At 31.7% G+C, this 288358-nt stretch overlaps 10 protein-coding genes and 2 long non-coding RNA genes across 39 annotated transcripts; 6 read left to right on the forward strand and 6 right to left on the reverse strand.

The window, feature by feature from the left end:
• Window positions 1-4511: 4511 nt before the first annotated feature.
• Window positions 4512-6111, reverse strand: LOC148621660 (uncharacterized). Of its 2 annotated transcripts, XR_015921218.1 has the most exons (3): window positions 5266-6111; window positions 4999-5054; window positions 4512-4599 (listed from the first exon to the last, which is right to left on the reverse strand). It is a non-coding gene; the product is annotated as an uncharacterized LOC148621660 (long non-coding RNA). The 2 variants fall into 2 exon arrangements; XR_015921217.1 differs by having other exon boundaries at window positions 4999-6111.
• LOC148621661 (translesion synthesis protein REV1-like) lies at window positions 5783-25813 on the forward strand. 6 transcript variants are annotated; one of them, XM_088576260.1, is made up of 21 exons: window positions 5783-5903; window positions 6379-6638; window positions 7468-7632; window positions 8375-8473; window positions 8964-9093; window positions 9556-9727; window positions 10849-11786; window positions 12625-12866; window positions 13465-13589; window positions 14464-14618; window positions 15314-15433; window positions 17401-17621; window positions 19006-19150; window positions 19599-19826; window positions 20099-20381; window positions 21299-21458; window positions 21643-21882; window positions 22915-23220; window positions 23991-24204; window positions 24700-24802; window positions 25680-25813. In XM_088576260.1, the coding sequence occupies exons 4-21, from the start codon at window positions 8408-8410 to the stop codon at window positions 25786-25788; spliced, it is 3957 nt and encodes a 1318-aa protein (XP_088432386.1). In that variant the 5' UTR covers window positions 5783-5903; window positions 6379-6638; window positions 7468-7632; window positions 8375-8407; the 3' UTR covers window positions 25789-25813. The 6 variants fall into 6 exon arrangements, with proteins under 6 accessions (XP_088432386.1, XP_088432389.1, XP_088432388.1 ...); XM_088576263.1 differs by having other exon boundaries at window positions 7567-7632; XM_088576262.1 differs by having other exon boundaries at window positions 6379-6528.
• Window positions 25814-27223: 1410 nt separating this feature from the next.
• LOC148621662 (uncharacterized) lies at window positions 27224-63498 on the forward strand. 5 transcript variants are annotated; one of them, XM_088576264.1, is made up of 10 exons: window positions 27224-27298; window positions 34260-34387; window positions 42202-42498; window positions 45351-45581; window positions 46607-46831; window positions 48898-48996; window positions 52078-52205; window positions 52870-53006; window positions 54244-54539; window positions 56741-63498. In XM_088576264.1, the coding sequence occupies exons 2-10, from the start codon at window positions 34309-34311 to the stop codon at window positions 58114-58116; spliced, it is 2868 nt and encodes a 955-aa protein (XP_088432390.1). In that variant the 5' UTR covers window positions 27224-27298; window positions 34260-34308; the 3' UTR covers window positions 58117-63498. The 5 variants fall into 5 exon arrangements, with proteins under 5 accessions (XP_088432390.1, XP_088432391.1, XP_088432392.1 ...); XM_088576265.1 differs by having other exon boundaries at window positions 27284-27349; XM_088576266.1 differs by lacking the exon at window positions 27224-27298 and adding an exon at window positions 28094-28237.
• A 329-nt stretch (window positions 63499-63827) lies between these two features.
• On the reverse strand, window positions 63828-74805 carry LOC148621663 (uncharacterized). The gene is made up of 4 exons (XM_088576273.1): window positions 74650-74805; window positions 68129-69593; window positions 67826-67982; window positions 63828-66964 (listed from the first exon to the last, which is right to left on the reverse strand). Exons 1-4 carry the CDS (start codon window positions 74683-74685, stop codon window positions 65854-65856), a joined length of 2769 nt encoding a protein of 922 aa, XP_088432399.1. The 5' UTR covers window positions 74686-74805; the 3' UTR covers window positions 63828-65853.
• A 3688-nt stretch (window positions 74806-78493) lies between these two features.
• LOC148621664 (uncharacterized) lies at window positions 78494-102641 on the reverse strand. Of its 6 annotated transcripts, none has more exons than XM_088576276.1 (5): window positions 102488-102641; window positions 91791-92598; window positions 90817-90976; window positions 84455-84539; window positions 78494-84145 (listed from the first exon to the last, which is right to left on the reverse strand). In XM_088576276.1, the coding sequence occupies exons 2-5, from the start codon at window positions 92570-92572 to the stop codon at window positions 83478-83480; spliced, it is 1695 nt and encodes a 564-aa protein (XP_088432402.1). In that variant the 5' UTR covers window positions 92573-92598; window positions 102488-102641; the 3' UTR covers window positions 78494-83477. The 6 variants fall into 6 exon arrangements, with proteins under 6 accessions (XP_088432402.1, XP_088432404.1, XP_088432401.1 ...); XM_088576278.1 differs by lacking the exon at window positions 102488-102641 and adding an exon at window positions 100048-100176; XM_088576275.1 differs by lacking the exon at window positions 102488-102641 and adding an exon at window positions 98983-99089.
• A 9540-nt stretch (window positions 102642-112181) lies between these two features.
• On the forward strand, window positions 112182-127684 carry LOC148621665 (uncharacterized). 2 transcript variants are annotated; one of them, XR_015921220.1, is made up of 4 exons: window positions 112182-112289; window positions 118545-118680; window positions 123737-124013; window positions 125806-127684. It is a non-coding gene; the product is annotated as an uncharacterized LOC148621665 (long non-coding RNA). The 2 variants fall into 2 exon arrangements; XR_015921219.1 differs by having other exon boundaries at window positions 123737-127650.
• Window positions 113102-127859, reverse strand: LOC148621666 (cytosolic iron-sulfur assembly component 2A-like). The gene is made up of 5 exons (XM_088576281.1): window positions 127649-127859; window positions 122522-122683; window positions 121430-121479; window positions 120509-120554; window positions 113102-114320 (listed from the first exon to the last, which is right to left on the reverse strand). The coding sequence occupies exons 1-5, from the start codon at window positions 127857-127859 to the stop codon at window positions 114223-114225; spliced, it is 567 nt and encodes a 188-aa protein (XP_088432407.1). The 3' UTR covers window positions 113102-114222.
• A 2014-nt stretch (window positions 127860-129873) lies between these two features.
• On the forward strand, window positions 129874-131714 carry LOC148621667 (uncharacterized). The gene is made up of 3 exons (XM_088576280.1): window positions 129874-129982; window positions 130539-130671; window positions 131049-131714. The coding sequence occupies exons 1-3, from the start codon at window positions 129979-129981 to the stop codon at window positions 131692-131694; spliced, it is 783 nt and encodes a 260-aa protein (XP_088432406.1). The 5' UTR covers window positions 129874-129978; the 3' UTR covers window positions 131695-131714.
• A 10433-nt stretch (window positions 131715-142147) lies between these two features.
• Window positions 142148-187835, reverse strand: LOC148621668 (inositol polyphosphate-5-phosphatase A-like). Its single transcript, XM_088576282.1, has 18 exons — window positions 187559-187835; window positions 184845-184886; window positions 183133-183233; window positions 168351-168438; window positions 167433-167496; window positions 164213-164244; window positions 163309-163380; window positions 161915-161967; window positions 160837-160900; window positions 160461-160516; window positions 159934-160018; window positions 158276-158365; window positions 156766-156843; window positions 154130-154203; window positions 152886-152997; window positions 152009-152071; window positions 149564-150249; window positions 142148-144923 (listed from the first exon to the last, which is right to left on the reverse strand). The coding sequence occupies exons 1-17, from the start codon at window positions 187619-187621 to the stop codon at window positions 149590-149592; spliced, it is 1797 nt and encodes a 598-aa protein (XP_088432408.1). The 5' UTR covers window positions 187622-187835; the 3' UTR covers window positions 142148-144923; window positions 149564-149589.
• Window positions 187836-199031: 11196 nt separating this feature from the next.
• Window positions 199032-241042, forward strand: LOC148621669 (uncharacterized). Of its 6 annotated transcripts, none has more exons than XM_088576284.1 (21): window positions 199032-199185; window positions 202489-202558; window positions 205101-205232; window positions 207743-207832; window positions 209475-209555; window positions 212926-213012; window positions 215433-215483; window positions 216479-216547; window positions 218426-218467; window positions 218898-218930; window positions 222758-222772; window positions 225045-225092; window positions 225766-225834; window positions 227866-227890; window positions 228999-229211; window positions 232156-232691; window positions 235055-235228; window positions 235874-235933; window positions 236190-236276; window positions 236925-237077; window positions 237392-241042. In XM_088576284.1, exons 2-21 carry the CDS (start codon window positions 202499-202501, stop codon window positions 237503-237505), a joined length of 2139 nt encoding a protein of 712 aa, XP_088432410.1. In that variant the 5' UTR covers window positions 199032-199185; window positions 202489-202498; the 3' UTR covers window positions 237506-241042. The 6 variants fall into 6 exon arrangements, with proteins under 6 accessions (XP_088432410.1, XP_088432415.1, XP_088432411.1 ...); XM_088576289.1 differs by lacking the exon at window positions 232156-232691 and adding an exon at window positions 233496-233623; XM_088576285.1 differs by lacking the exon at window positions 222758-222772.
• Window positions 241043-244477: 3435 nt separating this feature from the next.
• On the reverse strand, window positions 244478-255158 carry LOC148621670 (uncharacterized). 7 transcript variants are annotated; one of them, XR_015921224.1, is made up of 9 exons: window positions 255048-255158; window positions 253019-253212; window positions 252433-252453; window positions 251777-251950; window positions 251507-251587; window positions 250167-250250; window positions 246576-249469; window positions 246397-246486; window positions 244478-246366 (listed from the first exon to the last, which is right to left on the reverse strand). XR_015921224.1 is itself a non-coding variant. In XM_088576290.1 (7 exons), the coding sequence occupies exons 2-7, from the start codon at window positions 253189-253191 to the stop codon at window positions 249415-249417; spliced, it is 588 nt and encodes a 195-aa protein (XP_088432416.1). In that variant the 5' UTR covers window positions 253192-253212; window positions 255048-255158; the 3' UTR covers window positions 244478-249414. The 7 variants fall into 7 exon arrangements, 1 of the variants encoding a protein (XP_088432416.1); XR_015921221.1 differs by having other exon boundaries at window positions 244478-246486; XR_015921222.1 differs by having other exon boundaries at window positions 246397-249469.
• A 182-nt stretch (window positions 255159-255340) lies between these two features.
• LOC148621671 (bromodomain-containing protein 8-like) lies at window positions 255341-270829 on the forward strand. The gene is made up of 20 exons (XM_088576291.1): window positions 255341-255384; window positions 256929-257019; window positions 257638-257707; window positions 258422-258471; window positions 259245-259364; window positions 260113-260193; window positions 260462-260529; window positions 261339-261427; window positions 261839-262006; window positions 263192-263288; window positions 264213-264308; window positions 264514-264629; window positions 265311-265470; window positions 265842-265903; window positions 266537-266703; window positions 267308-267388; window positions 267986-268054; window positions 268558-268735; window positions 269601-269693; window positions 270551-270829. The coding sequence occupies exons 1-20, from the start codon at window positions 255369-255371 to the stop codon at window positions 270641-270643; spliced, it is 1965 nt and encodes a 654-aa protein (XP_088432417.1). The 5' UTR covers window positions 255341-255368; the 3' UTR covers window positions 270644-270829.
• The last annotated feature ends 17529 nt before the right edge of the window (window positions 270830-288358 follow it).

Below are 288358 nucleotides of genomic sequence, written 5' to 3' on the forward strand. Positions count from 1 at the left end.
TATACACATATATTTACTGTAACATATATACATTTGGTTCGTGAAAATCTAAATGGTATAGAAAATCAGCCCCTTAATTAAAGTTTTCTTAATAAATTTGAAAAATTCATGATTCACTTGTGAAATATGTGTCTAAATTAAAAAATTTCATTTTTGTACATGCATGTATTTAAAAAAAATAAAGTTGAAAATTAAGTAAAATAAGATAATTCAGATAAATAATTATGGAAAAATAGCTTCTTTCAAGACATTTTATGTAGATATCATAGAGCAAGTCGAAGTCTTAGATATTCATACAAAAACGGCCTTTTATATTAGGTAGTATATATACAGGCTAAAAACCACTAATTCCACTTCCCATAGGCTTCTATGCTAATTTCACAATATTCAATGGCTTCTCTGGACTTTACCTTAACTTTAACCTGCAGATGACTATATATCAGCATGATTCTACATATGTCAGCTCACAATCCTCAGAGTGGCATGTGGGGTTAGCAGACTTGCAGTGCAGTACTGGTCACCGGAAGTGAAGGGTCTATAAATAGCATGGGAAATCCCAGTGTTTTCACAAGATAGGGGTATATTTAAAAATCATGGAGATTAGGCTTCACATCACAAGAAGCAAAATGCACCTATAAAATGTACAGAAATGTTTTTCCTTTCAGAAACTGTTTAAATTTTTTAAATAAGATGAGAACTTTTTTTCACAGCACTATGAGGAACAGGGGTAATTTCTGCGTAGGACTATTTTTGCGTACATTCCAAATGCTCATTGGTTGAATTGGTGGTCTGTAACCTATATACAATACAGTTAGGTCATTTCTGAAAATTTGGTATCATTTTGTTGAAATAAAGTTGTTTTGAGGCAGTCCGCACAGAAATTTCTAGTGTTTTGTCATAAAAAAGTGCATATTTTTGAAATCCTTGGTGTGTGGAGGTTCAAGTCATTTATAAGTAATTTAGTGATTATTGTTATAAAATCCAGTAGCCATGGTAACATACTGAAAAAAATATTACTGAGTTTTAGTACAACTCAGGGGTGCCTTTCCAAAACTAACAGCCAATTTCTATGTTTTATAAAATATCAGGCACTTAGACACTACCACAGGATGAAAGCATGTGTGGAGTAGGTGGAAAAAGGGTAAAAATAATACGACCCTTTTCGATTCATTCTCTCACAATTTTAGTTCCAAAATTCATGCGAAATAAGGAATTTTAAAAATCAGCAAACTGATGCCGAGGAGAGAAGCTAATACAGTAGGGGACTGAAACATTCCGGATATTATTCTTCATTTAAATTACACCTGTTTACCATTACATATGTTACATAAATGCTTAACTACATTTTAAACAATATATCCACCAAATTTCAACTTTTAATTTTAAGTTTTACAAAATTTGACCGGGGTAACTTGGTGTGTGAAACAGTGCGCCTTAATGTAACTGTATAGTGCACCCTTAACACTTTTGCCAAAATATTTTGTTGTTCAAGCTTGCTATAGATACCCAAAAACTTATTTTTTGAAGGCTATACATACATAAATACACACCGGTTTTGTTATAAAACGATTCTGAATTATTGTTAAGTCCCTTTCAATTGTTATAAATTTCTGATTTTCAATTTTCAAGTTATGGGACCTAATTCATATAGGTTACAGACCACCAATTCAACCAATGAACATTTGGAACGTACGCAAAAAAATAGTCTTACACAGAAATTACCCCCTGTTCCCCATAGTGCTGTGAAAAAAGTTCTCATTTTATTTTAAAAATTTCAACAGTTTCTGAAAGGAAAACCATTTCTGTATATTTGATATGCTGTTTATAGACTCTTCACTTCCGGTGACCAGTACTGCACTGCAAGTCCACTAACCCCACATGCCATTATGAGGATTGTGAGCTGACATATGTAGACTCATGCTGATATATAGTCCTCTGCATGTTAAAGTTGTCGTCGTCGTGGACAAATTTTTAAATCTGCTCCTCTGAAACTACTGGACTGACAGGTTTTAAACTTGACATGATTGTTCCTTAGGGTGTTCTGCACAAAATGACTGTTGGGATTTTTTATCCATGCAAAAACATGGCCGCTGTTACTAAAAGTAGAACATAGGGATCAGATTGCAGTTTTGTGCAAATAATTCAAAAACCGTTGCCTTTAGCAAATTTCTGGCACAGATGAAATTGTTAAGCATCATGAGTTGGACCTATGCCAAAAATTTTCAAAATGATAGGTCCACTGATGTAGGAGTTACGGCCCCTGAAACAGTTTTTTCTTGCATTTTTCGCATGTGCAACTTTGAAAATCTTCTCCTCAAAATCCATTCCTCAGAATTCAATGAAAGTTGGCATATACGTTCTTTAGGGTATCCAACACAAATTCATGAAAAAACATGGCCACCATTACTAAAAATAGAACATAGGGGTCAGATGGCAGTTTTTTGCAAATAACTCAAAAACCGTTGCCTTAAGCAAATTTCTGGCATGAGTAAAATTGTTAAGCATCATGAGAAGGACCTATACCAAAATTTTCAAAACAATTCATTGACTAATGTGGGAGTTACAACCCCTGAAACAGTTTTTTTTTGTTTTGTTTTTTTTTTTTCACATGTACAACTTTGAAAATCTTCTTCTCTAAAACCATTTAAGATCATTAAATGAAAATAAGCATACTAGTTCTTTTGTTAGGGAGGTCAGTCAAAATATGAAGTCTATAGAAAATGTACAAGTTTATATTAGTTTGAAAGAGTCCAAGAAATGTAACTTACTGGTGCAAAAATTTTTAAAATCGGTCAAGGGGTTCAAAAGTTATTACAATTTAAAGTTCAAAATTTTGGTCATTTTTCTTGCGAAGGCAAAAATGTCACATTTTGGGCACTTCTGTGGCCCACATAAGTCAAACAGGTAAATAAATTCATACATTGTGTCTTAATCATTTAAATAAAGCCATTTCATACTTTGATTTAAGCCATTCAGGAAACTTGTATCTTAGATACAAAGAAAATTACACTTTTTTAAAATTGGCAAAAAAACACTTTGGACTTAGTTTTTTTTTGCTATGTGTCAACAGCATCGTGAATTAAAGTGCCATTTTTGGATATTCATATTTGGAAATTGGAAGGTAGTAGAAATCTGATACTTTGCTGTTCTTTCAAGAGTAATCCATTAAACAGAAATAAATAAACAAATATTATGTCAAAACCTCGGATTTGTTTTTCATTGGAATCAGAAACACTGCGGCAGACCCCCTTTTTTTTAAATGCGTTTTTTCAACAAAAAAATACATTTTTGCTTACTAAGAATTCAAAAAAAATATTTAATTTTTTCTGTCACTTGTTTTGTGTGGCAATAAAGTTGCTTGACTTGAAAAATCATATTTTTCAGCTCAAAAAATTTTTTTGAGATTGAAAATTTACATTTTAGGGTAAATTTTAGAGCTATTTTCAGTGGAAAAAATGGCGAAAGGTCAGACAAAAAAAGACATTTTGAATTTAAAAGCAGTTTTTAGCACATGACAGTTATTGTTATTGTGATTAAATATGTAAAAACACATTTTTATCAAGAAATAATTGAATTATATTTAAAAACCAACAAGCAAATGTTGACCCCCTTTTTTTTAAATGCGTTTTTTCAACAAAAAAATACATTTTTGCTTACTAAGAATTCAAAAAAAATATTTAATTTTTTCTGTCACTTGTTTTGTGTGGCAATAAAGTTGCTTGACTTGAAAAATCATATTTTTCAGCTCAAAAAATTTTTTTGAGATTGAAAATTTACATTTTAGGGTAAATTTTAGAGCTATTTTCAGTGGAAAAAATGGCGAAAGGTCAGACAAAAAAAGACATTTTGAATTTAAAAGCAGTTTTTAGCACATGACAGTTATTGTTATTGTGATTAAATATGTAAAAACACATTTTTATCAAGAAATAATTGAATTATATTTAAAAACCAACAAGCAAATGTTGAAAAATGGGGGTAAATCGAACATTTTTGAAAATTTCAGATTTACAAAAAAAAACGCATATTTATGCTTATATTGATCAAAATATCAACCTACCATATACTTATGTGGTACCATTTTAAAGCTTAGAATCTAAGCTATCACATGAAGATACTTTCATCTTATTTTGCTATAAAATGTTTAATGTGGATGAAAATTTGTTAGGCCTATACCTTAAATGAAGCCAGACGATAATCAAAATAAACATACATTTTTGCCGCAAAAAGTGGCAAAATAATATTATATCAAGGTCTGGTCAATTCTAAGGTTCCTAATGTAGTCTTGTAATGTTTTCTTGTTTAAATAGGGTCTTTTAACATAATAATCTCATTATTATGTTAAAATTGAATAAAATTTCAAAAACAAATGCTGTTTTCCCAAGAAATTGAGAAAATTTTTATGAATACATTGACTTGAACCAATGCGCATCCTTTCACTATGGAACTTTGAAGCCCTAGCTGTTTCCTCATGTGTACTATTATGTACATTCAATGATAATAAACAAAATATCATCATTTGATTAAGTTTAATGAACTTTTCGAAGTTTCCATTTCAGGCCAGAAGGGTTTCTTCACCAGGATCTACTATGTCTGCCAAATCTACAAAAGAAATTATGTACATAAGGACATTACACCTATTAACATCATTTACCTTATCAATTTACTTACAGTTAGTTTACTTTCTATTAAATCATAATCTGGTTTGCTAACAATCTGAAAAAATGTAAAACTTTATTTGATGTTGGTTGCTCACAAAGCGGTTGACAAAAGATGTGGCGAGGAGTTAAAAACACCGAACTTCCTTTTCCAGAATAATTATCTTCATTTCAAAACAAGAAGATTGTTTTATAAGGTTATATTAATGTTATGTTAAATAACTTAATATGAATAATTTCGCTGCGTGATCCGTCTGGTTCTTCTATCAAGTCTTACTAATCAGGTTATCGGGTTCAGGTGTGTCTGGAACTACCCTACTTACTGTACCCCACATGGTCCTACCTCAGACTCAGCCCATATTCGTCTCATAGCATAGCCCATTATGCTGCTCAGGCCATCTGAAATAAACAAGTAGTGGAATTCAATGAATATGTACTGTGAAGCAGTTTTAAAGCAGAGTCTAAACACAAAACTAATCGACAGTTCTTGTAAGTAATATATGATTCAAATGTAAATGCTTATTTGTTACCATAATTAAAAGACTCAAAAGTTTTACTATTAAAATAAATAAAGCTACTAAACTAAATCAAAGTATAAAAACTAACTTACCATGAATTCGAAACATCTCCAGAACTCAACAAAATGAAACTAAAATGATGAAAAACAAACAGAAAATAAAACTAAATCATAATAAAATTTACATCAGTGTTTACTTTTTATATGACAAAATAAAATAAATATTTAGGCAGCCTGTTTACTAATACTTTCTTCTGAAATAAATCAATAATTAGAAGAAAAAACACAGTACAAGTATGTTTCTTATACATACAACAAAAGATTGGTATTATGAGTCAATCAATGTGATCCTAAAAAGGCAAAAAAAATATTAAACCATAATTAATTAAAATTTAATGATAAATAATGTATATTACAAAAGTTTTGTGTATTGTGCTCAAAATGACTGTTGTGGTTTTTAACCCGATAATAGATATGGCTGCCTATACTAAAAATGGAACTTACGGGTCATAAGACAGGTTTTTGAAAAAAAAATCAAAAATTGTTGCCTTTACTGCCAATACTGGCTTTAGTTTAGTAAAATTCTGGTTCAGGTCATGAACATTCTATGAAAAGCATTATCTGCATTTGACAATTTAGTTGATTTTAACTTAGCCTGTCTCATTCCTCAAGTTTTTCAAATAAGCAAATGGATACCCAGGTGAGCGATTCAGGCTCTCTTGAGCCTCTAGGTTACAGACCACCAATTCAACCAATGAGCATTCAGAACGTACGCAAAAATAGTCCTACGCAGAAATTACCCCTGCTCCTCATAGTGCTGTGAAAAAAGTTCTCATCTTATTTAAAAAATTTAAACAGTTTCTGAAAGGAAAAACATTTCTGTACATTTTATAGGTGCATTTTGCTTCTTATGATGTGAAGCCTAATCTCCATAATGATTTTTAAATATACCCCTATCTTGTGAAAACACTGGGATTTCCCATGCTATTTATAGACCCTTCACTTCCGGTGACCAGTACTGCACTGCAAGTCTGCTAACCCCACATGCCATTCTGAGGATTGTGAGCTGACATATGTAGAATCATGCTGATATGTAGTCCTCTGCAGGTTAAAGTTAAGGTAAAGTCCAGAGAAGCCATTGAATATTGTGAAATTAGCATAGAAGCCTATGGAAAGTGGAATTAGTGGTTTTTAGCCTTAATCTAGTTCTCATAATTTTTCCGTTTTCCGTTTCCATTCCGTGGTCCTTTCTGCGTTTTAATAACAGCTAAAATAACTTCCTGTGGAAAAGGCTAGAAAGTTTCGAACAACCGGAACCTTTCAGTGTTTTCATGATTTCCCGCCAAAATTTGCGACGTAAGCAACTCGGAATAAATAAATATCTCTTCTCAAATTGGTTTAAAACGCTTAAAAATAAGTAGTTATTCATCTCGAATGAATTTGTATTTTATTATTCATCTTTCTAGGTAAGATATCGACAATGTTTCTGTGGAAGCAAACATTTTAATGGTAAACAAGGTACATGAACATGTACATGTTCAGCCTTCTGACGCCAGTGACGGACTGAAAGCTAGAAAATAAAACACATAATCACTTTATAAATGTATTTGTTTTATTTTGTATGATAATTTATTGTAGCTATGGTACTGTGCTCTGACCACCTAAATGCTAGTAAATAAATTAAAACTTGCATAATCACTGTGGAATATTGTAAATTAATTTGTATATTTGTTTTATTAAGTATGATAATTTATTGTTGCTATACACTACTAGCAAATTCTACACTACAGCAGTAGGGATATTTATCAGTAGCTTTGAACTTGATCCATCAACCACCTTAGTTATCTTAGTTTAATGTGCTTGTACTATGTGTGGGAAGGAGTGTTTTTGATTCCTGGCCAAGTAACACCAAAGACTAATAGGTAGTTACTGTTCTCTACCATTCAAATGGTACTTTAGGGGCTGTAGAGTCAACCAAGGGGTAGCTCGGCATCCGAAAAATGACCTGAATTTAAAAATTGAGAAAAAATCGATTGAACATGGTTAGTATGAAAACATTAGACTGTATTTGCTTGACATTTTATATTTGGACATTTATGTGTGCATATGACATCAAATATAAAATATAACCTAACTATGAAGTCATATGTTGCACATATAAAATGTCCAAATACTGACTGAGGGTGTTTTTTTTTAACGTCATTACTACCACGACTACTCTTATGAGTCTCAAAACATGCTATTCTACCATGATTTATGTTTCACAACTACTACAATGTGTGATTTTCACTTCAGTGTAACAAAACCTGACATCATGATGGTTTTTTGGTGACATCGAATTGATTTTGATGTAATGATATTGAATATTGATGACAATTTTATCGTATAATGCAGTGACTGCCTGATGTTGTAATTGATGGATAGTAAGAACATTAAAAAAAATGAAACAGCTGTTCAAAGGTAAATCTTACAATATACAAAACAAACATATAATGAAACTTTGATTCCTTACAGTTCTTCCATTTACGAAATGTTGTGTTTACCTGGGTGAACTTTGTTTATTTGAGAAATGCATCTAATAAGAACATGTAGGTGTTAAATTAAAATGTATGTTGTGAAGCTTTTCACTATCCCATGTAGTTGGCCATATTGAATATAGTCTTCGGTTTAATTATCTGTGGAACCGTAGCTTTTAAGGTCCTGTATTTTTACATTTTTTTTTGCGGACGACATCAGCAAAAAAAGAAAATATAGAAAGGACCTTAAGTGCTAAGGTTGTGCAGCCAAAATTTTGATAAATGGAGGCTGAAATACAGGAGAAGAAAAAAACAAAACAATTCTTTGAGACTGAAGCTGAAAGGAGTTTCTTTTAATACAGTACCAGTTTTGGAAAAAATGGTATAATTTTTTTGCACTGTGACATGACTGCTGAATTGTTCTACATGTTAATCATACTGGCAAGTAATCCATTCACTGTCACTGTTGCTTATTTCAGTTATAACTGTGCAATAGTGTGATTGTTTTATTTACTCCCTTGTTTTTGTTTATGGATAAGTAGGTGATTTGTTTGGTATTTAGAATTAAAGTACATGTAGGATGATAAATTAAACAGGAGTCCATTTTAGCATGTCTGTGTATATATTAACTACTGTATATGAAGATACATGGACAATGAACTGATGTTTACTTGTACCTTTTTCAGTATCATAAAGTTAACTATAGTAATAGTAATATAATGTCCAGGAATGACCACTCTAGAAGGGCAGCAGGAAAAAGATCACAAAATGGATTTGAGGATTGGGTTTGTACTCATAGTTTATACATACATGTACATATTTCTTTATTTTGTCCAATTTAATCATTAAGTGTAAGAAGCTGTAGTTAAGCAAACTGTTGGCATAAAACACTTCATATATTGTATAGTCTTGAATTTTCTGTTTGTAAAGATATTGAAAATATCAAAGTTTTAACTATCAAATGCATAAAACTATGCTGTGATCACTTAAAGTGTCAGTATTCAAAAGGAATCTACATGACAATTGTGTTAATGTGAAGTTCTTTTTGCAATATATATTGCATGATAAATGTGGAAAGGTCCTGTCGGAGGTAATATATAATGCATGATATATGTCACGAAGCCTCTGTCTGAGGCAATATATAATGCATGATAAATGTGGCAAAATCCCTATGTGTGGCAACATACCATGCATGATAATTGTGGCAAAATCCTTGTGTGTCACAATATATAATGCATGATAAATGTGGTATAATCCCTTTCTGTTATTTTATAGGGAGGTTATATGGGTGCTAAGCGACAGAAGCTTGCAGACCAGTTTGAAAAGAATTTGGGTGATGAGGAAAACCTTGGACCAACATCTGATATCTTTAAAGGAGTAGCAATTTATATTGATGGATATACAAGTAAGTAACTAGAGAAAAAATAGGGTATAAACATGATAACTTACAATAAAAGTCCTAGGTGGTGAAAAATTGGAAATCATTAATACACCAGTGTACCACAATCAATTTAAGGGGCCTTGGAATGCTTATGTCTTTTTGTCTGTATGCCTATCCATTTTCCTTGTAAACACAATTCCTAAACCATAAATTGATATTGACTTAACTTTATATGAAGGTAATATAACATGTAGTTGTGTACATGAAGAAAGATAGTTACTGTAAGGTGTTTGCAGTTGGAGATAATCAAACTAATATTTTATAAGGAGAGTTCATTTGGGAAAGGGATAAATGCATTCAGATTGGTGCCTCCAAGTTCTATTACATGCTTTTTACCATTTATTGGTATACGATCATGAATATTCATATTCCTTTACATAGAAAGGTCATGAATATGTAATTCAAATTTCTATAACTATTCTGCAGAACCTTCTTCAGATGAACTGAGAAAGATCATGAGACAACATGGTGGAAGATATGAGCATTACATGTTCAAAACTCGAGTCACACATGTAATTGCTACTAACTTACCTGACAGTAAGATAAAGAAGCACTTCAAAAACTGTAAAGTAATCAAACCAGAATGGATTATTGATAGGTAAATCCTGATTATTTAGTATAAAATCTTTATGAGTAGTAAAAGGGAACCAGGATTTGAACTGTATCATCCAAGGATAATGACTAGACAGGGACAGTAGACACAACAAAGAACATGAAATAACAAATATAATATGTACAAAGAAACAAAGTAAATGAGCAACCTGCACTCCACTAAAACTGGGAGCATGTACCAGATCCACTGGTAGGGTAAGCATCCTCTGCTTTTCTACATGCACACAATGAGTTGCTCAGAATTAAACAAGGTGAAAAAAAACACTTCCATTTTTAAAGAATTATGTACTGTGAAAGTACTATTATTTGTTGAGTTCCAATTTTTGTGGTTTTAGTGTGTATACCACAACATGAAACTTGGTTCCCAAAGGAAAAGAGATTCCCACTGATATGTATCCTGAAAACTTCAAAACCATGAATTCAAGAATCTGTGAACTTGGAATCATGAAAATTGGTATCCACGAATTAAGCACTTTCACAGCACTTTATAAAGACAAATACATTTTCTTGCAATATTAGATATGTTCCTAAAACTCAGTTTGCCTTAATTTACCTCAGAAATAAAGGTGTTTCCCCTATTGAAAGTTTCCCAATTTGTAATCAAAGGCTAGGATAGGGTGTTTCTGCTAAAAAGTACACTAGTTAAATGTTTTTGACTTGTCTTTCAAATTCAAGGTTATGTAAGGTTAATCCAAATTTATCAATTTAAAAAATAACATTTAAACCTGCTCCTCTCTTTTCCCTAAAAGAAAAGAAAAAAAGAATGTGGTAGTTTTGAAAAGGCAAATAATATCACTGAAATTAAATATCTCAAGCATTTGCTAAATGTTGATATTGTTGGATATGGTCAGGTCTCTATCTACCCTTATTTGTTTATGGGATGGGCATATTGTTTTCTTTTTGGCTGTCCATCTATCTATGTTTTTTTCCTATATCTTCTATTCTGCTTTTATGATTGAAAAGAAACTTTACAACTATTCAATAGTCAACTGATGAACATGGTACATTTAGATTTTTTGTACATTGCATGCATATTTCAAATGAAAAAAAACTTGGTTTTGAATTTAATTTTATTCATGTATTGATTAAATACTATTTATTATTTAGTGTAAAAGCTGGCAGATTGTTGTCTTACATTCCATACCAGTTGTACACCTGTCAGTCTGAAAAACAACAAGGAATGTCATCTTTCTCAGCTTTCTCAGTTACTCGGCAAACTAGCACATCCTCTACTCTTGCCAGAATTGCCAGTATGGAGGAAAGCTCATTACCTGGTACTAATAGCCATGTAAATACAATTCCTGAAGAGTCTTCAAACAATGGAAGTTCTAGACGTGAAGGTAGAGAAGGTTTTCTTTCTGAAAATGTAGATATTGGTTCTGATTCTGATTCTGATGACAATGAATTTTGCCGTCTGCTTGCAGATTCTAAAAGATCAGAAACAACCACAAACAATTTGTTGAATCAAGTAGATAATTCTGATGATACAAACATACATTACTATGATTTGGATGGAAACCCTCCTGTGTGTAATTTAAAGAAAGATGAGTCTCTCTCAGAAAAGGATGTAGTATGTCCAGTGCAAAGTAAATCCAGCATGCATACTAATGATGGGATAAATGATAGCAGTAGTTCTAAAGACACCTTACCAAATTTATCAAAACATCTTCCAACATTGAATGCTGCACCATCATCTTGTAATACAAACCTTGGCACAAATCCAAAACACTCACCTTCAAATAAAGGTATGGCTGTGGCTGGAGAACCAGAATTCATCAGTGAGTTTTACAATAATTCACGACTCCACCATCTGTCAACATGGAAGTCAGAATTCAAATCATATGTCAATGAGCTGCAGAAGAAAGGAGCTCAATTTAGTGGTCGAGAAAGATTAAGGGAGTTTGTTCAGAAGAAATCCATCAGTCTGAATGATCGTGACATGATGGGTAATAAGGTGGCTGGGAAACCTGAAAAAATGGTCATGCATGTTGATATGGACTGTTTCTTTGTGTCTGTTGGTCTGAGGAAGAGACCTGAGTTGAGAGGTAATTTTCACTTTCTTCTACTTGGTACAAAATTTAGGGGAAAATCATGCATTTTAAACAAATATCATTTGTAATGAATTAAAAAAATTTTTATTGCGCAATTAGGAAAATAAAATCTCATTATTTTTACAATTGGGAAAAAACACAAATGGTGACTATTCTGATACAGTCAAATCTCAGTAGCTCGAACTCCAAGGGACCATTGAAATGTGTTCGAGTTATCGGAAGTTCAAGAAATTGAAGTTCATATATTTCTGGATTTTTTGGTTGCCGGTCCGAATTCAAATTTAATAAATTGCTTACTTCCTACAAAATTGTGTTAGTTCGTGGATCCTTTTCATTTGCTTTCGGAAGATTATTGATTTGTGGACATTAAAAATGCTGTGTTTGCATTTAAAAACGTTCAGAGTTCCAGTTCCTTTGTCAAAAATTTGTTTTCATCCGATTTTCCTTCATGCTTTCATCATACCGACTTCGGAACATTCTCGAACTTCAATCAGTACTATGTTAAGATCAAAACTACCTAATTAATGATGACTTAATTATTACCTGTAATTAACTAAAATGACACTGATTAATGATAGGGTTTCAGTTTTTCACTTTTTATTGCCCAAGCTGACAAAATGGCTGATGAGTTCGAGTTAGTAAGGGTTATTCTCTAAGATTTATTACCGAACGGATCAACTAGTCAGTTTGAGTGTTCGAGAAATCCATGGTAATTTATATTGATTATATAGGAGAAAATTTTAGTACTTTGAATTGTGTTCGAGAAATCCCGGGTGTTCGAGCCATCCGAGTTCAAGCGAATGAAGTTCGACTGTATATCCCTTTTTCACAGGAAAACCAGTTGCAGTAACTCATTCAAAAGGGAAAGGTGTAAAATCACAACAACCTGGCTCTGACCCTCAGTATGAGTTTGAACAGTGGAAGCAGAGAAAGCTACAGAAGGGAATCCAGTCTAGTGTATCTGATTACCAGTTGCCAGATGATGTTGGTGATTCCTGGAATGTTGTCAGTAAAACATCAGAGTTGTTTCATTCTATGTCTGAGATAGCTTCCTGTAGTTACGAAGCTAGACAGGTATATATTGATTCCAATGATCAATACTGTTAGAACTACTTTGTCTTGTGGCCTAATCTAACTTTCCGAATTTTTAATTATGTAGCAGCCTTTATAAAAATCAGACAGAGGGATTCATGCATTTCAAAAACCCACTAAATTAACTTGTATTTCTAATTTCAGGAAAAAAAATAAATAAACAGACTATAAAACTAGTCTTAGTTCGTGATTTACAATGTCTAAATTTTAAGTAGACTGGTTTATAATTTGTGAAATTATCATCATACGTGTGAGTAGGACTGGCAGGAGTTAAATGATCCCATTGTGAGGGGTTTACTCCCATTGTCCCATTTAAGATTTCAAAATCTTTTTTATTGTACATGTAAATCTGTATTACTATCTACAGTATTTTTCACACAACATTGCAATTGTAATTGTTCGAAGTATTATTTTGATTTGTGGGGAATCATTTAACAATAAGTGTTGTTCTTCAGGGTATAAACCTGTACTTTTAAAAACGGTCATTCAGGGGTTTTCAGAAAATTCAGACAAATATTTGGAAAAACTGTGGAGCCCAACCAATGTTGAATCTCTCACTCTTTTTGATGGGCTTTTGTAGGCTGGATTAAAGAATGGAATGTTTATGGGAAAAGCCAAGACTCTGTGTCCAGACCTTATTACTATACCATATGATTTTGAAGGCTATAATGAAGTGTCTAGACTCCTCTACGACATTGTTGCAAGGTTGGCGTAAAATCACATGCTTTCATATATAATATCCTGATAGAGCTACAAGTACAAGTGTAATTTCTATCCTTACTGTACCAATCGAATTTAAGTAAGACCTACCGATTGTTCCATTCAATCACTGCATGTAGGAATAACAATACTTCATTCTACTTTCTTTCCTGAGGACCTTTCTCATCAGCCAATCAGATTTCATCTTTCTTGATTTTGAAAGCATTATTCAAAGGGAAAAGCCTGAGAAATCTGAAAAGAAATCTGAAAAGGTCTTCTGAACAGAAAGTAGAATGGAGTGTTGTTAGATCCTACATGTAGTGACTGGATGAAACAATTGATGGATCTAATTTTAATTAGATTGTTATTGTACAGTCATTGATTGAAAAGTATGTATACAAATATATGAAACAAGTGGTAAAAGTGGTTATTGTAGTGCATGTTACTTTCACCAAATTGTTCTATTTCTCCACTAGTGTGGGAAAAATAATTTTTCTATTGTTTCTCATCTTGTAACTGAAATTCATTGTGACATCAGAATTTCAGAGAAACACATTCTTAATTGATGACAGCATGCACATTAGCTTGATGCTGTTGATAAAAAACAACAAAAACAAGAAGGAAAAGCCTTTTAAACCTTAGGGAAGCAGTGTCTTTCATTATGACTTGTGAATAATCTTGTTTCTCGAACACGGTGCACTTACAATCTTGTAAAAAAATGCTTAAGATGTGTATTACATTAAATTTATTTCAGCTATACACGTGACATAGAAGCTGTTTGTTGTGATGAGATGTTGGTAGACTGTACTGATCTGTTAGCTGCACTGGCAATATTTGCAAAAAAAAAGCAATAAATTATAGAACATTTAATTTATTTCAGCTATACACATGACATAGAAGCTGTAAGTTGTGATGAGATGTTGGTAGACTGTACTGATCTCTTGGCTGATACTGGAGCAGAACCATTAGAATTTGTCACTATGCTGAGACAGGAGATATACATGAAAACTAACTGTACTGCATCAGCTGGATTAGGTATGAAATGTGAAACAGGAACTTAGTCTGTTGCCATTACAGAAGAAGTTTAATCAGACTGAAGTTCTCATTATGAAATTTTTATGTGTATTAAGCAATATCAGTATACTAAAACTAATTATTAAGAATTTGTATTACCACACAAATTGTCGTTCTGAAAGAAATTTATTTCCTTCCATATTGTTTTAATACAATTCATCAAGCTTTGATCTCCAAAGCCTTGCCTTTCGATGGAAAAGATATATAGCTCTAGTAAACAAAATATAAAATGTAGACAAACTTTTTGAATAAACAAATCAGAATCACTGCACTGCTGCTTCATGTTACTGTGTTTGTTTAATACTGTGGAAGTACTGTTGTTCATGGGGTATCAATTTTTGTGGGTAGGCCAAACCATGAATTTGGTTTCCAACGAAAAGGAGAATCCAGTTGATGTGTATACTGAAAAAATTCAAAACCAAGAATTCGAGAATCCACAAACTTGTGTTTCTTCCCTTATCGACAAAAATTGGTATCCACGAATCAAAGTACTTTTACAGTAGGATAAATGTTCTTATTACAAGCAATAAAATGACACAAGTAGCATCAACCAATGCTACATGTTGAGAGTTCAATCCTTAATGTACAATGTTACATAGATTTCATAAAGATTTGATTAAAAAATTGTTTATTTTTTGTAACATTATTTGAAACAGGTAGTAACATACTACAGGCCAAGATGGCCACCAGGAAAGCAAAACCTAATGGACAGTATCATCTTAAACCAGACGAAGTTGTTGATTTTATGAAAGAACAATCTGTTAAAGATATCCCAGGTATTTTATTGAAGACAAAAAAATACTGTTTATCATAGTATATCATAATAAACAACAAAATTCAAAGTATTTTATTATACCACAGGGAAAATAACAAATAACATTTATGATTTAATACACACATACATGTTCATATATATACAATAAGAATTTTTGTACATTCATTTTCAATTATATCATAATAGGAAGTGATTAAAACAAATGGTACTATAATGTCATCTACATTGTTGGACAATGAGACCTGGGGAGAGAAACTACACAAATTGTAATCTAAAATAGGATGGTGCTTGTAATATAATCAATACTATTCACATTTGGAAAGATTTACAGTATACTTACTAGCTGTTTATCTGCAGTGACAGTATACTTACTAGCTGTTTATCTGCAGAAGGCCCCTTGGTGACAGTGCTTATGGAAGTACAACTGTTTTTAAGTAATTTTTCCTTGTGTCTGGTGCAAAATACAACTTTACAATACAAATAGAAAGAAATAAAAACTATCAAATAACAATATAAAATATTAACATTAAACTGTATTAAAGTGGTTGGCGGTGTCTTGTTCAAGATGGGCAAGATTTCTGAGATTTGTCTGACACAATAAAAAATTACTCATAATAGCTATATTTATAATCATTATTTCAATGTTTGCTAGTTAAAAGTAATATAGTGGATTCCACTTATTTGCATAGCCTATTTGCCAGTGAAAATTATGTAAATAACCGGACTATTCTTATAACCGAAATTACGATTTTAACGGAAGTGTGAGTTGAGGTAAGACAACGATACTGTGGATCAACCAGGGATATCACTATTCAACATTTCTGATCTGGTATTTAATTGTTACAGACCTTCTCATTGTATTGTTCTTTTATCAATAAATAATAATATATATGGTGTTTGTCTTGTTTATAGACTTCCTTTAGGTTGTGTGTATTTATAAGTAAAACCATGTGTTTCTCATCTATAAATAGTCCAAGTAATTTCCTCTTTCTTTGATGAAATGCATGAAATCTGGGATAGGGAGCATCCCAGTTTCTTTGAAATTTCTGTCTATGACCGTTTCTGGTCAAGAAGTTTTATAACTTCCTACCTGTCAACAAGTGTGAGATTGTTACGCTTTCGCTTAGACATTGTACTGAATGAATGATGACTTTAAATTTTCGGTTGATATTTATGCCTAGTAACCCAAGCTCACTAAAAACCGTTCAGCTCATTAAAGAAAATTAAATTTACATTGATAATCATTTGTAGTCGGAAGAATTTAAAAAGGGACAAAAAATACCCCAAGCTGAACCCCAAGCCGCATTATAAGTGTTCACATCAGGTGATGTTTGGCATGTCGTCAGAAGTCATTGTTCACCTAGGTGCTTGTTTATTTTAATGTAATTAGAAATCATTTAAATTGTCTTTTATGTCCATTATGTTTTTAATCCATTATTAACACCTCCTGATTGATGATAATCTAGTTTTTACAACAATAAATATGATTGACATATTTATGACCCGAAGGCTTAAAATAGAATTTGGGAAAACCTGTCTTTACCTGGATGAGCGTCAATACACAAACTGATATAATGTAAATACGAAAACACTTCTTTCATTCATACTTCATTTAACAAAATAATTATGACTGGCCATTACATGTTGACAAAACAGCTGTATTAGCAAAAAGAAACATATTTTATTTTTTACCTGATTAACTCGTACTAATTTGTAAATAAAACACTGCCATTTCCGGTTCAAACAATCCGAATACAAGGTAACATTTTACTTTCATACCTATCACCGGCAAAATTCTTGATGCAATAAACCGAAATGCACCTGCAAGGCCTATGCAAATAAGCGATTTTTTCCCTAATAGAATAATATGAAATGGTTTTGTGCAGGAGAAAATGATGCTAATAACTGAAATATGCAATAAAGCGATGTGCGATAAAGTGGAGTCATTAAATTTTTAATGTTTGATAGGGGTTGGTTGGTCAATGTCAAGAAGGCTGCAATCTTTGTCTGTGTCTACCTGTGGTGATCTCCAGGACCTGTCCTTGACTACTTTACAAAAGGAGTTTGGTCCAAAGACAGGACAGTCTCTATATAAGTACTGTAGGGGACAAGATGACAGACAGATCAAGTTGGAACAGGAAAGGAAATCTGTCTCTGCTGAAATCAATTATGGAATCAGATTTAAAAATGTTAGTTAGTCTTTACACATACATATATATATGAGCTCTTTGTTGTTATCACTAAAAGATAAATTCAGAGTTAATTAATCGCTTGATCATATTTTAACACACTTTTGACATAGCTTGGTTTTTTAGCTCACCTGCCAATCCCAAGTGAGCTTATGCCATCACTTGGCGTCCATCGTCGTTGTCGTGGACAAATTTTTAAAAATCTTCTCCTCTGAAACTACTGGACTGACAGGTTTTAAACTTGGCATGATTGTTCCTTAGGGTGTTCTGCACAAAATGAATGTTGTGATTTTTGATCCATGAAAAAACATGGCTGCTGTTACTAAAAATAGAACATTGGGGTCAGATAGCAGTGTTTTGCAAATAACTCAAAAACCGTTGCCTTTAGCAAATTTCTGGCAGTGGGTAAAATTGTTAAGCATCATGAGTAGGACCTGTGCCGAACTTTTCAAAACCATTCATTGACTAATGTAGGAGTTACGACCCCTGAAACAGCTTTTTTGTTGTTTTTTTTTTTTTTTTTCACATGTACAACTTTGAAAATCTTCTCTAAAACCATTTAAGATCATTGAATGAAAATAAGCATACTAGTTCTTTAGTGTATTGTGCTCAAAATAACTGTTGTGAATTTTAATCTGTGAATAGATATGGCTGCCTATACTAAAAATGGAACTTAGGGGTCATAAGACAGGTTTTTGAAAAAAATTTAAAAATTGTTGCCTTTAGCAAAATTCTGGTTCAGGTCATGAAAATCCTATGAAAAGCATTTCTTGCATTTGACAATTTAGTTGATTTTAACTTAGCCTGTCTCATTCCTCAAGTTTTTCAAATAAGCAAATGGTTGACCAGGTGAGCGATTCAGGCTCTCTTGAGCCTAAAGTCTTTATGGTAACAGAAATAACTTTAAAAAAAATGAAACCAATCTTAGGCACTATTGACAGATAGTAGGGACTGAATGTTAGGGACGTCCTATAGATACTCTGAAACCTGAATGGCTCAAAATCTTATGTGACTTTATCATATTTTATGTATATAGATTTTAAGTGATTTTTGACACATATACACAGCGTATGTCATGGAAAGTCTTGCACATTTCATTGGTTGAGATATCACTGATAGTAACTGCAAATAGCTCAATACCTCATTGCAAATCATAGTATGGCAGCACTTTACTTCACATTTAGCAATTAATGTTGTTTTTTTTTTGTTTTTTAAAGAAAATTTGTGATATTTTTCAGTATTTGAAAATCCCTACATGATAGTGTTCACCTGCCAATATTATGTTTGAATTGTTCTTGAGTAATATTTCCTGGACAGGGTGTAGATTCAGGAAAAATTGTGTTAAAAATTAGTGAAAATGAAATATTTATATTTGTACATTAAGGACTATGATGCTGAGAAGTTTCTGCTTGAGTTATCAGAGGAAGTTCATAATAGGTTGAAAAAGATCAACATGAAAGGGAAAACAGTTACATTAAAACTGATGGTCCGAAGGGAAGACGCGCCACTAGAAACAGCTAAATTTATGGGTATTTATTTCAGTCAGATGACATAAGTTATGTTTATGTCAACTTATTACTTTATTATTTGATGAAAGGATTTGTTACTAATAGTTTGGGGGGGCTATATTCGGACATGATTTTCTTCTGTTTTATAGCAGATTTCTGCTATTTCAAATCCAGATTTAACAGTTATGATTCTGTTTTATTGTATATTTACTTCAGATTTTGCCAATTTCTGCTTTGTTGACCTCGTAAAATTATCTCTGTATATTGCCATCACCTTTCCTGTCTGGATTTTTTTTTTTTTTTTTTTTTTTTTTTTTTATGAACGGAATGATTTTGTGTATGAACCCATGCTATCATTCTTCATTTTAAAATATCCTCTTCTTAACTAGGCAATGCTTGGTCAGTTTTGTAATGAAATTCTCACTAGATACTCTATTTGCAATCTACATCCATCAACTTTTATTTTCAGGGCATGGACTGTGTAACAATATTTCTAAATCTTCAACTCTGCCATTGGCAACTGATGATTCTAAAATAATAGCTAAAGAATGTATTACTATCCTCAAACACCAGCGACTGAAAGTTCAGGATCTGAGAGGAATTGGGATTCAATTACAGAGACTAGAGCCTGCTCAAGTTGGATTAAAAGCAGCTAAACAACCAGCTAGTATTCTTAAGTTTGCTGTTGCTAAACAAGGTATTAACAGAAAATGCTCTGCACTCCTCAAAACACTGTTGTTTACTTTTGTTGTATTGTTTTAATGAGATGATTGAATCTACCCATCATTTCTGTACTTATATACATAATTTATGTATCATTGTGAGTTTGACTGTTTTCTTTAATTCATTTTCTTCTCTATACATCAGAAAAAAATTTGAAATGTAGTTATCAAAAAATTATGCCTGACCTTGTTCTCTCATGACTGAGTAGGTTTCTGTGTTTGATGTTGTATGTAATAATATTTTTAGATTCTGTCCCTAAAACAGACCCCAATTTATCTATGGCAAGACAAGAAAGTAATATTGATGAAAGAAGGAATGAAATTGAGACAAAGAAAAAAGAAGCTATTGGGATAAAGTCTTTCTTGAAGAAGTCAAAGGATCTGATGTTAGACCAAAATATTGTAAATAGACTCGATTCAGTTGCTGATATAGTAAATGTTGATGCAGCCACTGACCCTAGGGATATTATTATCTATGAGAATAAATCTTGCTCTGAAGTTGCTCAAAATGTTGCTGAGGACCTTTCAAGGTACATTTTTTATCTCAGAATCATAAGTTTTTAGGTTTGAATGTATCTTTAAACTTATTTCACTATTTTTTTATCTATTTTTGACTGCTTTGAGATTTCAAAGTTGTTGAGGGTCCCAGCCATGAAATGTGACAGATGCCCTATATTGATCATTCTGTCCTTCAATAACAAAGTGTGTCTGGGTTGTAACTTTTTGTTGTTTTTTTGTGTATACTTTTGATTCTGGCATGAGGGTAGATTAGCTCAACTTGATGTGTCACACAAGCATGGTTCGTAACCTTGGACTTTGATCTCAAGATCATATTAATGATTTTTTGCATACAAATTCACTTCCATACTGGATCTAGTTAAGTTTGTCTTTTGCTGTATGCTTTTGCTGTATGCTTTTGATATTTAGAATGAGGGAATATCAGTTCAAGATGATATGTGGTGTTCCATGGTATGTGACCTTTGACCTTGAAGTTCACCTCAACATCAACTTAATGATTTTTGCCTGACTGATTTGTGTCTGGGCTGTAATGAGTATTGCATGATAAATTAAATGTGTTGTTCATGGCTGATTTCTACCACAGCTTGGCCCACAGAGATTAAATTCATTTCAACCATATCTAGTCTATTCAAATGTTCTTGCCTTGAAGAACTATAAAATAAGAAGATACTACAAGACTTACATTTTCTCAATATTTGTGAAGTCCTTGGAAACAGAAGATGGCCCTTGCCAAATTGTAGTCAAAATACCATAGAGTTTCTATTTCATCTTGAAAACTAGATGAGGTTATAAAAATTTATAAAGGTTTCTTTACTTCAGGAAAAAAAGCAACTACATTTGCATGTGTAAAATTTGTCGACTTCAGTTGAACTATTTAGAAATAAGAAGGTAGAAAGTATAGTATATTAACCTTATGTTTATTCTACAGGAGAAAGAATGCTCTGGTTGCTCCACCTTTACCTTGTTTGAACTTGTCACCCATAGTATCATCAGTACAGCCAGGTCATGCTTCTGGTTCTGGTGCCCAGTCTACACCAACAACCACTAGGAAGGAACCCATGTCTGATTACTTCCCTTCTCCTTCACAGGTAATTTGGTATAAGGTACAACACATGACATGTGAGATCAAAGATAATTTCATCTATAAATGAACAATTTCCGTGTTGTTAAATATGCCATATTTGTCTATTTTAAGCTTAATTGAAGAAGGAAAATAACTATTTAAGGGAAATCTGAGATCAGATTTGATAAATGAATTCCTTTTTTTTCTAGATTGATCCTGAGGTTTTGCAAGAACTACCTCCAGACATTCGTAAACAAATAGAATCAGAAATGAAGTCCAGGAAGACGTCCTCCACAGATAAAGAGACATCAAAAGTCCTTCCTAATAGTCAAGAACCTGGATGTTCCCATTGGAATAATCCCCAACCTGTTCCAATGGAAATAACAGAGCAAGCCATTGTAAATAAACTGACTGAGAGCCCTATTGCAGCCCTTCCTTCATTATCACAGGTATCATATTCTTTAAATTTGTCAGTCTTCATATAAAGGTAAGGGATCATAGAATTCACTGTCTGTTTATCTTTGTTTCGTTTGCTTGGTATAACTTAACAATGCCCTAACATATTTATGAAATTTGCACGGTTAAGCTGTTACGAAATGCAATACCTGTGTCACAATTATAAATAACTATCACTTCTAGCTGCCATTTAAAAATATTCTTGCAGCAGAGATTCTTAAGCAATGTAAATCTTAGCCACTATCTCAAATGTTATTTTTATTGACTTGTTTCCTAAATTTCAATAGTCAAATAGATTTTACTTCTAACTTTTTGGAGAAAAAAATAGTGATATGATACATTACTTGAACATCTATTAAATTGGGTTTATGTCAAACTTCTGAGTTAAACTTTTGTCTTTACTTTATGTGGATGTGGTGATTTATTTTATGTTTTGTATGAATCTTTTCTCTTACTTCTGTTATTTAAATCATATATTCAGGAATGATTTTTTTTCTGCTTTTTAGCAAAATTCCTCTAAATGAAATCCGTATTTTACAGTTATGATTCTTTTTTTACTATTTATTTATTTCCAATTTTACTAATTTCCATTTTGTTTGATGACCTTGTAAAATCATCCCAATATATCTTGAAGAGTAAGTATTTGTAAGAATCCGGCAAAATTGGAAAAATCAGAAACATACATGTCAAAACCCCACTGATCTGGCAATATGATTTCACTCAAGGATGCTTCCTTTATTTGGAAAGACCATCATTTGATCTCTGCATCACTGACTTTGCACAGAAATCTTAGAAAAATGAGGTTTTTGACAGAGTTACCTGCCCTTGAAATGTTCATTTTTAGTGCATTTCAGTGAAATTGTAACTCAACGGTCCAGCATGATATGGAAAATCTTGTCTGTTAGGGTTTTTCATATCATGTTTCACCCACTGCTTGATTCTTACATAGATTGATACTTAAAATCTTGTGCTGATTTTATAGTGGGACATGTCTTCAGTTGATTTGGTTTTTTTTTTTTTTTTAGCTAGATGAAAATTGCTTCAATGCCTTACCAGAGGACATACAAAATGAACTAAAAAGTGCCTACAGTCATCGAAGTAACAATTCATCTGATGACCACAAATCTGCAGTAAACAAGAAAGAACCAAAAAAACTTGCTTCACCTCATAAAAACCAGTCACCAGGTCGAGGGAAAAAAAATAGTCCAGTATTTAAAGTACCAAGAGGAAGACCAGTTAGGGGACGACCCAAGAAATTAGATTTCATATCTAGAAAACAGCCAAAGATTAATAATGCTATATATGTGAAGAAAGCAAATGAGGTATCAGGGGTGTGTTATCTTCTAACTTTTACACATTTGTGTCCAAACCTTTGACAATATTTTCTTAATTCTTGTTTCTTACTCTTGTTCCTCAAAACATTAGGATAATATTTTGTGCAATTTACCTTCAATAATTGGCATTCATTGAAGTGTAGATTTACAACTGGTGATTTGATATTGCTCCAAATTTTTCAAAAATGTGATAACTTAATGAGTCTTGAAAATAATGAGGTCTCACTAATCACTTCTAATGTTTCCATTACTTTACATGTTAGGCAAGTAATTTTCACTGTTTCACTGTGAATTCACAGGACAAATGACACATACCATTGCAAAGCTTAGAAAATAAAGCTTTCAAAATCATTATTCTAGTGGTACAATGACCATAGATATTCTTCACAAAATTTACGTAAATAAAAAGTACTGAAAATCAACATTTTTACCTTTCCTGCTAACTGACAGCATGGAGGCAAATTACTCACCCATGTAAACAATGTAGTAAATTACAAATATGATTTTAAAGTACACATTCTCAGCTTTATTTTGACTACTTTTGATCAGAATACACTAAAATAATGCACTTACAATGCACATTTCTAGGTTCAGTGTGTTTTTGTTACTACATAGGGGGTGGCCATTTGACGTGGAAGTGGTTAGTGAGACCCTTATAAGAGGGAAAGAAACACTTAGAGTTAGTTAGGATTTTAATTTATTTTTTTAACTTGCACTATAGTGACATTTTAGGTGTGTTTTTCATATGTTATTTAATATTTCCACAGGTGCCATCAGATGAGTATCAGGTAGAAGATGAAGTGATTACCATAGATATTGAACCTTTCCCAGTACAAAGGATGGTCAGTGAGGAAACTTCTAGGGTAGAACCTGATATTGAGTTACTTCACAGCAGTAACAGACAGTCTGTCAATCTGTGTGGAGCTGTTACTATAACAGAGGTTAGGGCTTTGCTGAAGGAATGGATCAATTCTTCCCCTGGTAGGTCTAATAATTTTACAAATGGTAGCAGGTATGATTATTGTATAATGTATGTTTATGTCAAACCGATTATTTAAGATCAATCTTGCTAAAGTTGTTTGACAACTCTGTTTTAAAAGTGTATACTCACCAGAATGTTTAATTTTAACATCATTCCCATTTTCTAGTACTAAAATATGGAAGTATCTGTCAAAAGTCGAATGATATGCTGTAAGCAAATGTCTTTATAAATCTTAACATCTTACAGCATTACACTGTATTCTACCAGGCTTAAAGTGTCTTTTATTTCAAAGCATCACTTGAAATTATCTATGTATTATGGAAACATAAGATGCATATCCCAATATTTGTACTATTGTCTTGATAATCCTTGAAGAGCACATAAAAATGTGTCAGTCTGAATACTGATTATTCTCAGTCTTCTAGCACACTAGCATGAGTTTAATATTCCTTTTGCTGCGGGAATGTAATGGTGGCATTACTTATATTTTATAGACCCAGAACAAGATGATGAAGAGATTATGACCAACTACTTGACAAGATTAGTTCATGATCATAACTTGGAGCAATTGGACTTGGTCATTAAGTTCTTGAATAGGTTGGTTGATTACACTACTAAAATGTACTTCTAAACTACTAAAACATTTTCTTGAGGAAAAAACTTATGTAACAGTCTTTGTAAGAATCATGCAAAATCTGAAAAATGTGATACACCCCAAAAAAGGTAACATATTTTTATTTTTGTAATCAAGTTGTTTTATGGGTCTATACTATGAACTGTGTACTTATTCATTTAAATCTGCCTGCTCTTAGGAGATAATCAACATTGAAATTTCAATAGATTCTATTGTAATTTGAGTGTCATTTACAGAGTTACCTCCCTTAATTTTGAAGTCTACAGTGCATTCTATATAATTTTTATCTCCTAAGAACACGTGTTTATGAAGAACTGAATGTAAATTTCTGTTTACTATGGCTGTTCAAATATAATATCAAAAATAAAAATATGTAGGCTTTTTACCCATGATCACAACAAATCTGAAATATGTTGTGAAACTATCAAGTTTACAGCATATTCTGTTTTTAAGTAACAGTATTAATGTGATATGTGTATATCTAAACCAGAAACAGTTTTCAACATTGACTGTACAGGTGTTGTAAGCTTGAAATAAGTGGGGGTTTTTTTATAAATCTTTTGAACAAATGATACTTTTTATACTGTCCGTATACTTCACTGTGGAGATTTTTTTTTAAATTAAAAATTTTTCATTTAAAGTAATCTGGGTTTGCAATTTAAGACACCTTTTCATGCATGCTTGTGAAGGTAACCAAGGTTTTTTCTAACACTCTCAGCTGCTGTTTTGGGTCTTGCAAGCATGGAGGTGTCTTTGTGTTAGAATAAATATATGCTTTATATTACAGAAAGAAATGGAAACACTTAGTTCTCAAATTTTTAATATTTCCATATGTTGTAGGCACATCAAAAGACTTGATAGCAGTGCTTGGATGACAACCTTCGTCAAAATATTGGACAATGTACAAACTGTGATTAAAGGACTTTATGGAAGTTCATTGAAAGTATAATGAATAAATTTTCATACAGTTATTATTATGATGTCTCATTGCACTGGATATGACTGGAGCGGGGCCCCCTTTTTCAGAATTTCTGGATCATCCACTTGTTTACAGTTGGTATTTATGTGATAGCTTGAGTATAAGTGTGTTAATCATTTAAAAATTGTACGAGCTCTATTCCACAAAAAGATGTTTTATATTGATTTGTGGCCCCAACTGTTAGGAATTAAGGGTCAGAGAAAAAATAATGTTTAGTGATTATTTTCACAGGGTACTCTTTTTTGCTTTTTTTGCGTTCTGTATTAAAAAAAGCCATATTGAATTCTACAAAATATTAATGGACTTAAGAACTTAGTATACCACATATCATCTTACAAAATTTTTTATATACCCTTTTGCTTCAAAATCGTCAAATTTTATACCCTCAAAAATATCCTATCATTCAGTAGTACCGGTACATGTAAAACAAAAGGGAAATCTTTCGCCAAAACAACATCGGGAACACCAGAATTACAGCACATGAAGAACAAAACATATTAGACAAGGGAACCAAAATATACACACAGAAACAAACAGCAAAAGCCCAACAATAACTTAAGTTTGAACTTAAGTATTCTGGAAGGGTAAGTAGTTCCCGCCTCTTGCAAGATTCCAGCTGTGAGCTGTTTGATCAATTCCAAGTCTGGTGAAGGGTTGATGATTATACATTTTAAAAAAGCACTATACAATGTATGTTTATCCCTGGATTACATTATTTTTATTCCCTTGATTACTCTTTCTCCTAAGCAGTGATACATTTTCCTTAAAATTTCCTTTATTAGTTCAGTATGAGTTTTTTTTTTTTTTTTGAAGAATTCAATTTGTGCCTAATATTGCAGTTAGAAAGTCATTTTCCACTAGTATGGGAAAATTTTTCACCAGAATTATCACACCACATTTATAATCAGTCATAATTAATTTCAAGATATATAGCAGATCCAAAGAAATGAATGCAAGAAGTGTTGTTCTAGGATGTAAAAAAGTATTGTAACTTTCATTGATTATCTAAAGATATGCCGAATCGCCCCTACCTGATTTTTAGACAGACCCATATTCTATCTAAATAAAATCAGCTGTTATGATACGCTACACAGCCTTACTAAGTTACGCTTCTTAACACAGAAGTTATTTGATTGGTTGATCTAAGTTCACCAGGACAATAACCTCTTAGTGGGTTTCTTCAGATGTTAGATTAGCGTATCATAACAGCTAATTTTAATTAGATTGACCCATACTTAGCTCTCAGAACTATTATAATAAGAATACTTTTAAATTCTTGAATAGTTTAATAATGTCTACGAGAAAATAGCTTATAAATAAATATCTATTATCTTCTGTAATGATCAGACATGAAGCAAATCCGTAATTAAACATGTTCTTTACCCGTACCGTGCCATAATTTAACATTCCCAATCGTACTGAGCATGCGTCTGTTGAAAACACTGGTAATTTCCGGTTATAATTTTTGCAACGAATTCAGGTAAACAAGATTTTAAAATATCTTATTATGCATTACTCCCGAGTTAATCAGGTAAATGCAATGCACGCAAATAATTTAACTGCTTACAATTCCACCTTGATATCGTCTTGTATTGCTGTCGATCTTAATATGTATCAGCTTTGCTGCAAAATCCGTAACATGCTAAACAAATTAAAAAAAGAAATAATGCCGAAACTATAGAAGGGTGTTCTTTCAAAAAAATTATCTACAGTTTGGTACAGAAACCGTCCACTTTGTCGGTGAAAATTATTTTACCTGTTCTACCATATTCTTATGTGTCAGCAGTGAGTCAGAGCCCTTATGAAGTTATGTCTGTGATAAAAATATTTCCCAGGGAGTGTACATTGTATGTCTCAGTATTTATTAAATTATTTTACTTTAAGGATTAACTAAAACAAGTAATATAATTTCTTAATTGACAAGAGAGGTCTCCAGAAGACAAGGATTCAAGCACTCATAATTATTTTCCCTGGATTACATTATTTTTATTCCCTTGATTACTCTTTCTCCTAAGCAGTGATACATTTTCCTTAAAATTTCCTTTATTAGTTCAGTATGAGTTTTTTTTTTTTTTTTTGAAGAATTCAATTTGTGCCTAATATTGCAGTTAGAAAGTCATTTTCCACTAGTATGGGAAAATTTTTCACCAGAATTATCACACCACATTTATAATCAGTCATAATTAATTTCAAGATATATTATATACCATATTCTTATGTGTCAGCAGTGAGTCAGAGCCCTTATGAAGTTATGTCTGTGATAAAAATATTTCCCAGGGAGTGTACATTGTATGTCTCAGTATTTATTAAATTATTTTACTTTAAGGATTAACTAAAACAAGTAATATAATTTCTTAATTGACAAGAGAGGGCTCCAGAAGACAAGGATTCAAGCACTCATAATTATTTTCCATTTAAGGTAAAAGCAGCATTCTTTTAAACATGCCTTAAGGGAGCTAAATGGTAGAGAAGTTCAAAGGCCAAACAATAAAATGAGAATTGAGAATCTGATATATTTTAGGCTAGAAAAAAGTCTGTGAATGGCAAAGGCTGATAAGGGGTTTCAGATTTGTGAATTTTCCCCAACTGCATCAATACAGATGGACTACCATGATATTTTGTCTTAAAAACTTCTGCAGTTTGGTGTCCTTTGGTAGTGCCCATTTCCTGCCCTAGAACTATTTCGCTATATTGCCAATGTACATGCTTGTATATAATGACTAATTGTTTATGTTTTCACATTGATTCCAGACATACAGATCTGTTAAAAAAAATTGTCAAATGTTTTTTTTTTCATGTTTGGGATTAATTTGAAATTACATGTATCTGTTAAACTATTGCTTACTCTTTTATTACTGGAAGATCATGTACAAAAAATGTAAATGATGTTGCTAAATTGATGGGATGGTGATTGTTATTCTGGGTTACGTTACACATGTACATGTGTGTTTCTAAATGTTATTAAAAAAAGTTTCAGGACCTTCAAAATAGTTCGAAGCTATAGAGTACAGGTAACTTGTTTTATCATGTTTTTTTTCTTTTCATTGCAACAATAATTCAAGAAAATTAATGTTGATTTTAAAAGCTCTGCAGAGCTCATGTTTATTATTTAAAACATCAACCCTAATTAAATTTACTTGATTTAGTACATTGTATATTAGCTAGAAAATGTAGCAAATCCTAACAAAATAATCCATGCAAAGAACTGCTGTAAGACATGCACTTATACATGTCTAAAAGTTACTGTATTTTAAGAATTAATTCATTTGTATATGTATTAGGAAGAAAAAACATTAGGTTATTGACTTTCTTTAATGTAGGAGCCTGTGTCAGAGTGGGAGATTAAGAGAAAACTTTCCCTCCTTTTTCGAATTTTCAGCTTAAAGTCATAATAGATTACTTCAATTCTTCAAATCAAACCTTGGCAATTCTTTCAATTTAAAAAAAAATTTAGAGGAAGATAAATACCACTTTCGAATTATCAAAAGTTTACACCTATGGTTATGTTCAGAAATCAAAATCAGCCCCAAAACTTAAGTGTTTCAAATAACTTTGAAAATTGCATAATTCACTAGTTGAATATTCATTAAAACAGTTTTGATGTGTTGCACTAATATTGACGATAAAAATAGAGCAAAATTAGAAAATTTTGGTGACATAACTTATTTCTTGAGACATTTTTATGTAAAAATATATATGTATACAAAACTGTAGTGCGTTTGTGGAACTCTTTGATATTTATACAAGAAAAAAGCCTTTTGTATCATTACAACTCCTGACAAAATATTTTGTTATTCAAAGTTTTTTACTCTATATTTTTGGATTGAAAAACTACCCAAAATCCTCTCATTTTTGTAAAAAATTCTTGGAAAACTAATAAAAACTTGTATTTTCTGTATAATGGGATTCAGATATTTTTCTAGCTTTATATTATGCAGATATAAAAGTCAGAAATTTAGTTGAATTTTTCGACAAAATACACTGTAATTGGCTTGAAACAACTAGAAGTGAATCTACCCCTTAAAACTTGTCAAGTGGGTACTAGTGCCTTCATTTCAAGACAAACATGTTCTTGGTATGACCTTTGCCTGTCCATGCTACGTTGTTGTATTTTAATGAGAACAGACAAGTAATAGAGTGTGTGATCCAACAGATGTTCACAGAGGTCAAGACCTATGTTGAAGGCTGATGTATTGATCTTTATCAAAAACTTCATACAATGTGAAAAAAAATAATGTACTCAATACATATACACATACAATATACCTTTTTAATTAAATCGTGAAGGAACACTGTACATATAAATGTGGCATACAATGTTCACTAGCCCAGCGACATGGGATGACTGCCCATAATATGAAAAAGAATTTTTCAGTATTTAACCTTTATTTTGTAACCTTAGTATGCTACATGTAATTCACTAATCAAGACTGATTAATAGTAGTACATGTAGTAACCTTGAGGACTGACCATTTCAATTATCAATCACAACCAGATTGAATACATGTATATTGCTAGACTTGCATTCGTATGTTCATGTACATGTAAAATCAATGTTTTGATTGTCTCTGATAATGAATCTGTATTCTAACATTACAGTTTTTGTTTATGTTGAAAAATATGACAATTAAGAAATAAAAGTGCTTAATTTAATTCTTAAAGCTCTTTTTCTGCACATGTTAATAATCGAAACTTCTAAATAACTAAACTAAGTAATAAATTATTTGCACTTTGTTTTAAAAAAAATGGATGCATCGTCTAATATTTAAAAAAGTAATCATTAATTTAAGGAAAAATATTCAGATGATTTTCCCCTATAGTTGATAATACAAACCTCATTAAGTGTGTGACCTTGTATAGTTAGGTCAAATAAATGTAGGCTTCTAATCCTTGTGATTATCCTGTCTTATATTTTTTACCCATTTAAGCATCTTCAATCTAACTAAAACCTAGAGTTGTAACTTATGAACTAAATAATTTGATATAGAATGAACTACTTGAAATCTACTTCAAATACATTTGATGTAATGTACTAAATACATGTACCATCCTGGTTGGAAGTGTGGTTCAATGGTTTCTCTACCCGCAGAAAGTTACAGTTGTCTGTTATCCCCAGGTAAACCTTCTACAGACATGTACAACTCTTGAGCTCTAGTAAATGTACAGTAGATAGCACCGATCGGACCATCGCTAATTATAATCTTGATTCTTGACCCAGTTTTGAAATTTTACATTCCGCTGTTTAAAAATTATAAAAATATTGGTTTGTTCATATTATTTGTTGATTCCAATGATTTCTGAAAAAATGTAAGTGTCAAAATAGTTATACATTGTGACATCTGAAAGCTGACTTTTATGAAACTGACATATTGTACCATACATATATGTAGTTACATGAATTTTATGCTTCCCCATCATTTGGAGGGAGCCTTTTATCCCAAACTAGTTGTTACATGTACATTGAACTCTCCATGTCATATGACTGGAACTTTAGGCCATATCATAAATAAAAGTAGAGAATATTATCTACTACTTTCTTAATAGTCAGTAACTCTATAAAAGTTATCACCAGTATTAAATAGGATGTGTGGATGACTCAGTCATAAAGGAAAAAAACAGTGTTACATATATATTACATAGGCATAGCATTAGAACATTATCAAATTAATATAAAGGTTATCTGACTGTTTTCTTTGTACAAAAGCCAGAGTTTATACAAAGATGTGCACTAAAGACCTGATAATAAATGACTATACTACATGCCAACATAATCACATTGAAAGGAATGTTGAACAAAATTGATGCTGTATTTATTCTAATTGGTTTCATATCCAGTTAATTTGTAATCTCAGCATTATTTAAAGTCTGACATTCATTTGTCTTTTTTACTAACACAATTAATTTAGATGTAAATGTTTTGGTACCATTCCCATATAGGGGTTAGGCTGACTTCTTCTATGTAATATTTGAATGAAAAGGCTAAGAACTGTAACACTTGTTGGTACAAAATTTGCACATGAACCATTTTTAATTTTTGTCACTCAAAATATTTCTTATTTACCTTTTATTGCAACAGACTTAGAAGAAAAAAATGTTTGCTGGTAATTTTCTTAATACTAGTATATATTGAATTTTTAGATGTAACTTGAATCTTTGAAATAAAAGGTATAGTCAGATTACAGTGGAGGATCCAGGGGGAGGCCCCTTAGAAAAAAAATGTTGAAAAATTGTGTGTGTTAAATCATGAAAAAGCACTCACTTCGTAATCTTCACCCGTGATCCTGTCAAGTATTTTTTTTTTTGGAGGCCCCCTTACCTTAAACTCTGGATAATAGCAAATGGCAGTATCTAGGCAAAAACCAGAAAGTTGGAAACAATCACAAAGGTAACGACTTAGTACACTTCAGGCATTTCTGAAGGATATGGTGGGTTAAACCAGGTTATTAGGCTTCAGTATGGTCAGTTGTTTCCAGTATATTGCAATTAAAACAGGCAGCACAAAATTGCCACTGGGTAAATTTGAGAAAATCAGTAGTCAAAATAATATAGAATATATATCTGTTATATTATGAAAATCATGGAGTACATTTTAGGATGATAATATCCCAATTATGTATTACTTGCTTTTGGGCACAGGTGCATTTTTCTATTTCATGTTGATTTTTGTTTAAAAGTACAACCATACAATAACCAAGCATGTCAATTTGACAATATCTTTACCTGTAATTAATAATTACAAAGACAGTTATTAGCTGGTCTGCAGGCTAGCTGCAGATCTATACTAACACTCTTATCCATGTTCATAGAAGTGTTAATAATATAATGTGAAAATACTATTGTTCATGGGGTACCAATTTTCGTAGTTTTTGTGGATAGAAACCTCAAAACCACGAATTCAAGAATCTGCAAACTTGTGTTTCTTCCCTGATCACAAAAAAGGTGTCCCACAAATTAAAAGAACTTTCACAGTACTTCTTTTCAATATATTTTTTACTATTTAGTATGAGTTCTATTTATGGAAGATCAGTTCATTAGTAAGAGGAATTTCACATGGTCCAGTATATTGTAGTTAAGTTACTTAATACAGGGACAAGCTCTAACAAAAACACAAGCAGATGTAGGAAATATGTATTCCTTTATAGATTAAGTAAAAGTTATTAATTGGAGTAAGCCTGACAGTTTCGTATAACTCCATCCTATACATTGATTGTCAAAATTATTAATTAAAAAGACTTTTTACATGTATATGATATATTTATGCTGCTTGATACTTTAATTAAAACCTAACAGTTTATTAGGACTCTACATCACCTATGCATTTACCGTATAGTTTATTTTGTCTGTCCATCTATTTTATGTGAGTACAAAAATTAAATTACATACATGTATACCATCTGAACAGATAAACACATACACTTTTGGTTGAAATTGGATAAATGTTTCGTTTAAACTTAATTTATTTTATGCAAATGAAAGGGAAAATATTAGAATTATCAAGCTAATATACTGTAGGTAATAGTCAAAAGGGAAGTCCATATCAAATGGAAATATCAAAGCAAAAAAACAGAAAGTTAGAAATGACCACAATGATCATGACTTGGTACTGGCATTTCTAATGGAATTATTATGTCCTACATGAATTAGAGCATAGTGCTCATTTGATATACTATCAGAATGTTTATTTAAAATTCTGGCTAAAATTGAATAAAATGATTTTATTCAAATGTAATGACATATTAAGGATAAGTACCTTTCTGATTTAGTCAGTATTCTAGTTCTGCTTATACACAGCTTCGTCCTTGCATTTAAGGAAAATTATAATTTACCGATATTCAGTAACTGATCATCTAAGAAAAATGCAAGATTGATTTATTTTTTGAAAGATTACAATAAAATATGTGGATTTGTAATTACTAGAGATAATTGAAATTCATCAAATTTTAATATAACCTTTCTTCTATCAATGGAATATATTTATATTAACTTATATTAAGGGGAGATAAATCTTTATTATACCAGTACTTTTTATAACCTGTAATACTTTCACTTCTGATATTCTTATAAAAAAAATCATAGCTCAGTTGATAAATGGAATGTGTAAATTTAACATGAAAAATATATGTATGTCTAATTTTGCATGATCTGTACAAAAATTGGTACTTAACTTCTTAACTAGAGCTTATTGACTTAGTCCTGTAAAATTTAAAATCCGTCTTTTGTAGTTGTTTATTATTCATTTGTTTTATAGCACCAATAATATGATCAGAGCTGTAGATCAATTAAAAAAAAGTTTTACACATTTCCCTTTTGATGTACCATGCAATGTACATGTACATCCATAAGGAGTACAAACAAGGATATTGTACATGTACTATTATTTCAACAATATTATGTACATAAAGATATATCACTGAACTATATATACATTTTTTTCTTACCAGAAAGATGTGACGAGAGATGTGAATAATATGAGGTGTGTCCTGTGTCACCATGGATAAACAGAGGTTGTTACAACAGTTTATAGACAGATTCAACTGTGACCCTAATGTAGCACATGATATCCTTACAAGTAAGTCACATGATATCCTTACAAGTAAGTCATTTGATTTTCATGTTTCTTTTAATTTTAATTTTAAAACATTGAAAATGTACTTTATTATTGTAATTTGTTTTTTTAGAATTTGATTTAGAATTGAATGTTTCGTTTTTGATGTTTCAGTTGGATGTAAAAGTGTTGACTGAATTTTTTTTATTGTTTCATTGTTGTAAAAACAATGAAAACAGAAGGATTTCACTAAAAAAATGTATTACTGGTATTGTTTTTCCTATTTAAGGTACATTTTGAGCAAGTATGGAATTTATTTTTGCATTTAAGAAGATTTTTCTTATTTTTATAAGACTGCAAAAAATTTGGGGTTATTGACCCAAAACAATTTGGAATATGGGATGAGAAAAGTGCAGATGCAGAAGACAATCATTTCTTAGAAGTTAAGCTATTTGAATAAAGGTTTCATAATGAGTGACAGTTGAATATCACAAAATTTTTATTCAAGTTATTAAATTTCACCATCATACCAAGTGAGTCTCTGCTTGTTTGTTATGTTTTGAGTCATAAAACTCATAAAATTTTAGCCATTTGACATTTGGCATCTTTTATGGTGGAAATTCTAGCAATCCTCCATCTATGATACACCAATGGTGTTAGGAGAACAACAACCAACCCCAATGGCAAAGTTCATGCTCCCAGTTTTTAGTGGAGTCCGAGTTGCTCATTTGCTTTTGTTACTTTGTATGCATGATTTTAGTTACTTTATGTTCTTTGTTGTGTATGTCTGTTTTCCATGTCTGGTCTTTGTCCCTGGATTACATTCTTTTGATTACCGCTATAACCTTGGTTCCCTTGATTACTCTTTCATATCACTAGTTTGTATTACACTGTGTGATATTGCAAATATCTAGCCGTGAAAGAAGTAGATAAAACATGAAGCATTTTATAAATCATTTATGCACATATGAGGAGATTTTTTTTTATAGATAAGATGGTGAATAGCTGTGTGTGTTTGAGTACCTTTACAATTTACAGGAATTATCAATTTTACAGATTAGTGTTTAAGTGAAATATATTTTATCCTTTTTCTATGATGCAACTTTTTCACAATGGTTTTTACAGTGTACATGTACTTGCACTTTAAATTTGTAACATTCATCCTAATACAAGTTTCTTGTACAGTGCTTTGTGTGATATATACCAATTATAGTGTCTTGCAATCACTGTATTGATTCAACTCCTATAATAGTTGTGGGTTACCATAAACTATGAGTTTTAATTATAAATATGAAATATTAATTACATCCTAGATATGATGAAGTATTACATTAAAAATTGATTATCTCAGTGATACTAAACTTATTGTCTTAGTTGGATTGGCCCACCGTTTTTACAGGTAAAAAGATTTTATTTAATTTTATTTTGATAGTTTATATATAACCAGTATGTAAAGATTTTAGTAAGTCTATATGAATCTTCTGAAAGCTACAAATTTGTACATTTTACTCTATGTAAGGAAGTTTACATTTTTGTCTGTCAGTACTGCTGAACTTTTCAAGATTTACCCCAACCCTAAGTACATATGAAAAAAGCAAGTAGGAAAAAACAAGAACTTAGATTTTACTACTTAGAAAAGGCAAGTTTTTTTTGTTTTCTAATCTTATGAAATAGTAAGTGTTTCTACAAGAAAGTTAATGTAATTGTACATCAATTATTGTGTTTGTTTTATTATATACAGTTGCTTAAGTCACTGTCTGTCAACATTGGTTGTTGTGAAACATTCAAATTAACTGACACCGAAGTTCTAACTTCTGTTACTGGCACTCTAATGAAATCTATAATAGCATGTAACTGACGCATTCCAATCTTGCCCAATCCCAGTATGCTTTTGTATTGGAAATAACACAAATGCATAATGCTGTCCTCAAAAACTTTCAGCTTAAATTGGATCAGGATTGACTGTCTAATGGCATTTCATGACGAAAACATCACTTACAACCAGTAACAACTATTAATTAAAGATAGAAAGAAAAAAATGCAAGATGTATCTTTCCCTTGAGAGTACCATCTATTTACAGTATTGGGCAGAATCCACATTTATCTCCTTTGGATGATAGTTATGTAAATACAATCAATAGTAAGATTGGTCATTGACCAATTATACCCCCTTTTAATATCCAGTTTGGTGTCATTAGGGCTTGTTGTAAGAAATGTGTTTGATGAGATAAGGTGAAGTTATATTGAACATGGTTTAACATTGATCTAGTTATATGTTTGAAGAAAATAATTAAAGTCTGGGATGCATCTGTATTACTTAAGAATGTATCAGTTATAGGAAATTTGGACAAAGGGGCCACTAGGTCATTAATTGCTCAATTGTGTAAAAATTAAAATAAACAAAAAAATTCCATCAAAAGGGAAATTAAAACCTCCAGAACCAATATCAACCCTGGATCTGCCTCTGTGTGTAATGACTATTAAGAATGTTGGTTAGCCCAGTATTTATCCTTCAGTTCTGTAGTTGGGATAAGCTGTGATGTAATCATATATAGATCTGTTTAACTCTCTTTGGTTGGCAGAGAAGTAACTTCAAGTTAGATTGAGTGGTTCTGCCATTGTTTGTTTTTAGGGCTTTGAAGATCTCTAGATAAAGTTGTACATGTTCATTTAATGAGATATTCAGCATTGAAGTAAGACTTTTAATATGCCACATTATTTGCCTGACATCACTGAAAATTTCTATGTTGATAAGTTGACAGCACAGACTGAAGGTGTGAATGTCTTATATGTAATTTGTGATTGTACGTCATTGTGCTTATAGATTATTATTTTTCTTCTTTATATACCCCCCAAAAAAAGACAACTTTGGTTATTTTTAGAAAACAGCTAAGATATCAACTGTGATTAAGTGTAAATGATAATAAGAAAGATTTAAAAGTTATTGAAACTTGGTCAAATAAGGATACATTTCATTGAGTTAATCACTTAATAATTTTTATCCAACTAAAATCACTTTATTAAATAGGGAAACTATTCTTTATAAAAGCTCAATGGTATGGTTAGAAAGTCCTCCTACATTATCACTTATCTGCTGCAATATGATTGTACCAGTAAACATATGATTCATCCTACCGGTAGTATAAAAATCTGTCGTTACTTATAAATCATCATATGGATGGAGGCAATACAAGGATAGCCAGGATGGGATCATGGGTTACAATTCATCACAACATGTAATAGCACTACAGTGTAGGAAAGTGGTTTGTTGTGTTATCTGTGTACAAGATAGGATAAAACTGTGATACTAACAAGTAGGAGGATTGTATATATATATTTTTTCTCATCCATTATGTGATTTTCTGCCATTATATTGGAACACTGTTTCTCTGATCATTTTATGTACATGTACTCAAAATGGTTGTTGTGTCATTGTTGTCTATAGACTATAAAATCAGAAAAACAGATTTGATGGCTAGTTATCATTTTAAAGCCAGTTCATCTTAAATCTTAAATTGAAGGTTAATGGTTGTAGTTCATATTGAATATTGGAAAAATGTCCTGAAAGCCCTAAATAAATTTCTAAATGTCAAAGATTGTAAATTTGCCTCACATTGAACATAAAGAATAATTTCTTTGTAAAAGCTAAAAATTTTCAGAATTTTATTGCTTTATTGGCTGCTGTACTTTTACAGTCCCATGAATACAATTTTCCCATAAGTCTATGTTTATGCCAATACACATCAATTTATCAATGGAGCATATTTGACAGTAGTTTTAATAAAGCAATCAATTAGTAAGCTTGGGTTTCTAACAAACACATTAGATAGCTGATTTTATTAAATGATGGGGAAGAAAAATGGTCTTCCTGCTGTTTTACATTACAGTGTATTGTAGAAATTCTAGTATGATTTATGGATACTAATTTATTTTGTAAAAATGGAAGGTATCACAAGAGTCTTGTTTGCAATACAGATGATATGAAGGTCCTGTCTGTGCAACATGCAGGATTTTCAGTATACTTGCACAGGTGGATCCATGTGGGAAGTGGGGAGGCTAAGTTGGTAAAAATTGGTTGAATGGAAAACCAATGGAAATCCTTTCAGGATCTAGATAATTTACTCACTTGCTCATTGCTAATGCATTTCTGTTTTTGTTTCACGATTTCTATATGACAGGATTTTTTTTTGCAGTTTTATAATGGTATGGGCTGCTGTCCATGTCACCATTGTCTGTTGGCACTTGGCTTTAGTCTGATAACTTAAGTTTAGGTTACTTGCCCTTTACAAAAAGGTTCCTAACCACAGAAGGAACGTCAGTATTGATTTGGAGGGTTACCATTTGGGAATTATGGGTCAAATGTAGCATTTTATAGAATTTAACTATTTTAACTCCAGTAAAAGTATGAGAATATCTATAATATTGCTCCAAAATATTGTATACCTCAAAGGTCAGATTGGGATTGATGTTGTTGGGGTTAAGACCTCAACCTTTTAAAGGACCAAAAAGGAATCAGAAACAAGCATTTCACCTTTAGTCCAGACAATAATGTGTGTACAAGTACATATACATTGTAATTGGATATTTTTAGACTGTACCACAAGATGCCATACAACCAATGAAAGGCTTGGATTAATTTTGGGGTTATACCTTCAACCAAGTAGTAATTAGGGGAAATAAAAGGGCAAGAAACAAGTGTTTTCCTGATATTCTAACAATAACTTGTGTAAAGATGAATGGATTCCTTTGAAATTGCACACCAAAGTGCTGTACTTTAAAAGGAGACTGAGATCGACTTTTGGGCAGTGACTTGGGCCCTCTAAGAATTACTGGTAGGGGCCATTAAGCAGCCAGAAACAAATGTTTTTTTCTGATTTCTGGATGATAACTTGGGTAAAAAGGAATGCATCTCTTTGAAACCACATAGTGCCATACCCCCAAAGGAAAGTTTGGATTGATTTTAGAGGTTGTGAGTGGAACCACTGGGAGTCAAAAATGGAATATAGGAAGTAGTGAAATCCTTAATTAATATACTTCTTTATTAAAGCATGAATAAACTTACAATGTTATGATTTATGTAGTTGTATGTAATGTTATGTAATGTAGTTGTATATTACAATTTGAGGTACATGAGAGGGTGTGTAAGAAAAGTAGTCTGTTAGTCTGTACACATTGGCAAACACTCTTAATCTGTTCAATGGATTAATGAAACACACTTTGTAAGTGAGTCATCATAAAGAGATGCACATGAAGCAAAATGATTTTTGTTGAATGGTTATAAAGGATGTTATTATAGATTAAAAGAGCATACAAAGCAGAAGATTACTTTAAACTGTTAAATAATTTAATTTCAGAAGTAACATGGTTTCTAATTGGATAAAATATTTCGGTTTTCATCTCATAGACCAAATTTTGTAATGACTGTGGCATCGTCAAACTCATTGAATTTTTGTACTTTAATTAAATTATAAGGAATGACTGTTATATTTTTTCTGTATATTTGAAATAACTTCAATACCAGTGGTGCACACTTTAAAATAACCTGCTACAGAGGTTATTTAATGTGCACCACATAATTGAGATTATTTCTTCATAGACCAAAGAATTATAACAGTCATTCCTTAAATAGAACTTTGTATCTTGTAGTTGGACACTTTTTGTCAATGAAGCCACGACAGTGGCTCATATTGACCTAGGCATCACATGAAAATCTTGCTAAATATCATAATTTGCGGTAGCACTTGCATGCATCTGCAATCAATACTATTGTGAATGGAAAAGAGTGAAACGTGAAATGGAAAGGAGTGAAAATAACCATATAATTGATAGTTAATCAAACAGCCTGCAAGCGAACTTTCACGTCACCCCGCATGCATCTCAACAGACGAGCATCATGTCAAATCTTCTGTATTAATCCTGTTTAATTTTTTTTATCATTGATGTACAATATAAAATGTTCTTTGTACTGTTAGTTTATGATAAATAGGTATGAATCTATCATGAGCTCATAGTCCTGATAATTTACCCTTTTTGCTGTGTAATGTATGATTATATTCATGTTACAAACTGTAGAAGGTTTGAACTTTTTGAATCAGTTTATAATTATGCAACAACAGCGAAAGTATAGGTATTGCATGCTATACATACATTGTATGTACCAACAAATACTTGTAACATGTATTCTTTTTCAGATGCAGTCATTTCCAAAATGAAATGTAGAAAATTACAAGTGAAAAGAACAAATTTTACTGTGTTAGCTATCTTTTTGACAGATAAGACTTGTTTACAATGTGTTACTTGTAAACAGTACAGAAACCTAGTTTCAATTGATGTATTCATTTCATTGTTTGTCATCTTAATACATGTACACATATTTACAATTAACAACATATGTTGAAAACTATTTAACGTACTTGTTTTTGTCTAAGTTTAGAATAGATAGTAAAAATGTTATTTACCAAAAGTTTTCAGTTTCTGTTTATTTAAAATATTTTGACAGCATTGCATTTAATAGGGATGGGACTTGCTAGTTATCTGATTTAGCCATTAAACAAATATATGGGTCCATTAGTACTGAAAGATACAAGTTGTTTGAATGACATGAAAATACAGATTGTTTCTGTCAGTCTTGAATACCCTTTTTGCGTCTCTCAGGACTGCTCCATTTTATGACTCTGTTGGTGACTCTATTTAGTAGAGGTGAAAGAACCTTGGTTTTGGGTGAACTACTATGTTGATGCTTTGGTCTGACTGTATGGTCATATTTTGAAAGTAATTAGACAGCGAAAACGGCAAATTTACATGCTTTGACACAGAAACACAGGATTCAACAGTGGTTTAACTAAAGATTCTTTGTCCATGTATGACTAAGGGAGAACTTGGAGCTGTATAAATATTTGCATCAATTCTGTGATAAGTAAAAGCAAAAGCTATGTTGTGAAGTGATATAAAAAGCAAAAAAAAAGCATGGAAGAGTTAATTAACTTGTATAATTTTAAATGTGTATTGTCAAATCAACTCAAGAAGCCATGGCTGCTCAGCTGATAAACGGTCTTTGAAAAAAAATTCTTCTAAGAGAAAGAATGATAAAAATATTACTTTCCCTAGTTTAAAATGTTACAATCCTTTTTTATGATCAGAAATGTGATTGTGCAGTAAGAAACAGAGCAAACTATGAAGGCTTCATTGACTCAATACTTCAGTACTTTGATCATGTTAAGGTTATGTATCATACATACACAATGTAGATGTAGAATTATACATGGGAGGGGTAAAATTGAGAACTTACACATTGATAGTCTGATTGAAAGCAAGGAGATTGGGTACATCTTAATGTTAGCCTGTTCACAGTGTTTCTGGTTAATATCTTTATTGTAAATCTGTACATATTCAACATGCTGTATGGATGATTTTGAATAAATAAACTTAACAGAGTTAAAACATTACAATATTGTCAGAATTCACACTAACATATCTAATGGTATGTGTAACCTCAGATATGTAGGTATATTTTGAGAGAATGTTAATTATATAGTTATAATATGGGATAATGTCAATCATGTTAGTTGTCTTGTAAAACATTCTAAAATGATAATTAACCCTGCACATGCCTTGCTGTTAAACGTTGTTTCAGTGGTACTCTGTTGCAGATTTTCGTTGTTGTTGTTAAATTTTACTTTTTGTGGAGGTTAGGAGCAAATACAACACAACATACAGTATAAAGGTTATAGTACTGCTTCAACAAAGGTTAGCTAGTTGAAGTTTTTTTTTTTGTTTGATAGATTTTGATTTTGAATTTTGAAATTTTTATTTTAATCAAAACAATTGCTTCATTACAGGATCAAACTGGGATCCACCGCAAGCTGTTAGATTGTTTGATGAGTTGGTTAAAACTGGAAGAATTCGTCCATACTACCAACAACCATACATAAACAGTCAACTAGGTCCAATATTACGTCCCATACCAGTAGAACATGTGAGAACAGGTTTAGGACATGCTGTGTCCAAGTCAGCACATGTACAAGCACCAGCAAGCATTCAACCAAGCAGTGCTGAAAAACCTGCTGTAGGAGCTTGGTCTAGCCAAGGACCTGCTTCAGTTAGACCTGCCAGTATCAGTCACCCAATTCCATCAGGTAGGATATTGTTCTGTTAGACCAGCCAATATCAGTCACCAAATTATATCGGGTAGGATATTGTTCTGTTCGACCAGCCGGTATCAGTCACCAAATTATATCAGGTAGGATATTGTTTTGTTGGACCTGCAAGTATCAGTCACCCAATTACATCTCTAGGATATTGTTCAGTAAGACTTGCCAGTATCGGTCAACCAATTACCACTGGTAGGATTTCGTTCAGTTAGACCTGCCAGTATCGGTCACCTAGTTACCTCTGGTAGGATTTTGCTCAAACCTGCCAGTATTGGTAATCTAGTTATCTATGGTAGGAATTTGTTCAGTTACATGTGCCAGTATCAGTCACGTAGTTACCACTGGTAGGATTTTGTTTCGTTAGATGTGCCAGTATCAGTCATGTAGTTACCACTGGTAGGATTTTGTTCCGTTAGATGTGCCAGTATCAGTCTCCTGGTGATGGTGTTGAGGGCTATAAAGATAAATGAACATTACATTAGGACACATAACTAATCCACTTGTTAGAAGTAATTCATGTCATTCCACTCAATGTATCATGTATCCAAGACCTTCAGAAATGTTTACTTCTGTACACACTTTTTACAAGTCATTGCATTAATACTTACTAGGAAAGTCTGACCAGTAAATTTAGTCACTGTTAATCTTTTTGATCATGAATGTGTATATGAAGTTCAACACATCGATGAGTCAGAAATGTGAAATCATTATAGCACCTAACATGTAGTGTAAGTCTTGCAGATATAAATTTTACAGCACAATTTAATGGTTTAAAATCAGTTGTATAATTTTGTTTCTGATGTGTTTATAGGTTTCAGGAGACCTGTCTTTCTTCTGTCTGGATTATTTTAATAAATTTCAGTTGTCAGCTTTTATCTCATATCTTTTCTATTTTTGCTCAGTTTAAGTATCAAGCTTTCAAATGACACTATTGTTCAGGAGAATTTTATACTTTGGAGGTTTCTTTATGATTTGCAAACAAACTACATTTGAATGGGAAAAAGTGAAATACATGTACTGTTTCAGTTGTATGCATGTGCAGTAGAGTAACTTCTTTGTCTTTTCTTTGAATGTTGGCTTCAGTGTTCATTCTTTTCTATGGTAATTTTATTCACATGTTTTTTTTTTTCAAGGTTTTGTTATTGTTCTTTGGCATGTTAATTCTGAATTCTTTGATGTATGAATATGGCTGGATTCCATCAAACTGACACATTCAATTGTAGAATTTAAGAGAAATAACAAAGTAAATTCAATTATTCAATTATCTTTGCTTTTAAAATGAAATGAAATTATCAGTAAAACAAGAAAATAAGATATGCTTATCATTGTAGAAAAGGTCCTGTTCTTTGCACTTGGCAAACTTGTTTCTGGGGGGTTAATGAGTGCTTTTCTTAGTTATCAAAAACTCATAACATGAGTGGCTGTTAGGTGCATTTGCCAGTGGCGCAAGATCTTTGTTTACCCCACAACTTTTGGGTAGGAGGTTATAGGAATGTCTGTCCAAAATTTATAAGGAAGATTATACTCCAGAATTAGGTATGCATGAAAGAAGTGAACTATAGATGGATGACTGCAAGGGGAGATTATCCAATGGAAGGTTTTAACATGTTCACATTTTATAAATGCCACTCCTCCTAACCTGCTTAATGGACTTTGATGAAATGGGAAGTAAGGCACTATATGTAGAAGTAGACCAAAGAATGTAATTACTGTTGAACGTCTGCTGGTGGTGATAGTTCAGTTTGAGGATACTTTTTTCAAGATACCCAAAATCTTTTTTTTTTAAACTGTACTTATTTGATTCTTATCATCTATCTTCAATTGACCTTTCATTATTTTTTCTATCAATCAATATGACTGTGGAAATAATCATTGATTCACAATTCAGTGAAGAAAACCCCTCCTTATGAAGTAAATAGACTTAATAGATAGAAATCACTTTATCATGTTTGCTGTCTTTCAGTTTATTAAATATTAATTCTAAAAACAATTAGTCAGATATTGGTTAAAACAACTATAGGAAATATCTGATGGATACACGTACTGTTGTTGCAATTGATGTATCCATGATTAAATCCATTGTACAGTGAATCAGGTTTAAAACTGTCTAAAAACATTGAAATGAAATCCTAAATGGATATTTTGAGAGTTGATCTTAAATCTATGTGATATCTGAGACCAGAACATACCAACACCAGCTTGATATGTTTTTGTTGGGATGTTTGATTGATTTTTGGACTGATTGATGTAAACCTTGATTGGACCATTGTAGTTTTCATTAGGTTAAGATTTAATTAAGTTGCTTCTTTCTTATTCAGTGTGAATTGGAGTGAAGGAAATTTCAAGTGATATTAGTTTAAACTTGTGCCCATATTGTTTAAAGTCGTTGCTGAACAGCAAACATGGAATAACCCTGGTTTTTGTTATATGGATCTTTTCATCATAAAGCTTTTTTATGTAGTACATCATGACAACATCAGGTGTATTCCAGTTGTGATTGAGATTTGAATTTATTGTATTAGAAACATCATTTTGTCCTGCCATTTGAAGTAAATTATTCTGAAATTCTGAAAAGGTGAGGCATCCATGTTATTTCAGCTAAGGCTATAAGTTTGTGACCTTTTTTTTTTATTATTTCTTGTACCAGTAAATTCATTTGAACTCTAGTATCATTTTAACCATACTGACATATGTGGATTTTTATGATAGTCGACAACTTAATATCATTCACTTAGTAAAACCTACTGAAACAAATCTGTCGTACATTGTTGAAAGGTTCTCATATTTTCCAATGTCCATTTTTCTTCTTTGAAAGATCTTCCTTTTCTCTTCTTCAGACAATGAGAAAAAAATGACTATTACTCGTCCAGTAAGTGAAAACTTGGCCAGAACTGCTGTCATAACCTCTCAACAAAATGGAATAAAAGGTCAAACAACTTCAACCAATCAGAACAGAGTTAGTGGAGATAGCTCAGACAATGTCTTCCATATGGGAACTACTTCAAAGGGGAATAACTCCAGTTTGCAGGTCCAAAAAAGTAATGTACCTGGGAAATCTCCACCAGCATGTGAGTAAAAATAAAATGACATGTAAAACTTTGAGTTAATCTTTATGTTTGATAAGTGTTTGAAGATATGTTTTATCACAGACAAATTTTTTATCAGGTATTTTCTTGAATAACTTTGGTTGGATTCATAATTCTTATGTCGCCAGTTCATGCCTGGAACTTTCCTACTGTTTCTGAACACTACACAAAAATATAGTACAAATGTAGTTCCTTTTATATCATTCAATATGTCTTTCATAGCCTGTAAATATGATTCTGGTAATTATTCAGCTCAATAATATTTTATTATTTCTGCAAATAAAAGTGAGATCTAGTCTTCGAATGAACTGAAGATTTGAGTGATTCCTTTTTGGCATTGAAATATGTTTAATTATGATTTTGCATTGTGGGAATAAGTCTTGAACTGGAGGTGAAGAGCAGTGATGTTAATCAAGGAGAATTGGTTGGAAAATTCAAATGGATAAAAACTGTAGTTTTAAAAATCTTTTATTGATCAAGGAAAATATTTTCTTAAGCTGAAATTGGTTGTGTTTGAGTATAATAACAGTGTAGGATAATACTCTGATGAAATAGTTTTGATTGTGATTGCAATTTAAGTTTTGGACATGTTTAAAAAATGGGAAAAAGGTGAAATGGAATAAAATGTGAATGTATTGGATACTGTTTAACTATGAATTACTGTTTGTACTTCAGAAATCAGTTGTATTTGACATGAAGTTTCTACATGTTAGAAAAAAAAAACAGTTCTTAATAATATGGGAAATACAAATGTATGATTACAGTTTTATTTTACATGATGTAATCTTTGAAAGTTTGTTCATGCTACAAATTTCACTAAAATCAAAAACTTCCAGTGCTAACAATACTTTGATTATAATTTCAGTTTGTCTTTTTATTGCCAGTTGAAGTCTTTCCTATAGATGTACCTTATAAGTAACACTGACTGAGTCCTAAGTTAGCATTGAAAGTAATTTAAAGAGGTTCTAAACTGACAAAAAATAATAAATTACTCTGTTTATTTGTAGCACCAAAAGTTTTAAAGCGTGGTATATCTAAGATAATGGAGAATGAGAACCTAGTAAAGCAGACACAAACCAAACTTCTCCATGATATAGAAGAAGATAGCCATGACCATCTCTACACACAGACATTTATGCTGCCTGATCTTACTGTATATACTGCTGATTTCAGAGCTTTTCTTGAGAAAGAACTGATAGAAACATCAACCCTTGTCACATTGGAACAAGCTGGTAAGATTTGTAGTTGCGAATGTTTTGTTATGTACATGAGCTAAGGTCGTGTAGTGTATTTAGCACTAAGATATAGGTGACACAGGCAACTTCACCTGGATTTGCCTAGCTGTGTGGGAATAATTTAGTAATGAAGATTCCTGGCAGAAACATATTTATATATGTGAATATCTTTTGAAATTTCCATTGATAATTACAGCATGCTTATGACTTGTAACTTCAACCTCTCAGTTCAGTTTACAAGATTTTATCATGGTTTATGAAACAATGTGTCATATTGCAAAATTTTGAAGTAGTAGAGGTTTCATTAAATTCTTGAGCTTTGGCAGTCTTCAAGATAAAAACCGACTCAAACTGACATGACAAGTGTAATTTTGTCTGAAATAAAACCTAACTAAGATTTATTGGTCTTGAATTTTTGGGTAAGTTTTGAGATTTATTTTTGGGGCAGAAAGTGATTTTGTTCCTTGTTTTTAAATTAAAGCAGCCCCCAACCCTTAATTTTTGGGAAATTTTTGCCATATTTTCAACACATTGGGAAATGCGGTACAGGGTTCATATGCCGATCTGGAACTGAAAACTGATATCAAACTGACAAATGCGTACTCCCAATATTTATTAGGTTGCAATTTGCCGTAAAAAAACATTTCCCAGAAGTGAACAAATTGCCGGGCCAAGAAATCACATCTTGAGGAACATTTCACTGGCTTCTTTACTTGGTTTTCAAAAAGTTATACCTGACAATTGGGAATTTTCTTCCCTTTGGAAAAAATATTTTTCAACATTTTGGGAAAAGTCTTTAGGGGAAATAGTTATTTGGCTGCGATAAAAGGGTAACAAAAACCACTGGCAGATACATGATTTCATGTTAAAGGGTTAATCTGTATGTAAAACCTGGCTTAGGTTCTGTCACATACTCAGGATAATTGGAATGAGTAAATAACCAAAATTTGATATTGCCATTTTAACATGTGCTTGGAGCTTGTAATTTGCACTAGTTAAATCTCTAGGTATTATTGTCAGTAGTATTCATATTTTACTTATTTAGGAACATTAGTTGATTACCCTTTTTATATTTCTATATTTTCTCAGTACTTCTTATTTTCTAATTTTTTTTAAATATTTTTAACTGCAAATTGTTATTTCAAATTATCACTGACATCAAATAATGTTAATGTCACAAGAGGAAAAAATGTCATGACATTTTGTTGAGGGAAAGTCCAGGAGTGAAAATAATTTACTTCACATGTATATATTAGTACTCTGGCATTGTTTGATAGTTCACTGCTGTCTATATAATACATGTATTTCATAGTTAATGTTGTCTGTCTGCTAAGTATACACCCCATTCTGAATCTAAATTTTAATGGATGATAAAAGTAAACCATTGTAGACTTGTATTAGTGAGCAAGACTATTGTATTTGAATTCTGTCAACATTTTAATGAGGTCTATTGATTTACATCTCTAGTTCTCTTTACACTAGAATATTGAATTATAATACTTCTGGATTACTAAAGATGAAAGACTTTGTTAGCAGTTTAACCGTATAAAACCTTAAGATGAACTCCAATTTCTGTTATCAATAATCCTTTTGTTATGCTTATTTCTTCCATACTGAGTGATTACTTTCTGAGGATATTATCTGTATTGATTTTGAAAAAGATACCTGAAGTTAATTAATTTCAGTGAAAATGAGAGTCAGTTAATATGCTTTGTGATACTTGTAGTCATGTTTCAACAATTATACATGTATTAAATGAACAAGTTTGTATATTTTTGACCTGTCTCACACTTTATTTTCTTTATTTTAATTCAAAGTCTTAGCTTTGGGAAAAGGTTTGAATATTGAAAGACTGACTTAAGGGTTAAGGTTTCTCCATGGAGTAGTAGAATTAAGTTTGTGGCAATTAATCAGACAGGAGAGCGAGAGCCCTGACTTCACTTCAGTAATCAAGTATTGTTTAAAACCTTTACTAAATTAAACCTAGTTGGCTTAAATATTCTGTATGAAACCTTTTAATTTAGTGAAGTAACCTTAGATTTAAATGTTGTACTGTATTTCAGGTCGTTTGAATTGGTGGGCTGATATGGGAATATGTCAGCGATTGATACCTATGGCCACCACAGGGGATGGAAATTGTTTATTACATGCAGCATCATTAGGTGAGTTTTATAATTACTTCAATCTCTTGGAATTTACTTGTTTGTTTGACGTTGTTGAAACTGCATGGCTACTTTTCAAAGGGTCTGAAATGGTAAAATAATATTTCAAGTTTCCTGTGAAACATCATTACAGTGAAACTGTCAAGACTGTGGAGTCAAAGATTTTTTTCTCTAATTCTTGATTAAGCAAAGATTGTGTTATGTTAGACTAATTTTCAATGACTCTTGTAATGAAGTGTGTTTTTTATCTCAATATCATCTTTTTGATGTGCATTGAACATCAACTATCAATATCAAAGAACAATATGCAATTGTTTGCACAGCTTATAAAGCAAAGAGGCTATAGGCAAACCATTGATTAAAAAACATTTATCTACAGTTCTAATCTCAAGTCGGAGTTGTCTTTCTTCTTTCAAGTCTTTTTATTTGTTTATTTATACAGAATTTTGAAGTTTCTGACAAGAAAATTCTTGTTATTCTTCCCTCTTTATTTCAAAGCAATCCATTGTTGACAACTAATGATCAGAGAGTTATTTTCTGTAGAATTCCAAAGACTTGAAGTTTAGCAGTAAACTTTGTTTTTTTTGGCATATTACAAAATTGGAAGAGCACCTTGGTAACATAATCCTGGCAGATTTGACAGGCATATCAAAATTGTTTTGCTAGATTAATATTTATCAGATTTTAACTATTTAATATTTATCATTATCACAGAATTTTCATTACACATTCTCATTGTGCACCTCCTTTTAAGCTCACCTGGCTGAAGGCCATGTGAGCTGTTGCCATCACTTGGGGATCATCATTGTTAACATTTTTCCTTTGATACTACATGACCAATTGGAACCAAACTTGGTATGAATGTTCCTTGGGATATCTGCATTGAACTGATGTGGGGATTTTTGATCTGTCAAAAAACATGGACACTGTTACTAAAAATAGAACATAATAGAACAGTAATTTTTCACATATCTCCAGAATTGTTTGATTTTGCCAAATTTTGACCTGGTAAAAGTGTTAAGCATGATGAGATCTATCTTTGGTCAATTTTTTGTTTTCATTTGTTAAGCTTTGTTGGAGTTATTGCCCTTTTTCGACCATTTTTTACTATTTTTAATGTTATTTCTGCGTCTGGTACAGGCAGAATAAAATAAAAGCAAAAAAAATCATGGTCAAGGTCTGTGCCGTAATATAATCGGTAAAGTGCTTTAACCTACAACGATTTAACGTACAGTGTCCATTTATAGCAAACATGTGGTGACTTAAGAATGTCAAAGCAATCACCAATTATTTTGTGCTAAACAAAAAGTAAACACAGTTGAATATTCTATGAAAACATGTCAAGAAATGCAGTTCATATTTGGAATCCCCCATACCCGTCATTTTTCCCGATATTTGTTGTGATTTGTGTAGACAAGTGCAGGATTTTTTAATTGGGACGAGTCAACATGTGAAACAAACTTTTACAGAATATGATTTAAGGTAGAATGGTACTATTTCTCATTATTTTAGGTTGGCCTTTTGTGTACCCTACTTAAGAAAATACTTCTGGACACTGTGATTGAACAAATTGTGCTGATACCCAAAATGTTTTATTAATTCCAGGCTCTAACACTACTATACTTTTTAAAAAAAAATTGCGTTATATTTTTTGAAAACCATTTTATATAAATATTATGAATTTTTAAAATTTATTTGCAGAAAAAGTGGGGAACTTTGACCCCAAACATGCTTAAAATGCCAAAGAATTGAGACGTTTTGCTATGACTTTGATCACAATTTTAGTTTAAAAAATGAAGATATTACTGGAAAAAGTCAGTTTATGGCTCAGTTTATGACAGTTTCACTATTGTCGCCTATGGGAAATAAATAGTACTGGAAAAAGTCAGTTTACGGCTCAGTTTATGACAGTTTCACTATTGTCGCCTATGGGAAATAAATAGTACCATTCTACCTTAAGGGACGACCATTTGATTCGGCGGGGCGGGGAGTTTTGGTAAAAATATTCTAGCAACCCTAAGTTTGAAAAGAACATGTCTGGCCTTTGCTCAAAAGAATATAAAAAATATTGGATCAGAGGTTCAACACTGCTATAAATAATACTAGAAAATAAATACATTGTAAAAATTCTGTCTATCGAAAAGTCAACCAGACTAAAACTGCCAGCCTTGTTCATTTTCAGATGCAAAGATATTCTTATCAGACTATGATTTTTAGACCAACATTTCAAAATAAGACACATGCAATTGCACTACATGTCACAGTAATAATTAGGCACTAAACAACAAGGTTTTATTATAGAAATTATTTAATAAGCATTAGGAACTACCACATGTTATGGAATTTCATTAAATGTTTAGTTTTGTTCCTTTGCTTTTATTTGCATGTGTTAGTGTTCAAATTTTGTAACAAATAAATAAAAGCCTAAGAACAAAATATGACATTTATCAAAATTTCATATAAAATGGCATAGTATTAAACAGTCAACAAAGTTTATCAGCATTAGTCTAGAAATGGATCTGGTGGGAATCATGGGGAGTTCCTGGAGTTTTGAGACTAAATCAGTTATGATTCATCATATTTCTTGATTTCAAATTTATATATTTTAAACAGAATTGAAGGAAATATTGCAGACTTAATCCCATATTTTTAAGTCAAAATTTAAATCTCAAAAAGGCTAACATCCCCCCAGACCCTCCACCAGGGCGTGGACCCACTGGGCACACCCCTTGACCCCTTGCCGAATTTATTTGGGTACCTCCTACTTTCTGTAAAGTACCTCCTGCCTGAAAAATTAATGAAACCCCTGCTCCTTGTAAGAGTTAAAGTCCTTGAAAGGTGAAAAATGACTTTTTTTACAGTTTTCAGCCAATATCTTGAAAACTATGATAGAAAGAAAGAAACATTCAATTGCTAAAATGATTCTAATGATAAGTCCTTCTAAAGTTTTCTTGAGTCAAAATTGTTGGGCAAGTCCTTGATAATTTTTTTTTTATTTATGTATGAAATTTTTAGACCTGGTTTTACACCTTTAGCCTTTTCAGCAAATGCCTTACTTACATATACAACTATATATTTCAGCCATGTTAGGAATACATGACAGACAGTTAATGTTACGGAAAGCTTTGTATGATACTCTGACATGTAAATCTTATTGTAAAGCTCTGAAGAGAAGGTGGAGATGGCACCAAACTCAACTTAATATGCAGGTAAAACAAGTTTTTCATCATTTTTGATGAAATTGATATTTCGTTGAATGGGGAAAGGAGATTCCTTTTGAAAATCAAAGAATAAATCTCAGACATAACTTTATATTATGTCTTGGGTCAAAACATTTTATTCAACTCTCATTATTATATAATATGCAGGTCTATATTTATGTCCTCAAATTAATTTAGAAGCTTCCAGATTTTCATTTTTTGTATCTCCATCTATCAAATGTTGTTTACTTAACCTATATTGAAAATATTTTCTTTAAAGATTAAGACATATTTCTATGGCTTTTTGTATGCATATGTCTCATCATTTTGTTCAACATATTTTGTTTTCCTGTAGCTTAGCTTTTCTGATTAGGAAATTACTTTTATGATTCAGTTATTTATGGACCTTTAGTAACAATAAATACTGTAAACATATTAATTTTCACCGTGTCCTAATTTTCTGAATTTTCACTATGGACAGATAACTGTGAAAAATAGTAACCCTAAAATGGATTTTCTAATATGATATAACCCGTCATTTTTTAATTATTGTTTTTTGGAAACCGCAAAAATTGATACCTATGAGTATGTTTATTTGACAGAATCCACGGAAATTGACGACCGAGAAAATGAATACATTAGTGATATTTACTTGTTATTGTCATTATTACAGTATGGGTTGGTATTCACTGAAGAGGAATGGCAAAAGGAATGGAATAGTGTGTTAAAACTAGCATCATCTACACCTAGATCTTTCCCATGGAATAATCGTAGAAGTAGCAGTTGCTGTGATAGTCCTGTTACTAATAGGTAAATTCATTATCGATGAATATATTTGGTATTTTATTGGTGAATATTTTTGGTATTATGATAAACATATCAGGGATTAAGCTGTAGGATACTTGTTTTATGTTCTTATTCACAAGCTCAAACGAACATGAATTATTTGAAAATAAAACACTAACACAGTGTTTGGATATCAGCTCATCTGACAGTACAGTAAAACTTAACTTATTGAAAAATTTAAGAAATAGTTCTTGAAACTGTCTGCCTTGGCTGCATACAAATAATAAATCTGAAAATAATAACAAACTCTTTACAAAAGCATATCGTTAACATTAAACTAAAACATTTCGTTATCATTAACTTAAAACATTTACTGATGTAATTTAAGTAAGATAAACTTTATGGTATGAAAGGCAGCCATCAAATACTTAGTACTTCTTCTATAGTTGACCATTACTGTTCCGGCTAAAATACCATTTAAAACCCCTGCCTCAAACCACTATATGACAAGGCTCATTTACATAAGTCTATACATTTAAATATTGTAAACAAACACTCGTTGTGTGACACATGTCCATAGTAACATTTATAAATGCATATATTCTTAAAACCAGTGTTTTGACTTAATCAGTTGCATGAATTCTTGAAAAGTTGATATTTGAATTATTACATACTGTTGTATCATTTATTTTCGTGGGTATTGATTTTTTTTATTAGAGAAAAAAAGACATTATGTTATATCCTAAAATTTGTGTTTTGGTGTTCAATAAAATATCGAAAAGTCATCAAATTTGTCTGCAATTACGACATAACTATCACTAGAGTATTTTTTTTTCAAGAGTTAAAATGAAAATTTTGTAAGTACATTGTATTTAGTTGTTTTTTGTGTTTCATGACAGACATTTAATAGATGTTCTGTGATACATAGGTAATTCCAACTTAGAACAGAATCGGTAGTTACATGTACATATGAGACACATGACATTAGCCCCAAGGGAAATTAGGGCTAAGAAAGAGCTGATTTGCTGTTCAATTAAACAACTTTAGGGTGACACGATGTCAACCACTCGATGGGGCTTTTACCCTCATTTCACTTTAAAGACAATGAATTACAACATTCTTGGTGAATATATCTGTTTCCTTTTTATTTTTTTATAACACCATACTGTAGAAATGTTACTTATTCATTTATGCATGTGTAATAGCCATTCATATCTACAATATACAATGTTGTGTTTTATTGTATGAACCCCTTTTTCAGTAATTCTGGGGATGACATTGATCCTGTGGTGTATGAGAGTTTAGAAGAATTCCATGTGTTTGTATTGGCCCATGTTTTACAACGAGCCATCATTATTGTGGCAGATACAATGCTGAAAGACACTTGTGGTGAAGCACTTGCTCCTATACCATTTGGTGGAATTTATCTCCCCTTGGAATGTAATCCATCTTCCTGCTACAGGTCACCACTGTTGTTGACCTATGATGCTGCTCATTTTTCTGCCCTGGTTCCTATGGAGAAGGAGCGAGCTCAAAGCAATAAACCAAGTCTTCCTTGTAAGTTCATACATGTTGATCACTTTTAAAAATATCTAAATGGGTCAAATGACTTATTAATTGTAAAATCCTGTTTCTAATTTTGATTAACCCAGAGATGTTTTCTTCTAGTGATTCTCTGTATTTTCTACAAGTTTTGACTGCAAATTACACTGTCTGATTGGGAAATGGACATAGTACCTTTATTAAAATTTCACGAAGTTGAGGATTCTACAAATAATTTCCCTAGAATACTGTGAATAATATGGATTGCTTTCTAAAGTTTATGGTTATCAGGGGTCGCGCTGGGCTTCGCCAATGTCACAATTTTGTGATTTTTTATTTTATCTGGCGACAAAAATAGCCGGTTGGCGATTTTCTTGGCACCTACATGTAGATTTTTTATATTAAAATTGACAGGAAGTAAGGGATATTCTCTCAAATTAAACAATTGTGTGACACCTGGTCAGAGTTAACTGATGCCAATTTACGACTTAAAGCAATTAAAGGTAATTAGACCAGGCGACTGGACTGATAATATCCTCATGGGAGGTGTCAATCAAATGTAAATATATTATTGAGCCAATCAAAACTCTCATGATCTGGTCAAAGATAAACACAATTAAGGCCATGTGCACGTGGCTACACACGTTTCACAGCCCTATTTAACAATGTAATACATTCAGAAACAGACTTACATAATAACAGAATAAATTAAATCCAATTAACAATGATTATCCCATCAGGAAGTGTCTAAATACTTTGAAATGAAAGAATAGATAAAAGAAAATGGATGACATTTGTTTACTCTTTTGCCATATGACTTTTTTGGCGGGAAAATCGGTAAACAAATAGAATGGGATTCCCAAAATCTAATTAAGGAAATACTATTCAGATATCAAGATAATTAAACAGGGATACAATTAATGGTCCATGGTACAAAGTGTAATTTGATAGAAATTTTATCACTTGAAAAAAAGAGTCAAGTTTGTTAAAAATAATAAAAAAGTAAATTATATTGTATTAGATGAATTAGATCATAAAGGACAAAGATGAACATGTTTTAAAATCAGGGACTGTATGACAATAATAATAGTCTTTGATAGAAGTAAAATACCTGTTTCTGGAGTAGTACTTAGTATTTTATGCATATGAAAGTGACAGACTAGAGCTAAAAACCTGCTTTATACATGCATCAAGAGTGAATCTTGGGTACATGTATGTCATGAATGGAGAGGTTATTTTGATGAATTGACAAAGATAATTTATCAGTGAACTTAATACTGTCTTTTTTTTTTTTTAAAGTATAATTTTTTTTGGCATCCTTTCGCTCTAATTTCTGAAAACTGGCGACAAAAAATGGCAGCTGGTGATTTTTCTGGCAACAGAACTTTGGAAGCCAGAGCAGCCCCTGGGTTATTGCCTGATATTCCAGTTTCAGGTTACAGAAAAAATGCCAGTAGGGAAGAAGAAAAAACTGTAGAAATATTAATTTTTATGGGGTTAAAATTTCATGGTTTTTAACCTAAAACTGACTGAACGGGAATTTACTGGTGTGAACATTGTTCAATGATGGTTAAATTTTCATTAGGGACAATTCTTATCCTTAAGGAATGAAATTTAATCCCACAAAAAATTTTCAACTTTTTGCTGTATGATCAGTTATGAAGGTTTTGACAGAAATATAACAAACATCTCACCTCACTTGGTTTACTGATAATTATGGTTATCATTTACATATATATGAAAATTTCAATTGTAACTAGCAAACATATTTTAAGTATCAGTCCATATAAAAATCAGACACCGCCTATGGTAAGGTGATTCATGGTGTAGAAAATCCCATGAAACAGTTGATGCTTTTTTAGCCTACATATGCCATATTTTTATGCGACAATAGTCCTTTCTGTATTTAGATCTGTACTTTTGATAAAACTACACTTTAATCTCCCACTAAAATCAACCAAATCAAACTAAATGAAGAACGATAACTCTTGCAAAGTGCTTATTTCATGTACATTTTATGTAAATTTTATCTCAAAAGTGCAACCCCCAAATGAAAAACTAAGACTGGTTATGTGATTTGTAATGGTCTTTGAACAAGAAATAAAACTGAATTTGGTGGGGTTTTGACATGCATGAATCACCTCCTGTCTGATTTTTATAGAGACTGCTACTTAAAAATGGGTCAAGTTGTTATTGTTATTTACTTTATCTTTCAGTGTCAATTCCATTAGTTGGACCAGACCTCAAAATGCTGGCTCTACATTTTGTTGTTGACCCTGGTGCTGATCATGACTTTTCTTCTAGTAATTCTGCTACCAAAGTGAAAACCAATCTGTCACAGGAAGACAGTATGAACTTACTTCAAAAGTATTTAGATTTGGAACGAATTCCTTATATCGAATCAGATGTTGATAGTGATACAGATAGGAAATCCAGTGGTTCTTACGATTCTGATGAAAACCTAGGGTGTATGGGAAAAGAAAAGAAGAAAGACGGGAAAGGGTCAAAGCCTAGTGTGACTAAGCAGTTTGGAAGTTTAGGTAAAACAGTAGGCAAAAAATTAAAGAAAAACTTTGGTAGTGTTGGAAAATCTTTAAAAGCAATGGGTCCAGATAATGATAAATTTAGGAAGAACTCAGTCACTCAGAGTACAAAGGTTCCCATGACAATAGCCGCCATGATAGATCAAGAGCAGAAATTTGTATGGGCATCCAAACTTTATGTTAAACAGACAGGGGAACAAAATAAAATGATTGAAAATTACCTTTGTAGTGCGAAGGACAGGTTCATGGAAGAAAGATCTCTGTTGAAAGCTGCTGGAGATGAAATAAGGAGGCGTTCGCTTGGAGCTTCATTACAAGACTTAAATATTACTGGTGATAAACCTTTAAAATGTGTCAACTCAAACTGCAACTTCATGGGAAATATAGAAACTCATTACCTGTGCTCTAAATGTTACAAAGAGCAAAAAACAGCATCACTGGAGCGTAATAAACCGGTTAAAGATAGTTATGCAACGTATCCTGGTCCTTCTAGTAAAGAAAGTGAAGAAATGGAAAAGTATGGGAAATCCAAGTTTTACACTCACATTGATGATAAAGAGGCTACTGAATTAGCCAAAGCTGATATCCGCGCTAGATCAAATTCCAATAGTACTTCTGATGCAAAGGCTCGCCAGGCAGGATATGTTCAAATCAATAAGTATGCAAGACAAAGAACACCATCCCCTGACTATGATAATGTTGATTACGGGTACGGATACAAAAAACTAATGGAGCATTCTCCAACTCCTTCACCAAAGCTGTTGCCAAAGGTACAAAATACTTCTGTCAACCAGCCCACAACAACAAGGACTTCTACTCTTCCAGGTCACAAGCCAGATCCAGTTCCAACAAAACCAATATCAGCTATAGACAATACTTTAATATCAGCACGTCCCTCGAGTGCCCAGTCCAATAACCGTCCTGCTGACCTGTCTGGTACCATGCATTGTCGATCAAAAGGCTGTGATTTTTATGGAAGTCCAAATACTGATTATTTGTGTTCAGCTTGTTACAAAGCTAGACAAACTGTTGTAAAAACTAGGTTGTAATAATAGTGATGTTAGGAGTATAGAAGCTTTGGTTCATTATTCTATGTTGCCAAAGATTTAGACAAAATTATTGCTAGATTTTTTTTTTTTTTTTTCAAATAGAAGAAAAATAGGTTTGCGTTCAGTAACGAATAATTGTGTGTTTGCATGTTACAATGCAGATAACTTCAGTGCATATAGGAGGCCATGTTTACCTATCAATTTTTTGGTTTAAAAAGCCAAATAAGCTTGATTTTTTTGTCATATAGAAAGATTTGTTCAGGTAGAAGTAGTGTTAATTATTTCTTCACTTATGATGATACAATATCAGCATGCAAAAATGCTCAGTTCTATACAAGATATAAATCTTTCAATAGTGGAGAAATATTTTAATCATGATTTCAGGGAGGGAGAATCTGCTCCTGTACAGAGAACATATATCTAGTTATAGTTTGCTTCCTCTGCCAAAAACTTAAGTACCTGTCTTTATAAAAATCAGACGGGAGGTAATTCATGCATGTCAAAAACACACTGAATTCACTTTTCTTTCTTATTCAGAATCGGTTACAGACCACATGACCAGTCATAGTTTTTCATTTGGGTGTTGCACTTTTGAGATAAAATTTATATAAATTATACATGAAATTAGCCCTTTTCAAGAGTTATCGTTCTTGATTTTGTTCGATTTGTTGATTTTAGTGGGAGATAAATGTATGATTTTATCAAAAGTACAGAACTAATTATGGAAAGGACAACTGTGTGTTACGTAAAAATATATCATATGTAGATTGAAAAAGCATTGCTTGTTCAGTGGGTTTTTCTTCACCTTGAATCACTTTTATATGGGCAGTGTCTGAATTTTATATGGACTGGTACTTAAAAGTTGAAGAATAAATTCAATAAATTTCTCTGCAATGTCTTAAAGCTTTAAATACTTTATAAATAAGTGTATTAAAATTTGGAGTACATTTTTCACAATAAACCAGTAGTGTGAAGCTCAAGGCTGGTGGTCTTGTAAAAATTCCTCTTACAGGCGAGATATCTATGTAAATACAAAAAAATCCCATATATGGTTTTAGCCTGTGGATCAAAAACTTTACTGAGAGGACTGGGAATAATTTTACATTTTCAGGTAGAACTATGAAAAATGGTACATGTTAAAAAAGAGCAAGGATTTGTGTTTACATTGTATAAATAGTGTTGGGTTTAATTTGTTAGATGAAAAATGGTGTTAAAGTAAATGTAGGTTGGTATTTTGGTCTTCTAATGTTAAGTTCTCTTAAATGATTTAGGAAGAAACTAGTACTAGTTCTAATGAAATTTTTGTACCTTATTTGTTTACATTTCCATGTACACGGAGGGGATTTAGGGTTGCTTTTCTAATCATGAAAAGTTCAAAATAATTAGGATTTATCAAAATATTTTGTGTTTTTGGTTTTATATAAGATGTGTTCAATTGTTAGTTTATTAAGAGTACATGTATTCAACTCCAATGAACTTTGACAAAACACTAAAAATGTGAAAATAAGTTGTCTGTGTTATAAATGTATTATTAGCATTGTCATTGTATGAACTAGTGCTTGTTTATTGGTACACTCAGTTTGGTGCTTTTTTATTTGTTCAATCTAATACATGAATTTGATGTTTATACTATTCATCATTACATTATCAAAGAAACACTGTCATATTATTTTTCATCATTATCAGAAATGTATAGCCATTGACAGTACTAGCATCTTCTGTCAACCCCTGCTTTGTTTGAAATTAACCTTGATTTTGTTAAATCAGAATTATTGCATGCATTTATTTTTATAATTTTGTCCCCCTCTGCTACATGATGCTAGGATTTAGAAATCCTAGGTATCCATCCATGCAGAATTTTATTTATTTTTTTTTTATGAGCACTCTCAAACCAATATTTTTCAATGGATTTTGATTAAAAGGTTACCATTATAAGTCTCTCAGACAAGTTAAAAAAGCAACAAATGTTTAAATGACATGTACTAGTACAAATGTATGTCCTTTAAACTATGTTCTATTGACCAAATCTGATTTTAATATTTTTGTAATATAGAAAAGTTTTGTCTTTCTATTCTCTTGATTTGTTCGAACCTTATTCTTTGAAATATTAAATTGTATGTGTTAATTTATGAATTTGAAATGGTAGGTCTACAGCAAAATTTTGTTTCATAGTGGGTTATTTTTCCAAGATGATAAAATTGATGGGTGAAAACTTACTTGCAGTAGGTCAAGACTGCTTGGAAGTGAAAAAAATAATTTTGGGGTTGTGACCTATAAAAACTGGGTGAGTTGGCAGGTATGGAAATTTGATTTTACAATTTTTGATTTGAAAATAAGCATAACATGTCCTAAAGCATATATTCAGAAATCATTAGTTTTCAATAATTGTTGTAAATCTGATATGGACTCACAATACTGTTATTGTGATTGTAGACACTAGAGTTGCATTGTTGATTATAATGCAAGCAGTATTCCATCATAATGAATTCTCATTTATTTATAATATTGAAGATATTTAGTGGCATATCATGTGTCATGTGTACAGTTTATACAACTTCTCACACCTCATTTATTTGTGTTTTCAGCTATCTACAGTGAAAACTATTTAACTGAAATTTATATATACCAAAAACTTGTCCTAACCAGACATTTTCTGAAGTCAACATAAAACATAAGAGAACAAATCATTTATGGTAGAAGTGTTCAGTTGTACCTGTTTAAACTGAAAACCTGTCCTAGTAGAAGTACATGTATGTGTATTGTGTATGTATATCTTTCATGTCTTTCATGTCTTCATATTTAGGTCATGTTTTGGGGTTTTGACATATTTGAATCATCCCAATGCTGACGCTTCTGTTTTTTTTTTGTTTTTTTGCCGATATATCTCCTGATAGGCTAATGGGTTTGGTTAAGATGGTTTTCACAGAACCAACTCTATAGGCTAGGTTGACTTTCCAACTTCTACTTGCTTGTGGTGGGCAAATTTTTGAAAATACCAATGGTACATAAATAGTACAATTTGACTTCAAAGCCATGTCAGTTTTTGTTTTAATCCAGTCTATTTAGTAGCTTTATGTGAACAGCTATTACTTGTTTTTTTGTCTATTTCATCTTGCAATTTGTTCAAGAATTCCTTTTAATTTAGCTTTACTTTTCAATAGCTGCATAATTTCTGTCTCATTTTTTTAATTTTTAATAATTGATTTGTACCTCAAAGCTTTAATTTATACCTCACTTTCATACCAGGCATTTCAATGGGTACACTGTCATTAAATAGTAAAATACTCACCAAAAAAATAAAATAAAATATATAGCTGTAAGAAAAGATTTGTTGATACCAATTTTCGTGGATCAGGGAACAAACACAAGTTCGTGGATTCTTGAAATTCTCATTTTGAAGTTTCCAGTATATACATTAATGGGAAGCTCCTATTAGTTGGGAACCAAATTTTATGGTTTTACCTAAACACAACAATTGGTACCCCAAGAACAAAAGTACTTTTACAGTATGCTGAAAATATAGTTGGGACGGTAGTTAACTTTAACTATCTGATCAAGGGCCATGCTTTTCAAAGAGGGGCTGCATTCTTGTACATGTAGGATATACAGGTTGACAATTTTTAAGATAAACAAGAAAATCTTTGTAGTCCCAGCGACTTAGAAATGATCTATTATCCCCAGAGATGGACCTTTAAGTTTTCCAGTTCATTTTATGCCAAAGTCCAGTAAAAATTTATTTAGTGTAGTGAAATTTTGTGTATTTACATGTAATGACACAAAAATGTTACATTTGCAGTGGAAAAAGTGCTTGGCTAAGACTAAGCCCTATTTAAGTTTTTACACATTTTATGCATATAGAATCTTAAGAATCCTATTAAATAGATTGGTATTTTATTAATACAATCTTAATTCTAGTCTACTCCATTTTTGTGAAATAGAAGTTTTTCTTATAATTTTGAAAATTACACTTGTAATTTGATACATGTTTTTAATATATTTGTACTAGATTATCATTAAAGTTAAGTGTTTTTTTAAATCTATCTATCAGAGCCTTAAGCAACCATGGTTTTGTGTAATATGAGTGTACCACAGGGCCTGATCCAGACACTTTGAGGGGTGCCAGCCGAGGTTTTTCAGAAAAAGGGGGGATGCTAGGACATTAATTGCCCTTTTTTGTCAATTTTACACAAAAAAATGACAAAACTTTTCCATTAAAAAGGGTGGGTGCCAACCCCTGCACCCCTCTGGATCCGCCTCTGTGCCAATCATCATTCGTCTGAATATAGCTGAAATATTGCTGCTCGGACGTTAAACCCCAACAAACAAACAAACCAATCATCATACTTTTTTTTTGCATACATATTAAAAAAGAATAATGATATATAAAAAAACCATGCATCTTCAGCTGCTCTATTAATATTTAGCATTTTTTTGCCAGAAAACTTGGCCCCATGGTTCAATTTAGATATATATCTTTAATGCCACCAAGCAACAGCACAATTGTATTAAAGAGGTTTGTTTCAGTTGTGTAAAACAGTGTATAGTTTAGATTGATTGTCTTTTTACAATATTTTAACTGAAAAAAGTGTAAATTTAGTATGTATATTATAGTACACACCTAAACTATATAACCCTTTTAGCCTTTGTTACTGTCCAGGCTGTACCTTAATTTCAATTTGTAAGCATTTTTAAATTCAAAGTGTAAATTATAAATTAAAGTCGTGTGTATGATATTTTTGTTATAAGCATTTTAGGATGTGTTCACATATGAAAGTTTCAAAATCGAAATTGAGATCTGTAGCTATTTTATTTGTGTGTTTCAGTGTAAATTTAGGATATTGTTTTCAGTGCAATATTGTATGTTAAATTTTACACAGACTATTTGTGAAATATTTTGCATCATATTCAATGTCAACTTAAAATGCCTCGTACGGTCTACAAATATAGGTGAACTAAATTTTCAATTCTGTCCAGAACATGAGTTTTGGGAAAAAGACTTACTTGTGTGTAAATGATACCCCCCCCCCCCCACCCCAACGCCACCCCAGTTAACATGTCATTTTTGAATCAGTGAAAAAATTTTAACATAGATTCTCAACGGATATGTTATAAACATGAAATCAGAAACTAGTTGTTAATAAGGTGAATTATTAAATCTCTATTTTATTTCTTTCTTAGAAAAATTAAAATTTTTAAAAAACCAAACACTGATTGAGAATTGATACATGAAGCCAGATAAAATGGCACATATCTTGTCAAAGATAAGAATATTATGCAACATTGCCATTGTTAAGTCTGTTGTGATTTCATTTTGTACATACATTTTATTTATTGTTTACATTAAGGTTGTTTATTGAATAAAATTGTTACTGCTTTCCTTCAGTCAAAATTACTTTATTTTATCCAACAGTAAATCTCATGATGACAAATCTTCAGTCAATTTGAGGCATCAGAGTCTAATTCTTATCAAAAGTCAAATATTTTATTGCAATCAAAATTCAGAGATGTATCAAGTTTGAACGGCATGTCAAGCTGCACCTTTGAGACATTTTATTAACTTTGGCTTTGATAGTAGATTTGAAATTCAGAATGTGGTTACCTTCAGAAACTTGATGACTTGGTACATCACTAAAATTTGGTGTGAAAGACTGACCAAGTCTGTGGTAGATTGACAACTGTCACAACTTATTTTGCTAGGTATAAAAACAGTCTTCAATCTTTTCATTTATTTTATTTCAGCAACTGGTCATTAAAACTAGCACTAATAGTAGTACAATATAGCATGATAAGATTCTATAAAAGCAACAAAAATACTAAGAATCTGATAAATATATAACAAACAGAAAAACTACATGTAATCAATTTTAAAATGAACAAATTCAACATTCTTTTGATGAAAAAGCTGGTATAGTATAGGGCATCAACCTTATATTTTGCTTGTAAATTTAATAGTTCAATGAACAAGTCTTAACTTGAAACATTTATGGATCAGACTGTAATGTGAGATAAAAAAGGGATGGTAGAAAAAAAAAACAATTGAAATATCTGTAACAAACATACTAAAACCTTTCAAAACACTGTCATGAACAGACAATCTGCTCATTTCCTATTGTTACACCATATACATTTGTTGTTTATTTTTATGCTAGTCTGTGCCTGCTCTACATAATGCATTCTGTATTCAAACAAAGGCAAGGCCTTATCTTTATCTTCCATGGTAATAGTAACTTTATCAGACTATGAAAACTTCTCAAGTGTAATGGCACTGGGACAAATCAAATAATTTCAGTTTTATTACATAGCACTCCAGATAAGAATCATGCAAAATGTGAATCATAGTTTGAAAGCCTACATAATTTTATTTTTGATATTTTGTTTAAAATGTTATAGTAAAGAGAAATTAACATGTGGCTTTTCATATAACATTCGTTCTTAGAAGATAAAAATTTTATGAATTATATAGAATGAACTGTAGATTACAAAACTAAGAGAGATAACTCTGTAAATGACACCAAAATACAATAGAAACTGTTGGATTTTCAATGCAGATTATCTCCTATGAGCAGACAGATTAGAATGAATAATTATACACTTCATCATATAGACCATAAAGCTACTTAATAACAAAAATAAAAATGTGTAGCCTTTTTTGGGGGTGTATCACAAATTACAGAATTTTCACAATTCTTACAAAACTGCTACTTAAGAATCTGTACTTTATGAAACAATGATTTTAACCATCTGTGAATGAAGAAATAATCTTAACCATGTGGTGCCCACTACATAATATGCATAGCAAGTTATTTTACAGTAAATTGTGCACCATACATTGAAGTTGTTTCAAATACACAGAAAAATTGTAATATTCATTCCTTATAATTAAATTTTAGTGAACAATTTTAATGAATATAAATTATTTAAAAAATGGTTGTTGACACTGCAAATAAAATTCGGTCTATGAGATGGTGGACATTTTTTTATCCAATCAGAAAGCTTGTTATTTCTGAAATTAATTATTCATAAAAAGATTTGTAGATAAAAATATAAAAGCAAAAGAAGCCACATAGGTATAAATGAAGAGCACAGAAAAAAATTACATGTACTTTAAATTGTACAACAATTATACATTCTTATTAAAATAGCAGATCCAAGTATATACCAAACATCTGATAAAAAACTATAACATATGAATGTTCTGGTTTTTTCTAGACATGCAACATAAACTAACCTTATAATGTCCTTGTTTATCACTACTTAATTATAACTTCTTATTCAAATGAACGATTTTTTTCATTTAATTTGTTAATTTCCATTTAACAGTATAATTAAAAAATATTTATTAGATCAGATAGGTTTGGATGTTACAAGCATTTCTAAGCATATTTTCTGAATCAAAACTAAAATTTGAAAATTTCTTTTGAAAGCATTTAAGCATTCATATGTTTTTCTCTACTTTTCTGTCCAATTATATTGTTGTAACCGAGTCAAATTTTCATGAACCTTGTTTCTGGGATATTGGATATAATGTTTGTTAGTTCACAGAAAAATTTCAATAAAGACAATTTTACATTTATTTTCTCTAAAAAGCAATAAACACATTTAAATAATTGGCAAGAAATTAGTCAAATAAACTTTGAATGTAACAGAAATAAACAAAACACAACAATTTCATAAAGAATCAAACAAGGATGTGTTAAAAACTTGGTCACATTAACTGCACTAAATGTTACATGCAGGTTACACAGGTTTATTGACATAATTTTGATAATTTGAGCCATCAGGAAGAAATGGAAATTGAGATCCATACTCCCTCATTATAGTAGAGTAAGCTACAGCTTGTGGAATAAAGTTTGGATTTCCTATTGAAGTGTTCATGTGCTGCATGAATGGATCATTGGGATCAATATTGTGCTGAACTGTAACAGGCCTTTCCATCCCATTTGCATACCCATGGTCTTCTGGATTGCCTGTGAACCTTAATCCTTGCTGACCATCATCAGAATGAAGCATCATGGTTGATTCAGGCTGTTGAGAATGAGGTGTTGGCTGCTGTTGTATGATTATGGTTTGTTGTGGTCTTTGTGGAGAAGCAACTGTAGTTGGTGAATTATGTTGTATGCTGTAACAATGCTCTACATCTGCCATTCTGTACAATCTATCTTTTGGTTGTGTCTGCATGCCTTTCTGGTCTAAATTCATTAAACCAGGGGGTACAAATTTTAAATTATCACTAACAGCCTGACTTATTTGTTCTACTATTGCAGTAGTAGTTACAGGCTGGTATGTAGCCTCTGTCTGATTTGCCCTTGCTCGATTCATGTTTTGATACGGCTTCTTTCTCTGTTTGGGAACCTTCTCTTTTTTCTCTGCGATACCATTTGGATTTTGCAGATCAGTCTTAGAAACAGGAGCTTTGGTTGGCTGATCTAAAGGTTGAACTCTTCTGACAGGAGGTAAAATTGTGTCACCTCCATGTACACTTTTCAAATGTCTGCGTAAATTATACATTCTCTTGAAAGCAGTTCCACACCAGCATTTGTGTTCTTTTTCTGTTGAATGAACTTTGTAATGCCGTATTAATGCATTTTTTGCCTTAAATTTTAAATTGCATAAATGACAATTAAATTCTCTGATATCACTGTGTTTGTAAGCATGATGCATTTCTAAAGTTTTCTTGGCATGGAAGGCAGAACCACACAACTCACATACAAAATTTCTCTCAGCTTCAAAGTGAAGGGACATGTGTCGTTTTAAATTATTTGCCTCACGACACTGATATCCACAATGCTGACATGTATGTGGTTTTTCTCCAGAGTGATACCTCATGTGTCGCTGAAGAGCATGCTTTCTGAAAAAATAATTATAGAATCATTGTAATTGGCATTTTCTTGTCCATCAGACAAGCAAAGAAACTTTTTTTTATGGTTGAGCTTAGAGTCTACAGAGTAGAATCAAAATTTTTTTAGTTGGCTGAATAGGAAAAAAGTACAAAATTTGAGATTCGGTCTGGAAGTCTCTGAACAAATTTCACATACACTGCCGTACCACTTGGTACAGTTAGTTTGGTCCAGACCATACCACTTGGTACAGTTTGTTGGGTCCAGACCATACCATTTGGTACAGTTAGTTCAGCCCAGACCATACCATTTGGTACAGTTAGTTCAGCCCAGACCATACCACTTGGTACAGTTAGTTCAGCCCAGACCTTGACCCTTGGTACAGTTCTATATAGGTCTAGACCATGACACTTGGTACAGTTACAAAATGTAGTTCAGCACGGACCATATCACTTGATACAGTTAGTTCAGCCCAGACCATACCACTTAGTACAGTTACAAAATGTAGTTCAGCCCAGACCATATCACGTGGTACAGTTAGTTCAGCTCAGACTATACCACATGGTACAGTTAGTTCAGCTCAGATTATACCACTTGGTACAGTTAGTTCAGCCCAGACCATGACCCATGGTACAGTTATTTAAGTCTAGACCATACCACTGGGTAGAGTTAAGAAGTTCTGACCATTAGTATACCTCTTGGTTGAACTAGTAAGGTTCAGAGCAAACCACTTGGTAGAGTTAGTTTGGTCTAGCCTATACCATTTGTTACAGGTAGTGAGGTGCAGACCATACCACTTAGTTAAGTAATTGTGTCCCGACCTCTTTTTTTAGGCTGGTACAGCATTAAAATACACACAAATGGAAACTAACCTGAAGTAAGCCTTGCCACAGATAGAACATAAGAATTTCCTCTCCTTAGGAGTCTCTCCTGCCTTCAGAGTATGTGAGTATGTCTGTTTGTGTTTACATAAAGCTTTTGTAGTCCTGAAGAACTGTCCACATGGCTTACATTCAACAGGTCTCTCTCCTACAAAATAACAGCAAACTCATCCAAAATATTTGTGACATAACTTACATCAAAATATATGTTATCTACAGGTGTATTGGTATATGCATGATGTACCTATTAAATTGAATTTAGTACATTTTGGGTTTCATACTTCTAGTACTTACCTGTATGGAGTCTTTTGTGTATGCTCAATGCACTTGGTCTTTCAAATGTCTTGTCACATTCAGAACAAAGGTGTTTCTGTTTCTTCAACTGATACAGTACTGTGTCAATATGAATGGTATGCTCATCTTTGTAGTGCCGAGCTAATTCATTACGATTTTCAAATATCTGTGAACACAAACTACAGTCTCGTTCTAGATGCTCCATCAAATGTGCATCATACTGTCTTGGAAAACAGAATGCCATTTCACATTTTTCACACTTGAAATTAGGGTCATGAATTTTCATATGCTCTTGTAAGGCTGCCTCGCCATCACAGAACTCTCCACATCTTTGACACACTTCTTTGCCTTCTGAATGCAGTTTGTAGTGTTGGTAAAGACATGATCTTGCTGAGAAAATCTTTTTACAAAACTTACAATCATACTTTCTTGCAACCATTTTATTAGGATGTACAGACTTTACATGTTCTTTTAACTTTTTATTGGATAGAAATCGTACAGTTTTGTGAGTACAGTAACAACATTTCTTGAAGTTGGATTCTGTACACACATGTTCTTTATATTCTTTAGCAGTCCCAAATTCTTTCATGCATGTGATACAAGACTGGGGACTATGTCCATGAGAAGTTACATGTTCAAAGTAAGAGATAGACTGAGTATAAGTTTGTAAACAATCTACACAGCAGTACAAAGTTCGAGTAGGAGGACGACCTATTCTCTTTCTAAAACTCTTTTTCTTGGTCCCACCATTTCTTGTCATGACACCACTTTTCTTTTTCTCTTTTATTATGCTAGCCATTTTAACAGCTTCCTTTCCTATTTTCAAGATAACTGGTTCATGCAGATCTGAATTATTATTACCAACTACTTCTTTAGATTTAATTTCAGTTTTAGTCTTTTTGACCGAACGATGAGTTCTCCTAGATTCACTATGCCTTCTTTTCTTTTTTTGAGGAACATCATCAATCTCATTGGGAAGGAAATCTTCATCATTGGGATCATCAACAGGAGTTCCATGATCATAATGAGAAAGTGGATCTTCAAAATCATCCGTTTCCTCAATTTTAACATCCTGGATAGGCAATGATGCTTTTCTTTTTCGTAATCTTTTCTGTGGCCATGCTTTTCCTTTATCTTCTACCAACTGAAAAACATCAGTCAAAATATCATCTAAATAAGTCCTTATAAACTTGTCATTATTGAGATTTTCTTCAGAACACACATCTCCAATATTCTGTGCTGATTTACGTCTCGATGTTCTAATTGCTTGCTCCCTGTCCTGCTTTGTTTTCAGTGTTGATGATTTTTCCTTAGTTTTTGGAATTGATTTCTCTTTTTTGTACAAAGCATTTTGAGACTTATTGACAGCTTCTGTACATTTTGCTTTGAATGTTAGTATAATCTTGAATGCCCTTTCCTTTTCTTCTGTTGACAGTTTGGAAAAAAGAGTTTCTGCCTCATTTAGCTGAAGAAAAAAACAAACTATAGGGTCAATAAACTGAAACAAGTACATGTATATGTAGCATGTGAGTAGAGATACACAAAATTTTTAGGAAATTTCATCTTTGGAATAGCTGTACATTCTGTTAAAACTTTATGGTTTTCTATGGATATATTTCAGCAACTAAAGATTCATTTTAGTTAATTCTTCTTAATAAGATAATATGACAAGCCAAAGCGGACAAAAATGAGTATTTTCTAATATTAAAAAAATGAATTTTTAATATTACAAATTCATTTTCTAATATTACAAATTAGATTTCTTATATTACAAATTGGATTTCTTATATCACAAAACAGTTTTTAATATTAAAACATCATTTTTATATCATTGATTTTCTAATATTAGAAAATGTGTTTGTTGTGTTCATTTACGATTTTTTTTTTAATATCAGAAAATCATTTTGAAATATTAAAAAATGTGACTGATTTTGTAATGTTGCAAAGTGATATTCTAATACTACAAATTCATTTTCTAATATTACAAATTCAATTTGTAATAATACAAAATGTGTGATGTTTTGTAATACTACTAAATCAGGAATTTGTAAATTAAAATAAATTTCTAATATTTAAAAAATATTTTCTGATATTAAAAATGATTTTGTAATATTAAAATCTACGTTTTCTAATATTACAAGATAAGTGTTTTTTAATATAAAAAAATGATTTTTCAAAATTACAAATTCATTTTCTAATATTACAAATTAGATCTCTAATATCACAAAACATTTTTTTAATATTAAAAAATCGACTGAATTTCTAATATTAAAAAACGACTTTTTAATGTTCGAAAATGATTTTCTAATATTAGAAAATGGCTTTGTCGTATTCAGTTACGAATTTTAAATATTAGAAAATCATTTTGTAATATTAAAAAATGTGACTGATTTTGCAATATTGCAAAGTGATTTTCTAATATTACAAATTCATTTTCTAATATTATAAATTCATTTTCTAAAATTACAAATTCAATTTGTAATATTACAAAATGTGTGATGTTTTATAATATTACTAAATCAGGAATTTGTAATATTAGAAAATGAATTTTTAATACATGTATTACAAAATGAATTTCTAATATTTAAAAAATATTTTCTGATATTAAAAATGATTTTGTAATATTAAAATCTATGTTTTCTAATATTACAAAATGAGTGTTTTTTAATATAAAAAAAATGATTTTTCAAAATTACAAATTCATTTTCTAATATTACAAATTAGATTTCCAATATCACAAAACACTTTTTTAATATTAGAAAATCGACTGAATTTCTAATATTAAAAAAGACTTTTTAATGATCGAAAATGATTTTCTAATATTAAAAAATGGTTTTGTCGTATTCAGTTACGAATTTTAAATATTAGAAAATCATTTTGTAATATTAAAAAATGTGACTGATTTTGCAATATTGCAAAGTGATTTTCTAATATTACAGATTCATTTTCTAAAGATGTATGCAAAAGTCTGCTGTCTGACCCCATTGTTCTATTTTGAGAAACGGCAGCCATGTTTTTTCGGCGATCAAAAATCTGTAATTTCGTTAAGGATACCCTATAAAACAAAAATGCCAACTTTCATTGAATTTTGCAGAATAGTTTCTGAGGAGCAGATTTTTAAAGTAATAACATCAAAAACAGCAAAAAACGTCCAAAAAAGGCAATAACTCCAACATGGGTCAACAAATTTTCACCAAAATTTGACCACAGATAAATCTCTTCATGCTGAATAATTTTATTCCAGTCAGATTTTGGTTAAACCTAACTGTTTTGGAGATATATGCAAAAATCTGCTGTCTGACCCCTATGTTCTATATATATACCCCTATGGCCACGCTTTATAACAGATCAAAAATTTTAAAAATATAACATTCAAAATAGCAAAAAGCATTGAAAAAGGGCAATAACTCCAACATGACTTAATAGATTAAAATGAAAATTTGACCACAGATAGATCTCATCAATAACACTTATAACACTTTTGGCCCTGTCAGAATTTGGCTAAACCTAACGGTTTTGGAGATATATGCAAAAAACTACTGTATGACCCCTACGTTCTATTTTTAGTAATGGTGGCCATGTTTTTCGAGGAATCAAAAATCCCCATACCAGTTCTATGCATGATACCCCAAGAAACATTCATACCAAGGAACATTAAAAGTAAGTTTGGTTCCAATTGGTCAAGTGGTGTCAGAGGAGAAGAGTTTTGAAAGAAATAACATTAAAAATAGCAAAATACGTTGAAAAAGGGCAATAATTCCACATGGCTTAATAGATTAAAATGAAAATTTGACCGCAGATAGATCTCATCATGCCAAACACTTTCATCCAGGTCAAAATTTGGCTAAACCTAACAGTTTTGGAGATATATGCAAAAAACTACTGCCTGACCCCTACATTCTATTTTTAGTAACGGCGGCCATATTTTTCAAAGGACCCTAAATCCCCACAAAATTTCTATGCAGGATACCCCAAGGAACATTCATACCAAGTTTAATTCAAATTGGTCGAGTAGTTTCAGTGAAGAAGAGTTTTGAAAAATTGTTAATGACGACGACGACGACGGACACCAAGTGATGACAATAGTTCAAATGGCCTTGGGCCAGGTGAGCTAAAAAGGGCAATAACTCTAACATGGCTAAACCGATTAAAACCAAAATTTGACCAGAGATAGATGTTATTATGCTGAACACTTTTATCCCATGTCAGAATTTAGTTAAACCTAACAGTTTTGGGAGATATATGTGAAAAACTACTTGTCTGACCCTGTGTTCTATTTTTAGTTTTTAGAAATGGCAGCCATGTTTTCAATGAATCAAAAATCCCCACATCAGTTCTATGCACAATACCCTAAGGAACATTTAAAGTAAGTTTGGTTCCAATTGGTCAAGTGGTGTCAGAGGAGAAGAGTTTTGAAAGAAATAACATTAAAAATAGCAAAAAACGTTGAAAAAGGGCAATAACTCCAACATGGCTTAATAAATTAAAATGAAAATTTGACTGCAGATAGATCTCATTATGCTGAACACTTTCACCCAGTCAGAATTTGGCTAAACCTAACAGTTTTGGAGATATATGCAAAAAACTACTATCTGACCCCTATGTTCTATTTTTAGTAACGGCGGCCATATTTTTCGACAGATCAAAAATCCCCACATTCCTTCTATGCAGGATACCCCAAGGAACATTCATACCAAGTTTGATTCAAATTGGTCAAGTAGTTTCAGAGAAGAAGAGTTTTGAAAAATTGTTAATAACAACTACGACAGATGAGGTCGGAATTAGTTTTTAGAAATGGCAGCCATGTTTTCGATGAATCAAAAATCCCCACATCAGATCAATACAGGATACCCTAAAGAACATTCACAAGTTTGGTTTCAATTGGTCACGTAGTGTCAGAGGAGAAGATTTTTGAAAGAAATAACATTAAAAATAGCAAAAATCGTTGAAAAGGGGCAATAACTCCAACATGGCTAAACAGATTAAAACCAAAATTTAACCAGTGATATGTCTTATGATGCTAAACACTTTTACTCCGTCAGAATTTAGTTAAACCTAACAGCTAACAGTTTTGGAGATATATATGTGAAAAACTACTGTCTGACCCCTATGTCCTATATTAAGTAACAGCGGCCATGTTTTTCAACGAATCAAAAAACCTCACATCAGTTCTACGCAGGATACCAAAGGAACATTTATACCAAGTTTGGTTCTTCAAGAGGATAGTTTAAGAGGTAAGATATCAGGGAGTGTACATTGTATATCAGAGTATTATCTCAAATTTCTCTGTGGAAAATATGGTAACTTTACTAAGGGTATCTATTTAAAATACTCATATATTTCTTCAAAACTATGAATATAATAGCAAACATCCAAAATTTATAAAATGATTTAAAAGTTCTAGATTTTATCATTTCGATAAACTACAATTATTGTTCATTTGTCCAGAAAAAAATAAAATCCTGTTTAGCAATACTATCTAAAACTAAGTATACGCCTGGTGGAATATGTAATATATGCTGTTTGATACAATTATGCTTATATTCGTTTATACCATAATTGAACATGACAGTCGACCAATGGTTCATTCAATGTACAATACATTGTAACACAATAAATTTTACATATTCCATTTCCTAAATTATGTGTAACTTAAAATTATGTTTAAAAATTTCCCTTTTAATGCATTGTTGGTCGATCGTGCTGTTTAAACAATTATTATCAATATTTGATATTATATACTTTATGGTCCATCTTGTTTCAGGAGAGGATGTATATAGGTATAGCCTGTTATCCAATCCCTTTGATTTACTTCAAGTCAATAAAATATTTGAAATTGAAAAAATGAGTATTTTCCATTTCAAAATTGGACTGTTAATCATTGTGATTTTCTAAATAAAATTGTCTATTTTCTATTGTCTATAACCAAAATTCTGAATAATTCCCCCTTTGCAAGTATCAAATGTAAACCTTATAGGCTTTAAGTTTAACCAGTATAAGGACCGTGGAGGCACAAGTTACTTTTACACAGACCGTTGGGAGTGAGACCAGACGATCCCTGTGATGATATATGTACTTTACTGTAGACACTAGAATTAACTGTTCAAAAATTCACTATACAAGTATGTTCCAAAATAAAATTATGTACTTTGTGTTCCTCAAACACAAGAATTACGCAGCATTCAAAGGTCATAATGCAATGTGAAAAAAAACTTCAGTATTTATTTTTTTGTGAAGAGGCCAAGACTACTTCCCCATTTGGAGCCCCAAAAGCTGACCAAGCTTATTTGTAATAATATACATTATTCTTACAGGACAATTCCTTAATTTTCATTAACTGATAGTTGTTAATAAAATTGGATGTCGTCACACCAATTGGTGGGTTTCCATCCACGACACAATGACATTTTTCATGGGAACATCGATGCGGTAGAAAAGCTAATCACCTTGGTCTAAAATGGTTGCCTACTTTATTCACTACTGACTATTCATGAGCACGGAAATGAGAATAGATAAATTACCTTTATTGTGAAATTAGTATAGTCTTTGCTCTCCATGCCAGTTTTCCTTTCTTTATATCACAACACTGATATTATCATTTTCATTTCTTTCCAGGCGCCATTTTGAACCCTCTTCTCGAGCCTCGATGGAAGACAGTGAGGTGCTACAGGGGCAATTATGGCCAGTGTTTATGATAATTTTGACGTCACATATAGCAGGTTCTCGACGTTAGTTGACGTTCTGTAAGATATTTTAAGTTTTAAAAGTTTATTATTGCCGGTATATTGAAAGACGAATAAAATCTAATTTTAAGTAGTGATTATCTTTCTTTCCCCACTTCACGTGTTCAGTTTGGCTGTTCATGCTGGATGTCCAGTATTGGATGTTCTTGAATATGTGAAGTAAAAATCCACCACCATTTATTTCATTTTATTATTCTAATTTTCTATATTTTTTTGGCTTTTTTTATCATTTTTTTCAAAGTCTTCATATAGTTTAAGGATTTTATATTACTATACATCCCATGTTTAGTTTTATATTATCAATTCTTTAAAAAAAATTCTTGCACAGATTTTGGTAAATTTAAATAAGTTACATAATATTAAAAATAGTCAGTGTCTCAGGATACACAACTTGTGTACTTAAAGCCTCAGAGACTCCATATATGCAACAAAAATACTGCAATTTCATTGGTCAAGAGCATTTTCTTATTAAATGTACATTTTTATTGGGTGTGCACATCCATGAGCTGACTGAAACAGAAGCCTGTTCATATTTTTCATTTAATTTCAGCAGTAAAAGTGGTGTTTAAGATGATCATATTGCTAATTTAGGGCCTAGACATTTTCTATATTCCCAAGGGATCCAGGCTTATCCCATTCTGTCAGACATCAGTAGCGTAGCTGCCTATACGGAAATACGCAGTTGCCTACTTTCGGAAAATTAACAAAAATAAAAACACACATTTTAAAGATGAAATAAAGGTTATTTATCACATATGCATACCATGAACGTAGTATAGGCCCTGAAAAACTGGCTCAAAAATCGTTAAAATTCAGGAGTTTCCCTCAGGGCTTTGCCTTGCCGGACTCACTGGGGGCCTTGAGCGACACCCCCCCCCCAAGACCCCTCACCGTAATTTTGCGTACAACTAAAACAGGCCTAGCTACCCCCTGGACATGTATGGCAAGCCAAAGTGGGCAAAAATGAGCATTTTCTAATATTAAAAAATGATTTTTTAATATTACAAATTCATTTTCTAATATTACGAACTGGATTTCTTATATCACAAAACACTTTTTTTAATATTAAAAATTCAATTAAATTTCTAATATTAAAAAACTATTTTTGAATATTAGAAATTGATTTTCTAATATTAGAAAATGGATTTGTCATATTCAGTTACGATTTTTTAATATTAGAAAATCATGTGACTGATTTTCTAATATTACAAATTCATTTTCTGATATAACAAATCCATTTTCTAATATTACAAATTCATTTTCTAATATTACAAATTATATTTCTAATATCACAAAACACTTTTTTAATATTAAAAAATCGACTGAATTTCTAATATTAATAAACAACTTTTTAATATTAGAAATTGATTTTCCAATATTAGAAAATGGATTTGTCGTATTCAGTAAGGATTTTTTAATATTAGAAAATGGATTTGTCGTATTCAGTAAGGATTTTTTAATATTAGAAAATCATTTTGTAATATTAAAAAATGGTACTGATGTTGCAATACAGCAAAGTGATTTTTTAATATTACAAATTCATTTTATAATATTACATATTCAATTTGTAATATTACAAAATGTGTGATGTTCTATAATATTACTAAATCGGGAATTTGTAATATTACAAAATGAATTTCTAATATTAAAAAATCTTTTCTAATATAAAAAAAAAGTTTTTGTAATATTAAAAATTCATTTTCTAATATTACAAAATATTGATTTTTGTCCATTTTGGCTTGCCATAGACATGTGTGTAAATATTGTGATACATACTTATTGCAGTTTTCAAATGTCTGATATCGTATGGAATTTTTTAATCAGAAAATGTATTTGAAACACATTCCAGACCCATCAAAATAAGCCAGACAGCCTCACCTGTCTTGTGAATGTTCATTCAGACCAATAGAAAATTTTGATTTAGCTACCCATATACATATGATATAGAAGAAAAGAGGATAAAATTGCAAAACTAGGGATTTGGTCTGGTGACCCAAGTATGATTTTCAATGGGTCTGATTATTCTCAGCAGTCACAATATTTATGACATGCATTGCAACAAATATTTATTTCTCATATACCCAAACTCTCGATATTTATTTCAAAGAAAGTCTGATTTTGGTTGCATATCAATGAAAAACATTAGAATATAATAATTTAATATTTTGTGTATTACCTTAGAGACATTTATTATGAGATCAGAAATTTTGTGAATTATCCAGTTTATTGATAAGATTGTCCTATTATATACCAAAGTATTCTTGATCAATTCAATTGCAGTATTTTAAGTGTGTACATGGAACCTCTGAGCTTAATAAATAAAGTATTTACATTTTGTTTTCGTGTACCAAGTTCTAAAGAATTTTTTTTAATTGAAAGAATTTATACATTTTTGTGCAAGTGCATATTTAACTTGAACATCAATGTATGATTTAAAACTCTTGAGTTATCCCCCTTGTATTGAACTTTAAGATCACTATTATTCTTTGGTTCTTGGTTAAAAAAAATGTGAAAGTGAACTACAAAGATATCTAGTAAATATGGCTATTCAAGACTTACAATTAAGAAAAAAGTAGTAGATGAAATAAAAAGCATGAAGCTTGAAATGAAATACACAAAAAAATTAGATTAAATCATTGTTTTTTTTTTGTTTTTGCTTTTATTTGTTTCGTAACCATCTGCTTGATTTAAAGATATCATGATACAACTAGCACTATCTTTGTAATGTTGTCAGTCTCTTTTTACCATTTTTTCCAAAGATGTCTTTTGTAAGGACAGTTTCTTATATATTTGCTTGACAATATACATTTTTCAGAACTCACATGGTACATGCATGTGATCAGGTGAAAAAGGTAGTCTTGATTTCAGAAATCAAAAACTGTAATACAATATATACCTATGGTTATCTTGGTCAAAGGTTGGGAGACTTGTACACATTTAACAACTGAGCTTAGATGTTTATAAGATAAGCAAAAAGAACAACAATTCAAACAAGAATATTTATGTCTTGGAGTCACCTCATCAATTTGGATTTTATAGTTCAGTACTTTTTGGATCTTAATTCTAGATTCTCCTTACTAGGGCCTCATGTTTCACTGATGAGACATTTATAGTAGTTAAATAAAACCTAATACATAGCCTTTTTACAACTGTTGAAACTCAACAAAGAATCTATAAAAAGATAAGAATTAACATATCATTTTTCCCTAAGTCAGTTTGTTTAAGAACGACTGTTGTTCAGTATATAATGTTCTTTTTTTTTTGTTTTGTTTAAACTTTGTTTTGAAGTATTTTCTTGAAAATAATTATCCCAAGAAACTAATGAAGAGCGGTAAATCATTGTATTTATCCCACATTTCCTGTTTTTATGTTTTTTAAGTGCTAGTTTTTTTTTATTTCTAGGTTTACACCCAAAACATATGTTAGAATTTTTAATTAAATAATTTCTTTTTAAGAGGATGTTTGCCTCCTTCTTTGTGCTTCCAAACTAAAAAAATTGTACTAAACAGTAGTAGGTATTACATAAATTTGTCCAATGGCTGTATTTGTATTGATCTGTAATTTTTGGAGTTATGTCCCTTGTGGAAATATCTACTGGACCAGCTATTTAAGTAAGACAGTATTCACTTCCATGAACTTTATTATCATAAAACTAGATAAAAGTTACACATGTTAAGTTTCTGTATAAAATGAACAACTGAGTAACTACATGTACATGTATTTTGTAGACATATGTTATGTGGGCTAACATTATTGACCTCAAAAGGCATGCTTTTTAGACATACAAGCATGTTAATATGTAAATTGTGGTTCAATGCATCAACTGAACATCAGGTTTTGTGAAAAAAATAATACAATGTCAAGAAAGGTGTTCTAAATGAGCAATAGCTACACCATCATGAAATATAAATCTACATACATGATAAGCATAACTCTCAGTCATTAAGAACAATTCTAAAAACAAAAATTCTTAAGGCAATTTAATCTGTCGAAAGAGTTAGACAATATCAAAACTCCACCTCTTACTAAAATTCTGAATTAAACAAACCCTTAACAGATTTCATGTATGTAAGTTTGTTCTTTTATTTACGTTATAAAAGTGATATGAACAATACACAATTACTGATGTATAGTTATTGGTTTCACCTGAGAAAAAAATCCTTAACTGGCAAAATAATCAGGCAATCAATTTGCATATGCTGACAGGGAAAACAAATGAGGGAATCCCCTTATATAAATATAATTTGACACTTAACATGAATCAATAGCTCTCAGACCTACTAAAAATAGAACATAAAATGGAGGGCAGTTTGTAACATAACCCTACATAACATCATTCAGAAAGGAAGTTACTATATATTCACTAGGAATAAAAAGGATGAATATATTTGCATGATAATTAGAAATTTAGCCACCTGAAGAAGATATAAACTTCTTACAAAATTGTTTGATCAGCATGTAATCTTTGATCTACATGAACTAAGAAATTAAATTATGTTAATTATTGAATGTCTTATGAGTGTAATGACATACATATGATAATGAATTTGTTGACTTGGACAGTAACATCAAAGTTTTAAAGGTATTGGTTTTGATCTAGGAATTAATTTTTTTTTCTCTCAGATTTAATTGTCTTGCTTAATGAATAAACTTCAAGTTTTTTTTATAATACCTGACTTTCAAAACTTTAAGCCAAAAGGTGAACTATATTAATTCTTTTCTATATGGTAAATGGGATGAGTCCATATATTCACTTCAATGCCAAGGTCACAATGAATTAGAATGTCTAGTAGTGGAATAATTAGTTAAAGATGACAGGAGTCACTACTACATTAGCTATAATTCAAGGCACTATCTTATCAGTAAATTATTACACTGTTTAAGAACAAAAATTGCTTCCTGAATACTAATTTAACACAGGGGAAATGGTTAAAATGTTTGCGTAAACATTTGTAAGTGTCATAGAATTCCTTTCATACTACAGTTTTTAATTACATGTACCAAAGACCTGTACTTAAAGAGATTTGCAACTACCTGAAATGGCTAATTTAACAAGTCTCTTACTGCTTTAATTATAGGTCTCTGCATGTACACATACATGAATTAAACTTTAAAAACAATAAAACTTATTATAGTTCTGAATGTAAGCTATTTTATATTGATACTACATTTATTTCATTTTTCAGTTTTAAAAATTTAATAGCAGGGGAATGAATTTCAAGAAGAAAGTGAGTAGAATTGAGGAAAAGGAACATGATGATACAGTTTTCTAATTAATTACATGTATAACCATTAAAATATGTGTCTGTATAAATCTAAAACATGTCAGTAATTAATAAACATAACTAATGTATTACATCAGTAAATGTCACACTGTAAAAACAAAAATTATCAATGAATAATTGCTCCCACAAAAAATTTGATTTGAGGTGAAATATTGCAGAGGACATAAGTACAAATATTACACAGACAAATTGAAGTGGAGGAAAGTAATGATAACATATTGAGAGAGAGTTTCCAGTTTTCCCTACTCATACATATTTAAATAATGTGATAAAAACATAAGGGACTATTATACATATGCATGTAAATGGATGAAAAGGGACTAAAATGCAAATGTACAAAATTGGTTACTGTAAATGCATGGTGGTCATGATGATTTAAAACAAGTCAATATGACTAATACTGATAAGGCACAATGGAGATATGAAGAAATAATAAGAAGGAATACAACGGTCAAGAGAAACAATTAAGATTTTTTGACATAAAAAAAAAGGTCCAAGAAAAAGAAAGATATTCAAATTATTAAAAATCACTTGCAGAGTTGAAATTTTTTTATTATTTCTTAATACAAGTTATTGGTAAGAATTTGATACTTGTTTCTTTTTTAATGAAATAATGTAAATGTTTGGCAAATGCAAACAATAGTGTAACTCCCCCCCCCAAATTAAATGTACAAAAACGAACTACCTATGACAAACTCATAAATATGTACAATGGATAAATTCATTGTTATTCTCAAATAAACATATATAGATATAAATGATTCTATTGCACAAGAGAAATTTCTGTAATACATGTACATCAAACAGTCTTACCATACAACCCAATAAATACAACCAATAAAAGTAAATATTTTTTATCTGGTTTTTACAAAGCTTTTCCAAATTTAAGAGGGAAAAATATTCTCTAGTGAAACAAAACCAAATAAAAATTGGACAAATTATCAAAAATGAATGGCAATAAATAAAAATTCATTTTTGCAGAGAATACAACCTCTTCTATGAAGTGTAACAGTAATAGTTTGAAATTGTTGTAGCACAAAAATAGACTAAAAGAATGAAACAGATAAAGGTCAAAGGACTTCAATTTCAACAAAATCATGATGAAATTATGACACTATTAGATCTATAAATATAATTTCATGTGCAGAATTATGTCCTATGACTAATGGTCTCTTTAACATGACAGGAAACCAGTAGTAAATGGTAACCAGTGGACAAGCATTCAACAAGCAGTTTACATGTGATCAAAGTCAAATTTGGATCTGCCAATCATTCTAACAATAAGCCATATATCTTCAGAATGACTGGAGTTCACTAGATACAGCTTTCAGGTTCCTTAAAATTTTACCAAGTAAAATGTCATCGAAAATGGAATAAATTATCATATAAACTTAATGACCTTGTCAATGTGATTACATGCCCTTTACTGATGTTTGAAATGAACTTAATTGTTTGAAATACATATTCAAACAGCATAATAAAGAGCATGTAGTTAAATAGAAAGTGTTTAATAAATTGAAAGTAGAAAACAAAGAGACAGAATGTCAGAAATTTTACTTCTGATACCATTGACTGCTATACTCCACTGTATAAATACAAGTATCTATTTGTTTGTTTACATTTAGATAATTAGTGTATATCTGAACCAAAATAAAATATAAAAGTCTATACAATCAGATGTCGATAATAATACACTGACAAGATGTGACCTCTTTAAGTGACCTTACGACTTAGAATGATGTGCAGAATTCAGTCATGCCTTTATCTAATGCTTTATCATTGTTAAGTTTGAATTAAGGTCATTTATCTAGTTTCAATGTTCAGAATCAACTATTGATACTGGGACAATCTATCTGGTCGAAAATTCGAAAATAGGTAGATCATCAAAAAAAACAAACAAAAGACTGGATTTTTGCGTCTAGTTAAAAGCCCACACTTCTTTTGACGCCCCAAGTCAGTGGTATATAACTTACTGAAATTAATATGACTTCCAAAGAAGTTTGCTTTATAACAATTTGACGGCAACTGGTACATGTAAAGCTTGTTCATGCCGACCCAAAGTTTTACCACTTATTGAAACAATGTATCAAAGGCGTGAAAACATAAAAATATCTAAGCAACTACTAAGCATGAAAGGTCTTAAAATTATATAAAATATAACAAAACAATTCTTATAGATTGTTCTATTTTAGTTAAATGAGATTCAGTTGTGGGCAAGCATGTTGAAAAAAATTGATTTTACAGTCTAGGATCAAAACCATTGTAATCAAAAAGAAAATTTGAAATTTTCACAATGATTTTAACCTAAGACTGTACCCTGAATAATATTGAGAAAAGATGAAAAAAAAAACAACGATAATACATCTTTTTACATATATGCTATGCTACATTCAATAAATTTGAATTGTAATTTTCTATTGAATTTAGCTGTAACTCCAACCAACCTAGTCCCTGCCTCACAATGATTTTATAAACTCAAGAATTTGATAGATGCTACTATTGAACTTAAAAGTTTAGTGGTGAAGTGGTTCTACTAGTAAAATCTTGGTAAAGTTATGAATTTTGTCAACCTATGAGATCTTCAAACCAGTAAAGTGAACAGAAAATTATTGACATAATTTTGACTGGTATTAATAAGTCAGAAATGATTGTAAAAATCAAGTTTCTCATAGAAAGTTTTTAAAAAAACAAGACACAAAATAATTGATATTTTACCAATTTATGTATGTAAGCAATAAACTATGAAATTTATACAACATTAACAAACAACAAATGCTATTTTGGTATCACTACATTTCACAAGTCATTCTATCACAACTTGAGCGCATGATAAAAATATAAGAATTTTCTGTACATAAAATAGCATTATAAGAACATTCTTTTATGAACTATATTCATTGTTGGATTAAAAAAATTACAGTAATTAAATGCCTTTGAATCTGTACATGTGTTTTTTGGTTGCATTGTTCATTGCTAAAACTTTATATTGCAAAAATTGAAGACTTGCTGATAATAATGAACATTTAAAGATCCTTGGTTAAGCTTGATTCTCTAGTGAACCAAATATATGTAAAATAAACCATGTTATGCATGAACAAATTGCAGATTTCTTACAATACTATCAAGAACAGTCTAAGTAAAAATTAGAATATTATAGTTCTTGGTTCACATGCTTGCAAGACTTTCATTCAACAGTCTTATTACACCCTTTGTAACCATAGTTACATAAGGGATTACTTTTTAATGTGCATAATAAAATACTATGGGATGTAATATTTTATGCACAATGGTGATAGTACCGAGATACAGTTAATATATATGTCAATCAATACATGATTCAATATTGCTGTATGATGCTGTCCTTGAGTAAGAATAGCCTGTGAAATCTTCCACAAAACCTGATGTTGTAATGTCACCTTCACTACCACGATAATCTCTATTGTATTTTCTGATGCTCTTCTTTGAGCTTTTGTTCTCGTTCTTGATATAGCCTTGGAATGTGTCTCCATAGCTACTAGCACTATTGACTCGCCGCAAGACTGGTTCAGCTGAAAGTTTCTCAACATCTTGTTTCTGAATTTCATAAAATTTGGCTTCAATATCACTGTACAAGAACAGATTGTGAGATTTAAGGAATTCTGGGATATGCCGTAAGCAACTGTCTAAATGATTGCAAGGTTTAGACATGAGTGACTCCTCAGTGTAGGCTTCACTAGTTGTGTCCATATTAAGGTCAATCTCAGAAAGAGGTGTGGACATCTCTTTCTTCCATGGAAGCACCTCATTACTGAATCTTACAAGGAACTTGACACACAAGCCAACACAAAGGTCTTGTAAAGCAGAGTCATGACCAGACTTGAAGAAATACTGGTGTCCTGTACTGTTTAAGATAATGTGCTCCACATCAAGGAAGTCTCTAGAGTTCCACTTTACCCTTTGACCCCAGGTCTCACCACTTTCATAGTAATGGATTTTGAAATCAAACTTGTCTGAAAAATAGATATTGAAACAATAAGTAAACAATTATGAAAAAAAGAGCAAAATGGGTATAATAATTTCAATATACTAGCCTTGGATCATTTCGTAAAATACCTTTTTTTTAAGTGTCTTTTGTATTACAAAGTGATTCATGTTGCAAAGATTTTAAAGACCTGAAAAAGTAATTGTTCATATATTTTTACTTCAACAATATAATGAACTGCATGTAACTTTTATTCCATGGTGCTTCATCAATAATGGAAAGGCTTCATTAAATGCACATTTCACAGACATGCTTTAATCATTTCTACTATAGGTACCTGAATTTCTCCACTTTGCAGAACAAATACAGTAAGGCTTGGATCCACATATCACTAAAAGTGCAAGTCGTAGATGGGGTGAACCCTGAAAAACAAGAGGTCATATTAGTCCATATTCATTTAGCAAACACACTACATATCAAGTACATGAACCATTCTTATTTCATTTTTTTTTTAAGTTTTGGCAGTAAATCTTTCACAACATAAATTCAAAGTGCATGGTTTATACAGAAAGTGATATCACGAAGTCAGACCAAACAATTTAAGACCAGATTGATATTGATATATGACGCAGAAGACCAGGAACTCCACTTCATAGATCTATATGATTAATATGTCCTTACTTCATTATTTGTTTTATGCACTTTAACATGTATTCTGAAATAATTTGAATGGTATCAAGTTGTAAATCCATCAGCTGAAGGATAGCAGTAGTGCAAAGAAGTACTCAAGCGAAAGTGTACATCAAAAGTACATGTACTGAAGCACTAAAGAAATATCATGATTGTAACAATTTAAGACCAAATTTTTTACATAAATTCTTCTGTGGCTTATAAAATTGTATTGTTCATAAACTGAAGTCCCTTATTTCAAAAAATGAATATTAGAAGGGATTTTTAGAATGACTGTCTAGCTTACTTTCTGATGCAATAAATATGTAATTTTAAGTAAACAATGCAGTTTGATGTTTATTGTAAATACATGAACAAAATGTACAATCCCTGCACCATTACTTATCATAAACCTAACATGAACTCTGTGGTTCCTTAAAAATTTGAATAAATCTGAAATGAAAAGAACAACTCTTTACTGATGTTTCCACATGAATAACAGTGAAAATAACAAAAACAGTACTTTTGTTCCCATGAGAAACAATATCTTGTTAAAAAATGTTTACTAAGTGTCAGATTCAGCTACACCATGGTGACAATACTCTATGACCTTGACCGTGACCTTTCAGTGACCTAGAAATTGTTGTTGAATATCAATATGCTGTTATTGCACTCAAAAGTTAAATTGTAAAAGTTGACTGGCGGGTGAGAAAAGTGCTTCAGACTGGCTGGGCTGTTATGTAAGACGATTAATTTCTGTTTAAAATTACATATATATTTTGTGGGAAAGTACATGCAAAAAATCATTTTCTTTGTTATGAAAATTGATACAATTGGATTAGAGAAAATCTGATTTGTAATGTAATTTATTATTTCACAGGACAGTAACCTTCCTTAAATGTAAGCGCTTATCAAGACTTATTATGCAACTTTCAACAATACAGATGCACATCAAAAACCCAAATCAATTTTGAATTTCAATATATGACCTTGTATTGTTTATAGATATTTAAGCAGGTTATGGAGAGTGCAACACCCTAAGCTTAAAGCAGCCAAGTTATTGTATTAAAATTCTAATCAGAAAATTTTCTTGTAAACTTCAATGAAATGCAATGTAATAAACATATTAATTCCTCCATATTTGGTACAAGCCCAAATTACACTTGAAATTTACAAGTCAACATTACACCCTGAATAATCACTTGGTGGAATACACAGACGTGATCTTGCCATGTAACTATAGAACATACCACTAACACAGTGGTGTACAATTTATCTCTACTAATAGATAGGTATTACAATTTTCTTTTTGTGAATTTAAATGAAAGACAGACATATGGTCCTTGGATTACACCCATCTACATTCCCAATTGTCACTGGGTTTATATTTTTGTCTACAGGAAAAATGACACCAGATAAAAGTCATACCATAATTATTTTTATCACAGGACTTATCCTAGGCTCAATCATTAACTATCATAAATATAATTTAGTAGTTAATGTAGTGTACATGTAATTTGTAAGTCACAATTCACTGTGGGAGTGTTTTTAGTGTAATACTGGTATGTCCCTGGGGTGCTTTTAAAATGTTAAAATTAAAATTTAAAAAAATGAAATATATATACTTGTTAAAAAGCCATTTGAGAAAGAAACCTTCAATGTGGACTACTTGTACACTTCATAGGATAGTATGAACCTATTTGAATGACCTCATGAACTTATAACCTGATAGGCATGACCAACTAAGGACATTATCCCAACATATCTGACCAGCCAAGATAATAACACCAAACTACCATGTAATCAGTGCTTGCAAGACTTAAAATCATTTTTTTTATCTCCAAGAGATCTAGAAAAGCACCATTCTGTTAAAAAAAAATAAGATATCCATACACATTATAAATAAAAAAAACTTAAGGACACTACATGAATCATTAGAGTGAAAATAGCTATATCGGTCTGCATTTTGAAAGGTAGCTTGACATTAAGTTTCTTCACCAAGAAGCAATTTCACATTTGCATGCAGGGGACATGCACAACATGAAAAGGTTCACCTGTTCAATTCTGTATTGTATTTTAGAAAAGTCCACCTAATTACAATCATAATTAATTAATGACAAGACTTCATAATATTCAGCCAGTCTACATAAATGATGAGACCATTAACAAACTGGTTTAAACCAGTTGGCAATAAAACATTTCCCAAAAATGTTAGATAGATGTAAACTTTTGACATGTCAGAGATGATTCTAAGATTTGTCATCCATATAACAAGGAAATATAATGTTACCATTTTCTGTCATAGAACAATATTAATACATGTATATGTTAATTAAATTGTTAGTAACTGGCTTTAAATGTCTTGTTTTGATCCCTGCTCACAAAAAAATCTTATATATACAAATTTATATACAAATCCATGTTTTATGCAATTGAGATTGTTGATTCAAACTGGGTTAGATATAGGTTTAGTGTTACTGAGTCAATTTGTTTCATTTAGATTTTTTAAATCATTATCAGCAATTTAGAAATGGTGCCAACTCTCACACTCAATCATTTTGAAGCTGATTTGGTTGCATTTCCCTTTGATCTATTGCTTCTTTTCCTTTGTTCTTTCAAACTTTCGCCATTTCACACATTTGCATCTTGAAAGCTTGGCAGCCCTGTTTTAGAAATGTCACCACCATTTGTAAGTCCATAAAAATGTCCAACAACCTCTTACTTAAATCTACAGAAATGTTTCATCTATATTCACTTCAGGTAAACGAGTTGGATCACTATAACTTTAACAAGACATGTTATGGTCAAATCAAACAATTGAAGATAAAAACTTCATTGATATTCCTCTCACAGCATATGTTGTAGAATTCTAATTAAAGACAAAAATCATACATATTGTCCACTTTACATTTAGGAGATTCACTTGATATCACAACTTGCATGGCAATACCCTTACTCTCCCAAGTTTTATTGCCTAAATTGTTATATTACCTCACTGTACACAAGGCCATATTCTGACTATCAATAATTTTATATCCCTACAGTTGAAACAGACAGGTACAAGTTGTTCAAGGGGGGATTCATCAGTCAACAAATAAACACTGATAGTTATTTTTGTTTAAACATTACATGTACAAAGGGGACATAAAGTTCAACAAGTACATGCATTCATCTTGTACCTGAAAATTGCTGAAGTCAGCACATTTGAGGACACAGTTCTTGCATTTTGTTGTCTCCTACTGATGTACTGTGTTCACAGCTGGTGTCTAACGGCAGGAGACTGGGAATCTACATTTAATAAAGGCATAGGTTTGTATGTACATATGCATATTACATTCACTTTCCCTTTACCACTGTCACCCTTTAATTTCTGGGGGGTGACAGTTTTGTGATATAAAATATCAACTTACTCTTGTCTGTATTTAAATACTTTGTTTCAATATTTGGCCATTGGAGACATTAAACAGATTAAAAACGTTGACTCAGATGGTCATGAAAATTCATGAGTTTGATTTTTTTTTGTTACCTTTCCCTATAGGTAAATATTAAACATAATACAGCATAATTTGTAAAGAGCCCTGGACATAAAATATGATATATAATGGACATGGTTTTTTTTCACCTCTTCATAGTACAACTGAACAATAATATAGCTCTCATAACATGATGTTTGACCCATACATAATGGTACTTTTTTAACCTTTTCACAAATTTCAGAACAGATCAAAATACAATACTCCTAAGTTTGGGCATAAATTAGATATCTATCTTTACCCTTTCTTGTATATAAATAGTTTTTGAAAAAGTTCAGACCAAGTAACACATGAATGGTTTCCTTGCAGAGCTAAACATCCCAACCCAGCTGAACAATGGCATTTGCTTAAAATCTTTCAAAAGAAAATAGATTTTAAATCCAGTAATTCATCTATCTCCTTGTTCTGTAAGTAAATACCTTAAATCTAGAGTAATTCAGGGCACCTACTTAGTGTGCAATTCTATCCATATTAATAAAGTGTCATAAAATTAGGACATTTTCAACTGACCACTGAGCAATGATCTATCCTAAATCTGGGACATTCTCCACTGACCACTGAGCAATGATCTATCCTGAATCTGGGGCATTCTCGACTGACCATGGAGCAATGCCATGGCTATTAAAATTTCAAAGGAACCTGTTCAGGATTAAATACAGAGTAAACAATTATCATTCAAACCCTATGCCTACTGGTAATTATATGGCAGTTTATAATTTCTCTATGAACAATGGGCTTCAGATAACAAATATCATAGAATGGGAATATGTTGAATTTAAGTCATTCTGAACTTTAAATAAATTTACCTCCATATAGAAAGTAAATGTCCAAACACTTTAACAGTAGCATTAAATTTCATTTTAAAGTACATGCTGGTAAAAGACTTATACTAACATTTAATTAGAAGGGATTTTCTTTATCCTTACAAAAAAAGCTACCAGTCACAGTACAACCCTTGTCCGTAGTGCTCTGGTCAAGCAGTTTCATAACAGCAAGTGATTAAAATTTTTAGAGCATGAAAGACTGGATAATATCAATATATACTTCTATAGAAAAACTTATGGTAGAACTGTACACAGATGACCTTGAATTATTCACTTCTGTACTATTCACAACTGACTATTTAAATGGATGTTTATACTTGGAGAAAGGACTCACAAAGTCACTAAAAGAATATTAAAAAAGATGTGCTGAAAAATCAATATAGGAATCTTAAATACACTGATTTTTTTTTCTCAAGAAACAAAAGCATTGTTGAACTGTTAAGGTTAGGAACACTAAGCATGTTTACATTAACTTCTAGCATATCAAATCTGTTGAGGAAAAATTATGCCGAAGAAAATACCTTTTACATGTAACTGATTTTGACCACAACAATTTTGACCAATTAGAATAAAGACAACAAGAACAATCATCTTCAATATATGGCATTCTAACTATAATGACTGGAAAGATAATCACTAAGCTACCAGGTAGTCCTGGTTAAGTAAAATTACAGGACCTAATCTGGAGGGAGAAATGAGCAAAAACTTCTCCTTGTTTGGGCATACATCTCCTATATGTCTTAGACAGGGAGAAGTTTTTTTTGTAATAGATTACATAGACAAAAATGTAGATATTGTTATTTTCAAACAGAGACTACTCAAACTACTTCTTCACATTAATGTCTAAATGAGGTCCTGAAATTATTACATCATGGACTACAACCAGTCAACATGTGATTGGTCACTACATGTACCTTTGATCTTCTGATGACCTTATTGAACTCCAAAAATCTGACAAAAAAGTATCCTTATATTCTATATTTAGAAAGGCCTTGGTGTCACACTATAAAATCATATAATATTGCTGACAGCTATGTATTGAAATATAAGCTATGTTCTGATGATCCCACTTCATAAAATTTCCCAGGGGGCACAGGGAAACTAGCGACATTTAACAATTGTTGTAACTTGGACTGTAGGTGAAAAAAAATGCTTCAACTGATCAGGGTATATTTTCGTGATATATTTTGCACTCAGAAATGTAGATCAAAAAGCTTTCTTATGTAAAACACTATCACATTTCAGAAGGCTTGCTTACAAAGTATTATAAATTGACATTATGTACATTTTTACATGCATGTACTACCATTTATATATATTAAGGTGACACGTATATGTAAGAACCCAAACAACCAAATACAGGAAGTAGAAGTATTCAGAAGATGGTCAATACTAAACTACATAGAAAAGACAACATGTAAAATACATTATCAGAGATAAACAGTGATAGATTTTGGGGTTGACTTAAGCATCAGAATTAAATTTGACTGGCAGGACTTTGATATTGAGCTCATCAGAAAGTGTAAAACTGGCCAAAATTAGTTACTGAATGACTATGAAATCACATACATGTACATGTAGTTCAGACTTACTCTGTAATTTGTAAGCAGATGATTTTGTCAACCCCTATATTGTGCAAGGCTATAGCATGCATTTTAGTATTTAATACATACATCAACTGTGTCTAAGTTCTCTACCACTGGAAGTATACAAGCAACTGGTTTGTTAAAAGTATGCATCCTGATTTGAATACCGGATGGAAGTTCTGAATGACCAGAGTTCGGGCGTACAGACCAACATTCTAATACTGTGTTCCTCTCAGAACTCACCAACCTATAACATGATAATTCATTCAATTATAAATGGACAATAATATACATGTATATGTATGTTTCTCTTGCAATCTCAATTTTTCTCAAATCTCATACACCCTCTTTTCAATTTATTCAATAATTCACAACACTTAGGGCCTTTCAGAGCTCACTTTAAGGTGTTAACACTTAGTGAAGACCTTTTGGTGATCTTTGAAAGAATCTACAAAATGCACTACATGTATTTTGTATTTAGGTTATACATTGGTACTATAACAGTTCTTTTTTCTTTCTTGTCAAGACTTTTATTATCCCCTTTCTATTACCTCATTTTGAATCTAATTCACACTTTATACCAAATATGTTGATTTATAATTTTCAGCTACATTTCAATATCAAAAATCCATAAATAAAACTAAGTTTTTTGGCAAATTAAAGACTGGGGATTAAAAATGTTTTGATAATGTTTTCAAGTCAATAACCCAATATACAAAATCAGCAAGCAGTGACCCTGATGGGTTTGGGTACAAAAACATTCATCCTTTGTGTATACATACTGGTATATTCCACCAAAATACCTTTTCTGAAGTACATGTAATATACACATTACATTGTAAAATGGGCACCTGTTTCTAAACCTTAACACTGTTAATTGTTCTACAATGTATGATATATGGTGCATTGTTAAGACATTGAATTGACGCAAGTATTTTGGGGAAAATTGACTTTGTATGATAGAAAATGATAGCATTCTATTAAACTGATCAATTGTGGGTAAAAGAGTTGTGTGAAACTTGGCATAAGTGATATACACAAAGAGAATGACTTCAACTTACTTTTGTGAGCTTGCAATGAACCCCCTGTGTCTGACATCCTCCTCCTTATTGCCCTTAGTCATAGGAGGGAAGGAAGTAGGATCACCTAACATCTCCAGCAGTGTCTGTGAGCTTCGGAATGGTTTGTCTATGGATATTGGACGAAGCCACACAGATGGATCACCTTTGAACTCATCAAGAATGCTGAGTTTAATTTTAATTGTCATGTGATGGGCATAGCCATCCAAACTGAAGTTCAACCTCACATGGTTTGTAATATAAGTGTCTATAGGCAGTCCCATGCCAACTCCATTGTTCTTAGCCAGTACAAAGCACTCAGTAACATTTCCAACAGGTGATGTTACTGTCTCTGAGCTAAAAACTCCCATCTTTTTGGTCTTGAAAACTATCATGCCAAAGTTGAGGTTCACTCTGTCTCCAGGGGCATATGGGAAAGATATGATGGAGTCTTGTCCCTTTGGAATTGGCCATGTCCACTTCTTGCCTTTACGTACCAATTCTCGCTCTAACAAATCTGTAACTGTTTTGTAGTTTTCTTGGAATGAGAAAGAAAGCTTTACATCCAATAATTTAACCTTCTTTGGCACTCTGTTTCTAAATATTTCAAATGATGTAACACCAACTTTAAGTTTTCTAGCATGGGATTGTCGGAGAATGTCCGGATTGTAGTTTTTCTGCACTGAGGTAAAGGGGTTCTCAAAATCCATGATTAAATCTTCAAGAGAGAGCGACGCTGACATCCTACGCTCCTTCATCGTGCTGGAATTCAGTTTTGGCCTCATTTAGATTGGATTGATGTCTACAAGTCCTGAAAATATAAATGATAAAAAAATGTTACTTCAACAATAAGTAAAAATGAACAAACATACCAAAAGTCAAAGCAATGAAATTATACATACAACATATTTATCAACGAAAGCTACACACCAGTACATTTATGTACATGTATCATATGCATGTATGTCCATTTATACAAATGACATGATGAACTGTTTATCATTTCAGTGAAAAAAATGCAAGCTGGCTGCAAACTCTTAACAAAATAAACCTCATTACTCATAGCCAAAAATAGAAAGTTAGACCAATTCTGACAAGCTGATGTGACAACATAACATATAACATTATTTCACATCATATTTAGGTGTAAAAGTAGACATGTAGCAATACATGTATTTATTACATATTAATAAAAGCCCAGTACTTGTTTATCAACCATAAAAACATATAATTTGATACAAATATTCAGACTTGACATAGAAAATTTATTTGACAGCATACATCATGTTACTTTCTAAAAAAAATCATCCTTAAATATTGTTATTTTTCTTCACCTTTAGTCTAAATAAATACAAAATGTAAAATTAAATATTCCAATGTAAAATATTCTCCTTGCAGTTAATAACTGTATACTGTACAATGTTTTGACAAAGTTGTTTATGGCTTAATATAAATATATAAAGTTTGCAGTCAATGGGAACATTGACCGCTGCGTTTACCAAATAAAGAAACGGAAATGTAATGAGCATCTGTTACAACAAAATTACATCAATTTATAAGAAAAACATCTTTTATTAGACCTTCATCTTTAAATGTACCCCCATGTTTTATTCTAAGGACTCCTACGTTTACACTATTTTTTCTGGTAAAAAGAGTAAAAAAAGGGTTGTTTAATCACTTTCATTAATTAACTACAACTTGAAAACAATGTAATTAAAATGTGACACTGTGTCCTTCATTCATAAACATCAATTACTTTGTCTAGAAAACAAAACAAATATTTCTATGTTGTAAAAGCCATGGTTGATTGCCAAATTAACTTGTCATTTTTATACCAACACCCAAGAAGAGATTCTGAACAAATCTTTGAAGTAAACCATTGAAACATAAGATGCTGTATTTGTATATACATAAAACATTGTGTTAAACAAAGTCCTTTTAGTCTAAACATCTAATTAAGATGAATTTGTCTGTATAAAATATCAAAAGCCAGCATAATTCTGGTGTTCATCATATTGAACATTTTTTTAATTTTCAAAATTGCAATTATCATGTTTGACAATTCACAAAATAAATCAAAATGAAAACCAGAACTAATTCATTGAATTAAGACATTCCCATACCTTCATGACTTCCTTTTCATAAAATTTTACCAGTAAAAATTCTCACCTTACCCATAAAGCCTACTACTGGAACTAAATTACAGATAGTCCTTATAACATCATAGATTATCATAGATAGCAATGCATGTAATATCAAAATCCTTTTGACCACAATTATCTTAATCTCTTTGAATAATCTTATATTAAGATTACTTTTTGTGATTAAAATGTAATAATGTACCAATATTGAATAATAGGTCCCCTAAAACTTGACTATATCCTTTTTATGAGTGTTATAAACCAACCTAAGACAATGCATGGGTTTATGTAGACACTAGGATTATAATTACTTAATAAAAAATTAATTTCTAATTTCCTGACTTATGCCATACTCACTCATAATTTAAATCCAATTAAGTTAGCAGTATAGTTTTTGAGCATTTGTTTCAATTGAAAATAATGAATTAATTGACATTTTGACGAATGATTTACTTTTCTATAATTCAGGAACTTCCCCTATAATGTTTTTGATTTTAACAGAAAAATTTTCAAAGTTACATTAGCCTAACTTTTTTTAAAAGATTTTTTTATCACAGAAATTGATCCCCTAAAAATTAAAAAAAAAAAAAAAGAAGAATAAAAAAAAAATGTAAATGCATGTACATGTGTGATAAAATTTTATCTAATATCTGTACCTTAAGTGCAGCACAGCACCAAAGCACTACAAGTAAATCCTCAGATAAATTTAATTATTGAGGTCCGAACACTCTCCAACTTAAATTGAGGTAGTAGTGAAAACAAGCCATCTTTATATACCTCATTATCGAGGATCAACTCACCTGAACCAGCTGATATATCTAACTATATGAATATCCATGTCACCTTATACATATTTAAATTATAAGTTCATGGTTTACCAATAGAAAAGGTAGAACTTCAGCACAATTCATTGTTCCCGATACTTTCAGAATAAATATTGAAGTCCTTGCTTCAGAAATTCTATTAGCAATTACTACACAATGTATCAATTTATTCACATATTAACTGTACTCTGTATTTTGAAACATCTAATTTTCTAAGAAAAATACAAATAATAATAAAAAAATATTGAATGTAGCTGTTACTTGTTGATTGAAACCTTACAATACATGTACTATGTAAGAAACTTTATTTAAATTGTATTTCAATTAATATTACGGATTTCCTAATAACAAATGTTAAATATAACATTTACTGTGTGCTATTAATAAACCATTTAAATTTTACGTCAGTCAGTGTCGCTGTAATTTCCAAATTCAATTGAAAATTGCTTTATCCGTTAGGATGTATACTATTTGCTAGATTTACTGGGAGTCATAACAGCTAAAAATCAATCCAGGTCTAACAGTTTGATAAAACCATGTAATGATATGTAAATACTACAACCTATTTAGACGTATAATTTGCTAACAAGGAAAACATGTAGAAAATCTGTGACATGTGCCTAATGTGTATTTAACCCAAAACACAGTGAAATATCACTTTGGCATTACCATGCATGTACAAGAATACAAAATTCTTGTCCTTAAATATATATTAATTTAATTTTTATGTTAAGATTTCTGATTTTAAAAGGGTTTTAATGTTTACTCTTTACATATACAAGATTTTCAAAACAAATTTACATTGTATCAAACAGAAATGTTTCTTGAATGAATATGCATAGAAAAAAAACCACCATGTCATCACTTGGTTAGTAAATCATTACATCCCTGGGTCCCTCAGCCTTTTGTAGTCCCTGAAGACATTTTTTAAAGATCAATGAAGGCAAAATAAAAGGAGTAGTGAAATAATACTTTTATTTAAAGGGTAACTATGTAGGTAAAAAATGTAATAAGAAAGGCATCTACGTGATGAGAAGTATTAGCTTTCACTTTGCTTTCTTATGAAACATACCAACAGAGCATGTTTCAATTGAAAAGTTTGTCTCATCATTGAAGCTTGTTTCATGTACATGTATATGCACTTATTAAAATGAGAACACCTAGATAAAAGAAATCATGAAGTACATGTATAATTAACAAATGTCAAAAAAATAACAGACCTAACAGATGTAAAGAATGACCATTCATCTCTGGTGCCTATCCTCTTAATCCAGCAGTTGTGGTACAATCACATAAGATTAGACACCACAATTTAGCAATGACCCTCTATTACACACACCACCACATCAAAGCTGACCATAATGATTTTAAGATTACCTGTTCTATTGATCACCTATACAAGTATCGCTTCAATTATTTTCAATACCTGGGGATAATAAACTTTGTTATTATGGTCAATAAGCCTAGCTGGACAAAGAAATTGGACCCTGGGGTATTAACATTAAATTTCAATGGAGCGAGTATGTGTAAACAGCCAGGTGCTAAATGTAAAAGGTTAGGGGGAGTTATTTCCCTTTAAAACTAGTCCATTATATTTCACCTTGAGGGCCATAGGTACATGTATTTGATGAAAACCAATAAAATTTTATGGTAACTGAAAATATAAAATTCAAAACACATTTGATATTTTTGGTGTCTTTTACAAATGTAAATACACATTTAAGTACATGTAGTAAAACATTTATCTATAATGTAATATTTACTGAAATTTTGCCAATAAATATCTGAATTAATTTATTTTTCTAATACAAATATATTTAAATGGGCCATTTGTTTGAACAAGAATACCCATTTTTACAGTATTTTGAAAGTGTTAATACCAGAGTTATTACATTTATTTTCAAATATACCATAAAGGATGAAAATAATCAAGACCATAATTTTCATTTATAAATTATCCACTTACATGTACATATTCCAAGCGACTTTATATATGAATAAGACTTAATTTTCAAAACAATGAAAATCAAACAATTCACACACATACAATCAGTAGCTGTATAAATACAGAATGACCACTTTCATACAGGTAAATACATGTCAAAGTGGAAATCCCATCAACTTTCATGTTGGACTTGACATAAAGTCAAACCACATCAACATGAAATCAGGGTGCATCATCAAGTCATGTGACTCATTAATTCCTGTGGTCAGTCTTGTGTAGTATAACTGAAGGCTTCTTTGTGTGAAGATAAATATTATCATACAATTCATCAATTGAATCAGACAGCATTGGTGAAAAATAATACATTAATAGTAGTAATACACATTAAACTCTGTACAGGTGTCATAGGATATTTATCTAAGTTTACTTTATGTATAATAATAAGTCAGAAAACAAATCACCAAGTAATACTAAAATACCATTTCACAGTAAATACATTTTATAATATTCACATGAATTCTGGAACTTAGTTTTAAAAACAGAAACTTATTGAAACAGTAAACAAAAAAAATATTTACCATGAACTTTTGTTTATTTGTCTCTTGTGAGCATTGAATGTAGCATCATGTACCCAGTAAAAATCAAACATTCTTAATAAATCTTTATAACAGCTGCCATTCTGAAATATTGTTTACACTGAAGCAATTCAAGGACACATATTAAATGTATAAGCCTTTGTCGGGAAGTGCAAATGACTTACTGCAACAGATTAGTTTACAATGGTACATGTATGTTCATTTTTTAATAAGTTCACTGAAGTAAGATCAAGGATACTTAGAGCAGGGACATCACATGTTTTCATACAAAATGTTTGATATACCTTACAGCATCTAAATTATAAGCCACTAGAATACAGTAATGCCAAAACATTAAATGCCATATAAATAAACATGTATATTGTGCAGGCATGTCACTAGCTACTAATCCCAATTGAGATTCAGTTACATAGCTTGCTACATGAAGACCAAAGACTTAATAGCTCCAGAATGTAATTCAAATATGGACTGGTCACAAGAAACTTATCTTTTATTTACTACGGGAAACTGCAGGGTAGTAAATGGGCATGTGTGACATATACATTTACTTTATGAGGAAGGGCTTAGGGTAACCAAGCTCATCAACTACAATGCAGTTCACATAAAAGGGTCTATTCCACATAACACAATAACCAATCTTTTATCTTCTTTTTTTAATAAAATTGACTGCAGTCACTGTCTTTTAACACAATTCTTTTGTAATATCAAAAACTAACAGTTCTGATTATCAGAAAATAAAATAGATCAAAATCTGAAATATCCATCTATACTCCCATACGAAAAAATCCTTGCAGTCAGGTAGTATGAAACAATCATGCATAAAGTTAGAGACCAATTCACAGGGGTGGGTCCAGGTGAGGGTGTTATGTATGTACCCCCTCCCCTTTTTCAAAGAAAAGTAAAAACTATTGTAATCTGCTTAAAATTGTATTGAATATGGCAATTTGTCATACTTATTCATTACACATGTTATAATCTCTCTTCCTTTCATACTGATTCTCATAATCACGCCTCCCCTCAATAAAGTCCCGGATCCGCCCCGGTCACAGGCACTTGGGACCTGGATTTTTTTTTTATTTTCTTCAACAATATCATTAAATCATTTTGTTTCCATATTTGAGTTATTATGCGTGTTCTTTGACATGTCCGCTTGCTATTTATTGCTGTTTATACTATGCCTAGTTTTCATCTATATACTTCTCTATGAAAACCAGGCATAGTATAAACAGCAATTTGAAAAAATCCTGCAGTCCTTTTCACAAAAAATCGTAAGTGTAAAATTAGTCGTAAGTTATGATGTCATAATAGAGTTAAGTATTGTGACGTCACAACTTAGGACTATTTTTATTCTTACGATTTTTTTGTGAAATGGGCTGCTGGTCCCAAGTGCCGGTGCCCCTGATTCACGTATTCAAAAATTTCTCAATTATTTGTAAAAATTCTTTTGTTTTTGCAAAACAAACAAAAGACAAAAACTGACAGTATTGCCAGTAAACTTCCAGGTATATTAACAATAAACAATTCCTATTTTCATTTTCAATACATTGTATACATGTACATAGGTGAGGAAATTTGACCTAATTGTTTGTAACTTTATCCACAACTCGTTCGTTTTAGCTACAACAATGTGATGTATTAACTTATTTGTCGGTATATAAATACTTTCGGTTAAATTTGATAATCACTTACATCTTTTTCCTTCTTTTTGTCTTCATTTTGACAGTATTTGCAAGATCTATTTTGAAACTGGATTTAACATTTGCACTTCCGGTTAATAACTTGACCCCAAATAGATCCCTTATATGGTTATCACGTGACAATGATTCATTGCGTTATCAGGTGTGAAAATAGGTAAATTAAATCAATGAACTATTTGCGGGGGAGTTTTTCTACCCCCGTCGATGTTACAATTAAATACATTTAAACTTGTCATTTTCCTCTTGCATGGGTTTCAATTAGAATTTATATAAATCCTTGGAGTAATCAAAGGAACCAATTAAGTAGCACTCCAGCTAAGGATCATGCAAAATGTGATTCATGGGTAAAAAACCTACATATTTTTATTTTTGATATTTTGTTTGAAATGTCATAGTAAACAGAAATTAACATGTGGTTTTTCATATAACCCATGCTCTTAGGAGATTAAAATTGTATAGATTCCACTGTAGATTTCAAAATTATGGGAGATAATTCTGTAAATGACACTCAAATACAATAGAATCGACTGGATTTTCGATGTTGATTATCTTCTGAGAGCAGGCAGATTTGAATGAATAATTACACATTTCATAGTATAGACCCATAAAACAACTTAATTACAAAAATAAAAATATGTAGCCTTTTTTAGGGTGTATCACATTTTTCAGATTTTGCATGATTCTTACAAAGACAGCTATTTAATATTTGAGCGAAAATCAAAAGAATGTAATCCTGGGAAAAGACTAGATGTGGAAAGCAAAGAACGATAGGATCTCCATACGCAGGTGCTGAAGGGATGTTGCCACAGATAAAAGGAAAATTGACAATACGGAATGAAAAGTCATCGCGTTTGTCGTAAAGTTTGGTCAATAGTTTTCCTTTACCATCGATCTGTAAGTGTAGGTCAAGATATGAGGCTGACTTCACAGTGTATGTAGTATCGTTTATCTCAGGTTCTTTAAGGGTAGATGCGATGTATAAAACCCCCGAAACTAGAATTGTTTAACGTTAATAATAAGCCATCAATATAGCGGAAACTGAGATTAAATGATATACCTAAACGATGTTCTCTCTTTTTGGATCAAATCAGCTAACTTCATAAGAGTGAAGGAATAGGTCAGCATGAGGTTGGGCAAAATTTGTTCCCATGGGAATGCCGACTGTTTGTTGAAAAACGCGTCCACTACACTGAAAAAAGGCGTCATCATGATTAAAAGTCTGAACCCTAGGTAGAGTTAAGATATACAGCAGGTACCAAAATGTGTGAATATGTGTATGCACATCCATGGCGGCCCGGCCTCCTTATACTAAAAAAGTTGTTTGCTTATACAAAAAAAAAAAAAGAAAAATAGGCCAGTCTGAGCTTCCCTCCATTTCGGCTACTAATAGTTCCAGAGGCGGATCCAGGATTTTAGGCGTGGGAGGAGGTGATAGAATTGGATTGTAGGAATATTTTGTGAGGGAAAAAAATCAAGATTTCATGCACGCCCCGGCATACCCGTCATTGGAACCGCGCCTGAGTTGCTGCTTTTAAAAAATGCAAGATAGAAAATGATGCTATTTTAACCACCAATAAGAAATATGTAAGACCAATGATTTGTAAACTTGGACAAATAATTGTAATTGTAATATTATTATATTCAACACATTTTAAAGAATATTTATCTATATGAATAATATTTTGAATCGTAAAAAATAACAGTGCACATTATTGGCAATGGTTTTCAATATATATGGATAAAGTTTAAATGCGCTACTAGCCAGTAAAATTTTAATATTATCGGATCATCGTCGACGTTCTTGACTATACAACACAAACAAACATGTATACCTTTCATTTCAGGTTTCAGAGGGTGTAAAAATGGTTTATATTCGAAATAATTTTGACTGCATGTGAAATTAATTTACACACTCAAATAGTGTGCATATTTGGTACAAGTTGTGCTGTACAAATCAATAGACACCACTGAGAAAACTAATTGCAAAAGGAAAAAATCTTTTTTATCCAATTAAAACAGTACAACAAAAAATGCTATAATACCAAACACTTAAAATATTTTGCGATGTAATGTTTGGTATACATATGGAGAACAGATTTGTTTATATTACGTACCCCCACTAAAATATTTTTTAAAATATTTCCCGTTTCAAACGGAATATTAAATATATAGTAAGGCGCTCCGATCTACAATTGCCGTAACAGTTAAAGAAACTGTTTTTTTTGGGGGGGTTTTTTTTTTGTTTTTTTTTTTTTTTTTTTTTTTGGGGGGGGGGGGGGGGCTTTGTTTTAATGAAACTACGCGTGACTATAATAGTCGTCACGTAATTCTGTCGTGATGTGCGATGAGTACATTTTACTCACGAATTTTGCAAATTTGCGAATGCTTGATAATATTCGAAAACGAACGCCGTAAGAATTGCGCATTAAACGCAATATTATATTCTTAGATTGAGTTTGACGCTAGAGATATCAAACACACTGGCGAATGGATGATACAAACAACGCATTTTCCAAAGTTGCCAACAAAGGGAAGCACAACTTTGATAATAAAAAAAAAACAAAAAACAAAAAAAAACAAAAATAAAACCGGAAAAGAAGACAAAAAAGCAACAGCCATCAATCTTATAAACGAAATTAAACAAGAGTTTCATAGCAAAAAAAATGCTATAAAATCCACAATTTCCACATAAGAGGTATAAATCAAAACAAAATACGAACAATTCGTGCGCTCAAGTACACTTTTTACGCTATATTTTAAAAAAGGAATTCTTGTTCAGGCACATGTATGAACAGACAAATAAAGAAATTAATATACACGCATATATAGTGAAAATGAACTGCATTGAAAGAAATACCTGATGCAATGGTGTTCTTTTTTTTCAGTATTGAAAAAAAATGCTCCCGAATTGTGTTTTTTATTCAAGCTGTAAATCTAAGAGCACAGGCTCTTGGGACCAGGATTTTTTTATCACAAAAATATCATTAAATCATTTTGCTTCCATATTTGAGTTATTATGTGTGTTCTCAGACATGGCCACTTGCTATTTAATGCTGTTCATACTATGCCCAGTTTTCCGTCTATCTCCTTCTCAATCGGACATGTCTGAGAACACACATAATAACTCACATTTGGAAACAAAAGGATTTAATGATATCTTTAATGATGCAAAAAAAAAAAAATAATAAAAAATAAAAAAAAATAAAAAAAAAACCCTGCTTCCAAGAGCTTGTGTCTAGGAATAATTGTTTTGTGATACGAAGAAAAACTAATACAAGAACGTACGTGCTATTAACATTTGAAATTTTGCAAATACTTTAAACCGCAAATTTGAAAAAAAAATTGTCATACAACCTAGAATAGACACACTAGTTATATATGTTGCATGTATCATATGTTTTTTAACATAATTTATTGGATGTTGAAAGGGTTAAAGCCAATTTGAATATGTGCAATATTTATTTTATAAGGAATCCAGAAATAAAAAAAAACCTTACCAGATGAAAATCAATAAAATCAGAAGACAACTTAATCCACGGAAGGTTCTTTGATGTTGTTAGTCCAAGTCGACGAGCTAAGAATAAGCAGATGATGGAATAAACCGAGATATATATATGTGTGCTATCCCCAAGGCTGACCAAAGTCAACATACCAGACATATCTCAGAGCTGCCCTATTTCTGACATGATCGTGATTGGGGACTTGTGTTATATCATAATAAAGATAAAAAATCGAAAGAGACTGATAATGATATCACTGAAAAATAACGGCAAAGCTATATAAAATTTAATACTGTTAAAATGGATACTGGCTTCTTTCAACACGTTTTCATAAAAGAAAACACGAAACAAAAACAGTCAGTTCCAATCAGTACAAATTAAAATTAAAGCGAAACAGCAACATGAATTAACTAAAGCAATACTTCTTTTTTATTTCGTATAAGTTGGGTGCAGAGATTCTTAAGATTGTGTCGAAGTTTGTAATTCTGATATCATTTCAGACAAACTTAAACATAAATATAAACATACAAAGCTTCGATGGAATTCAGGCAACGACAATCATGACAAATAGACATATACAGTACTCCTACAACGTAAGAGGTTGGAATTCCGTTCCTCCATAGGATGGCACCAAATCAGAAAATAGCTTGCCAGAAAACCTCTAGCATTGCTGGAGTACAGATACAGAAGAAAGAATATTAGCCTTTTTCGCCCATTCTTCATTATTTACGCAAGTATATTGACATGGAAAGTGCAGCAATACCAAGCGTCAAAAGAGAGTAAATCCACAGGCAAAAAGAGAGAAAGGAACACCAAAAAGAACACGTACATACATAAAGTAAAGGTCCACACAGAAACGAGCAGCACGGTCCCCATTTTAAAATAGCAGATGTTCCGGATGGGTAAACAGTTCTCGCCTCTTACAAGACACCCATCATGCTGTCCGTTTTTAAAGTCCTGCATGTGTGGTTAAAAAGGAGGAAAGCCATTGACAGATTGAAGACGTTACTTGTCAAACTGACAGCGGTCAGATAACCGTGCTATCTTTGGAATTTTGCATCGAATCTGTCAATGGAATCTTGGTTCCATTAATTATAAACGACCATCATAAAAGTTTTACACCTTTTGTAAATCGCTTAAGACCTCGGGTGTGTTGTGTCCCTCTCTTACAAATCATTGGAACGTTTGTATTCAGGATTTTACATCAATCTCATTAAGTATCAAAGTAACTTAGACTGATTTCATTCTGTTTCAAATGAAAGCTTTAGAGGCTATGGAGAAATGAATGATACAAACATACCCCTGATTTCAAGAGTTCTGTCCCTTACTCTAGGTCTATTTCCTTAAGAATGACGCCAGAGTTTAAAAGGCTACACGTGCGCAGAACGTTAAATAGGTCAAGACTGTGGTTCCAGTGCAAAACTCCAAAGTAAACGCGAATTCTGTGAATGATTACATACACTTCATGGGTAAGTGATCTAACTCATCTCGCAACCAATTTAATGTGCTCAGTAAAGTTATTATTCAAAAAGGCAAAACAGTGACTTTTAATTCAACGATCTCATTGGTCGTTTAGGCTACCCAGACACCATAGTTGTATACGCGAGACACCGCTGTTCAGTTGTTTGTTTTTATGATGTCTTTAATACTGGATTAATCCAGTTGGTTTAAGCTTCCAGCATCACACCGTCAATTTTCGGTTCAAAAGATAATCGTTTATTGGCCTTGGTCATGAACGATTGAAACACTCTCACTTCTCGACATCGGAATGTAAGAAAACAGAAAACAAATCCACACATCTTTAAAAGATGCATCATCATATTTGTAGTAGGTATTATGAAAGTGAAAAAAAATACAGAAAATGATATATAGATCTTAGTTGTGAAAAACATACATGTATGTTTGTTCCCTCAATTCTGCGAGTCCACGTCTTAAAACCAGGTCTTTGGCCTTGGTTACTGAGTCCGAAGTGACCAAAGAACCCAAATATTTAAGTTGTCACCACTACATATCAATTAATACGAATACTTAATTCGGGACACCCTGGTTATGATATCTATCCTTATAGAAGTTCAGTAGGTCAGATAGGTAGCATGGATATTTTTCAGTGATGTTGTTATGGGGTATTTACTCTTTAATGGCCTTGGGTATAATTTTGAATAATCGCTCTTTACTTCCTCGCGTGCAACAAACTAAACTTTAATTATGCGTCTGATTTTTTCGGAATATCATTATTATTATTTTTTTTTTTTAATACACAGACACTTGTTTCGGATATGTTTTACAATGTTACTGTAAACAATCTGAAATATATATATATATATATATATATATAGTATAAACAAGTGGTGAGAAATATTTGTAATTCAGTTTTGTGTTCTATTGTTTGTTCTTGGACTAGGGACACACCAAGATTACTTTCGTCAATTCCCGGGATATATGGACATCTTAGTGAATCGGTCACACTACCTCTAATTGTTCCTTACCCGAAACATTTTATTGGGTTTTAGAATTCATGGTAAATTTTCCATATCGGATACTTATTACATGTACATTGTATTATAGTCCATGGGCTGGGAGGATACACCGTGCACCGTGCACCCCACTCCTCAAATTCATGGTGATTTTAAGGTACCTTTATATCTCCCATTACCGAATCAAAGTCAAAGGATATTCTCGGATTCCTTTTCAGTATATGCCTACATTTGTACCCCAATGGGTCAAAAAGCCAAGATTTTTGTGACTCAATTGTTTGAGCGTCTAAGCCTTCCTGAGAGAGCATGTGTGAACAAACTAAACAAAAAGAGGTATCATCATGTAGCCCAATCTCTAAGCTTTACAATGGTTCCAGGAAAATTGCGATAACAGGGTTTTGGAGTAAAATGAAAAAAAAAAAATGAAAATCGCTTAAATTGACACATTTTTCCATGTCAAATCCCATTTTTTTCATTTTTGGATTAATTCTGACTACGAAAATTGCCAAAATTCATCGAAAGAACCCCAGACGAATAAATTGTAATAATACTAAAAAGAAAATACCAAAACAAGCCATTTTTACTGAAGCATAAATGATCTAGGAGTTTTGACATTTTTTTTCATTTTACCCCAAAAACCCGCAGTTTTCTTGGTACCATTGTCAAGCTAAGACATTAGGCTACATGATGATACATATATATGTATTGTCTCACTCGATACCACCAGAGGTTGTCCTATTCAGTTACATCATGTGCTAATGTTCGCGCTCTAGATTTATTTACGATGAAGTATGACTCGGTTAACGAAAGCCATGTATTTTCATATAGCCTAGCTGGCTAAGTGGTCTACGGCGTTGGACTTAGTACAGGCGGTGTTGTTATAGATGTCAGAGAAGGGAAGGGGTTCGAATCCCGCTAAGAGAGCGAACACATTTGCATCGCAACTTTGCAACCTCGTATCTATTCTAGGGTTGGGATGTAGTTTAGACTTGATTATATATATGTATGCGTCCTTGTATTAACATACTATGTTGATCCTCGCCGTGCATGCTATGTATCTACATAGTAATGTACTAGAAAGTAAGAAGGAAAAGTTGCCTCACCCCATTAGACTTCTTATATGTATTATATACTTGGTATATTGTTACAGATCCTCTTTTGTTTTACTCGATACCAACAGATGTTGTCCTATTCAGTTACATCATGTGCTATTGTTCGCGATTTAGATTTACTTACGAGGAAGTATCACTCGGTTAAGGAAAGCTATATTTTCACATAGCCTAGTTGGCCGAGTGGTCTAGGGCGTCGGACTTAGTGCAGGCGGTGTTGCCATAGATGTCAGAGAAGAGAAGTGGTTCACATCCCGCTAAGGGGGCGACCAAATTTGCATCGCAACCTCGCATCGATTCTAGAGTTGGGGTGTAGTTTAGACTTGATTATATATAATATGCATATTTCCAGTTTCGTTTATACATGTTGTCACTGATATATATATATTCATATTTTGGCATTGAAGGCAAAGTCCACCAGGAGAATTTGTTACCATATGGTTTAAATAGGGGTTAATTAAAAATCAGACACTTCAACTGACTTCACTAAGTCTCTAGATAGTACTTTTAGAATGTTATGGGTTCAATATGGGAATACTAGCATGAATAAGATCCTTCAGTGAATTTTAAAAGTGTAAGTGTTTGTAAAATCGGAAAAATCAGATACACGCATGTCAAAACCCCATTGATTTGACAATACAATACCACTTAAGGATGCCGCAGTTTCTCTATTTGGAAAGACTGTTATTTGATCTCTGCATCATTGGATTTGCTCAGAAATTTTTCACTAGAATCTTAGAAAAATGAGGTTTTTGATAGAGTTATCTGCCCTTGAAATGTTTTCAGTACATTTCTATGAAATTGTAACTCAATCGTCCACCATGATATGAAAAATCTTGTCTGTTTTCCTTGACTAATGGCGAAAGTACTAAAATTAAACTATCAAAATGGTGCTTTTTTTCATACCTTGTTTCACCCGCTGCCTGATTCTTACAGATACTGACACTACTTATATCGTTCGCTTGAATTTTTACGCCGCAAATAACAGTCAAAGTGCAAAAATATGGAATAAAAGCGAAGATAAAAAGAAAGGACAGGGATCGAATTCAAACGTATCTAAACGCAGTTTTTTTTTGTTGTAAGTGGTTAATATTGTACTCTTACTTTTTTTTTTTAAATTCACCATTCTGGTTACGAAGGACATTCAATAAACACAACAAAATTCGCGATGCATCGTAGTATGCAGTGCACCAGTTTGCGAAATATTCAGGTTCGATGATTGGTTTACGTGGAACACCAAGATGAATTAATACAAAACATCCAACATACTGCATAACTGAACTACAAACTACTAGTTGGCCTTTCCCAGTTCCTAAATTTCAATTTAATTGAAATTCGATTTAAAGATCTTTGGATAGAAACTGTCTGTCAAATCATTCAAACTTATGCCACAACCGTTGAAACAAACCATGCCTTTAGATACGTGTCCCTCTCACATAGCTACATCTCAGTTTATCAGCTATATAGCTCAAGTCCTTCAAGTTATCGCATAGATACACGTGTGTCGTGTAAAAGCGCTTAAGTTTCTGGGCACCTAGTTCCAGAGACATGCACGTACATTAACATAAACACCAAAGCCTTAGAATAAAATTTCAAGTTATGTCTGGTGCAGGAAACACTCGCCATGCACTTCTAAGGCCCTGAAGCACCTACAACTCTATCACTATAACACATGGCCGAATAGCCAACTAGAATTATTATTACAAAAAGCAATATCACCAGACTGCAGACTAATACCATTCATGAGAAATGTAATCGAAATTCCTATGCCATTGTCTATAAGCAAAGTTTCATTTTTATTTGTCATCTCCGGGCTTCCGATGTCACGAGGCGGTAACCGTAATAAAAATACGCAATACAGTGGGTAATTGATCAGGGTGGTTTCGGGGGTTATGCTACCTTTTTGTTAAAAGTTTAGCAAAAAATGAGCGACAAATATTAGCCTGGAACAGGAAGTGTAGTCCTTGTCTACCGCCTGGAACCCTCTTTCTTCATATAAGTTTCTTGATCGGAACCATTGCCCCCTTATTGTAATTTCTAGCATATGGATCCGCCAGGCCCTGCATGGAATTTCTGAAGACAATCTTCCCAATTGGCACTCAGCATTGCTCCTTTTCATCTCTATGAGCGATGGTTATATATAATCTCGAAGGGTTATTATTTCCAGCTAATCATCAAATGGTTTATTATGCGTCTAAGAATATTGTATTTGTAGGCGACAAATTGAATATTATATAATGAACGATTGGTTTATTCAGGTAAATGCATAAAAACAAACAAGTATTGGTGAAGTTAAAGGACAACTATTTTTTTTTAATTGGATTGTTGTTAATACAAACAAAATTAATCATCATATTTAGTTCACAGAAAAAGTTGTTTATTGGGTCTGTTTATTGGCGTAAATAACATAGAAATAAATATGACAAATTAGAAATACCTATAGAGTGCATTTGAACCTCAATGGGGTATGCCAGTGGGACTATTTTCGTGCGGTAGTGTAAGATAATTTCAGATGCCAACAGGCTTTACAAACCTAAAGGCTCTGGCGACTGCTATATCAATTTTGATCTTAAACCTAAATTGAGTATTCCCGAAGCAAATTGTACACCAATTAATCACTTGTAAATAACATCCCTTAAGTGGAATTGTTAAAATTATCTACTTTACGTGATATATCAAGATCCAGTTGGATTCCAGGTTGGTTTTGTGCAAAACATAAGGTACCTTTTCTCATTTTCAACTGACTTTCAAATTTATATCAATGATTTATTAATTTTGCCACTATCTGAATATTATACCCATATCAAGTAAACCTACAAAAATAAGTTAATATTGTCAGAAAGAGTAAACAAGGGAACCAAGACTCAAGAACATAATCCAAGGCCAAAACCAGACAGAGAAGACAGACACACACAAAAAATGACATGAAACAACCAAAACAACATGCACACAGATACAAAAGTAAACGAGCAGCCCCAACGTCACTAAAAACTGCAAGCACGTACCTGGTGCACTGGCAGGGTAGGCGTCCTCTGCTGTTCTAGAAACACTAGCAGAGTTGCTAAAAAAATGTCAAGTTTGTGGTAGACGAAAGAGAAAAGGACCTGGACCTTTATGAGATATGGTGAACAAATTTGGTTGTTATGGTGCAGATGGAAACACCATAATGATCCACAAATTCACAACGACCATAAAAGTTCTGTAGTGACTACTTTAATAACCCTGTTCCAGAGGACTAATTGTCTAGCACAGTATATAAAATCTGCTTAGTCTGGACAAGCCCTGACATGTCAGATAAGTTGTGAAATGAAAACTCAATCCAGGTGGGATGTTGCTTGTATAACAAATGTTTTTACGGTTCAAAGTTTATTTTTAATTTCATAGTTTTAATGGGGAGCGTGAGGGCGTTCGAATCCAGGTCTTTTTATGCTTTATAGAAATAAATATTCAAGATCTGTTTTAATATTTCAGGGTCACATTTTTAGGAAATAAAATAGGTATGGAATACATGGATCCTTGTCATGGGGACATTTATTACATTTATATTATAGATAAAAGAATTATATCCAGGCTTTGAAAGGATTCTGTAACATATCACGGTCCCGTGCAGGTCCGGGTGTTAAAAGAATAGGCCTGCAGCAGCGCTAAGCTTGTCGTAAAAGGCGACTAAATAGTGCTCAGAACCCTAGCCGGGGGCTAGGACGCTCTGCCCACAGAGCAACTGGGATGTGTGCCCCAGGTGGCGAAGTGGGGTACCCCTGTCGTGTTACATGCTGGGGTTGTCAGGCTATAATACGGAAAACCTGACCGCAAACCATAGTGGTGCACCGTGTTGGGAAAGATGCCACGTTCCTCGCACGTTAAAGAACCCTACTGTGGTATTCTCCCGGAGTAGGAACCATAGGGCTCCGCCACAGGAGGCTAAATTGCCCGACCCTACCCATCACTCCCTATTTCCAGTGGCAATCAAAATTTTTCGACCCCATTGTCCTTGTGTCCCATCCCTTTTTCATTTCATCATCATTTCATGTTCATTTTATCATCAATTTCATGTTCATTGTCTGAATATAGCTGAAATATTGCTGCTCGGACGTTAAACCCCAACAAACAAACAAAACATGTATCATATCATGGTGTATTTTTACAAATTGCCCCCTTGAAATAATAGGAAATTACTTTTCAGGCAAAGGTACACAATAATTTCAAAGATTTTTCCTTGTAATTAATACCACAACAGAACCATTATCAGTTTTGGAGCTTCAAGAATAAAAAGGTTCAAAATTTAGGACCATCATACAGTGAGACTTTTAACTGATAAAAATCTGGTATGCACTATCCTAGACACTCAATAGCTCTGTTGACAATAATGTTATTTACTGGACAAAACATTCCTAGACCTTTACATTGACCCCATCTTGTCTTGCATCATATCAAACTAAACAATTATATGTGTAAACAAATTTGTGTATTGTATAAATAAATAAATAATTGTAAACAAAATTGTATAATAATAATCAAACTTATACAGGTACATGTACTTGTACAATTAATCCTGTTGAAACCAAACAAGGAGTATTGAAGACAACTGACTTAATAACTGTTACATGAGTGAAAACACCTGACTGAATCACTGTCCTATTACATGGGTAAAAAAAAACACCTGACTGAATCACTGTCTTACTACCTGGGTACAAAAAAAAGCCTGACTTAATCACTGTCCTGTTACATGGGTAAAAAACACCTGACTTAATCACTGTCTTACTACATGGGTAAAAACACCAGACTGAATCACTGTCCTATAACATGGGTATAAAAAAAACACCTGACTTAATGACTGTCCTACTACATGGTTAAAAAACACCTGACTGAATCACTGTCCTATTACATGGGTAAAAAAAAATCTGACTGAATCACTGTCTTACTACATGGGTGAAAAAAATACCTGATTGAATCACTGTCTTACTACCTGGGTACAAAAAACACCTGACTTAATCACTGTCCTATTACATGGGTAAAAAACACCTGACTTAATCACTGTCTTACTACATGGGTAAAAACACCAGACTGAATCACTGTCCTATTACATGGGAATAAAAACACCTCACTTAATGACTGTCCTATTACATGAGTGAAAAAACACATGACTTCATCACTGTCCTATTACATGAGTAAAAAAAACACCTAAACCTGTGTAAACCAACCATGATGACTACAAATACTGTGTAATATGTTGACCTTATTAAAAAAAGATTAACTATTGCAATTTAACAATTTTAATTTTACTGATATTCTGTGATTTCCATACTAACAGCAGTACATTTGTTTACTAACAAGATATGGTATCTAATGACAAAATTATTTGGTTTAAACAAGTATTTTTTTCACATTTGTAGGTTAACCAATGTATTGTACTTTTAGATGATACTAAAACCCATATCTTATTTATCTCAATTACATGTTTGAATTTTGTTTTTATCAAAGTTTTGTGACTTGAAACTTTCTTAATTGATGTTTTAATTTAATGTACTTCAAGACCACAACTGACATGAAAGTCTACAATAAAAAATTACGAGTTGAGACATCAAGTTCTATAAGAAGTTTATGTTTGTTTTGATCATGTTTGTTATATCATATGTGATAACTCTGATTATACAGTATATAACTTGTAAAACAAAATTTATATCATAGGAAATTCATATTTTCAGTTGTAAACTGTCAATGTGTTATATTTCTTTTTCAACTTTCTATTTTAGGAAATTCTAAGTTTCTTGGTGATTTTGTCTTCTCAAAAATTTGTAATTTTCTTTGATTTATATAAACTGTTATTTCTTGACATTAACTCTGAATTCAAGTTATTGAGCTTGTATTTTATTCCTCATTTTTGTCTTAACAGAAACTGAATTTGCAGGGTTTGAGAGGGTTTTGTTTTTACAATTATGGATGGCAAACTTTATTTTTATTTATCAATTCAAGTGAAAAATACTGTCAAACAAAAAAACAAATAAATTTGACTGGGAGGGGATGGGAATCTGTGCTATTTTTTTTTTTATTTTGGCCTAACATGTGATTTGCACTGGACTAATCATGTTCTGTTCTGTATAAAAGTCTGTTTATATCATAGTGTTTCAGAATTGTGTATCATATTGTGTTGGATTGTTGTTAACACTCATCAAGGAGCTCGATAAAGATATTAGTCTCCATCCTGAATATGTACATGTAAGTGAACTCTGGATTTCTAATGCATTGCTATTTCTCTATTGTGTTGTTGGTGATATTTTTTTATAATTCTTTTACTGTTTTACTCTGTATTTGTATTTAAAATAACAATAAAAATATTTTTATTCAGATTAAGATTTCTGTAATTGCATATGAATAAAACTGCAATGCAATAGCAACATAGCTTTCTAAACTTTCATTTTACTATTTCAGTATCAGTCATGTGGGATTTTTTTTACATCTGCTAGTTTCAATTTGTCTTTTATGAAATTTTTTATTTTTTCAACTTAGTTTCTACCTTCACTTGAAGTTACACAACCATACTATATGAATAACATAAACACATACATCTCTAATAAACCCTTCCAAAGCTAACAAAAATAATAACCAACCAAAATGAAATCATGAAGTTTGAATCATCAACTGTTGCAAGGACTGTTTTCTGATCTACTTAAATTACTATACATGTGATAATATGATAATATTATGGTCATTTAGGGCCCAGTTTCATAAAGAAAGTCAAATCGAGATTTTCCTCATATCCTTCCTCAACCTAAATTTTGACTAATCAAATCCCTTAAAATTGAAAATATTTGAGAAAAATCCCAATTTGAGATTTTTTTTTATGAAACCCAAGCCAGGACTATAAATTTTTTCTTCTAATTACATAGAACTGTACAGTACTTAGAATGTACATTCAATTTTGATAAAAGGCACATAGAACCATCAGTAACATTAGCTAATATCTACCTCACTATAATAAAGTATAATAACATGTAGACCTCACAAGATCAGAGAGAAAAAAATACATATTTAGCAGTGTTAGATACTGAATTTATTTCACAGAAACAAGTTGTCAGGGTGGTGACAAATTATCAAAGTTATCAAACAACAAATACATTATCACAGATGAATCAAATGGAATATCAATCACTACATAGCTAAAAATGTAGCTATAGAGACAAAAACATAGTATATTTACATGTATTTGTAACAAGACCAAGTATAAACCATATCCTCTGAAAATTTTATTTTTCATATTAAACAAGGATAACCAAATTTCAAAATTACAACAACAAAGATATATTTAAGGAATGACTGTTATATTTTTTTGGTCTATGAAGAAATAACCTCAATCATGTGGTGCACACTGAATAACCTGTGTAGCATGTTATTTGAAAGTGTGCACCACCGGTATTGAGGTTATTTCTTCATAGACCCAAAAAATATAACAGTCATTCCTTATAATTTAATTTTAGTACCAAAATTCAACAAGTAAATCATTAAAAACATTTTATGACATCACAGTCATTACAAAATTTGCTCTGTGAGTTGACAAATGATATTTTTGATCCAATCAGAAACTGTGTTACTTCTGAAATTAAATTATTTAAAAATATTATAAATTTTTAATAAATACATAAAAGTAATGGAGAAAAATCCCCCCCCAATAAATTACTAAAATAAAATAAAATTACATAATCATTAAAACAATTTTGAGCTACACTTTTTAACAGTTGAGCAACTATTTCAACAACTGATTACATGCCAATGAGGAAAAGCATATCTCCAAGAAAATAAGGTGGTACAGAAATTTCTGCTAACTTTGATATTTGTCCAATTCAAACAAGAAAAAAAATGCAATTTGAAAAAAAAGACGTACTACATGTTTTTTTTCATACATTGCGTTGCTTACAGCACTATTAAAGGTAACAAAAACATACTGCATAGAAATTCCTGCAAGGAATACCTTTCTCTAGGGTAGCTCAATGTGTTTATCATGAACGGTAATCATACCAGACATTTGTTCCCCTCTTTGCCACTTGATTAGAGGATTATAAATCTGATTGTAAATATCCTATACATTCAACATTTGGTACATGATGATGGATTTCCATTAAGTAATATGTTACATGATTAAATGTTCACATCATTATCCCTCATCTCGAATACATTTGTTTACTAACTCCTGCAAGTTTGGATTTTCCATTGCAGCAGCTATTCTCTCCTTGTCGTTAATTTGCTTGTTAACTGCAAATAAATAAAAAAAATTTAGAACAAGGTTTGTTTATAATGTCTGAAAACCAAGTTGAAAAACAGAAAAAATACCATGCAGGGGGTTATTTGCCAGTATATTATCTACACAAGGTTCCTCTCCAGATAAAGCACAAGATTTTTCTGACCAACATTGAGGTCCCCACTGAGCTTCTTCTGTGTGGTTGATAAGTCATTTGGTGTACCGGTACTAAAAATATTAGGAAGCAGGTAAGGTAAGGATGTCAGGTATTCAGAGGGTGGGAGAATAAGACCTCAATAGGTTGCTCTATATGGGAACTTTTCAACATGATTATCGGTAGTATTATAATGCAAGACTTATAACTGCAGATGCCTGACAGTGTTAATGACTTATATAAGATTTATCTTTATGAAAAAATCAGTCAAAACTATAGCCAGTTGCTAAATCAATCACTACCCCTCAAAAAACAATAAATATTTCATATTCAGACCTAGATCTAAAGATTTTGAAAAGGAGGATCCCGGAAAAAAGGGAAGTCCTAATATAGCAGTAATTGGTCAATTATGCCAAATAGTTTGCAAAATTTAAAAAAAATGAAATCCTCTGCTTCTGCTAATGATTTTATAAGAACATCGAAATCAACTAAGATCTGTCTAGGAAAGGGTGTTTTAAGACAAATTATAAATAAATTAAAAATAAATTGTATACAAAAAGGGATAAATGGTCTTAATTAATTTTTTTAGTCCTACAACAGCTTCTTGTTTCGTGGAACGTTTGCTCCATGAAAATATGTTAACTATGCTGAAGTGCAGAATTTGATTTGTCATTTTTTACTTTGAGTATTGAGAAGCAGCCACATTGGTATTTTACCCATATATCTGTTTTACTATCTACTATAATTCTCTGCAGTGTGGAGACAGGTGGCTTTATTCTATGTCATCAATTCTATCATATTTATTTCAAGCACAAGTTTTGTTTGTAAAATTATTTGATCAAAGGTTACCAGTAATTATTCCAAATATCTGAACTATTTTTCCAACTGTACAGACCATACATGTACAATACATGTAGTAGATATGATTACAACTATCTTACAAACTGACGTCAATCAAGGAAATTTATCAATGGGAATGTATGCAGACTGTAATACATCAAGGCCAATGATTTTTTTTTCAAATAATTATAAAAAAAAACTACAAGCACGTGTTTTGCTATAATGAGGCAGGTCCCGTTTGTTATACGGGATTTGTTTTCCAGGATCATGAACATAGTAATTAATGTACATGGAAAAGGTGCATGAAGAAAGTAAAATGAAAGCAATCTTACCCAAAACCCATTAGGACCATTTCTTATCAAATGCACATAAGGACCAAATTTTAACCAATACTTATTAGGACTAAATCTTATCCAATACTTTTTGGGACCAATCTTACCAAATACAAGTACTTTTTAGGACCAATCTTACCAAATACAAGTACCTACTAGGACTAAATCTAACCCAAACACATTAGGCCCAAAATTATTTTAAGACTGTTAAAATACACAGGTTGAAAATATCATAACAGATTTTTTTTTTACTTGGGAATCAATTTTTGTGATGTACTGAAATCTTAATTGTTTGTAGAACTTTTAGTAGAAACTTTTTTACAGAAAGTTTTATCTTTTTTCAAAATACCATATGTGGTTTGACCATACCATGAAAATAATGAACATTGGTGCTCTGCAAACCATAGTTTTTTCATAGTGACAGGATTCTTTAATATATGAAAACAGACAATTGTTATGAGTGAAAAATATTAGTAAATAGTTATGCTAACTTGTTCATGTTTGTTTAAGTAGTTTGTTTTCAATTTGTTTTAAACTTATCAATGACTACCATCTTTACTTTTGTTAAAGGTTAATAAAGAATCTTAAAATATTTGCAAACTACCTTGGTGCAATGTTGGTCAATTCAAAACATTTTAAAAATTTGACAATTATTCTGACAGTACATGTATGTTACATGACATAGATATAACAACTACTATCTTCCACATTGACGTCAGTCGAGAAAACTTATCGACAATATATGCATGCGATACAAAAACTATGTCATACTCCTATCAAAGTCCAATTTAACAGCAAAAGTGCAGGTAATATTTTACCTAAATTAGTTAACCAACAAAAGCAGTGGGCTACTATTGTCGTTGAGGTTATCAAGGGGATCCTGTGCAGGGATAGCTACTCAGAGCTCAGCATCAAATGTTTCAAGTTTGTAGAGCTCATTGCAGTAAAACATCCTGTACAGTTTCAAAACATGGATACTGTAGTGTCAAAGATGTAGTTTCACTGGTTAGAGGACACTTATAAAATGTTGAATAACTAGTGTTTTATCCTTTTTGCTGTTATTTATTTAGCAAATAAACTATGTTTAAACATAAGATGTTTAACATCAAAATTGGTCAATCTGAAGCAAAGATGGCCTCTGTCATCCATATGGTTTAATAAGTACATTGAAAAACAAAGAATTAATAGAATCCTTACATTAATTTTTCCTTTCATCGTTTTAATTTCTTTGACCAACCTTTTATAAAGATAAAAACCTAAAGTTGTTTCTCAAAGAGATTACACAGGCATTTTTGGAGGGGACACATTCTAATTCATTTACAAAAATCTTGAGTGGTGTGCCACAAATATGAATACACTACTAATTTGCAAGCAGAGGATGGGTCAAAACATCTAAAACATTCATTAAATTGCAAACATGAAGTTGCATACGTTGTAGTGTTATGCATACCCCCATTGCTTAAAACATATGCCCCATTTATACGAAGGCTCACACCAAAACTGAAACTAACCCATCCAATAGTAGCTGAGGTTTTAGTGATGAAAGTTTCTCTATCATTCCATGTAGTGAATATTGTAAAGCAACCAAAATTGCTTACAACATATGCCCCACCTATATAAGGCCATAAAACAAATTTGAAATTAATCCATCAATTAGGAGCCAAGATTTTTGGTGATGAAAATTTTCTCTATCATTCCATATATTGAAAAATGGCTAAGTCCCACAAAACAGGATGTTGATATCGGAGAGCAACAAAAATCATTTTAAACATATGCCCCATCTATATAAAGCTAAATGCGAAATTTGAATTTAATCCATCAATTGGGAGCCAAGATAGTTCTGACAAAAATTTGGATGAAAAGACGGAATGATAGATGGACAGACAGAAGTGTTTCCAATATACCACCCACTTAATGAGTAGGGGTATAATAAATCTGGTCAAAGGGTCACTTTTATTCCAAAACAAAATTTTTGTACATATCAATACATATGTGTTTGAATTTTTAAGATTTTTTTCAAGAATCTGTTGACTGATGCCTTCAAATATATACCGGTATTCAATTTTAGCCTTAATGGCCATTGTTCCTAATAAAATCAATCCTTGTTTTAATTACAACACATGTAAACTTGTGTTGGAAAGTTTATAAAAAGGGAAAATGAAAGTTGAAAATCAGTAGTCATATACCATACTAACTTGGGTATAAATTAATCCACCTAAGCATGTAAGTCTACCCCTTATTTCAGTACAAAAATTTCGAAATGGCACCTGTCAGATTGCTAACATTTTAACACATAACATAGTTTGTCACCTTCCCTGTAGTTCAAAATTAACTCCCAAAAATGACTCTTAGGCAAGCATTTATGACAAGTAGCTCTAATATGATGATTTTTAGGAAAGCTTTTTATGCGAGAACCTAGAAAATAGAAGGAAAGTTGTTCTTTTCATTACAATAATGTAACCCTCCAATGAAGCTAAAAAGATGGATGTTAAAATGCATTATTGATACAAAAATCTGACTGTCAAACTAAAACCGCATAGCTGCAAGCTTACATTTGATTTTCTGATCATTACAAAAGATTTCACATTTATGGGAGTTACACCAGTGTTATAAGGGAGATAACTCAAAATCATAGTTAACTGGTTGTTAGGATTGGTTTGTTGATTTCAACAAAAAGTATCAATTTTCTATAAAATGCATCATAAAAAGATGAAAAATAATGTTTTGATGTAAAGTGATATATTTACTGTTTTGCTCAAACTGGATCTGTCTCTTCAAAACAAGAAAATACCACATTATTTTGTAAACAAAAAGTTGCAAAATAAGATATAGTATCATATATAGATAAATCAACAGTGAGCTGTAGTTGATTAAATAATCAGTGAACAGATTTAGTCTAACCTTTATTGTAGAGTAACATCATGTCAACAGGATCTGCTCTTCACTGGAGCAGACAAAAATATACAGGTACATTAGAGAGGGCAAAAAAAAAGAGAATATCATGTAGAGAGGTGAAGGTCCCTAATGACAGGAAGTTTTACTGAAAAGGTATGTACAGACAAAACTTCAATCTACGAATAAATTATAAGTCAAGTTCCGTTCTACAAAAGTAAAAACAAATAAAAAAACACCATATGTTAAATGGAAGAAAAATGTTCCATTGTAAACAATATACCCGGTACTTCCAAAATTTTAGTCTTACTGGGACAGAATGTCAGCCATGACATATATGTAGATGATGCTATAAAACATATATGGATCCAAATCTTTCTGACGAAAGTGACATATTTCAGAAATTACACACGCAGTTAGAAACTAATTGTTACTACTGACGAAAGTGACATATTTCAGAAATTACACACGCAGTTAGAAACTAATTGTTACTACTGACGAAAGTGACATATTTCAGAAATTACACACGCAGTTAGAAACTAATTGTTACTACTGACGAAAGTGACATATTTCAGAAATTACACACGCAGTTATAAACTAATTGTTACTACTGACGAAAGTGACATATTTCAGAAATTACACACGCAGTTAGAAACTAATTGTTACTACTGACGAAAGTGACATATTTCAGAAATTACACACGCAGTTAGAAACTAATTGTTACTACTGACGAAAGTGACATATTTCAGAAATTACACACGCAGTTAGAAACTAATTGTTACTACTGACGAAAGTGACATATTTCAGAAATTACACACGCAGTTAGAAACTAATTGTTACTAGAAATTTCATCAAACTTTTAGTTTTTATTGTAAGTAGATGATATAAATAAATATCTGAATAATTGATTATGAATTTTCATCAGAATCTAATAAATCCAATAAAACAATGTTCCTTCTTTCACCCTGAAATACAATAACTCAAACAAAGAAACTGGTAGAGGGCATATTATGTACTTTAACATAGCATTTATCTTTGCCATCTTTTGAAGAAGCCAAAACAAAGAATGACAGAGAGTTTCTTCTATGGAGACAAACATTATACCAAAAATAAGTAAAATCACCTGTCAGAGATATTGTACTCCATGTGGATAAACAGACAGATAGTAGGGCATCAGTATACAATAATACATTAATCAAAAGATGACTTCAAAATATATATAATAATTAGTGTAAACCAAGGGCAATAACTCATAATTTTGTTTTTGATTTCCCCACTGTTTTTTTTTTCATTACATAACCATTTCTTCAACCCGATTTTTTTGCAGGTAAAGTAAGTTTCATATGAAGTCAAATAATTCTGACCACTTACTGGAAGCCTGGTTAAGGTACATTAAGGAAGTCAAGTCATACCATCTACAGGTTGAGCAACTAACATTATATTGTAAAGTTTACTTTGCAGGGAACAATGTTTAGTTTACAGAGTTACAATAAAGCAAATAAACTCGACACTTTTTAACAGATAAAAGTTGATAAGATAAACAAGTCTACAGTGTGTCGCCACAAACTCCCCTATGCACTGCAACTTTATCTACTTAATGCACATTCCATACTGTACAAGATCAGTTTCATTCATAAAATCATGAGATAATATGTATAAAGGTGCATGTAAGTACTTGAGAAGATAAATTCAAGGACATATCTACAAATATGGTATGTTACTTCTAAATCTTTTTTTTGTACTTTTATTATTTGACCACCTGAAACATGTTTGACAAATTTTATAATATTTTACTTACATAAGATGAATTCAGATTAACATCATACATTTTTGTAGAATCTGGATACTACAATGAATAAATCTAGGCTAAAATATCCAAGTTCAAGGTCACTTAATAAACTTTCACATCTAAACCTTCTACACTTGCATCAATGTGCCTAGCCAAAACCCATGTACTATTACCACACTTGTAAACAATACTTACTTTCATCAGCTGTTGAGTGAGTACCTTCTTTAATGTATATGTCAAGCTGTAAAAGAACAATTTTTGTCATTAATACAAAAAAAATATATTTATGGAAGACTTACAAACAACACTTGTTACAAAAGCTCCTGTATGTAAAGGGAAACAATAAGATTTTTTCATATTTGTAGATTTTTTAACATACATCTATGTTGTATCACTGAGTTTTATAAATAAATATTTGAGACCATCAATTCAAGATTTTTGTTATCATGAAATCAACAAATCTTCAATCTTCTAAATGCAAAGGAGCCTATCACAATATTTTTATATGCAGTAAATTATAAAGTTGCTTCATGTAAATTTATATAATCAGCAATGGATAATACATGTATTAACCTTTTGAAGCTGATGCTGCATACTAATATATAATGTACCAAATATGCACTGATTGATTTTCTGGATACTCAATCATACATATGAATATAGTCATCTCATAAGTACATTATAAAAAGTTTGCTTACATGATGACACAAATCATTTGAAACAAGAAATTATGCACATGTATTTATAAGTTATAACATTGTAAGCTAATCAGAATGACATCACAAAAAAAAATGTTTTCCAATACTTTATATACTTAAATAACTGTTAGGTTAACAGGTTAATTTTATTAGAAAATAGATGTCCAAATGATGACAAATTTACAATTTTGTAAATACTAATGTAATATTTTTTGCTATTTTCAAGTTGATTTAAAACATTTCCTTTTTTTAATGGAAAAAAAAAGGAATCATCTTAAACTACTACAGAAAGCCAACTTACCCATTGTACTTTTAAAAATAATCTTAACACTCAATGTTTAATTTTAACATACAATAGTAAGCAACAAGTATTCAAAAGAGCTTAGACAAAATAATAAACAGTTAAAACAAAACTTACTTTGTAATTTTCTGGTAAACAAGTTTCCAGTTTTCTCCTTATACACAAACCTAAAATATAAACATAATTACACAATTTGTAATTAAATAATAATTGACAAAGGGAAATAACTTTTTCAAGATTAAATGTCATGTGGATAATATGTATATGTTATCTTGTGTTTTCTGAATTCAGTAAATGTTGAGTACTTGTACTTGTAAGAATCAGGCAAAAAAAAAAAGGAAACCATGCATTTGTAAAACCTACTGATTTGGTGACATAGTTATACTTAAAAATAGCCACTATTTGATCTCTGTTGCACTGGATATCATATGTTCGGAAAATTTTCATTAACATGTTAAAAAATGAGGTTTTATATACAGAGTTCCCTACCATTTTTATTTGCAATGCATTTCAATGAAATGATAACTCAATTAACCAAAATGATATAGAAGATCTTATATTTATTTCTTGATTATGATGGTACATGTACAAATAGTCAAATTAAACTGTCTAACTTGTAGGTTATTTCATCCACCAGTGATTGAAATTAAGAGGAAATACTTGCCAATGCAAGTTGGAATTCAATTTTGCTAGTAGAAATTATTTCCACATGCTAAAATTTGCAAGTGGAATTCTATATGTCATATAGGTAGTCAAGAAATAACCCAAAAAACATTAAATTTAGCGAATGTAAATTTTCAGTACTTGCTAAATTTAGCTAGTGGAAAAAATTCTGAAATTCAATCCCTGGTCTTACAGAGACTTACATAAATGTAGTCTTTTGACACCTTAAAGTAAAAGTAACCCTGATTCTATCAAAGACTTCATGCATGTACCAAGACAGCTGGGTAAGTGCCTTCTGTTTGTCAGAAGATAAAATAAAGCTACTGAAAAAGGACAAAAATATGTACACTGACATGGTTATAAACACACATCAAAGGTTGACAAATTTGTGATGGGAGTGGTAAAAATTTTGAAGTGATGACATAATATAACATAACTCTGATTAAATGGTTGTCTATGAAAAACTTAACTTCAAAAAGTTTTTGAAGTTTGTTACAAATTTTAATGGGAATGGTCATAAAATGTAATGTACAAAATTATACCAACCTATGAGAGAGGCTAGTGAACAATGTGGTACTGTTGGCGTGAATTCCAATCTGATCCACAGCTCGTCAGACTGTCTGTACACAAACACATCCTCTTCTTTGACAACTTCTAACTCTTCTAATGTTTGAGGCTTCTCTGGGTCAATAATACCTCTGATCAGATCTAATGCATTAAAAAATGTTGAAACAATTAAAAAGTTCAATCTAATTTAGACCCATTAATTGTTTCCTTCAGTCAATGCGTGCGGTATCTAACAAAACTCCATAGATATAAAGCAACCGCAAATTCCCAACTGTTGACCCACAGTACAACCAAAATAGTACCATGATTTTTACAACACAAAGCCTTATGACAGAAACTTAAACTGCAATGGCAGAATTTTAGAGCTTTTAAAGTACATGTGTACCTTTATCTTAATCAGCTTACATGTATGTTGATTTTGAATGAAATCAGCTGATAGTACCTGAGATGGGGATCCTTTTTCTCTTACTAAGTAAAAAGCAGGGGTAGAAATAAGAAAATTTGTTAAGCTGGTAAGCTTTAGTCAAAACTGATGATCACATCACATGACCACTAAGTGGTAAATATATTTGACAGATTACATTGTCTCATTTGTCAATTTTTACACATACTAACTTCATGCAATAGATTAAAACATCAATTCATTACTTTTATTTTACATTTGTTTTATTTTCAACAAAATACAATATAAGAAAAACTTAAATCAAAGATAAATTTAATATGGTATTATAATGGATTCATTCCAACTGTAGTCTCAAATTTACATGAACCAATCATCTGTCATTTTATACAACAAAACTGAGATCAGACTGATCATAGGTCATCGGTTATCAGCTGTCTACATTTGTATTCAGTCAGTAGTCATTGATCCGTCAAATAGTAGTGTGGATTGGTTCAGGTACTGTACAAAGTCTTCCATTTTATAGGACTACTTGTCTTCTCTCTATTAAAATGGTTATAATAATACATCATTCATGTGCATTATGAATTTGTATGGACAGAATGATAACCAACAAACTCAAAGCAACCATTCTATAACTACAGGTCCATTGGATATGTTATACTTACATGTACATGTACATTATAAAGACACCCTTATAAACCAGTTTAGGATATAAACTCTATATTGATTGATTGATTCATTCATTCATTCACTGATTCATTCATTGATTATGGTTTAATGTTCTATTGCAGATATTTCATGAATTTCAGGACAATAATCTTTGACCAATTGAAAAGACCATGCATGGTACTAGTCTGACAGTCACCATCACATGCTGATTATGATCTTAATTTTATTACATATACATGTACAGACAAACATAATTCTAACAACGAGCTAATCTGTCATCACTAGATCACCTGCCACCTGCCGGCTGAAGAAGCAGCAACTAGTTTCAAATAGTCCATGGGCTGGGAGGGTCTACCGTGCATCCCCCCAATTTCATGGACTTTATGGTTTTTTTTTCAGGTACTTTTATACCTCCCATTACAGAATTAATTTTCAGTATGTGGCTATATTTGTACCCCACAGGGTCAAAAAAAGGCAAGATTTTCACAACTCAATTGTTCAAGAGTCTAAGTCTTCCTGGGACGACATGTGTGAAGGGACTAAACACATATATATTTCATCATGTAGCCAAATGTCTAAGCTTTACAAATATACCAAGAAAGCTGCAGTAACACTTAGTGTTTGGAAGTAAAATGAAAAAAATGTACCCCTCTACCACCAACAAATCATTATTGACATATTTTTAAATGTCAAACCCGTAGAGTATTTATACTTCAGTAAAGAATGACTTATTTGGTATTTTCTGTTTAGTACAGTCACAATAAATACTTTTGGGGTTTTTGATGAATTGTGGCATTTTTTGTAGTCAGAATTTATCTGCAAAAAGTCGCATGAATTCAAATCTACACGTTATAGCTCTTTTAAAACATCTCAAATTTTGTATTATTTGATAGTTAATTTACTTTTCTACATGAATAAAGCACGAAAAAACAATTTTGCAAGAAAGAATTTTCAAAAAATGTAAAAAATATTACCGTTACCCCTTGAAAACTGGTCTGAGTGAAATATTCTCATTCACAGATACTGACACTGTAAAACTCATATTATAGGCATTCATAATTAAGATAATAAAGTGCCCAACATATCTGATCAATTTAAGAGCTTTGATTTTCTTTTTGGGGCAATAATTACTATAAAATTGTAAAAAGGGGAATTTTCAGAGTTTTCATGAGAAAAAAAAAATACCTCAACATGAACCAAAATGTTAATTTTTAGCTCATAAGCGGTGTACAATAGACATGTTGGGTACTATTGTTTAAATTATCGATATATTATATCATACAAATTGCATGCAAGTATTTTTCAGTTTCAATGTGCCAATGAGTTTTCATAGAAAAGGGAATTTTGGGAATTTCATATTTTCTTCATTTTTACCAGTAATTGACAATTTTTTTCAATAGCCATACTTCAAACGAGCGTTTTTATGTTCAAATTCAATTATACAGAGTAATAGCTTTCTAATAAGCCAAAGTAATATTTGAACTTTTCCAAGTCCAGTTATGTGAAAAATTGCCACCCCTATCCATGAAAAAAAAATACCCCAACATGAACCCTAATGTTAAATTTTAGCATAGCATACATGTACATGATGTAAAAAAGACATATTGGTTACTAATGTTTTAATTATTGATGTACACAACATATCTGCTAATTACAGGTGTATATTGTTCAGTTTCAAGGTGACAGTAATGAGTTTTTCATAAAAAAAAAAAAAAAAGGGAATTACGAATTTCATATTTTCTTCAATTTCATATGTAATGTGTGATTTTTTTCAATTTTTCTTGAAAATCTTGCTAAATATCATAATTTGCGATAGCACTCACATGCATCCGCGATCAATACCATTTTGAATGGAAAAGAGTGAAACGTGAAATGGAAAGGAGTAAAAATAACCATGAAATTGATAGTTAATCAAACAGCATGCAAGGAAAATTTCGCATCTTCCATTTTATTTATAGGAATCCGTGTAATATTTATGCACTATTTACTGACTTGTTTCTTCGGACTGCTGATCACGTGGTGAAAAATTGTTACAGTCACTGGCCATTTCATGCATATGAATATTTCATGTGACCTTAAAAGAAAAGTTTCTGAAGCTGAAGGGGACGCCAAACAGGAAATAGTTTGATTAAATAAGGTGGGTCACTGCACGAAAGCACTCCCTAATGTAGACACAATTCTTTCATTACAGATACTATTTGTGAACAAGTTTTGATTATCTTGAAGGAAAGAATGGATATTTCTTCCTGTATCTGTGGCCCCCACTAGTACCCTCGCGTCATCCTGCCATCTTAGATTTCTCCAGTTGAGCATCATGACAAATCTAAATACATTCTTTAAATTGCCTGACAATTTTTAGATGTAGACTTAAAATAGCTGAAAATAGTATTTGAGAGACAAGGTTTTATATATTTTAATGTTGAAGGGAAAATGAATCCTTTTTTTCTCCCTGTCAACCCGTTAGTACAGTACTTTCGCGTCACCCTGCATGCATCTCAACAGACGAGCATCATGTCAAATCTTCTGTATTAATCCTGTTTAATTTTTTTTTATTATTGATGTACAATATTTGTAAAATGTTCTTTGTACTCTGTTAGTTTATGATAAGTAGGTATGAATCTATCATAAGCTCATAGTCCTGATAATTTACCCTTTCTTGCTGTGTAATGTATGATTATATTCATGTTACAAACTTTAGAAGGTTTGAACTTTTTGAATCAGTTTATAATTATGCAACAACAGCGAAAGTATAGGTATTGCATACTATACATACATTGTATGTACCAACAAATACTTGTAACATGTATTCTTTTTCCAACGCAGTCATTTCCAAAATGAAATGTAGAAAATTATAAGTAAAAAGAACAAATTTTACAGTGTTAGCTATCTTTTTTTGAAAAATAAGACTTGTTTACAATGTGTTACTTGTAAACAGTACAAAAACCTAGTTTCAATTGATGTATTCATTTCATTGTTTGTCATCTTAATACATATACACAAATTTACAATTAACAACACATGTTGAAAACTGTGCAACATACTTGTTTTTGTCTAAGTTAAGAATAGATAGTAAAAATGTTATTTACCAAAAGTTTTCAGTTTCTGTTTATTTAGAATATTTTGACAGCATTGCATTTAATAGGGATGGGACTTGCTAGTTATCTGATTTAGCCATTAAACAAATATATGGGGTCCATTAGTACTGAAAGATACAAGTTGTTTGAATGACATGAAAAAAAAACAGATTGTTTCTATCACAGTCTTGAATACCCTTTTTGCGTCTCTCAGGACTGCTCCATTTTATGACTCTAGTTTAAAATATTACAATCCATTTTTATGATTAGAAATGTGATTGTGCAGTAAGAAACAGAGCAAACTACGAAGGCTTCATTGACTCAGTACTTCAGTACTTTGATTTGTTTATGTTCTTTGTAGTGTATTTCTGTTTTCCATGTCTGGTTTTGTCCCTGGATTACATACTTTTGATTACTGCTATAATTTTGGTTCCCTTGATTACTCTTTCATTTTACTTCCAACTTTTTTTACGAACAGATTTACCATTGTAAAGCAGAGACGTTGGGCTTTATGTTGATATCTATATATGTCAGATAACTTTGTTTTGTAGAAAAGAATGAGTTCAAAGAATAACAAAACCTAAAAAATGGATTTTTGCTTTACCAAGGTATAAAATGTAGCCAATAAATACAAAAATGTTTCAGTATTTTTTTTTGCAACAAAAAAATTCATGAATCAATGGAAGGGGTATAGGTAGCTGAAAATCATATTTTGCCATTTTTGGTTGATGACTGGGGTGCACAGGGGTTATCTTAGCTGCAAAACGTAGCTCTAAATATTTTTTTGTATTTTCTTAACGTCTAGATCATAAAACAAAAGAAGATCAAGGGCTACGATTTCGCAGCTAGGGTTATCTCAGCCCATGTACATTTTGTATTAAATGTGACTGGCAGCTGACTCAGTCAAGGCGAGCATGCTACCATGAGACCACCAAGGTGGTTTATAAACAAAATACATACCAAAAACCATCTCCTGTAAATCTTTACACCCCTCGTCATTATTTGAACATAATTTGTGAGGTTGCGTTATGGACTTTGATTCATGGTCATGCTTTTCAATATTCGGAGTGCCATTTGAAACCTCTGTTGAAGAGGTTTTGCTTTGGATTAGCTCGGATTTATTTGGATTCACTCGCACGACATTGCTGAGTAACGATTTGAAGGCATTCATCAGTAATCCATTCAGATGTATTCTGAAAAAAAAAAACAAATAATATTGTTTGTTTACAGAACGGAAGTACTATCTTCTTTTCGGAGAACAACGAGAGAGTAACGCTAAGTACCAAACGTTTGTTTACAAAGCAGAGAGTAATAACGTACACCAATTGCACTATCGACCAATAAAAATCCCTAAAAAAAACACAAACAAACAAACAAACAAACAAAACAAAACAAAAAAGCAAACAAAAACAAAAACAAACAAAAAAAAAAACAAACTAACAAAATTTATTGAGTCGAAATTGAACAAAACAAAACAAAAATAAAGCATAAAAAAGTTTATAAAACACTAGCAAAAGGCCCGTTTCGTCAGGCATTTTGTTGCAATAAAAGTAGCAATGACTGAATAGAACAATTATTGAGTAGATATATTTTTAATTAGATTGGAATTTGTTCATTATTAAATCGTTGTTTTTTTATGATATGAATCACGGATTGCGGACTAATTGACATTAATTAGTACCAGGTTATACAAAATGACCTGGTCTACTCAGAAATCCTGCCACAAATCAAATTGAATATTATGTATAACCGTTGTTCAGACCACAGTCACGTACATTTTTGAATAGGTGGCCAGTTTGTGTATCGAGATAGGTCGTAGGCGCGGATTCATAGGGGAAGGATCTGTTGTACGCCCATCTAATATTGGAAAAAAATATGATTTTTAGCATGAAATCGAGATTTTTGCCAAATGTATCCTATTTTTTCCAACGTTCTTTCTAACCAAAAATCCAGGATCGGCCACACGGGCGCATGACATTTGGGCCGATTTTAGTAAATTTAGTATTTTTCATTAGCACCGATTTACATGTAAAACAGGTAATATATTACATGTAAATATATAATTGACCGCCGCTGTACGCAAGCCAGAGAAAGTAAAAATGGACTTCGTTGTTGATCGGTGCACCAAGTATAGGAAACAGACAAGGTTAGAGTACAATAGGCGTGCAGTGTAAACATATTCAGCGATAACATATTTCTAACATGCAGCGGCAGATCCAGAGGGGGTGAAGGGGCTTGGCACCCACTTTTTTATTGTAAATTCGTCATTTTCATGTGACAGAATTGGCAAATAATGTCCAAGCACCCCATTTTTCTGATGAACCCCGGCTGGCACCCATCCTTTTCAAAGTGTATGGATCCGCCCCTATTATGTATTTCGTAGTAATACAGGGGTTTTAGTGCTGTGCTTTTAAGGGAATTTAGGTGTTCTTTGATATTTTGATGCTTTAATACTAGTAAAGAGTTGTTCAGGGATTTTGTAGATGTAATTAGAGTGTTTCTAATTGTTGACATTGACGTACCTTGTTCGAAACCCTTCTTCCACCTGCCCATGGTGAGCAGGGGTATTGAGTTGTACACATGGTTTAATTTTTTTAAATGATAAGATAATCATAACTGCCAAACGGACGAATAAACCCAAACTGACCGACTGGTCTAGGGTGCCTTTGTACAGGCGGTGTTGCCATAGATGTCAAAGTGGTACGAGTTCGTGTACCGCGGAGGGAACGATAAAAAAATTTGCTGCATCAATTTGATCCTATAGATCAGTATATATTGATATTGATGAATAAAATAAGGAAATGAAATACCTTGAAATTTATGGTTATTTACCTGTGATTTGCCTGTAATGAAAAAAAATAATAATCAGCGCAAGTGAAAGAAAAATTCGGCGCAAAAGCGAATGCAAATGGGGGCAAATGCAAAATGCCAATTGCGAACATTTCACATTAATTTTCAAAAAGAAAAATATAAATCTAACTACATGTAAACTTGCTACAAGTCTCTCTGTAATATATATACTGAGTACTGAGACTGCAGATGGATAGTGAACGAATATTTGATAGTAATGATATTTAATCAGTGAACATATATATTTCAGAGAACCTTGTAGTAAGTCGAAACTTCATACTGAAGCGTATAAAAAGATCAAAAATACAGAAAATAAACATATGGCAACCAAGTGTTCCTTATAATTGACACTAGATATCGTAGTGGAGAGATAAAGCACTTTATAAAAGGCCAAAGGTACCAAGATCTTTTACTGGCGCTTGCTGGACTAACAAGAAAACATGGGTAAGTCAGCTTAACTGGAATGCTATATTACATCATTGGATCAAATCATAACGTTTTTCACTATTTAAAGCAACATTGTTAGCTTTTAGTTCTGTTTACGTCTCCGAACTCACGAACTTAATATTAGCGATTCCATAAAATTAACTTAACAACATATACCGAAGGTTTAAACAGTCTTTAATATCTGTAAAATTATCAGCACCTTAAACTATGTTGCTCTCGGTGATTATGCTGTTTTCTTTGCCTAAGTTTATACCCAGGACAGCTCACCATCATAGGATGGGCAAGGGTGGATTAAAAACCCTGAATGGGCAGGATAGAACAACTTAGTTATGTTTCTATCGGAAATGCCTGCCTGTACAAGACAGGAACATTGCAGTTGTTTTCTACTTTTCGGGTTTCGCCTTGATATTGTCATTTGTTATATAGACCATCAATTTTCTGACTATTGCCTAGAGTTTGCCTATCAGTTCGGTTTTTTTATCCTTTATTTCAAACAAATCACCCTTTTCTGAAAAATTAAAATCAAACCTTTATATCATTTCGCTATTTGTAGGGAATTTGCTTGGTCTCTTCCTGTTACTTCTGTTAGATCAGAGCAACGCCTCGTCAAAGAAAGGAGTGGCTATTAATGGCGGGAATAGTTACCACTGTGGAGATGAGAATGCTCTGAATAATGTCCACTGGTGGTAAGATAATTGTAATATGCCCTCTGCCAACACATCTGCGGACAGACTGGGTGGATTAGCAAGACATTTACACGTGGCATTTTTCATATAAGACACGTCTGGTTTTCTATGCCCGATGGTTTTATACAAGGACCAACATTGAAAATGTCATAACTACCAACAGAAAAAAAACTACAAAATCAATGTTCCTTTTCGACATGGAACGGAGCTTAGCGTAAGTGAAACACCAAAGAGGAAAATCTACGCACTCTGACACAGTTTTGAATAACAGCTTAGAAATTTAGTATATGAAAGTAGAAGTACCGAATTTTAAAGTTGTCAAGTAAAAGCCTTACTATTGCATACAAATACCAGGATATTACTGTATACAATTGCAGGTACGACTGGCACGAATCACCATGGCAACATCATACTAAGCATTGTTCAACTAGTGTTAGGTCAGGATATGTTCCTATGGTTTGGGCATGGCGCCACAACATTGATGAACCAGTCCATCTTCAACATGGGACACACTATGTACTTGGTTTCAACGAACCTAATTTCCGCCAACAAGCAAACATGTCGCCTCAAGTGGCAGCACAGCACTGGCGCTCACTGGAAGCAGTTGCTCATGGCAGAACCATGGTTAGTCCTGCCGTTGCCCCCGGTGGATATATGGACCCTGTGGTGTGGTTAGAGCAATTCTTCCAAGCCTGCCAAGGTTGTAAGGTTGATCATATAGCAACACACGCCTATTGGTGCAACCCCGACATTACGATGAACTACTTGAAGAAACTGTGGGACCGATTCCACAAGCCAATTTGGCTTACCGAATTCGCGTGCCCACAGAAGAACAGTGTGAATGATCAATTAAACTACATGAAAGCAATCTTGCCAAGACTAGAAGCTGCCCATTACATATATAGATATGCATGGTTTGTCAGTAGAACTCATGGAGATGGTTGGATTTACCCAGCTGCAAATCTGCTCGACCTGAACGGTCCTCATTTAACTTCACTCGGACATTATTACAACAATTTTTAAATAAAAGTTTTTTTTCTGTAGAGGCAATTTATTTTTTATTTCGCATGATGAACTTCTACACAGTAAAAAGTGAAGGATACTACGATATGTTGTACATGCTATTGTGTGTTACATGCTGAATATTACATTCCAAAATCAGTATCACATGCCGTACCAACACGAGACTCCTATATCATCTAAGGGCCACAAGTCCGTGGGTGATATAGGTCGAGCGGTTGATACCGCATATAATACAGATTTTGGCATGTCATGTTCGCTGTATCATATTTTTTTTTAACTTCCCCTTCAGTGTGTTCTGTGTAGAGTGTGATATAGGGTATGGGATATAGGATTAGTGGTGTGATATGAGATATGTGATGTTCAGTATAAAAGATATAGAACGTAAACGATCTCTTATAAAGTATAGACAAAAAGTATATTTTAATATAACCAACTCTTTTCTGGTACTTATTTTACTAGCTTTATCGTAAATTTCATTTTTACCGTTGATAGATAATTTCTATGTTTTTGAAGACGATCCTTGTTAAGTTTGCCAGGACATTTTTCATTTTTTTCAAACTTAAATCTGTTAAACTGTATCGTCTTCGAGAAGAAAAATGAACTGAAATAATCAACCGTAGAACTGAATGAAGTTCACCCTTTTTCATCAAAAATCACGGTTCTTCCACAGTTGCTACAGGAACAAATGTAGCCTTCTAATCACATCTTTGGTACCAAATAATCTACAATATGTCATTTGTCAAAAATATACGTACATGAAAGAAACTACCTAACTAAAGGCAATCTTCCTTCAAAACAAGCCAGGCGAATGACAATAGGAGAAAGCCATCAAACTTGGACTTTAAGGAGGAATAATTAAAACTCTGCGATACATTGGTGCGCTTTAGCCTTGAACAAAATTATTACAATATTGTCCAAGAGTTGAATTTAAAAAGGCTGTCTAGACTGCAAAGAGCTGTTTGTAGTGTTTACAATAATGTTTTTTTATGTTTTGTGTTAAATAGTATGATAAACTGTATCCACAAAAACTTGGGACACGAATGGTCCAGACCAGCCCCCCCCCCCTTTTCCTCGAATTTCATCATACAGTTTCTGTCGGATTATTGCTTAATCTCATCAAGAATCATATTTTGCCTGTTCCTTGGTACAAATACTCCACAAAGGATATGTTTCATACCAATATCTAAAAAACATCCACACAGACACTCGTGATATTCAGAGACAAACTGACTTCTTGGTTTCCATTACTCAGTTTTCCTAGTCTTAGTGAAATTCATGTTGCAGAAGTTACCAGGCTTTATTGGATTTAAGGCAAGACAAAACTATAATAAAACATATTGCTAAAATATTGGAATACAATAACCATAACGTTAAAAATATTTAAATCTGAGAATATTCTTAACTTTCATGGTACCTCCAAAGCAGACCTTTGAAATTATCAAAGTTGTAGACTTTAGTAACTTTTCAATGTTTGTGGCGCTGGGTCTGTGTTTTCAATATGTCTGGTTTTTGCTTGGATTAATTAATTTTCATCAGAATTTTAATTGAGACCCGACTTAACCAGACATGACACCTTGATAACTTTCATTTTTAATGTAAGCTAAACCAATACCAAAACAAAAAGTATGATTCAGGATAGGATAAACAGGTTCAATTTAAGAGTTCACCAATCATCGACCCAGTAATGTAAAATAGACTGTCATTCCAAAGTAATGAACTGGTTCGATTGATGATATCCAGGGGCGAATCCAGATATTTTGAAAAAAGGAGGGTTATAGCTCAATTTTTGCGAGAGTTTTGCACAAAATCAACACAATTTTCCAACAAAAAGGGGGCAGCCCTGGAAGCGCCCCCTTCCCCCGTACACCAATCACGGTTCGTCACATATCTATTCGAGAATCACTTAATTCAGCATCTACTGAAGCCAGTTGTCTTTTTGAGGTTACAGAAGTTTTTACCCTACAAAAAAGTTATATCTAGGCAAATCATATCTGTTTTCGAATGTCGTGGAAGGAAGGCAGTAGCTAGTTCTCCACTGGAAAATTTGTCAGTATTAAGAGCAGTAAATGAACATCATTTCCGATAGACGGAGAAAGATCGTTTCCCGACTATACAAAATGCGCTATTCTGTTTAACCTTTAGAGAAGATGTGGTTTGCAAATATAGAACTTTTTTCTTGAAACACTTGCTTTTTTCAAAATGCAGCATCCACTATATGTAACAATGAACAACTGTCGATAGTATAATGAGATTTACGATATTACAATTTGGTGTCAGTAACTTGCATGCCACGTCTTTCCCCATGATTTGAGCAGGGTTTCTTTTCTTTTCAAGAACTTTTTTTTTTCAGAAAAAAAAAACAGTGGAGGACTTAATTAAGACCACCATTTCCATAGAAAATTCCAGTATCCCCAGGTACGGGGTGCCGAATGGGACTTGATCTTTTTGTAATCAAAATAAATTTTGTGCCACAAAATTCAATTTCGTGTCTCAAAATTAAATTTGGTGAGGCAAAATTCAATTTTGTGTTACAAAAGTCAATTCTGTGTCACAAAATTGACTTTTGTGACACAAAGTAGACTTTTGTCTCACAAAATTGATTTTTGTGTCACAAAATTTAATTTTGTCTCACAAAAGTCAATTTTGTGACCCAGAATTGACTTTCGTGACACAATATTGAATTTTGCCTCACAAAATTGAATTTTGTGACACAGGATTGACTTTTGTGACACAAAATTGAAAAATTGTAGTATGTTATAAATTTTGTTAATCTGAATTCATTTTTGTTGAACAAAATTAACTTTTGTCTGTACAAAATTAAATTTTAAGTACAAAACCACAAGAGTCCCATTCGGCGCCCCGTAAACACCGTCCGTACGAGACCTAAAAACTTTACCAAGTTTCGCTGTTAAGTGATTTGATCATTTCTAGATATAACTATGTCGTCTGTTTTTATACGACCACAAAGAAGTGAAAGGTCGTATATTTGTATGTCGCTGTCGTCGTCAGTGTCGTCATCGGTCGTATACATTTTGATTTGGTGTCATTTGTCAGTTGATTTTCATAAAATTTCATAACAAGGTTTCAAACCACAAAAGGAAGTTTGGAATTGTTTTTGAGGGATATTGCCCGAACAGTTTTTGAATCAGGGAGCAAAAAGGGGCCTGAAAGAGGCATTTTATTGAATTCAACTTTATAACGCCAGGAAAAGCTTAGGAATGTCTATGACATTGTTCCAAAATATTCAATTGCCACAATGGTCAGACTGGGTAGATCATTGAGGTAGAGATGAACTTTAGAAATGAGGGGCCAAAAAGGTGGACCAAAACATGCACTTTCCAGACTTCCAGACAATAACTTTCTTATTATTTATTTGTTTTCCTATTTCGAAAGTGTTTTTATTGGATACCTAGTGCAAATCTGCCTGCGTGTTTCAATCAGATTCCAGATACCTCTTATCAAAAGGGGTCAAGGGGGCCACGTCCACAATAAAAACTTCTTTTAAAAGTTTTGATCCGAATTTCAATGATATTTTGATGTCTTTAAGGTTTTCAAGTTATAAGGGGTCTAAGGCGCCAACGTGACCCCAAAAATAGACATTATTTTTTTGGTCTTAGTTTGAAAAGTTTAAATTGAATTTCAAGTTTTGTGCTATATTGTGTCCAACCCACTTGTTGTGTCCTTAATGAATTGTACGTACCTTTGTTTAAATGTGTCAAAAACCAATATTGTGTCCACATTAGGGTTCGAACACTGTGATCGTATCATGCGGAGCTTTTAATTGTTTGATATAGGGTATACCAGAAACATAGTACCAAATATTTGATATATCAAATAAAATTCCATATAGTTACCTGTTAAAGAGAGAGAGAAACGAGGTTTTCGTTTCACAGTGGAATCCGAGTTGCTCATTTACTTTTGATACTTTGTATGTATTATTTTAGTTGCTTTATGTTCTTTGTTGTGTATGTCTGTTTTCCATGTCTGATCTTTGTCCCCGAGTTACATTCTTATGATTTCCGCTAGAATCTTGGTTCACTTGATTACTTTTTCATATAAATATTTGATAGATTGTATGCAAAAAAGGATGTTTAAAAGAAAGAAATAATTTCTTGATAATACAATTGAAGAGTACCGATTAGCAGCGAGAAGATTAAAAACAGAGAAATGATTACAAATATGTTATATAAAAAATTTAGTTCATTCATTTTGTAACTACTATATGAACTATTACATACCAAATACAAGAGGCGTAGAAATCCGGTAAATAAGATGACGTTGAAATCATATTGGTACCAGATTTTCGTTTCTCTCTTTAACAGGTAATATTTTCTAAGTTATAATTGTCATAACGATTTTTTTAGTTGTAAGTAATAAAAATCATTTATTGTACACCACATTGTTTAAAATTGTGATAAATCAAATCAAATATATTCTTGTATCGTCTTTGTTATTTATATTTCACACCTGAGCTAAATAAATTTTGGCTCCCGATATTAATTATATACCGGATTTTATAGAGCTTGTTCCAACCCAAGGCCTGTCGTTTGTGTAGCCTACACCAAGCCCCAAAACAGCGTCTGACGTTCGAAATTTACTCTAGACGCTGCAGCCAGCCTTCTCAGAAATTCCAAGAATCTTGAAGAATGATTTTACGCGACGTTATCCGATTGTCAGACGATGCTTGGTTTGAATAATGTCCGAGAATTTTGAAAGGCCTGTCTGCAGCGGTAAGTCAATCGGTACATCCTCGGCCAATCCCGGCTATGCTCGGAATCAACTATCCCGATATTGGCCGAGAAGTTGCGATTGAGCGGTTAGTAAAAGAGGAAACGAACGACTACTACTGTCTGGAGCTTGATTCTACACATTAAACGCATAACAATGTTTTTTTTTGTTTTTTTTTTATAACAACGACGACAACCCTTTCTGATTACCGATTGTTTATAAGAAAGAAATCGTGGTTCAAACTAGAGTAACTGATATGTCTTGTTTTGAATGTGAATTGTTGATATCCAGAATGTATTGAGACAATTCACATGATTGAAACAAATAAGAATATATATAAAATGGTTATAGATATGAAAACTATACAATGTGCGGTGGTGACTGATTTGGAATATTGAAGTATTTATGTTAAATCAGTAAGGGCTAGACACTGATTTATATAATCAATACTAGCATTTTGGAACTAACAAATATTAATGCCATGCTATTTTCTGCAATTGAATTTCAGATTTTATATGCGATTTTAATTTTACTAATAATATATATGTATATAAATGTCACTAATGATTGAAGCATACCAAATTAAAAAATATACAGAAAAGAAACGTATACGTACTCTAGATATTACTGTAGAAACAAATAAAGCAGTTTATAAAAGGCCAAAGGTACCAAGATCTTTTATGGGTATCAGCTGGATAAGCAAGAAAACATGGGTATGTAAGCTTAACCAAAATGCTTTATCATGCTTTATCATATCACTAAATCAAATCAACAGTTACACATTTCAAGGCACCGATACAAATAAAAAAAAATTCCATTTCAGGTCTAGTTATGGGTTTTTAAACGACGCGGCTTTAAGTGTTTCGAACTAACGGAATCCACATTGGCAATCCCATAAAATAATTTTTTGGAGTGCCTTGAATGACGCGTGTATAAAGAGGAATCACATCATGAACTTAAGTGAGTGAAAAAAAAAAAAAAGGACCAAGTTTTTGAAGATTTGTCAAAATAATCAGCACATTAAACTATGATACTTTTGAAGAGGTAGGCTGTGCTCAGACAGCAAATCAGACCTATTCTTTGCTCGTTTAAATTCTGGATAGCCGACTTCATACAAATCTACCACATTCTATATGATAGAAATTTTAATTACTAGTATTTAATACCACAATTTGTAGGTACATTACTTTGCCTGTTCGTGTTGCTTTCTGATTGGGTCAAAGCAACGCCTCAACAAAGAAGTGGCTATTAATGGAGGGAGGAGAAGCTCTAACTAGAGTCAGTTGGTGGTAAGATATGTGTACCCTGTCCTTTGCCAATGTATCTACGCTAGTCTACCTTAGTTATCGCGTACTTCATTTTGCCCTAGTTCCATATCCTACAGACAGCCCGGTGTCCGCCCATTATTCCAAAAGCTCAATAATCCGAAGATCCAGACGTTCTTTATTTGAAGTGTGTAAGAAATCGAGAATAAATCACGAAATCATTTTTCCCCATATCAATCAATTGGGTAATAATTTTGCACTAATTATATAATAATTTGTGAATGATAATCATTCTACTTAGTACATGCACAAAAAAACTTTGGTAGGATCGATATATTTAAGAGATCTTGTTGACATCAGAAAGAACAAGGATTTTTCTGTATCAACAGGTAATGACTCATTATATATGTTAAGTTCTCCACAAATCAACTAAGTTTCTGTTTCTAGAAAAGCAGAGGACACGTACTCTACCGTTGCAACCGGTCCATGCTCCCAGTTTTAGTGGAGTTCGGGTGGCTCATTTATTTTTTCTCTGTGTGTGTTTTTATGGTTATTTCATTTTCTTTTTTGTATGTCTGTGTCTATCTCCTTTATCAGGACATTGTCCCTGGATTTTGATCTTTAATAATCAACATTCTAATCTTAGTTCCCTTGATTTTCCAAAAGTGGTACCCCTTCATTTTAAAGTTCCTAGTGTTTTCAGTAAATTACTAACATTCATTTTTAGAAAATATGACCTCTATTGCATGAAAACCTTTTGAAAAAAACATTGGTGTGTGTCGCCCACTGCCTTGGTCTTCCTTGGTCACCACTACCGACAAAAATAAGTATGATTGTTTCAGAAACTGACTACCCTTCCCCAAAAGTAATAATAAAAAAATAATAAAAAAGGGTTAAACCGTTTTACTGATTATCTTCAGTTCTTTTGTATACGGGAATAGAAATAACATATTTAAATTCCTTCCTATTGCAAACGAATATCGTCTGGTATTGCAGGTATGACTGGTACAAATCACCATGGCAACATCATACTAAAAATTATTCTACTGATGTTAAGCCAGGCTACGTTCCGATGGTTTGGACTTTCAATGTTGATTATCTTCTAAGAGCGGACAGTTTAAAAAGAACAATAACAAATTTCATAATATAGACCCATAAAACAACTTAATTACAAAAATAAAAATTTGTAGCCTTTTTTTTTTGGTGTATTACATTTTTCAGATTTTGCATGGTTCTTGCAAAGATGGATACTTAATACTATGAAATGGTTAAAACCAGAGGAGTATGAAAATCTGACAAAAATGGCTGAATATGACCAGCGAACACTCTTAACTAAAGGAAACCAGTAGTCCAAATGGGGCTTGGTTTGAATAGGTCTCACTGTACACCGCATCATAATATTCTAGGTGGTAAGGACCAATGGCTCATAATGAAATTATTGTTTGAGAAGTTACCAGAGTTTATTTGGATTTACAACAAGACAAAACTATAACAAAAATATTGCTGAAATAATGGAACACGACAACAATATCTGGTTCTCAATTTATCTGGTTTTTGTATGGATGAATAAATTTTCATCAGAATTTAAATGAGACCTAGTTAAACCAGACAGGGGATAAACAGTTCAATTGATGATATCCAGGGGTGATTCCAGAAATGTTGAAAAGAGGCAGGCGAAGGTACCATCTCATTTTTGTCCAAATTTTGCACAAAGTTAACATAATTTTCCAATTAGAGGGGAGAGCAAATTCAAGAATATAAACTTAATTTAGGATAAGCTGAAGCCAATTTGTTTTTCTTTCAGTTACAAAAGAGACAGACTTACATGTGATTTTATGATTTTTTTTTAATAAAAGTTCACACTTTTCACAAAATTTTTAGAACATACTTAGGTACTTAAAAAAAAAATATTCTGCAAGTTTAAATCTATAAATATGCTTTCTATATGTAAAAATTCCTATGAAAATTAACCTAGCATCAATGTATAAAAAAAGATAATAAGTTAAAATATATATAGAAAAATATTTCTCACAATAGGACTTTGAACTAAAAAAGGACCAAGACTAAAGTTGATACTATGATATTCAGCAAAACCAACACAAGATGTTTCATAATTAAACCTTCAATGTTGATGTGTCCATTCCAATATTCCAATAAGGGTGATAAATATATTTATTCCAAGACATTACACCCAAGAGAAAAATAAATATAATCTGTAAAATATCAACAATACATTCTCTACAGGAAATCAAAACCTGATTAAAGATTGTTAAACTCAACATAGAATACAGATCTATTAATGTAACATGATAATAAATCTCAGGATGATTATATATATATAAAATCCAGACAGTACAGCATTAACATGCAAGTTTTGATGAAACACCTGTTTCATATCTGTAAATCTTTAGTATTACTTCACATACAAAACATGGAGATACTGAAGGAAGGGGATTGTTCTTTTTCATTAAAATACAAAATAGAGATACTTAGTAGTGGATTTTGGGTTTAAAAGTTATTGACAGCTACATTTTCTAAAAAAAAAATCAAGAATTTTCAAACCAACAATTTGACTATAACTCAGTGAGGGATTAGAAGTGAGTAGGGAACTTTAATCACCCCAAATAAAATTGGATAAATAGTACAATAACATGTATATCTTGTTTTTCTTTCAAATCAATTTACCCTGCCCCTCCCCGAAAAAACCCTCAATTAACCTCGTATTTGAAAAATATGTACATTAGCAGACAACCATTTGCTATTGGGGGAAGCTTGGAAGATTTTGTTAAACTGAATATTTATTATTGACATATATTGAATCAAATAATTCATTTTTATACTCATAATGTATAATGTTTATTTCAGAGTGATATGTAAGAATGAACATTTGCTTGCATGAAATACCTTTTCCCGGAAATTACTCCAAAAAAATTTTGAAGCTTGTTCTGTTCAACAATTACTTATGTTTACATTCCCCTGCACTTAAATATTTGATCTGACCCTGTAACTAATCACGAACTGCTTTTATTGAAAACATTAAGGAAAAGTAATTAGGGTCAGTTCTGGTATCAATCTCATCGAGAACAGATCTATCATCATTTTAAACTGGTTTACTGTTATGCTGTATGGAAACAGAAGGCTCGGAATGATGCAAGATCCAGCTTTAAACATGGCAGCATCATTATTATTTAAAATGTTCATCCATTCTTTCTTATTTAAGATTTTTAATTTTAATCTTAATGAAAATCGAATTGGTGGAGAAAGTGAATTATTAGGTTAAAATATATGCACAATAGATTATTAAATGAAAGCACTTTGGAATTTTACTACTATATGTAGTTTTTTCAACACTATATTGTAGCTTATCCATTGTAACCCTACACAATTGAGGTTGGAATTTCCTGCCTCCATTCTATTTAATGGCACCAAGTTGAAAAGTAGCAGGTCAACAACTTTAGGAGTTGTCTAAATAATTTCTAAGTTACAAACAACAGTTTAGGCAATAATTTATAATGACCTTAACTAAACGAAAACACTAAGTCATGGGGATTCACTATCACTGGGAGACTTTTGGCATAAAATAAATACTAAACTATCATAGTGTTGATATCATGTGAATTCACAACACCAACTTGATCAAGACAGCAACATAATAAAAAAACACTAGAGGCACTAATTATTTAAAACACTACAATTTCTAATCAGCAAGGGAGATAAGGGAGATCAATCTGTACCTAACCTTTATCAGAAATGAAGAAAAATATAGTGGCTTTAAAAACCCAAGAGTTATTGTTTTCCCTATTAGTATAAACCTGGTCTATGTTAATACTTGAAAAAGGTATAATTCACTGTGCTAGAGTATATTCTCAAAAGGAGGCACACAATTTTCCACCTCCATAAAACCAGACTGGACAAGACCTGAGGACATTGGTTATTTCTTTTGAGTATTTCTAACTGTTAAACATTTCAGTTCAGACAATTATTATTTTTTTGCCAAAATTTAGAATTAAGCAATACTTTTTCATGTTTAGTTGTGTACTCATTTATACAATTGTGCCCTATGTTTAACTTTCTTATAGAGCAAGGTAAAGTTCTAAAAACTCATTCATAACATAAACATGCATAAATATTGATTATACCCACTTTTATTAACATACTGATTATAATGCATTTGGTCTAGTACTTGGACTGAAAGTGCAACTAAAGAAGCTTAGTCAAATGCCCTTGGAATCAAGTAATGTGTCGTATATGAAACTCTTTCATTCTTTATTTTATTCATGCAATAGCTATTTATTAATGTGCATACCCTGTACATATCTATAAAATCACTGATGGTCCATAGAAAAGGAGCTTAAAAAATCTGAACCTTAGGCTTGACTGAAAAACAGACGGACAGGTACACAATACAAAAATCCAGAAGTCACACAACATAATTGGAAGGGCATAAAAATATGACTGCATATGCTTAAGTTCATATTGCACAGAAGTATGTCATTAAAAATGCATAAGTGTTCAAAGTTACAGTAAATATATACTACATGTACCTTCATATACTATTAGGTATCCAACAAGTAATTCACAATTCTAATACAAAGACAAAACTTCTATTTATAAGTTAGAAAAATAACATACTTGTTACAGTATATGTACATCTAAATGATCACAAAAATTAAAATGATTGTTTCAAATATATATATGTAAGTAGTTTGAATTTCTACAATGGGGTTTAGTTCTAATGACTGGTTTTGGATTTCATGTATATACAAATATGAGAGCAAATTATGTACAGAATTCTACATCACATTATTTTAATATAACAATATATTAAGCTTTATAACTAACTATTTGTAACTTGAGAAAATAAATTCTAACAGATATATGTACTGAAGTACAATTGAACTGTACTAGCTTTATAGTTATCTCCCTTAAAATATACCTATAATACTTCTGCAAGTAAACTTCAATTTTATGAAGTTGTTTATCTAACTGTTCAATAATTTTGAGTAAACAAAGGTTTGCTTCAGGAAAATTTATAATAAGTCTTCTGATAGATACAATGTCATTTCTCTTATGACACTATCATTTATCTTTTAATTGACATTTCAAATACTAACCATATAATGATTGCAGATTTTGGTAAACTGTACACTTTTAACACTGCTTTAGAGCCAAATACATATGAATAGCTGTCAATAAAAACATTATCATTTCTCTGAAAATAGATACATTGTTTGCTCTTACAGTGCTATCATGGTCAAAAAGTTAAAAAAAAAAAATTCATTTTATTTTATTTTTTTTTTATACAACCAGTTACAATAAACCTAAGAATAACTCACACTATGAAGGATTTCAATAATTGGTTGGTACAAGGTGGAGGCTCCCCTTAGTTTAACTGTGTTTAAGGATTATTACTCTTTTTAGAATAAATTGACTTTAAACACAGAAAAAAGAAGGTAGGTGTATCATGTGCTTTATTTTTTTTTTATTAAAAAATGGGCAAGCAAGGATGATAACCCAGGAAGTTTTTAATCATTGCCTAAATTCCAGAAATTGTCTCAAACTTTTCTTGTCTTAATTTGTGCATTATTAATATGATTATAAAATTACAAACACAAATTCTAGTTTACACTGAAACCTAATAATACAAAAATCGTTCAAATATAACATGAACAAGAATAAAAGAATGCCCATATTTAAATTCAATCTGCACTAAATCCACTGTCATAAACATGTTGCTAAGATTATACTTCTTAGAGTGATTGATGAATTTTCAGATTTCTAGATTGATATTATTGTATAAAAGCAAAATAAAATATTATTTAAGAATATTCATAAGAGTTATAAACCACGAAATTCATAACCACCAATAAAACATGTCATAATCTAGAGTTTTCATCAAAATGTTTTATTCTCATGATTGATAGTTTGTAAAGGGTTTGGTTTACAAAAATTCAACTAAAAAGAACATACAATGGGGCTGCATACCTACTGACTTACCTGGACTGTACAAATTGGAGTCTTTCAAAAACTCTTTGTACAAAAATATACCAATCACAAACATTAAAAAAAAACATGAGGCTCCCAAGAGCCTGAATTGCTCACCTTGTTGGAATTTTGCCTGTCAAAGGCAATAAATTAAACAAATTGTCCAACAATGTTGACTTGAGAAGTCTTTGGTAGGACGTATCACAAGATCTTTTCAACAATTGAAAGTTTCTCTTAATCTACCATAGTTTTCAAGATAATGACTGAAAACTATAAAAAAAGTCATTTTACCCCTTTCAAGGGCAATAACTCTTACAAGGAGTCTGAAGACTTTTGTAGTCCAAATAATATGGATCATTTCAGCTATTGAAAGAAGTTGGATAAACCTTATGGTTTTGGAGATATATGTGAAAAACTACTGTCTAACCTCTATGTTATAGTTTTAGTAACAGCAGCCATGTTTTTTGACAAATCAGAAATCCCCACAACAGTTCTATGCAGGATACCCCAAGGAACACTCATACCAAGTTTGGTTTCAATTGGTCAAGTATTGTCAGAGGAAAAGATTTTCGAAAGAAATAACATTAAAAATAGGAAAAAAAAAAAAAAAACGTCAAAAATTGTTGAAAAAAGGCATTAATTCCAACATGGCAAAATTTGACCAGAGATAGATCTAATCATGCTGAACACTTTTACCCGTGTCACAACTCAGCTAAACCTTACGGTTTTGGAGATATATGTGAAAAACTACTGTCTGACCCCTATGTTCTATTTTAAGTAATGGCAGCCATGTTTTTTGACAAATCAAAAATCTCCACATCAGTTCTATGCAGGAACATTCATACTAAGTTTGGTTCTAATTAGTCAAGTAGTTTCAGAGGAGAAGAATTTTGTATAATTGTTAACAACGACAACGCCAAGTGATGGCAATAGCTCACATGGCCTTTGGCCAGGTGAGCTAAAAAAAATTACAAAAATATGAAAAATTAAGAATACCGGTATTTATAATAGTTGAGATTTTGTTTGAGAATACATAAGAATTACTTAAAAGAATTATTGTAAAATTTAAAGATCTAATATATTTCAGTCAAACTGATGTTTCTCTAAACACTCTAGTTGATTTACCATTTTGCTGACGTATATGAATATATTTGGTGGTGTCAACATGAGATATTTTGACCTGTGTACTAGGAACAATAACTTCTGTTGCTGTTGGTAACTGCAACAACTCAGGAGCAGTAACTGTTGGGGCTGAAAAAGAAATACATCATAAGCTAGAAAAGACATTGATCCTAATATGATAGTTTTAAATGCCTATAATAGCCTGGTATAGAGCTTAAAAAGTAAAATTAATGAACACTTTAGAACCTTTGAATCTATTTTTCTTAATTTCAGTCAACTGTATTAAATAAAAAATAAAAATATAGATACAAGACTTAAAACAAAACAAAAAATAAGTTTAATTTCCAAGAATATTATGTGGGATAACTATGATCACAGCTGGATATCAGAACGCAATAAGAAAAAAATGCAGTTATATAAATACTCATTTCAAATTGTCATATTAATGTTCAAAGTCTTCAATGTTCTGCTTTTACAGTCCTTTTCTCAAAAAAATTGTAAACAAGTTGAAAGTTATGATGGCATGAAAAACAAAGTATTGTAATGTCATAACCATCTTCCTAAATCAGGTAAACAAGTCGAAAGTTATGACATCATAAAAAACAATGAATTGTAATGTCATAACCATGCTCCCAAGTCAGGGTTTTGAGTCAACCTTTGCTCCCTGAAACGAAGGAAGACTCAAAATCCTAACTTGGGAAGATGTGTCATAACTTACAACTGATTTTACACTTACTATTTTTTGTGAAATGGACCAATGGGTTTTAACAAAATAAAATTTGAAATATTAATTTTCATTGAACCTATTGAGTAATTTAGAAGATCTCATACTTAAAGAAAACAAGACAGACAGTGTAATTCTTTTTCATTTGAAATATCATGAAGTGAGCAGTAGCAGATGTGATTGCTGTGTAATACATTCATACACGTGAACGTCACAGTTATTACAAGCTATAGGTGCAACAAGTGCGGAATATATCCATTAAATAGTACATTTTACTTGATCATATTAAATATTTAGATTAAAATATATTTTAATTTGATGAGAATCCTGCCATTTGATTGGTTTGTTGACAAAAATCAACTTAGTTTCAATTGTATAAACTAACTTGCTATTTAGGCCACGCCCACCTTTTACGGAACTACTTTTTGTTTGTCGACATCGGAAATGTTTTCAGTCACATTGTAACGCTGAAACGTTTTTGTGACAATAAATTATTAACTAACTTTATGTCTGCCGGGTTTATGTCAAATTCCTGCTTTAACAACTGTGTCTTCAATTTTGGAAAATAACTGAACATTTCCAAGAGATGAAAAGACAGTGTCTTGCCGCTGATTTTAAAATGGCGGCCAATTTGTTTACTAGAATTACTACATGGCGGGAAAATTACAGTTGCTGTTTACTCAGTGTTAATAAGAGTGATGGATATATCTTATTTTTTTTAAATTTTTAATTATAATATAATGAATGTATTCAATTTCTGTTTAGTTTATACGCTATAACCTAATTTGGGTCCGTTTACACTGAAACATAATCAGCTTCGCGGATTATTCAGTGTAAATGGACCCAAATTATAAAAAATAAACCAATCAGAAATTGAATACATTCATTAAATAACGTTTCTGTATATGCACCATAAGTTTTTATTTAAACCCTATATCGCATATGCTATATCACACCTCTAGCCATATATCACATCCCCCAGACCTATATCCATCCCTTCACAGACTATACTGAAAGTATGGTTAGATTATGTGATATAATGAACATGACATGTCAAAATCTGTATCAAATGCTGTATCAACCCCCGACCTATATCACCCCGCGGCCTGGTGGCCCTTGGGATGATATAAAAGTCTCCGGTTGATACAACATGTGATTAAGACTTTGACATGTAATATTCAGTATATAACAGCTCATTGTTTAGCTCTGATTGTAATGTCATGCAACCACAACTAACATTAAATGGAAAATCGAAGTAATAACATAATAAGATTGTTACACAAACATGTAAGAATATGTCCCCTACCACTGTTTAAATTTTTGTAATTAAGTTGCTTTATAGGTCTGTATGATGTGCAATATTCATTCCAATCTGTCTGCTCTTAGTAGATAATCCACATTGAAAATCCAATAGTTTCTATTGTATTTTAGGTCTCACTAACCACTTCCGGGTCAAATGGCCACCCTCCTATGTAGTACCAAAAACAAACTGAACCTAGCCATATGCATTGTAAGTGCATTATTTGTGTGTATTATGATTAAAAGTAGTCAAAATAAAGCTGAGAATGTGTACTTTAAAATCATATATGTGATTAACTACAAAAGTGTATGAATATTGTTTACATGTGTGAGTAATTTGCCTCCATGCTGTCAGTTAGCAGAACAGGTAAAAATGTGGATTTTCAGTATTATTTATTCCAGTAAATTTTGTGAAGAATTTCTACTATCATCATACCATTAGCATAATGATTTTGGAAGCCTCATTTTCCAAGCTTTGCAACGGTATGCAGCTTTAAGATGTCATTTGTCCTGGGAATTCACAGTGAGACTTTGAAAATTACTTTTTTAACATGTAAAGTAATGAAACGTTAGAAGTGGTTAGTGAGACCTTAGTATCTTTTACAGAGTTATCTCCCTTGGAATTCTACTATGCATTCTATACAATTTTTATCTCCTATGAACAAGGTTTATAAGAAAAGCAAAAAGTTACTTCCTGTTTGCTATGACATTTTAAACAAATATCAAAAATAAAAATATGTAGGCTTTCCAATTATGAATCACATTTTGCATTTTTCTTATGTGGACTGCTACTTAATCACAAATTCTTCTGAAACCCTATTTCTCCCAGTAAAATTTATAAAAAATAGTAGCATAGTATGATCTAGTATGTAAGTTGCCTAACTACAGAATTTTAACAAGTTGTACTGTATGTGTAACAGATAGATTGGCCTTAGTAAGTCCCTCAGCCTGATAGTGGTAGAGAACATCAATATGCACCAGTAAAATCATTATCAGAATTAGAGAAAAACTAAAGAATAGACCTTTTAACACTTTTTTCTGTCCTGGAAAATCTTTACAATAATAGGGACAATGAAATGAAAGAATGCTTTTTACACCTTAATATCATTTTTACTTTAAAGACATTATATAAGTAGTCTCAAAATATTTAAAACAAAGGTGAATCAATAAAAATGGGAACTACTACTAGTAAAAGCAAGCTCTTTAGTGAAAAGATTAAATTACCAAAAGTATTAAAAGGTATATAAACTAAACATAAAAGATATATGAACTGACAAAAACTAAAATCAACTTGATCTTAACCTGATTGTACAAACATCTATTATGTTTAAGCATTCTGAAAACTGAATAAAATTACAGTAATCCATTTATGGCAAAATAAAAATGCTTAAAAGTTTGTGCAACAAGGCCCTGTACAAGATGCATCTCACAAGAAATGAACAAAAACTCAAACATTGAAACAGCTTTAATACAACACCTTTGCAAGTAAAGTTTTTCTTTCAAATTTTGAAACTGAAATATTGATCCAACACACTTGGCTAGAAAAATAACTTTGTATCAAGATTTATTTTATAATAAATCAATAACTGAACCAGGTCTCGATGTTAATAAATAAGCCCAATATACTTTTGCAGTAGATTATTTTTAAAAGAATAAGAAACCTGAATAGTACAGGTAGTACAAAGAATGTCAAAAGTACACAGGTTAGGCTCTTTTGCAGTAGATTATTTTAAAAGAAAAAGAAACCTGAATAGTACAGGTAGTACAAGGAATGTCAAAAGTACACAGGTTAGACTCTTTTCATATCATGGTATAAGTTTATCTTACGCTCATTTAAAATACAATTACTCAAAATTGCATTGTTGGTTTTAATACTGTAAACCTATTAATTTTTGCAGATTCTGTCAATTGAACATATTTCTAGGGTATCAATTTTCATGGTTAAAAAAATACTGATCAGTGTTACATAGTGTTAAAATCAATTTCATGGTTTTCTATCCACTGCAAAATTAGCGAAAATAAGCAATCTAATAGTAATAGTGGTATATACCAGTATGACTTGGAAAGATACTCTTAATTTTCATTTTCACATTGAATTGTTTTTAAGCCTTTAAAAGTTAGTGGACATGAATTGCCAAAGGAGAGAGGCAGTTGAAAGTTGTACTGTAGTGGAGATATTCTTATTAATTAAACCAGTCTAACAGAATCTATCTTGTTCATTTCAGTGAAAATTTCGTTTACCCTGATATTAATGCTAAGAAATTAAGAATCAGAGACTTCTGTGTATTACTAATTTCATGCATCCTCAGAGCAAAATATAGAAAGTTAGAATTGAACATTTTGTGTATTTCATATATATACTTTAAAAGTATACTAAGAAAATGTAATTAGGCTGTTTTGTTTGTTTTTTTTACATCAGGTCCTGGAGCTACAAAACTTGAAAAATTATTTAAATCAGGGAATATTCCTGACCACTTGTAATGTCATGACATTCAAAGAATATGATTGGAATTAAAATTAATAATATTTGGATCCTTTTACATACTTTTCAAGTTTTAAAGGGCCAGTTGTCCTTAGTAAAGTCACTATGGCAATATGAAAAGGGAAAGCTACTTTGATGAGTAAATAAATCTTACACATATGATGCATCTTACACAGAAATCAAGAGAATTAAAAATAAAAGAGAAATAAAACTAAATAAAACTAGAATAAATGAATAAAACTAAAGTAATAAAACAAAACTTACAGGATGAGAACTAAAAACATGAACAATCACAGCACAACACAAGGACAGAGGCGTTTCCTCTCTTTCTGCACCAGACTTGACCTCTCTGTCCTGAGACGTATGTTAGAGTCATGCTCTGTAGTGGAAAACGTATTAGAGTCTACATGCTCTACTGACTCATGCTTTGCATTAGTGTTTCCACTACCCTGATTAGTTTTGATGGGACTGTTATTCTGAGATTCTTCTGAGGGTGAAATTTCAGATTCTATCGTATGGGATGACAGACAGTCCTCATTAATAGGTTTATTGTTATTTACATTGACAGAAGTGTCAGTTTCATTATCAGACTCTTCGATCATATCCTCAGAAGATGAGCTGTGATGTCGTGACCGAGGACGCTTTGGCCATCGTCGTAATACGCTGCGAACAGTCTGAACATGCTTAGCAGCTTCAACAAAAGACATTTTCCTAGACAGTTCTATGCCACTTCCACGCTTGCGTATGCTAGCTTTAAATTCTGGCTTCAGACCCTGTTCACTTTCAAATTTAGCAAAATCATGAATATTGATATCTTCTAGATTAATAACATTAACAACTTCACCATTAATGGATAAAGCTTTGCTAACACGCTGGGAAGTGCGGGGTGAGACAACATTGTTGTCATCGTTACCTTGGCTTTTCTTTAACAGGAAGAACAAATACACTGGCTAAAATAGAAATTTAAAGTACATCATGTAATAATTTTAAAAATAACATTTACAGCAAAAATGTCTTCTCAGTAACAGAACTATTAATTGCTGGAATCTATAAGAATCAGAAGAAAACATACAAATCTGACTGTATGGGCACATAGTTTGTTTATCTTAAAAGTGTCAGAGGATGCAGAAAAATGTGCTCGAAGAACGAAAGGGAAAAGTGAATTATCTCTCTTTGACAATGAATTCATTTTATTAATGCCTCAAATTACTGATACTTAAAAAAAGAAATTAATGCCATTTCTGCATTTCAGATACCATTTTCAAAAATATTTAATGGAAAGACTTGTGTGTTTTTCCCCACCATGATTCATCCACTGTCTGATTCTTACAGAGATTCTAACACTTAACCATCATAAAAATATAATTAATCATAAATACTACATTTGTAGAAAACCTGGGTATAATTTTCACATTAAATTTACCCCATAAATGTAAACAGAAAATTGTATCATGCAGTTACTCATAACAATACAGACTTTTTCAAAATTTGATCAATACTTTATTTTAATGTAAATCTTTCTAATTAATATAGGGTAGGCATTGCCTAAATCAGTGAGCACCGTCAGCTTTAGCATACATGTACCATCGCTATGAGACTCATAAAAATAATAAAGGACATTACAGGGGGCGGGTTGACCCAGATGAAAATTTTCGCAAATGCTAATATTTTCATTTAGATTTCAGTAGAAGCGAAATCAATATTTTTATTTGAAAATCTGCCTTCTTAATAAATGGGGACGTTTTTTTCAATAAATGAATAACATCAGAATAAATAAGTTTTTTTTTTCTCCAAATTCCATCACCAAACCCCTCTTTCCCCTCGCCTTCAAAATGGTTGATAACTTTAAAGCACTTCATAATACTATACATTTTTTATCCCTTAAGGGCATCATCCTTTTCAATTTTGGCCAGTCAGATCAATCTGTACAGGTACCGTAAATATTACAGTTCTCCAAGGATGATTGGAATATTTCACACATATCATGTGACGTAAACAAAATTCAGATGACAGCTGCAAATTCCAAACAAGAAAATGATTGCCTTTCCTATCTTAGAAAAGCTATGCTTCGATTTGGATAGTATAATTGGACTTTTTTTTTCCAAGGCAGGTTAGGTTCTTGGCAACAGCGACAGTGGAACAGCGAAGACACACGTACATACATCCACGTGTTTCCCGAACTTTTAAAAACATCATATTCACTTCTTTTAATTATTAAAAAAAATAGAGAAAGACTTGAAAACTATCAGAACAGATGAATTTATTTTTACTGAAACGTAATCTAAACCAATGTATTTTTATTTGTTTGGTTTATGGAAGCGATAAATTTTCTCTGTAAGGACAGACACATTTTGTTACTTCCGGGACATGACTTTTTTTCGTTAGTATATTGGGGAACCTTAAAGGAAATTTAGATAGTACATGTAATAACCGTAGCTCTCACACCGCTTTGCGGTGCTCGCTATAAATGCCTTTCATATTATAATTTTACAACACATACAAGTTTCTCATTTCTCAATTAAGAGACAAAGAAAATTCAAATTCACATCTGTGTGAAATTTCCTTCCCTCAACCATACTAAGGTTGAGATAGAGCAAGTTCACACTTCCCCCTACATGTCACACACTTGGAAAGAGAAGCTGTAGCTACCAAATTCTAAGTCTTTGGTACATATCCCATACAAATACTAGTACTTGAACTGTTACATACCTTATGATCCCCCATACAGCTATCTTTACCTATTGTGTCATACTTGGGAACATGGGTTTCATCCTGAAATAGAATGTGACATCAATTTGTTATTAACCACTTAAATGCATATGAGCACCATATGAAATAACATATTTATTTCAAACAAAGAAGTTAACATCTGTAGCATTTAATGGGTAGGAGCTGTTTTTTCTTTTTTATCTCTATTTATAAGTCCACCACATAATCATGCAAATAAGCCAAAAATATTTAACTTTTTGAGTTACAAATGACACAAAGTAAATTATAGGTTCCCAAAAGCATGACAAGTAGGTGAGTCAAGTGGTTACTAAACCCCCTTTCACTGTCAGTGATGCAGGTAATAAGTTCGTTAGTTTTATTTGTTGCCAACAAGTACATATTGGTAGATTGACATTAAAATATAAACAAGCAATACAAATAAAAAAGCATTTACCGGCAAGTGTAATTGTAAATTGGATTTTTATTGAAGTCTTTAATATCAATGTATGGTGCCTTCTTTTAAAATACACAATACTTTTTGCACTACAAGGTCAATTATATGCATGTACACTGCTTTTCATGCACTGTGAGACCACTAGCATACATATGTACACAGGCCTATGGTGTGGGAATGAGGGGGTGAAGTGGGGACCCCTCCTTTGGAAACAAAAAAAGCACTAAAAACTGCTTTTCAAAAGCAAACTTAAAATAAATTTAGCACCATTTAAGTCAGAAATCCCCTCTTAAATCTCCATTTAAAAGTCTCAGGATAAAGGTTTAGGTAGATTGAAGATTTTTGAAATTCAAAGATTTGTACTAAAACTACATGAATAATATTATTTCATTTTAAGAGGGAGCATTTCAGAAGAATACATACTTGTACAATTATATTTTTGGCACTATGAGAGAGCAGTAATCGATCACACCAGGAAGGACATCTTGTTTTCATGTAAGATAAACCATCACTAACATCCTCTGAGTAAGGATAACTAAAATAACATATAACTCAAAAGTAAGTTTTAAAAACATGTACCAACATTTATTAGCAATATGTGCCATATGCTGTGGTTGATTCCACAAAATATTGTAAGTAATAAATTACTCACAAGTTATTAGATCTTAATGCAAAATAATACTGTGACCTCATAAAACTTTTAAGTAGCTGTCTTTGTAAGAATCATGCAAAATCTGAAAAATGTGATACACCCCAAAAAAGGCTACATATTTTTATTTTTGTAATTAAGTTGTTTTATGGGTCTATATTATGAAATGTGTGATTATTCATTCAAATCTACCTGCTCTTAAAAGATAATCAACATTAAAAATCTATTACAGAGTTATCTCCCTAAATTTTGAATTTTATAGTGCATTCTATACAATTTTTTATCTCCTATGAGCATGGTTTATACGAAAAACCAAATGTTAATTTCTGTTCACTGAAGCATTTTAAACAAAAGATCAAAAATAAAAATATGTAGGCTTTTCTCCCATGTATCACTTTGTGCATGATTCTTAGCTGGAATGTTACTTAAATTCGGAACTTATTGTGAAATTGACTCTGTTCTAAAAATTATCATAAGAGTTCAATTTATCGTGAGTAATGACACCAAGATACAATTAGCTCTCATGATGCCATAAATTATGATAACTTCTGACTAATGTTACACTTCAACAGTTCTTTTAAAAAAATCAGTAAGTGTAAAATAAGTAGTAATTTATGACATCATAATAGATCAAAATATTGGGGACTCTTTTTTGAAATTTTGAACATTTTCTGCCAAAACTGAAAAATACCCAAATTTGTCATTAATAATGTTACATCATACTGATGTGAAATCCTTAATGGAATTAATAAAATAAGAATGAATTATATCCAGTATCACAGATATTTACAATAAAACTGTAAATGCAAAATTACTTCATAAAGGATTCAACAAATTCAGCAAGGCTTCTTGGAATAAGTCTTTTCTAAACGTCAAACAGAACAGATTTGGTGGTGAGGATCTTGTTGTATGATAAAATAATTTTATAATAAAATAATCAAAATAAAACAATAGCATTAGTTTTGCCACAAACTGAGTAGAGAGATTTTTAATCTGTCTGATTTCTCTACTGGCATACCTGGGCGGAAAACTAATCTCATATTCATACAGTCTATCTTTATACAACTGCATTTCTGCATCATACCGTCGTAACTGAAAAATACATTAATAACACAGATTAAGTAATAGTTAATATTTAATGAACATTTAGTGTAAGTTAAAGGAAGGTTAATTAAAGGGAAAGACCATCTTTGCATTAAGTTGGGCTCTTCTGATAAATCATACACATGTTAACAAAATTAAATAACATTTAATGCAAAATGCGCTTTTATAAAATGCTTAAGGCTATGCAAGTTCGAAATCCTTGAAATATAAGGGGATAGCCATCTTGCAGAACTCTCCTATCTGAAGGAAGATCATAGCCAGATTTTATTGATTTTTACCGATAGCTTCCGACTGGCTCATGATGTCACTAAGTCGGTTTGGTACTGATACAAATACTGCAAATAATATGTAAACAAAGAATATTCCATAAATATCTCTACGATCATGTTTATCTAATCACCAAAACACGATGAATTGTCAAGCTTGAGATTGCACTAATGACAAACAAGAAATGTTCTAAGTTTTGTTTTACCAGCAACATGAACATTATTCGGAAGTAGCCATACAAATACTAGTCATATGGCTGCAAATCCCGTTGTTGGTCGATGATGTCTGACATTTGCTTATACATGTTGTGCCTCAATCTCTTCTTCTATTTATTTTGGGTTGAAATTATAGGGAAAAAGTCCCAAATTTACGATTTTCTTCGGACATCGTAATCAATTACCTATTTACTTTCACTTTACAAACCGACTTCGTGACGTCACAGTTCAACCGGTCATGGTGGCGCCAATAGGCGCGGGAAATTAAAATTTCCTAATTATAAATCTCAATTTATTAATTAAGAAAAGGAAATCAATTTGTTTCAATTCAATTTTTATGAATATTGAACAGATTACTTTCGATATTTGTGACGTTCACAACAACATGGTCTTTCCCTTTAAGGTAAAAGAAGCAAAAATGTTGTTATACCAAAATAATTTGTATAGATTGCTTATTATCATTGTTTAACATCCTATGGTAGATATTTCATGCATTTAAGACGAGAAAGATTGACTTACCAAACAGATCCTGTTTTGTACTATTCTGATATACTAAGCTCACAGAAGCAACAGCCTACATGTAGGCAGGTTCTCCCTAACAGTGACAGTATTCTGACATGTAGTCAACTTGTTGTCACTCTATCCCCTTAAATACCATATCCTTGAAGAAGCTGTGACTACCAATTTTAAAGTCATCAGTGTGACTAGGCTAGGGATCGAACCAACGACCTTTGGCACTCAAGACAGTGACACTACCCTGAGACCACTGCGGCAGTGATATGATTTTTAACAGGCTTTGGTGGATTGGTCATTTTTAATCAAACCAGGTCATTAATGTCAACTGTTCTGTAATCTGCATTTATCCACTTTTTATTAAATACTTGGTCATTTATGAATGTAAACTGTCACAAGGAAGGTTATTTAATATCAAATAAATATTTAAAAAATTAGAAATATTTCATAATTGGATGAAGTGACTCATGAACCAGACTTACAGACACAAAAAATTAAAGTACAAAACATAGTTGGGTTACCTGTTCCTTTGTGTTTAATATTAAAAATATTTCATTGATGTACTTGAAATATAAAAGTTTTATTAATTAGCATATTCAGATTTTTACCACTTAATGTTGAAAATAAAATAAGCAAATTTCCTATGCAAGAACTTCAATTAACTCCAATTATTTCTGAAATCAAATAAATCTGATAGCAACAAAAAGATAAAATGCTTTTGGACCCAACAAATCTTCCATTTGTGCCACAAACCACATTTTATTTGCCCCAAAAATGAAACTATTTCATTTGCACCAATTGCAGGTGTATTAAATATATTAATACATTTTACATCATTTTTCAACATGTACCTCTTCTTTTCATCAGCAGTATCTATTAGTCTTGTTCACTACCGGTAGGTGAAGGTGGAATTATGAGCAGGATAAGTTAATTTTAAAATGATTAAAATACTTAAATTGAATAATAATAAAAGGATAATTAATTGGAAAGAGTAAATAACCAAAATATGATCACGAGAGCCGAAAAAATCCTAGATTAAACGAGTGTGTGGTTCCATGCATGAGTTTAATCTTAATTCGTTCTTGGCACGAGTGATCATATTTTGGTTATTCATGATAACCGATTGATTTTCTTATTTATTATAAAGATTTCCTCCATTATTCATTATTATTTTCAACATAAATTTAAAATTTTCTGAATGGCGGACTAATATCGTGTTGTGACATTTTGGTGGGAGAAAGTGCAAGAGTGAAATTACCGAATTTATTTCAGAGTGTGAATTATCAAAAAAAAAAAAATAAAATTACACTGGGAAAATTCAGTAATTCACTACTACCTATATAATAAAACAGTATATTTAACCCTCTTAAAAATTATCATAAAACTATAAACATGATTGCATGTTAACTTGAATTTCATTTTATTTTCAGATATTTACATAATGGAAAAAGTGCATGCAAGGTTTCACTTCTTTAGTTCACATACTAGACTCAGCACTATCACTTTCATTTGAAACCAATAAGGTTTATTGATATATGTTCCATGTCATACTTACATGTTTTGACTTTTTAAGGAAGATTTCTGAATGCTTTTCATGACAATCAAAACCTTTGGTTTCTACTGTCAACACAACCTGTACAACATAAAATATACATCATATCTGCTGATTTTATTTTTTAATTATCTAAAAGATTGATGGCGGCATTCAAAGCTGTTGAGAAATATAACTGCCAGAGTGACAAATTTAGAAGGATTTCCAATTTCCAAGGGAGATAACTCTCCACACATAGGACTTGCTAACCACTTCTAACTTTTCCATTACTTCAAAATTTCACTGTGCCTTTTAAGGACAAATGACATCTCTAAATTGCATACCATTGCAAAGCTTGGAAAATAAGGCTTCAAAATCATTATGCTAATGGTGCAATAATCATAGAAATTCTTCGCAAAATATACCTCAATAAATAATACTGAAAACTTTCTGCTAACTGACAAGAAGGAGTCAAATTACTCACACATGTAAACAATATTCAAACACTTTTGTAGTAAATCACAAATATGATTCTAAAGTACATGTTCTCAGCTTCATTTTGACTACTTTTGAGCAGAATACATACTAATTATGCACTAACAATGCATAGATCTAGATTCAGTGTGTTTTTGGTCCTACACAAGGGGTGTTGACCCAGAAGTGGTCAATAAGACCATAGATGACTACACATTTTAAGTTACCATGTCACCCAGGGGCAGAGGACAACAAAAAGATGTGCATTTATACATGAATGGTTCTAAATCCCAGACGCCAACATTATCCAACATTATTGCAGAACTTTTGTTAAGGTAAATATCTGTATAAAACAGTACTGTCAGAATGCTTAATCAAATTCTCATTTTCTTTAGACACAAAGATTACTCATTTTGCAATGAAAATATAATGTGTAAGGACAGTTCATATTGTCATACAAATTTATAATACTAACAAAAGTAGAAAAACTGTAACCAATACTCACTACATTGATATCCCCACTCCCCCATTTGATAACATGCACCTTTTGACCTCCAAATTGATTTGGATCCAAATCTAAACTAGGTGAACAATGGGAATTTGTAATAATTTGTAAAAATTCTGTGATAGTTTTAATAAATTCCATTCAGCAGTGTAGGAGAAGTAATGGATAAGAGAAGGACCCCGTTATGTCCCCATATTAATTAATGATCAAATCCATATTTTGCTATGTAAAACTGCAAAATTGATATACAGCAAAGTCTAAAATAGGTTCACAATGGGAACATGTAATAAAAATATTATGAAAGCTTCATTAAACTCCATTCACAAGAAGTAATGGTTAAGAGATGGGCCTCCCTTCTGTGTAACAGAAGGAAAGAAGGATGAACATACTTATCACTGTATACCCCACCTTTGCAAGTGGAGGTATAAAAAAATTATACAGCCTATACTATATAAATGCCAATATTCCACAACTACAGTTGATGTTTTTCCTTGTCATGATGTAAAGTGAATATTTTTGTTTTTTTCCCTTTCATGGACAGGTTTAGTATGGTACCTTATCGTTAACTTCTTCTGTATAACATATTTTATTGACTTGGCCTTTCTTGCCCTTTGTTTGGTTTGATATGGTTTTCTTCGTGAGTTCCTGATGAAAATATAAATAAATACAATTATGCAAATAGTTTCATGTACATAAAGGCAGGTATTGAACTACCAAGCAGGTATTTACACACACTAGTAGTCAAGTATTCCCATATCATTTCTAGTAGGCAAATGTTCCCATCTCATGTCTAGTAATCAAGTGTGCCCATATCATGTCTAATAGGCAAGTGTTCCATATCATGTATGGAAATTATGTTACCATATTTTGTCTACTAGGCAAGTGTTCTCATATCATGTATAGTAGGAAGGTGTTCTTGTATCATGTCTAGTAATCTAGTGTTCCCATATCATGTCTAGTAGGTAAGTATTCTCATGTTATATCTAGTAGGCAAGTGTTCAAATATCATGTCTAGTAATCAAGTGTGCCAATATCATGTCTAATAGGCAAGTGTTCCCATGTCATGTCTGGTAATCAAGTGTTCCCATATTTTGTCTAGTAGGCAAGTGCTCCCATATCATTTTCCAAAGCAATCAAGCAATAAAAAAAATATCATGATTAAAAGGGAAAATCAGTCAATACATACCTATTAACCCTCACATGTAAAGGAGGAGACTCCCGCATAGAAATTTAAGATTTTTGGGAGGTTTTAGGTTAAAACAACTACATTTTCAGCCAAAAAATATTACATAGTGGAATTTTTACAATAGAAATGTGTATTTACGTCAGTATCTCCCACATAATCTCTTCCAAAGGTTTACAGGTATGCCTAATCAATAAAAAGAAATTGATTTCATTCAACTCCCAACAGTTTCCATTTGTATTGTAAATCAGTGTATAATCAGTGCTCCACATTTCTTCTTTTTCAGTAGCAATAACTGCTGCTATGTTTTACAGTTTAGATATGTTTAACAGTCAATATAGTTCTTATACAAGTTTGAGAGTTTCATTTACTTAGATGATACATTTTTGCGGCAATACAGAGCATTATCAGGCCCTTGGATCACAAATTCTAAAGTTATTTCTGTCTGAGAATAATCTTTATTGTTTGTGATGTCATAAAATCCCAAGTCTTTGATAGGACATTCAGAACATTCTCAGTAGTCTTTTTTTTCCCCTTCAATTATGTGATGCCTAAGCCTAATAAAGAATAACTTAGTTAACAAATGAGTATGACAGAATATATTAAGTAGTAGTCTACGTAAGAATCATGCAAATTCTGTAAAATGTGATACACCTAAAAAAAGGCTACATATATTTATTTTTTATATTGAGTTGATTTATGAGTCTATATTATGAAATGTGTAATTATTCATTCATATATGCCTGCTCTTACGAGATAATCAACATTAAAAATCTAATAGATTCTATTGTATTTGAGTGTCATTTCCAGAGTTATCTCCCTTAATTTTGAAATGTACGGTACAGTACATTCTATATAAATTTTATCTCCTAAGATCACAGGTTATCTAAAAAACGGAATGTTAATTTCTGTTTACTATGTCATTTCAAACAAAATATCAAAAATAAAAATATGTTGGGATTTTACCCATGAATCACATTTTGCATGATTCTAAGCTGGAGTGCTACTTAATGTTTAAAATGATACTTACATTTACTAACTGATTTGAATCTAACCGAAAGTTAAAATCTCCAAATATAAACAATGGGACTTTATCAAACTGGTCTTGCTCAAATCTATAAATAAATAAAAACTTATTTACATAAACTATATTTTTATCAAATTTACTGATAATAATTTCACACACCACGAAAAAGGCTTTTACCAACAGTTTTAGTATATAAGTATTTAGTTTTTATAGGCAGAATATTTGACTGTGAGGTAATAATGCAGTATATGTACACATAAAACAAAATCTATCTGGCAAAAATTGCTGAAAAAAACCTTAATAAATCTCCCAAAACGTTTAATACCCTATAGATTGCATGTAGACAACCACAGTGAGCAAAGAGTGATAGTGGATGCACACATTTAAACAATCCCAACTTTATCATGTAACATTTTAATTCATTTAAGTCTGTTTCAAGTATCTAAATCCTTATCCAAATATATTTTTATTACTATCACAATAAAGAGACAGTTTTATAACCACAATAACACTTCACACATATACTATACCTCTCAAGAGTATGTACAAATGCTGCCTTTCTGTTTTGACTGTAAATGGATGGACTCTACAAAATACAAAGTGTGATTTAACTTTCGTGCTTCATCATCAATTATTGAGATTGAAAATCTTGAAGTCACTATTATCACTTTTTTTGACATAAATGTATCTGCTTTAAATCAAACATTTAAACTAGATATAAGCACTTTCATAATGCAAATCCACAATACAAAACTTAAGCCATTGTAAAGGGTTCTAAAAATTTAACTTTCAAAATTATAGGATTGGAGGTAGGCGAACTGAGGAAAAAACTTAAATATATGTCACCATACAAAAGGGTGTCAATTAATATTCTATTCCTATGATAACTTAACCATTAAAACTTACAGTTTGCATGGAGATGATATTTGATGCGTCATGGAATAAATGGATGTTGACAAGGTCAAATAAACTAAAAAAAAAAATTGGATTAGTTCGATTACTAAACATACTGGTATTCTACTCTACTTTATCTTCAGCCATTTTAAAATATTTTGTGAATGGTTTTGAAAAATGACAGCATATAATTAAGCTTGTTTTAGACAATGCAATTGAAACTTATGGTGATAAGAACATTTTTTAATGATTTGTCTCTCTACTTTTCTAATATCTAGTTTTATCCATTTAAAGTTGATGGTCTTCTATACGGTGTATCTATTGTAATACTACCAGCATGACCATGATGTAAATTCTAATCAGCATGACACTTAAAATTGAAGTAGAAAGGCACAATAGTAAAAATGACCTTCACATTAACATCTCATACAAAAAGGTTTAACAGGTGGATCCAGATCTATATTTTTACAGGATATGACCAAATAAATCCATCTCTGTAAAGAATCTGATCTTCAAAATAAAACTTAATGTGCTGTTGAAATGCTAAAATCTTGAAGTTTAGGGGGAAGAAAAACAATTTTGAAAGACAGGAAATAACTGTCTTTTAATGTTTTTTTTTCATACTTTCAGAAAATTTAATAATGTCATTAGCAGCTCGCAAAATGAAAAAAATAAATAATGCAATATGGCTATGCAGTTTGTGAAGGTCAAGGTCAAATTCCTGTTTATTAATGACAAACTTGTGCCCAGGCTGTAACTTTTTTGTCTTTCGATGTGAGCTTTTGATATTTGGCATGTGGGTAGATCATGTAAAGACGAGGCATGGCCAAATGACCTGGAACCTTGACCTCCAGGTCAAAATCCTGTTTCTTTTCAGTGACGAACTGGTGTCTGGAATATATCTGATTCCATACTTCATTCTGGACTGGCAAATTATTCTATTGAATATGAATGCACATTAAAAAACTGCAAATTTGAGTTGGTAAGCTTTTCCCAAATCAACTTCATATATACATGCCACAGTGGCCCCCACAGAGATGGATTCCATTTCAATAATTTCTTGTTTAATTTCTAATCATACAGTACTTACCAACCTCGGATATTCCACCTTGTTCTTAAAAATCCTTTCCTAGACCACTTAAACTGCAAAGTATGTCATAAATGTATGTTATTTAGCAATCTTTCTATCTTTTAACATTGAATCACATAATATTAGCTTCATGCAGTTATATTTAGGGCTAGCTTGGATGACACGAAAACAATAAGATGACATTGAAGATTTATAATTGCATGGCACCTAATTTCTTTCACACATATGCTAATTCTACTCCCACATGTAAAGTGAACCTAGTATGAACCAATTAGGATTAAAACATGGGGAACTCCAATTACCAAAATTATTATAATGTAATCAATTTCTTTAATTCTACTTCCAGTTCATCCAGTACATTTTTATAAAGAACCACTGTAGAATACAGACTACTAATTAAACACAAACTCGATTCAACTGAAATGGACATCATAGTGTGAAGTGCTGAGACATCTGTCTAAAAAAAAAATTAATTTTACATTAACCTACTGACCACACAGGCAATAGGTGTCTTCCTTGTCAGTAAAGATTCATAATTGCAAGTTTCAATAAAATCTACCAAGACAAAGTAGTAATATTGCAAAAAAAAAAAAAAAAAAGAAAAAAACCACTTAAGGACAGGGGTATGGAAAGTCAAATTCTACAGTCAATCTTCCTGACTCTCCCAAAAGGCAAGGGATAAAAAATATTCTCATATATAGCCTAGTTGGCAGAGTAGTCCAGAGCGTTGGATAAAGCAGGCTGTTTTGCCATTGATGTCAGAGAAGAGAGGTAATTTGAATCCTGATGAGGGAGGGACCAAATTCGCATTGCAAATTTGCAACCTCTCATCAATTCCACAGCTGGGGTCTAGCTTAGACTTGATTATATACATAATTCTAGCTATTGACTGTCTATGATAGCACCAGTTGTTATGGGAGAACAATTGAAATAATGTCCCAACAATGCTTTTGTCCCCTCCATATCAGATCTTATAAACAATTAAACACAATTACACATCAAATAACCACAAGGACAAAAATCAGTTATTCATATCACATTGTCCATTGTGTAATATCATAGTTTCCAAGAAGCCCCAAAAGTAGAAAAAAAGACTTAATTACAGATAAATACATGTCAATGTCAATGCTATTTGGAAATGGTTTACTGATACCTTTTTAAGCTTGTAAGAGCATTTGTAAACACTGTTAAAACATTTTTTTTATCTATTGCAAACAATATTTACATAAAATGACATACCAGTAGATACTTTAAATTGTATCACAGGGTGTGAGTGAAGAAAATCAAATCATTTATCAGTACATATCAAAACCCTGATTATGTAATCTGTAATATCAAATAACAACTTTACAGTCCTTTAAAAATGTATTGGACTCCAGAAAAATTAAACTCACATCAGGGAAAAAGTCTTGCGGGAACTTGGCTTTTTCCTTTATCTGTACAGTCTCTATATTCCCTGAGAGTACCTGAAATTATTTCATAATCAATCAGCATCATCATCCTTATAAAATGATTTATATCTATGAAATTCTATCATAGGCCTTTCATTAAGAGGTGGTACCAGGTACTTTTCCCCTTCTAAACTACTGAAATGTACCTCCAGAATTTTAAAATTTCATGCATTTTCATTGAACAAAATGATGAAAATTACCTCCTACAAAACCAAAAGTACCTGCAATGCAAGAAAATAATGCAATCCCTGCTATCATGTAATACTATAGAGAAATAAAAGAAAAAATGCCTATCAATAGATGACTAGTTTTAATCTACATTTGATGAGATATCATACAATACGTCAGTAAATATCTTTATATCAACATCAAATTCAATATAGGGACAACTTTATTAACACAAAAACACCCATTAAATACACCTGATAAGATCATAAAACCTATAGTTGGAATTTTTCTTCATACTTCCTAAATATCTTTATTGTTATGATAAAGTTGTTTCATTTATTTGACATTAAAATGACTTACTGTTTAAGTAGCATGGTAAATATGAGGTACTAATTTTTGTGGTTTTTGTGGTTGCACCGAAACCACTAGTTTGAATTCTAAACAAACATAAAATTTCCATTCAAAACTAAGAAGCTCAGAAGAAAATCAATAAGTTCAATATCCCACTAATGGAAGTTTGACTAATAATGATAATGGGCAACCTAAAATTAAAGTATTTTTACAATAAGTGAATCTACTCAAGCTACTCTGTATCAAAAAATTTGCATAAATTGTATTAGGTGCACTGAAATAATATTATCAATCACTTTCTTATTTATGTTTCAGTAAACTAACTCACCTCCCTTCCAACAACAGGGATAAACTTACAATCTGAAAGAGACAGAGAAATATTATAAACATAGGTTTTGTGTAAAAATGTGGTTTTCAAAAGAGGCAATAACAGTACAGCTATATTTATTATAAGAAGTAGAGCTTCACATGCTGTGGAGACTTTCAAAATTGATGTAATTCTGTTCACTAGCGACATCACATATTTTTTGGGGTTAAATATTAGGCAGTAAGAACAACAGAAAAACAAAAAGTTGCTGATAAACCATTCACAAAAAAGTCCTTTGAGATTCTTCAGCCTATTGAAAATCACCCTACATGAGCACTGCAAAACATATAAATAAGCAAAATATGTTTTTATCAATAGTAAGTATATGTACAAGTCAGTTTTTATTTAAAAAATATGTAAAACCTGGAAGTAAAAATCAGAAATTGCAAATGATTTAAAGATGCTAACTCCAGACTGTCTGAAAAATAACATATGTGCATGCCAATTCTCAATGGTTCTAATTTCATCTTAATTGATATTGCAAATTAGATGTTCATAAAATACACAACAAATCCTTTAAACTGAAGGAAGATTTCAAGGATATTATCATCAGCTTGATTTTTGTGTTTAGGCAAGATGAAGAAGGAATCCAATTGTTTAATTTCTTGGCAGGGAATTTCAAATTATACTGAGCTTAAACTTGAATGCTACTGTTAGTAGAAATAAACAGCTGCATTTAGCACATAATATGCTTAACCCATTTTTTGGATTAACAAATTTCAGTAACCTTGCAACATAAGGCTTGAAAACAATGAAAACAAAAAGGCAACCATTACACCCCAAAGCATACATTCTACTAATTCCTGGTAGTAGTTTCAAGTACCATACTGTGAAAGGACTTTTAATTGTGGGCACCAATTTTCATGGTTTAGGGAAAAATGACCAGTTCGTAGACTCTTAAACTAGGCGATTTCACAGCTCTACCACATAAACGAATGGGAAACTTCTTTTTCGTCAGGAACCAAATTTCATGGTTTACCCAATCCACGAAAATGATGAAAATAGGTATCCCATGAACAATAATACTTTCACAGTAAAATGTGTGGACAAAAGAATGGACACATGATCATACAATTCTCCTAATCATTAAAGTTTGTTTTTACCAACAAAAACATGTCTCTCCTTCCAAAATTCAAAGTGGTATACTGGTAATTACCACCAAGTTCAGTGGATCATATATTCCTGGTAATATGCACAACTACATATCATGCTTTACCTAATACAAAGTTTCATTAAGAAAATTGGTGCAGAGTTTCCTCCAAGAAATTGCACTTACAGAAGTGTGATGGACAGACAGATGGATGGATATGGCAAAAACATTATGTCTATTCAACGAAGTGTGGGGGGAGACACAATTATGTGTCCTTTAAAAGACAAGGGTATGAAAATCAAATGAAAGATTAATGGTGTTAACTGAAGGCAATGCTTCTGGAATTTATCCCTTTCTGACAAAAGAACTCAATGCAGAAATACATCTTTTTCGATGTACTGGTACTCTTTAGCTTATAGGTGAAGCAAAAAAACTTTCAGATGTTTACAATTAAAAATCTTTAAACAAAACAAATTTCAATAAGTGACTATGAGCTTAAAGTAAAAGTTTATATAGACAATAAATTTCGTTGATTTTTTTCTGTAGACATGTATTGTCCAAACCTCCCCTGGACAAATAATGTAACTCAGAATCAAGTACATGTAATTTGGAAATAATTGTCGGAACATAGCAGTGGGTTGTAACAACTTTGTAGGAACCTGAAGTGTTTGTTTAAAAAAGATAGGAAAACATATGGCACTTCTATTATGTAACATTGCTCATTAGTATAAACCGCATACTTCAAACAAAAAGTAAACATGACATGATGAATGCATTGTTTTAATCTTAATATTTTTGCCATACATTACAATTTAAAGTGACAGTTTTGTACATAACTCAAGAAAGCATAGTTTTCCATAGAGTTTTAGTCTTATTAGGCCATACATACAAAATTTTGTTGATAATATTCTATAAGTGGTATTCTAATTGTTTTTCTCCAGTTTTCTTGGTATAAAAAGTAATGCATAAATAATAAAAGAATTGAGATTAAAAAAAAAGATTTTTTTGTTTGAAGCTGAAATAAATGTATCCCAGTCATACTCATTTCTCTATTTTGGTAAAAAAAAAAATGCATTTCTCATTTTGGATAAAAAAACATTTATCATTTTAAGAATAACCGAACCAATTCTCTGTTGTTGCCTGAATTTTGTTTTAAGGGCATTAAAATACAGTACACATAAACCTCAGATTTAAATGTAAAGTGAAAGTCAGATTAATACATAGTTCAAACAAATAAATCAGTTTACAGGTAGTTTATACAACTCAAATAGATCTCGTCATCATTAAAAAAAATGTTTTGAATTAAATATATTTCACAAACGGGATAATTTTTAAAGAAAAAAACTTCAAAAATACTTCTAGCAAAAATTACCTATACTTTACATGTTGAAATGGAAAAAACTAATACCCAAAAATATCATCATCTGATAGAATCTGGGAAAATTACCAACGTAAAATTTAACACGTTTACGGTACATGAATCAAGGGATAAAAGCTATCAAGTCAGTTTTTCTTCTCCACTTTAAGATGTCTAAGTGAGTTTTTTCTAGTTTGATTTAGGTATTAGAATATGCCAAAAGCATAAACTGTTTGTAAATACAATGTGATAAGTATGATCAACATTTAAAGTGAAACATGTGGCAAAGCTGGCTAAATTACTTCCTGTATTACTGAATATCTATGTAATTTTTACATATTCATTCATTCTTTTTAGATGAAGTTCTGAGGTCAAGAATAGACCATTTGTTCAAATTGTGCTTCTAGGTCTTCAGAGAATGTACAGAAAACAAAGGCATTTTATTCATGGCCTAACACGATTTTAGACAGTGTATATGGAAAACACAGATATTTAATTTGTGGCCTAACACGATTTTAGAGAAAATAAAGTACAGATGAATTTTAAAGTTTAAAATCCATAGCTTTGCGTGGGTGAACAACCCATTCAAACGTCAGATTGTATAAGCTTCCAGTCAACAGTAACAATAATATTTCAATATCTAAATATAGAAAACATTCTGAATAGTGTAAAAAGCTAATACATGTATAGATATCTCTTGCCTGAAGGTCTTCAGTTAACAATAATGAACTTACCCACAAAGTCCCATATGGAAACATCTTCCAGACTTTCATGGATAAAATAAATATTTCCTAAAGCCTAAAAGGGTAAAATTACATACAACAACACAGTTTTAAACAATTTAAAAACATTGAAGTTGGCTATTGTAATATTTAAGGAAATATTTACATGAATTGATGACTGAAGTCTTCCTTGGATAATGTAACCACTTATACAATAAGAAGAATATTAATCATGCATTTTTTGTTTATGTATTGTATAGAGTATAAAAAATCAGAAATTCAAACTTCCAATAGGCTATTAGAAACAAGGGCCTTCTCAACTATTTCATACAGAACTTTAACTTGTTTCTTTTAAATTGTGCTTTTCAGAAGATAGATATCAGACTTATATACTAACATTACCAGCTAACATGATTTTAAAAATAGAAAAACGTTAACCATAGTCACTTCAATGAGAAATGAGAAATATTATGTTGAAGTGGTTGCCTTCTTTTTTGACATGCCTGCATCAAAAGTTGTATGCAAGTCTATCTTTATTTTCTGGCAGTTTGCTTCTGAAGATATAATTTCTCTGTTCATATATTTCCATAGTTAAAACAGGATTAAAACTTTAATAAAATGTTTTGCAGATAGCCGCTAAAGTTGGGACAAGTATGGATACATCATTCAAGCTAGATACAGCTCTGAATTTGGATTGTGATTGACAGAAGGATAAGATTTTCATGAGAATCATATTTTGTTCCCCAAACTGCTTCCAGTCACACATCTAAAAATCGAACCAAGCCTTCCTTTGGTGGTATGACACCTTGTGTAACAATTTCAATGAGATTCATTCTTTAGCTCAATTTCTTGTCCTGAAGTCAGGAAAGAATGCCTTTAACCTTTAACCTTTAACTTATTTGGTTATTCAAAATCAAACACTAGTAATACCGTAAATTTGTCAGCAGCAGTGTAATCTTCATCAAGAAATACTCTGGCTCTGTCATACTTCTGTAATTCATCACAGCCCAGCATAGCCCTGGAAGTAAAAAATGTCAAATGTTTCACAACCCAACATAGCCCTGAAAGTACAATCAGTCAAATGTTACACAATCGAGCATAGACATGTAAGTACAAACAGTCAAATGTTTCACATCTGAGCATAGTCCTGAGAGTACAGTCAAATGTTTCACAACCAAACATAGGTCTGTAAGTACAGTCGAATGTTTCATAGCCAAGCATAGCCATGAAAGTACAAACAGTCAAATGTTTCACAGTTTAACATAGCCATGAAAGTACAAACAGTCAAATGTTTCACAGCTGAGCATAGCCCTGAAAGTACAAACAGTCAAATGTTTTGCAACCAAGCATAGCTCTGAAAGTACAATCAATCAAATGTTTCATAGCTGAGCATAGCCATGAAAGTAAAAACAGTCCAATGTATCATAGCAAAATATAGCCCTGAAAGTAAAAACAGTCCAATGTTTCAAAACCGAGCATAACCCTGTAAGTACTAACAAATGTTTCAGAAATGTATCACAGCCAAGAAAAGCCCTAAAAATACAAACAGTTAAATGTATCACAGCCAAGTAAAGCCCTGAATATGAATATTGTTGTTTAAATTATCACAGCCAAGAATACTAGTACCCTTTAATAAGTTTAAGTACTAACAGTTATCATGGCCTTCACACAATTTTAATTCCTCTTCTAAGACAAGAATAGCAAATTTTATCAGTAGATAATTTTGAAAGTAAACTTGGAGTTAATAGCACTAGGAATGTACTATAATTTGTTGAGCAACAATTTTCATGGTTTTTATGATTCAGTTCGTCCACCAATATAAATATCAAATGAAATGTCCAGGCTATGCTCATTTTTGCCAAAATAGTGCACATTAACAACAAAATTTTCAAACACAGGGAGAGGGGAGGGGTGGTTCCAACACCAAAATCCTCATTTGGATCTGCCATTGTTGCAATGTCACTTCTTAGGGCTTTAGGGCTTGATTCTTTGAGGCAGGAGATACAGTTTTGTGATGTTATCGGTGACAATGTCACAAGTATTGTAGGAAGCAGTCAACTGATTAATATGGATGTGGATTCATATAATAAAACATAGTTGATCCCAGAAGACCTATCCATACTTTGATAAACAAGCTGATTACAAGTAAATTCATTGTAGAGATGGGTGAATTTTTTCACAGATGTTATTTATTTGTCAACCACTAAGTTCACACACTGTCACAGTGCAAAAGTGAAACCTGTGTAAATTGAAACTTAAACTTCAGACTTTAAGATTGCTAAAGTTAAATTACCAAGGTTCAAAACATATGTAAACTGGTTTAAAGGGACTTTCAAACATCTCTGTTTTAGACAGGTTTTTGGATTGGTTTAAGCAGGATTTTGAATTGGTTTAGACAGGTTTTGGGGTTATTTAGGGTTCAGTATAGACAGGTTTGAGTGTACTATCAAACCACTAAAACCATCCATCATGAAATAAGATTTTTTTTCTTTTCAAGAACTACTGAAAGAAGTTGATTACATAAAAATCCAATGAGCATTTTAAATATTTATTTTCTGATGACCATGGTCACAGCAGGATGAATTTATTTATCCTGACCTCTAAAAAGGAAACTTAGCAGTAGAATTTTATCTGCACATTGATACTTTATCATATTCATGTTTTAATATTTCTTTAGATTTGAACAGGTCCCAATATTTAGGTCATTGACATTTTCATTCTGAAATCCAAAATAATCCTATCCTCATTACCAAGTCTCTATGTGTTCATAAAAGCATATCTAGTGATATGATCATCCTTTATACTTAAACTACCAAAAATACATGTACAGTTAAACCTGTTTAAACCATACCTGAATTAACCAAAAACCTGCCTACACCACACAACTTTTGAAGTCCCAATGTGTTAGCTGCAATGTATTTTGAACTACACCTGTTCAAACCAACCAAATTCTACAGTCCAAAAAGGGTTTGATTTAAAGAGGTTTTACTGTATTTAGCTGTAACGTGGCAAAGTTTCTACATTTCTATCATTATATCCATTTAAATATTAAGCAGAATGGAAAGCGCATTATATATGTGTTTGGGATGTGTTTACCATTGTATGATTATGACAATGAAGACATTGATTTACAAAAGCAAGTTTTTGATCTACAGTGCAATTATACACTCAACAGTAAACAGGACAAATCATACCACGCATAAGTATAGGAGATGTGGTATGATTGCCAATGAGACGGTCATCCATCAGATACCAAGCAACAACAATTTAACTTCTGCATGTCACCCTATGGTCTTAAATGATGGGGAAAACTCATATTGTAAAACAAACTGTAAAAGCCACAAAACAAAACAAATGAAGTGTAACTATTAATAAAACACAAAAATTGACCTTATCTATATGGAAGAACGAATAACAGAGAGCTTAAAAAGGACACCTACTGGATAACAGGTTCCTTGTAGCTTGGGACAGGCAGTTTGTGATGAGGTTAAACATGTTTGCCCAAAAAATTACTCCATTGGGAAAAAAAAATGGTCCTGGATTTTAAATATTTTTAAGCATGTTTTGGAAGACACTATAACCCGTAGAGCTGGGCTAAACACCATATTTCAAAGAATAATATATTTGCCATTTCGTCCTTGACCATTGACCAACTGAACTTGAAATTCAAAAGGTTGTTCATCAGCAGCAGGAGTACACAATCACCTCAGAACATAAAGTAATTACACCCACTCAAACAAATTACCTTCTTGCAAAGAACTATGATACTTAACCTTATGACCTTATGATGTAAAAAAAATCTCCATTCTGTCTTATGACTTATGAACTTCCTCATAGGTATCTAATAAACCCTAAGGGTGTCTCATATTACTCAAACTGACAAGACAAAATTGGCAGTAAAAATGTATCATATAAGCCAAACCATAAGGTGCAAAAAAAACCCCAGTTCATATAATAATCCACACACTAATGATATAGAAAGCACATCTATTTGATTTTTTTCAGGGATGCTCAGCTAGATCAAAAAAACAACATACAATTAGTATTGTTTCTATTTCTAGACTTATCATGTGCCTGATGTTTTCTTTAACTTACAAAATAAATTTAACCTCTGACTTTTTTTTAAATCAGAAGTGTCCAATTTTTTTGCAGTTGGAACATATTGTAATTGTTTTTGAAACTAATATCTTGTTTGAAAAGAAGTTTTTTTGTAACTTAGTGAAGCCCTCTCTGTTTTAATGTTTTAACCACGGGTTTATACTGGATATTTTGGCTTGCTCTTAAAATAGACACATAGGAATGGTGCTTAGTTATACATAAAAGATTTAATGTACATTTTATGGGACATACATGTGAAATATATATCTTCAAAATAAACTTTAAGGTAAAGACAAATTTTTAAGTTGTTGAGTCAATCAATTATCTTCTACTGAAAGTTAAATTTGAGGATAACCTTATAATCCTTTCAAGCTGGCAGTATCTAATTTAAGATTAACATCAAATACATACTGTCCTCAAAATAAGTTTGTAAGACTTCTGCAAAATGTTTGTAATATTTATACTGCAACAAATTTCCACAAAATGTAAATATAAATCTCTGAAAATTTGAACCATTTTTGTGCACTATGATGACTTAATTAGGACTGTATTATTAGAGGCCAATCAGTCACAGAAAAAGAAAGAAATAAACTGTAACTTCTGACAGTAATGTCGTAATGAAGATCATTTCTGGGTTGCAAAATGTTGTCCACTTCTGGTTGAAAAAAAACAAACGAACAAACTAAAATCACAATGATAGGAGTAAACTGTGTTAGTACAGTTACACATTACAACCAAACCAGTCTTAATCACACATCTCTTCGACTGAAGGAATTGGTTTGAATAGGTCATTATTTTATTCAGGGTTTTAAAGTCAACTAATTTGATTAACTAGTAATTATTTCAGATGTAACCAAAAACACCAAGTTTCAAACAACAGTATTTTCCTGAAAACTAGTTCTAACAAAGTTTCAGTATTAGGTGTGCTGATCAGTTACTTTGGGAATTTGAACTATTTTACAGAAAGAGTGCATACAGCTTGTTGCCTTTTGTCCTGTTTGTTTGTATTCTGTAATAATCTCAAGAGTTAAATCTGATTTCAACAACAGATTATTATAGTTCCTTTTATTGGTGTATTTTCTAACCATTTTTAGTGCCATGTTAGGGAAGGGTTGAGCACTTATAAACATGCTAAACCCTGCCTAATACTTTATGTGCCTGTACCAAGCCCGGAACACATAGTCCAGTAGTTCATGTTGTTTTTTATGTTCATTGTCATTCATTTTACATTTTTTTCTATAGATTAGGTCGATTTTTGTATTTTATGAATAGTTTCATGTCATTTGTTTTGGGGCTTGCTTTATGTTATGGGTTTTTGTCCATCAATGAAGACCATGTGGTGACCTGCAGGGGTTTAATTGCTCATTGCTTGGCTTTTGGTGGATGTCTGTCTGTTAGGCAATCATACCACATCTCCTATTTTTACATCCTGCACAATACATGTAAATTGATTGAGTCTGGCAATTTCTCATTTTTTACACAAAACACCTTCTTGTACAATGACCATTCAGCCTAAAAAGGTAGTGAACTTTAATCAATGGGCTTGTTTTTTTTTCATCAAAATTTAAAACAACAATATCAAGAATGTGTCATATAGAAGAATACCTCATTTTAATTGTAAATTCACAGGGGGATCAAATAAGTGATGCTCCCTGGTCCAGAACCCTCAATTTCTGACATAAATTCGAGAGTTGGACCTTGAACTCTTGATAGTAAATTTAAACCTCAGATTATTCATAAATATCTAAAAATTAATACCACTTAAAACCCCTACTACTTGGTGAACAGAATGTCATATTGTTATTACTGATGACAAGACCTTATTTTAGCAGCTGGGGATGGTAATAATAAATATTATACTTATGTAGCTTACTAACTTTAGATATCAAATACCCTTGTACAAAATATCAAGGAAATTCATATAAGATAGGGACTTTGGAGAACATCTATACTCCTTTGTCAACTTGCATTTTTAACTTGAAAGAACTTAAAATCAGGAAGAAACTTTGTCATAAATAAAACAAATTTTTACCACCAATAAAAAAATCAAAATCATTGCCTGCAGTTTCCTTGTTAATCTTACCCTCTCAGAGGATTTCTTGATTATCATCATGTAGTACACATGACTTAGTCTATCACACAGATCAATAATGTTGACCATGTTCAGAGTACAAGGAGGCCAAATATACACTGGACAATATGCCTCTAGATATCATATAAGACAGTATTAACATATTAACACTTAGATATATAGATTATCTAACACAGAACACCAAGAAATATCCTCTGGTTTGAGACATAAAAGTAGATACACTAGAATAACAAACAACCTGCTAGCCATTATTAAGCACAGAATCTAGAAACCGATATTAACTATTATTACATGTAAGTTTCATTGAACAGACCAGTTTAAGTCACCAGAGTATAAAGATATGACCAAGTTATAATGTCATCTTGTATTGCATTCCTTGTAGCAATTTTCACAAATAAGTTTAAGTGTTTGTAAGAAACAGGTAAAATGGGAAAAATCAGGAACATACATATACAAAATCCAACACTCTGACAATGTAATATCACTCAAGGATGCTTTCTGTATTTGTAAAAACCATTACTTGATCACTGCATCGTTGGTTTTGCTCAGAAATTCTTCAATAGCCCAATTCATAGTAAACGAATATACACATGTAACTTTTAGTAATTCGATTCATGACCTCCTCTGAACCAATAGTGTCTTACAATATATAGCCCTAAGTGACACAATTAGTGCAAAAGAATACAATACACCTGGTATCATCCATTTAAATAATTAGAGACTGTTTGTAGAACAGATTACTTTTCTTATCTAAATCAATCAGGAAGCTTTTAGATTAAATAGCAGAAAATAAAAGTATCAAGACAAATCTAAGTAAACAGACAATGCCAGGTGATTCTATTTACATAACTGTTAAATAAATTGCCAAAACATATACATCTTTTGTAGGCAAAAATAGAAATGATAAATCAGTAAAATTCTAAGTGCATCTCAGTCAAAGGAATTATTATGAAATGAGACTTCAGTCAGAATATTCTGTAAAGACCAAAAGCATGAAGACAGGACAAAGAAAATTGAGACCCGAACAGAGTATTATATTAACATGATGTAACTTAAATCCCTGTTAAAATAGATTATTCACTGAAGTAAATGCATCTTTTTTCTCCAAAAATACCCTTTTGCTGGTATTATATATCTAAAAAAAGGAAGCAAATGAAGCATTGGGGCCTGTGTTTCATAAAAAAAACTTAAATTTCAGATTTATCTGAACACTTCAAGAACAAGTGATCGGTTTTGTCAAAACCTGAGATAAGGACTTCTTTTTATACAGTACAATAGAAAATCTGAAGAAAAAGCAAGTTTTGTAGCAAGATTACTTCAACATAAAAAGGAATATCTAGAAAGAGTAATCAAGGGAACCAATATTCTAATGGAAATCAAAAGAAAGTAATCCAGGGACAAAGACCAGACATGGAAGAGTAATCAAGGGAACCAAGATTCTAGTGGAAATCAGAAGAAAGAAATCAAGGGACAATAACCAGACATGGAAGAGTAATCAAGGGAACCAAGACTCTAGTGGAAACCAAAAGAAAGTAATCCAGGGCAAAAAGACCAGACATGGAAGAGTAATCAAGGGAACCAAGATTCTAGTGGAAATCAAAAGAAAGTAATCTAGGGACAAAGACCAGACATGGAAAACACAACAAAGAACATAAGTAATCCAGGGCAAAAAGACCAGACATGGAAGAGTAATCAAGGGAACCAAGATTCTAGTGGAAATCAAAAGAAAGTAATCTAGGGACAAAGACCAGACATGGAAAACACAACAAAGAACATAAATTAACTGAACTAACACATACAAAGTAACAAAAGGGAACTCGGACTCCACTAAAAACTGGGAGCATGGAACAGGTGCACCGGTATGGTAAGCATACTCTGCTTTTCTAGAAACACCCATCGAGTTGCTCATAAAAAGTCCAGGTTAGAAGAAACATGCATATGGAACACAGGTGCCAAACCTTGTGAGCTACTGTTCATATGAAGCTGTTGAAGCCTAAGCAAGATTGAAGTTGCTAACTCACAAAACAACCCACTTCATTCAGTTCTGACTCCTTCTGATAAAGCATTCCAAAGTGTTACTTTGACAGATGTTGTAAGTTCACATAAACTAACAGACAGAAGTAAAATTACTTAAAAGGAACAAGTAAAACTTGACTTGAAGACCTATAAAGGCTAGATTGCCTCCCCTTATGTAAGCAGTTTTTAAAATTCAACAAAAGAAACCTGCTCATAACAAAAATTACAGCTGAATTTCAATGAAATGGAATCCATTTCTGTAAGCCCATTGTGATAAAATTCCTGTACTCAGCCAAGGACAACACATTCAATGTATCAAGCAAAAATCCTTACAGCCTACACAATATTTAGGCAAAAATTATTAATTTGACCTTGAGGTCAATGTTCACAGTAAAAGATCTCCAACCACAGTATCTGACAACTTGCTTGAGCTGATTTTTCTTTATGCCAAATAACAAAATCCTACACCAAAAGACAAATAAGTTACAATCTGGATAGGAATCTGCCAAGCAAAATCATTTATTTGACCTAAAGTTAAAAAATCAAACTCAAAGGTCCCCAACCATGGTATTTGACACATCAATTTGAGCTGATCTACCCTAATGCCAAATTTCTAAAGCATAAACTAAAAAACAACAAAGTTACAACCAGGACACAATTTGTTATAGACTGACTGTTGTAGGCTTACTAGTAATTGCATGTGCTTGATTTATTATTGCTGTTGATTCCATGATTTTTAAGTAATTCTTTAAAATTATCTTAAAATACTAAGTATATTTTTTTTTGCAGTTTTGTCTATTTTTTGACTATAAATCATGTATTTTCTTGATCTTCAACCCTAGGTTACAAGTGTACTGGTTCTTCTGCAATGTAATACAACTGAAAAAGGAACAGGCATTAAAATTAATCTGAATTATAAACAACTTATTTTTTACATTCTTTTCTTATACAACCTCTACACAAAAAAGTTGGCAGTGAATTTTGGTAACTGATAGATTAGTCTAGATAATTGCATTGAACTGACCTATTAATCTAAGAAGTAATGAACCTAAAACCAAAAGGTCCAGAAAATCTATAAAGTGTTATTGTGCAAGGTTAATTTTCTAACATGTTAATGAAGAAGCAGACAAGCTATGAAGTGAACAATGACATAACAACTGATTCTGGTATAAATATTTACCAGTATGCTAGTTAGAAAACATAGGATGGGCTTTGTAGAATGGAATTGAGGAATAGGTAGTAGGCTCAAACTAAGAAAAATCAGCTGATGGGCAAGAATTTATGATAAAAAAAAAGGACTACTAGTAAATATATAGAACATGTTTGTTTCATGTGAAATATTTATAGAACCTGTTTTCTAATTTTGCTTACACCAAAATATGATAACATCTTTTATCATATATCATGGGTACATTCTACCACAGTAATTAATCAGATATTACTGTTCTATCTAATCATTTCTACAAGATTAACAATCAGTTACATGTTTGTATTATGCCAATTATTACTTGTAAAATGACATATTACATGCAATTTCAGTCTTAGGATTACACTCTTCAGGAATTTAGTATATTCTTCCCTGTCCATTATATTATAAGATTACCTTACATGGATGTGTTGAAGCTTGGCAGATACTTTTTTATCAGACTAAACTCCTGTGAAATTCTTCATTATAATTAATTACAATATACACCTTACTTCTTGCATTCACTAGTAACTGCTACTGTTGTAATTTTTTTGTAGCAATCAGGGCATAATGAATGTTAACTTTGAATAATTCAAGTGTTATAACATGTTGGTTACTTATATCTCCAATATAGAAATACCAACTTAAAATGTCAATGAAAATATATTCTTCCTTTAAACCAGATCTGAATTACAAGTATCCACCATAATAAAGTCAAGATGTGGAGAAAGTGTCCATAAGAAAACCACCAAGTAAACGAAATAACTAGAGGGCAATCCTACATTGATCTCAACATTAGACTTGATCAATATGCAACTGGAATTACTGTGCCATTTCCACTACACTAAAAAAACATAAAATCAGATGCAGAAAGGAGAATTTCTTCTTGAAAAACTTACCAGAATTGTAGTTATATGGTATTTAAAATTGGTCTACCACCAGGTGGCACTAAAAAATTTAGTTTGAAACATGTATTACTAGAAATAAACAGCAATAACTCTTTCCAGAATTTTGGTACAAAGTGAGGAGCAAAGAAAAAAGTGTAAAGTTCAACCAGTTTAACTATAATTTTAGAATCAGATAGGTAAAATTCCAGACAGATTCTTCCACCTAGTGCATTTGAGGCTTTTTCTTATGTGTAACAATAAGGCTAAGGAGTTCCAATTGGATCAATATGCTATAGTATTTTTTTCTCAGTATTGTGCCTTTATAGATCTATAATCAATATGTATTCCATCTGAGAAGTCAAAACATATTGATTATAAATATTCATGATATAAATTCATATTTTTTGTTTCCATCTTTGCTTACTGTTGATTGCCCTTTTATATCAAATATTTCCCCTATAGTAGTTTGAATGTTGTTTTTAATCTTTATTCAGTACAGGTCTTTGTAAGAATTGGGCAAATTGGGAAAATTATGAAACAAGTTAAAAATCTATCAACCTGATGTTATAATTTCACATAAAGAAGTCTCCCTGTTTGAAATGGTCACTATTTGACCTCTGTATCACTGAATATGTTCAGAAATTTGTCATTTAAATGTTAGGCAATTGAAGTTTTTGACAGTTACATGTACCTGCCATTGAAAGGTTTATTTGCAGTGCATGTAATGAAATTACATGTACAATTCATTTAGCCAAAATTACATGAAAAATTTAGTCTGTATTTCTTGATTCTGATGATAAAAATAGTCAAAGTGACTACAGTCAGAGTGGTTACTCTATTTTATGTATCACCCAACTGCCTGATTCTTACAGACACTGACACTAAATAAGCAACTTCATGCTGTCTATAACTCAGAATTGATTTTTTTCTAACATTACCATCAGAAAACAGTTGTTGCCAAGTGCATACTATTTTGTGCCTTTAAGGTAACTAGACTGCCAAAGCAATGTTTTCTTTTCATTAATTATAAACATGGAACTGTTATTACCTTGGTTCTGAAGATAAAACTAATCTACATTTAAACATCAGAATATTCTGCCAACTAGTAGTAAATTGACTTGAGAAGTTCAGCATGTTACTTGTTCTGTATATACTTAAAATTATTAGCTTAGAATAGGTGAAGTGTTGGTATTATAAACACATATCAAAAGATGCCTATCCCATATGGCGAGTAAACTTAACAGGTGAAAAAGGTACAGCAGAAAATAAACAATTCAAATCAAATAATGCTGATCTACAAGGAAGAAGTGTCAATCCTTGCTACCAACTAAACACAAATACTGAATGCTCTACCACATGGATAAACAGACTTGGAAGGAAAAGCAAACTAGAAATGTCAAAGTTTGAAATAGTTTACCATGTAACAACTTCTAAAGTAGACAGAAAGGTTATCTTGTACGTACAGAAACCACAAAATCAACAAATAAACACATTAATGAAAAGGTATCAGATGTAAACTGTATCAAAAGATTTACATTTTTTGGCATGGCTTATTTTTTGTTTGTACTTACAGTGCAGGCATAAAAACTGGTTAGTTCTTCACATTATACCATGACAAAAGAGCAGTATAAAGTGATACTATATAGTGGGTCATTTTGGCAGGTGTAAAATTTGGCCATTTGAGGAAAAAATGTATGCCAATAATTTTGGTGATTCTAATTCTGGCTGATTCGAAGTAGTGCACTAAGTACCTAAGTTCAGAGTTAATTTCCAACAGAATTTATTTTGGCATTTTTAGACAGACCATCAAATTGTTCCAAAATAAGCACCCTTCAAAAATTATCCTCTATACAGTATAATGCATTAAGACTACAGTACAATCATTATCATCTATAGATATTCATGTATATTGTATATCAGGTATCAAAATGTGTACAGCACAAAAAAAAGCTGGGAATAGTATGAATGTACATTCATCTCAACATACTGTACATGTATATGTACATGCATATCAGTCTCCAAGAATTTTAACAAACAGAATCTGCACATACTAGATCATTTTTTCCCCTATGGTATCAGGAATAAGGCCTAAAGACACATGGCGATAATGACCTTAAATGACTTATGATTGATGTAGTCAATTACATACATGATAGATGAAAATATCTTCAATTACATCCTCAAACGTAATTTACTACATGTATTACCGGTAATACCAAGTCCAAAATACAACTAACAGCCAAAGCTGCAACACAATTATGTATTGATTTTGTAATGTATAAATAATATAATTAATATATCACTGTCTCCACATAATGATCTTACAATAGAGCTGATTAACACTTCATGTGCTGGTCTCAATAATTATATTGAAACATCATGCAGAAAAAATGAACAAGGACAACACTTACATAGGCCAAGGATAAATACATGTTCATTTAAAATTTCCATTCAGGAATTTGATAATAAACATGATAGGACTTCTCAGGAAAATTCTGAGGTGTCTTTAAAGGGTTAAAATTATTGGTGGTCTAAGGTCTGGGGCCCTCAATTTCTGACCTAGGTTCTTCAAAATTTCATTAAGCATGGTCTTGGACCTTAAATATACATGTAACAGGAATGGATATGGTGAATAAGTCAAAGAGACAACAACCTCAATAGGATGAAAAATGTCAGCTCAAGGCCACCCATGAGTCTTTTAATATGCCCTTTAACATTTTATTGTGAATTGTTAATTTCCCAGAAGTTGACCATTGATTTGGAACTTGGAACAGTCTATGACCTTTCACTCTTTAGAGTAAATTTAAGCCTCTGCTTCAAAAAATCTGAATTTACTAAAGCAAAAGCATACTGTTATGGCGATCACAAATATATCTCGCATTCAAAATTTTAATAGTTAACTCCTACACAGTAAATCAAACGTGATCTGCATTTTATGGTGTATTGGAAAAGCGTTTGCTTTAAAGTTCGAAAAGATTTCGTTGAATAATTCTTAAGATATCATGCAGAAACCACAAGTTGGATAAATAAATAAAAAAAAGATCTAATGGACATGATAACTGTATAAATGTGAACAGGAGCATAAAAATCCAAGAAGAGTTGATGGCAGCAACACAGGTATTTTTGTTTTGGCCACAGAATAAACTAATGAATGAGTGCATGATAGTAGGATAAGGAATAGTGATCAATTATAAGATGTATCTTCTGGTTATTGAAGTTAATAATATTCATAGATCTCTGTCTGGTTAATGTAATAGTTTCATTAAGCTTTTGGAAGCCAAATTATCACTTTCAGCAATAGAAAGCGAATGAAAGCATACTTAAGTTATAATTCAGATTGTAGAAAGGTTTTATTTACCAGAATTGGCTGTATGAGTATGTCTGGCGTCTGTAATTCTTGTGAATAAAACAAACTTTGCACTTACAAATATACAGTGTATGTAAGAGAAAACATTCACGAACACATGACAAGGAATCAATTCGAAACTCAGGACAATGTTTGTCACAACAACTAAACATACACTGAACATCAGCAGTGACACACCAATAATAACATCTCATGAACAGGGTAAAAATCAACTAGAAGTTTCTCTAATTTATGTTTTAACATTTCTTTTTCAAATGTAATCAGTATGTTGTGTTGATTTATGGTTGACCTTTGGAATGATGAGTCCTTTTTATTATGACATACTGCAAAAGTTTGTTCCTTAGTGGGTCATTTCAACCAAAATAATGTATTTGGTGGGTGAAAAATATGACCCACATGGGTCATAAATGGTGTAGGATGAAGTCACTTTGGTAGGTTATGACCAACCAAACCTTGGTCTGTTGACAGTTACATGCATGATGTTCTACATGTATCATAATAACTAAATTGTATTATTACCTTAAAGGTTTTTGTTATCTAACCTACACTTACATGCAATATGTTTAAGCAGTCTACATGTGGCAAACACAATTTTTATAACATTTAGATCATTCTTAAAAAAAAAAATTCTGGCTTTTAAAATTTTCTAAAAAAAAATTGTAGTTCAATAAGTCCATCATAAATCCTAGGAGATTATCAACAGGAGGCCAATCAGTTAATGAACATGTATTTAATCAATCTAATACCACGAATATACCAACATACTTAAGGACAAAAAAATGACTCCACTTTATTCAGGTACTGTGTACAACATAGAGAAGACAACTTGAGTTCACTTCAGACAAATCAACTAAATACCAGTTAGTAATACCAGAAAAATATGAGTTCTTCTGCAAAGGTTAATGAAGAAAGCAACACCATAAACATAATAAAGAACTCTGCCCAATTTATTAACAAAGAAAACTTTTTCTTGTAGCACAAGCAGGTCATGGTTATGAAGATGCATCATGGTTGCTGCTGATGAGAGATACAGTTTGCATAACTGCTGATATACTGCATAAAGTTACCATAGAACAATGCTATCAGCAGTCAAGGGGAAAGTAATTATATTTCAGAATAGCATTATCACACTACAGCCAGAAAAAGAACAAGTTTAAAAAAACAGACATAAAATCTCTAAGAAAAGAGATGCATGATCAGAAGGAACTAGATCATAATAAAGATGTGAACAAAATACAACATGGAAACATAAAAAAAAATTATTTTGAACTTTAAATTTTGAATCAGATCAGCCGTCATGATCATTGTAAGTTTCAAATGTACCAATGGTGTTCAAAGTACTTGTACATGTAAGGTGCGGTACTACATGTATGTCATGACAATACATGTACAAATGTATATATGTGGGTGAGGGAAGGGTAAATTCTATCAGTATTGAGACAGCTACATGTACTTGAAATATTAGTTGATGTGAATTGAGGAAATACAAGTGGATATACAATGTAACATGTACTGTAAGATGACTTCAAACAATACATGTATTTTACCACACCTAATATGTCCATGTGGGAGGCAAAGAGTAATCAAGGGAACCAAGGTTATAGCGGTAATCAAAAGAATGTAATCCAGGGACAAAGACCAGACATGGAAAACAGACATACATAACAAAGAACATACAGTAATTAAAATCATACATACAAAGTAACCAAGCAAATGAGCAACTTGGCCTCCACTAAAAACTGGGAGCATGGACCAGGTGCACCGGCAGGGTAAGCTTCCTCTGCTTTTCTAGAAACACCCACCGTGTTGCTCATAAAAAGTGAAGTCCGGGGTAGACAAACGAGGAAAGGAAAAGAAATGAACAAGATTTCTTATTGTTTTATTTCTTTAACTTCCATCTTTATGATATCCTCTCTAATAAGTTCCATAGATTAAGGGGTACAGAAACCTGGAATAACTTTAAATTTGCATAATAACAATATATCTAAGGATAAAAAACTACTCAAGAGATAAATCTTGGAAAAAAGGCATTTATAAATAGCAACCATTCAAAAGACAGGACTTACTTGACAAACTTGTTGACATGTTGCATGGAATCTTCATAGTTTTTGCCACCAACCTCTTGACAATGTAAAGCTAACAACCCAGGCTGGTGGTGCTGAACAGTCTACAAATAAACATTTTTGAAATGAGCCTGGACATGCAGAAAATAATAATCTACAAGTCAAAAACAACAAGAAAATGAGTCTAATGTCACTGAGGCTTTGCTTGGTATTTTTTAGTTATTATTTTCAATGGATCCAAACATGATAATTTGGAACAAATTATATAACTGCAATTATTTGAATCTCTGATAGATGTTTACATATTAAATTTGACAAATAAAACAAATCTGTATTACATATGATAATGTTGCATTAGACTGGATCCATAATGTTAAGGAAAAATAGTCTATACTGCAGGAATGCAGCCCACTAAAGTTGCTTATAAATGTAAAGTTTTGTAACTAATTGTCCACATTAAATCTTACTACATCTAACAGCAATTTGTGTGACACAAACTTCTATATTAAATTATAGTTTGGAGGTAGGCTGGTTCCACACTTTACACCTATGTGATTGTTTTTTGCATCTTTACTTCTCCACCCATCCAAAATGGCATATTGATATCAATATTTGTGCACATTAGTCTAGCTCCTTTTCCAAAGCCTTTCGACTTTTTTATCATTAGCAGTACATTATGCTGCATTAATACAACATTAAATTTGCCCAAGGACTTGTTGCTAAAAGATAGATTCTGCAACATTGACACATACAAGTACCAGTATGTCATACCAACCATTCTGCCCAATTTTCAAAAATAAACATGTATGATTAATACAAATGTACATCATTGTTCAACCTTGTCAATTGCATGTAGCTACATACATGTATGTACATTAGTGTATAGATATTCCTGTGTTATAACACCTCACTGTTCCTTGTTTTCATTTCTTTCTTCATTTTTATTTGTTTAATAAGAAATATACCATACAAGTACATGTACATTTGTAACTTCCAGAAAATTTGCTACATGTAGTTCAGAAACTATTTACTCTCAGGCATCAACACTAATCCCCACAAGAAAAAAAATCCCTACATTTGCATTTAAAACTCAGTTTGCAAGTAAATACTTCTAAATTCTTTCATCAAAACTTTACCAAGCCAATCTAAATGAAATTTGTAACTCATAAAAATTTCAATTTAAGTACCAGTCCATATAAAATTCAGACACTGCCTATGGTAAGGTGAATCATGGTATACAAAAACCCATGAATTAAATGATGCTTGTTTGGTCTACATACAGTGCATGTATGTATGCTATATTATTATGTAACAATAGTCCTTTCTATATTTAGAACAGTACTTTTGAGAAAACTGCACTTTAACATTCCACTAAATCAAGAACGATAACTTATTTCGAGTACAATCTATATACATTATATAAATTTTATCAAAAAAGTACAACCCCCAAATGAAAAACTAAGACCTGATCCATAACAATTTCTGAACAAGAAATAAAACTGAATTTGGTAGGTTTTTGACATGCATAAATCATATTTTGTCTGATTTTTACAAAGACTGCTACTTAAATAAAATACAAATATTTATAGAAGACACAGTAAGTGAACTTAGTATTGTATTTTCACCTTACCTCAGGGGACACATACATGCTGGTATAAAGGTCACTTTAACCTGTTTTCTTAAACCATTATAACGGAAGCAAAACAAAGTCTTACCTTCAAAAATTCTCTAAGCCATATTTTCAGCATATGATCAGGCTAAAACAAAAGTAATACACATAGATATAAGAACTGACAGTCTAGTACACAAAGTTTTAAAATTAAGTCTTTACACTACATGTACATGTACAGTATGTATACCTTATGTTTTGATGTGATGAGCAATTGGTAGGACCTACATTGTACATGTACAATTTAGTTACAGTAAATGTACATGTACATGTACATGCTTTTGGCACATGAAAATATAAAATGACCATCTAGAAATTGGGACAGGTTTGAACCACTCAGTGACAAAGATGATTCACATTTGAGGTAATAACAAAAAATACCATGTAGATTGAAGTGTCATTCTGATCAATAATTTTTTTTTAATACAACCTACATGTACATGTATATATCTGTACCAATGGACCTACATGTACACTCAGACCATATTACTAGTAATCAAATGTCAAATAAAAATATTACAAATGTAGAATTTCTGTATCACATGTATCTACATGTATAAATCTTACCCTACATCAAATGATTATATTACCACTCCATAAACAAATTTAACAAGAAATATTGTGAACAAGCTTGCCGAGACAGCAAGAGAATACCCTATGCATCAAAAGGAGTGACATGTTGAAGCCTTTGGTTGAATTATCTCCTTCTGCATGATTTGGTTATTTCATTAACATTGGGAATTATTGTCTGAAGCAGATATTATATCGCACAAACATTTTTATAATGCCTAAAATTCCTCAAAAAATCACATCAAAACTCCCTTAGGGTATATAAGGAGAAGCTGCAATTATAAATGTAATTAACATGTAACACCCTTATGTTGGGTTACTTCTCTTTGGAGTCGTCCATTTATAAATGTACTGACTGGTATTCTTTTGGGCACTTTTATATTGTACATTTTGTATAAATGTAGGTGTATTTGTATGAGGATCAAACCTTAAATCCTACACATGCATATCATTTCATCACAATCCCTTGAGCATTTCAAGAGGGGTTGCACTTATTTGGTTTGAAATAGTAAAACCTCTCAAGTGAACCCTTCAGTTAGATTATCTATGTTTGGAGTCCTCCAACCAAGGGCAGATCCAGACACTTAGAAAAGGAAGGGTGCCAGCTAGGGTTCCTCAGATAAAATGGGGGTGCTAGGACCTTACTTACCATTTTTTGTTAATTTTACACGTGAAAAATAACAATTTGCAAACAAAAAGGAAGGGTGCTAAAAATTACATTTTTCCAACGCAGTCAGTATTGAGTGCCCTTTGACATCACGACATCCATAATGCTTAACCATGGTAACCTAACCGATGTAGCCTACAACCTCACATTTCATTGGACAACTATGATAGCAATGTGAAATTTAAGGCTCCATTTGGGGCATTGGTGTCTGAAATATTTTTGATCACTTTTATATATTGAATAATCTTTTATACATGTATATTGAATATTTGGAGAAAGTTTACTTGTTGAACCAATAAAGTAATTGAAATACAAAACATAGTACAGTTATCACACCATCAGATCTGGTATCAACAAAGAGAGAATATCCACCTGCTATCTTTTTAGGTTGCAGACCACCAATTCAACCAATGAGCATTTGGAACGTACGCAAAAATAGTCCTACGCAGAAATTACCCCTGTTCCTCATAGTGCTGTGAAAAAAGTTCTCATCTCATTTGAAAAATTTAAACAGTTTCTGAAAGGAAAAACATTTCTGTACATTTTATAGGTGCATTTTGCTTCTTATGATGTGAAGCCTAATCTCCATAATGATTTCTAAATATACCCCTATCTTGTGAAAACACTGGGATTTCCCATGCTATTTATAGACACTTCACTTCCGGTGACCAGTACTGCACTGCAAGTCTGCTAACCCCACATGCCATTCTGAGGATTGTGAGCTGACATATGTAGAATCATGCTGATATATAGTCCTCTGCAGGTTTAAGTTAAGGTAAAGTCCAGAGAAGCCATTGAATATTGTGAAATTAGCATAGAAGCCTATGGGAAGTGGAATTAGTGGTTTTTAGCCTTTAAAGATAGTACTTGTTTATTTAAGTTTTGATCATTTTTCACAGGAGACCCTGCTTGGTTGACATTTTGAATCGTAATACAATACGAGAGAGCGTGGAGCTTGTTACTTTAGGAACAAAACAGTAGTAGAAATGTAATTTTTCACCACAATTATGAAATATTCTATTAGATTCTGGTTTTCAAAACCATGTCTGCTCCGTTCCGAAGGAAAAGTAACAAGCTCTACCTACTCTTGTCTTGTGCCACTTTCATCAAAGACAAATGTTGATAAAATTTTAATCTCTACATTTTATGTTATTAGCAGTCACAACCTCCAATAAATCTTGGAAAGGGTCCTTTCTCTGCTATTAGCAATTCAAACTCCTCTCAGAGATCTAAGCTACATGTACATTTGTACGCAAAACGTATATAAATAAACACTGATTTTGTGGTGGACAGAGTTATTAAGGAAACACTGATAACTATATGCCATGATAATATATAATGGTCAACTTCTCTTATTTTACAGTAACACTAAACAAGCACAGAAGGGTAATTTTCACAGGAAGATATTTATGCCATGAAATAGTGTCATTTTAAAAGATGAGAGGAAACAGACAATCGTTATACACATATTAACAGATATGACAGTTGTTTATAACAGAAAGATTACGTCTGTTTATACATACATCTTCAAATATCGACCCAACGTTTGCTGTAACCAGCATCATTCGGGTGTAATTCCCGTCCATTATTTCTGCAGCATTCGTTACTCGTGCAAAGCGAGATTGATGATTCCTTATACACTTTCTATGTCATATCAAATTTAGTGAACATTTATATTTTCACATAATTACAACAATAAATACATCACAAATGTTCCTCATTTACAGTAACACCTTCTCCCAGAACGTTAAAATACTCATAATGTGTATTCCGTTCTCCATCGAGTACTGACTTGACGTCACAATGTTAATTCTATCCAGCGCCATCTATAAATATTACCTCGTTATCTCCCGGGTAAACTCGGAAGATGTCGGAGTTTTATAAGAACAGGTAAATTTCGGATCTTTTAAAGTTCCCCTTTCACCCAGTGTGGTCAAATACATGTTTAAAATATAAGTAAATATTTTCTCAAAGTACAAAAACAAAAAACAAAAAAAACAATTGTTGGGCACATATATATATATAATGTATATATATAAACGTCTAAATATGTTTAACATCACAAAAAAATGGTAAAATTTACATTGAATATTTCTGATTTCTGATAAAGTTCAAGATCAATACAGATTCAGAAGCTGAATCACGTACGCTGTGGGTGATTGTACCTTTATCAAAGGCACACATAAGCAAATGATAAGGAGCCTGAATAAAAATAACAAAGGGGGTCTTTTTATCAAAATTCAAAATAAAAATTAACTGTGGAAAACAATTTAAAAAAGTCAAAATATAGTAGTAGCTGTACCAGCCTTAGACCAAGACCTAAAAATGGATATTTTCTCTCGTTTATTCCATCTGGAGAAGTTGTTTGTAACTTCTTCATCCAAAAGCTTTCCCGAGACACTCTTTTACATTCTGACCAGTTTTTATTATGTTCTATGATCGTAACAACAATGTTGTGGAGGTCCTCCTGGGTGTGTCCGGCAGATCTAAGATGGCGACTTAGAGGGAGGTCTAGTTTACATTTGTAGTCACTGCGATGACCATTCATACGCCTGTTGAAGGGTTGTTCTGTTTCGCCAACGTACTGCATACCACATCGGCACTGGAGAAGGTATATGGTATTTTCTGTTTTGCAAGTCACGTCGCAAAAAAATGGCAAATTCCTTTCCAGTGCAGTAGCTTTTAGACGTTTTGTGTGCAGAATCTGGGTACAGGTCTTACATCTTTTATCTCCACATGGTCGACACTGGCCCGTTGTATTTTGTTTGGGCTGAGATGAAATCTCTGATCTTACTAGAGCATCTCCTAGGCTCCTAGGTCTACAGAATGCCAGGACCGGTGCCCCAGGAAAGAGCTTGGAGAGCTTAGGATGTTTTTGAATGTCCTCCCAATTTGAATGCGGTAACTGCGAGAGTTTCCCAAAGGCTGGATGGTATGTAAGCACAAAAGGAACCCTTTTGTTCTTTTTCTTAGGTTTGTACTCTAGGAGATCTTACGATTGATGTTGTTAGCACGTTCAAATCCCCGACCTTTATCTGTAGATTTATAGCCACGCGATAACAAATGACAACGGAGTTCAGCTTGACGTTTGTTGGTAGTATCGTCAGATGAGCAAATGCGCCGAATTGGAAGTACCTGGCTGTATGGTATGCTTTTAGTACAATGTTTTGGATGACAACTATTGGGAAATAAGTATTGGTGACTATCAGTTGGTTTGCTGTGAAGATCCATTGACATTTCCCTGTCTTTTAAAAACGTAGTAGTATCCAAAAATGTAATTTTAGTGTCAGAAATTTCATGGGTGGATTTGATTGATGAGTGAACATTGTTGGCATGTGTGATAAAATTGTCTAAATTTTGTTCCGACTCAGTCCATTTCATGTCAACATCATCGATGAATCGAAACCAAGAGAGGGGTTACGATAAAGATGTTGAAATTATTTGATTTTCTAATTTATCCATGAAGATGTTAGCATACGATGGAGCCATTTTTGTTCCCATAGCTGTACCATTGATTTGAAGGTGGTGTTCGTCGTTGAAAGTGAAGTTGTTACACTTCAAAACTAAAGTAAGTAAATTTACTAGGCAATCAGTAGGGGGTCCAAAATATCTCGTGATTTCCAAACTTCTCTGCAGGCTTCTATACCGTCATCGTGTGGGATATTAGTATAGAGTGAAGTGACATCAATAGAGACCAGAAGTGTTTCGGGAGGTAAAGGGTTCATTAATTCCATTTTCCTCAGATAGTCCGTGGTGTCTTTTAAATATGACGGGAGCTTTTGAACAAGGGGTCGGAGATGGTAATCAATAAATTCAGAATTTTTTTCGGTTGGGTGACTATTAGCAGAAACTATGGGCCGTCCAGGGATATCTTTTTTTGTGAATTTTAGGCAGAAGGTAGAAACGTCCGGGTCTTGGATCCTCTGGTTTTAAGTATTCTAACTGTTCTTTAGTAATGCTGCCGTCCTTGAATATTTTGTTAAATTCTGAAGTGATTTTTGCACTAAAAGATTTAGTAGGGTCGCTGGGTAGCTTTTTATAAAATCTTTTATCCGAAAGTTGACGCATTGCTTCTGAGATGTAGTTATTTATATCCATACCTACTATGGCACTGCCTTTGTCTGCTGATTTTATAACTATATCATCATGGTTTTTCAACGACTGTATTGCTTTTTTCTCATCGGGCGTGATGTTGAAGAAAGATGGAATGTAGTTGTTGGATAAGTGTTTGACATCTGATTTTATTTTGTCAATGACATTTTCTAGCGTGCAACATTTATTCGATTTAGGAGCCCATGGGTTTTTCTTTTCAAATTACAAACAACTTCTCCAGATGGAATAAACGAGAAGAAATAATAAATTTTTAGGTCTTGGTCTAAGGCTGGTACAGCTACTACTATTTTGATTTTTTTAATTGTTTTCCACAGTTAATTTTTATTTTGAATTTTGATAAAAAGACTTCCTTTGTTATTTTCATTCAGGCTTCTTATCATTTGCTTATGTGTGCCTTTGATAAAGGTACAATCACCCACAGCGTACGTGATTCAGCTTCTGAATCTGTTTTAATCTTGAACTTCGTGAGTTTTATGCTCATCAAGTTTTTGTAATTTTTTGGCGCATAAGGTTTATGAGTTTTATGCTGAAGAAGGATATCAGTTATCCGAAATATTCAATGTAAATTTTACCATCTTCTGGTAATGTTAAACATATTTAGACGTTTATTTAATTTATTTATTGTTATGTTTCGCATCGTTTTTAACGATCCATCACCCCGTAAGAGTGATTGTTGACTTTTATTTAGACGATTATATATATATATTTTCCAGGATAAACAGATAAAATGAAAATAACAACTATTTTCCCCGATTAGAACTGGTATTTCCGAGTGATGTGGTGGTTTAATTAAACCAAGTTTTATGGCTAGCCAACCGGCCTCCCGCGTCCATAGTGGCCATATAAGTTCTAGTGTAGGTTTGTGTTGCGTGGACAAAGGTTAGAATTGGTGAAACAGCTAGTAAACAACTAGACGGTTGGTGTAGTAAAAACACGTCGGTTATTATTTGTTCCGTTGTTATGGAATAATCAGCAAAAATATTTTGATATCAACAGGATAAGGCGCATTTTATTGCATCTTTCGTTAATAGGTCAAGATCACAATATTGCGCTATTAAAAATCTTCAAAGTTGGTACAATATTGGGCATAACAACTGTGAGAGGTAAACATCGTACGCATGCGATGCTGGCATATTGCCGTACATATAAGGAAAATCGAAAATTGGGAAATCAAAATCGTCTCTTTTATCGTAAATCTTTTACTATTTGTGTCAAATTCGTGAAATATGTCTAAAAATAAGCCGGGGAAGCCGCGTCTGTTGTGTCTATAATATTCAGCGCTGGGTGATATTTTGGCGGGGTTCATTCGGCAAACTTAGGATTATTGATGCATAAAACACCTCCATATCTATCAAACACGGAATATTTCTGCAGACAAAGTCGGTGCATTGTCTATTTAGTGCACTAATGAAAAGGTAAAGAATAATAATTGTACATTTCCAGCCAAGGATAACAAGGTTGCGACAAGATTTTCAATATTACACAATTAAAAGATGGGTTTTACTTCATTCATTCATACCTTCATTTCCTCAAATACGTGAGATATATGAACAGTTATGTATATAGCAAATAACAAAACATTATTACATGTCAAAAAATGGAAAAGATATCAAATATTTACAATTATTTCATGAAACATGTATTTCAATCGGGGATATCTGTATTAGTACAATCCACGTTAACATTATCATGAACAAGTCTAAATTGGCGGTTGTATTCTGCGACGCAATTTAGTGAAGTTGATTGCATCATCATCGCTGCTTTGTATAGTGTTCGGTATTTTCCCTAGTAGAACAATAAAAAAAGATCATCCTGGGAGTATGAGTCAAATTCTAGGTCGAAGCTTTTGATTGTCAAGTCCCATGCACCAGATTTGTCTCAAGACGTTGGTTGCAGAACATGTACAAGAAATATGGCAAAAAGTTCTACGTATTGCCTATTACATATTAAACATATCATTGGGAACGTCCGTCAATAGTTTAGTTATAAAGTATGACCTTTTTATTTCATTTACTGTTTTTGAGTTTCTCCAATATTTTGCAAATGTGACAGTATTATGTATTTCGCGAAATTTAACGAAGTCACTATCGTTATTTATGCGAGTAGACCATTCGCTGATTTGTACGTTAAACACGTTCTGTTTACTGATTCTTTTCCATTAAAAGTATTTTTAAAGATAGTAATGAAAATTTCAGTGCTGTAACAGTACTGGCAAAATTCAGTACTGTGCATGAACTGTGAATTTCAGTGTTAATATTGTTAAATTTTAGTATGGTAATAATACTGTAAATTTCAGTGCAGTATAGGCTTAATATTGGTGAATTGTTGGTAGTGTAGTATATTTTCCTGTACAAAACATTCCAACTGCTCTGGCGTATGGTCTTTAGTCACTCAACACATACGCTTTGCTAGAAATTGCATGCGAGCATTGCACCAATTTTCTTAATTGGACACATTAGTTACATGATAATACTGGGACAATGATATTTTACCCACAATTCCAAGTGTTCTAAGGTTATTCCCATGACCTGAATGGCCGTTATGGGGTGTCCTCACATAATATGACAATTTACCATAGATAACTATACATTCTCTTTCACAAGTTTTGACATTCAACGAGCAGCATGGCGGGTGCTTTGCAAGGAACAGGAACTGCTTACCTTTCTGGAGATCCTGAGTTTACCACAGTTTTAGCGGAGTTCGTGTTGTTAAAAAACTCCAGTCTTCATTATAATTATAAATCATAAAAACCGACAGAACGAAAATAAAATGTTGTTTTAAAAACTATCACAATTTATTGTGTGTGTGTGTAAAATAATGGAAATTATAACCAAATACTAGGATCAGAAATCAATGTGAGCCCTTTTACCCTGAGAGCATGCCTCCATTTGGCCAAACGTTGCCTTTTGGCCAGGGTTTATGGTTGGTTCGTTGCTTTAAGGTTGATGTTCAACGGTGGTTCGGCATTGGCACAGAGTAGCATAAGTTGACTTCACACGAGAAACCGTAGAAGAATAAAACATGACTATACTTGATATCCCAACTATAACTCAACATACTTTACTTTGGAATATTTTGATTTAGAACTTTTAAAATAAGGTTTACACTAGTGCTACACAGCGTTAATCTTGAGCTTGTATACAGGACAAACGTCAGAACAACGTCTGTATTTAAAAATAAAAGTTGTTAACTATAAAAGATTTAGATCCATTAGGCACGAACCATTTTCTTATGGTGGGGGAGGGGCTGGGATTTTTTCCAAAAAAATATTAATTCAAATTTTGATTAAAAAAAATAAAAATATTTTGAAAAGAGCTGAAAAAAAATAAAATAATTCAGAATTTAAAAAAAAATTGAAAAATCTGAAAAAAAAGAAGAGGAGGAAGAAGAAAATGAAAAAGAAGAAGAGGAAGAAGAAAATGGAAAAGTAGAAGATGAAGAAGAAGAAGTGTGTTCAGTGCATTAAAAGAAGAAGAGGAAGAAGAAAATGGAAAAGTAGAAGATGAAGAAGAAGAAGTGTGTTTCAGTGCATTAAATATAGTTATTAAATTTACCATGTGTTAACTTTTTTTAGTTTATTTTCTATAGGGGTCCATGTTACTCATGTTTTTTTAGTTCTTTGTTGATTTTAGTTTTTTTGTGTGCTTTATATGCGTTTGTATATATGCATGTTGGTTGTTTTATCTGATTTGCAGGCTACCGTTCATTGAAGATATATTGGTCGCCTTAGTAGGTCGCCTTAGGCTGTCGATTTTCCATTCCTGGTTGAGTGGTTGTCTCCTTGACATATTCCCGATTTCCATTCTCTTTATACCTTGGATTTGTAATCTCTTGATTATTTTATTTTTATTTTTTTGGCGCCTAGCCTTTGTAATATACTAAATGATTGTACCATAGATTTAATGTTTGGATATGAACTGAACACAAAACCAATAAATACCAAACACAAAACTGAAAGAAAAACTTAACACTTTAATATTTCAAATGAAAAAAAAAACAAAAAAGTAGATCACAACATGTGATTTTGACTAGAAATGAAAGAAAATATTGTAAATGTCTAAAACATAGTCTTCCAAGCAATGCAAGACAATGGCGGAACATAAACATTTTTTTTAACGTTTTCTTTATCTGTTGGTTTTTTTACTAGGAAGCGGGAAATATTGTTTGTTTGAATTTTGTTTTGTTTTTCTGGTCTACCAACTGCTCGAGCTTTCCTCTTCTCTACTTTTTTCTTGTTTTTTTTTGTGTTTTTCTTACAATCCCCTTTTCTCTGGCTGAAACATAATTATATGTTCAGCTTTATTATATTAAATAGTTAAGTTTAGCTAAGATGATTGTCACGTAGCTTTTACCTATGTTTTATTAATATCATTTTATACTCATTAATGTATACATATATTATGGTGTAATTTACATTATAGAACTATTACTATTGACGCTAAATATCTCTAGGGATCATTTGTTGTCACTGTTCAAACCTGATATTCTCTGAAACAAAACAAAAATAATGCAAAAAGATATTTGAGTATGTATTTACGTATGATTTTTTCAATTATTCCTTGCTTGCAATAACATACGGAAATGGAGGACATTTTAATTGCAACATGAAAATTCAAGGATCTTGGTATCTCTATGATGGTCTAGGGGAGTACCATAGTGCAGGAACTGGCCTACAGAAACTATGCTCACCAAAACCAAGACAAGGCTATAGACAAAATTGTTTTATATTACCGTAATAAAATATCACCTTGAACCATGTGCTTTATAATATGCATTTTTCCTATAAGCATACGCTGGGATATTGCTCTTGCAGAGATCAAAAAGCATACATTTCAGGAAAGTCAAAAAAAAAGAAAAAAAGATTAGTTTCTCAAAAAAAAAAAAAAAAAATGAATAAAAATTCCAATTTTATTTTGGTCTGAAAATTTTTTTTTTAAATTAGGAAATTCCAGCCCCCCCCCACCCCCCACCATAAGAAAATGGTTCGTGCCTAAGTGTAGTCAAAGTCGTTAAAGACCCCAACATTCAGAAATTAACCAACCATGTACAGTCTGAGTTCACAATCGAAGCATGATACATTATTGTGTATCAGATGGTTCAAAAATATTTATTTGTGAGTTTTCGGTAGAACAGTTGCTTAATCGTTATATCAAAGAAGCGATTAATCGACAAAAATGTCGTATATTCGGTATCTTAAAATCGCTTATTCGATAATAAAAACCGGATAACCGACAATTTATATCGCATATTCGAGTTAAAACTGCAAAAATCATGAAAAATGAAATATGTGTGTTCACAAGTGCATATACAATTACAAAGTTTCATGATTTCATAGAAGAAATTTCAAATTGATTAAAGAACTACGTTGGAACATGCAGTTTTCTCAACAAACGCGGAAAATATTATTTCAGATATTTCTTTAGACATTTAAACAAAACAGCCATAACTTTTTTGTTTGAACTGAAAAAATTACCAAATACCAAAGTAGAATTGCTGAAAGTAAATTAATTTATAGGAAATATAAATCAAAATATAAAATACATGTATTGTGTAAATGAGAACTTAATTTAGTTATGAAATTTGACTACTGCACACTTTTAGAAATCTGACCATTTTGCAAACACGTTCATTTTCGCTCTGAATATTTTTCCCTAATATAAACGCAATTTCGATAATTATCTCAAAAAGAACATATGACGTTATTCTTCCATGAAAAATTTTGCGAAATTCCTACTCTCTGCAGGAGCGCAATTCACTATTTTAGTTTTCCAGACTTGCAGTTTGTTACACCTGACAGGCGGGACTTTGAGGTTTTACTGTTTTTGGCAAGTTTAATTGATTATAACATATTAGGAGGTCCATTTGTGATAATTATTCAGAACTGAAAATTTGTCCTGATTCCAACATTATATAGTTTACAAATTCATAATTTCAATTGTTTATACTAGTCATTTATAGTTCAGTGTGTTATTTCAAAACGGTTGTTTTTGAACCGATAAGGACGTTGAGAAGATTATTTAATCGAACCACAATAGATGCGAATACCGTATAATCGGTATTTTTTTTTATCGCATATCCGGCAATTATGTTGATTTTGCGACTTTTTAAATTGATTACTCGGCTTTTATATACCGCATAATCACTAATATATCATACATATACTGTATAGAAACTTATATGATGAATAGAATGACGATGTGGTCATGGTTTTGCTTATTCTGGCGTTTTTCGTTGATATTTATAGAAATACAAAATTTAAAACATTCTGGTGAACCATCGTTTGACCGGACCCCCGGTTCGTTTACTGTTGTTCAAACGCTGGGTCAACAATTATACCAGTCAGCTTTTTCTTCTCTGTCATGGGTTATGTCTGATCCTACTAATGTTTGCCTTCTTGTGGATTAATGTGTTGACTCTCTTTCCACAACGTTGGTCCGACGTATTCTTGGTCATTTGTTGTAAATTATGTCATGCTTGTATAGCCATGGTAAAGTATGTTTATACTCGATTTGAGTTTTTTATTTCATTTTTTAGAAGCTTTAATGTCACCATTTTTGCTTTAGATACATCACAATATTGACTGTTGCATTTTGTAATAATGAATGTGTATGTGTCTGTGTGTGTGTTTACACAGAGGTGGAACCTCCTACAATTGAATCAATCTTTGGTGTTTGAAAATAAACACCCTTTACCACTCAATTTCAAGCAACAATTTTGTCTCACAATTAATATGGAAACAAAGGATTCATAACATTTTAACTGTCTGTTTAAGTAGTTTTATAATGCTATCAAACAAAAATACTACCTACATAGTTTTACCAACATTTGTCAATTATTCATGATGTAAAAAACTAAAATGTTTTTAGAACTATGTCTCATAGAACGTCGAAGTTGCCTTATGATGATATTGTTCATAATATGATATTACTTTTTTTATTATGTGAGGCTATTTTGTCGTTATACACACGTAGTTGTACTTCATCATTATGAAATGTTACTCTGTCGTTATATGATGATACTTCAACATGATGTGATGATACTTTGTCATTTGTGATGATACTTTATTTCTATGTTATGATACGCCATCTTTTTGTGTTGATTCTTCTTCATCATGTGATGATTCTTTGCCTTAATGTGATATTTTGCCATTATGTGACGATATTTCTTCATCATGTGATGATACGACTAAATCAATTAAATTTTTACCGCGTCATTCCCCTCTTTTGGTTGAAATTTTTTTTCAAATAACCCAAGGGAAGTCTTGTTTTCTTTATTTAGAGGGGTTTATTAAAGAACTTAGTAATTATAGCCTTTTTGTACAAAAGCCCATTTAACATATAAAATGCTTCGCGGAGCGCAGCAGCTAGATACACCTGCAGAGGTCGAACCCTAAGCAGATGGGTCATATATGGACACAACATTCAAGCTTGATACAACTCCTAATTTGTTTGAACAATTATATGATATCCCATTTTTTTGTAAATAGAGTAAAAAAATCGAAAGTGACAAATCAGAAATTCAAAACATTTGAAAAGGAGCTAACATCAATAGTATTTCCCACAGTTGTATGAAAATGGATGCAACCACTACTTAGTTACTCAGACATTGAAATCTTCCCTTTTTTTTAAAAAAATCCCACAATTCTAAATCGTAAAATCCGAAAGTTACAAAAAATGAAAGGGAACTTACATCAATATAAATAAAAAATCTATCGAAGTTTCATTTACATTGCTGGAAGAGTTTTTGAGTTATAGTCAAAAACATAAAATCCCCCCATACTTGTACGAATAAAGTCCCATAACTCAAAAACGAAAAGTGGAAATTTAGAAAAATTCCTTTGCCCGAAGAAAACAGAAACGTATATGTCAACTTGGGGAGTGTTCGCAGTTAAATCCTGATTTTATTTTAAACATTAGTTTATACTATGTATATATTGAGAAAAAAATCAAAGGGCACTAAGTTTATCTTGACATACATTCGTAAAATGATTAACTTTGTGTTTTTAAACAGTCTTTTTAACAGAATGTGGTAGATAATTTTCATATGTATAATTAAAAAAGTCAAAATATAAATGAAAAAGTACAAGTAGACGGAACATTTGCTCAACAATTTGAATGTCAAGAAAAGAATTTTTCGCTTATATTAACCACATACACTCCATGATATTGATGCACAGTTTTCAAACATTTCTTTAGACTGAAATCATTAACTTTAGAACATATATTAATCAATTAACTAACGGTATAACAGATCAAATTCTACGTTAAGGTTGTCGCTTTAGCTAATATTTTCTAATTCAATATTAAACATTTGTATGCATTTTCTGTGTTACATCCGTTACCGAGGATTTTCGAATGGTCTAAAATCATAACCAAAAAACATTTGTGGATAAAATTTACAACATGTTAAACTTTCAAATAAAACCTGCATCAAGTCTCAATCTAAAAGTTCATTTTTGCCATCTCTATGAAAAAGTGTCTTATTTTTTGTTTAGAATGATTGAGCCAATAAACATGTGCAGTGTCGTATAATATAAGTTCCGATCTTTTAGTGGTTCAATACTGAAGCCATTTCACAAGCAGTTTTAAAGAACTTTTCATCTTATTATAGAAAAAATATCGAGAGAATAAAGCATTATTAGGGTTTTAAATTTTTATTGCCAAGTTTTCAAAGAGTCAAAATCTACCTATAAAAGGAAGTAAATTTTTACATTAATTTTTTTATTGGATCAGGGACTATATAATACTAATAGTAATGTTACAGTAAGCCTATATATATATATATTAACTGCGATTTTATAAATCTGTGGAGAACTCACTTTTGGCACAGTCCAATATGCAATAAATCCATATTTGCGGATATCTCCGTTATTTGTCAAAATTTAAACACTTCATCTCTCTAACCCGGAAGTTATTGTCAACAAGGAAGTTGAATGAATAAGATCCTTCCTTTCCTTCAAATAACAGAGCTTCTGTTGAAAAGTTGTGTTAACAGAAACAGACGTTCTTAACAACTTCATGAAATATAGAGATTGCAGGTAATCTTTACATTTTTTTTCTGTCAGTATTTTTATATTATAACCTGATTTAGTGTTACCTGTAAATTGTAATGACAGTATATTGGTTGATTATTCAATGGCAGACATATGAAGGACTTCAGATTAGTTTGGACTCCTCCAATGGTGCTTACTCTCATGCATTCTGCGTAACACTCATGCATTTTGAAGCTGATCTGGTAGCATTTTATTTTGACTGATTGTTTTTTTTTTGCCATCAATATTTCAAGGTTTGCCAAATATCTTGCCGATGCATCTTGAAAGCTTGACAGTCCTATTCCTGGGCCTCTCCTTCATAATCTTGACTTTTTAAGAACAGCCAGTTGTGAAGTCAAGCTGGGTAATAAAAACCCAACACCATTGAAGGATAAAAAGCAATTTAATCAAAGACATGAAGCTGAATGTGGTGAGCAGGTACACGTACTGGCCAAATGTAGGAAGATATTGTTTTTCTTATTCTTACCTTAGATGTAAGTACATCAGGGAATGATGTTAAAGGCTGTCCTATCGCCTGGGACAAGTAAAACTACCAATATGGCAAGTTAAAGTTATAGCATACTTGCCTGTAGGGCAACCAAATCTTTTCATTTTTAGCTCACCTGACCAAAAGCCATGTGAGCTATTGCCTTCACTTGACGTTTGTTGTCGTGGTCAGTCATTGATAACAATTTTTCAAAACTCTTCTCCTCTGATACTATTTGACCAATTGGAACCAACTTGGTAAGAATGTTTCTTTGGGTATCCTGCATAGAACTAATGTGGAAATTCTTGATCCATCGAAAAACATGGCTGTCATAACTAAAAATAAAATAGGGGTCAAACTAATTTTTCACATAATACCTCCAAAACCATTAGGTTTAGCCAAATTCTGACATGGATAAAAGTGTTCAGCATGATGAGATCTATCTGTGGTCAAATTTTCGTTTTAATGCATTAAGCCATGTTGGAGTTCTTGCCCTCTTTTGACATTTTTCTGCTATTTTAATGTTTTTTCATTAAAAAATTTTCTCCTCTGACACTACTTGTCCAATAGGAACCAAACCTGGTATGATTGCTCCTTGGGGTATTCTGCATTGAACTGATGTGGGTTTTTTCTTCAGGGATAAAAGTTGTGAGGCAACTCCTTGTAAGAGTTATTGCCCTTGAAAGGGGAAAAATGAGTTGTTTTTTTTTACAGTTTTCAGCCAATATCTTGAAAACTATGATAGATAAAAAGAAACTTTCAATTGCTGAAATGATCCTTAAGATAAGTTCAGTCCTACTGAAGTATTCTTGAGTTAAAATTGTTGGACAACTTTTTGTTAAATTTATTGCCTTTGAAAGGCAAAATTCAACCAGGTGAGGAAGTCAGGCTCGTAGGAAACTCTTGTTTAACATGAATTTTCCTAAGGACAACCTTGATTTCATTTGGGCAGGAAGAATGTTCATCAACTTGTTTGATAGGACAAGGTCCATAAAATGTTAACTTCATACTTCTTTGTCTGTGTTCAATTTTTAGCTCACCTGGCTGTAAGCCAATTGAGCTATTGCAATCACTTGGTGTCCGTCGTCGTCTGTCATCAATAACATTTTTTCAAAACTCTTCTCTTTGGAAACTGCTTGACCAATTAGAACCAAACTTGATATGAATGTGTCTTAGGGTATTTTGCATAGAACTGTTGTGGGGATTTTTTATCTGTCAAAAAACATGGTTGCCTCACTAAAAATAGAACATAGGGGTCAGACAGTAGTTTTTTGCATATATCTGCAAAACCATTAGGTTCAGCCAAATTCTGACATTATATTAAATTGTTCAAAATGATGAGATCTAACGATGGTCAATTTTTCGTGTACACTTTTTTAGCAATGTTGGAGTTATTGCCCTTTCTGTATATTTTTTTGGGTATTTTTAATGTTATTACTTTAAAAAATCTTCTCCTCTAAAATTACATGACCAATTTGAACTAAACTTGGTATGAATGTTCCTATGGAACTGAGGTAGGGATTTTTGTTTCTTAAAAAAAACATGGCCGCCATTACTTGAAATAGAACATTGGATCAGACAGAAATTTCTTTATATATTCCAAAACAGTTAGGTTTTGCCAAATTCTATTTATTGCCAAAATGATTCTTTTGATATGCTAAGGCCTTCAAAAGTGTGCAGGGTATCAAAGTTTTCAAACGACGACTTGTTAGAGTTATTGCCCTTGAAAGGTGAAAAAGGACATTTTTTTTTACAGATTTTCGTCAATATCTGAAAATTTAACTTTTAAATGCTGAAATAATCCTTATGATAAGGCCTACAAGGTAAGAATAATTGCCCTTGAAAGGCAAGAATTGATGTTTTTAGCTGTTTTCAGCCAATATCTTGAAAACTATAGTGGACAGAAAGAAACTTTCAATTGATTAAATGATCCCTATGATAAGTCCTACCAAGGTCTTCTTTGAGTCCAAATTATCAGACAACTCATTTTTAGATTAATCGCCCTTGAAAGGCAAAAAAGAATAACCAGGTGAGTGATTCAGGCTCATGGGAACCTCTTGTTTTTGAATCCATTCAGAAAAAAAAATATATATATATCTACTTATATGCTACATTTTTGTATTTCAAGTATAAATTATGCTGTCTTGGGTGTTGGGTTTTTAATTTGCTTGGTCACCTCTCTGCTGTGAGACATAAACATTCATGAGATTACAAAAATATCATAATTATCTGGACTACTCACATGAGAGTGTTTGTTCTAATGTTTTGTCATTGTCAACAATTGGCTGTGAAGTTTTTTTGCCGTTTATGTTCAGACATTCTGTTTTTATTGCAAAAGAACGTTCTTAGGTATATTAAAGAAGAAACATTATATAATTTGTTTTGCCACCAATTTCAGTTTTGTTGTCTTGCTTTGTGCACAGATAGACACAACAAAATCTTTACTACCATTACCTTTTCCTTCATTGTTGAACACATTGATTGCACATGAATTAGTTTTTAGTCAATAGTTAAAATGATCAAAAAGAAAAGATACAATTTCGTGCAAAAAATTAAGGATCTCTCGAATTTTGATTAAAGTTCATTCCAATTTAAAAAAAAGTCACAATTTATAACATATTTGATTATATATTGGCCTAGAAAGACGGTTTCTCTAATGTTGTCTAGGTTCAATGTTCAGATGAAGTGAGTTCATCAAGCCATTTTGATGGGAACATGAGCAATAAACTTAGTGTTATTGTGACATCAGGAGTTTATCTGGTCATAAAAGTTCAATTCTGTAGTTTATCAACTGTTCTTCTTTGTGTTGTTTTATCCTTTAGGTAGATAATAATGGCCAGGAGACAGTTACCGCTTCCAGATGGTATAGCTCCTGCGAGGAGAGCCCCACCTGTAAGTTTTATTAGCCACATACATGTACTTGCACATTAACCAAGTAGTTTGTTGTAGCAGAGTTACTGGAAAATTATTGCTTTCTGACTTATCAACCAATGAATGAATTTCCATATTTGGGATTTTTAAAATTCTAAACAAAATGAAACTACATATACATCTTATTTGACATGTAGGAAGGTTTTCTAAGCATATAGGTAAGGGTCAAACATCCTGTCTTTCTTAAAGTGAATATTTTTATATGGGTTTTTGTTCTGTTATATTTACATGTACAACTGTACATGAGCATCAGGCAATCTATGAATCATCCTGTGATAAATGTAAGGCTGCAAGTATCTTTTGAATAAAAAAAGATCATGTAATATTTATAATTACTGAATTATTGAATGTTCTATTTACTTTTGTTTGTAATAAATTTGATAATTTACATGTGAATTCTGTATTTTCACTCCAGACTTTCTCTTCCCAAAGGTTACAACACTTTTCTCCAGTGATGTTAAGTTTATTTGATGTCACTGGTGATTTGGAATATCAAGCCCTTTATCACAAAATTTTAAATTTATAAGAAACTGAACAAATTATGGAGAAAATTGATATAATAGATAGAATTATTAATTGGTTATTGTAATTAACCCAATCTACAGTTATTAAAATTGGAACTATCAATTTTTCAATCCAGTTCTAACAACACTCCATTCTACTCTCTATTCAGAAGACCATTTCAAATTCTTTAGTTTTTTCCATTTGAATAATGCTTTCGAAATCATGAAAGAGGAAATCTGATTGGCTAAACAGAAATGTAATCAGATCAGAAAGTAGAATGGATTTTGTTAGTTCCTACATGCAGTGACTGAATGGAAGAATTGATGCTTCTAATTTTGATTAAATTGGTAAATAACCAAAATATAATAATTTGTGCCAGAAATTATGGATATTTAACTTGTAAACAGTTCTGAACATGCATTCAAGGCCTCAATTAAACATATATTTGTTTTCCCTTTCCCTACCCTACATGTACATCACAGAATAGGTAGGCTCCAAGTTTTTTTTTTCAAAGGTGCATAGTAATTGATACATGGGGAGAAAAAAAATAAAATCTGGGGCTACTGTGGTGAAAATTAAAAGAAAAATGCTTTTTTTAACTGACAGTGGTGTGTCGAAATGTCTGGCTTCACTGATGCCAGTATTGAACATCCTGAAACAAATCACCTCTTTTCCAATTAGGCTTGCTGTGATGTTTTTTTTTGTGCAACTTCAAAACTTCCCTTGCTTTATATACCTTTACAAATTAAACAACAGTTTACAACTTCAAGCCTTATGAAGCCAGACAAACAGGTCTTACTTAGAGAAAAAAAACATGTTCTGTGAAATCAAACTGTCCTTGATTATTTATGAACAAAATATTCCATCAGTTAAGAAGTAACTTGACTAGTCATTTCATAAAAGAAGATTGATTTGTAAAGTTTAATCATTTAATCATAACCCCATTCAACATTTGGGTGGTATATTGAATTCACCTGGTCCCTCTGATCGTTGAATTTTACTGTAATTTTCTTGACTACAAATTGATGGATTGATTTAAAATTTGGTATGTGGCTTCATATAGATTGGGCATATCACTTGTAAACAATTTTGGTTGATGTCGGATATAAACTTTTTTTGTGTGTGTTTTTTTTTTTTTTTTTAATTATATATGGATTGATAGTGAAAATTTTTGTCACAAAAAATCTCAGCTGCAACTGAATAGATTGATTTCAAATTTCGTACTGTATATAGATGAGCCATATGGTGTAAGAGTCCAATATCAACTTCCTGTTCAAGTGGGGGTTTACCTAACAAAGCAATGCCTGCAACTTCATCTTGAGCTAGAACATCAAATATGTGTATTTATATTTTATATCATTCTCCTAGCAGGTATTTGCATGAGTTTTAGAATGAGTTGTATTTGAAGTTCTTTTGCTATGGGAAGCATTTTAATAGACACTTAGATAAACAAATTAAGATAAGGAAATAAATCATATTACTAAGTTTTTTATACTAGTAACAAAATTAGTGCAGTCAAATTATCGATATTATTTACTTCTATCCTTAAAATTCTATTCATATTGATTCATTTAGATAGTTAAGAAAAGAAAGTAGGAAAGGAGAAGTGCAGAATTGAAGATATATGCACAGTTAAACTTGTCTCAATCCTAAATGAACTGGTAACCGGTCTATACCAGACATCTTCTGAAGTTCTTTAGACTTCCTACAAGTCTCTCTATATAATATTTAACAAGACGTATAACTTTTCACTATCCATCTGTTGTACAGAGACTTGGAGATGGATAGTGAATGTATATTTGATTGTAATGATATTAATTCAAAAGAACAGGTATATGATAGAGAGACTTGTAGCAAATGTTGTTTAGTTGGAGATGTTTATAAGGTATAAAGCCAAACACAATCTAAGCAAGGTCGTTTCTTTTTTCTGAAACTGCAAATGGCTCTTTGAAAAGTATTTGAAAAAGTCAATAATGATCATATTTTGACATTTTTATAGCCCCTTCCCACAGATGATGATGATGTTCCACCCCCACCAGTACCCAGCAGACCTACTCCAGGGAGACCAGCAGCTGGAGCCCCACCCTCTATACCTACTTCAAGGATGCCTCCAAAACCAGTTATGGCGAAGGTATAATGTATTTTGATATTTCCTTGCAACTTATTCAATTTCTAGCACTAATACATGATAGTAACTAATTTGAAATTCATTTACAAATGCCTTCCTATAATCTGTACATCATAACATGTAGTGTAAATGTTAAAAATTTAATGTTATAGCAAATACATGTACTATGTAAATTGTTAGACTTAAATGTATGAAATGATAAGAAGCCAAAGTAAGTATCTTTTTAACAATATACATATATTACAACAAAATGTAACTTTTAGGGAATTTTTATGCAATGTAAGAAATACTCCTTCTAAAACATACTGGTAAGTGGCATTGCAGTCTAGTTTGTGTAACATATCTACAAATGTTTGAAAAGGAAGAAAAAACATACACTTTCCTCATCTAAGGTAAAAAAACACTTCTATCAAAAGATGAGACTTTAAAAGGAATAGATTATTTCCTTCTACCTTGCTTTATAAAAATATAAAAGTTAGGCACATATAGGTAAGTAATTCTATTTTTAGGAACTATTTTGTATACAGGAGGCATAGATTGTATATTAACAGTGCTTACCATAAAACAATCATATGATATGTTAAGAATGCAAAGATGGGGAAAAAAATGGGATATGTTTGAGTAGCAATGAAACAAACACTTTATTTTTTGTAATAGTATCAGATCTTGTGTATATCTATGATACATGTATTTTAAATGCAATTTTACATTTCGAAAAGTTTTACTTCATTATATTTACACATTGTTGACAGGTGTGTGTACATTATCATATGTGCATTTATTATTTTCTATTGACATTCCTACCTATAGGCAGAAAAACTTATTTGACAGGTAGACTTGCATTGCATGTTGTTGAATTTTTGTTATTCTGTATTGTTTACCTATTCTGCTATATTTATTTTGTGCTTATAATTGGAGAATGTGATTTATAAATTTTAGTTTGCAACCATGAAAATTATGTGTTGTCAAGGTTAAAAAAGCAGAAGATGTTCCTGACTTAGTCAAGCCCTTGTTTCATAATCTGCTGTTGACAGACCTTTTAATTACCAGCAATCCATGTATATGTATGCATTTAGATCAAACCTTAATTGGCCCAGATTGTGTCTAACTTCAAATCATTAATTCATTTTTCCCACAATCCTAGGATTTATAACAATATTTGAAAGAACTGCTTGCATGTCTGACCCTTTTAGTACCTTGATATGTTGTGATCTGAGTTATTTGACTGATATTGACTTCCAGGATTAGTACCAGCCTTTTTATCTCTATGTAATATTTCAATAACTTACATGTGGAATTGCATTAAAATGTAAACTCTGTGCAAAATATTTACAAAAATGACTCCCTTTTTAATTTTCTGTTTCAGACCCTCCCCCTATTTTTGTATTATCTAAGTTCAACAGAAGTTTTTAATAAAACATGGTTTTATCAACTGCAGTGTATTAAAGGGGTTGATAAATTTGTCTTTCCCTTAGTTTTCTTTGAGCCAGGAAAGCATGATTTACCTCTCTTACTAAGGGTTAGTTTTTAATAAAAAATTAAATCCTTCTATCCATAATAATTCCAATTAGACCTCGTTTTTAGCACTTTAATTCCTTATTTAGTATATACTCGTAATATTAATTGTGCCCCTGATTCTATAGAAACAAACAAACCAATCGCTTGAGAAATATGCTGTTTCTGTATACAAATGTAATTTTATAAGATGTCAAATTTATGCATCCCCTTAGCTGAGTTTTATACATGTATTTTTAAAAGTATTTAGGCATATACACTTTGAGTGAAATGTATGAGCAGCCAATGGGTTATATCTCATGGGAAATGTAATGTGACAACATCTCCATTAATTCTAGTTTGAATTGCAACCAAAGAAATGACAAGAAGGCACTGTTCGGCTTTTAACACAGAGTAATAATACTTTTCCCCTGATAACCTGACTATTTTCGTTATCTTGTCTAATTTGTACAACTTTGCAATCACAATTTCCAGGTACATGTATATGGAACATGCAGTTTTGACAAAGTACTTATTAGCAGTTATTAAAAATTTATTTTTAGATTTGTTCCCTTATTTTGTTTAGACTTGAGCAAAGCTGAAATTAGGGTAAATTTCTCCAAGAAATGTATAAGTACCTTGTTTTATATAACATGTAACATTTTGTGGGGAATCTTAAATGATAAATAGATATGCTAATATGAATAATTATTAAAGATTCAGAAACAGTTGTAGATTGTTATATTATAGTTTGCTTATTTCATGTTGATAAACATTGAATTGAATGCTTTATGAAGAATAGGGGAACTTAAGAAAAAAAATGAAGATGAAATTTAACATTTTCATATACAGTGTAAAATGCATGATAAAAATGTTGACTATAGCACTGTGTTTTTGAATGAAAATGAAGTTGTTGCCTGTTTCACCTACTTTTGAGCAAATCATCTCTGACCATATGTCGTATAGAATGTTCATCAAGAAAAAAGAGAAATAAATAATTTTGAATTGCAACTTGTCAGAATGTTAACCATGACAACAGCGAGGATGATTACAGTTTTGATTCGGACACTTCTACCGAAAGTTATGAAGACATGGGACAAGGAGGTCCAGTAAGTTGTGAAATATGATCTATAGACCATATAATGAAAGAGATAGAGACATTAAGGCTTTACAATAGCCCTGAATATCAAAATTATTATCCCTATTGCAATGACCTTGTCTGTCAGTCAGTCAGTTTGTCAGTTACACTTTCTCTGCTTCTATGTTAGGGAATTCTTAAATATTAAATATGTTGCTTTTGCATGATGACTTTTACCTTATATGTCTCCCCTTTCCAGGTTTCCTGCTTATCTACTTCCTATTTACCATACCATTTAGTAATTTTTTAAGGTAATGCATAATGAAAATTTTTTATAACAGATTTCTCAGTTTCTATTGGAGGGAATGCTTAGAAATTTGATATTCATGTACTGCTTTTGCATGATGACTTGTACCATGGCTCCCTTTTCCAGGTTCCTCACTCATCTACTTCCTGATTAGTATATGTATGGCTTAGTATCTTTTTGGGTGGTGCCAAGAAAATTTTTGTAACAGATTTTTCTGCTTCTATTGGAGGGAATGCTTAGATATCTAGAATATTACTTTTGCATGGTGTCTTGTACCTTGTCTCTCTTTTCCAGGTTCCTCACTCACCTACTTCCTGTTTATTTTGTATGTATGGCTTAGTTTTTTAGTTATCTGACTTTCTCAGCTTCTAATGGAGGGAATGCTTAGATATCTGTTACACCAAGTATTACCTTTGTATGATGACTGTCTCCTATTCCAATTTCATTGCTCACCTTCTTTCTGTTACGGTACAACTTGCACTGTTTTATCTTTTTCCAATTTCACATAAATGGTTGAGTGGGAGTATTCTTCGCACGATGTAACATGCAGATTTTTATTTCAAGCATACATCTGCATTGTACAAGTGTATTAAGCTATAGTTTTTTTATTATGCTAAACTGAGTTAGCAATTATTGTGGATAAAGTTTACTGAAATACTTATATCATTACTTAAAATTTGAATTCTTCATTATTGGGTCAGCTAGGTCTTAATGTCCCTACCTTTTTCCTTTTTATTTGTAGCATAATATTAGAACTTGACTTATTTCCTATAGTAGCATTTTTGCATTAAATGTGTGAAATTTTACCTTCTCAGAAAAACATTATATCAAGAAATAGAAAATGAAATAAATATTTTTTTCAACCTGCACTTTTTATTTCTTCATTAAAAATTGAAGAACTAAATATGGATTTGTTTTTTTTCAATTTAGATAGGGTATGTAAGTCTTGTTCTAGTTTCATTTTCTTTACTGGAATTTACGACGTAGAATGTATTGAAAACCAAAGACTGATCAGCATTTTAATGTTTACTTCCGGATACTCAAAATGCTCTATAACAATGCAAAATCTTCTATTTTATGTTTTTTCTTAATACCTTAATCATGTAGAAAATAGATATTTGGTTTTTTTAGCAGTATTTTTTACGCAAAAAGATGTTTTGCTCTCAACACTGAACTCAACGCTCTCTAAATGACAAGTCTCCATGCTTTTGGTAGGACCCAATCTCGTGAAATCATGGGGTCACATGACGAGACTTACATACCCTATTTGTCTATCAAAAGTATTTACACATAAACAGAACATACAATTCCAATAAAGTTCAGGTACTTGTAATAACTACATTAGATTTTATGATGTATTTTGTAGCCTAAAAGAGAGCCACCTCTGCCATCAAGGGGTTATAAAGAACCAAAGGGGCCACCAGTTCCACCACCAGCCAGGAACAAGGTTACTGCTATTGTCATGGCAATATTTCTGTCCATTCTACCTGTGGATTGTGTTAACTATCACTGTTGACTCATTATAGAATGAATTTATTTACTAATTTATCTCACTCTGCTGTAAAAACATCAATATTATGCATGTTAGTTTCTATGATAGGGCTTTTCAGTCATAGATCTATCTCTCTGCCCTTGATGGGAATTCTAAAATGATTTTGGTATGAAATATGCATTAAAAACTATTAATTTTAAATCTTAGGGCCATCTTTTCCCTCTTTTAAGGTTATCTCACTGTCTGGTTAACCATTGTCATTGACTTTTTAGTATAATAAAATCAAACTGGTACCTACCTAATTTTTTTCTGGCTTGTTTAAAAGTACCTTTAAAATACATTTTTTGGGGAATAAAAAGTCTTTCAATATTTGATAAAAAATGGCATTGAAACCAGTAATTTGACTTGTAATGGCCATATTTTCAAGTGCTGTTCTGTTTCATTTTAATAATGCTTGTTCATGTCTTTCAATTTCTATATTGACAATCCCAGGTTTTATGCTGAGCTATAAGAGAATGCTTCATGAAAAACATGTGAGAAAGTACAATTATTTCACTATTCACATCATATTGATGTTAAATTGATATTGAATATTGTTATTTACTGGTATGCCTTAATTTCGTAATGGTTTGTTTTAATCTTAAGCACAAGAAAACAATCATGAAAACAATTCCTCTCAAGATTTGCAAACATTTCTCACTGATATGCAGAACTACATATCTAATTGAAAGGAGTTTTAACTGGCATTATTTTCTCTTTGTTTTATTTTTGGCATATCTGTCTGCTGCTCTGTTTTCTTTCCACATCATTTTGGAACTACTTTTCATTAACATGAATTGTAAATGTATGTGTTATTTCAGTGTTTAATTTTTGTAACCCTTCTAACAAGTAAAATACTTGCACATTTTTTGCAATTTTAAAGCGGTAGCTATCCAAGACTGTAAAACTAAAAGCCTTTCAGTATTTAATTATTTCATATACTGAGTGATTACTCAATGATAAATGCATTTAGTATATTTAAACACAAATTTCGTAAGTTAATATTGCAGTCTCAAAATACTTTGAGACTATGAGTGTTTTTAATTTTACATTGTGGTACAAAATGTAAGCCCATCTTACACCCCCTTTGCAAAAGTCATCTTTCGTGAGAAAAGGTATCTTGCATCAGCGAAACAAGGCTAGAAAAATCTTTACTTTTTTTTTCTTTTTTGACTTTTTTTTACCCCAGCATTTATCAAGAAAAAAATTTGCTTCTATATGTACAGAGATTATAACATACAGAAAAAAATCCCATCTTTAAAGAGAAGATAACTTTGCAAAAGGGAGATAAACCTGCACACTACTAGTAGGGAAGAGAAAAGGCAGACATGGATTCCTAGGTAGGGGAATGTAATCCCCCCCCCCCCAAAAAAAAAAAAAAAAAAAGTAAAGTAAAAAATAATAAATAAAAATAAAATGAATAACACAATTATTTTTGTTGAAATCTTGATTTTTCACAAATTATATCCGTTAAATTTATAATTGGTATAATTGACACCCCTATTCATGAAATCTAGAATCTGTACCTGGAAGGCATGGCAAGTGCATTTATAAAAATTAGTAGTGCCATAGTCAGAGCACATTTAGAATCCAATGTGTTTTACTGAAAATAATTTTTTTGTTTATTCTGTAAGGGATAAAAAATGGTAATTTTTCAATTGGCTAATGCTAAACAGAAAATTTATTTGATGTGTTGTTATTTTAATAAATAAAACAACAGCATATTATCAAAGTCTTTGGAAACTATAAATTGTTTACAGTAACCATCTTACTAGAAGTTGGGTGAAATAAGTACCATGAATGACTATACTAAAAATAACAAGGATGAAGTGTTATTTATTTATTTTGACACATACTTTTCCAGTGGTAAAATTATTATGAATATATTTATACAATTCCTTAAAGTAAGGAATGTTTCAGGACTTATTCCAACTTGAAGAGGGACTTCCAAAAAATTGAAAAAATGAGGCATTGATTGCATTGTCACTTTAAGTTGTAACAGAAATTCCTAAAAAAATATTATGTTACCAGACTCTTTATAGGTAATATTTAGGATTTCTTGTAAATATGTCATTAACAAGGGAAAGAGTTCTCTTATCCCATAATTATTGCAAAATTAAAGTAATGGTTTAAAGAACAGACACATAGGGGTAGTTTTTTTACATATTGGCTGGATATGCTGTCCCCATTTTGCCTGAGTGTGGATATCCATTATGTTAAATGAAATTTTGTTGTATTTTTTGGACAGTATATGTTTTGTTATTCCTGTAAAGAATGCTTTGTAGTAATATATGTATTGGTGTTGGGTTATGAAGTTATTGTAACTATGTGTAGTGATATTATATAGTGGCTCAGTGGCTATATGCTTGTTGTATTTATTTACTATAGTGCAAGAACTTTTATTGTGGGTACCAAATTTTGTGGTTTAGGGAAGAAACCATGTCAGTCTGTAGGTACTTGAAATTGTTGATATGAAAACCATATCATACAAAAGAATGAAAATTTCCCTTTCATGGGAAACCAATTTTATGGTCTTCCAACTAAACAAAAACTACAAAAAATAGTACCCCGTGAACAATGATACTTTTACATTATATGATTCGGGTTAAACTTTGTATTATGCCCTATATATGGCTTGAAGAAAGCTCATTATTTAGTCAGCACTTATTTCGTAATCTGAAATATTGTTAAGGCCTGTGGTCCATATTGATTTTTTCTGTTATAAAAGTTGTATATGTATTAAATATAACATATTTCTACATGTTTATGAATTGTTTTACTATAAATACACTTCACTCAAGAATGTTCACATTTTGTTAACAAAGTCAATTAATTACTATGAACTTCTGTCATATTTCTAGGTTAAGACATAATGAAATGTTTTTTTTTCCAGATAATTGAAATCTTTCAGTGTTTTTGTATTGCATCCATTGCTCAGTTCTCACAAGAACTATGTAAGAAAATCCCTGATGTTGTATCTTAGTTCTTTATAATTAATTTCTACTTGTATTTAACATAATTGAATTTATCTCTATGTCTACTTGCTGTAAAGTGTACAGAGAGTTTATTTCAATTTTCAAATATGTTAAGGTGAGGACTTGATCAGCTGCTTGTCTCTCATAGAAAAAAACCATTTCTAATACAGGTAGGATATTTTGAAAGAATATTTTTCTTGCAGTTGGCAGAATAATTCTAGGAAAAAAATGTTTGTATGTGATGTTATCAAAGAAATGCAGTAAACTGAAAATACAAAGGAATTTTTTAAAATTATTTTGTCTATTTTCAGCCAGCAGCACCTCCGGAGGACTTTTATGATGATGGAGAAGGGGGTGATATATATGATGAGGCTGAGATGGGAAAAGCTGAGAGTGAGGTATATTTCTGAATTAGTCAATACAATATGTTAAGATAAGGTTTAGATCATTAATCTTGGTTTATACATATTAATTTTTGTAAAAATCATTGTTATGTTGCCATCACCACCATGAGAACAGACTTTAAAAATATTGTTTCCTTTTTTAGCTCACCTGGCCAAAGGCCATGTTCGCTATTGCCATCACTTGGTGTCTGTCATCATTGTCGTCATTATCATCATTGTCTTCCATCGTAATTAATGATTTTTTGAAACTCTTCTCCTCTTACACTACTTGGATCAATGGAAACAAATCTTGGTATGTGTGTGTTAGTTGGGGTATCCTGCAGTAGAACCGATGTGGGGATTTTTGATCCATTGAAAAACATTGCCGCCATTATTAAAAATAGAACATAGGGTTTTTTTTCATATATCTCAAAAACTGTTAGGTTGAGCCAAATTTTGATTGGGATTAAAGCATTCAGCATAATGAGATCTATCTGCGTTTAAATTTTTGTTTTTATCTGTTAAGACATGTTGGAGTTATTGCCTTTTTTTCTCTTCAAAAATCTTCTCTTCTGAGACTGCTTGACCAATTGGAACCAAATTTGATATGAATGTTCCGTAGGATATTTTTCATAGCACCGGTTTAGGGAATTTTGATCTGTTGAAAAACATGGCCACTGTTTCTAAAAACAGAACAAAGGGGTCAGTCAGAAGTTTTTCTCATATTATATCTCCAAATGATTCTTTCAATTGCTGAAATGATCCTTATTATAAGGCCTACAAAAGTCTCTGAGGGGTCAAAGTTATCAGATGACTCCTTGTAAGAGTTATTGCCCCTGAAAGGTAAAAAATGCCTTTTTTTTTTTTTTTTTACAATTTTCAGCCAATACCTTGTGAACTATTATAGATAAAATGAAACTTCTTATAACCAGGTGAGAGATTCAGGCTCCTGAGAGCCTCTTGTTCTTTTTCACCTAGATTTGACATCAACAGGTGTTTATAGAAAAGCAGAGGATGCTTACCCAACCAGTGCACTTGATCTGTACTCCCAGTTTCAAGTGGAGTCCAGGTTTTCATTTATTCATTTGGTTTTGTGTGTATTCTTTTAGTTTATTTGTGTTACCAGTATTTATGGTATCTTTTGTCTGTTTTCTTCTTTGAGCCTTTGTTCCTGGATCATGAACCTCCTCTTATTCATTCTAATTGTGGTCTCTTAGCTTTCACCTTTAGTATTGTTCCATCATAGAAACAGCTAGGAGATAATACATGCTTGTCTTTCCAAAACTTTGATAAATACAGTAAAACCAATATAAACCCTGAATAATCTGAAAACCTGTCTAAATCAGGCAATTAAAGTTCTTTATATCAGTTTAAATATATTTAGAACCTTGGTAAACAGAACATGTGTCTCAACCGAACCAGTTTTAAAGTTTGGTTTAGACAGGTTTCACTGTAACTAAAATGATATTACATATGATTAGGATATAACTTTTTGTATGTTTAAATTGGTCTTTACCTGGTATGGCAGTTAACTGCTTGTAGTCCTTTATTCTTTTGTATAAGGTATAATCAGTTTCTGTTTTAGCAAGGGACTCACACCTTTTTGAACTGATTTTTAGGTGTGTTTAACTGTGTAATATTTTTTCCACAGTGGCCAGATTTAAAAGGGAGAGATTGTGATCATGCCAAAGGACTTTAACCTGGCCACATTTTTTCCTGACTTGTCCAACATAGTGGGTTTTATAGGTCTAGGCCAACTGCATTTAAACTGGTAGTTACTTTCTGTTGAGAACACAAAAGATCTTTGTAACTTGGGAAAATATTTATATATGGCATTCCATATTAGAAATATATTGTAACTCAATAATTTCAGACATATCATGATTTATGATTTATATTTCAAACGGTATCTTACTGCTGTATAAATGCATTTTTGTTTGGGCTGTTTATACTGATGAACAGTATTAGTTTAAGGTAATAAAGAATGGAAAGAATTGAAATTGAAAGTCAGGAATTCAAAGTCAGGAATATCTGGCCTCTGTATGTATTGTTTAGCTGTCACTTTCAGTTTAATTTATGTTGCTGAAGTATATAGGCAAGTATTTTGCTGTACCTGTCTATAATGTTGTTTGTTGGCCAGCTGCAGCCTACCCTGTGGTGTGAGGGTCTTCACATTATTCATTGAAGATGCCCCATGGATTTTTTTTGCAAGAAAAGTTAATAAATTATTTGTTTGAATAAAAAGTACCATGACCATTCATTATTATATTTTTGAGTGTTTTTTTTATGTTTTAACATGTAAAATTATAACAGTTATGAAAATTTATCATGTTAGAAAGTGATTACAATGGTGCCTTATACAAATAGTAGACCAATCAGAATGTCATACAAAAATTTATGTAAATGAAATTAAAACTGTTGTTCTCTACTTTTAGGAGGAAGATGAGGGTGAAACTTATGATGACATGGAGGTAGCTGCAGAGGAGGTGAGATATCTACGTTATGTAGTGGTTTTTATAGAGTTTTGTGTAACGGAAGTGTAATCTTTGTATGAGTCTATAGATGAATGTACTCATGTTAATTAAATTACTCAGAATAAGTGATTTAGCATATTAAACAAATCTACTAAGAACAGGGTTGTATTAAAATGATCTTTCAATGTGTGTTATTAGTATGAAGTCTAATACTGTGAAATATGTCTAAACAAAACCCTGAACATTTCCAAAAAATGTCTAAAATGAACCCTGAACATTTACAAACCTGTCTAAACCAAACACTTTGTATAGTCCCTTTACATCATTTAAAATATATTTTGAACATTGATAAACCAAACAGCTATCTTAACTGAACAATTTTTTAAAGTTCGAAAGGGGTTAGGTTCAGATAGATTTCACTGTATTACTCAAAATGAAGTGTCATATTTAAAAAATGGCTAGGAACAAGGTTGTACTCAAATGACCTTTTGTCCTTGAATGTACTTCAAAAATGCAAAATTAAAAATACTGGTAAAGAATAAGACTTCAGTAACAGTATGGTTTACTTCCATCCTTTGTAGTGAAGAAACTTTTGCATGGGTTCTGATTAACAGTTCAGTTCTTTATAACAAATAGTATTGATAGAAAGTCTTTTTTCATGTATTTACAGTCAAATCTATTTTAAGTGATCATTCAGTGGAAAGCAAAACCTTTGTCACATTGGACATATGGTCTTTATGTACATGTTAAGAAGACTGCACTATATAAGGATATTTCAATCGTAGTCATGTAAGATAGATCGTTATATTGATTGTCACTGAGATAAATTTGACTACAGTTGAATGTGTATGGATGTTAGGTCTGTCAAGTCTCATGTGACTTTCATGGGATGGCAAATTGATTCTAAATTTGGGAACATTTCCAAATCTCCCGAATGATGCTTTTTAAACTTGACAGCCTTGCTAGGTATGTATTCTCATTTCTACTGCATGTTATTTTAAATGTAGCCACTGCAAGAGGAGTATGCAGAGTGTGACATAGATATACCCAGTAGATCATCAAAACAAGAAGAAGAGGTGATAAATACTAAATCAACTTCATTTTAATATCCAATATTCTTAATGAGTGTTTTGTTTGAAAGTTCCAAATAGACAAGCAATTATTTATTGCTTTAAGTCTGGTTTTGTAAAATTCAATTTTAATTTTTCTCAAAATTCTTTTCTCAACTATATTTTCACTAATTAGATAACTGAATCTGAAAATCTTATCTGACATTTTGTAACTCCTTTTTTGACATACATATTTCTCTCTCTGAATTTTAGTGAGTAATTAAGTATACATGCACCAGGGGGGTGTTTTAAAAAAAAAATGTTCCTGAGGGATCTCGTTCCACTACATATATTCAATGTATTCTTTAATATTCATAGGAGAAACTGATTCATCTTTAGTCAAGTCTTGTCATGAAGTTTGAAGTAGCACTCCAGCTAAGAATCATGCAAAATGTGATTCATGGGTAAAAAGTCTACATATTTTTATTTTTGATATTTTGTTTGAAATGTCATAGTAAACAGAAATAAACATGTGGTTTTTCATATAACCTGTGCTCTTAGGAGATAAAAATTATATAGAATGCACTGTAGATTTTAAAATTAAGGAAGATAACTCTGTAAATGGCGCTCAAATACAATAGAATCTATTGTATTTTCAATGTCGATTACCTCCTAAGAGCAGGCAGATTTGAATGAATAATTACACATTTCATAATATAGACCCATAAAACAACTTAATTACAAAAATGAAAATATGTAGCCAGTTTTGGGGTGTATCACATTTTTCAGATTTTGCATGATTCTTACAAAGACAGCTAATTAAAATATTTAGATAGTATGATCTAAGATTTAATTTACTCTCTCTGAAAATTTTTTAAACTATAGTTATTTGAAGAAGAATCTGTGCTTATAATATGGTTGTTGCTTACATAATTAGTTTCTTAGATATTAAAACTTTTAATTGTTGGCTAAGATCTACAAAACATTTACTGCATATACTATTTCGAGTTGCAGTCCTTTTATTTTGTCAAATGCTAGTAATTACAGAAACTTAAAAGTAATCAAGGGTACCAAGTAAAAATCAAAAGAATATAGGATAAAGACTAAACAGGAAAAATAGACACACACAACAAAGAACATAAAATAACCAAAAAAAAAACATTTATATAGAAACAATAGCAAATAAGCAACCCAGACTCCACTTAAAACTGGGAGCATGGACCAGGTGCAGAGGTTGGGTAAACCTCCTCTACTTTTCTAAAAGCACCTGCTGAATTGCTCATAAAATGTCACATCTAGGGTAGGCAAAAGAGTAAAGGAAAACTATGGCAATACAATGTATATTTTACAACACAAACAATGATATTACGCAGGAGACTGTTTGTTTTTCATAACTGTTAATCCTCCCACATTAAGGAGGAGACTCCCACTAAATCAAAGAATAAAATAATTCTAATCTCCTACATAAAATGCTAGATTTGTGGGAGTTTTTTCTTCTGTGAATAATACTGAATAATTAAGTTTTTACATAAAAAAAAATGCTTTTATGTAAAATCTTTTACATGAAACAGTTGTAATGGGAGAGATTCTCCCACATGAAATGTTCCAAAGGTTTACAGGTATGGTCTTTTCTTGATGAAATGACAATCAACCATTGAACTGCTTCAGGTTGTTAATTTAATGATTCAGAAGGAAATTCCAAATTTTTTATTAGACATGGATATCCATACCTATGGAATTAATCATCAGTTGAGTTGTCTAATAGAAAGTCAATTGCTCACTTGACTACTCAAGAAAGTTCTTTGGTGATTTATATTTCGAACTATATTCCCTAAATACTGTCATTGTATGCATTGTATTTTTTTCACTGCTGTTGGGTGTTCAACAAAATATTATTTGTTGTAGTTTGTCCAAGAAAGTTATGATGAGTTCCAAGGAGTGGCAGAGGTATATTATAATTTTATAACTCATTTAAAGAATTTAATTCAGTGCTTTGATAAATGAATGTTTACTAGTTTGGACAAAGAAATTCAACTTAAGAAAAAAAAATTATGTTGTTAGGTGATCAAATAATTGTAAGATTTTTTTGCTACTGGGCTTATATTGAGTTTGCATTCAGAAATGACATACTATGAAAGTATTGTTATTTGTGCGGTTCCAGTTTTCGTGGTTTCATGGGTTTGGTAAACCATGAAATTTGGTCCCCAAGGTAAAGGAGTTAACAAATCCACAAATTCAAGAAACTACGAACTGATAATTTTCCCTAAACCACAAAAGTTGGTACCCACAAAAAGTATTTTTTAGATTAGAGCTTTGTACTAAGGAATGAAGTGCCTGTAGATAAAAGTATTTGGACCATTCATTTATTCTATTTTAGGATATGTATGAAGTTGAGGAACAACAAGAAGAGGTAAAATTCTAATATAAACTCCAGCTAAGGCAGTTTATGGCATTTGCACTTGTTACAGAGGCATTTTTAATAGGCAGTCTCAAGTAATTTAGCAGCTCTAATTAAGTCGCTGCCTCTAAAAGTGGTGGTCTCCCTATAGTGATCACTATATCAGTTTTTTGTCTTTCGATATAGGCTTTTGATATTTTGCATGTTTGTAGATCACCTAAAGACTGTGTCACGTACCCATGACCTTTAACTTTGACCTCAAGGTCAAATTCCTGTTTTTCACTCACAAACTTGTGTTCAGGCTGAAACTTTTTTGTCATTTGATGTGGGCTTTTGATATTTGGCATGTGGGTAGATCATGTAAAGATAATGTGTCACATACCTTGGAGAGAGGCCTTTGACCTTGAACCTTGACTTCATGGTCAAATTCCTTATTTTTCGTTGACATACTCTTTTGTCAAGGCTGTAACTTTTTAGCTCACCTGGCCATAGGCCATCTGAACTATTGCCATCACTTGGTGTCAGTCATCGACGTGGTAGTAATGTCATCGTTATTAACAATATCTTCAAACATCATCTCCTCTGAAACTTCTGAATAGATTCACATGAAACTTATAATAATTGTTCCTTAGAGTATCTTTCACAAAGTGATTGTTTGGGTTTGTGATCAGTTAAAAAACATGGCTGCCTTTACTAAAAATAGAACATAGGGATCAGACAGCAGATATTTGCATATATCTCCAAAACCTTTAGGTTAAGCCAAATATTGACTGGGTAAAAGTATTCAGCATGATGAGATCTACCTATGGTCAAAATTTTGGTGAAAATCTGTTGACCCATGTTAGAGTTATTGCCCTTTGTGGACGTTTTTTGCTGTTTTTGCTGTTTTTACTTTCAAAACTCTTCTTCTGATAAACTACTACACAGAATTCAATGGAAGTTGGAATTTTGTTTATTAGGGTATCCTTAACAAAATGAGCATTTGGATTTTGATTTGTTAAAAAACATGGCCGCCATTACTAAAGATAGAACAGTGGTCCGACCACAGTTTTTTGTGTATATCTCCAAAACCATTAGGTTTAACAAAATTCTGGTATAGATAAAAGTATTCAGCATGATGAGATCTATCAGTGGTCAAATTTTGGTGAGAATTTGTTGACCCATATTGGAGCTATTGTCCTTTTTGGACGTTTTTTGCTGTTTTTGATGTTATTACTTTCAAAAATCTTCTGATAAACTACTACACAGAATTCAATGGAAGTTGGAATTTTGTTTATTAGGGTATCCTTAACAAAATGAGCATTTGGATTTTGATTTGTTAAAAAACATGGCCGCCATTACTAAAGATAGAACAGTGGTCCGACCACAGTTTTTTGTGTATATCTCCAAAACCATTAGGTTTAACAAAATTCTGGTATAGATAAAAGTATTCAGCATGATGAGATCTATCAGTGGTCAAATTTTGGTGAGAATTTGTTGACCCATATTGGAGCTATTGTCCTTTTTGGACGTTTTTTGCTGTTTTTGATGTTATTACTTTCAAAAATCTTCTCAGAAACTACTACACAGAATTCAATGGAAGTTGGTAATTTTGTTTTTTTAGTTATCCTGCACAAAATGATTGTTTGGATTTTTGATTGGTTAAAAAACAGTCATCATTACTAAAAATAGAACATAGGGGTCTTACAGTGGTTTTGTGCATATATCTCCAAAACCTTTAGGTTTAGCTAATATCTTTCAATTGCTGAAATGATCCTTATTATAAGGTCTACAAAAGAATCTGAGGGATTATAGTTGTCAGATGACTCCATCTAAGAGTTATTGCCCTTGAGTGGAGAAAAATGACAGGTTTTTTTTTCTTTACAGTTTTCAGCTAATATCTTGAAAACTATGATAGACTTTCTATTGCTGAAAAGATTCTTATTATAAGGCCTACAAAAGTCTCCAAGGGTCAAAGTTGTCAGACGACTATGTAAAAGTTATGGCCCTTGTAAGGCAAAAATGATGTTTTTAGCAGTTTTCAGCCAATATCTTGAAAACTATAATAGATAGAATGAAACTTTCAGTTGATGAAATGATCCTTATGATAACTTCTAGCAAAGTCTTCATGGAGTCAAAATTGTCGGACAACTTCTTGTAAGAGTTATTGTCCTTGAAAGGTGAAAATTTAACCAGGTGAGTGATTCAGGCTCCTGGGAGCCTCTTGTTTGTCTTTTGATGTGGGCTTTTGATTTTTTGCATGTGGGTTGATCACTTGAAATAAATAAGTATATATGACTTAATTGCCATGGCAGGGCCCACAGAGATAGATTCCATTTCAACGATTTTAACACAAAGACTACTCCTGTAGACTTTTGTATCAATCTAAAGTTTGAGATCAGTTTTTGTCTTTACTGCAATAAATGTTGTGGAAGCTTAGACTAAGGTATTACTTTTCCGGGGTCGCATTGGCATCAGCTTCAATGTTTAGATTTAGTGTGAAGATTTCTGATTAGGTCAGTTTAATATGAACCACTTACCGGTATGTAAGGTCAATCATATTTGGTATGCAGTTGCATTAGCATCACTGTATTTTGAAATTTTATGTTACTAAAACATCACTTTTTCACAGTTCCATATATGTAAACAAAAAAGTATACTGGAGGAATCTGTGCAGTTTGGTGGTGTCAAATGGTTTTATGGATTTGATAAATTGTCCATAATATATTAAATTAGTAACAATGTCACTATTTGATTACAATGTCAATATGCAACAGGCAAGACATGTCTCTGTGATAACAATTTATTTAATGATTTACTTTAATTTTTGACTAGGTTATGCAAAATAACCAACTTTGAGGCGGTTTACACTTCATGAACCCCAAAGTGGTTTGTGAACAAGTGTAAACTGCCCCAAGGTTGGTTATGTGAGCATATCTCAGTAGAAAATTGGAAAACAATCCTTATGGTTTAATTTCTAATTGGTTGAAGTTAACATTAGGATTTGTCCCTTCATCAAAGCCTTATTCAGTTTGGAACTATTTGAATTGCGGACTGTTGCAAAAAAAAACAACACTTTTTTAAAATGAGTGATTGTTTCCTGACGTGATATAAAGTACTGGGTATTATTACACTAACCTACACAATATCCACCAAATTATGATGGCTCTGCAGTTTTGAGAATTTCTATTGCCTATTGAACTAAAGGGGTTTCACTTGAACTAATCACATTTCCTGCAAATTGCAGGAATAAAACTTAAGGTTACTTAAACATGCTAGTGGTTCTTTGTCGAGTTGTGACAAATGCATGTGATAAATGAAACAGATATGACCTCTATTAGAATTCACAGGAACAAGAAATTGACTTTTGAATTGATTTTTTTTATACAGTGAAACCTGTCAATTTCTTCAGTTAAGATTTCTGTTTGGTTTACCAAGGTTCAAAATACACTTTAATTGTTATAAAGGGGTTTTTAAAAGTATCTGGTTAAGATGTTTTTTTTTGTATTATTCAGGTTTCAGTTAAGATAGGTTCTACTGTAGTACAGTGAAACTCAAACTTTGAATAAATCAGACACCTGTCTCAACCAGACAACTTCTCAAGTCCCTTGCTGATAAGTTCCAATGCATTTTGATTCTCTTTAAATCCAACAAGTGCTAACCAAATAAAAACTTCAGTACAAAAATGGGTTGGTTTAAGGAGGTTTTTACTGTACTGGTAATTTGCATTTTTAAAGAGAAAAAACAAGAAACATGTTTTGGCAATAATTACATATACTAGGAGTGTGATTCAGAACATACAGAAAATACAATTTGGTCAAAATATGACAAGGACATTTGTACTTATTATTTATTACTAGGATAGTCAGCTTATGGTAAGTGTAATTTGAATGTGTTGATGTTATATTATACATCAATTTATACAGTGTGTTATAGAATTAATAGAATAGGAAATTGCACATTTATGTCCTGTTTTGAACTTTATGCTTTTAGAAATTGATAAATAATACACTATTTGGTCGCTAACTAACTTTTTAGCTCACTTGGCCGAAGGCCATGTGAACTGTTGCCTTCACTTGGTGTCCGTCGTCGTTGTTGTCCGTTAACAATTTTTAAAAAATCTTCTCCTCTGAAACTACTGAGAGGAATTATATGAAACTTTGCACAGATGTTCGATAGGGTATCTTGCACAAAATTTATGTTTAGATTTTTGATCCGTCAAAAAACATTGCAACCAATACTTAAAATAGAACATAGGGGTCAGACTGTAGTTTTTAGCATAGTCTCCAAAACCGTTAGGTTTAGCCAAATTCTTACTGCAGGTAAAAGTGTTCAACATGATGAGATCTATTTGTGATCAAGTTTTCATTTTTATCTGTTAAGCCATGTATTGATCCTTATGAAAAGTCCTACCAAAGTCTTCTTTGGTCAGAATTCAGGGTTTGAAGATTCCTAAAGCCTGACACCTAGGACTAGAAATATTGAATCTTGGACTTGCTGTTTTTCAGTGAAATAAATCCGTCGGACATGGCAAATTTTTTTATCTATATCATGACCTATAAATACTTATAATTGAATTTTAAGAATGGGTATTGACTTGGTTGATCTAATTGATAAGTCATTCTAGTCCGAAATCACACTTGCGCGTGATCAGACACATTTTTTTGACATATTTCAAATTTTATTAATCAAGCGCTGGAATGATAAAGATCAACTTTTATTGATAAACTTTTTAGGAGTATATCGTTGTTCAATTACAATTTCACGGTAAAAAAAAATGCAGAAACGGAAAGCTGATGACAAGGCATCAGACCGGGAGTCAGAATCACCTGATACTGTGTCTTCTTCCTTGCAAACACAGACATATACATAAGAATATCAGATAACAAAATTGCATTTATATATCTTACGATTGGGACTTGATAAAACATTGTTCGGCTTAGTGTACAAAAAATGAAAAAGTCCAGGGCTTGGGTCTTCCCGAAAAAATTTTCAATCCCTGAAATTATTAGTAAACCTCTTGTTAAATTTATTGCCATTGAAAGACAAAATTTAACCAGGTGAGCAATTCAGGCTCCTGGGAGCCTCTTGTTTTTGTTTTATCTTTGAAACCTTGATTTACATCATAAATGTTATAATGTATAATTTGAGTCCCTTACATGTATCTACAACAAGTTGTAGATAAGGATTCTGTCTATCAGTTTTTTAAAGCATAATTTAAATAAGTACAGGATATGTTTGGTTACAATATCTTATAACAATGAGTTACAGTCCTAGTGTGGGTTACAAAGTAAGTTAGAATGAGGTACTAATTTTCAATTTATTTTTATTTTACATTATTAGACATTTTATCCCTTTTCGTATGAAGAGTAACTTTGCTTGTTTGATCACATCCAATATTTTTTTAGCTGGTAATGGATATTATATCATATTAGCACTACACTCAGAATGCTTATTTATAGTAGAGAAAGAAACTTATTTATAGTAGAGAAAGAAATAGCATCTCATATTTTGTTAGGGTCTGCCCTCATTAATTTTTTTTTTCTGAAAATTTCTAAAATTTACTACTGGGAGGGACTCAAAATCAACATTATTTCTTATCCAAAATTTAAAGAATGGAACATTTTAGTATGAGAAAATAATTTAAAAAAAAATGGATTAATATTTGTTTAGTTTTTAGAATTAGTCTAAAACGCTCTGTAAAACACTGAAATCAGCATTCTGAATGAAATAGACCAAGGGAAATAATTATCGAAATCAGTGATATGTTTGTATTATATTCAATTTCAATGAAGCTTATCAAGCTTTCATTTGAAACAGAATGAAATCAGTCCAAGTTACTTTGATGCTTACATGACATTGGTGTAAAATGCTGAATACAAACGTTCCAATGATTTGTAAGAGTTGCATCCCTTTCTCCAGGTCTACCTCCTGAAGTGTATTATAGTGTAAGTCTGTCTAATTCTACCAATCTCTTAGGAAGGTATATTGGATTGAAATGCACAGGTTTGTACAATGAACAATGTAAATTATTTTATTGGACTGACAAAGAGTGGCAGATTATAAATGATTCAAGAATACTTGTGTCAATTCAGACAGATTTCAGAATACTGAAAGTGTAATCATATTTATATGGTATATTTTCAGTACCAAGAATGTGAGGTTGGAGCTGCAATATCAGAAGAGGTGTATCAGGTTAGTGAAGATTTATATGTTAAGTAATATGTATAAATTACATTTTCTAATGCAACAATTGTTTTAATATCAGATTCATTGGACAGCATCCTAAATTTCAGGATATTATATGATTGATATCTTCAATTTTTTTTCACATACACAGACATTATTTTTTAGAATTTTAATTGTCACGTTAACAGATATAATTGATAGTTCTATTAGAATGGAGATAACTGTATTATATTTCAAGATTTGTTGTTATCAATCTAAATTTTACAGTTGCTAATACCTATTTACTGGCTCAGCTGATGTGTTGCCAATAAACTTAATTTTCAATATGAACTGTCAATTCCCATTTGATACTACAGATTTTCAAATACAAATCTTCAAATAGTTATCTCCTAAGATTAGTTACTGATTTGAAGTTCACTGTATTAGACCAAGGTACTAATAAACTCAAACTGCTGCAAAAAAAAAAAATACTGGTGAAACACTACTCCTTGGATTCAGAAAACAATGTAAAACTCCAATATGTGAGTGAAAAAATAATCTCCTAGGATGAGATACCATTGTTATCTTTACACAGCAGTCTGAAACTCAAATCGATAGATGGGAAGACATAGCCATGATACTGAAACAAACACAGTTAAATAATTTTGAAATAAATTTTCAGATTTATAAATATTTACAGGTTGCTGATGATGACACCCCATCTGCCCCACCCCTTCCAGCTGCTCCGGCCCTACCTCCCCCTAGACCAGTAAGTATTTTAAAATCCTCCCAGTATAATTTATTAATGAATGAAGTCTCTGCTTTTCTGTATTCATTATCATTTTTCTCAACTTTTTTATTAGCAAATGCAACTTCAATTGTCCATTTTCAGTTTTGCTCTTAAATTAAGAAATGCAAAGCAACATTAATTTTTTTTTCAATTACCGTAGTCAAGGCTTTTTTCCAAGGCCAGCAGTTATACTCCGAAAGTATTATTAGAATCTCAATTTTATTTAAAAGTCTTTAAAAAATGTAATTTAATCATAAATTGATGGATTTAACTCTTACAGAGTGAAATAATTAAGTTTTTTGAGGAGAAGTTAGGTGATAGAGTGAGTAAAAAATGTTGCATGAATGGTGAGTTTGGTGAGTCAAACCCTCCCTTTAGTATATATGTACTCTATCTAGTGGGTGAAACAGGATAATAAAATCTCACTATTCTGAAGATGTCATTTAATTGTTTGAAAGTTATGGACTAAGTTTACCATATCTTACTGGTGAAAGGAGTTATCTCCGTGAAATACACTGTAAGTGACTAAATCAAGGGAAGAAAACCATGTAAAATAATTCCTGACATTCTTTTTTCAAGAATTTTCAAGTTCTACACTATTTCTAGACATCCCAGGGAGTTTTACCCTTGTCCATGTTTTGAAGATGGAAGATTTGCACTTCTTATGATGGACTAATTTAACAAATATTTGATATGAAGTACATACTTAAAGTACTTTGTAACCAATACTGTGCAAGTTTTTAACTTGCTTTATAGTGTTAACATCCATTGAAGATATTAAATGTGTTGACAAATGAAAGATATTGACCCTTGTCCAGACCGGGTATTAGTCTTTTTATATTGAAAACATGCTGATTTTCTATTTCTTTGAGTATAAGAGTGGTGAGTTTTTGTTACTGGTTGTATGATCGATGAACAAGCTATTTCTTTTGGTTATATGAGTGATGATCAAGTTGTTTCCTTTGGTGATATAAATGTTGAGTAAGTTCTTTCCTTTGGCTAAAGGAATGATGAGTATATTCTTTCCTTGAGTTAGTATGGTCTTTCCTAATTGAATATTACTCCAAAAAAAATCATGAACATAATAAGTTTTTCTTCTGAATAACATAATTTAAAATGGTGTATGTATAAATAGTAGCAAAATATTATAAACTTAACAGAAGAATTAAAATAGAATCAACTAACCAATTGTAAAAGTCAATGTAGAATTGTAGAACCTGTTCATGTTTGATGTTATCCTTTTGTTGTTGAGTACATGCTTAGAGAACCTCCCCTGACATGCTGGTTATAACATACAAAGATTGTCAAAAGGTGTTTGCATAAACTTGCAATACTATTTATTTATGTTTAAAATGCAAATTTTTTCTCTTATTATTATCTTAGTCATTATTCCATTTGAAGTTTTATTCTACAATTGAGATACAAAAAAACCCCTATCATCTTGCAATTACAATGGCATAAATTATGGATCTCCAGATTATATGATATAATTATAAAGAATGCTTTAATTTCTAATGATGTTATATACTTCAGTTTTCATCAGCTTCAAAAAAAACAATTAAGAAAATTTTCATCAGCTTCAAAAATAACAATTAATAAGTATCGGTATGTTATTGTTGCTCCCAGAGAAATCAAGGGAACCAGGATTTGTATGGTAAGAACATTATCCAATGAGAATGTCTATAGACAAGGAAAATAGAAACACAACACACAACATAAACATCAGATAGTCAAAACAACAAGGAAACTAAAAGAATGAACAACCTGGACTACATTAATAACTTGGAGCATGGACTAGGTTCACCTGGACTACATTAATAACTGGGAGCATGAACTTCACCAGTAGGGTAAATGTAGATTTTCTAGAAACACCTGCCAAGTTGCTCATAAAACCACACAATGACCAATAGGTACTCCTCTTGGCCCCAACCATATTGTACCAAGTTGTATGGTAAGGACATCTGTATCAGAAAAGAAAGTTTTTTTAAGAATTTTTTTTTTCACTTTCAGAAACAGTCCAGAGAAGCTGCTCCTCGTAAGTAGCCACAGCAGATATATTAGTACATTAGTCTTCCAAGTTTCATTGATAAAACTCACTAGAATAGTATGGGAAGCTGTTGTTAGTCTTCATCTCAAGTATAATATATTTAACGATAAACAACCTCATATATTTGTATTATCTGGAATCTTCATTTTAAAGCCCATTAAAGGTGAGATTGCAAAAGTTTTACAAATCCTGAATAATTTGTATATACCTCTGGAAACATCTGTGTAAAATGGAATTTGCTACCCTGGGATGCTTTGTTGAAACAAGTTTTTCTGTTTAGCTGAAGCTACTTTCCACCCATCCACTGGTTCATCCACACATCATACTATAATGTCTATCCACCCACTGTTTCATCCATACATCCTATTATACTGTCCTTCCACCCATTGGTTCGTCCACACATTATATTATACTGTATGTCCACCCACTGGTTCATCCACACATCCTATTATACTATCTTTCCATCCATTGGTTCATCCACAGATCATATTCTGTCTGTCCACCCATTTGTTGTGTGTATCTGTTTTCCATATCTGCTCTTTTTCCCTGGATGGCATTCTTTCTGCTATAATCTTGGTTCCTTTGATAACTCTTCCTTCCAAACATCCTATTATACTGTTCTTCCAACCATTGGTTCATCCACACATCCCATTATACTGTCCTTCCATCCATTGCTTCATCTACACATCGTATCATACTGTCCTTCCACCTATTGGTTCATCCACATATCCTATTATACTGTCCTTCCACCCATTGGTGCATCCTTACATCATATTATTCAGTCCTTCCATCCATTGGTTTATCCACACATCCTATAATCCTGTCCTTCCACCCAATGGTTCATCCACACAGTATATCATACTGTCCTTCCATCCATTGGTTCATCCACAGATCAAATTATAACTCAAAAATGCTTTAAGAGATTTCATAATGATTTGGTTGATTGTCTCATAGTAAGGAATATACAATTACAATTGCAAATGTATTTTTATATTTATTGGACTTGAACCTCCAAAATTAGGGGTTCAGAATATCATGCATAGCAGTTTGTTCAATTTGTCTCTATTTCTAAATAATGCTTATTGTCATATTTCAGCACCTAGAAATGTTGAGAAGAAGACACCAGCAAAACCCACTGGTCTAGGTGGTATGCCTGCGATAGCAATGGGGGACATACAAAGCATCAAAGACAGACTGAAAAAAGTGAATGTAGCAAAAGCTCCACCTCCTAAAGCAGAACCAAAGACTTACACTGATCATAATGAACTCAAATCTAAGTTTGATTTCTTCAAAAATAAGGAGAAAGAAGGTATGTCTTTAGAGATATTTTTACTTTGTTACTATCTTAGTTTTGCTTTGTTGTGATGCTAGTCAAGGGAGATCACTGAGAACACTTGCTTTCTGTTATCGTTACTGCAATTGATACTGTTTTAACACAAGAAATTACATTTCATTATGATTCAAGTTGTTAATTTTTAATAACAATCTGAAAGAAATTTATCTTATATGTTTGATAACTAAAAAATGATAAAGGTAAAAGGTAAAATGAAAAAGAAACAACTGTCTTGTGAGTTTATTTTCAAATGTGTGTATTTTCATTATTATTTGATCAATTTTGGCCATTTTAAGTTGACAAAAACATGTTAATAATATGAATCAGCCTTTAGACTATCATGAATAATGTATTATAACTGGCCCTTATTAGAATCATATACCAAGACTTTAATTCTTTTGTTGTTTCCATTTTTTCGTAAGATGGTAAAATATTGTGCTAAGATTGCCTTATAACATATTTTTGTTCATATATTTACCTGGTTGTATTTTATTTGAATGCATGTATTATTTTAAAAATTGGTTTCCTCATACTTTTATCAACAGGAGGTCCTAGTAAGTTTCAATGCTTTGGTGCCTTGTTATATTTATATGTAGATGTTGTCTGAAATGTGTAAATTAAGAAATTGTTGCATGCATTTATTATTGTGGTATAAGATATTTGAGCCAAAGGAGATTTATAATGTTTGTGAAATTTTTGATGTACAACTTCTGGAATGGTAATTATTAATTGCTATTTAAAAAATATAATTTTACCCCATTTCATACTTGTAAATTACAAGTCATTTCTTTATCATTAACATGTTTTAGCTGCTTTATTTAAAAAAATAATTTATTAACTATAATAATCTAAAAAGCATATAAAAAATCAGCTATAAAGTTGACCTCAATAATAAACTACTGAAATTTCTGAATTTACTATACTCATAGTTGTAACTTATGTAGTTACCTTCTTTTCCTGTTCTTTATTGTTGTTGACAGTCTAAAATTTTATAACCATTTTGGATTACTATTTTTAAAAGTTTAAAAATAACGTATTTAATCAGTTTTCAACATATCTGTGAATAAGGAAAATGAAAAAATGTTTTAACAACAACATTTAAAGTCTGTCTTTAGGTTTAGAATCTCATCTAACCAGATTAAATTAAAATTAGAGTTTTACCATATTTGATAAAATTATCTACATATAGATTTCCATCACCATGATTTTTCTTTGAAATATTTGCACCAACTAATATCAAGACCATCAATTACTTACTAGTACCCTATGCCCTTATGCATATTCATGACACATTTTGCTAGAATATTTTCACCTTGCTTTTTAGATACCTGAGGATAAAATAAAATTCTTTAGAATTTATGATTAACTTTAAGTGGCTTGTAGATTAGTGAAACTTGCCTAATCAAGCTTTTATTGTGTGATACTTAAAGACACTCAGTAACGTGTATAATTTTGAAATCATGTCACCGCAAATTGTATTATATTTTTGTCATTGTCTACAAGACATTTACTTTTTTTCGTGATTAAGTGGAACCAGAAATTAAGTATTATTCGGAGTAAGAATCATATAATGGGTGGCACATCATTTTTCTCAATTCAGTCTTTTTTACCTGTAATATATTCATTACATCTAGAAAACAACTGAAATGCTGTTTAAATTCATCCTGAAGCATTTGTGATGAAGATAATTTTATTAAATTAGAAAGGTTTTCATTTTGTTCTGGATTTTGATTAGACAGTTTTATCTTGACTGTAAACAAACTTATTTTTCTCCTAATTTATGCAGGGAGGAAAAGTTTGTGAAAACAAATCTTCCTGAATCCATGACACCCACTATCACCAAGTTCAATGTTTGATGGAATTTATGAAATTCTGATTTTGGTGGCGCTTTTTAAAAATTTTCAGATGATATTGTCCTTTTTGCACACTTACTTCATCTGCAAATTAGTTAACCGTAAACTCGTGTTTTACTCAAAAATGCAACAAAATTAAGATTTCTGTAACGTACGAGTTTGTTTTTGGACTTTCTGCTTCACTGGTTTGGGATAACTGACTTCATTATGCTCAATATCTTATATTACAAGTAAAACCTCCATATTAGCACATTACATATACAGATCTAGAGAAAAAAGAATGATGTTTTTTTTTAATGAAATTAAATTTAAAGTGTTAATACATTGTACTTTATTAAAACTAATCTAATTATTTTGTTGAATTGGAAAATTATAAACATGCTGAGAGTTTTGTGTGATTGAGGATTCTCATTACTAACAAAATAAAGCTTAAATTGAACTGAACTGTATAGCGATTTAATCACAAATTGTAATAATACTAGGATATTGTATTCACTGCATTATTTACAATGATTAGTTTAGGTAAAATAATCATTCATATTTATTTGGATATACCAGTTAACAAAATTAATCAACTTGGTAAATATACTATTAAACCATGTAACAGTATGACCTCGATTTTCATATTGTTAATTACAACTAAAAATCTGGAAAAATAATGCTGTATTGGAGGATAGATGTAAAATTTGCTTGTTAAATCATAAGTAAAATTTTCAATATCATTTAACACTTATTGCCTATGTATCATTAAAATATAAAATGTATATTTGTAACATATGCACATGACCATTGTAATATTTTTTCTTTGTGTTATTGAATTTATAGATTCCTGAATGCTGAAAATGACTCCATAACTTAAAGCAAGTGATGTGTTATGTATTATTTTCTACACATTTTGTTACCTTGATATAGCTATATAATTGTATTTACAGTTCTATTCTATTAAAATTTTATTACAGGTCTTCATGGTTTGAACTTGAATAAAAAGATACAAGTGGTGGATTATTTTTTTCAGGCTATATGTAATTGCAGTCTTTTACTTTGGTTATTAAACCCTTGTCTTTCAGATGATACAGATACTGTAGATACAGGTGAAAAAAGACTGTTTAATTTAAAACCCATTCCAAACCAACCAATACCAACAAAACCTGCTAATGAAATTCCACAGATTCCCATGAAACCTTCTCTTGCCAAAAAACCACCACCACCAATGAAGCCATCCAGGGACCCAGAGGAAAATGCTAGTGGACCAAGTTTTGTGAGCCAAGTGAAATTAAAACCTGTTTCGAGACCCTCTGATAGTGAAAGTTCTAGTTCAACTAATGACCATAAACAGGAGTTCATCAAACCTGGACAAGCAAGATCACCAATAAAATCACCTTTTTTAAAAAGGGATCCTTCACCCCCTGTTGGATCACCCTCCAACCAGGTTCCCCCAAAGCCATCAAGAGCAGTGCCTGTGATATCTAGTACCAGTAATGAAGCACCAAAGCCACCAGTCAAACCAACACCAGTACCTAGACCTGTAGAAAAGAAATCATTTTTACATGCGTTTATGGGCGAACATCCAGAAATGGCCAATCAAAGGATACCAAAAATGCTGGTACCGTTCTGAAAGTTCTCCTGCATGACTGCACCTTAGGCATGTCTTGTGATAATGTAGATATTTGATTTTATTGGGCTTTATAGGGAGCATTACTCATTATTCATTCAAGTTTTAAAAACATCTTGAAAACTACCATTCTTTCATTTAACATGTTTCAAAAATAATTTAAAATCTGTTGAAAAATGTACTTTTACTCTTGCTTTATTGTTCTTTCATCCTAATGCTAAAACTCGGCTTTGCTGCTCTCAGCTACACTAAGAATTATTTCAAGAAGTTTTAAAACTTGTAGTTGTCTGGTGTATTTGTTACTGTTCTTGTTTTCATACTCTTTGTTCTTTTTCAGAGTAGCATTTATTGTATGGAATCCTGTGTTTGTAAATTATCTAGCTATATCAGTTTTCATTTAATTAAAAACTTAATTGGGGTTTTGCACATCTGTGAATTTGTGCAGTGATATTTTTACCTTATTTTTTTAAATAATATTTTTTGAACCCAAAATAACAAGTGGAAACTGATATCCTATGAATGATTTACTGTAAATTCAGAAAATATTGACTGAGCTACATTCAATTTGTTTATTAAACTTTTGATGTAATAATCTGCTTTGAAATAGTCAATTATAAGTAAATCTGAATTGAAAACAGTGAAAAATGTGGTTTAAAAGATCTGAAACATTTTAATCACAATAATTTCTGAATTTACCCTTACCGATATGTATAATTCTTGCCATGCATTCATTATGTAGTTACCTTATACTGTTATGCATGCATTATAACAATTGTTATTCTGTGTATTTGTCAGCATTAGCTAACAAACCTGGTATTGCTCCTAAGCCTTCTGGTCTCAATCTAAAGAAATCCTCATCTGTAGACAAAGTTACTTCCCCTGTCAACAAAGTTGCATCTCCTGAAAAGCCTCTACCTTCTAGAGTAAGTCTGTTACTGTTACAGTTTACTGTCCTATACTGCTACAACTTTATATTGGTAATTTTGCAGATTTTGTCAAGTGAACATTTTTGCAGTTTCAAAAACTGATTGTTATGTAGTGATAAAAAATCTATTTTGCAAGTACTATTTTTTGCAGTTTTCTGTCCATTTGAAAACAGCAAAATTAATACACTGCAAAAAATTAATACATTTACAATAGTTGATTGATACTTTAATGTGGGTATATGTTATGGCTGAAAATATCACTGGTATGTTGAAGACAACAAGGTCTAGACTATAGCCTATTTTACTAAAGGGCTAATGACTGACCATTGGTAATAACTTGTATAGTATTATAGGCAGTTACAACCAAGGTTGGGGCTTGAGACCTTCAGTAAAATGTGTTCCTCAGTCTTGTAGTGCAAGTGTTTTAATATTGTACATGACTTATTCCTTTTATTAGGAAACTGACTTGCTGTGAGAGAACTACTGTTTGTAGAGTACCAATTTTTGTTGTTTTTGTCATTCTTTCAAACCATTAATTCAAATTCACAATAAATTTCCACTGAAAGCTTTGATGCTGTCATGAATAAAAAAAATGAAGTAGCAGATTATTTTTTGTCAACAACAAAAATTGATATCTACTTCACAGTAAATATACAGAGAACCTCTGTTTCCTTGTTTATAAGTGACCAACGGTTGCACATTTTGCAAATAGTTCTTGATGCTGAGAGTCATATGGCAATTTATGGACTGGTTGGTAAACCATGCATCACTTAAAATCGTAACATTATACTGTTCATTTGAAAGGTCAATATATTTCTTTGTGATCCATATAACATTATATGATAATGTATGATTTTCTCTTTTCTTCAACCTGAATACTTCAGAGTAAACTACGTTTGAAAAGTATATTATAAAGAATTATTTTATGATTTTTTTTTTGTCAAACTACTATTTATTGACTGGTTGGTTGTCCCTCTGAAAAAATTAAATGTACTTTGTTCTAGTACAGATAATTTATTGTTTGACCAACTGGTTCACATATTGCTATGTGACCCTCAGAATCATAAACTATTTGTTAAATATAGCCAGAAGCATGTATTTTATATGGTTGTAGTTGGCTTCAGTGTTGTATTAGAAGAAATGGGGAAATCTGAGCATGAGTAGAGTTTACACAGGACTGGGTGTATTGTATATATATATAAAGGACAAAAAAAATACCTATCTTATTGATGTCATTATTTTGTTTATAGAAATGGTTGTTTTTATATCACACTAACTGGTACTCTTTCTCCACAAGAATTTTAAATAACATAATGCATAAAATACATTAAACGTCAACAAAACTAAATGTCATCTGTAACATATATTGATATAATGATGGAGTAAAGAAGACCACATCATAACAATTACATGGATACTTTATTATAGAATACAAGTGATTCCCTACCACCAGTGCCTAGTCCTACTGATGAAGATTTACCCCCTCCCCCACCGTCTGTCACACAAAATCCTTCCATACAGCACAGAGAGCTACCACAAATTCCCACTGCCAATGGTACACCTGCACCTCCCCCACCCAGGGGAAAAGATGGATACACCAAGGTAGGTCTTACCAACTACCAATGATACACCTGCAAATCCCCAGCACAGGGGAAAAGCCTTTTTCCCCTGTGTGGGGGGAATTATGTCTACACCTCCTTCAAGGCAAAAAGATGGATACACTAGAAAAAGGTGTTTCCATCTGCTTGCACATTATCAACCCAGGGGACAAAATTGATCTATCTGTTAATTGAAGACCATATTCATGATCAAGATTAGGCATAAGTCTTAGCTTATCCAACTGGTACATGTAGTAGTCAATGCATTACAGTGGAATAAACTAAACCCTGATTAAAATTCAGACTATATAAAACATACTTGTACATACCTAGATATTTTGAACCCACTATGAAATTCTTTGTATTTGGAACACTTATTAAAACCAGAGTCATTCTTCAGTCCTAAAATACTAATACTTGTACTTTCCTATTCAAACAGGATTAATTTTCTTAGAGAATCATGTTTAACTTGGCAGGTTTTTATCCACATAAAATTTAACTGTCATGTTTAATACCATGTGGAAATTTACTCGATAAGGTTATTCTGACTAAATATCAAAACATTGTTTCTGATGTTTTAAAATGTTGAAATCTTCCCAAGTTAGATATTTGTTTCAGCAATTTTAACTTGAATTTGAATTTTATATAGGTCAATGTTGAAGAAGAGGTTGATGACGATGATGGGGATATATACGATGATGCTTTATCTGTAAGTTAAAATGTAAATTACATAATTTGATGCTGTTTTTATCATGATAAAAAAGGATCTAAATTTTTTTGTTATTTGCAAACCTGTCTATAACATATTATACATAGGCTTAGTTTATATTATGTGGTTTCTCATCAAATATAGATATGGAAAGTTATGATGAAAGTGATGCTGTTTTAATCAATTGTCAAGTTTATATGTATTTTGCACATTTTTACAATAATCTTTGAATGTTTATTCACCATTTTACTTGTAGTTTGAAGATCCCTTGCAAAAAGAAATATGGTATTTCGGTGAAATAGACAGAATTACTGGAAATAACAAGCTTAAAAAATTAGCTATGGTGAGGATCAACTACTGAAGGAAGAACTAATTTTCATACCATTTTCATTGATTTTTTTGTCAAACGATTAATTCATATTTACAGCAAAATGTAAAGTTACACATGGAAAAGTTAGATGCTCTAATGAAAACTAGGAATTAAGAATTTTCATCAAATCTAGAAAATTGTTAACTGTAAACAATAGTGTCTTTGTATTATTTTAATGCAAAGCAGACGATGCTTACCCTACCGGTGCACCTGGTCCATGTTCCCAGTTTTTGTGGAGTCCGAGTTGCTCATTTGCTTTTGTTACTTTGTATGTATTATTTTAGTTATTTTATGTTCTTTTTCGTGTTTGTCTGTTTTCCATGTCTGGTCTTTGTCCCTGGATTACATTCTTTTGATTTCCACTAGAATCTTGGTTCCCTTGATTACTCTTGAAATTAAGAATTTACAGTGATAAGTGTCATAACATAGAATTTGTATTAGTATTGTAATAAGATTAAATTTGATGGCAATAATCTTAAATATAAATCAGTAAATGTTAAATATCAACACAATCATTTCTCAGTATGTAAAACCACACTCATTTAAAACATAAAAAAGTATTAACAATTTTATAGGAATTGAAACCATGAAATTACATGAAACATCTTTTTATGTCCTCAGAACGGTGCTTATTTACTGAGAAAAAGTTCAAAGGGAGGAAATAATCAACCTTATACTTTAATGGTGATGTATAATAGTCATATTTATAATCTGAAAATACGGGAAAGGAATGATGGCAGAATGGCGATTGGAGAGGAAAAACCAGATGAAATGGTGAGATATTTTGTGCATGATGATAAGGGAAAAAAATCTTTTATGAAAATTTCTACAATAAGTCAGAGTTAGTTCAGTTTCCCTTTTATGACTTGTTACATTAGATTTCTCTGCAAAGCTACAACTTGGGAGAGGTCAAAGTAATTGTTATAATGAAATCTGGCAGAATTTTTGGTCTAAGAGTAACCCTTAACATCTACAAATCTCCTGACTAGAATTTAAATTAATAATAAAAATCCTATGTGAGATATGATATGAATATTGTATGCTTGATTGTACACATATCTTAATGTATTACATCTTTTTTATTTCAGTCTTTCAAGTCAGTTGTAGACTTAATTAAACATCATCAATCTAATGATGTGATATTAGTACATAAGGATGGTAAAGAAGAACATACAATGTTATTGAGACCTCCTCCAAAATGAGGCTACACATTCACTGACATAAAAACTTTAACATGTACCATGAATTGTAGAAAATCAATAAAATTGATGTATAACAGAGCATAATAGAAGAATGACAGTTAAGTCTGATGTTATAAATAGGAAGATGACCAGTCAAATGGATTTTTCATTGAGCTGTAGTTTGACACATTTTTTAATGATGTTCATAAACATTCATGATCATTTTGTAGATCATATTACTGTACTGTTATTTCAAATTGACTGACATTGCATTGTTTAAAATTGTTATATTGCTCCACAATTGTTAAGGTAAGAAAGACTTACAAAATTGTTTAGTATACCATAAGTGTATTAAGTTTTTTGATTATTTTATAACAAATTTTGAAAATATTTTATGCAGAATGAAACTGACTGCTTGGTAATAGTTGAAGTAATGACTGGTACTTGTTCTGTTTTTACCATATTCAGCAGAATTACTGTGCAAGAACCATTTTTTTGTAGGTTACCAGTTTTCACGGTTTTCATATCTTAATCGAATCAGGAATTAAGATTCTAAATGAAAGGTAAACTTTTATTAGAACTGTTATGACCTTAACAAAAGCCAATGAACAACATACTTTTCAAAATACCCACAAATAAAGTACCTTCATGGTATCAGAAATGGTGCATGGAAAACATTTTATCTTAACATTATATATTTTGATTACTTGCTTTTTTATTACCTTTGTGTATACTGTATGTACAAGTTTATCGATTAATACATTTCTTATGTAAGAATGTTTTTGGATAATGTTGGTATAGTAAGAATATTTTTTTTAAATAATATTGGTACACATTCCACATGTAAGAAGAATGTTTTTATGATACTATTGTTAGACATTCCACATGTAAGAATGTTTATGATGATAATTTTAGACATTCTATACATAAAAATGTTTCTTTTTATAATAATATTAAAGACATTCCACATGTTAAAATGATATTTTTTTTATAATAATGGAAGATGTTTTTTTTTTGTTTTCTTTAGTTTGTATGTGTAAAGCAATATTTCCTGTTGAGTGATAATGAGACTGGGCATTGTTGGAAATCAGATATGATTAATGAGGAATAACCCAATATATTTAACTAAAGGAGTATGTACAGATAATGTCAAAATCAACTCCAAAAACTACAGTGTTTTAGATAAATTTGATAATTGTAAAATTTACTATTTGAATATATGCCTTCATTAAAAACTAAGTTTCGTTGCTGTTAATGACTGTGTTTCACTAAAATTGTAGATAAAAATAAAGCAAAATCAGAAAATAAAACTGAATTTTGTTAAAATAATGAGACATTTTTATGTAGAAAATATACAGCATATTTGTCGAACTCTTTGATATTGATACAAAAATAGCCTTCTATACTATCAACTTCTGACAAAAGATTTTGTTGTCCATAGCTTCCACTCTATATTTTTGGATTAAAAAACTACCCCTAAACCTCTCGTGAAAATTCTTTGAAAACTGTGTGGAAGTAGCGTTTTGTACCCTCCTTGTGACTAAATTATGACACAACAGTTTGTATTTTCTGTATATTAGTATTCAGATAATATTTTAGCTTTGAAAAAGGCAAATAGAAAATTTCAAATAGTAAGTTGAAACTTTGGGAAAATAGTAGGCCTGAAACTAGAGTTACTGAATTTACTCCTTTAGGAATACTGGATTAGGAGTTTCATTTCACTGCCTTGTGAATGTCTCTGGAATTTCATAACATATATATGGAATGGAATTCCTATACCATGAAGTATTTTATAGAGTATATATTATAGCAGACAGATACATTAGTGAAGAATTTTTTATTTTAAATACAAGGACAAATGCTGTCGATAATGATTCTGAACATTATTTTTATAGAATTAAAGTTCTTTTGTTTTGAGCTGTGCATTGGTCACATGGTTTTGTTGCTGTGATATTAGATTTGTGGTTATCATGTTTTGTTTTACTGGTAGTATTTACCCTATGTGCTTGCCTTGTAGTCAATCTGTAATTTATTGATTACACTTCAGTCAAAATGGTCAGGGATTCAGTCAGGACTCATTTATAAACCTTAATGTCTTTTATGCTAGGGTTGGTATTTATTGTTATATTGTTTAACTTACATTGGTTTATGCTCCATGTTAGTATTAAAGATTGGCTTCTTGAAATTTTTAAAAACTTCCAGTGTTTCTATAATACAAATTTGGTTTTTAGAGTTTCCTTAATTGTCATAGTAGTGACAAAAATTAATAGTCACTATAAAGGCAAGTCGAAGGCAGACTCCATTGTAGAAATTTTCTTACTGTTTATAGAAGAATCAGTGACTGCCTTCAACTGTTTTTACTTCATAATTTGGTAGGGTTGTTGTCTCTTTGACCCATTACCTTTTCCAACTTTCTTTTCTTTCTATATTATTTTTTGTTGTTGTTGAAAACTAGTTTAGATTGTGACTTCTGTATATATGAACAATTACTAATGTTTTTTCAATGATCAGATCTGTAGAACAATCATTGCAAGAGAATCAAAATATAAAAAAATGATCAATTTATTCTGGAAAGAACAAGATTTTATAATGTAATCTTATTACTTAAGACCAGGTCAGTTGGTTTTGATAGTTAATAAATTTTGATTTTTGTTTATTTTGAAATTTATGTTGTTAGGATGCTTTGTGCTTGTATAAGCTATTTGCTTACTCACTACTCAATTTTTAAATACTTTAGAGCTATTTATTTTTGTACATAACAGTGCTATTTTAGGAATGCCTAGTACTTGCTGCATTACATAATACAATTTTAATGTTATTGAGATAACTGTTTATTGCTTTGTAAAATGTGTTGTTTCTATGTACTGGTAAGTTATCCAAACAGGTGTAGTTATTTTGAGTGAAGAGAAGATATTGGCTAGGTATTTATAACCTTAATTTGAAAATAAAATCATGTTTTTTACAAAAATAAATAAAAGTGAAGTCAAATTGAAAATCATAAAACACAGAATTGAGTATGTTCTTAAAATAAGCATCCATGAAAATAAGTTGGTTTACAATAGTGGAAGTTGAATTCGAAAAAGATATTTTCAACTGCTTTCAATATATGCTACTTTGATATTGTTAAAAAAAAGGATAATGATTAAATACTGCTATGGATGTTCATTCAAACTGACCAAATTTAATCATTGCAAATGTAGTCTTTCTGTTAATCATTTTGGCCTACTGATCAAAGGGAGGTAAATTTGATTTTAAATGGAAAATCATGAAGTGAAGCAAACAATAGAAATGAAATATTTTTTGTTGAAAAAATCATTGAAAAATGGTGAAAATGCTTAGTAAAGCTTTGTGTAGTACTTAATATCTTTTATTCCATGTCTAGTGGTGCTTACATATTACATTTATGTATTATATAATTTTATTTTGACATTCCAGCAAATTTTAAGCATTAAACTAAACTGATGTTTTTTTTGTTATACTTGTTTGAATTTATTCAATTATTAATGGTCACTCATGAATTCATTGTATGTATATTTTTATTAAAATATTTATAACATATTTTGTATTACTTCATAATTTGGCTTACATTTCAGGATATCTGGCTATTACTTTAGTAGGGTTTTCAGCTAATTGGTATAAAGGATTGTAAAAGTATGCTGTACCAAAAAAATATTGGTATGGTGGCTGCTGTACCTACCACTACACCCTTCATAAACATAAATATATAAATTATCATTTATGTATTTAGGAGGTCAAACTGTTTCCCTGTTTTATTTAAGCCCATTTTGTGGAATCCATTCTTTTCTAGCTGTCAATGCACCATCATTTTTTTTTCACACAGTGAATTCACAATGTAAGGCAATTGAAAGTTAGATCTTTGATTATCATGATTTTTTGGGGTTATTGTGCAAGAAGACCAATGGGAGACAGATGACTATCTCTTTACATTTGTTATTGCCCAAGGAAAGCATTTATGGTTCTTTGGACAGAAAAAAAATATAACGATTTGCCTTACTGCAATAATGATAAATATGCATCCTTTAAAGAGACAAATATAATACAGTAAACACATTAATATCACTGTGTCCTAACTTTTGTTATTTTATGGTGGACAGAAAAGCCTGGGCAAAATTAATTTTTAAACTACTGCAAAAAATGTTTGCAGTTGTATAATGGTATTACCTTCTTCTTGTCATTTTACTTTTGTTTATCAATTTGAGTAAATCTTATCACATTGTTCTTAGGATATAAATTTGGGGGGTTTTTGCCCCACTCCTTTTAAATATTAAGGGCTGAAAAGGGGAAAATGAGTGTTATCATTAAAATTGAAAGAACAAGGTTATTGTTGATCCAATTTTTAGCTAATTAGTATAAGGGATTGTAAAAGTATGCTGTGCCAAAAAGAAATATTGGTATGGTGGCTGCAGTACCTATCACTACACCCCTGATACAGGTAAATATATACCGGCTGTTATCATTTATGTATTTGACCATATTATCTCTAGGCTACCAGTTAGGAGAAAAGGTAAAGCTGTTTCCCTGTTTTATTCAAGCTGATTTTGTGGAATCCATTCTTTCCAAGCTTTCCATGCACCATCAATTTTTTTTTTCACACAGAGAATTGTCAATGTAAGACAATTCTAATTTCTAAGTTAGAACTTTGGTTATCATGATTTTTGTTTTGGTTATTGAGCAAGAAAACCAATGGGAATGATGAATTCCTCTTTACTTTTGTTATTGCTCAAGGAAAGCTATTGCCATCACTTGGTGTCCATTGTTGTTGTTGTTAACAAGTTCTTGAAACATCTTCTCCTCTGAAACTACTGAATGGATTTGGATGACACTAAGATGATTGTTCCTTAGAGTATCCTGCACAAAATGACTTTTTGGATTGTTGTTTGGTGGAAAAACATGGCAGACATTACTAAAAATAGAACATAGGGTCAGACAGCAGATTTTTGCATATATCTCCAAAACCATTAGGTTTAACCAAATTCTGACATCGGGTAAAAATATTTGATCTGTGGTCAAATTTTGGTAAAAATCTGTTGACCCATGTTGGAGTTATTGTCCTTTTTGGACGACTTTTGCTGTTTTTGATGTTATTTAAAAAATCTCATCAGAATCTACTGTACAAAATTAAATGAATTTTGGTATTACTGTTTTTTAGGGTATCCAGCACAAAGTAAATGTTTTTTTTGATAGGTGAAAAAAACATGGCTGTTGTTATTAAGAATAGAACATGGGATCGAAATACAATTTTTTTTGTAAATAATTCAAAAACTGTTGAATTTAGCAAATTCCTGATGGAGAATAATACTGTTAAACATCAGGAGATGGGCCTTCACTGAAATTTTCAAAAGTATTTGTTGCCTGTTGTAGGAGTTATGGCCCCTGAAACAGACTTTTTTCTCGTTTTTCATGTGTACAATGCTCTGAAACCAATTGCAACAAAATTTAATAAAAGGATAATTCAGGGTTACCTGCATATACTGATCATTTAAAATTTTTCATCAGTCAAAAAACATGGCCCTTGTTACTGAAAATAGAACATACAGGCCAAATTTCTTTTTTTGCTATTTTTTCCTCAACTATATAGAATAATGAAAATGAAAGCTAATCATAAGATAAGCATGATATTCTGAGTTGACTGGCAATATTTAAGTCATTTTTAGACGACCATTTTCACCAGTTGCTCAGATTTCAATGATTTTTTGTTTCTTCTGGAAACTAGGTGATTTAAGTAGAATGGTGATGACAAAAGATCGTTCTGGATGGCCAGATTTTAACAGTAATTGGTTTATATAGTAAACATGGTCTTCTGATATGAATGGGGATGATGAAAATGTTGGATAGCCATGGTTTAACTTTATTTTATGTTCTTTTTCAGCAAATGAATACTGGTCTAATGCCCCCTTAGACCCGGTGGAATAACAGCATAGGGAGACCACTGCCCAATTTTTTTCAGAGGTTCTAAAAAGACTGAATGCATTTCCAACATTTTACAGTGCCTTAGGTACTCTTTTGAACTTACTGCATTCATCAGTAGATGCTCTTTTTCAGAATTTTTTTTGTCAAACATGGTAACAAAGCATGATACCTTTACTTATTTAAATGGGCATAGAAATTCAGGATCTTTGAGAGCCTCTTGTTATGATTCAGATGTCAATGTGTTCCTTTTGAAATTCTGTTTTAACATTATTTAACAAGTTAGAATTATCTTTAACTATTTATGGAGATAATGGGGTAAGAAATTAGGCCACACTCAAAAATATCAACTTATTTATTTTTGGTGCAATTTTGAAAAACAATTTTTTTATTGAATTCCTTAAGAAAATCCCTGTCGGCATTTGTCAAACAGATTTCAGATATAATCACTATAATCATCTAAAAAATTGACTTTTTTTTATTTTTGGTCCAATTTGGATTTTTTTTTTTTTGATTCCTTACAAAATTCCTGCTTGCATTTTGACATCTCTTACATTATTTTAATGGCAAGGATCAAAGGCAAAGGTCTTTAAATTAGAACCCTTACAGCAGAAATTTTACCTCATTGAATTTCTAATTTTTTGCTGTATTGTGTCCTACCCAGTCGTTGTGTTCATGAAAAACTGTAAGTTTTTCAAGTGTCCACGCTTGCCCCAGGTGAACAGAGTTCAACATGCTGCAGTGGTATCATGAACCCATTTATAATAGAATTTAACACTGTAACTCTTAACAATTTTTTAAATTGAAAAAAATGATACCCGCAAATATGATTACTTGACAGAATCTGATGAAATCAACAGCTTTGCAGTAATTTAGTTTTAGTTAGCCTAAAGTACGGTAATGTAAACATTTAAAAAGCTGTTACATGTACTCAGAAATTTATGTCGGTCAGTGTTGAAGTTACAAGGGGCAGACGGGAATGGAAATGGAAAATGGAAAAAATATGTATTTATCACATGTAATACTGATTTCCCCATTTTTAGCCTTTCTCCACTCAACAATTGATTATATTAACATCCCCTTATCTGAAATAATTGATCTGCCCCTTATTTGGAAGTGTTTGACTACAAAAAGGCAAAACATTTTCTTAGGTTATAAATTTTATTCATTAGTTTAAAAAATGCATATTGCACCAATATTACATCATTGCTAGCACCCAACACAATACAATACTCATAAATTACTTAATGGCTTGATCATAAAACAGTAAAAAATATATATATATATAACATGAATATTCATCATCTAATGTTTACATTCTTTCATTGTAATTGCTGAAACAAGGAGCAATATTTTTATTTTTAATTCATTCTCAAGTTTTCAGTTTTGGTTTAAGAGTCAAAACTCATTATTTGTTTAAGTAAAAATTTGGTGAGGGAGAGATTACTCAAAAATGGGAGTTGAGTATATGAAAATTGTACTTCTATAAACGATTGTTCAATGGTTTACAATACATTGATTCAAGTAACATTTATCTCAAGTATAGTATTTAGTAATTGATAAGACCACTTCATTAAAAGTTTCGTAAAAGTTTTTTTCCTCGACTGATACCTGACAGTATCTAAAGACTATCAAAGGTACCAGACTGTATCTAAAGACTATCAGTGGTACCTGACTGTATCTAATGGCTATCAAAGATACCTGACTGTATCTAAAGGCTATCAATGGTACCTGACTGTATCTAAAGACTATCAGTGGTACCTGACTGTATGTATAAAGGCTATCAATGGTACCTGACTGTATCTAAAGGCTATCAATGGTACCTGACTGTATCTAAAGACTATCAATGGTACTTGACTGTATCTAAAGACTATCAAAGGTACCTGACTGTATCTAAAGGCTATCAAAGGCACCTGACTGTATCTAAAGGCTATCAATGGTACCTGACTGTATGTGTAAAGGCTATCAGTAGTTATCAATGACACTGAGAGATTTGGTTGGAAAAAAGCATGTGTTCAGATTATTCACATTCTAAATGCATTGAAACAGATCTAAACAGACTTCATGATGTCTTATTCAAACAGGTTTCCAGTTTATTCAGGGTTTGGTCATTCAGGTTTCAATGTGTACCCTTCTAATGAGAATCCTTAAACACAATCGTCAATTACATTTCATGTATTCAATCAGAATCATATGTTTGCTGCCTCGTAACTGCAGGAAATTATCTGGTATACCAACTACATCTTTCATTTAATATGAAAAAGCCTTATTCAAGAACTCATATCAGTAAAACAATGCATGGATGCAAAATGTGTAAAAAGGACAACTTAATATATGTATATAGATCTATAAATGTAAAGGTTTAAAAAGTCAAAATCTAAAATATTTGGCACCTCAATACTGGACGGAGTATTTACAAGAATAATATTTTTTCCTCGACTGATACCTGACTATGTATAAAGGCTATGCATGGTACCTGACTGTATGTAAAGACCATCAATGGTACCTGACTGTATCTAAAGGCTACCAATGGTACCTGTATCTAAAGGCTATCAGTGGTACCTGACTGTACCTAAAGGCTATCAAAGGTATCTGACTATCTAAAGGCTATCAGTGGTACCTGCCTGTATCTAAAGGCTATCAGTGGTACTTGACTGTATGTGTAAAGGCTATCAATGGTACCTGACTGTATCTAAAGACTATCTATGGTACCTGACTGTATCTAAAGACTATCAAAGGTACCAGACTGTATCTAAAGACTATCAGTGGTACCTGACTGTATCTAATGGCTATCAAAGATACCTGACTGTATCTTAAGGCTATCAGTGGTACCTGACTGTATCTAAAGACTATCAGTGGTACCTGACTGTATGTGTAAAGGCTATCAATGGTACCTGACTGTATCTAATGGATATCAATGGTACCTGACTATATCTAAAGACTATCAATGATACCTGACTGTATCTAAAGGCCATCAGTGGTACCTGACTGTATCTAAAAGCTATCAGTGGTACTTGACTGTATGTGTAAAGGCTATCAATGGTAACTGACTAACTTAAGGCTATCAATGGTACCTGACTGTTTCAAAGACTATCAGTGGTACCTGACTGTATCTAAAGACTATCAAAGGTACCTGACTGTATCTAAAGGCTATCAGTGGTACCTGACTGTATCTAAAGACTATCAGTGGTACTTGACTGTATTTGTAAAGGCTATCAATAATACCTGACTGTATCTAAAGGCTATCAATGGTACCTGACTGTATCTAAAGACTATCAGTGGTACCTGACTGTATCTAAAGACTATCAAAGGTACCTGACTGTATCTAAAGGCTATCAGTGGTACCTGACTGTATCTAAAGACTATCAGTGGTACTTGACTGTATTTGTAAAGGCTATCAATAATACCTGACTGTATCTAAAGGCTATCAATGGTACCTGACTGTATCTAAAGACTATCAATGGTACTTGACTGTATCTAAAGACTATCAAAGGTACCTGACTGTATCTAAAGGCTATCAAAGGCACCTGACTGTATCTAAAGGCTATCAATGGTACCTGACTGTATGTGTAAAGGCTATCAGTAGTTATCAATGACACTGAGAGATTTGGTTGGAAAAAAGCATGTGTTCAGATTATTCACATTATAAATGCATTGAAACAGACCTAAACAGACTTCATGATGTCTTATTCAAACAGATTTCTAGTTTATTCGGGGTTTGGTCATTCAGGTTTCAATGTGTACCCTTCTAATGAGAATCCTTAAATACAATCGTCAATTACATTTCATGTATTCAATCAGAATCATATGTTTGCTGCCTCGTAACTGCAGGAAATTATCTGGTATACCAACTACATCTTTCAATTAATATGAAAAAGCCTTATTCAAGAACTCATATCAGTAAAACAATGCATGGATGCAAAATGTGTAAAAAGGACAACTTAATATATGTATATAGATCTATAAATGTAAAGGTTTAAAAAGTCAAAATCTAAAATATTTGGCACCTCAATACCGGACGGAGTATTTACAAGAATAATATCATAATCACATGCTATACTTCTTTTATACACAACAGCAAAAAATCATCTATTCAACAGAACCTATACATTTCATGCACACAACATTTAAAACAAAAATATGATTTTTAATGAAACCACCATTTCAATCTGGTGAAGCTTTCCTCTACCTCCCAATCAAAATACCAACCACTGTTGAAGATCTGTTTATGTATTAGTGAAAATTTATACTATGTACAGTATTGAATTCAAAGATTTCATTTGATCAACCACATCGTTGACATTGAAGGATTTTTTTGCGCTACCAAGTTAGGGAGGAAGATTTGCATAAAAGGCAGGGATGTCGAAACTCCCACCCCTAATCCACCTCCCACATATCATAAGTAATCTTGTTTCATTTATTCATTCAAGTTATTAACCTTTTTTTGCAAATAAGAATTCCTGAGAGAAAAATACCAAAATACCAAATACCAAAATGTTTTAAATTGTTGAAATCCTATAATTATCCAATATCCTGGTCTTTTGGAAGTGCCCTCTGTTAATATATAAACAACAAAACATTCACATTAATTAATATCACTACACTGTAGGGAAATGTATGTAGAAATCATATGAAGATGGTTTAAAACAAAACAAATATATGCATTTTGTTTTCACAGGGGTTTAAAACTTTTCAAACAAAAACATAAATACATGAATATCATTTGAGAAAACCAAGGAGAACACTATAATTTCTTGATTGAGAAAAGTTGAGGTGAAAAATAAAAATATGAAAAAAAGGTGCTGTTTAACAAAGTGCTGATGATATTGTATCTGTACAAACAGGTGTTATATGAAAAATGACAATGTATACAAATATTTACCAGTACATGTACATGTACAAATAGTAAAAGGTTAAATTTCTGTACCCTGTGTTTGTTCTAACATTTTGATTGTAATTTTGTCAAATTTCTGACACCATTTTAATACTTTAACAATAATCATAAGGAAAAATAATATTGCACTAAAACTGTCTTTTTCTGACAGTATTTTAAAATATTTATAAGCATGTATTTACGTCTTGAATATAACATACATTCAATAAAAAAATTGCGTGCTGAACAACAGAAGGAGGTGTTAACAATTATAAATTCTCTGTAAATTGATTAGATTTTCACAATGGATTGTGGTTTGACTAAAGAGTTCCATATATCACTTAGTTAAAGGTCATTACAGGCAGAATTGTAATGTGTTACGGTAAAAACTAAGGAATATAACAGATATATTCATCAGAGCTGTAAATAAGATGTCAAATGTAACTCTTTTCTGACTGAAATTAATCATATCTTTGACAAATTCATTATTTTTATTAAAACTTTGCATTGTGCACTTGGTTTTTAAAATCAGGAGGTAATCCACTAATTGAAAAATGACACTATGTCAATTAACAAGGGGATAAGGATTTAAAAAAATGCTTTTTTTTATTCAATATAATTCATTGACTTTCATGTGAAACAATAAGAATTTGTGTAAGAAGAGTGTTGTAAAAAATCATGTGTATTTAAAGAAAAGCATTATTCTTTTCTGGATGTATAATTTTTGAAAATAATTTTTGAAGTTCATTAAATAAATTCTATCAAGCATCAGACACCTGCCTTACCATAGAATTACCTCCCCTTTCAAAACACTACAAAATTTAAATATGACAATGTATATGCTGTGTACAAGTTGCAACTTGCATGACACAAAAATACAAGTTGCAACCTGTGCAATTATTTCTGTATATGTTGCAAATTGTACACAACATGTACATAAAGGTTTCACTTTTAGGAACTTTTCCTACAATAACATACAATTTTTCGCTTAAAACATACAGTTTCACCTCATTTTACCAATTTTCATTTGGCTCATCACAGGTGCAGCAGGTAAAAATGATTTATTCTTACAGATCTTGAATTAATTATTAAGAATATGAATGAGTTAAGTTGCAAACCCATCAATGAGTTAAGTCATACTGTATCTGTTCTGGCTTGATGCACCACCCATTCCACTTCTAAAACTGTAAATTGAAGGTTACATGCATTTTAGTACAAGTACTAGATTAGTTAGATTATGAAATGAGTTCTCTTCACTTTTAGTACATCTGGTTTTTGTGTCATGTACAGAAAAGTTGAATTTGGCTATTAATTGTACTTGAAATGTTCATAATTCAAATCCCCACAGGTTTTAACTTTTTGGTAAGGTGCTTGTTGAAACTACTAGTATGCCATATTCATCTCTGAATAATTGTGTCAAGTTTGACAAGTTCAAAGATGTATTTTCATGTATTTACTGTACTATATGTACCGATACAAATTTAACCTATGACCTTGAATCCACTGATGGTCTGATTGCAGTATGAGAGTGATCAGCACTGCAAATATGGAAATTTACATATGGGACAACTCAGCCCACACAAAAGTTGTTCGAAGTCTATTAAGTCTTAGGTCCAGGATGACAACAAACATATGATGAGTGCCTTTTCTATACAGATAAGACCTCTCCCACATATAATTTTGCCCTCTATCAAGTTACACTTGTCTCATAAACCAAATTTACTATAGCACATGGATCTGGTGTGCATCAGACTACTATAATCTCTGGTGATAGTAGTCTGATGCACACCAGACCCGTGTGCTATAGTAAATTTTAAAATATTTTTGGGGATACATACTAGTATTCCTTACTACAACATGAATTCTATTCTATAATCTTACCTTGAACAATCTGATGCCCGTGGATTTTGGTAGCTGGAAGGAGGATAGTCATAACCATCACTTATATCTACTGGATGTCTTTCTCTAATAAAAGGAAACAAATGGAAAGGCATAATCTAATGAACAACTGCGTGTAAGCACATAATACTGGTATTTCATTTCCTTCAGTGATTAATAGTTCTATAACTGTAAAACAAATTTAATGCAAAGCCAACTAACGAGGGCCTACTTCTATCAAAAATAACACTGTACAATGTGTGGACAGATGGAGGAATAGACAGATGACAGGACAGACAGACTGAAGGACAGACAAACAGAAGGACAGACAGATGATGGGACAGACAGATGACAGAGCAGACAGACAGAAAGACAGGCAGATGGAAGGACAGACAGACAGATGAAAAGATAAGACAGATAGCATTATCCTATTATGTGCCTGTCAATAGTCTAAAAAGTCATTTTTATTATATTGTAAGATATAAGTAATATTTTGATCAAATAATTGTTTTCATCACTAACAAAAAAAAATAACTAATAACTTAGGTCTATGTATTCAATAAAAATTTACTAATTTCTCATAATTAAACCATTCATGTACAACTTTACATTAAAAATTCTTCTATAAATTCAAAATATGTTCAATTTCAGAAAAATCAGTACTAATTGGTTTGAATATATAGAATGAGTATAAGTTATATTTTGTAAAACCCTACAATGAATCAATAAGATTACAATTTTTTACGGCTTTTATCACATTTATTTGAGTCAGCTGTAGAAAAAATGTAATCTTTTATCAGCTATATATATCTAGCAGACAATTGCAAGAATATCTTCAATAGATGTTTAATGATTATACAGCTATAAACTTTCTTGAATTTATAAATTGACATATTTCCTTCACAAATTACTTATGATTCTTTGATTCATTTTCTTTCTTATTCTTGTATCTCAATCATATGAATTTTGTACTCAATACTTAAAGGATAATTAAATGGGAAGAGTGAATAACTGAAATATGACCACAAGTGCGGAAGAACGTCAGATTTAATGAGTGTGTGGAACTTGTTTAATGTGAAAGTTATATCTAATAGCATTCTCTGCACAAGTAATGTTATTTTGGTATAAAATTCACCATAAACCAATTTTTTAATCCTTTTATTTTCTATGTTTTTCAATACTTTATTGTTATGTTCAAATAAATTTTAAACTTTGTGATTTGCAGATGGATATTTCAAAGTTAACATCACAAGCCAAAATGACGAGTAAAAATACAAAATTTATTACAGAGGAAACATTAAAGAATTCACATTTATCTATAACATACATCATTTTACACTGACCTTGAAACAGATCTAGAGGTGTATAATGGTAGCTCATGGTATCCTGGAGGTGGACCTTCCTGGTGATGTCGACGTCTTTCTCTGAAGATTGGATGAAAAAAAAAAGCTTTTAATCATCAATCTTTATCAATTACTAAATTGTTTTCATTTCTTTTTATTTTGTCATCTCTACATTCTAGCCAAAAGTGGAATAGCTGCAATAAAAAATTACAGGAGCCTAATTTAACTTTTGAGATCTACTAAAATGATGACGACTACTAACCAACATACCTTTGTAATGTATTAGGTGCTGAGTGACAGGTACGTCTTGATCTATGACCAGATCCATTCCTTGGTAAACTCATGGATCCACTACGAGGCTCAAGAAGGGTATCTCTTTTATTAGACAAGTCACGAAGACTTTGAGAGGCTCTTCTAATTGTGTTGTAACACTCCATTTCATGTCTATGAAAGAAATGTACCGGTAATAAAAAAACTAAATTAACTAAAATGTAAGTACAATTCAATCATGCTGTTTTAACCAATCACTTTATCTTTAGAGAAGGTAAGTATAAATATAAAATGGTTGGTGCTTAAACTGAGAGTAATTATCAAACATATACAATAGTAGGGTATTGCCGAAAAATACAGCCTGTATATGTTTGAGACTAAGGGGTGGGGCAAATCATGAGGCCTTGCTGAGTATTTTCCATGTCATGCCCCGAGTACACAAACAGGCTGCATTTTTCTACAGTACATGTAACTTAGCAATATTTATATTCAGCAATCAAAAAGTGATAAATTTGTTTTTAAATGTAAGCATATGTTAATCAAAATATATGATATAATTTGATATTTAACCTCTTCATTTAACAAGAAAATACAGGAAAAGATAAAAGTATTCTAAGACAGCATTAGTTTGTGTTAAAGAAAGCCAATTTACTCACTCCTCCATTGGTGGCTTCTTCCTGAAAATAAAAAAAAAAACAAGAACTAAGCATTTAATCTAATTTCATTACTCCATATACATAAAGATAATGCATAATATTTTAAATTTTATCATATACTTTAAATCAACAGTTATAGAAAAAATTGATATTATTAAATAATTTGTTTTCCAGAATAACTGTAGTTATAAAAATCAAGACAGAAAATATCACAATTATTCCAATACGTGGAGATGTGATGTTCTGTCAAGATGCTCAAAACAGAGGTTATTCAGTTTATCAGTGATGTTACAGTCAATTTGACAAAATGTTGTCAGTAGAAATTGCCAATAATTTTTAGCATCATGGCAGTAGCCTGAGATAGAAAATATCAGGCAGTAAGAACAATGGAAAAATGATAAAGCTGCTGATAACCCAATAATCAGGGACTTATACAAGCAACTTGAAATATAAAAACTAAATGGTTGCAAATTTTCATATTTCAACATTTTAAAAAATGACCAAAAAGCCCTTCAGACTAAGCATTCTTATAAATAGGTATTCTTATTGGTATTTTTGTGTACATGTAATTTGTGTTTATACTTACTTCTTACAGCATGAACACATGCAAGATATGAAGACGAAGAATGTAAAAAGGAAGACAACTCCTGCTGGTATGATAAAACAATATATAAACTCCATAAAATAGTCTCTACATCTCTCATCACCACACTGATTAGGTGGGTTGAAGTCATCAACAGGCTCAATATTGACAACCATGTCTAAATAGAGGTTGCGTACCTGTAAAACAAAAGTACTCAACAGAGGCTGCTTGATACAACCTATAAGTCAAGGCTGTACAGCTTTGAACTGTTAGAGCAAGTATAGATTCTGCAATAAAATACTTCAAATTTTGATGGTGTTTGAAGTTTTTAATTTTGACATGCCACAGCTTTCTGAAACAGAAGGAATATGGTCAAAGCTAAAAATTTGAAATTGAATGTTTGCCTATCACTGTCCAAAATTAAAAATCTAATTGAAAGTTAGCAAATGTATTGTACATGTACAAATGTAGTGTAAGTATAGAAAACCCCAATCATATTACTCATTTTTTGTTGAAATAAACCAGTTTCATCAAAAACCTTATTAATAATCCTCAATGTGGATCAATTCGAAAACATGGTTCAAATTTGGAATCTAAATTCGAAGTAAGACTAAAAAAATACCAAGAATTCAATTTTTTATTGAATTCAAATGAAATTTGATATCTGACCCTGATTTAAACCAACATGAAAATGGGCTCATATTAAAACTCTAAATACATGGATAGATTTAGCATATGGAAATACCCCCCAAAAATAAAGATGTACTTTGAAATTTTTTTCAAGAAATAAACAATTAATGCAAAGTGTTCTGGAATGTTTTTTTCTGCCCTTTATTCATGCAGTTTTAAAACTATACAACCACAAAGATTCAGACAAAAAGAGCCATACCATCAGACAACATATGCATGTAACAGCAAAACTTCTTTCGTCATACAAAAATCCAAAGATTACAGTTTTATTGTTTTTTTTAGATGTACAAATGCTTGCTGATAGCTAGAATTTTCAATGAAAAAGGCATTAGATAGGCTTACACTTAAAAGTAGCTCTAACTTCAATGAAAAATGTTAATTTTACGTCCAAGCAAGACATCAGGCTTATACAGGGGCATAAGAAGGGTGGACTTCGTTTATAGTTTATATACATTTGTATTTATCAATGTAACTTCAAAGAACAAGTAAGGATATGCTCAGATTATGGTACATAACACCAAAGGATACATTTTGTTAAGCAATGACTTCTGCCTCCATACTTTAGCTGACATTTTTTTCATTGTGGTGGGATCATTATTTGACATATTCACCATATTCATATTCATTTTCCTTAAATTTCTTTTTATTGTTATTCTTATTTCTCAATTTCAAGTTAACAATACGAAAATGAAAAGTGTGATTGAATTAAATGTACAATATATATTGTCATAAAAGTTTTGATATGAAAAGCCACACGTTCTAATGCAAAATGAACAGACACATTGATATTTACATTTTGGAACCAAGATAAAGGCACCATACAATAGTAGTACTCATCATTTTACTCTTTATTATATGAAATGTCTCGTGTTTAAAATAAACATACAAATGCAGACATATGGATATTTAAAAAGGAACATAGATAAATGCACCATACAGTAGTAGTACTCATCATATTACTCTTTATTATATGAAATGTCTCATGTTTAAAATAAACATACAAATGTAGACATATAGATATTTAAAAAGGAACATAAATAAATGCACCATACAATCGTAGCACTCATAAAATGGCAAAGTATGTTCAGATATATATAAATGTAAGAAAAAGTTTTTATATTGAGGCAGCCTGAGAAATCCAAGTAGACTTAAGTTTTACCACAGATGACAGGTAGATTGCAGGTAGACAGGTAGGTATATCATTTCACTCTTTTATCATACACTTGTTGATAAAATGACCGTTGTATTACATTAATGACTGTAGAATTGTGCATGTAAGATCTTGATATCGTTCGTACTCTCGTGCATCATTTTAGAGAAAAAAATCTTAAATTGTGCATACCTTTAAAACAATATTTTTTTAGACCATGATACTACCAAGATTGAATGTCAAGATCAAATGACTTTTAAAGCAGTGACATCGTTTTGCGGTATTTAGTCAGATTTCTGGGGTGACACAATTTTAGGAAAACTTTCAAGGTTTTCCACAGAAAAAATATAAATACCAACTACCGGTATTTTAAGAGATTTGTATAACAACAAAATTGAATGCTTTTTGTTTTTATTATCAAAAGATTTTAAGTTGTTTTTATTAAACATTTCAAAATCATGAAATCTGGCATCAGATCGGAATTTGATAGCATGAATTTACATTTCCCACAAAATGGCAAGCACAACAAGTGAGTTGTTTAATTTAATATTACAGTTATTACTGATCCATTATCTCAAAATGCTTTCTGTAATTGAACTCTTTGTCACTTCGTTTTGCATTATTTATCCGTGGCAGTTTTCATGGAGAATCATGATACCACCACACAGTAACAGGCACAGCCACAGGCAATTGTTTAATAAAAAAAAAGAAAAATACTGATTTGGGTTCGAGTCCCACATCGGTCCAGGATTCCAGGCACGTACCCTAGCTTGGGGGTTTCACCCATGACTGATTGCAAATTTGCTGATATAAAATATAATTTACATGTACCTTTATCTTTACTTTTGACAAAGTATGCAACTTGCACCCACTTCATATTTCAAAAATAAACTAAAACTCACATTTTTGCTGAATTCTTGATTGTTATGGGGAACTACAATGTTTAGCTTGAATAAAGAAAAAAAAGTAGAAGCAAGTTACATTTTGTATGAATCAAAAAGACATAATTTTAACACACTGTGAAAAAATAAAACAATAATTGTAAGGGCAGTTTATGAGCCTTCATTGTATGATGAGGAAATTTTCACACCTACAGACTGTCTTTGATCTGCCCCTGTAGCAGTTCAGCTGAATTGGCATCATACTTTACTCTAAAGATACAATATACTTTGTACATATGTGAAATTCAAAATGATGCCACAGATTCTAGTCTATAGTGGCCAAGGAAAAAAGTGTTGTGTTTCTGATCACATCACCAAGAGTTCATTAATTTGGTAGGTCAAATTTTTATTTATATTTTTCAAATGTAAACCAAAAGGCATCCAGGAAATTTGTGTTTTTTCGGAGTCAAATTGCATGATTAATTTTTCTTATCAGATATGGCTTCAATCGTTGTGAAGAAAATACACATGTACTTTGATTTTAGTGAATTTTAGCTGATCTATGTAAGTTTTTGTACAAAATTTATTCAACAGAAGCTGCTGTAAATAACTATCTGTTCAAAAATTGGCATATTGAGAAAAATTAAGTCAACTGATGAAGCCTGTGATTCAAAATGGGACAGCAAGTTGTCATTTTTTTATTAATAAAAAAAGTAAAGGCAAGGTGTTTGAGTTCAAGGAAACTCAACAATTTTATAAGGCCTATCCATTCCATGATTACAGTTCTGACATTATTTTTTTAACAAAGTCTTCAGCAAATCTTTTTACATCTACATTCAATCTTTTTTTATTAGTACAAAATGTACATTGTAATTGAAAAAAAAAGAGTGTTCACAAGTACATGTAGAATAAAAAAATTGTTTTTTATTCCCTAATATTGAAATTCAGTGCTTGTTGATTTCTCAGGGGTCAGTATACTGAATATGAATTGTTATTTCCACTTTTCAGAAGTGCAATTCAGCAGTAGTTTAATACCTATCCTGTCAAACATTTGTTCAAAATTTGTTGATTTTATTTGCATTTTTTTCTTATGAAACATTTCAATTATTTCCTTAATTGTATATTTTACACAATACATTGATATACATGTATTGTATAGATTTTGTATCTCAACAGTTAACTTTTTTAACAGAATTTAAGCTTCATGGACCACTGGACAACTGGTCAACAAGAGAGAAACTAGCCTTAGCTTGTTCTGTCTTAAGAAGTGGAGATCAAAACTGGTAAATATAAAGATTATAAATTTAGAAATTTACTGACTGCTTCACATAAAAACATAAAACAGAAAGGAAAGGGAGGTTTGAATAAAAAGAATAAAACATTAAAAAATGTATATGTAAGTAACAAAAAAAACCACAACAAATTATTACTGACTAGTCTTGATACTCTAACCATCACATCTACTTTCTTTACATTTACATGTAAATACATGAAATCCATCGAAAGGCAAATGAAATTTGGACTGATGGATTTTTTTTCAGATTTGACAGACGTTTCTTCCAAAATATATTTGTACATTCATAATATTATTAAGGGACCTAGGAACTGGGCTTAGGATAATTTAGACTTATGTCATTATATCACAATTACCCAACCTACTCTACTTTTGATTGTAGAAGCTAGTAACATTTGAAACAAACAATAATAACTTCATTGGAAAAAATAGGATAGAAATTGCATGCATGTGTAAACATAAATTAAAAAATTATGAACATTTCCATTCATTGCCGATTCAGATTAATGTAGGTCATATTCCCACTTTGTAAGCTTGTCCTACAAGTATCCTCAATATTGTACATGATAAAGGGAACAGCCTAACATACTTGTATTATGTTATTCAGGGTGTCTGTGAGCAGAGCCATAAAGCCATTTGGGGAGAAGAACAGATCTCCAGAATGGTTCTCACAAAAGGTATGATGTTAATTATTAAAGTGTGCTTTGTAGGGACTAATTGATATTCAGAAGGCTCCATTTCCTTATAGGATTTACACTAAATCGTAAATTGAAATATGTAGTTATGTATCCAGTGTAGGTACTGTAAAAAAATATTTTACATAGTATAAATGCACAATATGAAATTTTTATTGAAAAATGATATCCAATGAGAAATTATTTCCAAATTGTCTTTGATTACCGGTATGTTACTTTTTTACCATATTTCATAAAAATATGAAAGCAGTTTTAGATAGGGAAATGTGCCAAAATGTTTTATTAAAGTAAAGTTTAAGGAGTCATTTGTTTTAGATTTTTATGTGGTTTATCAACAGTGCTCAATCTAGCTTAAAATAGAGGGTTACAGTACTGTCTTTTTATGTACTCTGTGCCTGCAGATGGTTATGAAATTATTTCCGTCATAGCTGTTTTTTATTTAAAACTTTTGTTTTTAGCTTTACTTCTATCAAAACGCATATTAGATGAACTCAAACAATTGCAATATTTAATCATAGTTTTATCCAAATGTGTATGAATTGTGGCATTAAGGAATTAGGTTTGGTGTGCTTAAGTACTCACTTAGCATAGATGGTACCCTGTAAGCCTAGTTTTCTACCTAGGTAACTGAATATTGTACATCAAATGTCAGATAGTTGTAGCCTATAATCATGACAACTATTTTCCTATTTTCAGAATTGTGCACTTCAATATACAGATTTACTAGAAAAAGTTGAAACACCCAAGTAAGTTACATGTGTCTAGTATTATCCTACAGTAAATATTTGATAGTGGGTGTTGTAGTTTCCTCACACTGCCTAAAAAATTAAATTATACTCAGAATTAGTTCTGTTTTATATTATCCTATGACATTGGTGGTTTTGCTTCTTAATTTTGAACAAAGTTAGAACTGTATTATATAAAAGTATGAGCATTAAATAACATTCTATAGAAACATTTAATATTATTATACTGACCACATGGAAATTTATTGACTAACTTTCAAATTTTACCTTAAATATGATCAAAAATGTTAATGAAATACAAAATACAGAAGTGCACCAATACAGGATTTAGCCATCCAATACTGGATTCAGCTGCCCAATACGGCTTATAACTGTCCATTATGTTATATTGACCTGATTAAAATCCATATCGGCTTAGTCCATTATGACTAATAAATTAGTCAATAAAATTGTAATTGTGTAAGGTTTTCCATATTGGCTGAGTTGTTGTTTCGAGGCTAGCCATATTGGACTGAGGAATAGCTGAAGTCCAGTATGGCCAGCTGAAGTCCAATAACTCAGCCAATATGGAAAACCTTACGCAATAATACTATAATACTGAATATAAATGGTACCATTGAAATAAAATTAAAACACATCATCTTGATCCTGGATCTGTCTTAGGTGTTTTTTAAACATTATTTAATTTGATTCATGACTTAATTTTAAACCTTGTTAAGGAAAAGAGTGTGAATGTTTCATAAAATAGGATTCTATTGCTTCCTGTTTTTCAGAAGGAAGAGAGGAGACAGAGGTGAAATAGAAACACCACAATTACAGATCATCAGACAACTAGCTGTAGATAGGGCTGAAGAATTGAAAAAATCTGTTGTTGAATATCAACAGAGATACAAGTAAGATGGTTGTTTTTTTTTATGGATACAGTTAAGTTTATGCTTCAGTTATTTGAGTCATTTGGTAAAATACTTTTACTAGTTTAAGAAAAGTGGGAAAGAAAAAAAACTGATTTTTTAACTGATGTTAAATAGGTCCAAAAGAATCAAGGAAGGACTTATCATAGAAGAAACATACAGTTGATAAAAATCAACAATGATCTTAATCTGCATAAACAATAACCCATACTTGAAACAGGCAAGCTTATTAAGTAGCACTCAAGCTAAGAATTGTGCAAAATGTGATACATGATTGGAAAGCCTACATATTTTTATTTTTTATATTATGTTTAAAATGCTTTAGTAAACAGAAGTTAACATTTGGTTTTTTGTATAACCCGTAGGAGATCAAAAATGTATAGAATGCACTGAAGAATTCAAAATTAAGGGAGATAACTCTGTAAACGACACTCAAATACAATAGAATCTATCAGATTTTTAATGTTGATTAAGAGGAGGTAGATTTGAATGAATAATTACCCATTTCATAGTATAGGCCCATAAAACAACTTAATTACAAAAATAAAAATATGTAGCCTTTTTTGGGGTGTATCAACATTTTTCAGATTTTGCATGATTCTTACAAAGACTGCTACTTAAATTATCTTACTTTTATCGAAAGTATTTTGTTTATACAAATTGTTCCTATTAACTTTTATTGCAAATTATAAAATGATTGATCAATCTATTTTTTTTTTATTATTCACAGAAAACTGAAGAGAGATTTAGAGTGTATTAAGGCAGGGCAGTGGGATGATAAACTTCCTGAAGTATGGCAACAAATGCAAAAGTATGTGATTGTTAAGAAAAACAGTTATTGGTAGAGATCTATTCTTGTCACTTGATCTGTATTTCTGCTGTTGATATCAATTAGATCCTGTTATCTTAATTTCTTAGTTTAAGTACCTGGAAAGAAAAACATTGTCATTCTATGACATCTGTCAATGAGAGTGTCATTAATTTTCTATTAATAGAATTCTTGTCATTGTCTGTATTTCCATTGAACTGTTTACTTACTTGTTTCACTCTTTATTTTATCTGACTATAAATTATTTTAGAGAAAAGTTAGAAAAAGAAGCAGCTTTAGCGAAAGAAGAAGCTTCCGTATCAGTAGAACAAGATGATGGTAAGATTATTTTACTTATTTCACAAGAACCAGTGGTCCTTTTCACAAAAAATTGTAAGTGTAAAATTAGTCGCAAGTTATGATGTCACAATACTTTGATTTACTAAGACGTCATAACTTATGACTAATTTTACACTTACGATTTTTTGTGAAAAGGACCACAGTTGTCTCTGGTAAATCTGAGTTTGATGCTAGCTTTCTTATAGCAGTATACTAAGTAGTGAAAAATTCATTTAGCCTTGTACAAGAATCACCATTTAATGATCCAATATGGGTACCAAGGGAATTATTTAACTAGTCTAATTGTGGACTGTTAATAAAACTTACACAATAGCCCAAATGGGCTAGTAAATAATTCAACTGAGACTTTATGACAACTTACGGAAATATCTCCAAAGAAATATTTGACCCTAGTGTTATGTTTCTTATACTACTTTTAAACCCTCTGAATTAGTCATTTTGACATCACAGTTGCATTTTCTTTAAACGCTAAATTGTCTAAGTATTTATCAGTTTTAACTGTCCAGTCATCATGCTACCATTTAGAGTACATTTTTTTTAAGTCTCAGAAATTTATTAAGATTTATACAATGTTATCTTATTTCGGCATAACATTTTAAATATTAACCAGAATAAGAACAATTTGATGCATATGTGTAAGCATTTCCTTTACTTGACCGAGAAATTATAACTACAAAGATTTAGTCTAAATTCTAACAAGTTGAACCTTAAAATTTGCTGCAGAGTGCATTACAGATGAAATAGCCAATATGTACATGTTACATATGTGTGTAATTATTTTACCACAGAAAACTCCAGGTCGAGTGTACCAGATGTTATATCTGAAGACAGTAACCAGGATGCTATAATAGATGCTACAGTACTGACCCAATCTGTGGTAATTGTTTGTCTTCATTAATCATGATTACAAAATATAAGGACAAATACTTTTATTTTCTAATTCACATAATAATAAAGAGTTATATTAGTATTACATACATTAGATAAGATAAGAATATGTCTTTATTGTGTAAATCTCAAATAAGCTGTTGCAAATATAACTTTATGTATACACATATGTATAGAAACAACAATTTCATTTAATATTGCCATACAATATAAACTTGTTCATTGTGCCAGTGAATAGATAATTTGTGCCAACAACAAAAACGTATTATTGCAACGAATCTGTTACTTATTAACATACACTTTAAAATATATTTATGGTGTAATTATTCATTTTACATGAGTAATTTTATTGTTATTTTTTTTCACAAGATGTGTTTTACCTGTTTTATTTTTCTAACAGACTGAATCCCAGGAGATCAGTGTACCTGTTAGTAAGCCTTTAACACTAGATATACAAGGTATATCTACAGACTCTAAGGAAACACCCCCTACCTCACCCTTACCTGTTCTGTCTACACTTCTACAGAGTGACAAGTCATCGTTTGAACATTTACAAAAATTAAAACAGGTAAAAAATGTCGTCTGTGTTTTATACCCCTGCTTTATTATTTTTACTGTGAAACATATTATTCCAAGGCAAAGGACTACACATATATACTACCATATTTTCTGGACTATAAGTCGATGTGGAGTATAAGTCAAATTGCCTAATTTTGACCAAAATTGACGAAAAAATCATAGGTAAGTTGAATTCGGCAGATAAGTCAAAGATCAGACGTGTGCATTTATATCGTAGGTGTCAGCGGAGATCTGAGTTTAGCCATATGTTTTCAACAGCATATTATTCCAGAGATGTTACTAAGTATAATATTTCTGAATTAAATTAATAATTGTGTTTATGTTAAAGTGTACTATGTTGGCGAGTTCAATTATTTTTATTGAATGGCATGTCAATGGTTCTGAAGCCTTAGAACATCAGGTGTACGAAATCGTAAACATGTCAAACGTGGGCACCCATGTGTGAAATAAGCGGAAAATTCGTTGGATGAAATGGTCATAATTATGAGCGGTAATTAATAAATAATATTACCTGATATTACGAAATACAATAAAAAAATAATTGATTCCTGCAAATTTGGTTGCAATTAGCCACTTAGATAACACCTTAACTAATTATAATTTGAGCCACGTGACATACCGTAAATGGGTATTAATTTGCATATTAAAGGACCGATAACTTCAGAACACTCGATATCGTCTTTCCAGTTACAAAGAGTTTTGTTAACATATCTTCTAGAGTTTGTTTATATATATTATAAGTTACAAAGTTTTTATTAACATCATCAAATTCATTCATAAAGGATAGCGGCAATGATCAATAATATTTCAATTCAATCGCCGATTTGACTTTTTGAGTGACGACTTTCGTTGATTCCAGTTTATTAAAAATTTTGAATTCAAGCAATCAAAAGTGAATTAAACAAATCTGATGAAATGCATTGTAGATGAACATTTTTTCTTGAAAAATCCTTATGTAAGTCAAAGTGCACGATAAGTCGATGCTGACACTTTGCTGAAAAAAAAATATCTACATGTACTTATAATACGGAAAATACAGTATATGTACAAAATAAAGTTACGTATACTTTTGGGGAACACTGTTTTAAGCCTACTAAGAATATTATGTAAGTTTGCTTTTATTTTATATTGACGATTTTTTTAATGTATATTATGTATTTTATATTCTTTGCAGAAAGCTGAAGCAAAAGATCAACCATCAGCACCAACAAAAACACCACCAGTCAAACCGAATGACACTACTACTCCAGGAGATGTATTTGATAAGCCAAGTATGTAAACTACTTCTCCAGGAGATGTATTTGATAAACCAAGTATGGAAACTATTATTATGGATCACTGGTGTGAAGCCAAATGTACTTACTCAAGAAAGCTTGAAAATGCCTTGATTGTCTATTAGTATCATGCTTGCCCTGAATGCCAGAGGTCGTAGCTTTGAACCATGACCTAATCACACCAATGACTTTAAAATTGTTAGTCATTAATTCTTTGCAATGCAAAGCCTGCAGATAGAGTGATGACTAGTTGTCTGAATAGTGTGTCAGAGTGGGATGGTATGCCTTCCTGCAGGTCGTTGCTTTTGTGAACTTGCACAATGAAAAACCAGCACAGTGTTTTGAACTAGCAGCGTCTGTTCAATTGGTCAATCATTCTCAACCTGAAATGCATGAAATATCTGTCATAAGACTTCAAATCATAATCAATCAATCAAGAAAGCTTGATTAAAGCATTTAGTTAATCATGATTCAAAATTATCATGAAAATGATATTTAATGTTCAGTTTTAAACCAGTATATTCACTTCTAAAGCCTATTTTTTTATGTTAAAGATGTACAATGTATATGTAAAAACACATGATTGAAATGCAGTTTTAGTGTCAACTTGATACATACATTTGTAGATTAAAGAAAAGCAAATTCAGAATAATGGGTTGAATTAAGTTCCTTCATGGTAGGGGTTTTCAAGAATGAACTTGTAAGCTAGCACATATGAAAGTGTATTAATGACAATATCACCTGTTTTAACTTCCTTAGGCAATTGAAAAAGTGATTTAGAATAAGAAAGTTCAATCTCCATCTAAATCATCATGTTCATCAGGGGATTTATATTCAATCAATGGACCAACTCTGTCTCCTGAACATCTTCAACGTTAGTGATGTAAATATTAAAACTGTAAAAAACCTCCATTAACACAGGTACCATTCCAGTTTTGAAAAAGGCACAGAGGCAGAGTATTGACAAAGCAGAGACAGAAACAGTCATTAAACTTGAACCTGTGGATGCCAGTCAGGGTAAGTGATGATAACAGGAAATCTGTGGATGCCAGTCAGGGATAGAGATGAAAGGTTAGGGAACCTGTAGCTTATTGTGGGCAGAAATGCAGAAATGTCAGAATTTGTCATTGATATAATGAAAACCATAGCACTTGTATATTAATTTTATGAAGCAAGCTTTGAGATTGAAATTCCTAACAAAATGCACACATGCGTTTTTCAGATATTCAAGTAAAAATTGAAGATGATGTTGAAGAAACCAAACCTGTAGTAGAAAATACAGTCCCTGACAAGAAAGAAACTACTGAGGTTGATAAAGCCACTGTTGTAAAAGAAGAGGTAAGAAAAAAAAAATGAATTAATCAGCCATAGATTCTTATTTGGTAGAAAAATGTAAATTGTTCTGAAAGAATAGACAGGCAAAAAGATTTAAAATAGACAATGCATGTCATACATCTTAGGATACATATTTTATTATTAGTGGTAAGGTGACTAGTATTCAGTTCACAGTTGTATTTACTAAGTAACAGAATTAGAAATGAATTAATTAATTTAAATTTATGCATATCATACATATTATACTTCGAAAAAAATATTGAGCTTTAGACTGACATAAAATTAATTAAAAAACTTCAATGGTCAACATGTTTCATTCACTGATACAGAAGCTTTTATAAGTCATTGAAATCTATTTTATTAAGATAATCATATTTGTATTTTTGGAACTGGTAACTGGGTAGGGTTTTATAATGTTTCTTATACAAAAAAAAAAAATAGGAAAAGGCAATTCTGTGTTATAAACTTGAAAATGATATCAAGGTATCTGTATGTTTCTTTGAAAATTTAAACAGCACCAAACTGAGCTTTTGAAATTAAAACAAAAGTTGTAACTTTTATCTATGTGTACTACTTGTATGGTGCACTTTAATCCTATTATTATTAAAAATGATAATTGTGAGTGAGATCAAAATAGTAGATGCTATAAATTGCATGATATTAAATTGTTTTATAATTTTACAGACTGAGAGTCAAGCACCTGTTGATACCAATACAAATTCTACTTTTATCAATGTTGATGATGAAATCTCCATCAATGTAAATCAAGAACCATCTTCCCCGGCCAGCAGTGAATCATCTAAAATGAGTGAAGGGGATAGAGTATTAAACACAAGTAAAAGAGGTATACCCTTATTTCAATCACTGGTCTTTAATCTCTATACTAAAAATTAGTAAATACATGTGTATAGTTTTTGTTAATATACAAAATAGTTTTCAAGTCAAGTCTACTCAAGTCAAGTCAATTTGCTTAATAAGTTTGGTTCATGTAAAAAACTAACATGAGCTCAATGAGTCTTTTTGAACTGACATAAAAATTAAAAAAAGCCAGCCTGATGGCCTAGTATGTTAAAAGATAGTAAGACATGTGAACAATGAGCAGTTAGAAGAAAGTTAGAAAGGAAACAAAATCTGTTTTTGTATCTTTTTTTTGTGTATTACTGGATGACATCTAAGCTTGTCCTTGTTTTAATGGTAAGTTGATCATAAATCTAGGTGGCAGAAATGGAAAGGGAAGTGGTAGACGTTCCTCGACAAGAAATAAGAAATCTGTTACTGTAAGTAATAAATTGATATAATTTATTTTCAGATGTAACACGCTTTCTGATTGGATAAGAAATTTTGTCTGTCATCTCATGGACTAAATTTTGTAATGTGACTGTGAAGTCATTAACCTTTTTTTAATGATTTATTTGTTGAATTTTGATACTAAAAAAGTTATAAGGAATGACTGTTATATTTTTTCAGTCTATTTGAAATAACCTCAATGCCAATGGTAGACCACATGATTAAGGTTATTTCTTCATAGACTGAAAAAATATAACAGTCATTCCTTAAATACAAACAGTCAAAAGTCAAATTTGTTTTTATGGCTTCTACTTTTTAAATAGGCATGCATTTAGACAGGTACATAAGTTGGCTGCTTTACTGAAATCTGAATACAATATATGAACAATGTTTAAAGTACAAGGACTTGTTCAGAAAAAACTTTAACACACACATTGATAAATATGTGTCTAAAAAAATCAAAAAAAGAAAAACTACAGTTGTGGTTTGTCAATGATATAACTTCCACATGAAAGTAGATAGATTTATACTTCAGATGTTATTGTTTGGTGTCTTTGGTACTAAAGAAAACTTAAGTTTTTCTCTTTAGTATATGGCTTTGTCTACCTGAACTTATTTTACAGGAAGAAGATAAAAAAGAGGATATAAGTTCCCAGTTATCAGATGGTGAGACATCAGATGATGATGGACAGGAAAGTGATGATACTGCTATAGGGTCTGCCTCTGTAGCAAATACATCAGTCACAGCAACATTCTCCGAATCCATACCTAACAGTCCACTATCTCATTGGTATGGCTGTCTCTACAATAAATTTATTATTTTTTTTATTTTTATTAGCCTTAGTAATGCAGGCCACAATCTCAAAGTTTTTAGTTAAGATTAAGGCCTTATAGATGTAATCATAGATATTGATTATCCTAACTCCCTGTTAAAATAAAAGGATTCAGGTAACCTGATATGTAGATAAAAAAAAATAAACTGCTAACGAAGAAATAAAAAAAAATCAAAGATTATAAAAGCCATTGTTTCTTACAACCAGAGCTGCCAAGCCTTACTATTTTAGCATAAGTCTTTTGATTTTTGGCCATTGAAATATGTTGTAAGGAATAAGAAAGAAATTTGTGTAGTTGCCAATTTTTTACCAAAAGATAAATGTAAATGCTGATTTTTTAATTGCCATGACTGTTTCTGGTTTTAAAATTAGGAAATTCCGCTTTGCAGTTTTTTTCTGTGTTTGCCAGTAAGGTATTTTGTCCATTAGTTGTGTAAAAAGGTACAGGTCTAGTTAAGTGCATGAAGATATATACATGTTGTATATTTATACCCATACTTAAAAGATGTTAGTCTCATAAACTTGTGAATGTCTATATAAGTTGACTATTATATTTTGTAGTAGTGACACGGAGGATGATAAAGCCCATAAAAACTGGAAGAAATCAATCATGTTGGTATGGAGAATGGCTGCTAATCATAAGTAAGTATTCATTAATACAAGAAGTTCTGTCTTCATAAGAAATTGATGTTTTTATGGTGGCCCTTAGGGTGATATAGGAGTTTCAGGTTGATACAGATTTTGACATGTGATATTAAGTATGTGTTGAATGGAATAAGCATCCAGATATATGTTAAGATTTAATTGCATATATTTGTTGATAGATTATTGGCAATTAATTTAAAAATTGAAATGTGAAAACAAACAACATTAAAATTCTAATTAAATTTCTTAGAAAAATTTTCTTAATTTTTACTAGTAGATAATCAATACATTAGCTTGTTTACATGTTTTTGATATTGCAAAATGTCCATATCATGTTTCATTGTAACAGCTAAATATTTTAACTCTTTAATGACCAGAAGAGGTTGAGTACCCAGCATTTTATATGTACTTAAAAAATACATTTAATCATGTAGCCTATTTTGGGGCTCAGTGTTGAGACTTGTACAAACTAGGGTCTGTTTGATTGGTCAGTTGTTTTCATCCTGAAATGCATGAAATATTGGCCAAAGCATGATAAACCATAATTAATCAATCATTATAGCCTATTTTATTATATTATATAATTCATTGTAGATATGCCAACGTGTTCTTACATCCTGTTACTAATGAAATAGCACCTGGATACCTGAGTATAGTTCACAGGTAACGTGACTATAATGATTTCCTTATAAGTAGGGTTCCTGCATAAAATTCTAGGATCCAGTTTCTCATTTATTTTTTTGAAGTATTGTTTTTTTCCAGTGCTATGCAGCAGATTGCAATGCTATCAAGTTGTTATAAAGGCCTGTATTCCAATGGCAATTTTACAATTTCATTACCCCAAGTTATAAATACCAATTTTACAGGTGTCATTACTATGTTTGCACAGTTAATTCCCTTTGTCCTTTAATCATATAAGTGTTGAATTGACTAATGATTAAAAACTTATTACATCAAATTGAAATAGCAAAAACTTCTGCTTAAATTGGAAAATTTTGCTATTGATTGGCAGCGAGTCTAGTTTAGTAGTGTTTATCTCCCTTTAATGAAACACTTGAGTATGTTTTGTATATTGTTTAAAATTGCTTTGTCTTCAATTAACTTGACAAAAATGCTAAAATAAATATTGCTTGATCTGACTTGAATTCCTTCTGATTATTCCACAGACCAATGGATTTAACGACCATTAAAAAGAACATAGAAGCAGGTATACTGAGGACAACGCAGGAGTTTCAACGGGATATGATGCTAATGTTTACAAACGCTATCATGTACAATAGCTGTAACCATAACGTCCACAAGATGGCAGTAGAGATGTATGATGATGTAATGACTCATATTGAGGTAAGACTCGTAGAAGATGACAGTCTTTTGTAAGGAGAGATATATTATGGGTAAATACATTGCTTAAATATTTACTATCTTCATGATCAAATCATAAATATACATTGAAATTCTACAATTAAAAAAAAACTTAACATGCTTTGTATTGCAGTACAGTGCAATCACAATTCCACAAAAAAACTGTCCTAGATATATTTTTGTGTTTTTACAAAGGATGGCCATGTAGAAAACTATTTTTTTTATATTAAAAACATTTAAAATTACACCAGGGGAGTATGTACCTGTTTTAAGTATAAGAGTTAAGGGATTTCTATTTATGATGATTCTTAAAAGCTGGGGAGTTTTTCTTTCAATTAAACCTCAGGTATACTTTTTGTATTGTTTGGAAAACATGTTTGTGTGATAGTGGAAAAAATAATTGGCTTTATTCATATGCAATGTACATTTAAGTTTTATTTCATGTCTCTACACAGTGCTGTAAGTAGCAGATGATACTGAAAATCTTAGGTCAGATGCAAATACTACTTTGAAAAATACACCATTAAAATGATCCTCATTTACTTGTGCGAAAGTGACTAAAGCTTTCAAAATCGTGGAAAAATCCTGGTCATGTGTGTATATTTTTGGATGTTCTTCCATTGTGCAAATTATGTGAAAAGAGTTTGGAAGATAATCCAGGTGAGATGGGTGTCCTTGTTTTTGTACCTTTGCTTACTACCATTATGTTTTATAGTCAGTTTGTGGACAGACTAGTGCATTGGCATGCTGAAACATAGTTCAAACTCAAGGCTACATAAGTTAGTTTTTGGTCAAAATTGTGTGTCTAATACAACTAAGATATTTACTATTAATCATTGTGTTTTAGCAATATGTTAGTACACAGCTGATGTTACAATCATCAGAGAGCAAGTCACTGAGGCCATCTAGACGGACAGAAAGCAGTGATAAGAGTGACAAGGTACTGATATTATTACTTAGTTATATCCCCCACTTTGAGTGGAGGCTAAATGGTGATAGGGGTTTTTATCTTTCTGTATCTACTTCATTCCAAATCAAAATGGAGGTCAAAAGGTGTATGTTATCAAATATGGAATTGGCTGTGTCAATTTAGTGAGCATTTTCCAGTTTTTCTTATTGCTTATTGATTTATTAATAGTTTTGCATGTGATGATGAAGTTTATTATTTGCTATTTTGCTTTAATAGTATTTTATATACAAATATTATAGCTGATTATGTTATAACTCTAGAAAAAATGAGGGGAAAATGAAAACACAAGTTCACTAGTACTACCTGATTGAAGTTAATGGTGACATAAGAACAAGGCTGTTTTACAAGGACATCAGTGTTGACTTTTTGTCCTATATAATATATAAATTTGCTCAAAATGACCCAGATTGTATCCAAGTAACCTTTTGACATCTGAGAACAATGTAATTTTATATTGTGATGTCATTATAACTTGAAGGAGACCACAGTATGAAAACAATGGGAAAATACATTATTTCTCTCAATGGCATCCTGAAGTGTAAATACACATATAATGTCTTATGATAAATGGCAAAAGTTTTTGAAGATAAATGATTGAAGTCTTCCAGGCAGGTTTTTGAAAATGTCTTGTTTATTCCATGAAGTTCATATATTTACCCATGTTTATTGTAGTAAAACTAATGATGTCTTGTGTAACACTTTGGAGTGCTTCATAATACTGTAACAAAAAATCAAATGAGCATCGCATTCCATGGATGAATACATTTTATTTTTTTTATCTTAATAGTATTGACCAAAAGCAGTAATGGTCAGTGTTTCATTTATAGGAAGATGACATGAAGAGGAGAAGGACATTTTCAGAATCTCACCAGGAAGGGGGAAAAGCTAAGAAAAGGAAGACAAGAGGAGATGATACGTGAACTTGATATGGAAACCATATAGTCTGTTATTTTTTCATTAACAAGAGAAAAACATGAGCATAAAGATCTTGCAGACCATTCTCTTTCATTGTTCAGGAGACCTATCATGCATTGTGAAGCTTTGAAATGAATTGAACAAAATTTTGCAACTGATGATGCTGCACGATAAATAAATTTGAAATGGAAGTGTTGTATTGTTAGTGTTTGTGTGAAATCTTATTGGAATTTAGAAGTTTTTAAAGTCTGGGAACAGACCAGGCTGAGGAAATTAAGTAGGAAACAGCTTTCAAATACAGTACTCAACTAGGTCATTATGAAAGAAGTTTTGTTCATGCAGAATCTGGTCTTGTAGTTTTCATTGATTCATCCATTAACAAATTAAAATTCCAGATAAAATTAAAAGAAACTAAGAATAGTAGATGCTCATATGAAATCCTCAAATTAAAAATTCCATGCACAAAGTTTTTATTAACTATGAATGTTGATTCCCATGAATAAATATTGATTCTCCTTCTGTTTCGATTGGATTAAGGTATTTCTTCACTCGTGTTAAAATCAAGATATTGAACATGCAAGCTTCAGTGAACATGTTAAAAATCTTGATTTTAACTATCGAGAGTGAAGAAATCTTTTAATCCACAAGAAACAGAAGGAGTATCTGCTTCTCCCATTTTAAAACAACACCATTTTTAAAAATCATTTCTCTGTCAAATACCAATTCACAACCCTTTCGTCAGATTTCAACAATTGTTCTTTTTGACATTTGAAGATGATATCATTGATGCTGAATATATATAAAAGACACATAGCCGCATTTTTTCATCAAAACAAATTGTGATATTTTCACATTTGATATGTAGAATAATTTGTCACAAAACTTCCAGAATATATTCTTACATGTACCAACGGTGTCAACTGTACAGGGTAAACAGTTAAATGGCAGGCAATTAGTATCTAGCTGTACCATTTTTTTAAATGGAAACCCTCAATTCAATAAATATCAGAATACAATAGAATTGAGACCTATAATTTTTCAACTCTTTACACTTCTCTACCCCATACTCAGTTAAAATGCTGATGAAGAAAAAAATATATATTTGTTGCTAAAAAAAATAAAGAAGTTAGTACATCAAGATACAAATATATAGTTCTTGGTAAAGGTTCCTCGTACTTTGGAAAAAAAAAAAAAAGACTTTAAATCATCTTCCAACTGTATCTTCCAAATATACCTTTAAAATGCTTGAATTTTTGAATGACAACATATTTGTCCAATGTGGTGGATGTGTTTTACAGCAAACTGTCGGCATTCCAATGGGAACAAATTGTGCTCCACTACTTGCTGACCTATTCCTTCACTCTAAATCCTTGCTCTTAGAAAGTGGGAAAATTAAATTCATGGTGTTTATCAATGAGTCCAGTTGTAATGTTTCTGAAGGTCAAGAAAAGAGAGACTTCCCTGTTTCTGTAAATCCTTATACTTGTTAGGATAGATAAGATAAAATAGTCGCCAAATCTAGGATGTATTTAAGACTGTCCTATTAATGAATAATATAGATAACCCTTATTATTATCTCGACCATATATTTTTAATGGTCTTATTGTACTAGTTATCGGTACGAATGCCTCTCCTAATTACCAAAATATCTGATTTTGTTCAACTGCATGTTAGGCAGTATGATCACAAAAGCGAATGTTTTTTGCATTCTCATGATTTGGTTTCTAAAACCAGTATGTATTTATTTGTTTGAACTGCACCTTTTTTGTACAAAATTACTTACAGCAAAGATTTTTCAGATCTGACAGTTTTATTGTGAAAACATAATTATGATGATTATTATTATAGAATCACTCTTTATACGGGCTGTACAACTTGATGTATGTTTAACTATCTTGGATAATATCCAACCATATATGGGGCAAATATTTTTAATACTTACAATGTCTATTGATTTGTTGAACAATGTCAATTAACAATGATTATTATTCCCTCGGTAAGGTGCTAGTTGATCCTGTCATTACAAGGTACAGTTTTTCGAATTTCACTTCTCTTATGTAGACATTGCGGTAGAACCAATATCTGCAACTCGATCAGAGAACAATGACAAATATACAGACAGAACAAGCACAGAAAATCAAGAGTAAAGGGAAAAACAACAAAAAAGAAATTTGAGCTGTTATTGTAAGCGTCTTTTTTTAGAAACACACACAGAAATTTCAAGTGCGATAGTCTAGATTACTATAGAAGAGAAAAGTTCTGCTTCATGTTAGAGATGAATGTACTGTGGTCGATTGACAAGCAAGCTCATTCCGATGGCATCTTTTACTACCATGTCATAGTTTTCCTTTGTTCCTTCGTATACCCGGTCGTTTTATTTATGAGCAACTCGGTGGGTGTTTAGAAAAGCAGAGGATGCTTACTTACGCTATCGGCACACCTGGTCCATGCGCCCAGTTTTTAGTGGAGTCTGGGTTACTCATTTTACTGTTGTTTCTTTGTATGTATGATTTTAGTTACTTTATGTTCTTTGTTGTGTGCGTCCTATATATGTAGATTTGTTATGTTGGTTATTTCGTGTGTCTATTTTTCCTGTCTAATCGTTCGAATCCTTGATTTCCCTTTAATTGTCATATATCGCATATAACCTACCGGCGTTTTGTTAGCTTTTATTTTAAATATGCTATAATATCTTTCTAATAAAAACGGTAGTATATATAGACCAATTCCATTATAGGGTTATCTAAGGCTTGATTGTAGGGCTCATCTGGTAATCTAGCCTTGCTTATTATAGGTCATTATTTATTTAAGTTTTGAATGATGTACATGCATATTAGATGTGATCGCAATAATGTTTTGAAAGTCAAACAAAGCCTTAAGTTTGTACATGTAAATTGTAATGTCATTACAGAGATTTATTTCTATATAAGCTATATTTAAATGTTTTGAAATGGCATTCCAATTACTAAATTTAGATGAATTCCTGTAATCCTATACGGCAAAACATTTCGGTTATTATATAAATTAAATTTATCAATACATGTATCAAGTAACCAAATCAACCAATGAAATAATTCATAACAATATATATGCTCGACCACCAAATTAGCCCTGATTTACTCGATATTTTTATTTACATTACATTACTTACGTTTCTAAATACATAAATTTATGTGACTTTATATTTTCAGTTGCCCTTAAATGTGACTATCTGGATCTTTGACCTTTTCTGGCAGTGGTATTTATAAAGGCAGTCTTGTGTTTTTTGATTCATGACAATATCATTTAATTTGATTGTTCATTTATCATCATATTCTATTGATTCCATTCAGACATAAGAGAAATATGTAATTTGATCTCACAGTAATGGGCGTTTTCCTTTCACGCCAGTACTCCTTTTGCGCCGGTTTACTTTTCGATTTTCGTAGTTATGCCAATAAATTATTAAGCCTGTTGCACCAGAATATAGATAAATTTAAATTTGATATTGTTTAAGTGCTACATTAGATGCGTGGTTATATATTTATTAGTTCTATAATAATTAATATTCACTACCTTGTTTTACATCAAATAGCCAACATTTTGATAAGTCAAATAGACGCTATACCTATAAGAACGAAGTTGAAGTTTTTCATTTCTTTTATTAAAGTTTTGAATCACAAGTATAAAGATAGATGCATTAACACCAGAATGAGAAATAGCAAATAAGAAAATAAAACAGACTTTTTCTTTGTTTCAGAAAGAAATGTGAGCGACAAGTAAAATGCTGATTGGTGATACTATAGTACGCCCTTGGAAGGTTCTATTGGCCGTTTTAACATATCAATATATCACGACGTTAACTTTCGGCGAAAAAAAGGTAGCCTATGAACAAGTTTTCATTCCAATTAAAAGAAAATAAACTCCTATTTTAACTTAACTTAAAAAAACCCCAAAAAAACAAAAATAAAAAAAAAAAAAAAAAAAACACCACCCCCCCCCCAAAAAAAAACAAAACAAAACAAAAAAAAAAAAAAAACAAAAAACAAAAAACAAAACAAAAATAAAAACAATAAAAGTGCATTTCGACCTTCTTTGTTGTAAAACTGAGGGATTTAGTAACTCGATAAAGTCACTCCGATGTCTTTAAATGGTTCCTCAACGGCTATCTTTCGACTAGCTTTTGATTTCTAAAAAGATAATGGTGTACGTTCATGCACTAAACTTTCTGCCGAATGTGTCCATGAATATCACTACATCTGTAGCTGACAGTCTCTATCGAATCAAACCATTTACTGTAGCAATTTGTTTAAATCTAAAATTTATTTTGACTGGACTAATTCAAATCAGTGTCTTTCTGGGAAAATATACTATAATAATAATCAAGGGAGCCATGGTTATAGCGGTAACCAAAAGAATGTAATCCAGGGACAAAGACCAGGCATGGAAAACAGACACATATAAAAAAGAACATAAAGTAACTAAAATCATACATACAAAGTAACAAAAGCAAATGAGCAATCGGACTCCACGAGAAACTGGGAGCATGGACCAGGTGTACCGGTAGGGTAAGCGTCGCTGCTTTCTAGAAACACCCACCGAGTGGCTCATAAAAAAGTCAAGTCCGGGGTAGACAAACGATGAAAGGAAAACTATGACATGTTGAATAAATCAGTTTCCATGACGCAGATGGATACATCATAACAATCCACGAGTTCATGATAACCACCATAAAACTTAAACTTAAAGTTTTGTCAATAAAAAAGCTATAAAGCACGCTATAATCTCTCACACAGTCGTTTCCTTACACTACGATATAAACAACTTTGTAGACAAGTATAATTATTTGAATTCATAGAAAAATGTTTTGTTTAACGAGAGTGTGTCGCATGTCCATAAAGCTCATTGCAACCACTGCAAAGACTGATCGTATTTTTGCTTGATTAAAGACTGATACAGTTGAAACGCAAAATTGTATTTTTTGTTTAAAACTCAATTGAATTTAAATAAAAAAAAACCATTATAGCCTGTTTTGTTATATTTTAAAAGCAATTAATTAAAAGTAAAAAGTAACAGATAATAATGATTACAGTAATTATATATTGTTTATTTATTATGATTCTTTACTGAAAAAAAAATATATATATATTAAAGTCAGAAAATGATGTTTTTTATTCGAAACGGGCGAAATTCTGGTAACAGTGAAAACTTTGTGACGATACAGAATGTATAACTTGTAAATCATTTATGGACAAAGAGAACGGTGTGGTGTTAGTTGTGAGTAGAGTAATATGATTTTAGGCTATGCTATTTCCACCACAATTTCTCCACACTTGCGCAGTCGTCTACCTCAGTGTCGACAGTTTTCGTCACTTCCGTCAGAATATTTTTGGCCATTCATAATTCTGGTCTTACAAATCTACATATATAGGACGCACACAACAAAGAACATAAAGTAACTAAAATCATACATACAAAGTAACAAAAGTAAATGAGCAACTCGGACTCCACTAAAAACTGGGAGCATGGACCAGGTGCACCGGTAGGGTAAGCGTCCTCTGCTTTTCTAGAAACACCCACCGAGTTGCTCATAAAAAGTCAAGTCCGGGGGAGCTTTAAATCGGTTGCTCGAAAACTATATTTAATTAGTCAACCTAAACATGTCACCATATCTTTGATTTTCTAAATTTTCTAACTCCACAAGAATCCATATAAACAACGTTTCATAGCTGGATCTGCAAAATATACCACCAAACCTCTTTCAAAACATTTAACTTTTTTTACTCACAACTGTCAAAGAGGGTCTACAGTCCTACCACAATACTTGTTACTCCCGTAGTGGTATTAATTCAATGTGGATCTTAAAAAATTCGAAAGATCTTTTGGAGACAATCAGTTCAAGACTATTATCTGAATATAATAGCATTAAAACCTATGATTTTTCAACACTGTATACTTCTATTCCCCATACTCAGTTCAAATCCCGACTTAAAAAATTATACATCGTTGTTTTTCCAAAAAAGATGGTACACCTAGATACAAATATATAGTCCTTGGTAGAGATTCCTCATACTTTGTAAGAAATAATTCCAAATTATCTTCCAAATATACAGAGGAAGATGTTTACAAAATGCTGGAATTTTTAATCGACAACATATTTGTCCAGTGTGGTGGACGTATTTCAACAAACAGTCGGCATTCCAATGGGAACAAATTGTGCCCATTTACTTGCTGACCTTTTCCGTGACTCTTATGAGGCTGACTTTATAGCTGATCTGATCCGAAAGAAAGAATATCGTTTAGCTAGATCCTTTAATTTCAGGTTCCGCTATATAGATGATGTATTATCTTTAAACAATCCTAATTTCGGGGATTTGATACATCGCATCTACCCCAAGAACGTGAGATAAAGGATACTACAGTCACTGTGAAGTCAGTCTCATATCTTGACCTACACTTAGAAATCAATGGTAAAGGAAAACTATTGACCAAACATTATGACAAACGTGATGACTTTTCATTCAAAATTGTCAACTTTCCGTTCATCTATGGCAACATCCCTTCAGCACCTGCGTATGGAGTGTTCATATCACAACTCATACGTTATGCCAGAGCTTGCCGAAACTACGACTTTTTGTATCGCGCCAGAACTCTAATAAATAGCTTTCTGGAACAGGGTTATGCTACAAGATTGATGTCATCACTATAAAAGTTTTATAGTCGTCATCATGAACTCGTGGATCGTTATGGTGTATCCATCTGCACCATGAAATCTGATTTATTCCACGAGTCATAGTTTTCCTTTCCTCATTTGTCTACCCCGGACTTTACTTTTTATGAGCAACTCGGCGGGTGTTTCTAGAAAAGCAGAGGTCGCTTACCCTACCGGTGCACCTGGTCCATGCTCCCAGTTTTTAGTGGAGTCCGAGTTGCTCATTTACTTTCGTTACTTTGTATGTATGATTTTAGTTACTATATGTTCTTTGTTGTGTATGTCTGTTTTCCATGTCCCTGGATTGCATTCTTTTGATTACCGCTATAACCTTGGTTTCCTTGATTACTCTTACATACAATACAATACAGAAGCTTTATTCAACGTCGATATTTTTAAAACAATACAACATAAGCTCCTGTGAGCTTTAAAATCGACATACATGCACTACAATAAATAACATTTACATCAAAAGTACAATACATGGCAACTACATAACATAATAATTGTCGGTTCTGTAAAATTTGCTGTTTGTTAATTTGCAAATTCAGAGAGTCGCTTGGAATGGGAATATAAAATGGTGAATAAACGAAACATGATTACTAGTAATGTTCCCAGAAAAAAAGAACACTATTCGTTGTTGAGACAAGTTCCGCCAACTTGTAAAATCCTTGTGTAGATGTACACTACTGCTATGTACTTGGGGAAAGTTCACTGAGTGGAGATGGTTCCGATTTTAAGCCGACTATAATCATCAGCTTCTATTATCTTTTTTATACAGACAACATGGACAAACAATATAAAGAACATCCATCGCACTCACAAAATTTTGCCATATAAAATCCCCTTAGGTTAGGGATTTCCCCTTTTTATAATACTAAACTTCCTTTGTATACTTTTACGTTAATATTTCTTTGTATTTGCAGTCAAAGTCATACAACGATGTGATATGAAACAATCACCTTACAAAAGTCAAACTCCAAGGCAGCTCCAGTTCCGTACCGTTGACGTTCCTCAACTAATTCTGGAATGGCAAAAGTAGTGCAGGCATGGAAGAGACCAATGCTCCGGAGTTTGTACAAAAGTCAGAACACATCCGTATTTATCGTTCCATTTATGTTGTTGATACTTATTGTAGCACTTAGTACGATATGTTTCGTATATTTTTCGTAAATAACTCCATGATTTATTACATTACTGATTATAGTTACAATACGTAGAAATAATCAGTGCTGAAACAAACTATGTCTGAGAAATTATTCGTTTTGTACGTGTTTTTTTTTCGTTTATTGTAAATATACATTGAAAACGACGTTAACACGGCATGTATTTTCCCACGAGAAAGAAAAATAGTTACCTTAAATATTTTAAACAAACACATTTGAATATTATAACCCCCCTCATTGCAGTGGGGCTTTATTGCAACCATCCTGTCCCTCCTTCCGCTACACATTTCTGTAATATATTTCTAAGTTTCTATAAGCCTAGACATTTGGTATACCGGTATTGCTTTAATTTTGCATGATGATTTTCGCCTTGCCTCTACTTTCCGGGTTTGTTGCTTTTCTACTTCCTGTTAACTGTAAATAGTTGAGTGGGGTTATCCTATCTTGATGTGTTAACGTCGTTTTCATTGTATTTTTGTAAAATTTTGAGTACGACATTACTTTAGTTCAAGTGTATTTTTTTTCGTATCTTTTTTTTTATAGATTCGGAAAACAACTTTAGAAACTAAGATATACCTCCATCTTTCATCAGGAATGTGGCATTGATTATAGGTACAATATGAAGGAATAATCAGTGCTGAAACAAACTATGTCTGAGAAATTATTGGTTTTGATTCTTATTGTACGTGTTTTTTTTTCATATATTGTCAACACTGACATGTCTAATTTCAAACGACTTTCAATCATCGTATTTTTTTTCTCTTTAACGGACTTTTGTTGTGCAGCTTTTTCTTCTTCTGTTGTACGTTATGTTTCATGCATTGTTTTTGCAGTGATTTACTCTCTTTTAAATCTTTTTGATATTGTTATTCTTCTATGATCACGTATATTGTTATCTTAATCATCTACTGAAATCTTTAATTTATATGCTATTTTATCCTTTATTTTATATCTGTTAAAACATATACATGAAAAGCAAATAAAAAAGGTACAATGTACAAATGTTGTTACATCAGCCAGCTGTACCATTCTTATAGTATTAGTCGTACAGTCGTTAATTTTGGGTTGTATACCATGAAAAAAACTTGTGTTATTGTTGTTTTTGACCTAGACTAAGTTATCAATCTAAATATCAACCCGGCATGCATCTTAGTTTTTGTTTTTACAACGTTTTGTTACAAACGATGTTAAAACTATATCTGATATGAATATCATCACGAGAAACAATATATATACTGATAATAGGATAATTAATTGGAAAGCATGAATAATCAAAATATGATCACGTGTGCCGAGAACGTCTAGATTTTTCTATACAAAAGTGTTCAATTTGTAAACATCAATGTCATAATTGTCAATTATGCTTTTGCAGGTCGTGCATTATGATTCTTATTTTGTGTTCATTTAAAAATATAATGTGAATTTGTTTTACATGGAATAAACTCTAGCTAAAAAAGTCGTGTTTGTTTTTTTCTACCGATCTTTTGAAGCAATCGAACTTTTAAAGATTAAAAATCAAAAATTTAAAAATAGTTTCCATGGTAAGATATTTTCCAAAGTTTTCAAAACCTCAAAATTAAGGTCCCGTGCAGGTCCGGATGATAAAAGAATAGGCTTGCAGCAGCGCTAAGCTTGTAAAAGGCGACTAAATAGTGCTCATAAACCTAGCCGGGGGATGTGTGCCCCAGGTGGTGGAATCGGGTACTCCTGGCGTGTTACATGCTGGGGTTGTCAGGCTATAATACAGAAAACCTGACCGCGAACCATAGTGGTGCACCGTGTTAGGAAAGATGCCACGTTTCTCGCACGTTAAAGAACCCTGCTGTGGTATTCGATAGGAGTAGGAACCTTTGTGCTTCGCCACAGGATGCTAAATTGCCCGACCCTACCCATCCCTCCCTCTTATCTTGTGGCAATCAAAATTTGTCGACACCAAATTATTCTTGTGTCCCATCCCTTTTTTCATTTCATCATCATCATCATTTCATGTTCATTTTATAACCACTTTCATGTTCATCGCCTGAATATAGCTGAAATATTGCTGCTCGGGCGTTAAACCCCAAACAGTCAATCAATCAGTCAGTCAGTCAAACTTAAGATTGACCCTAAAAACAAATTTCATCCAAATCAAAGCATTTTGAACTTTTGGCGGGAACAATAGTCTCCATGGCAACAGTCAAAATGTTCAGCATGCCAAACTCCACCACGGTACCAAATTTCAAGTTCCTAGCCACCAATGTTCTGAAATATTGCATTGTCCTAATATATAATCTGTTATTTGTTACTTGGCAGCCATTTCAAATTGGCCGCCTTTTTCGGAGCTTTTAACAATTACAGATGGCACTGGATAAGTTTGCACAGTTTCGTAAGAATCCGCATTACAATCTCAGAGAATTTCTCCCGAAAAGTTCATTCATAGAAAGACGGAAGATGGTGGTAAAATAACAATGATACAAAACAAAGTGAAAACAATAAGTCATCGACGTTTCGTGGTCGGTGACTTAATAATGATAAGTAACGATGTAAAAACAATAAGTGACCGACACTTCGTGGAAATGCGTCTCTGAACATAAAAAAATCAGAAACACTTCTACGATATATGTGTCGTTTTAAAAAAAAAATATTTGTAGTGATCGAATCAAGTTTCTGAACTTGGCTCACATTGCATTCCCTACCGATCTTACACCAGTTGCTCCCAGCTGACCTCAATATAATTGAGGAACTTTTCTGGAACGGAAGTGAATGTGAAAGTCGTCTATAACAGTAAATACTCATAGTAAGATATGACAAGCTTAAGGTCCACAGGCATTAAACAAATTATATTACATGAGCAAAGACACTAACAAATAAAAATTTGACTCTTCTCAGAAAAATACCCTAGATAATGATGTAGTTCGTTTTTTTATGACCATATAGAGTTGGTCAATTTTGGAAATGAGATAGAAACTAAGTCGAACGGGATAAAATGTGGCAGTATCTTCAGATTATATTGTCTATAGAAATTAAATTGTATAAAAATTATCATAAAAGTGTTTGAGGTTTTATCGTTAGTGACAGATCGGGGGTGGGGGGATGTGGGGGGGGGGGGTGGCGAGGGGTTACAGAGGGAGGGAGCTGGGGGTTAGAACCCCGTTTTTAATGGAAAGTTTGTCATTTTCGTGTGTAAAATTGACAAATAAGTAAATGATGTTTTTGCATCCCCTTTTTGAGGCATCCCTTTTTTAAAGTGTCTGGATGCGCCCTCTGTATCATAGTTTTCTTCAAATAATTGAAAAAAAATATATTGACAGCTTCGACAAGAGAATCATATGAATATGTTAATTAAATCAATAAGAGTTTTCCTTGTTGATAAATTTTTATTATTCTATGTCGATAATTATATATATATTAAAAACAATTATTATAACCGTAGGTTTTAATTAATATCTGAATAACTGAAATTAGCAAAAAGGAAAAAGGAAACAGACAAGACAAAAGTTTAAGATTAATTTAAACAACCAAAATGTAAAAGTAAACAGGAAATACGAGCTTGCATTGTTTACTATACTTTGGTATTTTTTGTCTATATCAGATTGAGGAATATGGTTCTAAAACTTACACAGACGTTCTATTTACCACTGGTCGAGGTAAACATTATTAATGTGTGTTATTATACTTCCAATACCTGCTATGAAATTTTAGGAAAAAGAAAGGGTATTTTATATTGATAAATCTAACGCATGTTAATGCATAAAGGTTTATAGAGATATTGTTGTTGCTTATGTTAAATGCATACGTATTTTCATATATAAAATCTTGTTTTTCTTTTAAGAGTGGATCTTGTGTGTTTTTAAATTATTTCATCTTTCATCATTCATTAATTAAATCATCTTTATTTGTTATTTAGTATTAAGAGGTGTTCTTGAAGTATTTGTTTTATCAAGTCTATATACATATGAATGAACTTATACCTACATCTTTATATGTTGAAAAGGAACAAAACTTTTTATTTAAAAAAAACAAAATGCATACTTTTAGAAATATGCAAAAAAAAAAAAAAAAAACAAAAAAAACCCCAAAAAAACAAGGATATGTCCGTGTTTTAAAAAAGAAATTGCTAAAATGACAGAAAATAGATAAGAGTTTCCTTTTTTCGTTTTTTTTTTAAGATGCATCAAACGTTGTTTACACAAAGGATGGTGGAACTGCAATCCTGAAATGTTTATACCTAGTTAAACCGACATGACCAGAAGGTTTATAGAGTAAATATTGTAAATACAATTGTATTAAAAGGGAACCGATTAGCGGTAATAGATGACAAAAATAAAAAAAAAGAATATTCTTTGATAATTAAGAATATATCAAGACGAGATGAAGGAAAATACTATTGTACATCAAGAACAGGTCTTTCTGTAAGCCGACATATCTTACAAATAAAACTAGCAAGTGCACGAGAACTGAGTTTATTACACTGATTACATTGTATATTTTTCTGTTTGGTGTTAGAAAGTGTCACAATGTTTCCTCTGCGTCATTTTAGTTTTCGTATTTTGTATCGAAGATAAAACGCCAATATAGAGCATGAAAATCTTTCAAAAAGCACTCGTAAGACTAACGTACGCGTAAATCTTTAACAAACCAATTGGACTCTTACGTAAGCTTTGTGAAACATTTTATCTTCTAGTAAAACGGAGCATTTCAAACGTCTTCGACATTGATTACTTCCTTTTTCTCACAAATTACAGTACCTCCATTCAACCTGACGATTGTTGGAAATATCGGAAATGAGCTTCATTCTGCTGAAGGAAAACTAGTTAATTTAACATGCACTGTAAATAGTGGAATACCAAAAGAACGTCTTTTATGGAGTACTGGAAATCATACCCTTGTAAGCGGATCAGAGGAAATACAATACACATTTGTGTCAAATGCAAGGCACCATCTGAAGATTTACACTTGTACAGTTCAACATGAAGCACTCAATGAACCTTCGAGAAAGTCAGTTCAGTTAATTCTACCTTGTAAGTACCTTTTATCTTAAAGACAAAATTGACAAAATTTATGTTTAACCCTTAATATTTTTCCAAATATAGAATTTCTTACTGCCAAACACATGTAGCATATAGAGAGACACATTTATTTTAAGATTGTTTTTCAAAACGTCATTGAATTGGATAAACGATACAATATAATTTTCACCACATGTTCAAGTTAAAGTCAACCCTAGAACAGATATAATACGCGGAGATGACGTTATCTTATCATGCGCCATTGACAACGTAATAGATTTACGTCGTCTATTCGGGACGAAGGACGGGGCAGTTATTTCAGAACGAACGACTGAAATTATTCTTAAGGATGTGATACCTCAAAATTCTGGATTATACACTTGTTTATGCTGAAAATAACTATGGAAAAGGATCAAATTCATTTAGCTTGATAGTAGGAGGTATGTGTTATTAGTATTGGTATTCAGTTGTAAATTAAATATAGATAATAGTAGCTTATAGCTACTTTGCTCTTTACATGATAATACTAATTTATGTTTAAAAACATACGAGAGCGATTAAACAAGCCCTACATGTGTTTTGGTATATTTGTTATCATTTATTTATATATCGATATTTGTTTCTGTTGTTGGCGGTTGTTTTTGCTAATTTTTGAAGACGGTGAATCTTCAAAACAAGCATACAATTATTTGAATGCAAATCAAATTTGATTATATTTAATAAAGACTGTTTATGATAACAAAGTAAAAAGTAATACTAGATGTTAGAGATCGGATTTTATGCTTTTGGTAGCCCTGAAGAATTAATCACTACCTACATGCTTGAATATTTCAGAAAAGAGATTGAATAGACACAACTGGTTGAAGACTATATTTCTACCCTGTATACTCAGTACCAGTGTAGTTCTGATACTTTTATTTATACTGATGAAGCGATATTGGCGGTGTAAAAACTGTAGAAAAACTGGTACCACCACTGATAACAACGAAAATGTAAGTTCAGAGTACGACTCCATTGAAGAAAATGAGATGATAGCATGAAAAATATTACTACACAAAATAGGTCAATTGATCAAACACACTAGACTGATGAGAGAGTCGTGATTCCGGATGAACGATTCCAAAAGGAAAATCTGATGGAAGGTTACCTCAGTCCATACGGATGCGTCTGGGTGAACTAATGTCTAATGAAAAAAAATAAAAATAAAACAAAACAAAAAAAAACAAAAAAAAAAAAAAAAAAAAAGAAAAAAAAAAACAAAAAACAAAAAAAGAAAAAAAAACGAAAACAAAAATTGAACATGTACGTATTATCCATCATTGTAAATATACCAGGATTTTAGATAATCTTCCTTCGGACAGATTCCAGAAATCAGCGTAAGGATAAAAGTAACAACTGCTACCTTTTACGGATTACGTAATATCGTATCATGCATGTAAATAATGATTTTATGTCATCACAAGGAAATCTCTATAATTACTTGAAAGTAGAAATCCTGAAGGATAGTTTACAAAAATAAAACATTTAACATTATTTATAAGCTTACTAAAGTTGCTTTAAATACACAAAATAGAACGATCATCAAAAAGAAAACATTTCAGGAATAACAATTAGACAGAGACAATAGTCCCACACAACAAAACACATGAAATAACCAAAACAACAGACACTTGAAAACATAAGTAAATGGTCAATCCGGACTACACTAAAATAATTAATTTAAGTGTCTGGAATCAATTTTTGGTCTATTATCTTCTTATCTTTTTCAATTAGATGCTACCGCTTCAAAAGGAGTTTTTATTGAGTTTTATCTTAATTGTTGAGACTCTCTGTCAAGTTGTAATTTGCCATTGGTCGTAAATGTAGTCTTTAAATTGTTTCCGTTATCCATTTATATTAAAAAAATATGGTTTATGCCAAACATACCTATGTGTGTGTTACATAAGCTTCCTAATATCTGTATATGGGGAAGAAAGACAGAAAGTTGTCACTCTGATCAATGTATGTTTGGTTCTCAGCACAATGGTTCATGAGCCTTGCAAACACACTCTGAAACTACACGCTGACAAGTATTATCTTTTGGATTCTCCTCAACAAGTAGTGATTAGGTCAGTCTTTGTAATATTAAGTTCAATCAACCAAAGCTCCGAAACAACGTCTGCCATTCGAATTTCACTCTAGGCGCTGCACCCACCCCTTCCAGAAAATGCAAAATCTTGTAAAGTCGGGAAAAAGTGAATGATTTTACATGAAGTCATCCAATTGTCATGCGACGTTTTTAAGAGAATTTGAAACTCCTGTTTGCAACGTCTGCCGCTGCGTTTCAAAGTATTAAATTGGTGCTGATAACATCTGAAATGGCCGTTATTATACGTTTTGATCTTCCTTGAACTGAAAAAAAAAAAGGAATCAGTTTTAACTTAATATACTCTGACTGATTTACACTATAAAAATTAAAGAAAAAGATGATAAAGCACAATATTAACTTCATCTGTCGTTTTTCAGCCTTAAAACTCTGCGCAACGTCATGTTAATCTAGATTCAAAATCACTAGTCTTACTTAGAAAAAGCCGCAATACAACAAGAAAACGGATTAAAGCTGCAAGGTCCTTAATTTTGAGACGTGTGGAAGTTTTGAGTGGACCAATGAGTGTAAATGCTACATCAGTTTTCAAGGAATTCGATGAAGCAAAAATATTATCTATTGTCCATAACAAATATGTTGTCGTACCAGCAGACAAAGCCCAAAACATCATCAAGCTTGTCTGCAAGACACATGAAATCAAATGCATATATTAATTATTATCGAAGGTAGACGTAGAAAATAATAGCAGTAACCTTTAGTGTTACCACACTCTCCAAAGAAGAGATAGTGAAAAAACAAAAATCCGTCCCATCCTATTTTAGTCTCTCTATTGCGATGTACCGTCCATGTACTGGATTCGATAACTCCACAAGAATGTATACAAACAACGCTTCATAGCTGGATTTGCAAAATGCACTCCGAAACATCTTTCGATACGTTAAACTTTCATACTCACAAATGTCAAATAGGGTCTTCATTCTAACCACGCCACTTAATACTCCGACATTATTGTATCGATTCAATGTGGATCTTGAAACATCAAAAGATCTGGTTAAAACCATCAATGCTAGATTATCATCAGAATACTATAACATCAAGACCTTTTAACCCTTCACACTACTATTCCCTAACCCAGTTGAAATTTAGACTCAAAACATTATACATCGTTGTTACTTAAGAAAAGACTGTGCCCTTAGTTACAGATAATAAATAGAGAATGCTTCCATGAGTGAAATTATATTGTCAGATCGGTGGATCTTTTACATGCATATTTCTCGTTTTGCCTGATTATTACAAAAACTTACGCTTTATAGTTGACTCTTTGTTGTGAACCGATGAAATGTAATATGTCTGATAAAAACGTAACTTGTTTTAATTTATTACATTTCTGTAACAGCAAATTGCATATATATATTTTGTTCACCGATACAAGGACGATGACTGTGATTTACCGTCTATGTACTGGATTCCTAAACTCCACAAGAATCCATACAAACACCGTTACATGGCTGGATTTGCAAAATGTGCCACTAAACCTCTTTCAAAACATTTAACTTCTATACTCACACTCACAGCTGTCAAATAGGGTTTGTAGTCCTACCACAACACTTGTTACTCCCGTTCTACCGTAGTGGTATTAATTCAATGTGGATCTTAAAAAATTCGAAAGATATTTTGGAGACGATCACTTCAAGACTATTATCTGAATATGATAGCATTAAAACCTATGATTTTTCAACACTGTATACTTCTATTCCACATACTCAGTCAAAATCCCGACTTAAAAACATTACACATCGTTGTTTTTCCAAAAAAAAAGATGGTACACCTTGATACAAATATATAGTTCTTGGTAGAGATTCCTCATACTTTGTAAGAAATAATTCCAAATCATCTTCCAAATATACAGAGGAAGATGTTTACAAAATGCTTGAATTTTAATCGACAACATATTTGTCCAGTGTCGTGGACGCAGTTTTCAACAAACGGTCGGCATTCCATTGGGAACAAATTGTGCACTTCTACTTGCTGGCCTATTCCTTCACTCTTATGAGGCTGACTTTATAGCTGATCTGATCAGACAGAAAGAATATCGTTTACTTTATATTAGATTATTAAATCTCAGTTTCCGCTATATTGATGACTTATTATCTTTATACAATCCTAATTTCGTGGATTTGATACATCACATCTACCCCAAAGAACTTGAGATAAAGGATACAACAGACACTGTTAAGTCAGCCTCATATCTTGACCTACACTTAGAAGTCGATGGTAAAGGAAAACTATTGACCAAATTTTACGACAAACGGGGTGACTTTTCATACCATATTGCAAACTTTTCTTGTATCTGTGGCAATATCCCTTCAGCATCTGCGTAACAATGCAGACTTTTTGTACCGCTAGAATTCTTACAATTAAGTTTCTGAAACAGAGCTATGTTGTTACAAGATCGAAGTTTTCACTACAGAAGTTTTATGGTTGTCATCATGAACTTGTTACGGTGTATCCATCTGCACCATTTACTCTTGTTACCTTGTATGTGTTATTTTGGTAATTTTATGTTGTGTGTGTCTGTTTTCTAACAGTTACCCAGTACAGATATGATATTAAAAGCAATGATAAAAGTAAGAAAAGTAAAGAAGTTAAATTTTTCAAAGAGGTTTGGTGGTATATTTTGCAGATCCAGCTAGATCCAGATCCAGTAACGTTGTTCTTGTGGAGTTTAGGAATCCAGTACATAGACGGTAAATCTCAATCATCGTCTTTGGTATAAAGACCAAAAGAGG

This window comes from Perna viridis, chromosome 3, assembly GCF_037379345.1.
Source record: "Perna viridis isolate PV_CMFRI_1.1 ecotype Kerala chromosome 3, ASM3737934v1, whole genome shotgun sequence".
NCBI classification, from domain to species: domain Eukaryota; kingdom Metazoa; phylum Mollusca; class Bivalvia; order Mytilida; family Mytilidae; genus Perna; species Perna viridis.

What these genes read in the sequence shown, in the direction of transcription:
- LOC148621668 (XM_088576282.1), bottom strand. Translation starts at nt 187,621, where the DNA reads ATGGACGGGAATTACACCCGAATGATGCTGGTTACAGCAAACGTTGGG. An exon ending in TTTGTACATACTCTTGAGAG is followed by an intron (nt 160,019 to 160,460) that starts GTATAGTATATG and finishes ATTTATTTATAG; the next exon opens with ATTTGAGCAAGACCAGTTTG. An exon ending in GCTGTATGGGGGATCATAAG is followed by an intron (nt 150,250 to 152,008) that starts GTATGTAACAGT and finishes TTTCTATTTTAG; the next exon opens with CCAGTGTATTTGTTCTTCCT.
- LOC148621664 (XM_088576276.1), bottom strand. Translation starts at nt 92,572, where the DNA reads ATGAGGCCAAAACTGAATTCCAGCACGATGAAGGAGCGTAGGATGTCA. An exon ending in AGAACTTAGACACAGTTGAT is followed by an intron (nt 84,540 to 90,816) that starts GTATGTATTAAA and finishes CTTGTTTTTCAG; the next exon opens with GGTTCACCCCATCTACGACT. An exon ending in TGCAAAGTGGAGAAATTCAG is followed by an intron (nt 84,146 to 84,454) that starts GTACCTATAGTA and finishes TCTATTTTTCAG; the next exon opens with ACAAGTTTGATTTCAAAATC.
- LOC148621666 (XM_088576281.1), bottom strand. Translation starts at nt 127,859, where the DNA reads ATGAATGCCTTCAAATCGTTACTCAGCAATGTCGTGCGAGTGAATCCA. An exon ending in TTTACAGGAGATGGTTTTTG is followed by an intron (nt 122,684 to 127,648) that starts GTATGTATTTTG and finishes TTAATGCATTAG; the next exon opens with ATCTGATCAGAGGTATTATT. An exon ending in TTCACTAGCCTCTCTCATAG is followed by an intron (nt 121,480 to 122,521) that starts GTTGGTATAATT and finishes TTTATATTTTAG; the next exon opens with GTTTGTGTATAAGGAGAAAA.
- LOC148621661 (XM_088576260.1), top strand. Translation starts at nt 8,408, where the DNA reads ATGTCCAGGAATGACCACTCTAGAAGGGCAGCAGGAAAAAGATCACAA. An exon ending in GAAGAGACCTGAGTTGAGAG is followed by an intron (nt 11,787 to 12,624) that starts GTAATTTTCACT and finishes CCTTTTTCACAG; the next exon opens with GAAAACCAGTTGCAGTAACT. An exon ending in ATGGAATCAGATTTAAAAAT is followed by an intron (nt 17,622 to 19,005) that starts GTTAGTTAGTCT and finishes TTGTACATTAAG; the next exon opens with GACTATGATGCTGAGAAGTT.
- LOC148621671 (XM_088576291.1), top strand. An exon ending in GTATGGCAACAAATGCAAAA is followed by an intron (nt 260,194 to 260,461) that starts GTATGTGATTGT and finishes AAATTATTTTAG; the next exon opens with AGAAAAGTTAGAAAAAGAAG. An exon ending in AGAATGGCTGCTAATCATAA is followed by an intron (nt 267,389 to 267,985) that starts GTAAGTATTCAT and finishes AATTCATTGTAG; the next exon opens with ATATGCCAACGTGTTCTTAC.
- LOC148621667 (XM_088576280.1), top strand. An exon ending in CTGAATAATGTCCACTGGTG is followed by an intron (nt 130,672 to 131,048) that starts GTAAGATAATTG and finishes ATACAATTGCAG; the next exon opens with GTACGACTGGCACGAATCAC.
- LOC148621663 (XM_088576273.1), bottom strand. Translation starts at nt 74,685, where the DNA reads ATGGAGAGCAAAGACTATACTAATTTCACAATAAAG. An exon ending in ATACTAATTTCACAATAAAG is followed by an intron (nt 69,594 to 74,649) that starts GTAATTTATCTA and finishes TTTTTTCTTCAG; the next exon opens with CTAAATGAGGCAGAAACTCT. An exon ending in ACACAAAAGACTCCATACAG is followed by an intron (nt 67,983 to 68,128) that starts GTAAGTACTAGA and finishes GTTATTTTGTAG; the next exon opens with GAGAGAGACCTGTTGAATGT.
- LOC148621662 (XM_088576264.1), top strand. Translation starts at nt 34,309, where the DNA reads ATGGATAAACAGAGGTTGTTACAACAGTTTATAGACAGATTCAACTGT. An exon ending in CAGTCACCCAATTCCATCAG is followed by an intron (nt 42,499 to 45,350) that starts GTAGGATATTGT and finishes TCTCTTCTTCAG; the next exon opens with ACAATGAGAAAAAAATGACT. An exon ending in TGTCACATTGGAACAAGCTG is followed by an intron (nt 46,832 to 48,897) that starts GTAAGATTTGTA and finishes ACTGTATTTCAG; the next exon opens with GTCGTTTGAATTGGTGGGCT.
- LOC148621670 (XM_088576290.1), bottom strand. Translation starts at nt 253,191, where the DNA reads ATGGTTGTCAATATTGAGCCTGTTGATGACTTCAACCCACCTAATCAG. An exon ending in ACCTCTAGATCTGTTTCAAG is followed by an intron (nt 250,251 to 251,506) that starts GTCAGTGTAAAA and finishes TCCTTTTATTAG; the next exon opens with AGAAAGACATCCAGTAGATA. An exon ending in CGGGCATCAGATTGTTCAAG is followed by an intron (nt 249,470 to 250,166) that starts GTAAGATTATAG and finishes TTCAATTTACAG; the next exon opens with TTTTAGAAGTGGAATGGGTG.
- LOC148621669 (XM_088576284.1), top strand. Translation starts at nt 202,499, where the DNA reads ATGGCCAGGAGACAGTTACCGCTTCCAGATGGTATAGCTCCTGCGAGG. An exon ending in CCCTACCTCCCCCTAGACCA is followed by an intron (nt 225,835 to 227,865) that starts GTAAGTATTTTA and finishes TTTCACTTTCAG; the next exon opens with AAACAGTCCAGAGAAGCTGC. An exon ending in CAAAAATAAGGAGAAAGAAG is followed by an intron (nt 229,212 to 232,155) that starts GTATGTCTTTAG and finishes CTTGTCTTTCAG; the next exon opens with ATGATACAGATACTGTAGAT.